At 32.3% G+C, this 233,837-nt stretch overlaps 5 protein-coding genes and 1 long non-coding RNA gene across 21 annotated transcripts; 2 read left to right on the top strand and 4 right to left on the bottom strand.

Annotated features, from left to right (window-relative positions):
- Positions 1 to 23,819: 23,819 nt before the first annotated feature.
- LOC134691361 (serine/arginine repetitive matrix protein 1-like) lies at positions 23,820 to 45,494 on the bottom strand. 4 transcript variants are annotated; one of them, XM_063551865.1, is made up of 11 exons: positions 45,331 to 45,494; positions 38,148 to 38,402; positions 37,920 to 38,114; positions 35,271 to 35,705; positions 34,182 to 34,232; positions 33,296 to 33,442; positions 32,558 to 32,709; positions 31,182 to 31,250; positions 27,541 to 27,608; positions 25,539 to 25,713; positions 23,820 to 24,092 (listed from the first exon to the last, which is right to left on the bottom strand). In XM_063551865.1, exons 1-11 carry the CDS (start codon positions 45,363 to 45,365, stop codon positions 24,004 to 24,006), a joined length of 1,671 nt encoding a protein of 556 aa, XP_063407935.1. In that variant the 5' UTR covers positions 45,366 to 45,494; the 3' UTR covers positions 23,820 to 24,003. The 4 variants fall into 4 exon arrangements, with proteins under 4 accessions (XP_063407935.1, XP_063407933.1, XP_063407934.1 ...); XM_063551863.1 differs by having other exon boundaries at positions 37,920 to 38,402; XM_063551864.1 differs by having other exon boundaries at positions 37,920 to 38,396; positions 45,331 to 45,493.
- LOC134691362 (probable peptidyl-tRNA hydrolase 2) lies at positions 45,133 to 63,346 on the top strand. 2 transcript variants are annotated; one of them, XM_063551868.1, is made up of 6 exons: positions 45,133 to 45,151; positions 49,670 to 49,804; positions 53,001 to 53,090; positions 53,996 to 54,207; positions 55,343 to 55,457; positions 62,398 to 63,346. In XM_063551868.1, exons 2-6 carry the CDS (start codon positions 49,673 to 49,675, stop codon positions 62,482 to 62,484), a joined length of 636 nt encoding a protein of 211 aa, XP_063407938.1. In that variant the 5' UTR covers positions 45,133 to 45,151; positions 49,670 to 49,672; the 3' UTR covers positions 62,485 to 63,346. The 2 variants fall into 2 exon arrangements, with proteins under 2 accessions (XP_063407938.1, XP_063407937.1); XM_063551867.1 differs by lacking the exon at positions 45,133 to 45,151 and adding an exon at positions 45,490 to 45,621.
- Positions 63,347 to 66,599: 3,253 nt separating this feature from the next.
- Positions 66,600 to 203,139, bottom strand: LOC134691359 (potassium channel subfamily T member 1-like). 12 transcript variants are annotated; one of them, XM_063551848.1, is made up of 30 exons: positions 202,908 to 203,139; positions 164,959 to 165,058; positions 155,145 to 155,227; positions 153,301 to 153,397; positions 147,144 to 147,227; positions 145,730 to 145,838; positions 142,262 to 142,336; positions 140,801 to 140,887; positions 122,649 to 122,752; positions 102,065 to 102,251; positions 100,185 to 100,349; positions 98,683 to 98,819; positions 97,944 to 98,007; positions 97,295 to 97,403; positions 94,744 to 94,852; positions 93,914 to 94,063; positions 92,127 to 92,335; positions 87,829 to 88,111; positions 86,107 to 86,212; positions 84,727 to 84,899; positions 84,303 to 84,374; positions 83,203 to 83,334; positions 82,349 to 82,460; positions 81,357 to 81,461; positions 80,610 to 80,693; positions 79,698 to 79,826; positions 79,284 to 79,334; positions 74,441 to 74,612; positions 73,625 to 73,706; positions 66,600 to 70,524 (listed from the first exon to the last, which is right to left on the bottom strand). In XM_063551848.1, exons 2-30 carry the CDS (start codon positions 165,039 to 165,041, stop codon positions 70,170 to 70,172), a joined length of 3,708 nt encoding a protein of 1,235 aa, XP_063407918.1. In that variant the 5' UTR covers positions 165,042 to 165,058; positions 202,908 to 203,139; the 3' UTR covers positions 66,600 to 70,169. The 12 variants fall into 12 exon arrangements, with proteins under 12 accessions (XP_063407918.1, XP_063407917.1, XP_063407916.1 ...); XM_063551847.1 differs by lacking the exon at positions 202,908 to 203,139 and adding an exon at positions 198,166 to 198,274; XM_063551846.1 differs by lacking the exon at positions 202,908 to 203,139 and adding an exon at positions 197,087 to 197,159.
- Positions 111,219 to 117,864, top strand: LOC134691363 (uncharacterized). Its single transcript, XR_010102118.1, has 2 exons — positions 111,219 to 111,354; positions 117,622 to 117,864. It is a non-coding gene; the product is annotated as an uncharacterized LOC134691363 (long non-coding RNA).
- Positions 203,140 to 206,340: 3,201 nt separating the features above from the next.
- Positions 206,341 to 212,169, bottom strand: LOC134691358 (uncharacterized). The gene is made up of 6 exons (XM_063551843.1): positions 211,995 to 212,169; positions 210,512 to 210,587; positions 209,751 to 209,814; positions 209,025 to 209,149; positions 208,112 to 208,136; positions 206,341 to 207,738 (listed from the first exon to the last, which is right to left on the bottom strand). The coding sequence occupies exons 1-6, from the start codon at positions 212,152 to 212,154 to the stop codon at positions 207,658 to 207,660; spliced, it is 531 nt and encodes a 176-aa protein (XP_063407913.1). The 5' UTR covers positions 212,155 to 212,169; the 3' UTR covers positions 206,341 to 207,657.
- Positions 212,170 to 224,083: 11,914 nt separating this feature from the next.
- LOC134691356 (uncharacterized) lies at positions 224,084 to 225,281 on the bottom strand. Its single transcript, XM_063551841.1, has 2 exons — positions 225,061 to 225,281; positions 224,084 to 224,546 (listed from the first exon to the last, which is right to left on the bottom strand). The coding sequence occupies exons 1-2, from the start codon at positions 225,241 to 225,243 to the stop codon at positions 224,103 to 224,105; spliced, it is 627 nt and encodes a 208-aa protein (XP_063407911.1). The 5' UTR covers positions 225,244 to 225,281; the 3' UTR covers positions 224,084 to 224,102.
- Between the last annotated feature and the right edge of the window lie 8,556 nt (positions 225,282 to 233,837).

Here is a 233,837-nt window from a genome sequence, read left to right as displayed (position 1 = left end):
TTTTAATTTGATTTTCTAGTCAATCCGACGGTATCAAGTTTTGTTCTGAATTGATGATGACAACATTAATTTCCCTTAAACAAGTTAATTCATCTAACCATACCAGTTCTGATTGATTATATACATAAACCAAATATGGCATATTACAGAAATTCTGTAACTTTGGTTAAATGAGGTCAAATATGGTATTTCATCACTAATAAACTGACTTTAAAATCAATAAACTTTCATTAGCTTGTCATGTCATATACAGACCTTCTAAAATTCAAACTGACCACACGCACGATACACGCACGCACGATACACGCACGGTGAATGCACGATACACGCACGTTACACGCACGATACACGATACACGCACGATGAGCGATGAGCGTTACACGGAGGATTAACGCAAAATGAATGATGAATGATGAACGCACGATACACGCACGATGCACGATGAATGATAAATACACGATACACGCACGATACACGCACGCAAGATACACGCACGCACGATACACGCACGTTGAATGATTCATTGGCGAATGACCAACAAAGCTTTTTACACGATTCTCAAAGCTGTTTTATTTCGAATAGTATTTAAAATTGATATGCATTTTAATTAAAGGCAATACGTGTAGTTGGTTTGCCGATATCAGCATATTAGAAAATATGCTTTTTTGCCAGCTCAGATTCAAATAACGTAATTAAAGTCGGCTATTTTATAGGCACCGGAAATATTTGTGAACTTAGACAGAAGCTCCTAACAATTAAAATATAGTGTCTTGATTTTTTTCCTGAATATGTATGACATTTTTGCCACTGGACGTTTAAACAACCACTTAATAATTAATTAATAAAATTTTGCTCTCAGTAAAAATGATTTAAACAATTTAATTGGTTGTTGGTTTTAAATAAAAAATTTGGTTTATATTCCTTGTACAATTTCAAGTATGTAAGAAAATTCATACATATTTTCAAACATCCCGACACTTCAGATTTCTAGGAGTTGAGATTCTCGGGTTTTTACCTAAAACTGTTTGCAATTTTCAATTCCAATTTGAAACCAAACGGTAATAGATATCCCAAGGTTTTTTAAAAATGCATGTTTAATTTGATCAAAAGATTTGAAAAATCGATCACAATCATTATGGTAGTTGAAATTATTCAGTGCAATAATTTTGTGTCCGTCGTTGTCTTTCATACATATCAATTGGTGTATCTACTGTTTGCTGTTCGTAATCTGTTGTTTATGGCAGTCAGGCTTCGCGATCGGTGTCCAAATTTAAGCCCCCACTTAGGTTAATTAAATTATGATCAATTATAGGGGAGGAGCTATTTTTCTCGATGCAAACATTATTTTCCTTCCTGAAAAAAAAGACAGCTTAACAAATTTTCTATATCTTTTCATTTAATCATAAACCGATGCATATTAAATTATTTTATACAAATTTAAAAACATATTTTTTTCGGTACATGTAAATATATCTAAATGTCAGGGTAATTGTCTTATCCAAATATTTTTTTTTTTCATTTTTTAAGGTAATAGTGTCAGTTAAATGTAATTTGATACGAGTCTTATAGTTCAGTGATTTTCGGAAAAATTAACGAAAACCGGCACAGGCATTGTTCAATAATCCTTTGTGATTTTTTTTGAATAAATTTGATTGATTGTTGGTTGCTTTACGCCACATTAGCACAAAAAGGCTATATCGCGGCGATAAAGAATAAATTTGAATATATGCATTAAATATTAATCTCTATCTAGATAAGAAATTTGTTTACATTGTACAGCACCCCTTTTAGTCCTTAGTAGCATACATGTAGTATAACTCATAAGTGCACTTAGGAGTCCTTAGCAGTGTTTAGACGCACCATTCTCTGCTCTTTGGTCGGATTGTTGTCTCTTTGACACATTCTCCATTTCGATCCTCCATTTTATTCAATAAGTTGTGATTCTCTTTATTCTCTGTTTGATGTTTTTGCAGACAAAAAAAAATCGCAGAATTCTAAAAAAGCAGACATTAAACTCTTTCTCTAAAAAAACTTCCAGCATTTAAACCTTATTGCATGACATTGAATTAGTATTTTATTATCAGTCTTATCACATATTATATGACCTTAATAATAGTTTCCTATATTATGATTTTTGACAGAAATTTACTTACTTTTAAAATAATTGAAGATGTCAAACTGAAATATCGGGAAAAGATGCATTTTTTTCGAGATTTAACCATTAGCTTTACAGCATATGTCCCTTCATTTTAAAAATAACATTCGGATTGATACCGTATGGAGATTTTTGTTCCAACTATTATGAAGAAATTAACGACTTTTTCTTAACTAGATAAATATACAACAAAAATACTCTTTTTTTTCTTAAATCAATTTCTTTTCACAAAAACCAAAGAATTGTTGCACAAATGAAGTAAGAACCCAATTTTGTAACGAAGATATTCCTTATCTCTTAAACGAATTCTGCATATCTTTATCTTTTGAAACATAAATGTTAAGGGTGTCTGCTCAAAGGACAGAAATGTCTAAGAAACTGAAATATTCAGTATACGTCGAATAATTCAAACCCATTTGTCGTTTAGATTTAGCACATGAAGATATAATTTTTAGCACATAAACACATGTACCAATTGATTTTGTAAAAAAAAAAAACACTGTCGGTCTAAAACTGTATGGCATGCCCATAATTGTCCTAAAGCTTTAAATGTCAAATCACGAGGGTCTGAATGGGGATTCAATATATCTTTATTCTATAATTTTAGGCAATTTGCATGTTCGTTATTTCGTTTTACCTTTTGCTGATCATTCTTTATTCCATATATTCTAGTACCGCATCATTTTCGTTTCTATATGTTTGTCTGGTTATTTTCTGTATTCTTTATTTTTTGTCTATAATTTCCTGCTATAAACCCCATTCACACCCTCATGTATAATGGAAGACGATAAACATTTTAGTATACATGCCAGCCGTTGTCACTTTCACCTGACATACAAATCACATATTGTTATTATGGGCCCGTTATTTCCACCTTGACATAGGACTTATATAACTTATAAATTACGTAATGATAACGGATATATAGTAAATTCAGTAGAATATAACCTGTTTCAACGCGCTAACTTGTGAAATGTATATTGAACTGACAATTGTTTATCATTTTTTTTAGTTATTTTAAAATTAAGAATGAAAATCGGGAAAATGTCAAAGAGACAACAACCCGAAAAGAACAGTGGTGACAGCCGAAGGCCACCAGTTATATTTGCTAATGTTTTAGTTTCGAATAGGGCAAAAGCCATTATATTATCAGAAAATCTCTAAACGGATAATGAGAGTTTAGCGACCTTGACTCGGCTTGCTAACACCCCAAGCACTGTCTCTAAACATTGCCAAATATAAGAGTCCGAGTAAATCAATTTAAGGGGTAGGCTCTACCTAGCTTTTGGTGTTTACATAAATAACCATTTCAGAATACAATTGTAAATATAAATCTCTGACTGCACATAATAATTGCACACATATGTAGACTTTAATTGAGGTATGATCTATCCCGCGTTATATAAATCATCGCACACCATTGCGCCAAAGTTTGCTGGTCTGCGCCGAAGTGTGCGGAGCTATTATTTCAGTATTCAACCCAATGTTAAGCAAAACGAATAATACCGTTTGAGCTATAGAACCAAGGCAACCCTTTATACTAGTCACAATTTGCTTGGTCTTGATAGATGCATACGAAATTTCAATTAATTGTTTGTGTGTTTTCAATCTTTTATATCCAATAAAAATGAACAAAAAATGAATAAAAACCACCGATTTTTCTATGAGACCAAATTTATCCTTATTGGAGTCCTTGTCATATGGATTCATAAAGGCCAAAAAATGTCCTCATGTAACAGAACAAAAAACATCCGATGGTAAAAAAAAAACACCACGGGTTCGTCTTAACACTGCTAGTGACTCCGGCTTAGTGCACTAAGGTCTTATAACATGCCACTAAGGATAAATTTCAACTTTATAGAAAAATAATAATAAATAGACAAGATATACAACATTATAAAGACACGTGCCTGTTTTTCTTTGATATGCCGAAAGTCGATTGACCGTATTGCAAGTGTCAAATTACATAACTGATTACACGGGAATTCTTCTATCTGTTGTGTTTAATCGACAAGATCGGTAAAGTTTGATACTAATAAATGAATAGTTTAAAAAAATCAGAACGAAGAAGCATTTTCTCAAGTGTATTTTGTAAATATTTCATGTAAATAATAAATTTGTCAACAGAGCAATATATCTAGTGTCGGATTTTAAAAGACCGCATACACATTTTGCGTTCGTATATTAGTATCACTTCGTCGTCAGCTTGACTTGTTCGTGGAGCGTTTCACACATTCTGGTATACTTTCTGGTTTCAAGTTAATCGACATTTTGAATACGTGTTTTATAGATTCGCAAATGATATTTGTCTAGAAATGAACCTGTGAAAGCTAGTTACGAGGTTTCACTACATATTCGTACAATCGTTCTTTAAGTTTTTGAAAGTACGTGTTGAAGTTTCGATAACAAGAAACCGCAGATGTGGTATGATGGGGGATGGGATAAATCATCGCAAGAAACAAAATGACACAGAAGTTTCACCATAAGTCACCCACGGCCTTCAACAAGGAGTAATGAACATACCACAGTCATTATTTCATCAATTATCTCATGCAATTTGTTAAACAGACAATTTGTTAAAAACAATCGGAAGGGTTCCGCGGAACCCAGTGTCTCGCCTATTCTTTCTGTTAATCGCAGGCTCAACAAAAATGAGGAAATGAATCAATCAAATATTTCTGTTGATACTATCTTTTGATTGAAAGAAGCTTCTGTCCAAGTTTGGTAAAAACCCAGGACAGTTTTTGAATCTAATATGTTTAAAAACTTCATCATAAACAAGCTTCTGGCCAAGTTTGGTAGAAATACAGGAGAGTTTAAGAAACGGTTACTAAAATCTCAAAAACTTTAACCACATAGTCGGAATATTTGTAGACGCCGCCGACGCCGACAGAATGTAGGATCGTTTAGTCTCACTTTTTGGACTAAAGTCGAAGACTCGACAAAAAACATACAGTTTTCATTCTGACATACGGGTGCACTACGCTTTTTTATACACCCGTCAAAAATATACGCCCGTCAACATTTTGACGGGATTTATTATGGTATTACGGTCAGATGTCCGGTGTCCGTCTGTCCGGCGTCCACATGTCGCACTGTAACTTGAGATACGCTTATCCATTATATGAAACTTAACATGAAGTTGTTCCTTCAAGTTATGATTGTTTCCGGAATTTACTCATAGTTTAGTGTAACCATTTGTATATTCACACATCTTTGTCGGAGTTAAAATAAAAACAAAACACATATAAATATATATTTATTCCCTTGGTCGTCGTACATGTATATCTTACATAAACATTTTAACAAGCTGACCACACTCTTACTTATAAGTTGGAACATCAATTGATTGATTGATTGTTGGTTGCTTAACGTCCAGTAGCAAATATTTCATGCATATTTAGGACGAGAACAAGTTAGCAATAAACACAATAGGTAGGGTGTTATAATAGAGGATGACGGTCGGGTAAATTTGGACTGCCACTGGAAAATTAGGATATATTAGATAGTCAAAGCATCAAAGTCGTGCTCCTATGGCAAACAATTTTGTTGGGAAATATAAAAATCAACACAAAATTATTTGTGCTTTTCATTTTAAATAAGAACAACACATTTAATTATAAATATTTGAAGCATAAATCTTTTCAATACAATTGTTTTAAATAACTTAAAATAAAAAGATCATGATTGTTTAATCAGTCACTATGTTATTTGGCACGTGTCAATCGGTTCATTGATTTTCGGCACATCAAAGTAAAACCGGCACGTGTCTAAATAATGTTGAATATCTCGTTTATTTATGATTATTTTTCTGTAAAATTTGAAATTTATGCAATAAATATCAATCGCTAACATGAAATATAAAAAAATAATACATATAACAGCACCTTCTAGTCTTTAGTGGCATTGTATAGTCCTTAGTGCACTAAGGACTCCTTAGCAGGGTTTAGACGTACCGAGAAAAAAAAAACATCCGCCATTCTTTAATAATCATAGAAGGTTAACAACTATAGTCTTTTCCCGGCCCTTAATGAAATTCTTGACAATACCTTAATATTTGTATTTTCCGAAGGCATACTGAATGTTTACGGAGGAGACAAACCTAGTTAACAACGTATTATTGTGAATTATTTTTTTCGGATAATAACTTTTAAACATACATTTAAAACGGGTTTACTGATAGGCAACCATGAACACAATGAAAACTTGAATCCGTAAAAGTGTTCCATGTTTATTCCATTCAAATAAAGACTTGTTACATGTATGATAATACCATATATTTAACTATTCTATCAAAAAATGAAAAATAAAAAACAAGTTAAAAATGTTTGTGTCATTTTGGTCTTTTGTGGATAGTTGTCTCATTGCCAATCATACCACATCTTCTTTTTTGTATTATATCTTAGACTTGTAAATTCAATGTAAGTTTTAAAAGTTCCTCAATTTAAAATCCTTCCTAAGGAAAACATGATATATTTGCCTGATCTTATAATAGTTTTTAAATAAAATAATGCCTTCAAATACATATAATGTTTATTTTTATTCAATTTTTCACAAAACATATTAAGCTTGGTTTTAATGAAATTCAGAATAGAGAATTCAAACACTGTTAAAGAGGCAGCACTCCTTTTGCGCCAATTACGGTTTTTCAGGGGTATCATTTGCGCCAATATTTTTTTTCTCAAATGTATCAATTGCGCCAGTTTTCGGAACTCATTTGCGCCAATTTACCTGAACACATATTGATCGTACTTATTTAAGATTAATATATATTTAGTCTCATTTTTGTCTTATAAATTTTTATTCATTCAATAATTGTTACTGTTGTTGGTGGAAGGTGGGTATAAATAATAGGATTACCATTAAACTAAAGGTATGTATATAAACAAATAGGTAAACGCTAATTATAAAAAAGTGTTCAGTGACAAATATAAAAGATGATTTTGCTGATTGAACATTTACGTGTTGTCTGAAGTATTTCCAGCAATTGTATACAATACATGGAACGAGGAATGGACATTATATTCCACTTTTATATTACATTTTGCCTTCCAAATCAGGAGACTGTTATTGAAAAATGTTTTCTCTGCTTAAGGAATGTTGTGAAAGATTTAATCTTCAAATGAATTTTACATCTATGCATATAGATTTTGAGGAGAGAATGCACGTTGTCGTTAATGAGTTTTCCCAGGAATTATCATCAAGGCATATAGTTTTCACCTTGGCCAGACATAGGGTCGGAAAATACAAAATCTTGGACTAGCAAAAGAGTATAAAAAGTTGGCAGTGATGTTAGCAAGTAGTTACACCATATTTTTTATTAGCTTTTCTGAACCCAGATGAAGTAGGTGATTGCTTTGCTGAAGATTTAATGCAGGATATGCCAAAAGACAAGAACATAGAAGTCATTTTTCTTTAAATTGGCGCAATCGTATATTTTATTTTTGGCGCAAATGATACCATGTAGTTTTTAAAACAAGTGGCGCAAACGTAGCATTAGAGAAAAAAAGTTGTGGCGCAAAAGGACGCATTTTTGGCGCAAATGGATCTCTCCCGTTAAAGAGAATATACATATTCGTGTTAATTCGCCTAAGTTTAATTTGTTAATTCAAGTTTGACATTAACCATTTTAATCCGCGATCCACATTTACCTGACAATCTTGTCGGCCCAATCTTGTATATTGTATTTTCTCAATGGAATAACACCCCGTGCATGTAACCATCAGAAACTTAAGACAAAAATGATATTTATAATGGTATTTATTTGAAGATATCTTAGTAGCATAAAATTTGCCAAATAAGCGAAGAATTATAATCTAGCCTAGTTCAACCAAGGATTTGTATAGTTTGTTTTGACTATGATAAAATAGTGTTGGGGTTTTTGGCAACATTGCCGTTATTGAATAAAAATTAAAAAAAACTTTCGCTTTATGATAATTATAGGTTAAAATGTTCATTAAAATGTATAATATTTGTCTTATAACTACATATAATGGGCATTTTAGAATGACGTGCAGTTCATCTTCAATAGAAGAGCTACAACACATGTCATCTCGTGGACTTCTTATTCTTTCATACATTCCAGTTTCTATTTTTTTTAGTGGAGCTACCTCACATCTAAATTTTGCAAAAGCACTTTTGTTTTTAATTGACAGAATATTTTTGACAAATAACAGTTGACGAACAGTATATTTTTAATTCCATTTCGCTCAGTTGAATAGAAATAGCAATTTTTACTCTTCTGTCGTAGAAATGTCAATATCATGTTATTGTGTGTACGTACAACATGTATCATTATATCAAAATATGTCAGTCCCAGCCAAATTTCACTGAATAACCACGAAATACTTACAGATGATAAAATATTTACACAAAAAAGTAATGAATTTGTATGATCGTTATGTACGATGAAGTTAATAAAGTGTTCACAAGAAAGTAAGTACATGTATGACTGTAAATTTTATTGAAAGTCGGAACATATATATATATATATATATATCCTTTAACCGTGAGAAAAAAATATAAGCTTTGGTGAGCTTTATAACCGACTTTTATATAAAAAACGCAATGTATGAAAGTTACACAATTAGAAATGAACGTTTGATAAATGCACGTTATCTATAACATACACAATTATACACGATTGACGAACGCACGATACACGGTTAAGAATGAATGATTAATGAACGCACGATACACGGTTAGGAATGAATGATTAGTGAGCGCACGATACACGCACGATACACGCACGTTACACGATTAAGAATACACGATGCACGCACGTTACACGAAAAATACACGGAGCGATGAATGATGAACGCACGATTGGTACACGCACGATACACGCACGATGCACGCACGGAACACGCACGATACACGATGAACGCACGGAATAATGGTCAGTTTGAATTTTAGAAGGTCTGTAGAACAACATAAATGAAATATTAAATAATAAATTTTTATTGCATATTATGATATCATCGGATGCAGTACGAACACTTTATTGTATTAATGGTAATATATTGTAGTTTTTAATGTATTGATATCGTGTGTTTTTCTATGTTGTGATGTTATAATATTGTTTTAAAAAAGGGAGACGGTTTGGTACCATTAAAACCTTTTGATCCCGCTGCAAATGTTTGCACCTATCCTAGGTCAGGAACCAGATGTACTGTAGTTGTCGTTTGTTTATTTAATTTCGTGTTTCTCGTTTCTCTTTTTTTATATAGATAAGACCGTTGGTTTTCCTGTTTGAATGGTTTTACACTAGTAATTGTGGGGCCCTTTATAGCTTGTTTTTCGGTGGGAGCTAAGGCTCCGTGTTGAAGACCGTACCAAGACCTATAAGTGTTTACTTTTATAAATTGTTATTTGGTGGAGAGTTGTCTCATTGGCACTCATACCACATCTTCCTATATCTATTTGATGTTTAAGAGGAGAAATATATTAAATTTATAACTTTTAAAGAACTTAAATTTTTAATTATTATTTATTAGCATATTATTTAAGATTTTTAAAAAAGCAATTCTACCCTTTTTGTTCTTTTAAGTTAAAAATTGTTGATCTACGAAGTAATTGTTTCGTATTTTTTATTTTACTTTTGAAAAATGTATTAAATTGTGTATGCATTTAATGAGCATGAGGTAAAAGTGTCTCATATGTCTCTTAAGGCAGGAATCTAATATATTTTTGTACTGTTTTAATCTGATGTATAATATAGCTTACTTACTTACTTACTTACTTACTTACTTACTTACTTACTTACTTACTTACTTACTTACTTACTTACTTACTTACTTACTTACTTACTTACTTACTTACTTACTTACTTACTTACTAACTTACTTACTTACTTACTTACTTACTACTGTTTTTTGTTTTTTTTTATCTTTAAATTGTTAACATAAATCTCACAACTAGGGAAAATTACGCCCTCCTTTTACTAGACCCTGGATCCGCCATTACGATACAGTATACATTTTGTCTTGTAAAAACCCTTCATAGAGTTGTCGCATGGGTTTTTAACAAGAAGTGCACGCGCAATCATATATATACACGATACATTGGATCTAACGTCCGCATTCCGGATGAACATGGCTTCGTACTTTGTATGTATACTTCTTGCAGAGCCAAACGGATGCCTTATTAGAGCACGGGTTTTACTGCCGGTTGGGAGAGGTAACCATGCATATATATGTTCCATGTCAGTAATCGACTTACTTTTATTTGGTACATATTTGGGTGCAAATCATTTGACACGATCGAGTATCGAAGCGTTTTTTTTTTGTCATTGGCTAATAAGGTTTTTGATTGCTGTTTCGGATTAACATCCAGTGGCAAATATTGCATGCGTATAAATGACGAAATAAACTTATCGCTACAAAAGGTATGATTTAAAAATATTATATTCGCTCTGGTTTAGATATAAAAGTCTATCACTGGAAAATGAACGACGGTATGTTGTATGATAGGGGCAAAAGTGTCACGGTTTTTCTAAAGGCCACATAACGACCCCATCGTAAACTGTTTAAGGAAGTTCGCTACTCAGTTTCAAAATAATAAGCTTTCAAAACACTAGTATAGATTGGTAGGGGATTAATAAAGAAACCCAAAAAGCAAGAAAAAGATATAGGTCCGTGTGCTTGTTTTCTTCGAGATAATAGCCATTTAAATTTTTTATGAAAATGTTCTCTCTTGACTTTTCATAGCTTTACCATCGACAAGTTTAAATTCCCAAAACCATAATAAAGAATAACAAAGATTTTAGAAGATTTTTACAGACGGCTTAAAATTAAGTATCTAAAAGATTTATAAAAGAAAATGGGGGTAAGTGGGAAAAAGTTCTTAAAGAATTCAAATGTATAAAACCAGAGGATTTCGAAAATCTGAAGAAAAAAAATCCATTAAAGCGGGGTAGCGGATTTTCGTCCCCATTACAATCGGAACAATACAGGAAATTATAACTTTCTTAGAACACAACAAAGAAGATTACTAAAGATCGATTTTGAAATAACTCTATAAGACAAAGTCATCTCAATGTTCTCGTTCAAAGCCGTATAATCTCGTTAAATCTCGTTAAACAGTAATATCAATAGATTCCCGTATAACCTAATCTTCGTCATTATTACGTTATAATATCCATTAGTTTTACTGTTGAATTTGATAAAACTGAGACAGTCATGTTTAGAAGTTAATGGTATTGATAATACGAAATTTTACAAAGGCTATTAGAGAGTTTCTATTACTTTTGATGAGGTTTTATTTTTCACGTATGAGGGTCTAGGTTGGGGGGTAAATTTCTGTATTCTTAAAATTTTTATACCATTTTTCTCTCTTCATTATTATTATCTATTTTATTATATGTTTTATTAGGCTAATGAGCGTTGCTGGTGAAGGTAAAACCAGAAAAGCGCTTCCGACGCATGAAATTATATAACGTGTTATTTTCGTTTTTTTTTTTTATAGTTGACATCTTGCTTGTGGTAATTGAAAAACAGACCAAAACTCAAACAAACAAACACTGACATATGAACCTGAAAAAGATGTCAAGGTCAGATAAAACCTACAAGACTGACAAGAACTCCTTTATGTGTAAAATCATTCCATATGTACACAGTACACTACATATAGTTGATATTCTGTTCACCCTGTATAACCTCGATACAGATAAAACCGGACGTTGACGCGTTCGAGTCGAGCACACCGTTTAGCACTGAGTTGAGACAGTAAGGAATTCATACTTTTAAAGGCAATCCAATATCTATTCTTCGTATATTTTGCGCCAATATATTCTTTGCCATAATACTCATGAGTTACTAAAAGGTTTTTAGAAAATGTGACATTTTTTTATACAATATTATGTATCTGTATTGTATGGTCGTATGTGTTTTGTAGTTAAGTCGTGAGAGTTGTGTCCCTTTGTATGATGATGATGCGTATTTGTCATGTGATGTTATCTGTCTCTTTGAAATAAACGTGCTATGGAAATAGATGTGTTTTTATTGCTCTTAAGCAAATATAACTTTAGCGGCATGGGGAGGCAAGTATATGTCCCCCCATGTACGTAATATGGTGGAGGACTTAAAAACGACCCCTTTATATGTGTATTTTATGTGAGCTGTCCCCAAAGATGATGAATGGACTTTCTGAAATTCTAGACCACGAGGCTGGCGGCGCCATTATTAAATTATGACCACGTTAAAATCTTGGACTTTAAGTTTTGTGGACTAACAGTACCATGCAGTTGACACCGTAACCGATGTTTTGATTTTATGTAATATTTGGATGTTTTTAATTTGGATTTAGCCTTTATTCAGATGTCACCATTGGAGTTTTTCGTCGACAAAAGAAAACGGTAAAATTCAAGGAACTGTTTTTAAACAACATTGTATACATGCACTGATATTAAAGTATTTCGCAATTGTTTATTATCATTTGAACTTTGATTTTCATTTGGACTGTTGGACGCGATCGAAATTTCTACACAAACAATTAAATTTTAACCGCAATTTAACGTTGGTCAGTCTGACATCAAGAAATACAGCTGTGTATGTTTATGTGTATAGAAAACCGTAGCATGTGTCATGTGACGTCCCGGCCTTTCATCTTACAGTACTTCGAAATGATAATTGCTTTGTAATTGGCATTATCTTTAGACTAATCGGCTTGACCTATATATATGTGTATTTTATGATTTAGCAGAGGAAATGTGTTGCAGTTTTGAACTATTTAAATTATACTACAGACGGTACGTGTGAGATTTATCTCGTCGTACGCTACCCAGTTACAAGGAAAACACCGACTTTAATTATGAATTTAATTTTGTCTGCCGAAGGATTTTATTTTAATTATTAATACATATATTTCTGTTATCAGTTGGGCTGAATTGATAGTGGATTGTCAGTAGCGGTGAGATAATAGTCATAAATAAAACCTAGGTTGATATTGACATTTCTGGAGCTATTCATTTGTTTCATCTTTATTTTATTTTGTGAGTGTGATATATGAGAGATTGAACACGTTAGAGAGGGAGAATTAGTCGTATTTTCTTTTGACTGCATATGTAACTTATGAAGTGTTTCATTGATGTAATATTTACTATTTTTAAGAGTTAAAGGTCTCTGATGATTATCTATCAATTTGTTATATACAGCTACATTTATGACAGTATTCTAGTATTTTCCATTTAGATTGAGTAAATGTATTAAATGCATATTTTTTTTATGTTGAATGAACGTAATGCGTGCATAAGGTCCTAAGGGGGAGATCGAGATGCCAGACGTTCGGATTTTTCTGCATTGTTGATACTGGTGTGTATGGATGCTAGATTGAGAACTGTTCAGCCACGAATATTTCAGTTAATATAAATGTATTTACAAAGATTATTTGGAAAATTGTTACTGATTTGAGTCTTAATATACGGAAGTAATCATAAAGTCTGAATTTGTTATTGTGCATTTTTTCTTCTTCTTGAAATTGTATAAGGATAAAACACATACACCATTTTGATAAAATTTGGGAAATTTTATTTTTGGGGGCGGGATGTTATGTATCTGTATTGTATGGTCGTATGTGTTTTGTAGTTAAGTCGTGAGAGTTGTGTCCCTTTGTATGATGATGATGCGTATTTGTCATGTGATGTTATCTGTCTCTTTGAAATAAACGTGCTATGGAAATAGATGTGTTTTTATTGCTCTTAAGCAAATATAACTTTAGCGGCATGGGGAGGCAAGTATATGTCCCCCCATGTACGTAATAACAAACATCAAAAAACGCACGACGATATTAATGATAAATCGTGCTTGGTATTTTTAAACATTCAAAACTTAATGTTTCTCGTACCTCATAGTTTTTAAAACATACATTTTTGAAAACTTCATAGTATAAATTAACAAACTTATAAAGATCGTTTGTTTATGTTGTATCTAGAAACAAAAAAATACACGTTTTAAAATGTCTCTTTTTTCATGTTGTGTACGCTTCGTTGTCATTACACCTTTTTATACTGTACGCTTCGTTGACAAAATATTGCGTTTGTGAATGAATTTTGCATGTATTAGATTATGCTTTGATATGATTATAACCAATATGCAAGTTTGAAAATAATAATTTACCATCATAACATGCAGACAGCAACCCATAATGTCAGTTGTATTGTCGAAAAACACTTGGAGGACATTCCTACATTTAAAAAAATCCTCATGTATACAAAAGTGTGAATTGGTAGGAAAATACAATAACTCAATAGATGCAACTATAAAAAAGCATACAGATACACAAGTCCGATTTCTAATTTCATAGCATATTTGAAAGTGTTTACCATACAACAGTCAACGTACGGTTAGGTGGTGGGTTGGGTGCCCGCTAACATGTTTAATCCCGTCATATTCTGTATGTGCTTGTTCAAAGCCAGGAGCCTGTAATTCAGTGGTTGTATATATTTTTTTGTTCACACTTTTGTGCAAAAATTGAGCCGTTAGTTTTCTCGTATGCACTGACTATATTTGTTATTTCGGTGTGCTTAATAGCGGTGTGGGCTTTTTCATTGTTAAAGGCCGTACGGTGACCTATAGTTGTTCATTTTTGTTTCGTTTGGTCTCTTGCGAAGAGCTGTTTCAATACCGCATCTTCTATTTGATATAGAAAGTAATCAAATATAATCAATGGATTATAGGTTAAGCCTTTTGGCCTGAATCTCAGAGGCGGGTCCAAGGGGGTCATAGCTTACCATAGAGTTACAGTAAGGCTCAAGAATAGGTCTATGCAAGGAACATGTAACTGATAGCCATCAATAGTAATACAGTTACTTTAATGTGAAGATATAAAGATGAAGAGAAAACACTCAACATTAACTGGTTTGCTTTCTTTAATTATGTTTTTGTGTTTGTTTAATTTTTATGGTATAAAGATTATGCTTAAATTCCTCGAACATTACAGTCTTTCTACTGTGGTGCAAAAATCTAAATGATTGGTCAGGTCATTCTGGTTATTATAAATACCTTTAAAGTCTATACTCACCCATATGCATTTCATTCAAATTTTGATTTATTTCACAGAAGACCACAGGGACCATATTTATATTCCCCAGTTACCCTTGGCGTCATTGGTAAATTATGGGTTAGCAAAGCATCAATCACCAACCTAACCTTAGACATTTGCTGTGTTTCTTCTTTACTGTTTGAACTTAACAATATATGGACCTTTTATTTGTTTATGACACGCGTACGTAATGGCTGATTGTTGGTTGCTTAAGGATCACTTGCAAATATGCCATGCATGTTCAGGATAAGCACAAAGTAGCAACACATACATGTAAGTCCTGTGAGGAGACCCTCCGGAATTACGCCAGGGACGTTTGGATTGCCACTGGATAAAATGATTTATATTTTATAAGGACACAAATGGTGCCTTTCAACAGGCTATTTATAGACATCTCTTGAAGTTTTTGCAGGGGTTCGTACTATGTAGTTAGCGTGGTACTCTCTTTACACGAGACATTGGATTTTATATTCCCATTCGGACAGACCGTGACTGTGTACTGTTACATCCCACACAACTAAATGGGTGGCCAACTTCAGTCAGTTTTTACTGCCGATCGGAAAAAGACCAAAGTGATCATAACTTATAGTATATCTCCGAGTCACCCTTCACCAAATTCTTTCATAAATTAAAAAAAAACAATTGGCCACAATATAGAAAGTTTTGCTCTACCTGTTAAATCAAAACATCACTTAACATTATTACAATTTATGCACACTTATGAGAACTCATAATACCGTACATCCTCTCGATACTGTTCATATTTGGCATTGCACAAGTTCGTGCGTTTTATTACGTCTTTACCTATAAGCGTAGGATATACTGATTAAAACACTTTGGATACACGATTTACTTCTTAGTTGTAATTCGCTTTGAAATAACTATCAGTTACTACAACTACTCCTTTGTCGATATTCTATGTATATGGTTTTTGTGCCTTGTACCGACATTTTGAGTTTAGCCAATTGCAACAGAACTTTTTTATCATGTTGTGCTGTTACACCAGTGTTCTATGTTAAGGAGAGGGTTGGGGGCTCACATGTTTAAACCTGCCGCACTTTGTTTTGTCGGTCCAACGTCAGAATCCTGCAGTACATTGGTTATATAGATCTGTCATTTCATAAGTTATAAATTATTAACCGTTAGTGTAATCGTTTTTTTCATATTTTTTTTTCATATCGGGGCCTTTTTTAGGCGACTGTATGGTATAGGTTTTCCTCATTGTTAAATGTTGTACATTGGACTATAATAGTTTATACCCCAACTTCATTTAAACTTTGATGGACAGTTGTCTCACTGGCCATCACACCACATCTACAAAGCTCCGCATGTAAAAAAAAAATAATAAAAAAATTAAAGCAGTTGGAATGCCATCTATGGCATTCGGCAAATTAAGTTCAACGAATTCCTTCATGTATGTCTGCTTTCGTCTAGGCGAATTTTGACCAACATCGGCATTTGGAAGAGTCTCAAATTGTGAAAAGGAAGTCATTAAAGTTTTAATGACTGTACTATACTTTTTGAAACTTTCTTTCCTCTGGAATATATTTATTAACTGTTCATTTCATCTGGAAAAACATTGAAAGTCTCAATTTTCAATAGAAACATTCCAAGCAGATGTACTCGAGTTACATATTTCAATTTTGGCTTTGTATGACAGATATTTTAAGTTCAACTAGTTTGACTAAGTTAACAGATAAACATTTGCAATAAAATACAGAAAAAGGGTCGCCGAAACGTTCTTGAAAACCTTGACAAGAAAGTGTTTGTCACGGTTTTTGTCAACGAACTATACAGTGATTATTTCAAAACGCACAACGGACGCGACACATTTGGTGAAACGAACAATACAGTCAGAGAAAATTTATTTTTTATGATATTGCGTTTATTCTAAGTTCTAGGGCACATTTGAAGGCACGTAGTAATTCAATGTATAGTTATTTAGTATTGCTTAAGGTATTAATACTCAAAGGTGTATGCACGAAAAGATATTCAGCATTGTTTACATCGTAAACCGTATGAAATTGCACCATGTCTGTGCGTTTTGCATCTAGCAGTTTAATCAAACATTTTATACAATATCTAAAACTTACAACAACTGTATAATTGAATAAAGATACTAACATGCTCATTGACATATTCATATATACTCAAATAAGTTCTAGAGGGGCATTCAAAGTTATTGTCATCCCAAATGTTGTCCTGATTATCGCTTCGAACGGGTCAACGTCCGGATTCATTTGTATCGGGGTTATACGGGGTGCTGTTAATAGTATATAATAAACAGACTTTTAAACATGTGATTTGAACATTGATCACTGATCCATGAAATAAGGTTGAGGTCAGGTGAGTTCTGTATGACAGACATGTGAAGACGTTGCAACAAACACATATACATAATATAGATTTCCAATGACACATACCACATTGGCAGATCCAGGGGGGGGGGGGGGGGGGGGTCCGGGGGTTGGAACCCTCCTATTTTTTGGCCGATCAATGCATTTAAATGGGGACATATAGTTGGAACCCCATTCTCCTGGGTTGGAACCCCCTTTTAAAATGGCTGGATCCGCCCCTGTTACACATAACAACTGAGATATGCAGATGACGAAACATGCATTCTTACTTTTAAGCTACTGAGTCACTGAACAATGAATTCGAGGTAAAGGACAATGGACATATGACAGATGGGAGCTTCTTAACATAAACTATCTACCTATAAGTTATGAATCATCCAGGACTCCTACCTTCTGAAATATAAATCTTATACAAAAATTTAGCTGATACTGGAAAGTAAACTCTATGTCTCGCATACTGAAATTTTATTTCTAGGGGAGACAAAAAACAAAAATACATCTATAAGTCAATACAAGGTCTGAAACAGAATTCTATATGATATTATGCCTAACAGTTAATTGTCTAAGTATAGATAAGAAATTAATGAGTTATGGATTCGTCAAAGTCTAGAAACGAAGTTGATGGAGTGATGGATTAGTCCAAGTCTAGACAAGAAATTAATGAGAGCTGGATTCTCCCAAGTCTAGACAAAAAAGCTGATGAGTGATAGATTCGTCCTAGTCTAGAGACAATCAGTTGATGGGAGATGGATTCGTCCAAGTCTTGACAAAAAGTTGATAAGTGATGGATTCGTCCAAGTCTAGACAAGAAGTTGATAAGTGATGGATTCGTCAAAGTCTAGACAAAAAGTTAATAAGTGGTGGATTCGTCCAAGTTTAGACAAGAAGTTGATGAGTGATGGATTCGTCCAAGTTTAGACAAGAAGTTGATGAGTGATGGATTCGCCCAAGTCTAGAGACAAAAGTTGAAGAGTGATGGATTCGTCAAAGTCTAGACACGAAGTTGATGAGTGATGGATTCGTCCAAGTCTAGAGACAAAAAGTTGATGAGTGATGGATTTGTCCAAGTCTAAACAATCATTTGATAAGTGATGGATTCGTCCACGACTAGATAAGAAATTGATGAGTGATGGTTTCGTCCAAGTCTAGACACGAGGTTGGTGATTGATAGATTCGTCAAAGCTTAAACACCAAGTTGATGAGTGATGGTTTCGTCCAAGTCTAGACAAGAAGTTGATAAGTGATGGTTTCGTCCAAGTCTAGACAAGAAGTTGATAAGTGATGGATTCGTCCAAGTCTAGACAAGAAGTTGATGAGAAATGGATTCGTCCAAGTCTAGAGACAAGAAGTTGGTGAGTGACGGATTCTTCTAAGTCTAGACAAGAAGTTGAAAAGTGATAGATTCGTCCAAGTCTAGACAAAAAGTTGATGAGAAATGGATTCGTCCAAGTTCAAACAAGAAGTTGATAAAGTTGATGAGAAATGGATTCGTCCAAGTTCAAACAAAAAGTTGATAAGTGATGGATTCTTCTAATTCTAGACAAGAAGATGATGAGAGATGGATTCGTCCAAGTCTAGACAAGAAGTTGATAATTGATGGATTCGTCCAAGTCTAGACAAGAAGTTGATGAGAAATGGATTCGTCCAAGTCTAGAGACAAGAAGTTGGTGAGTGACGGATTCTTCTAAGTCTAGACAAGAAGTTGAAAAGTGATAGATTCGTCCAAGTCTAAACAAAAAGTTGATGAGAAATGGATTCGTCCAAGTTCAAACAGAAGTTGATAAAGTTGATGAGAAATGGATTCGTCCAAGTTCAAACAAGAAGTTGATAAGTGATGGATTCTTCTAATTCTAGACAAGATGATGATGAGAGATGGATTCGTCCAAGTCTAGACAAGAAGTTGATAAGTGATGAATTCGTCCAAGTCTAGTAGAAAAAAAGTTGATAAGTGATGGATTCGTCTAAGTCTAGACAAGAAGTTGATGAGATATGAATTCTCCTAAGTATAGACAAGAAGTTGATGAGCGATAGGTTCGTCTAAGTCCAAGTTTTATACAAGTTACATGTCTAAGCAATGGATACCCAAGAGGACTCCTATTTTGAAAAATCAGATGCTCCACAAGACGCAGCTTTATACGACCGCAGAAGTCGAACCCTGAACAGTTGGGTAAGTATGGACACAACATTCAAGCTTGATACAGCTATGAATTTGGATTGTGATCAAATTCTTGACATAATATGAGTTTCTGAACAAAACAAATGTCAAAATCTTACAAATTTATAATGCAATGTGCAATTAAAGATTTCTTCTTCAAACTTTTCAAATTTGGAGAGATAAAATTGAAAACTACTAACCCCCCCCCCCCCCCCCCCCCCCCCCACCTATTCTTGCAATAAATCCTGAACCTGTTTTTGAATTACCTCCCTTACACTACTTTTAAATTGTCTTAATTGTCCATTGACCAGAAAAACCTTATTTCCCTTTTTTGTCCCTAATTATACAACATTTTGAGCCATAACCCCCCAAAGTCATTCATAACCACTCCTTAATGGTATGGAAACGTGTGGTATAATTTCAGACAGATTCATCCACTTATACACAAGTTATTGTTTGAAAATCTACAAAAATGCTTATTTTGGGCTCCCAATTCCGAAACTATTGGGACCATAACCCCCAAAATCAATCACATCCTTCCTTCAGTGGTATTAAACCTTCTGGTAAAAATTTATAGAGATCCATTCACTCAATCTAAAGTTATTGTTTAGAAACTAAATGCCTCTTCGGTGAAGCAGACATGAAACCATTATACGACGCAAAATTTCTTTTGCGGTTGTATAAAAACCAAACAGTTGTGACTATCAAAGGTCTGCCATTTAATTATAAATAAAATAATATTTTAAATTCAGAAATTATTGCAAGGTTTTAATTAATGGAAATAATGTGCCTGGTGAGTATCACAATAACAAGAACTTGCATTATGATGCATATTATATCTGTATGTAGCCTCTCCCTAAATTGATATATTAAATTTCACATTTATGTCCTATTCTCAAAGTAGCAATAATAAAAACATGCAAAAAAATTTGAATTTACAGTACCCAGAGGCAGAATCAGGGTCCCATCGTGGAGCCTTGTTTGGTGCTATGCAAATTCTTTGATCTGCATCTGACACTGATCAGTAATATTTAAGGATAGCGTAGCGGGTTATTTAACAGTGTTCGAATAGACAGAAATAATCATCAGTCATTTCTTATCATTTAATTCTAAGTTCCATTTTAAACTGTAGAAAATCATGAAAAATCATCGATTACATCACGGTCACATGTCTAAATTATGTCTATGCCGAATGGGCTCATAACAAAATAAAGTCATCCAATCAGAAGACGCATCCATCGTTATATCCAAAATTAAATTATATTCATATACCAACAGATGAACACTAAAGAGCACAAGCAAACAAGCATAGCCAAATTCTATATGTGCCTGTCTGTCAGGGGCCTGTAGTTCAGTGTTTGTTGTTGGATCATTTGCAATTGGTTAATAGTTGTCTCATTGGCGATCATACCACATCTCCTTATTTCTGTAACTAGTTATGCTCTTCCTCTTTATTATAGAACCACTGGAAGAACAAAAGGTAAGTAACAGAAAAGCATTTCACTCATAATACTAGTAAACAGGGAAAAATTATATAAAAGTATTTTTCAAATATACATTACAGCATCTATTGATGAAATTAAGTTAAATAAGTTCATGCTTTTATATCAGTTATATCAATCCTTAGTTTAGAAATATCACCATCTGCTATCATCAAATGATCAATTTCAAAATAATGAAGATTTACCTTCATTTCACATTAGCAGATCGGAGGTAACATATGTTGTCTTTATAGATCTATAATGATTCTTTGTACATTATATTTTCTATAAAACACTATTCTTTCCTACAATGTTAAATTGTATTGAATTCTATGTCATCAAATTTTGTTTGGGAGAACTGTGAATCATCAGATCATTATATCATACTCGTAACCAGGGGGGTTCGGACGACCCCCCCCCCCCTAGAAAACAAATAAGCACTGTTAAAGCCAACATTCTGTTTGAATTGTGACTGTTAAAGTTAAGTTTGTGAGTCCAAATACACCTCCCCCCCTTAAAATTCCTGGCTACTGGCCTGTATATATACTGGTGACTTCGTATAAACTTGAGGGCCTATATGGTCTAGGTGGTAGAAGTAGCGGTAGTCAAACTGTCTCGAGTTTGATTCCCACACGTGGCAAGTGCACTCAGCTCCAATCTTTATGACTAGGATTGTCAAGTTTTTCTGCCTAAAGGTCTGTGTTTGTCTCCTGGCACTCTTGACTTCCTCCACAAACAAAATAATTTACCACCAAAAAATACCACAATAGAGTTCAAAGTGGTGTTAATCACCAATCAATCAATCAATCAATCAATCATTTAAGGTGGTACCTAACACTACAGGGAGATAACTCTGTAAATCAGCTAAATGTTTTCATTACGTTGTTGTAAAGGAAATGTTAAGCTTCACAATGATCAAAATTGGAGTTTGTCAAACTGCTATATAACCGGTGTAATTTTTCTGACAAAACGTTTGGTTCAAAATTTTTGAAATTTTTATATTTTTGTTGAAGGGTAAATACTTTATCAAAATTTTATGAAAATTAAACAAGACAAATAAATTTTAGTAAAAGTGTTGGGTACCACCTTAAACTGAAAGAACAAAACTTGTTATTAAATAAGAATGACTCATTCCTGTCAATCAATAAATATTAAGAGTGTCCTTGTTCAGGTTACTTTCTAATATCCTTTAATTTCAATACCACACACATTATTTTTAATGTTGGCAAAAGGTCTGTCCAGTGGCAAATATCTCATATCAATTCCACATTTTCATTTAATGTTGGCAAAAGGTTCGTCCAGTGGCAAATATTTCATATCAATTCCACATTTTCATTTAATGTTGGCAAAAGGTTCGTCCAGTGGCAAATATTTCATATCAATTCCACATTTTGTTGTAATGTTGGCAAAAGGTCTGTCCAGCGGCAAATATTTCATATCAATTCCACATTTTGATTTAATGTTGGCGAAAGGTCTGTCCAGTGGCAAATGTTTCATATCAATTTCACATTTTGATTTAATGTTGGCAAAAGGTCTGTCCAGGGGCAAATATTTCATATCAATTCCACATTTTGGCAAAAGGTCTGTCCAGTGGCAAATATTTCATTCCATTTCCACATTTTGATTTAATGTTGGCAAAAGGTCTGTCCAGTGGCAAATATTTCATACCATTTCCCCATTTTGATTTAATGTTGGCAAAAGGTCTGTCCAGTGGCAAATATTTCATACCATTTCCACATTTTGATTTAATGTTGGCAAAAGGTCTGTCCAGTGGCAAATTTTTCATATCAATTTCACATTTTGATTTAATGTTGGCAAAAGGTATGTCCAGTGGCAAATATTTCATATCAATTCCACATGGAATGAAGGTTACTTACATCCTAATCTATATCAAAGATTAGTTCTGTTGTAAAGTGTTTGTGTTGGGGAATAAGACCAATTTCCCCTGAATGTATTATACACGTGGGTCATTCTTCAAAAGTCTTAATTTTTTATTAAATTCATTAGATTATGAGAAAATTTGGATTAATTTAAACAATTGTCCAAAAATTTACAAGTAAGACATCGAACCAAGTCAGGAGCCTGTAAATTCAGTGGTTGTTGTTTGTTTATGTGTTACATATTTGTTTTGTGTTCATTTTTTTAGATAAATAAGGACGTTAGTTTTCTCGTTTGAATTGTTTTACATTGTCTTATCGCAGGGCCTTTTTTAGCTGACTATGCGGTATGGGCTTTGCTCATTGTTGAAGGCCATACGATGACCTATAGTTGTTAATGTCTGTGTCCTTTTGGTCTTTTGTGGATAGTTGTCTCATTGGCAATCATACCATATCTTCTTTTTTTATATTAACCAAAACTATGTTTGAAGGCCATTTATGTATTGTCCTTGGATACAAATTATTCATTTTGCTTTTAAGATTGTATGAAGGCTGTATTTGGGAGGGGGTCTACATTTCTATACTCCTGAATTTTTAGTCTATTTTTCTCTATGCAGTAAAAATATTTCTCTAATCTGTAAAACCCATCCAGGCCTTTTTGTAATAATGCATGCTTACCCTAACAACAAAGCTACACAGGTTTAGACTGTGTACATTTTGTATTTCACCTCAATCTTTATAATAAAAGACACCATAATTCTTCATAAGTTTATACATCTAAAAAGTATTACACATTAAATTGTCAATAAAAACAGCTTAAAAACTGAGTGATTTACACTGTTCTGAACACAACTTTTCTTTCTCCAGTAACACATCTTCAACTGACTAATTGTCTCAGTGAAATAACTCTGGTTGTTTTATCATTCAAAAGGGAGATAACTTAATTTTCTGTTGTACTTGATGGTTTTTCCTTCTCATCTTCATCTTTTATTTTATCAAACAAATCATGTTTCCATGTGGATTCTCTTTCTGAAAACAAATTAAAAAGAAAATTGTTAAATGATAGTTCAGTAATACACGTACACTTACAAATGTAAGTTTCTGAAGAAGAAAAAAAAAACATGCATGTTTTACTAGAACGGAATTGAGATTTATTAAAAATAATCTTACTGTTGGAACAATATCAACATGCTGCTTATGCATAGATTTCCTTTTTTTTATTACTTCATTTAAATATGTAATTCTAGTTCAAAAGCTAGCCTAAGAATGCTTAGTGATGTTTCATTGTTTTCATAATTTGTATTGTCCTTGATTCAAAACTTCTGGCCAGACATTTGTAAGTAAGTAAATTCTTTTTAGAGTCGGGCATAATATTTACACTTCAACAAGGTAAACATGAGCTCTGTAGAGCTCTTAAACGACTTTGAACTTAAATTTCCCATGATATAGTAATCAATGAAAGGGATCAGAATTAAATACAAGCTAATAAGACAATAACTTATTTTTATGCTAAAAAAATTAAATTCATGAGGAGCTGTTTGAAAAACTGAACCAACATTGCTCTGGTGTAATAAATATTTCAATAACTAACAAACAATTTATAATATCTCTAAATAAAATTTAAATCAAACTGAACAGTCAACGAAATTAACACGTTATATAATTTAGTGCATTCAAAGTGTATACCTTCATCAGGAATGTTCAAAAACCTCAAAATTTGAAAACTCAAGGATGTGTGAGATCTGAAAACATGAGAAGCTACTTAACCAAAAGGAACATTAATTATTCAAAACCTGTATGAACAAGAATATATCCCATAGTACACGGATGCCACATCCGCACTATCCCTTTCTATGTTCAGTGGACCGTTACAATGGGGTAAATCTATAATTTGCCATTAAAATAAGAACGATCATATCATAGGGAACATGTATACTAAGTTTCAAGTTGATTGGACTACCTTGACCAAAAATATTGACCGGAAGCGGGACAGACAAAAAGACGAACAGAGGAACAGACAGACAGACACAGACTAGAAAACAAAATGCTTATTTCTATGGCAAGATACCAAAATATAAATGTCAGTCCTTTGCAAAATTGAATGGTCAAAACCTTCGGACCACCACTTTTCCAAAACTCGGTTCCGAGAAAATGAAAAGAAAGGACAGGGGATAGCCAAGTGGCAGAGATCCAAAAAACGAAATACAGAAAAAAAATAATAAAGGGTTGATAATGCTTAAGCTACAAATTAGACTAGATTATCATCTTTGAGGATTAAGCATATGTATGGACAATTATCTAGATTGGATAGTCAACCAAGAAATGTAAGAGAAAAGGCGATCAACATTTAGTCGAAGAAACTCATTGAAGTTATTATTGTTCCAATTTTCTCTTCGTCAGTGTTTTTTTTGTCTTACTTACACAAATACTGTTTGGGGTTCCCCTTTAAACATAAAGATTGAAAGTACAACAAACCTTTGTAACTGTCCCTTGTGTCTCTGCTGTCCCTGTTGTCTCTGTTGTCCCTTGAACTATTACTGAATCCCCTACTTGATCCCCTGAAGCCTCTTCCTCTACCCCTAAATGGGGTTCTTCCTCTAAAGCCACGACCTCTGCCTCTAAAACCTCTTTGACCTTCTCTGTTATCATGCTGATAAAAATAAATGAATATTCATATCTACTAAAGGCTATTCCATTAAAATTGATAGGGAGGGTAGGAAACAATTTTCAAAAAATCTTCTACAACAAACTTACCTTTTTTTGAAATTTTACATACATCAAATGGACATAAAACCATAAATCACCAAGGACTCATGTCAAAATAAAAGAATCCTTCCTACTCTCTCACATGGATCTTAATGGAATAACCTAAAAACATTCATTATTATCTAAGACTGAAGCCATTATATGTATCGTTATATGAAACACTACTCAACATTTATATTTTACAGTACTAACAAAGGGGATTTCATTATTTCCACCATGCAAAACTTCAGTTTCTATACTCCAATTGTGGTTACTGTAGATTCATTATTATTTGTTGGATACCAATTTTCGTGGATTTAGTGTGTACAGCAGAACCACGAAATTGAATGTTCAAAGAATACAAACTTTTATATATTTTATATATACAGACTCAGCAAAACCACGAAATTAAATATCCACGAACATGCAAGAATTTCTTAATCCACGAAAAATTGGTACCCACGAAAAAAAATGAATCCCCAGTAATATTGGAAAACAGGTAGGGTAGTAAGTATGTTGTATACCACACTCTGTGTGTATCTGTTCTTATTCAGGAGCATTTCATTCAGCGGTTATTGTTTGTTAATTTGTTTGAGGAAAAATTGAATATTTTGGATTCCTTTTTTTTCATTGAATACTAATTTTATGGATTTTCTGGCTTTAGATGAACCACAAAGAAAGGTCAAATTTTCTATGGGTTTGTATGCAGATCTTTGTAAAACCACAATATTAAATATCCACGACAACACAATTGGTCCTTAATCCACATTAATTGGGACCCATAAAAATAAACAAATCCACAGTATGTGTTTCAGATATATCAGAATAAAAGTTCTAATTATTGACATACTCCCCCTGTCCCATTATACACAACAACAAATACTTGATAATTAATACCATTGAACCATATTGTTTAATAAGAAATTTATATACAATTATTGTGTTTTGATGAGGTAAATATGTGGTTTTATTGACCTATGTAAAACTAATATTCACTGAGGCAGACGGCCAAAGTGAATATCAGTTTTTCAAAAGTCAATTAAACCACATATTTACCAAAACAAAAGACAATAACTGTTTTATTCCATATTCCAAGAGAAGACAATGTATTCAGTGATAAATATTTACCGAAACCAATTGTACATCAAACATTTTACCATAACGTTACATGTAAAAGCGTGTGACATTTAGCACGGTGAATAACACTTTTTTCAAGTTGAATATGCTTTTTTTATTCAAATCCTATTCATATAGAGAAACCTACTTAAATAATATCAATATGGAATAACATGATTTATTTCTTTTTTTACAATATTCCATATTGATAAAATTTTATATGAACATGATGAATGGGATTTTGAATAAATAAGCATATTCTACTGTGAAACTTATATTTACCCCACAAAATGTTGAATGCTGTTATGTACATAGTTATGGTAACGTTTCATGTACAATTTTAGTAAATAATTGCCGTTACATATATTTCTCTTGGAATATCAAATAAAAAAAATCCTTTTTTTTTGTTTCGGTAAATATATGGTTTAATCGACTTTTGACAAATGTTTGAAAAACTTATATTCACTGGCATTAGTGAATATCACTTTTCAAGTCAATAAAACTACATATTTATCTCGTTAAAAGACAGTAATTGTACTATACCATTGCACTGTTTGACTTTCATGGAAGCCTTATCACTGAATCTAATTGTGACAACACTAAAATATATACATACCTCAAAATAACTAGGATTTCTAGGAATCAATTCAGGATTTTCCTTCCATTCTTCATATCTAAATTTATCTGTAATATATATATAAAGACAGCTCAAATTGTTTTTCATTACCATTTCACTGCCTTTTATAACTGACTATGTGGTATGGGCTTTGCTCATTGTTGAAGGCCATACAGTGACCTATAGTTGTTAATTTCTGGGTCATTTTTAGACTCTTGTTGAGAGTTGTCTCATTGGCACTTATACCACATCTTCTTTTTTTAGATCACTTACTCATGTTTGAAGAACTAAATGTACATGTGTACTTTAATTCATATCATGACTATTATTTCACATGGTTAGTTAATTAATTTTTGTTGTTATTTTGGTTGATATTTGGATTGGTGGTTTGCTCAAATTGTAGTTGTTCATTTTTTAGCAGAGATAATTTTTTACAATTTCTTAATACAAAATGGTTTTCAAGGTTTTATTTTCACATTTCTCACGTTTCCTTAATAATAGGAGTAATTGTAATATTAAGTTGATTTTTACAAAGTTATCTCCCTGTAGTATGATGTACCGCCTTAATGGTATTCGGCTGGTAACTGCATTGACATTTTTGTATTGGTAGTTTTTATTTTACATCATATATACTTGATAAAGGAGTTGTGTGTGACTCTAAAAGTGGTGAAACTCCACCACAAAGTGTGCCTCTATCAAGTCTGGCTCTCTAGACTATGAGTAAAGGCTGTTCTAGAAAATACTATGCCCCCAAGGGACAGCACTTAGTTTTACCCCCCATAACCTACAGAAATAAACTCAAATTTGAACAACACACCCTTTGCATTTTGTTATTTCAACTACAACCACCCACATAAAATTTAAAAAAAACGCTTCCCTAGGGGTGGGTTGGGGGAGAGATATTATTTTCTGAAACAGTTCTTATTGTCGACTTCCTGTCTGGTGTTTTTTAGAGGTGTCAGCATTTCGTGTGGTCTGCAATACTATCCAGTAAATATAGTAATTTCAAGTAAAATGCACTGAAAAAGGGTAATATATGAAACATATTCTGTCTGGCCAACTAGATAAATTAGGTATATGAAAAAATTCATAAATTAATTTGACTTCTGGTTGAACAGAAAACTGTTTGGTTTTGCCTTCAAGAAAGCTACATGTTTGTATCAAACAAATTGATAAAAATTTTCAACACAAAAAAGGTAATATAAAAATTGCAATTCCTTTATCCCCTCTTCCACCAATATTTTCATGAAAAACAAGAATGTGTCCATAGTACACAGTGCCCCACATTTTCTATGTGTAGTGGACCCTGAAAATGGGATAAAAACTTAAATTTTGGCATTAAAATTCAAGAGATCATATAATAGTGAACAAATGTACTAAGTTTTAAGTTTATTAGACTTCAACTTCATCAAACACTATCTAGACCCAAAACTTTTACCTGAGACTGGACAGACAGACGAACGAATGGATGCACAGAACCGAAAACATAATGCCATACCAGATGCTCCACAGGGCGTAGCTTTATACGACCGCAGAGGTTGAACCCTAAACGGTTGGGGCAAGTATGGACACAACATTCAAGCTGGATTCAGCTCTAAATTTGGATTGTGATTAAATAGTTGACACAGCATAGGTTTCTGACACAGAATGAATGTGTTCTAATGAACTTAAAATTTTTGTTTTCTCTTAGAACAATTCACTATGCTGTTGAATATTAATCCTCTCAAAAAAATGTTTGAAGAAATTTTCTTTTTATTTATGAAATTTCAAATGAGAAAAATTGAACCCAATTTTTTTAATCACATCCCCCTTTCCCTTATTCCAAAACTAATTTCAATTAAAATTTCTAATGGAGTTTGCAACAATAACTACTCATTTAAATACATCATTAAATTAAAGATGTAAAAAAACTGCTTGTTATCACTGAATGGTAAAGATAATTTTAATTTATCAGTTGGTAGTAAAAAGTGAACATACATTGTATATTGTATATAACAAAGATTTAAGCTGATTCTGGACAAAGAAAGACAACTCCAATTAAAAAAAATTCTTGCTATTGCACAATATTTTGCAATTAGATATTTCTTGCTTACTATTCTGGACAAAGAAAGATAACTCTAATTAAAAAAAAAATTGCTATTTCACAATATTGTGCAATACTTTGCAATTGAAAAGACTTGCTATTGCAAAGTACTTAATATAATAATTTTAGATCCTGATTTGGACCAACTTGAAAACTGGGCCCATAATCAAAAATCTAAGTACAGGTTTGGATTCAGCATATCAAAGAACCCCAAGATTTCAATTTTTGTTAAAATCAAACTAAATTTTATTTTGGACCCTTTGGACTTTAATGTAGACACATTTGAAAACAGGACCAAAAATGAAGAATCTACATATACAGTTAGATTTGGCATATCAAAGAACCCCATTTATTCAATTTTTGATGAAATCAAACAAATTTTAATTTTTGACCCCGATTTGGACCAACTTGAAAACTGGGCCATAATCAAGAATCTAAGTACATTTTTAGATTCAGCATATCAAAGAACCCAACCAATTTATTTTTTGTCAAAATCAAACTAAGTTTAATTTTGGACCCTTTGGACCTTAATGTAGACCAATGAAAACTTGACCAAAAGTTAAGAATCTACATACACAGTTAGATTTGGCATATCAAAGAACCCCGATTATTCAATTTTGATGAAATCAAACAAAGTTTAATTTGGCCCCTTTGGGCCCCTTATTCCTTAACTGTTGGGACCAAAACTCCCAAAATCAATACCAACCTTCCTTTTATGGTCATAAACCTATGTTTAAATTTCATAGATTTCTATTTACTTATACTAATGTTATGGTGCGAAAATTAGGAAAAATGCTTATTTGGGTCCCTTTTTGGCCCCTAATTCCTAAACTGTTGGGACCTAAACTCCCAAAATCAATACCAACCTTCCTTTTGTGGTCATAAACATTGTGTTTAAATTTCATTGATTTCTATTTACTTAAACTAAAGTAATTGTGCGAAAACCAAGAATAATGCTTATTTCGGCCCTTTTTTGGCCCCTAATTCCTAAACTGTTGAAACCAATACTCCCAAAATCGGTCCCAACCTTTCTTTTGTGGTCATAAACCTTGTGTCAAAATTTCATAGATTTCTATTTACTTATACTAATGTTATGGTGCGAAAATTAGGAAAAAATGCTTATTTGGGTCCCTTTTTGGCCCTTAATTCCTAAACTGTTGGGACCTAAACTCCCAAAATCAATACCAACCTTCCTTTTGTGGTCATAAACATTGTGTTTAAATTTCATTGATTTCTATTTACTTAAACTAAAGTTATAGTGCGAAAACAAAGAAATTGCTTATTTGGGCCCTTTTTGGCCCCTAATTCCTAAAATATTGGGACCAAAACTCCCAAAATCAATACCAACCTTCCTTTTGTGATCATAAACCTTGTGTTAAAATTTCATAGATTTCTATTCACTTTTACTAAAGTTAGAGTGCGAAAACTTAAAGTATTCGGGCGGCGTCGTCGATGACGACGCAGACGACGACGCCAACGTGATAGCAATATACGACGAAATTTTTTTCAAATTTTGTGGTCGTATAAAAATAGGGCATAAAAAAGTGCATCAACATACCTGGTCTGTTTTTAAAATCAGGAAGCCGTTGTTCTTGATTTGGCTTCTCTCCATCAGGCCTCTTACTATCTGTGGAATACAGAAAATAGAGTTGTGCAACAAAAGACAGAAAAATATATCACAACCTTCCAGAGAAGCAACTTTTTAAGCTATACATTATTTATTTTAACGTATTTATCTGACTTTTTAGAAATAATTATAGTGGGTCTCATTGGGGTCTTAGCGTGATGCGGGATTGACGATTTTTTGTAAGCGTGAAACATGAAAGTCGCTTTATTGTGTTGTGAAAACAGAAAATGAAGTGTTGCGGGACCCAGGAAATGACCAAAAAAAATGAAAATTGCTTGCGTACATAGTGTAACAGGATACAGGAATCTGACAGAAAAGTAAGCGGGATCCGGGATCGGAACCCCCCAATGAGACCCCCATTATAATGCATTTGAAAAAAAATTCCTTTTGAGTTATTTCCCTTTTGCATAAGATATTTGAATTGATTGTAAACAGGTTATGATGTCCATAACAAATTATTCACCCTTAAATCAACCAACTGCAGTACACATGTGTTCATAACAATTTCTCCATGATTTGTATAGTACACAAATATCAACTCCAGGCATTCTGCTTCTATTATGTGAAAATTCAACTATAGAAATAGGAAGATGTGGTATGAGTGCTAATGAGACAACTCTCCCTCCAAGTCACAATTTATAAAAGTAAATCATTATACATGTTATAGGTCAAGGTACTGTTTTCAACAAGGAGCCTAGGCCCACACAGAACAGCAAGCTAAAAAACGCCTCACAAATTGCTGTCAATATTCCTATTTTTGGGTCCTCTTTCCTGTCCGCAGTATAGAAATATTGATCACTTTAAAATCAAAAAGGAATATAACAAACTAAAAGTCACAGAATCAATGATAAAACAATAAATATCTATTGTTATCAAACATATAACCAAGTTATAGACTTGTTACAAAATAGAATAGCCAAGGGAGCCTCCCTTTTTCTTGTTTCTGAATTTCGATAAACTAATTTTCATTTGCTGTAAATGTATGTTTAATCCCGATGAAAATGTTTGCACCTGTCCTAAGTCAGGAATCTGATGTACCGTAGTTGTCGTTTCTTTATGTAATTTATACATATTTCTCGGTTTTTTATATTGATTAGACTGTTGGTTTTCCGGTTTGAATGGTTTTACACTAGTAATTTTAGGGCCCTGTACAGCTTGTTGGTCGGTATGAGCCAAGCCTCCGTGTTGAAGGCCGTACATTGACCTATAATGGTTTACTTTTTTTTAAATTGTTATTTGGATGGAAAGTTGTATCATTGGCACTCACGCCACATCTTCCTATATCTATGTATATTGTAAACATTTACCTCTATCCCGTCCTGATGTGGATCTTTCTGGCTTTCTTTCTCTAGAACCATCTTTCTTTCTTTCTCTCTGTCGACCTCCTATTCTGTCAAACACACGATTACTGTCTTTTCTACTTCCATCAGTACTCTTTCTTTTAGCATCAATTTTCTTCCTGAAATCCAAGACAACACTTATTACATGAAATGTCTTTATAAGTTTTTTTGCATAAGTTTCATAAATTTCTATTAATTGAAATGATTTGACAAATAAAAAGAGTCACAAGTTGAATTTGTGAATTTGCCAAAAAACAGCTGCATACGAGAAGTGAAGATAACTTGTGATTAGGTTTTTATACCCCATTTATTGGCATTATGTTTTTTGGTCTGTGCGTCCATCTGTTCGTATATCTGCCCATTTGTCCTTCTTTATGCTGGTTTATCTATGCTGCTTTAGGTTAAAATTTTTGGTCTAGATAGTTTTTGATGAAGTTGAAGTTCAATCAACTTGAAACTTAGTATACATGTTCCCTATGATATGATCTTTCTAATTTTAATGCCAAATTAGAGTTATTACCGGCCCCATTTTCACAGTCCAATTAAAATAGAAAATGATAGTGTGGATGAGGCATCCGTGTACTGGGGACACATTCTTGTTTAAACAATGTCTTGCTACTCTTTGTTTTTGATATGTATTGAATATTTCACTGCTGAACAAACTCATACAAACTATCAATCCCTAGCCTTATTTAAGGTCATTACCTGGCATCAAAACTAGGATCTTCATCTTGTTTGCGTTTTGACAGACTATGTCGTAGGTCGTTAGGATTTTTCTCCACCCTTTTAATCCTGTCATGATCTTCCTCCTTCACTAAGGATTCATATTTAGGGTCAGGTCTAAAGTTTAACCTGGCAGAGAAGAAAATATACATTGAATAACAATATTGCAGACATTGCATTAACAGTTTTCAATTTTTTGTATAAAGAAGGCTGTTAGGTTTGTCGTTTAAATTGTTTTACATTGTCTTATCCGGGCCTTTTATAGCTGACTATGCAGTATGGGCTTTGCTCATTGTCGAAGGCTGTACAGTGATCTATAGTTGTTAATGTCTGTGTCATTTTGGTCTCTTGTGGACAGTTGTCTCATTGGCAATCATACCACATTTTCTTTTTTTATATTTAGAAATATAAGCATAATTTCAGTGGCTAAATGTGAGTCAATTGTAATGAGTCTCTTAATTTGCATATGTATAAATCATTATGTTAATTTGTAATAAGTTTGATATTTTAATTTCATAATGTGCCCTGCCTCATGGTTTAATATATACTGTAAATTCAGAAATTATTGCGATGTTTTTATTATTGCGAAAAATGCGACAGGGTTATCATGTTATAATCGCAGTAATTTAAACTCGCATTTTGAAATATTTTATATGAATTAAAAAGGATTTTTCTCAAAATCGCAAAGATTTAAATCGCATTTGAGTCTAAAATGACAAAATCGCAATAATAAGTGCACACAATAATTACTGAATTAACAGTAGTTTAATTTAGAAACAACAGAAAAATTACCAAATAAATATTCTTTTTATAACTTATATCATCAATTATCCTTGTAAGACAATATGCAATCTCTAAATGTACATACTTTATTTCTGGACCATGCTTAAATTTTCTAATCACTTCAGGACTGTGTCGTCTGAAAAAGAAAGATGTTTAATATGTCAATAAATTTAAAAGACTCTGACAATATAGAGCTTAATGTTATGTTAAGACAGCTGTCTTACATGTATGTAAAGACTAAATGTTGCCATCTTTCCATTCTTTCTGTCCTTGGATTGCTGTCAAATTGAAATATGCCCAATATTTTTTTTAATGTATTTTGCTCATACATAAATACATATACAATGTATTAATGCTTGAGAAATATAGAATAACCGTCATTATATATGAATATACGGCGGTCAATGTAATTTGACAATGCAAATAGAACAGCTGCAGTATATTTGAATTTTAACAGGCCATTAAATGAGTTATAAAATAATACTAATATTTCATTGATTCAAAGGAACATGCAGCCATGAAATTGAATGCTGCCTGATATGAAGTGTGTACATTGTAGGAAGTTCTAGATTTTTCATTTGATTTATCAAAAAAATGTTTTTCATTTTTTTCATAGAGTCCATCAGGTTCAAGAGTAAACATGTACATCTAGCCAATCTAAAACCTCTCTCTGTTTTATTCTTATATATAAAAGTATATCATGTATATTGTTGTATTTTTTTATGGATATGATTACTGCTATATATATTCTCATAATTCTTCATGGAAGTTGTTTCATTGGCAATCCTAAAACGATTTGTATATAAAATTGGGAATGGACATGTGAAACTGCCCAACCAAAAAGCAAACAACACTCCAAGACCGCCAATTAGTCTCCAACGCAGCGATAAAACACTATAATACTTTGGTTTTTATCTCAAAGTTAAGAATATATATATGTATCATGAGAATGGAAATCAAAATAATTATATTTTTATGTTTAATAGACAGAAACTTTCAGGCAGGGACAAAACTTAAAGGGGCCCAGTCGCCCATGGCTCCTAGATTTTGAGCTGGGCCCCTAAACTTTCAGTTAAATTTCAGTTGAACATATAGAAACTAATTATGAAATATCTGGTCTGGGCTCCTAGCTTGAAATTCCCAAGTTTAGTCCCTGACTGAAAGCAACACTCACCTTTTTGAAGAACTATGTGATGCAGAAGGGACAACACTTATAATTCTCTTCTCCTCATAAACATTCTCATCCAGAATATTGTCAAAACCAAATATCTTAATTTCCTCACGATCAAAAATCGACTTTTTACCTTCATCTTTCCGTCTGTGAACGATAACATTATTTGAGTCAAATTCTCTACTTATTTCCATCGGTGACGCATGCATGGCATGCGGTCCTCTTTGAATTGCAATAACAATATTGTCTTCAACCACAATGTCTCCCTGATGTTTTTGATCATCTGTTATAAATCTATCAGATAATAGCTGTCGACGGATGGGTGTAGCAACAATAATGGCACTGATAAAGTCAGTTTTATGTCGGATCTTGGGAGGGGCTGCCTTTTTTGGTGATGGTGAAATACTTCTTTCTCTTGGAGCATGGTGTGATGAATTTCTGTTAATTTAAAAAAGTGTTTAGTATTGACGGATTGTTGGTATTATATAATCCAATGGGTTTACATAACATTGTGCATTCAACCATAATTTTGTGAAAATTCTTGTGTTATATAATTATTGTAAATATATATATATGTTTGTAAATGTTGAAAATTAAACAAAAATGAAAATAACCCTCTATATGGTATTCTTGTGTTATATAATTATTGTATATATATACATTTGTATATGTGTACATGTACATGATGTATGTAACATTAAAATGTTGATTTAAATTAAACAAGATGAAAACAAAATTTCACAATCTAAAAACCCATTCAAATGTTAATTGAGTAATTCACATATAAATTTATATCTTTGAATATAAATGAGATTTTGTGAACCTATTTAAGAAATGTTTCTTTTCAAAGAAAAACGCTGCTGTTCAAGGTTGGCAAAAAAGTGGTCAATACTAGTATTGACCATGCCAGTGGTAAATACCGGTATTTACCGGGAAATACTGGGAAATACCGGCAAATACTGGTCGATTGGAATTTTGAGTGGTCATTACTATAAAAAACTCTATTTACTTGGTCAATTAATTATAATTACAATTAATAATTAATTTATAAAGAAAGTGTTCAAATCATTTTTAATGCTTTCATTTCTAATTCTATAGTAAATTCAAAAAGGGATCTACATTGATAAATGTGTACATAATATTATAGTGAAAGATAAAAAAAAATTGTCCCTGCTCCCATGCAGCATGAAGAAGGTTTTAATCTCACAGTTAAATAGCTATAGACAGGAAATAATTTATTGTTCAAGGGAGTCTTCATATATCAATTTTATTACTTTCAACCCATGTACTGTCAACTTTTATTGGAGGCTGTTGTTTTGGTAATTAAATTTTCACACCTAGCAATGCCAGGTGATAGGTAAAAAGACCCATGTGACTTCATTTACCTGTAGTTTTATTTACCTTTAATTTTAATTACCTGTAAAATCATACATTTTGAATAAAAATATATTGATTGAAACATGTTGAAATAAAAATATAAAATTTGTAAATTCTTAAGTATGCAATATCATAATTCATAAAAACTAAATTTTAAATCAGTAAGAACAAGGATTTGTATAGTTAGACAAATTCTTGGTAAGAATAAGTGTTATAAATGAATAAAACATATCAAATTCATTAATTTTATAAGCTGGCACATTATATTTGTCTTTTGATCAAGATTTTACTTCAATCAATAGTAGAAACAACCATGAAAATTTCAATTGACCAGTATTTGCCAGTATTGACCACTTGGGGAGTATTGTCCGGGGTGGTAAATACCGGTAAATACCACTGGTAAATACCAGGGGTGGTATTTACCGCCCAACCTTGCTGCTGTTGGAAAAATTCTAATAAAACTTTTGGCAGTCTTTTAAAAACACTTTACATGTATAACTCTGAAAAATGATGTAACATGCAAAAAAGGCAGAGAAAGAGCATACCATTATCAAATTGATCGTTATTTTTCAATGTAGCAAAACATTAAATTCAATATAAAGGAAATGATACAATTACTCGCTAAAGTAATTTACTTGATTGACACCTGGAGTGGGTTTCCTTACCTATCCAACCCTAACCTTTTATTGGCATGTTTTTTGTTTATGTACCTAAATCCAAGTCGTTCTCTTTTATACATATACTAATATATGAGCTACAAGTAGCATACAATTGTAATCTAAATGTTCATTTATATTTTGAATTCCTGTATTCAAAGCACTTACAATTTTTTTTTTCCAAAATGCAAACTTGCTGTATGGGCGGGCTTTGCTCATTGTTGAAGGCTGTACGGTGACCTATAGTTGTTAATGTCTGTGTCATTTTGGTCTTTTGTGGATAGTTTTTTCATTGGCAATCATACCACATCTACTTTTTATATTAGTATAATTTCATCACTGTAAAAGATCATTTCAATAGCTGTTTTTGAAATTTACATGATTTTTTTCGTTTTTTAGAAAGTTGCCCATTTACTTCAACATGTTCAATAGTATACATTTTTCAACATATAGTTTTTTTTGTATTCATAAAAGTTTCTTATCTATAAACATGATGAATACATTTGTATATATGTTTGAAGTGGTGGTTTCCTTTAAAATCTACGATATTTTTAAAATTCAGTAACCCTACCTGATTCAAGATGAACTTATATATAATTAAAAAAACTCATGCATTTACCTAGGAGATAAAACTGGTGATTGACTTCTGCGACCTCTCAAATCTGTTGATGAATGTGGTGATTGTCTCCTCCTGTCTTTCTCAAGATGACTGTTTACCTGTCCTGTACCGGTCCTCTTGGGAGATCGCCGTACTGGTCTGCTCCTTGGTGAAAGTGATCTAGGACCTAAAGGCCGTCTTCTTGGAGATGGTGACCTTCTTACAGGCGGTCTTCTTGGGGATGGTGACCTTCTTACAGGTGGTCTTACTCTTGGTAATGGTGAGCCTCTTCGTCTTGGAGATATTGACCTGTTTCTTGACCTTGACCTTCTTAATGGTCGTCTAGCTGGAGAATGTGTTCTGGAACGACGAGGAGAAAGACGTCTTGGTGGTGTTCGAGATCTGGATCTTGAACATCTTGGGGGTGGTCTCCTTCTTGGTGATCTCGACTTTGACCTTCTTGGTGGAGGTCTTCTGTAAGGTGATCTTGACCTTGACCTTGACCTATATAACAAATTCAAGTATATGATTCAAATTTAAATTTAAGAAGAGGTCTATTTAAACCTTTGAGATAAACTTAAGATAATTATATGCATGGTTTTATGAACTTCATTTGGACTCATTTTGAAAACCATTTAAGTACAAAAATTATGTCAAATCACTAGATGTGCACTCAGGCAAAAATTACACAACAAAAAATGTTCGAATAACTGTTCTTCGTCATAACTTGAAGTTAGTGGACCAGTTCAATGACGGCTTAGTTAATTTTGTATTACATGATGGTTGTGTACATGGTGCATCAAGGGAAAACAAAAGATCGATGAATATCAGTCTTTTTCTGACTTGAAAAATAAAGGGAAATAATATATACTGTAAATTCAGAAATTATTGCACGTTTTTTTATTATTTTATTAATTTCATGACATGTACACAAACAACAGGATTTGGATGGTAAGGATTTATTTTAGTTCACTGTAAACACTTGATACCAACTACTTTTTACTGAAGCAATAAAGAGGGGGATAGGATATTTATCGGGACTCAGGGATCTGAAGGTGTTTTTAAGTTCGGGATTTTGGGATTGACACTCTCGGGATCCGGGAATTCTTTTTTTTGAAATTGGGATGTCAGGATTTAAATTTATTTAAATTCAGAACCTCAGGATTTTGCTTTTTTAAGACCTGGATTTCGGGAGGACCCCTCCAATCCCAGCTTAATAAACTAAGTTACAAATGTATTTGACCAGTTGATCAGTTAGCAGAGGTGAGTACAAACTAGGTACAATATTGGTTAAAACTTTTTCTAGCTAATGGTACTGTACATCATGTTTTGTACATGTGAAGGGACAAATAAAATTGAGAATGGAAATGGGGAATGTGTCAAAGAGACAACAACCTGACCAAATAAAAAAACAACAGCAGAAGGTCACCAACAGGTCTTCAATGTAGCGAGAAATTCCCGCACCCGGAGGCGTCCTTCAGCTGGTCCCTAAACAAATATTTACCAGTTCAGTGATAATGAACGCCATACTAATTTCCAAATTGTACACAAGAAACTAAAATTAAAATATTACAAGACTAACAAAGGCCAGAGGCTCCTGACTTGGGACAGGCGCAAAATGCGACAGGCTAAACATGTTTGTGAGATCTCAACCCTCCCCCTATACCTCTAACCAATGTAGAAAAGTAAACGCGGGACAGGCGCAAAAATGCGGCGGGGTTAAACATGTTTGTGAGATCTCAACCCTCCCCCTATACCTCTAACCAATGTAATAAAGTAAAAGCCTTTTAATCAAGCATAGTAAATTAATATGAAAAAAATATGTTCATTCACATGATTCATTCATTCAAGTCCTGTGGCTGAAATATTAATTCTTAAGTAATGTATTTTTTAAAATCATTTTGTGTGAAGTGAATAATTTTGACTGTGATTACTCAATGTATAAAACATGTAAAACCAGATGCTTCGCAGGGCCTAGCTTTATACGACTGCAGAGGTTGAACCCTGAACGGTTGGGGCAAGTATGGACACAACATTCAAGCTGGATTCAGCTCTAAATTTGGATTGTGATTAAATAGTTGACACAGCATAGGTTTCTGACACAGAATGAATGTGTTCTAATGAACTTAAAATTTTTGTTTTCTCTTAGAGCTATGCTGTTGAATATTAATCCTCTCAACAAAATGTTTGAAGAAATTTTCTTTTTATTTATGAAATTTCAAATGAGAAAAATTGACCCCAATTTTTTTAATCACATCCCCCTTTCCCTTATTCCAAAACTAATCTTAATAAAAATTTCTAATGGAGTTTGCAACAATAACTACTCATTTAAATACATCATAAAATATTAAGATGTAAAAAAACTGCTTGTTATCACTGAATGGTAAAGATTATTTTAATTTATCAATTGGTAGTAAAAAGTGAATATACATTGTATATTGTATATAACAAAGATTTAAGTTGATTCTGGACAAAGAAAGATAACTCCAATTAAAAAAAATCTTGCTATTGCACAATATTGTGCAATTGGATATTTCTAGCCATTGCGCAATACTGTGCAATTGAAAAGACTTGCTATTGCACAATACTTAATATAATAATTTTAGATCCTGATTTGGACCAACTTGAAAACTGGACCCATAATCAAAAATCTAAGTACATGTTTGGATTTAGCATATCAAAGAACCCCAAGATTTCAATTTTTGTTAAAATCAAACTAAGTTTAATTTTGGACCCTTTGGACTTTAATGTAGACCAATTTGAAAACAGGACAAAAATTAAGAATCTACATACACAGTTAGATTTGGCATATTAAAGAACCCCATTAATTCAATTTATGATGAAATCAAACAAAGTTTAATTTTGGACCCCGATTTGGACCAACTTGAAAACTGGGCCAATAATCAAGAATCTAAGTACATTTTTAGATTCAGCATATCAAAGAACCCAACCGATTCAGTTTTTGTCAAAATCAAACTAAGTTTAATTTTGGACCCTTTGGACCTTAATGTAGACCAATTTGAAAACAGGACCAAAAGTTAAGAATCTACATACACAGTTAGATTCGGCATATCAAAGATTCCCAATTATTCAATTTTGATGAAATCAAACAAAGTTTAATTTTGGACCCTTTGGGCCCCTTATTTTGTTGGGACCAAAACTCCCAAAATCAATACCAACCTTCCTTTTATGGTCATAAACCTTGTGTTTAAATTTCATAGATTTCTATTTACTTATACTAACGTTATGGTGCGAAAACCAAGAAAAATGCTTATTTGGGTCCCTTTTTGGCCCCTTATTCCTGAACTGTTGGGACCTAAACTCCCAAAATCAATCCCAACCTTTCTTTTGTGGTCATAAACCTTGTGTCAAAATTTCATAGATTTCTATTAACTTAAACTAAAGTTATAGTGCGAAAACCAAGCAAATGCTTTTTTTGGCCCTTTTTGGCCCCTAATTCCTAAAATGTTGGGACCAAAACTCCCAAAATCATTACCAACCTTCATTTGTGATCATTAACCTTGTGTTAAAATTTCATAGATTTCTTTTCACTTTTACTAAAGTTAGAGTGCGAAAACTAAAAGTATTCGGACGACGACGACGATGACGACGCAGACAACGACGACGCAAACGTGATAGCAATATACGACATAAAATTTTTCAAATTTTGCGGTCGTATAAAAATAGAAACAAGATCATAGGCCATTTCTGGAATTAATTCTTTCACTGGAAAACATTTGTCAATTATGCATGTGTTATGCACACCTTTATGACTTCATTTACCATGTTTAATACATACAAGCCCGCCTACTTTATTAAAAGATATAAGAATCATCATCCTGCAGGGTAGTTTAGAAATAATTAGTGGAGCAGAACAAAATTAAACTTGATCTGTAACTCATCATGGTTAGATCACATACTAAATATCAGCCCAATATCTGACAACATTTACAAAAAAAGTCCGTATATTGTGATTTTCAAAAATTTATCAAAGTCCAAAGCCTGAAATTACAGCAAAAATTAGCCACACAAAACGAAACTTTAACTTGATCTGTAACTCATCATGGTAAGCTCACATACCAAAATTCATACTGTGATCTTCAACAATTTATCAAAGTCCATATAGCCCTTAATTTTGGCAACAATTAGCTAAGTGGAACAAAACTTAAGCTAATCAGTCCAATATCTGAAAGCATTTAGAAAAAAAGTCTGGTATAATTGTGATCTTCAACTATTTATCAAAGTCTAAAGCCCGAAATTATAGCAACAATTAGCAGAACAAAATTCAAACTTGATCTGAAACAACTCATCATGGTTAGAACACATACCAAAAATCAGCCCAATATATCTGAAAGCATTTAGTAAAAAGCCTTAAAGGTTCCTATAATTTACTGTGATTTTCAAAAATTTATCGAAGTTCAACGCCCAAAATTACAGCAAAAATTAGCCGAGCAGAACGAAACTAAAACTTGATCAGTAAGTCTCATCATGGTTAGCTCACATTCCAAAAATCTGCCCAATATTTGAAAGCATTTAGAAAAAACTTAAAAAGGTCTGTATAACCATGATAACTGTGATTTTCAACAATTTACATGTATCATGTGATTTTCTACAATTTCTCAAAGTCCTGAGCCAATAATTATGGCAAAAATTAGCGGAGCGGATTGAAACTTAAACTTGATCTGTATCTCATCATGGTCCACTCACATACCAAATATCAGTCCAATATATGAAGGCGTATATGGCACCACCAACTTCGTTGCAAGGTCATAAAAATCTGTATTATAATTCCTCAAATATTATTTAGAAAAAAGATTTATTTGGTATTAACATAATATTACAATGTACAATGATGTATTAAACATGTAAAAAATATCTAATAATTGAACTGGAATTCAAATGAAAATGTGAGTGAACATGAAGGGTGTGAACAAAACTACGGGGGCGACCATGTGAGGTGCAAACGTGTATTAGGCCAGAATGGACCTGATACCTGGCAGAAACATCTTGAAACCAGTTGGTCATGTTGGTGAGATGAACCCAATGCTACAGAGCTCCAGATAAGCTGCGTATTTGCGTGATCACGCAATACAAATAATAGAAAACCCAATGCAATTGTCCATTGAAGGGTTCAACAACCCAATTAATTCAACGGAAAACCCAATTATATGTCAAAACCATGAGTTCTCAACCCTTTTATTGGCTACCGTTTGTGTTATTTACCCTTATCTGTTTACAGTCGTCGCGTAAACTATTTTTATAATATTTATAATTGGAAATTTCCTGTCGTTCTAAAAATAGATCCTTGCATCAAGTAGCTGAAATGGGTCCCTGTTTGAGTTTTCCGTTGCTCAATATGTACACGTGTTTTTTGTAAATATTTTTATTTTCTCGGTGTTTATCCAATTAGTGTGTGTCATGCAGTCATATTTTTTTCGCATTGCTCGGGATTTTTCATAACATACATCGAATTAAAACGAAAGTGAATGTCCGGTTAAAATATTGAAAAGAAGCATGTTTTCGGCTTATTTTGGAAAACTGAGGGAAAGTTATAATGATAACAAGACTCAGCCAGTGTCTTTAGGAAGCGTCTATCCAACGCACGGGAGTGTGTGCGTACCATATCGAAAACATTGCTAATAAACACGGGGTTTCATCAAAAACTAATTCAGTTGGAAAAAGTGAAAGGCCCAATCAATTATGAAATGATAAAGCATCAGACATCAAATGCGCAAATTTTTGGAGGTTTTTTTTAGGTAAAATTATTGAAATATTCTTCTTAAGGGGTGAAATGTAGATAGCTCGAACTATTGTGTGTTAAAAAAAGCGAGGAATTCAAGTTTAAAGCTGAAACAGCCTTAATCCACATCTGACAACAATCTACAGATAGACGGGCGGACAGACGGACGCAAAGTGAGACGAGACAGATCACAATTGCTCACCTAACCAGTATATTTTTCAAACGAAAAGTTCTACTTTTACCAGCGATTTTTAATTGTCTTTTCATACTATCTGTTTTTTATTTTTTTTTATTTTCAGAGGTCGTGCCAGACTTCACTGTGTTCGCCACAAACAACTAAATTTAGAATGAGATGCATTTACGCAGATATTTTTATTTACTTGGGATCCCAAGCATACGGTAATACGGTACATAATTCGGCTATTTAGGTTGCAAGGGAGAAATAAATATAGACACAGAGATACAAATTAATGAACTAACCTTTCGCTTAAAACAGTATTTCTATCTTTCATTACGGATATTATAAAAGAATCTCACCTGCCGACTGTTTTCTAGACCGTGTCATGATGAAATTGTGAAAGTGATTTAGGGATGTTTTGGAACTTCGATTATCAAACAAATTTATTATAAAAACCGCAAACACAATGTTATAGCTGTTTTTACTTTAACAGCTAAAAACCTATTATATCTGTCATCAAACGCAGCTCCGCGTATGACACATTCCTTTCAAATTATTGATAGAACTTTGATAAAGCGTAGGTCAGTTGATTAGTAATCACGTTGATTCTGTGAACCTAACTGTTTTATATATACTTTGAATGTTAAAAAAGATTCATGAATGGTCTCTTCTGATACTTAAATATGTTGAAGTCAACCCATGCTTTGCAAATTTTAGGGGGGGGGGGGGGCGCACGCCCGCCACGCCCCTGCCTAAATCCGCCCCTGGAGTTTATATACTATTTTTTATTCATTTTACAGTTAATTAATGAATACACACACCATGCACACAGCCACTGATCAGGCACTGGTCTCAGAATTTATTATATGAAGGTATAAGACGAGTGCCTGTGAATACACATATCCTTTTTTGTGAGAAAATACAAAACTGGCAAAAGGTTTGAAACGGGACACAAATTAAACCTACAATTGCTCCTCAGTGAATAAACCAAATAAAACAGCTAGCAAATAACCCTAACCATAACCATAAACCAAATAAAAGAGCTAAACAAAGACAGAAACATATTAATTTAAGATGGAAAAAAATTGGGGTTGATATTGCCTACATGTTCAATATTGTGTCGATGAAAAAACCCAATACATTAAGGAGCTTGGTGGTGAAAAACCCAATTTGATATTAACCTGAGGGGTGAATTGGAATTGATAATGCAATTAAAAAACTTTATCACCCAATTATATAAGAAAATTGTGGGTAAAAACCCCAATTTATGAATTCTTATCTGGAGCTCTGATGCTACATGTATGAACTTGGACTAGGAACAAAGAAATCACAAAAGTAGTATGATAATTGTGAAGACAGTGACATTGTGTTATTGTTTTGTTAACTTATAGATTAAAAAACAGACTTTAGGTTAAATTTAGCACAAGCTTTCTGATTTTTGACAATGTTTATGTTTGTACTGTTGTAGTGCTGAAATTTGACGAAATCTTTTGTTTTCTGTGAAAGAAATTAACCTTCTATCTCTGGAACGTCGTCTTGGTGAAGGCATCGTTAGTTAAAGGGGAGAATTCTACGCATTTACAAGATATGTAGGAAACTATACACTGTTTACAAGACAAGACAACTCATGTCATACACCGACTCCATTTTTAGTGTCTAAGTGCAGAGTGCGTTTGAATGTAATGAGAAAACATACTTATTTCTAAGCTTCTATCTGACATTGATGATTCATGCTCCTTTTTTCCTGCATCTTACTTTCAAGTTTAATTTCTATATCTGTTCATCAATATTGTTCGAATTTTAAGGTATAAAAATGTTAACTACGTCGTCACACGTCATTAGAAATTGTACAATTTGTAAATTAGTCGATGAATCCCATTTACATCATTACATAGTGAAAAATCTAGATATATCCTATTTTTGAACCCTTCAGCTTCAGTTGCTTGGGATAGAAATACCATTTAATTGTACATTTGCCAGCCACAAATACCATTTTTTTCTACCGTTAGTGTCAAATAAGCTTAGTAAATGTTGTCGTCTGTTAAATCATGTTACTGTTAGACTGAGGCTCAGCATGACCACTTCATCATGATCATGGTGTTTGTTAAGGGCCATTCGTCCTAAAACAAGTTCATAGATTTGTTTGCACCCGTTCAATTTTGCATCCTACACATTTGCTCTCAAAGTCTGTTTACACCCTACATGCTTGCACCCTAGCTTCTTATTGGTTTTGTCAAGCATACATGTAGTAGTCCGAGATTACTCTGACATCCAACGGCTGTTTTGCCAGACAAGGTTGGGCCGTGGGATGTCAGAGCCTGTCCAATATCAAAAAGTGGATATTTGTCTGTCCAAAATAGATGCGCTACTTCCTCGCTTCTGGAGCCGACTGAGGGCCTTGGAATTATAAAAATCGGGCATCAATCTCTTCAGTTTTCATTTATCTCTTCATTTATGTAAGTTTCACATACCTGCCAAACCTTTAATTTTCTATATTTTAACATTTTTCACAGAGACCCATGATTTCTCCATGTTGCTTTTCTTTTTTAATGCCCGGGATTTCGGGATTTCATGTTTTTAGAGATTTCGGGATCAGGACCCCTCCTACCCTCGCTCATTTATGTAAGTTTCACCTACAGTTTGCTTGCATCGCAAATGAGCGAGGTGTTAGATTATATAATTTTATATTCATATGCATACATCATTTCCCATAGTCCATTGTGCCTAACTTTTTTCTCGTGATCACATGACAATCTTTCAAAATGAAAGTCAAAATGCCAGAATCTGTGGGTCACCATCAGTCAGGGGTACTACTTGTACAAGTGTATTTTATTTACTTGAAGAAGTAAAAAAAAATATACATATATAAGTAAATAAATAATGTTTAAATAATCTCCCCTTCATTTTCTCAAAAATTTACTTGTATAAGTAAATTTTTCTTACAATCCAACAAAAATCCTCAAGTTTTGAGATGTAAAATCATGCCTTTAATGATTTTTCCCAGGTTTGCTCAAATTTTTTAATTAAAGTTCAATGTTTCATCTCATTAGTTCAACAAAGAAACTGATTGCGCAAAGATATAAAGTATTTGCGCAAGGCCTTCAAAAATTGCTCCTTGGGGGCTTGTAAATGAGCAGTGTTCTGAAGATAACAGACAAATGAGATTTTCATTGTCCATGAAATTGCATTGAAATGATTAGTAAAGACATCTGCAAAGAGCAGATAATTTAAAATTCTATTACAGCAAAGAAATCCAAAGATTTCAATAAAAGAAGATAGGATGACTTTTTTACTTCTACAAGTAAAAAAATCTGAATGTCTAAGGGACATAACTCAGCCAATTTTTTTTTTTACCTATACAAGTAAATAAAATTCACTTGTATAAGTAGCGTACAAATTTACTTATATGTGTATATTTATTTTTACTTCTTCAAGTAAATAAAATACACTTGTACAAGTAGTACCCCTGACTGACCATGGTCTGTCATTGTGAAAACTGTCTAAGTATGAGAAAATAAAGGGTGGCAGGTACATTGTAGGTGAAGCTTACATAAATCATGTAAATGAAGAGATTATAAATGAAAAATGAACAAATTGATACCCGATTTATATTCTGTTTGCACCAGAAGCGACGAAGCAGCGCATCTATTTTGACAGGCAAATATCCACTTTTTGATATAGGGCGAGCTCTGTCGTCCCACAGCCCAGCTTGTCTGGCAAAACAGCCGTTAGATCTGAGTGATCTGGGAATAACATGTAGTTGCAAACTGACATGATATTCAGGTGCATTACACGTTTTTTCACTTTAGGCCACAATTAAAAATATTTCAGTTTGCCCAAACCCGACCCATGATGACTGGGTGTGGGTAGGTAGGTCATGTAGGTAGGCAATTTTTTTTTTTCCAGAATTTGCATGAAAATATGAAAACAGTATAACTTTTTTTTTCTTCCAACCTTTGTAGAGACAACCAAAAGCCATGAATTAAAAACCTGTGTAAATAAATAAGTCTACTATTATATACAATTTGTATCCTGAGATGTTTATAACCCTGACAATTGCTATATGTATGAAAGGGCTAGTGAATTAATGAAGTGATCAAAGCTTGTTCTGTAGAATCTCCAAACTAAAAACGTACATGTTATAATTTTATTACTTAAAATAATCAAGTTTTTTTTAAATAATCATTATCATGGTTATTGTTAAAATATTGTCATGATAGTTGCATAAAGTTAACGTTTTCTGGAGAATATTTATTTTTAGGTCAAGGTTCTAGAGACTTCCTCACAAATTTGTATACAAATCCAATATGGCGTCCATAACCATGATAACGTGTTTACTTATGCACATGTAAAAAAAATATGTCTGACAAAAGTCAGATTTCTCTTGTCAAAAGGGATTTATATTTATATTGTAATAAATTATTGAGAAGGAGTTACGTTCAGTTAAGATTATATTTCTGATTCTGTGAGCAATTATAGTTTTATCAAATTCTCCCAAACAGCAACGTACTGATCTTGTCAACTGAGACTTGTAAATTTGAACTATTTGAGTAAAAGGGCATCTTATTCACTCGATATAGGAAGATTATGATTAAAGGACAACAATTTATCAAGAAATAATTCCTTTTTATTCAGTAAAAACTAAATCTTCTTGCAAGATTGAAATTCGCAACTACCGGATCCCTTTCCTCTTCAGAATAACATTAAAAATATTCGATTGTACATGGGTTAAATAATTACCGTTTGAACAAATCTACCTGAATATTCCTATCAGATATTCGATTACACGATAAAATTAACATTAAGCATATAGATAAGGCCTAGTAAGGGTTTGGTAGTACAGACAACTACAGCTTAAAAAAACTGTGCCACTTCACATGTTTTACTTCAACTTTGTACTAGTTTGGGTTTATAAATATTTTTGATTTGAGCGTCACTGATGAGTCTTATGTAGACGAAACGCGCGTCTGGCGTACTAAATTATAATCCTGGTACCTTTGATAACTATTTACTTCTTTACCTTTTGTTAAATCAGAAGATAAAAACAGAGAACATCGCATATCGATTAACTGCGTCTCTTACACGCTTTCTTTTTATCTTATTCACAATAATTTTCAAACACAAAGACAACAAACATAAAGTTTTATATGATGACGGAGCAGACACAACAAAGATCCGAAAAAAAAAAATCTTTCAAAAAACGTCAAAAAAAGAATTTGAGTTGGCAGGTTTAATTTGGGATGTTCGCATTTGGGCAAACATACAATCTTTTTATTTTGGCGTTAATTAGAAAAAAATCCTATATACCTTAATATAACACAAGGTTCTTAACTTGTATTTTTGAAAATGTCATACATGTATATTCCATTATATGCTGATTTCTTGGTCAAAAGCGAAATTAGACAAAAAGCAATGTAGCTGTTTTTTTGTTATTGTAAAATTTCTATTTTCTTTTCCTGTTTTTCTGTCTCAACCAGTTGTATTATTCACTCTAATAAAAACCTCACAATAATTTCTGAGTTGACAATTTGATGCATGTGGATTTTGTTTAGGTAGTTTATTTTAACACTGAACTATTTCCCTTTGATCTATGACAGGATTGCTTCTCTTAGAACATGTGGTACTTACTTAACCAGTTATAAGCGGTTGACCTAGGGAAATAATTCTTTAGCTCATTCAGTATACACACTGTTCTTGTAATACAAGAGGCCCCTGGTTTCAAGTCCTGGTGGAGACTTTAGATGATTTTGTAAGAAGAATCATGCTCTCCGATTACAAATCTTTTCGCTATATTCATTGATATTAAACATTTATTCATCTTGTTTATTGTAAAGCTACTTTTTTTTTTTATAGGATATGGATTCAGCTTCTGGAGGTGACAATGGGAATAAAGAGTCTGCCACCACGAGTGAAGGTGGATTTAAACCAAGGGACGATCATCTGGCAGTGCTCATGTCATTAGGCTTCTCTAAAAATGCTGCCACAAGGGTAAGAATAGTCACAGGAAATGATTGTTTGGATTTACTTGTGTCCTAGCTAGGGTGCTCCTACTTGGTTGTGGATAATTTTGGAGTTGATCACATGTGACATGACAGTACTCATGTGACTTTGGTTCTCTAAGAATGCTTCCTGTACCATTAAGGTAAGCTAACCAATGATTGTCTTTAGTTTTATCTTACTGTGCTCATGGAACATTGCACTTTGGTTTTGTTTCTGTGATAAGAGGTGTTTGATTTATACAGATCTTATTACTAGCATGACTGCTGAAAGGTTATTCTGAGTCTCTGTACATCCTGATACAATAGTTAATTTTATTATTTAAAAAAAATTACTTTGATCTTTTGTGTATAAGTTTTTCATCTCCAGTGACCTGACCTTTCCTATGCAGACAGTTTCACTAGTCCGTCCATCTGCCACCATTTTAAAATTGGGAACACCTTCTCTTTAGGAAAATATAAATCTATATTTTCATTTTTAAGCAGTTAAGCTGCTTTATGCGAGCACCCTAGATTTATGTTCTACCTAATAAATGCTGAAATATGTGCCACTTTTATTATGTGGCTGGCTATCATGTTATTTATAACTAATTGGACACTTTTTTCATACTTTTTATTCTGGAATATAAAAAATATTACCATAAAAACGTTAACTGGTCGTTGATTTTCCCAAAAGTTTTGAAGTTGCACATAGGAAGTAGTGCTCGATAGAAAGCCTTCTATAGTTTATTATCACCTGTGCTGTTGGCTAAGATGTCAAAGATGAATTGTATGAAATATTTGATCGCCGAAAATCTATAAAGATGAGTTGTTTACATTTCATATATGGCAAAAGTCGTAGGAATATTGTTGGTCATCGATACGTATTACATACGTCAGTAGTCTATTAATCAGCTGATATAAGTTGGCGGCAATTTCAAACTACATAGAAGACGAATTTTACGTACTGTTTAAATTGGGAGAATTCTGATGATACATACATACATGTTAACATCCCGACGGGAGTACAAAACTCCCGTTTTCAGGGGTCCCCTCCCGTCGAAGAGGAAAAACTCCAGTGCCAAAAAAAATTTCATGAATGAAAATTTTCAGTCGCCGTTTTAACTATTTTGTTTACAATATTTTTCATTGAGATCGTAAAACCCGAGGTTTATCGAACGTATCCGGTGTAACCTGATTACGCAACATGACGAGATTTTAATCCTTGCTAAAGGCTAATTTACAAGTGATAATAGTTTGATTGAACAATCAAAAGGTGTTGAATTATCCATTACTCTATGTGGCTTCTGTTTATGGCACACGCCAAGGATGATTAAATACCGATAAATACCGGCATTGATAGAAAATGGAATGTTGTTGTCTAAACATTTATCGGAAGTGTTTTGATGCCGAGAAAAACATTTATTGTAAATGAAAATACTGGAAAAAGGAATGGTTTCAGCTCAATGTGAGCTGTTTGCTACACAAGCTGACTGAAAAATTAGATAAACAAAATGATTATTTTCTACACCAGTATGTGTTCAAAATGCCAAAACGACAATTATCTCGGTCTTCAAAGACACTAGGTTCAAAACATCAGAATAATTTGACAAAGTTCAACAATGCCTGGAAAGCTGACTTCAAATGGTGCCTACCCAGTTCCAAGGGCAAAGACCAGGCATACTGCACCACTTGCAAAGTAGACTGCATATCCATTGTTATTGATTGCATTGTTAATTTATTATTTATTTATTATGTAATAAATGTTTAGCATACATTGTACAAAATTTTAATGTATCTCTCTTATATCTCAAGCCAATGCAAATGAAAAACAAATAAAAAAAGATCATCATCAGCATCAACAATGAAAAAAAGATTCTCATCAGAAACACTGTGGGGAATATGAGGTAGGGATTATTAGCATTAAGTTGAAGGGTAGAAAAAGCGTCCGAAGCGGAGACTGTCGAGACCTAAAAAAAAATGTGTTAGCCATTTCTTCTATTTATATGGATATCATAGTCGACCTTCCTATGGATAAAAACAAGTGCCTGTGGTGAACATGGTGAAAATGGGAAATGTGTCATAGAGACAATAACCAGATCTTAGAGCAGACAACAGTCGAAGGTTACCAATATATCTTTAATGCAGGGAGAAAATCCTACACCCAAAGGATTGATTTTGCTGGCCCCTTAACATAATAACAAAAATGTAAACTATTTCAACTAGTCACTTGTTCCAGTGGAACTTTTAAACCAGAGGAAGAACAAAGTAACTACAATGTAGTTAATAAGTTCTGGAGAACTTTTCAGCTAGTTAGTTCTTTCCGCCTGGAACAAAACAGCATTTACAATAACTTAAACATCATACTAACATCAGAAGTATACACAAGAAATTAATCAAATTTAAAAAAATGTACAAAACAATTATGAAAAATTAATATGATATACAGCTACAATCACCACATTAGTGGGTCCTCACTATGGACAGGTACATACAGAATGTGGCGGCTTAAACATCTAAACTGGCACAACACTCTCCCCTAGCATAGGACAGTGTATGTGTATAATCTCAGACATTGAATCTTTATAAATATAAATTAAATAACTTTTGAAAGTGGAAGGATTGCATAACATAAACATTACTGTACAAACATTATTTGGTACTTTAGAAATAGCTGTAAACAATGCCTGAGATAAATATTTTGACTAATTCTGTACACTATTCATCTGAACGTGGCCAAGTTTGCCTTTGGGTTTTTGATTAACTGCCTTTAGCACCCTTTGGTGCTTTGATTATTGGCAGGGGTTGCATTGGGATCGATTAATTTAATAAAGGATACTGTGGATTCATTAATATTCGTTGGATACCAATTATTTTGGATTTCAAGGGTACAGGGAAACAATGAATTTAAATTTTCTAAAGGAATGCGTGTGAACTGATTCAAAACCATGAATTTAGATATCCATGAGATGCAAGTTTTTCTCTATCCACGAAAATTGGTACCCACTAAAATAAATGAATCCACAGTATTCCATGTATTAACAGATCTGTATATTTGTTTGTAGTAATTATATTATACTGGGAATTATATTTGTTTGTAGGGATTATATTATACTGGGAATTATATTTGTTTGTAGGGATTATATTATACTGGGAATTATATTTGTTTGTAGGGATTATATTATACTTGGAATTATATTTGTTTGTAGGGATTATATTATACTGGGAATTACAATGCTGACTTAGCTGCAGCTTGGATCATTGAAAATGAGGATAAAGATATTAATGCACCATTTGAGGTATTGTAAAATATAATATTAAATGATATAGAATATATCGTGGTACATTTGCAGAAGTACAATGTAGATATCTGCTAAAAGAGAGGCGAAAGATACTAGATTGACATTCAAAATCATAAGTAGAAAAATAAACACCTGAGATAGCCATGGTTAGTAAAGAAAAAGAATTTAAAAGATGAACAGACAAACAATAGTACACAAAACTCAACATAGAAAATAAAGCCCGAGAAATACGAACCACACCAATATTGTGGATGATCTCAGATGCTCTGGAAGGGTACACAAATTAATCTTATATGTATCACTCTGCATCATTGACCTGACTTTTGAAACTTTGACTTGGAATACCATCCAGGACATAATGTTTGATTGATTGGGGTTTAACATAATTTTCAACACCTTAATGATATTTCTTGGCAGTCATTTTTTTTTTGGCGGAGGTTGGATTGCTCTGACAGAACCTTCAACCTTGGGTATGAAAACTGTACCATTTGTCAGTTATAAAAGTCCCCATCAAGAAAAATATGAACCAATGAATTCAATTGAGAAAACTAGTAGTTTATTTTATTAAAAAAATTATGAATCAAATATGTTATGTTTGCTCATTAATGAAGGCAGTACAGTGACCTATAGTTGTTAATTTCTGTGTCATTTGGTCTGTTGTAATGAGTTGTCAATATGATATACAGCAAAAAATGACAACCTGAACTACTGATGAATTACAGACTCCTCACTTAAGATAGACACATATGTATACATGTAGAGTGTGGCCGGTTAAACATGGAACAGTGGTGTAACAGTATATATAATTAAAGTATGTTTATGATTTATAATTATAGAAATGTGTTTATGATGTATGATATAATTAACTATTCGTCTGTTTTACTCTAAATATAAATTTACAGGCTGATGCAGAAGATTCAGATGACAGTGAAGATGATTACATTCCTGATGGTGTAGATTTCTATAAGATGGTGTTTGTTGTCAACAGTGAGTTCAGTATGGGAGTGGGGAAAGTAGCGGCACAAGTAGCTCATTCAGCATTAGGTTTACATCGGGTGTTATTAGAAAATCCACAGAAATATGGGCAGATGTTAATGTCATGGGAACAGTTTGGGTAAAGATCATTTCCAGTATACTGAAAAGATTGTGTGCATATATTATTACGATTTTGTCATTTTAGACTTAAATGCGATTTTAATTTTTACAATTTTGAGAAAAATGCTGTTGAATTCATATAAAATATTTCAAAATGCAAGTTTTAATTATTACGTTCACAACTCTGTCAATAATGAAAACCTCGCAATAATTTCTGAATTTACCTATAAGCTGTATTGCTTTTGGTTTGAAATAAACTATTGAACTATTGAAACAGTAGTCATATTTTGGCACAGGAAATTTGGGCCAATGAAAGAAACAGTTGTGATGATTGATAATGTGGTAGACTGCATTTTATTATATTTATTTATTTTTATTGTGTTTTATTAGCCATAGAAAGTGCTACTACAATAATAATTCTTCAGAATTAAAATAGTAAAAACTAGTAATTTAGCTTATAATTGAAAAACAGGAAATGTGGGGTTTGCGTCAATTACAGCAAATTAACATTTCACATGGAATCAATAGATATATATGAAGATGTGCTGAGTGCCAAAGGTTTAGTCAAATTATTTGTAGTGAACACAGGAGATACCTTTACTGTTCCTAACCGCTACAAATAGTAACCATATTTTCCAGTTTTAACATGTGTTTACCAATTTTTCACCATTCCACATCACACCTTCTTCATATTTCTTGCATTTTAGTACATGTAGTAAAAGTTTGAATTAGTAAAGTATGCAATATTATTGTATAGCAATATAATATTTCCTACAGTATGTAACCAAAAGTTAGCGTGCAATAAATTCTGATATTGCACTAGTGCAATAAATCTTCAAAATTCATGACATCATCAACGTTTTAATCTTAGTTTAAACCAATTTTTACTTTTAAATATTATATTGCTATACAATAAAAGGGTTATTGCATGAATCTTGGGGAATATTGTCCCTGGTAGAACATATATTGCACTCGCAAGCTCGTGCAATATAAAATTCTACTCGGGACAATATTCCACAACATTCATGCAATAACCCTATATTATTATAAATCAGTATTTTGTAAAGTTTTAGCTTTTAGAAAATGGAAAAAAAGTCTTGTGAAATTTTTTTTAATAGACAACTGCATTGGTTTATCAATTCATTTTTAAACAGGGAAACCAAAATAGTAGTCAAGGGAGAAAACACATCACAGTTATTAGGATTAGCAGCCAAAGCCAATACCATGGATCTCCCTAATTATCTAGTTCAAGATGCTGGCAGAACACAGGTATGTCAAGGGAGATAATTCACTCCAATAATTAGGATTAGCAGCCAAAGCCAATACCATGGATCTCCCTAATTATCTAGTACAAGATGCTGACAGAACACAGGTATGTCAAGGGAGATAATTCACTCCAATAACAGGATTAGCAGCCAAAACCAATACCATGGATCTCCCTAATTATCTTGTACAAGATGCTGGCAGAACACAGGTATGTCAAGGGAGATAATTCACTCCAATAATTAGGATTAGCAGCCAAAGCCAATTCCATGGACCTCCCTAAGTAATTATCTAGTACAAGATGCTGGCAGAACACAGGTATTTCAAGGGAGATAATTCACTCCAATAATTAGGATAAGCAGCCAAAGCCAATACCATGGATCTCCCTTATTGTCTAGTACAAGATGCTGGCAGAACACAGGTATGTCAAGGGAGATAATTCACTCCAATAATAATAAGTAGCAGCCAAAGCCAATACCATGGATCTCCCTAATTATTTAGTACAAGATGCTGGCAGAACACAGGTATGTCAAGGGAGATAATTCACTTCAATAATTAGGATTAGCAGCCAAAGCCAATACCATGGATCTCCCTAATTATCTAGTACAAGATGCTGGCAGAACACAGGTATGTCAAGGGAGATAATTCACTCCAATAATTAGGATTAGCAGCCAAAGCCAATACCATGGATCTCCCTAATTATCTTGTACAAGATGCTGGCAGAACACAGGTATGTCAAGGGAGATAATTCACTCCAATAATTAGGATTAGCAGCCAAAGCCAATTCAATGGACCTCCCTAAGTAATTATCTAGTACAAGATGCTGGCAGAACACAGGTATTTCAAGGGAGATAATTCACTCCAATAATTAGGATAAGCAGCCAAAGCCAATACCATGTATCTCCCTTATTGTCTAGTACAAGATGCTGGCAGAACACAGGTATGTCAAGGGAGATAATTCACTCCAATAATTAAGATTAGCAGCCAAAACCAATACCATGGATCTCCCTAATTATCTTGTACAAGATGCTGGCAGAACACAGGTATGTCAAGGGAGATAATTCACTCCAATAATTAGGATTAGCAGCCAAAGCCAATTCCATGGACCTCCCTAAGTAATTATCTGGCCCAAGACCACAATTAATGACCCCGCTTTTCGTTGTTCACGAATATAGTTCCCTTTAATTATAGTGTATTTCTTCTTTAATTTTTTTCTTTCCGTTTCTCATTCATTTCTTAGCTTTTCTGGGGTGGAAATGAAAGAAGAGAGATGAAATAAACTTTTGGATGTTTTATTTTAACTGATTTCAATAAGGAAAGAGTGATTAGGCCAGGTGCAAAAAGGTTATATTTACACTTTTCGGAACATCTCTTGACTTGCCTATAGGGGTAGGGATGTGTATTGGCCAAATTTGTATGATGTAAAGATGCAATTTTTCTGAAAATTGTATATATTTTTGGACTTGTACTGTACATTACACACACAAAAAATTAGACAAAAAGAACAATTAAATTTTTTTAAATGTGACTAAACGTTATAAAGAAATGATAGAGAAATTAATTGTGGTCTCGGGCCTAAGAGGTGCATTTCAGCAAATTTTGAAATTATACTTTGACAACTTCTCTGAATGATCTATTGGTATTTATTTGTCAAACTATATGATAAGAAATGATTTCCACTTTTATTTGATAGAAATTTGTAAAAAAACTCACTTTTCAGCTGATATGCCCAAAAAGTAGCTTTTTCACTTTTTTCAATAATTTTGCAAAAGCAGCATCCTTGATTTTTATCTGACATTTTTTTTCTGATATCTATTTGTGTTTGTGGTATTTATTTCATGTGTTTTACTCATTTGTGAACTCTGAACACAAAGAAAAGTGGATAAAAGCATAAAATGAGTACAAAATGGACTGTTTTAATAGTCTAGGTCTAGCGGTCCGTACGAAGCAAGTGAAATATGAAGTTCTATGCACTTAAAAATTGTATTTCTTTAAACAGACTGCACTGAATCTATATCAAAAGCACTTATTACTGGTTGTTTAAACTTGTCTGTTTCACAGAATACCTTTATATTCTTCTGTTGAATGGCTGGTGGTTAATATATTGGCATTTCAAGACTGAAATTTCAAGCAGGTTTTAAACAGAAAATTGAAAAAACTTTGCATCAGACCATACTGTCTACATATATAGTTAAAAGCAACAGTCTTGTTACATCCAGGCTTCATATTTGATCATTTCTCAGCAAGGATTTGGGCAAAAAGAAGCATATTTCCATCTCCAATATCATTTATATGCAATTAAATATGGAAATATAGAGAACAGTCTGAATTGACAACTTGTTGTTTTAAGCTTGACATTGCTTAAGACCATGTAAAACTCATGTGTTATGCTATTTGGAACTTATATTTACATGAAAAGAACATTTATGATATGTTAAATGTTTTGTTTTAACTTAACAACTTCAGAAAATTGTTGTAAGTGGAAAATATTACATTTCATATAAGGCCTCGCTTCATTTGAAAACCTCTTTTTTTTGGCATAGGCACATATAAAATTAACTTTTGTCAAATATTTATAAGTCTCATACATTAAGTATGCTATCTTTACTTTGAATAGATAATATCTTATACATTGAGACATAAAAAAGTGCAATTTGGTGTTTTGGGGGGATTTTTTAAGCCAAAATTTGAAAGTTGAAATTTTTCTATTTCAACGTCACAATTTAGCAACCAAAGTTGAGATATAAAAATTGCCACATTTTCTATAATATATATCACATGGCTTTGAAACTTTGTAAACTGACTCATAATACACTAAGCTTAAATCATGCCAAGTTTTATTGGAATCGGTCAAGTTTTTGGCCCCTAATAGGCCCAAGACCACAATTAATGACCCCGCTTTTCGTTGTTCACGAATATAGTTCCCTTTAATTATAGTGTATTTCTTCTTTAATTTTTTTCTTTCCGTTTCTCATTCATTTCTTAGCTTTTCTGGGGTGGAAATGAAAGAAGAGAGATGAAATAAACTTTTGGATGTTTTATTTTAACTGATTTCAATAAGGAAAGAGTGATTAGGCCAGGTGCAAAAAGGTTATATTTACACTTTTCGGAACATCTCTTGACTTGCCTATAGGGGTAGGGATGGGTATTGGCCAAATTTGTATGATGTAAAGATGCAATTTTTCTGAAAATTGTATATATTTTTGGACTTGTACTGTACATTACACACACAAAAAATTAGACAAAAAGAACAATTAAATTTTTTTAAATGCGACAAAACGTTATAAAGAAATGAAAGAGAAATTAATTGTGGTCTCGGGCCTTATCTAGTACAAGATGCTGGCAGAACACAGGTATTTCAAGGGAGATAATTCACTCCAATAATTAGGATAAGCAGCCAAAGCCAATACCATGGATCTCCCTTATTGTCTAGTACAAGATGCTGGCAGAACACAGGTATGTCAAGGGAGATAATTCACTCCAATAATAATAATTAGCAGCCAAAGCCAATACCATGGATCTCCCTAATTATTTAGTACAAGATGCTGGCAGAACACAGGTATGTCAAGGGAGATAATTCACTACAATAATTGGGATTACCAGCCAAAACCAATACCATGGACCTCCCTAATTATCTAGTACAAGATGCTGGCAAAACACAGGTATGTCAAGGGAGATAATTCACTACAATAATTAGGATTAGCAGCCAAAGCCAATACCATGGATCTCCCTAATTATCTAGTACAAGTTGCTGGCCGAACACAGGTATGTCAAGGGAGATAATTCACTTCAGGTTAAGAAAATAGATTTGTTTCTTTTTAAGCTCACCTGACCCGAAGTCATGTAATGTACAGCAAAGTAATATCTATAAATAGTCAATTTTAACATATTTTTGTAATTTTTTTTAATCTTACAAAAATCTTCTTCTCTGAAAATACTAAAACAAATTGACCAAACTTGTCCACAGTCATCATTAGGGTATCTAGTTTTAAAATTGTGTCTGATAACCCTGCCCGCTAAATAAGATGGCCGACATGGCTAAAAATAGTACATAGGGTAAAATGCAGTTTTTGGCTCATATCTCTGAAAGCACAGCATTTAGAATAAATCTGCTGAAGATCAAAAAATTGTTTATTATGTCATGATCTATCTGCCCTGAAATTTTCAGAACAATCATTCAACTTGTTGTTGGGTTGCTGCCCCTGAATTGGTAATTTTAAGAAAATGTACAGCAAAGTAAGAGCTACAAATAAGTCAACATGATCAAAGTGGTCAATTGACCCCATAAGGAGTTATTCCCTTTTATAGTCGATTTTTAACAATTTTCATAAATTTTGTAAATGTTAAAAAAAATATTTTCCAGTCACTTCTGGGCCATTTTAAGCAGCAAGATTTTTCTGTAAAGTAAGATCTACAAACACAATACCAACACCAAAACACAATTTTGTCATGAATTGGTCTGTGATGTTTGTTTAATATGCACATAGACCAAGGTGAGCGACACAGGCTCTTTAGAGCCTCTGGTTTTTATACGACCGCAAAATTTGAAAAAAATTTCGTCGTATATTGCTATCAAGTTGGCGTCTTCGGCGTCGTCGTTGGCGGCGTCCGAATACTTTTCACACTCTAACTTAAGTAAAAGTGAATAGAAATCTATGAAATTTTAACACCAGGTTTATGACCACAAAAGAAAGGTTGGTATTGATTTTGGGAGTTTTGGTCCCAACATTTTAGGAATTAGGGGCCAAAAAGGGCCCAAATACGCATTTTTTTGGTTTTCGCACTATTACTGTAGTTAAATTAATAGAAATCTATGAAATTTTGACACAAGGTTTATGACGACAAAAGAAAGGTTGGGATTGATTTTGAGAGTTTTGGTTTCAACAGTTTAGGAATTAGGGGCCAGAAAAGGGCCCAAATAAGCATTATTCTTGGTTTTCACACAATAACTTTAGTTTAAGTAAATAGAAATCAATGAAATTTAAACACAATGTTTATGATCACAAAAGGAAGGTTGGTATTGATTTTGGGAGTTTAGGTCCTAACAGTTTAGGAATTAGGGGCCAAAAAGGGACACAAAAAAGCATTTTTCTTGGTTTTCACACCATAACGTTAGTATAAGTAAATAGAAATCTATGAAATTTAAACACAAGGTTTATGACCATAAAAGGAAGGTTGGTATTGATTTTGGGAGTTTTGGTCCCAACAGTTTAGGAATAAGGGGCCCAAAGGGTCCAAAATTAAACTTTGTTTGATTTCATCAAAATTGAATAATTGGGGTTCTTTGATATGCCGAATCTAACTGTGTATGTAGATTCTTAACTTTTGGTCCTGTTTTCAAATTGGTCTACATTAAGGTCCTAAGGGTCCAAAATTAAACTTAGTTTGATTTTGACAAAAAATGAATCGGTTGGGTTCTTTGATATGCTGAATCTAAAAATGTACTTAGATTCTTGATTATTGGCGCAGTTTTCAAGTTGGTCCAAATCGGGGTCCAAAATTAAACTTTGTTTGATTTCATAAAAAATTAATAAATGGGGTTCTTTGATATGCCAAATCTAACTGTGTATGTAGATTCTTTATTTTTGGTCTTGTTTTCAAATTGGTCTACATTAAAGTCCAAAGGGTCCAAAATTAAAGTTACTTTGATTTTAACAAAAATTAAAATCTTGGGGTTCTTTGATATGCTGAATCCAAACATGTACTTAGATTTTTGATTATGGGCCCAGTTTTCAAGTTGGTCCAAATCAGAATCTAAAATTATTATATTAAGTATTGTGCAATAGCAATAGTTATCAAAAGTACCAGGATTATAATTTTATACGCCAGACGCGCATTTCGTCAGTCTTTTCAATTGCACAGTATTGTGCAATGGCAAGAAATATCTAATTACACAATATTGTGAAATAGCAAATGTTTTTTTAATTAGAGTTATCTTTCTTTGTCCAGAATAGTAAGCAAGAAATATCTAATTGCACAATATTGTGCAATTGCAAGAATTTTTTTTAATTGGAGTTATCTTTCTTTGTCCAAAATCAACTTAAATCTTTGTTATATACAATATAAAATGTATTTTCACTTTTTACTACCAACTGATAATTACAATAATCTTTACCATTCAGTCATAACAAGCAGTTTTTTTACATCTTAATATTTTATGATGTATTTAAATGAGTAGTTATTGTTGCAAACTCCATTAAAAATTTTAATTGAGTTTAGTTTTGGAATAAGGGAAAGGGGGATGTGATAAAACAAAATTCGGTTCAACTTTCTCATTTGAAATTTCATAAATAAAAAGAAAATTTCTTCAAACTGTTTTTTGAGAGGATTAATAAGTGAATTGCTGTAAGAGAAAACAAAAATTTTAAGTCCATACTTGCCCTAACTGTTCAGGGTTCAACCTCTGCGGTCGTATAAAGCTACGCCCTGTGGAGCATCTGGTTTTTCATTGTTTAATTTGTCATGTTGTGGTTGTTGGACAGCATCAACTATTGGAATGTTACTTATCCTGAAATTTTCATTGTACTAATGAACTCAAAATCGTTCAATTTTTTTGATGTCATGTTTTGAATTCCTGCATCTGCACAGAAATCTACAATGTACTTCCTTTTTTCCAGTCTCGTTTGTATGAAACTTTGAGTAAAATATATATTTATCAGTCTAGTATAAATTGGAAGGAACGCAATACCAATTTCATTTTTAATAATTCCTTGATATGCCCTAACAACAGAACCAAAATTGGACACGTTACGGTATTTCCGTTGTTTTTTTTTTAACAAGTATTTAAGTTACAAAAAAACAATTCATATAGATTCGTCCCCATTTACAGGTAATGCCTGCCTCATATTAAGATTGGTTATTGAATCAACCAAATAGCAAATTATACTCTTTGTATTCAATCTAAATATATATGTATATGATTGATTATTTCCCATTTTATTTTCAGATTGAACCAGGATCCATTACTTGTCTGGGCATTATGGGAAAAATTGACCAAGTAGACTCTGTCACAGGAAGTCTGAAGTTACTATGACAACACCAAAGCTTAGCTGTGATTGGAAGATCTGTGATTTTATGTTCAATGCTTTCATTGTAGCATTTGTCATGTTCAGTATACATGCTATTTATATCATCAACTTTTGGATCATTCCAAACAGTGTGAAAGGGGTGCTTAGTAGACATATGAATTGTACTTAATATTTGAGTTGGACCTTTAAAAGGTGCTAGAAGCTTAAGCATGGTTTGTCTCCTTTGAAGGAAATTGAAAAATCTTTTAAAATGTGTATTACAATCACTGTCTTTAGTTTTAACTATACTTAAAGAGGTGCCCAGTAGACATATGAATTGTACTTAATATTTGAGTTGGACCTTTAAAACTTTTAAAATGTGTATTACAATCACTGACTGTAGTTTTAACTATACTTAATAAAAATTGCTTTAAGTATTTTCTGTCATTAGTTGATCAATTCAAATTTTGCCTCTGCTCATCCAGTGATTGTAATCGTCATTAATTAACATTGATATTTAAACAACTTTCTTGTGGATGTAGACAAAAATCCAGTCATACTCAATGGAAATTTCTGCATTTAAAATCTAACATAGTAAGTCTTCGTCATTTGCATCTAGGATAAAATATAAAATGTTTATATGTTTAGAGTGCGATGTCTGTTAAATGTAATTTTCAGTCAGAACTTAAGTTGGCATTTTTCATGATGATTTGGGTAATTCACAGTGAATCATGGAAACAAAATATCTCTGTATATTCTAAATATTAGGGTCTTGATGGTGTACTGTATATTATCAGTATTTTGTGCATTTTTCCTTTGATCTTTTTTTGTGATAATTTTCATATCATGCTACTCGTTTGAGATGGCAAATTATCGCTAGAAACTAAGAAGGCACATGGCATTGTCAATCAAATTGACAACATTATCATTGGTAAAATAGCGATAAACAGATTATCATTGGTCATCTCAACTCGATTGCATTTCTTGCTTTTGGCGTACCAGCTTAAGCGAGAAAATCAATCTCGTTGAGATGATCAACGATAATCTATAATAAGCATTAAATACAGAATTGTAATTTGATCTCATATACATTTTTACATTTCTACATTTATAGATACATGTTCTGTTACTATTTTCATGTGCCATTTATAAACTGTATGGTTAGCTTCCCTACAATCTGATTATCTATATACTGTAAATTCAGAATTTGTTGCGAGGATTTTATTATTGCGAAAAATGCAACAGAAAACGCAAATTTAAACTCACATTTTGAAATATTTTATATGAATAAAACATTATTTTTTCTAAAAAAATTGTAAAAATTACAATCGCATTTAAGTCTGAAATGACAAAATCGCAATAATAAATGCACACAATAATTTCTGAATTTACATTAGTACATACATTTTATTACCTCTTTTACACCAAAGTATTTCATCAGCTTGTCTCATCTGGCATTAAATGTGGTAAATTGCAGCTATAAAGTCTTTGATAAAATGAAACTGTAAGGAAGAATAAATGTTTTTTACTGTTTACGTCATGTGCAATATTTGTTATAAAAAAATGCTTTTGACTTCATTTAAGATTTCAGGAAATATAATTGTACCACTGCATCTAGTGTGATATTATTCTTCTCTTGAGAATTGAAAGTGTTTGTCTGTAAGGGTTTTTTAAATATTTAACATTTAACTGTCATTTTGAAAAAAAATATGTTGGACGAATCAGTTTCTCTAATTTTTGTGCTATTTTCACATTTCCTCACCCGTGTGAGAAAAAATATATTCCTCCTCACTAGTGAAAAATCTGTTCTCTGCAAATGATTGGTTGAAATTAAATTGTGACATTAAATTTTCTTGTTTTCTTCTGATTTTTCTTATTGTGATGTCACGATAAAAGGCGACCATGTCTGATGAGGTCACATCAAAAGTACACAACTTTCCTCAAATTTTTTGAAAGGAAGGATAAAAATCATAAGAGAAGAAGATTTTTTTGTAAGATTTTTGGAAAGGTAAAGTTTCCCTTCTTATCACCTAAAAACCATTACAGAAATATGGATTCCACAACTGCAACAAGTGTATTACAATATTTCTCCATTCAAGACGGTTAACTTTAAACATTTAAAGCACGAGGCTTGCCAAGCTTTTTAAATAACTAAAATTTATTAAATGTTCATGAATGTGGAAAAAAACGTCATTTTATGCTGTATATTTATCAAATTTAAAAAAATCAATTATTAACTTTTTTCATGAAAATAGGTATGAATAATCTTCATACATTATCAAACCGAATGTCATTTTATAAAAGAGGCGTCCATGAACTTGTTTAAATGTTAAATCAGTTTGAATGATATAAATCAGTAGAAAAATGCATCTTTTCCCGATATGTCACAGTTTGACGTCCCAAAAATAACATTTTAGATTAGAAACATCATTACCTCCCCTCTAAATGTATCATATGCCCTTAACTAGCACTCATAGGATTTCACTACAATTGTAGAAATACTTGGCAAAAATTCAGTGTTATGTTCTGTTCATTAAAGTGATGTACTGCGAATTGTTATTGGATTCATGCTACATGTATGTAGTTTTATTGTTTGTGTGAATGATACAGTGGAATGCACTTTAAAAAATATTAATTTTTGAATTTAGTGGTTTCCACTGAAGGAGCTGTTTTGGGAACAGTGATTTATTTTATTCTGAATTAAAAACCAGATGCTATTCAATTTTAAGCATATTAGAAATCTATTGTCATATGCATTTCTGATTATAATTTATGAGTACCTGTATTAGATGAATGTTTGCTTTTGTTATTTATGATATGTATTTTAATGGAAATAAATATGAAATAATCTTGTTTTTTCCTTTTTGGAAATTTTGTGTTGATGGCAGCTTGTTTAAAGATGAGAAATCTCATTTCATGGAGCAGTGAAAAGGATTTAGTTTTCAGTCCATATCTCAGATACTTAGAGCAATGTTTACTAAATTGGTTGTATGGAATGATCGTAGGATGAACAAGTATTTGTCTCTGCCAGACTGGGAAACTGGATAGGCAAATGCTCACATTAAATCTGTACCGATACAGTGTGTTAAATATCTTCCCTTTTACACCATAATCCATGGTGGTGCTCCTACTAAAGGAGGAAGATACAGAACATACATACATACTTGGAATATAGCAGGGTTCATCTGACCTTGACCTCATTTTCTTGGTTCAATGATCAATGATTTTGTTTTTGTTATTTGGTCAGTCAGCAATTATATTTGGAATGATTATATGGTGTACATGTTTGTCTGGTAGGATTCATATGACCTTGACCTTATTTTCATGGTTTTACTTTTCATGCCAATGTTAAAATTTTGTGGTTTGATTTTTCTCAAGTACTTTTTTGATAAAACCACTTTGTCTTGTGTATGGAATGATTGTAAGGTGTACATGTCTGTCTGGCATGGTTCATCATAACCTCATTTTCATAAAAGATTTAATGTTGAGTGTATGTTATGTTTGTAGTAAAACTGACATATTGCAGACTTCCAACGAGAATTCAATGATATGTAACACAGGCGACATGTAGTCATTTTTGGTGGCCCTTAATAGCTTGCTGTTAAGTGTGAGCCAAGGCAATGTGTTTAAGATTGTTCTTTGACCTATAATGGTTCACTTTTACAAATTGTGACTTGGGTGGACAGTTTTCTCGGACTTCTCTTGAACTGAATTTTAATGTGCGTATTGTTATGCGTTTACTTTTCTACATCGGTTAGAGGTATAGGGGGAGGGTTGAGATCTCACAAACATGTTTAACCCCGCCGCATTTTTGCGCCTGTCCCAAGTCAGGAGCCTCTGGCCTTTCTTAGTCTTGTATTATTTTTATTTTAGTTTCTTGTGTACAATTTGGAAATAAGTATGGCGTTCATTATCACTGAACTAGTATATATTTGTTTAGGGGCCAGCTGAAGGACGCCTCCGGGTGCGGGAATTTCTTGCTACATTGAAGACCTGTTGGTGACCTTCTGCTGTTGTTTTTTTATTTGGTCGGGTTGTTGTCTCTTTGCTACATTCCCTCTTCTCAAATTGGTAAAAATAAATAAATCAATATTATCAATCTCATCATTTATTGACTGTAAATGAAATAATGAAACAAAGCAAAAATAATATGAAATGTATAGATTCCATGACAAAAATATTACAATCATAAACAAATAACAAATCAATTGATATGAATACATTCGTAAACAAAATATTACAAGCATAAACAAATAACAAATTAATTGAATTTAGTACATTCATAAACAAAATCCTTTTAATCATAAACAAACAAATGCAACATTTTAATCAAGAATCTGATGTTTCTAAACAAAATATAAAATCGTAATACTACTAAAACTAGAGACTCAAAAGATCATATGCATTAATATCTCGAGTGTTGAAAAAAAACCATAATAAGACTGTTTCATTTATAATAGGTTAAAATTGGAGTAATATTTGCAGAGAAATTTTTCTGCATGCATGTTTTCAACAGGTCCGTATGTACAACAAAATACAGCATGAATGACCATTTTAACATATTAAATTTCAAATTCCTTAATTACATTAAACAAGATGATAGGAGTCTTGTATAGAATTTCAGCAAGTTTAAAGGAGTAGGGGCATTAAGGCCTAGTTTTGGCCCAAGAAAATAAAATGTTTGATAACCATTTCAAATTGGCACATAATGTTTAGAAATGCACAGGATAAAAAAATATAAATGAAAAACATAAAGATTTTTATCTGATGACGTCGCAATTACGTCATAATATGTACTTTTTCACAAAAATTATGAAAAATCCAGATTTTATGTAGCTTTCTATCTTTATTTCCGCTGTGGAAACATCCTTTGCAGCCGAGAAACAACAAAATAATTTAACAGAAGCTTTATTATAACTATTAGCAAAATCTCACTAAATATAAAGTTGTTTCTTGGGTGCGCACATACTTTTTCAATCTAAAATATACTCAAAACTTGATGAAAAACAAGGAAAATCACAAAAATTTAACAACATATGCAAATTAAGTCATGATTTGTCGCCATGGTAACTTGTTCGATGTCAAATTTGTTATGTTTTTCTAAGTACCTTATACCTTAGCCAAGTTTTCTGTAATCTAAGAATATGTATGATCACTTTTGAATTTGCAGTAATTTTTGGGCGAAATAAGGGCCTTTAATTGCCCCTACTCCTTTGTAAATAAATGTACTTAATTCAGACTGCAAAATGGTTTTAGACATCTCCTCACATAAATTTTTTGTCAGAAACTTCTCATTTTAAAAAAAAAATTGTTGAAAAACAAAACTACTCAATACAAAATAATAAAGAAACAGTTAAAAAAAACACTGAATATGTACACAAAATTACATTGGCTATAAATCGTTTTAAAAGTGTAAATCAAAATAATGTCACTGATTGGCAACACAATATAAAGCTAAACACACATTTTTTGGTTGTATGATTTGTAAAGCTACTATTCCTAAAATTGCATTACAGCTGATCAACTTGAGTGTGTATAAAGAAAAATAAGTTTGTTTGTTTATTAGGTGGCTTATGAACTCATTAAAAGAGTATCAATTGTTAATTATAGAAAAATATCAACTTTTTTGCATTCTGCACATAACTCTTGTATACCTTATTAAACTTCACCCTTTCCTAATGTCTAAGCTTCATACAAAAAGTGTTGACATATTATACGAAAGTGTTTATCAGAAATACTGTGGATTCATTTATTTTCGTGGGTACCAATTTTCGTGGATTAAGGAAAACTTGCATGTTTGTGGATATTTGATTTTGTGGTTTTGTTGAAGTCTGCATACAAATCTATATGGACCGTGTCATTTGTTGAACATTTAATTTCGTGTTTTACCTATACCCGCGAAAATTGAGGGGGGGGTAGGAGGGGTCCTGATCCCAAAATCCCGGACTTAAAAACATGAAATCCTGATATCCCGAAATTCCAAAGAAGAATCCCTGGATCCAGAAAGGATCAATCCGGGGCTTAAAAACACCTGAGTCGGAGTCTTGATAAAGGTCCTACTCCCCACCCCAATCTGGTATCCAGCGAATATTAATGAATCCAAAGTTAGCATTATGAAAATATATCAATTCTACCTTAAAATAGATATGAGATATATATTTGTAGTTGGTAAAGAATTTCATAGTTTACCTAATGAACAATCAAACTGTTTGAACTTTTATACTATTACACACTCTGGAAGACTAGCTGTAACTTATATAAGAATCCTGTCCCCTATAAAGCAATAACAATTATCAGTTTAATATACGCACCTAATTTCTAATTCTACAATGTACAGGCATAGTGAATTTGCAACCCAAATCTTCACTGACTATATATACAGGAATGACTGCAGTTAACACAATCAGTTTAACACCATTTATATTTATAAACAGTAATGACAATAAATAAAGATATGATTGCACATCATTCATCTGAACAACATTGTGTAATAACAAACTTATATTGTGTAATAACAATAGTATATGTATAATAACATTATTACATTGTGTAATAACAAAATTACTAACAAAATCATGTGTCTAAACCCCTTTTTTCTTGCAATTGGTTAGATTGACTATGTAATGTAGGCAAGATTATGATAAACCAATGATTGTACTTCATTTATACTAAAAAATATTGCGAAATAACAATATTACAATCAAAACTATATGCATGCCACTTGATCAAATTTAATTGTACATGGTAAAGTAAAGACTAGTCTATTTTTTGTTAAACTCGCATCAGTTGAGCAGTTCAAATAGAATTAAGGCAAGAAAAAGTAAAGCTACGCAAAACAAAGCTGTTTCAATTTTGCAATTGTGTGTTCATTGTGATAACTAGTTTTTTTTTAATTTTTAGTAAACAAAGCTTCTGTGAGAGTCAAGAATGATTGATCACTTGCAAGCACACACTTCAATGGTTTTGACTCATTGTAAATGACAAAAATTACATTATAAATCAATTATTTACTTGCAATTTTAATATAAAAGTGGAAAAAGTACAAAACTGTCCAACAACAGTATAAAGCTTATAAAAATATTTTGGGTTCCTTGTTTTGATTTTCAATTTTTCGTCAATCCATTTTTTGATTATTCCATTTTTATCTCAGCATAAAAAGTTCACTTTCAACTTGTTAAATATCAAATTTTAGAATGACACTCATATAAATATTCTCAACATCACATCTATTTATTCAAACAAAAGTCTAGAAATCATCACAGGGGGGGGGGGGGTCCTGACCCCAAAATCCAGGGCTTAAAAACATGAAATCCTGAGGTCGCAAATTTAAAGGATTTTAAATCCAGACACCCTGTAATTTCGAAAAAGCATTCCCAGATCCCAAAAGAATCAATCCCGAAATCCTCAGCTTAAAAACACTCGATCCAGACGTCCTGTAAAGGTCATGCCCCCCCTCATAGGAATAGACTCCTATTGATGCATAACAATTTAGTAAGCAGTATTCTTTTCCATAATCAGACATCTTTTAAATTTAATTAAAAAAAAAAACTGTTTCCCAGAATGCATTTCAATCATCAATGTCGAAATTCAAAACCATAGAGATCTATTAAATTCTCAAGTTCTTGGTCAGACCTATATATTTCAAAGTAAAAATTTTATCTCCATGAATTTGATACTGGTAAATTCACATAATTCAAAATCAATAGACTCATCAATAAAATTTATCTTTAATCACACTGGAACCACTAGCACTGTTTAAATCCTCCTTCGACAATGAGGTCTCTGGAACATTTGATATAGCCTCTACTGTGAATCGACTCATACGACGGGGAGCATTGGGATCGGATTTTCTTCTCTGCTTTTTTGGTTTAGCCTCGAAATGAATCCCTTGATCATTGGGAGATTCTGGTATTGTTTGATTCTGAGATTCTGCAAATAGACGCTGAGTTGAAGTTTTCAGTCCTGTACTTTTTCCCGAACTAAAAGATCTCATTAGTGATGTCTTTATTGTACTCCATCCTTTTTTACTTGGTATAGCATTCATACTGCTAGGCTGTATAACATATCTGTCAAAATAAAAAAGTTGAGAAATGATAGCTTCACTCAACCTGAGCTGTTGTTTAATAATGCATAAACAAAGTTATTAAAAAAAAAATTATACAATATCATGGCTTGATCAGAAAACCTGCAAAATCCAGATTAGAAATAAATTAGATGAACAGTGCTTCTGATATTTTTAAATGTTCTCTTTTTTATGAAAATATTATAAGTTACTCATATTATATCAGGGATCTTTTTGATAGTACATATACAAATATTTTCTAAGTTAATACATGATCGATTGCTGCTTGCTTTATATTCAAATATTTCATCATCAGGTATGGGTTTTGCCTCAATGTTGAATGCCCTACGGTGACCAAGTTATAAACTTCTTTATCATTTGGTCTCTAATGGAGAGTTGCTGATTTGGCAATTATACCAAATCTTTTCATTTTTATTTGTTGTGTTGTGCAGTATTTTTAGCAATTCCCTTTACCCCCTTTTATGTATCATCGTATAAATATTGTAGAGACACCAATGAACTGCCCCTTACATCATTATCACTTACAAGACACCAATGACCAGCCCCTTACATCATTATCACTTACAAGACACCAATGACCAGCCCGTTACATCATTATCACTTACAAGACAAGGCCCAAGACCACAATTAATGACCCCACTTTTCGTTGTCCACGAATATAGTTCCTTTTAATTAGTGTATTTTTCCTTAATTTTTTTTCTTTCCCTTCCTCACTCATTTCTTAGATTTTTTTGGGTGCAAATGACAGAAGAGAGGTGAAATAAAGTTTTGGATGTTGTATTTAAACTGATTTTGATATGGAATGAGTGATTAGGCCAAGTTCAACCAGATGCTCCGCAGGGCGTAGCTTTATACGACCGCAGAGGTTGAACCCTGAACGGTTGGGGCAAGTATTGACACAACATTCAAGCTGGATTCAGCTCTAAATTTGGATTGTGATTAAATAGTTGACACAGCATAGGTTTCTGACACAGAATGAATGTGTTCTAATGAACTTAAAATTTTTGTTTTCTCTTAGAGCAATTCACTATGCTGTTGAATATTAATCCTCTCAAAAAAATGTTTGAAGAAATTTTCTTTTTATTTATGAAATTTCAAATGAGAAAAATTGAACCCAATTTTTTAATCACATCCCCCTTTCCCTTATTCCAAAACTAATCTCAATTAAAATATTCTAATGGAGTTTGCAACAATAACTACTCATTTAAATACATCATAAAATATTAAGATGTAAAAAAACTGCTTGTTATCACTGAATGGTAAAGATCATTTAAATTAATCAGTTGGTTGTAAAAAGTGAATATACATTGTATATTGTATATAACAAAGATTTAAGTTGATTCTGGACAAAGAAAGATAACTCCAATTAAAAAAAAATCTTGCAATAAGATATTTCTTTCTTACTATTCTGGACAAAGAAAGATAACTCTAATTAATAAAAAAATTTGCTATTTCACAATATTGTGAAATTAGATATTTCTTGCCATTGCACAATACTGTGCAATTGAAAAGACTTGCTATTGCACAATACTTAATATAATAATCCTGATTTGGACCAACTTGAAAACTGGGCTCATAATCAAAAATCTAAGTACATGTTTAGATTCAGCATATCAAAGAGGCCCAAGAATTTAATTTTTGTTAAAATCAAACTTAGTTTAATTATGGACCCTTTGGACCTTATTGTAGGCCAATTTGAAAACGGGACCAAAAATGAAGAATCTACATACACAGTTAGATTTGGCATATCAACGAACCCCATTTATTCAATTTTTGATGAAATCAAATAAAGTTTAATTTTGGACCCAGATTTGGACCAACTTGAAAACTGGGCCAATAGTCAAGAATCTAAGTACATTTTTAGATTCAACATATCAAAGAACCCAACCGATTCATTTTTTGTCAAAATCAAACTAAGTTTAATTTTGGACCCTTTGGACCTTAATGTAGACCAATTTGAAAACATGACTTAAAGTTAAGAATCTACATACACAGTTAGATTCCGCATATCAAAGAACCCCAATTATTCAATTTTGATGAAATCAAACAAAGTTTAATTTTGGACCCTTTGGGCCCCTTTTTACTAAACTGTTGGGACCAAAACTCCCAAAATCAATACCAACCTTCCTTTTATGGTCATAAACCTTGTGTTTAAATTTCATAGATTTCTATTTACTTATACTAACGTTATGGTGTGAAAACCAAAAAAATGCTTATTTGGGTCCCTTTTTGGCCCCTAATTCCTAAACTGTTGGGACCTAAACTCCCAAAATCAATACCAACCTTCCTTTTGTGGTCATAAACATTGTGTTTAAATTTCATTGATTTCTATTTACTTAAACCAAAGTTATTGTGCGAAAACCAAGAATAATGCTTATTTGGGCCCTTTGTTGGCCCCTAATTCCTAAACTGTTGAAACCAAAACTCCCAAAATCAATCCCAACCTTTGTTTTGTGGTCATAAACCTTGTGTCAAAATTTCATAGATTTCTATTAACTTAAACTAAAGTTATAGTGCGAAAACCAAGAAAATGCTTATTTGGGCCCTTTTTGGCCCCTAATTCCTAAAATGTTGGGACCAAAACTCCCAAAATCAATACCAACCTTCCTTTTATGGTCATATACCTTATGTTAAAATTTCATAGATTTCTATTCACTTTTACTAAAGTTAGAGTGCGAAAACTAAAACTATTCGGACACCGACGACGACGACGACGCCAACGTGATAGCAATATACGACGAAAATTTTTTCAAAATTTGCGGTCGTATAAAAAGGTAATATTTACAGTTTTCGGAACATCTCTTGACTTGTCCATAGGGGTATGGATTTGTATTGGCTAAATTTGTAAGATGTGTGACTGCAATCTTTCTGAATTTTGGATATATTTTTGGACTAGTACTATACATTACACACACAAAAAATTTGACAAAAAGAATCGATGCAATTTTTTTAATGAGACAAAAAGTTATAAAGAACTGATAGAGGAATTAATTGTGGTCTGTGGCCACACCAATGACCTGCCCCTTACATCATTATCACTTACAAGACACCAATGACCTGCCCCTTACATCATTATCACTTACACAATATCTCCTAATCGTAGTTTTCTCTTTGGCGTAGGATTCAAAATAACATACGAAATAACATCTTGGTCTTCATCATCAGCTGAAATATACATCATAACATTAACAGAACTATTTTTACTGCACAAGGTGAACATATGACAATAAATTTCTATTCAGTGATAATCTCTAAACTCAAAATTACAGCCAACTTAATAACTAGAATTCAAATATTTACAATACATTTTTTTTGATTTGGTATATATAAATTAACTTTTTTGTAATGCTTCTTCATTGGAAGTTTAAGAGAAACAGGGTTCTTATGATTTATAACTATACACTCACAGGTGGATCCAGGGGCGGGGTCTGGAGGCACAAATTTGCATTGTGTAAATATTTTGTACCTGGTTTATTATTTGATTAGAATACACATTTACATATTAAGCCTGGTGTTTAAATATTTCACTCAATTTCAAGCCAAAGTTAAGCTATGTTTACACATTTCATGGTTGGACATACATTTTTGGACATATTTTGGACATAAATTTTTGGACATACATTTCCGAAATATTTCAATGATGGCAAGTCATGATGTGCATCATATACCTGGTTTCTGTGTTATTTAAACGTCATAGATCATTGAATCTGTTGGCACTAGGTCATTATAACATTAACAGTGCATTAGTACCCATTTGACTGCACCAGATTCCCATTTCATCAATAAAAGTCTCATCACTAAAGGCCAAAATATTTGAAAATTTAAAACTTCTTCAAAAATTGATGAGCTTATTAATAAAAATCAAAATATTTGGCCAAAGCTGGACAAGCGAGACTTACTGTAATCGTTAGGATTCATTCCAAGGTTCTTTAACCTATTCCTGATCAAATCACCAATGTCAGAATGTTCAGTATCCTTGCCCATGAATGGCTGTTTGGGGAAAGATGGTCGTACCGTTTTCTTTTTGAACGATTGATTATTGCCATTGTTGTTTAAACGTTCTTTGCCATCCTACAAATATAAATCTTCTCAGTAAACAAAACGTCTATACATTTATTTTGGTTTTTGAAATTACATATACCAGAGACCAGTAATACATATGTAATTCAACGAGGAATGACTGTTGTGTAGTGGGTTATTTACATGTGTGCACCACATTTTTTATATCATTTGGAATAGACAGAAAACATATTACAGTCATTCCTTATAATTTATACCAAAAATTATTAAATCATGATAAAAACGTTGGTGACATCAGTCACATGACAAAATTATTTCTAAGAGCTAATAAACAAAACACGTTCAGCCAATCAGAAGATGTGTTACATCCAAAATTAAATTATTAAAATATCATACAATTTTCCAGATTTACATCATAGTTGAACTTTTGATATAAAAATTCATGTGTTCGGCTGTTTCTGTTTATACCAGCTTCATTAAATTTTCAATATTTGTATTTTTAAATTATAATTTGCTGTATACTATATATCATTGTTGAATTAACAAAAAGAAAAAAACTAAACTGTAAAAATTATCAAATGAAAAATAGAAAAATTAAATCGCCCCTGCCAACCAAACTGATTACCTTTTTGCAAGCTTTCCCATACCCTTCGCAGAGAAATACAAATTCTCAATTTATATATAATGTTTTAGTTGCTCATAAATAGCAATTTAAGGCTTAAAGCATTAACCAGTTGTATCTGGGTGTAATCAATTTTCTTGAAAATTGATTTTTGTTATAAATTAATATATTGTTTTCAATGAAATATTAAGTTATATAAAAAAGATTATTCTACATGTGTAAGAAATTTTGTTATTTCACTCCTCTGACAAAATACACCAACACGCAAGCAATGATGTTGCATTAAAACCAAACAAAAATGTGTAAAATGATAAAGTTCCTGACAGTCTATGCTTTATTTACATTAAAAGATCAGCAAAAAGAATAAATTATCCAAGAATTCAAATGTTGAAAAATAATCAATCAATAGCTGAAATACAACCATGCATTGTGTATGTGCCTGTCCTATTTAAAGTAAGGAGCTGGTAATTCAGTGGTTGTCCTTTGTTGCTGTGTTACATATTTGTTTTTTGTTCATTTTTTTGTACATTAGTTTTGCCATTTGTTTTCTTGTTGGGATTGTATTTCACTTGTGGTTTCTGGGCCTTTCACAGCTGACTATGCAGAATGGTCTTTGTTCATAGTTGAAGTTCATACAGTGACTTATAGCTGTTAATTTCTGTGTCATATGGTCTGTTGAGGAGAGTTGACTCATTGGCATTCATACCACATCTTCTATTTTATATTTATAACAGGCTATTATTTGAACTTGGAATTATTTTTAATTATGGATCGAATTTGCATAATTTCTTGTGCTGAAAATTTTTAATAAATTCTATGTTTATTTGGTAAAAAATGTATTATAATGTTTTGAGCAGATCATAACACTTTCCATACAATGTATTTTGTATAGATAGTGTTGTGCGCGGCACATGCATTCTATTGAAAATGTATTGTCTTTTTTGTAATAGACACTTTTTTCCCTCTGGTACCGGACAATCGGACAAGCGTTATTGTCGAGGCCTGGTCTGTGTTGTGCGCAGCACAGAACATTTGAGTACAGAATAAACATGGAATTTATTAAAATTTTCCAGCACAAGAAATTATGCAAATTCCATAATCAAAAATAATTCCAAGTTCAAATAATAGCCTGTTTAATATGTGTAAAAGCCAGATTTGGCTGTTAAATCACTTGTTCAGTTGTTGAATATTTTTTTGGTATTTGAATTCATGTTGGTGTTGTTTTACATTTTAATGATATAATTATTTAAATAAATAACCAGTTTTACGTGAGATGATCAATAATGATTTCTGTACTTAAAATAACTAATTTAAATAACTTTTAAATAAACTGGCCTGAGATTGCAATTCAATCCAATACAAATATCTTTTTAGCATTCTGTCACGCTCAAATAATTAAACCAGCAGTTTCTATAAAACAATTTGTCTGTTTAAAATAAAGCTTTAGTCCCAACACATTTCCAAGTAACTCAGCAGCACTCCAGAAGCCTACCCAAATCACTTTTTTTTTTTACCTTTTTGCACTTGGCCTTAACCTGTTATGGAATAGAAGTGCCTTTATGATACAAATTTAAAATTGAAGAATTTTACGGAATTTTATTCCCACTGGAAGAGATTTTATTTAAGCTATGTCAAATAGAATGAGACCATATGCATGTGTAAGTATGCATGTACACGAGTAAGAATTTGATTGGTTTTTGATCATTCAAATACAAAGAAAAAGACGAATGTTGGCCTGTTTTGAAAGGTTTTTAAATCAACTAAATTTTCAAACAGTTAGTCTTTGCACAGAGATCTTTTTCAAACCAAAATAAGTAAACTGATGTATTGATATTCTTTTGCATAAGGTTAATTTATATCCACTGCAGCTCATATGCTTCTGAAAGAATCAAGGGTATAAAATATTTGTTTTAACAGGAACAGATATGACAGCCTTGTTTCCGTAGGAACTACTGTTTAAATCGGAGGATCAAATATAAATTTAGAATCCCTTGTTCTGATGACTTTACACTGAAATCCATTTAACAGAATTTAATTTCAACTATCTCTGTTGTGTACAATCCATGGGAAAAAAAATGGACGAAATTTATCTAGTAGTAATTGCAGGCAAATCTCACAAAATGATACTCCCACAGCCCCACCCCTTGCATATAAATGTTGAAATTATGATCTCTATGTTTCATCTCATAGAGAAATTAATTTGGAATGTTACCAGTATAGATACACATGGTAGCAGTGAAAATGAATTCTGAGGAACACCCAAAGTGAAAGGAAGGGTAGTACAGTATTTTATTATAAAATTAAACCCAAAGAAGTCCAGGCATATAAATGTTAAAATATGCCGCACAGCCCTATATTTTGACCTTTGAATAAAACATTAGTGCATAGATCAACTTTTCATTCAAGAATATAATTTTTTACGACACTTCATAGTTAATGTGGCACAGTTTTAGCCATAAAGGGAATTCCTATGGGAAATTGCATTGTCTATATTTATATAAGTGCAACATCTTATTGCATTGTTCATATTTATATAAGTGCAACATCTAATTGCATTGTTTATATTTATATAAGTGCAACTTATAGCACTGTACTACAAATTCATGTTTAAAACCAATTACAATTATCTATATTTATGATTACAAAACTGTTATTTCAAAATAAATGTGCATTTTTAAATACATGTACTATAATATATATGTGCTATTAAAGTATTAAAGAAAGAGATCACTCAAAAGATGTTTATATAATATACTCTGCTTCAAAATCTACTGTTTTAATATCAATAACAATGCCAATTGGCCGTTTCAGAATCTAAAGCATCATGGGTAATTTCATTGTTCGTACCCCAAAGTGAAAATAACGTTACGTCATTGGTTGAATTTCCATTGTTTATAACATATAAACCAATCAAAACGCTTTGGTGTACGCTTTTGAAAATATTACCCAGGATGCATTAGATTTTGAAACGGCGAATTTCAGTGAACCAGATGCACATTTAGACAATTATAACTTTCTCTACAGTGATGGGTGAGATTTAAAATATTTGAAAATCCAAAATTTTTTAAAATTATAATGAACAAAAAGTGTAGTTAAAACAGGGAAAGTGATCAGATTTTTGCATTAGGGAGATATATATTGTAGTAAATGGCCTCTAGTCAACCAGAGACCACAGTAGTGAAAACCCTAATATACGGAGATAACAACAGAAGAATTTGGGCCTTCTGATGAGTATGATCACCCTGCCACCAATTGTAAATATAAATAGCAGTCTTTTTTATTTAAACAATGGGAAATTAGAATTAATAGAAAACTGAAAGCATATATTATCAAATTAGAAAGGTGAGAGTCAGTGTCAAACTTTTAAAATGGCGAAAGCAGCTAGGTGCTTGAAAGTACAAACACATGTTTTTCAAATGAATTTCATCTGACCAGATGATACAATATTCCTGATTTTAAAATAATTTTCAAAATGTTGTAACAGCAAACACAAAACATGTATTTTCATGCCAGTACCAAAGTTCCTTCTATCAGCTTTTAAGCTTTTAAAATAAATTACTCAAACTGACCACTGCTGACCACTCCCAAAACACTGCAACTCTGTGAAATAACTAATATATCTACTCTAACCAGTGGTAAAGTGTTTCAATTTATGGAGTACCAATTAAAAATAACGCTCTTTTTTCAAATCCTACAGAATTAACGTCAAACATTATTTGAAAGACTATAAACATGACAAATACAAATTTTGACATTTTGCTTTCAAATAAAACAAGATATTACTTTATAATATTCATCTGACTGGGCTTTGTTTAAATGATTGTTCAAAGAGTAAGAAAATTAACATTGAACTCACTTAATATTTCTAGACCATAATATATAGAATAAATTTATTTTCAAATAGGTATGTAGTTTTTGGAGAAAACTAACATCAAGATAAAACTTCAGATAAATAAAAAGATAAATTTTATAACTGAAATATATATATACTCATAAATAATTTAAAGTGTCTCTTTTTAATTGGTACACCTAGTATTTAAGGAGGACTTTAATGATGAGGCATTAGGTGGTTACTAGCATGGTATAATGTGAATTCGTACCAACTTAAACAACTTCTTCATTGTAATTTGTGGCTCATTGGTAAATAAATCCTGTTAATTAAATTAATAAAAAATAAATATCTGAAAATAATGACATTTGTAATTTAATTTATTTTAAAAGGAAAAGTCTGTAAAATTATAAAAGCTAATTTATTATGGCAAAAAAAATAATCTTTTCCATAAAAAAAAGCTTCGACATCAATAAGCATGGCATGGCTATGATGGAAGAAGTTTTGAAAAGGATATATTGTATGTTTGTTTGATAATTCTGTTGAGTGAAATGATGAATATTTTTGTAACATCAATTTTGATTGGTTACTTGTAAATAATATAATAGAACATGATTTCATTTTTTTTTTTATTTCAAAATACTTTATAACTTACGGCACTAATTTATATTTAATATATACTTACATTACTTTGGCTTTGAGATTTCTCTGTTCTATAAATAGCAAAAGGGATTTCCCCAGTTGTAGCAGCTACTCCATGATAAAGTTCTCCATACGTAGGATACTGTGCTAATGTCACACCTCTGACACGGATCTACAAAGAAATATTATTTGCTTATCTTCCTTTCCAATAATCTTTGGAGGTGAGCCCTCAAAATAAAACTTTAAAGATATAGCTACGTTTAATATGCAGAGACATTTTTACTGAAAATGTAAAAAAAGATTGATATAATTGATGGAAAAAAAATAATGTTTATATTTTATTATATTCTGTGTATTTTCCTTGATACTCAGAAAGTTTTTCACAGGGATACTTTATTGAAGCTTGGACAATGAAGTAAAGTTGTAACAAGCAATTTGAAGAATAAAGAATATTTATTTGTTGTTAAAAATAAAAAAATAGTTGCAATCAGATGAGAGAGTTGGGTTGCTGGTTTCTTTGCTCATTTTATGAATTGGGGAATTTAACCTCAACATGAAAAAGTATATGTATTGAGTTGCAAAAATAACAACCCTTCGAAATGTCCAGAGTAAGATAATTTAAGATAAGGGTAAAGGTTGGTACCCATTAAAATGTTTAAACCCGCTGCACTTGTTTGCACCTGTCCTTAGTCAGGAATCTGATGTTCAGTAGTTGTCATTTGTTGATGTGGTTCATGAGTGTTTCTTGTTTCCTGTTTAGACCATTGGCTTTCCTGTTTGAATGGTTTTACACTAGTCATTTTTTGGGGCTCTTTATAGCAAGCTGTTCAGTGTGAGCCAAGGCTCTGTGTACTTTGACCTATAATGGTTTACATTTAAAAATTGTGACTTGGATGTAGAGTTATCTCATTTTCACTCATACATTTTCTTATATTTAATCAATTTAAAAACTCACACTAGAGAGATGTCCAGAATTCTCCTCAGCATCAATTCCTAGTAGTAATCTGACAAACGTGATCAAGTAACCTTTTACAAATGTCTGAAATAAATAATAAAAATAATTCTTGTGTTGTGTAGCCCATCTAAATTGAATATCGTCAACAAATCTAGATTGCTATTTTGAAATCTGTGCTGCTTGACCAGACAATCTGCACCTCTAGAACTTTTGACATCATACAACAATCACTTTTCCATTGTAGATTCAGATATTTTCTATTGTGACTTTAAAATTTTACTGGAACCTTTGTGATTTCCAGTAATGGCAGACAAATAGAGATAAGGTGCATGATATAAAGGAAACTGAGTTTAGAAAATTGTGACATAATCTTTCAAATAGTTTAATTGAGGTCTAGAGCTGGCGCGTCAGTAACTGCTGTAGTCCTTTGTTAATGTATGTATCATTGTCATTTTGCTTAGATTTTATTGTTTCATATTCTTACAATGTACCCAGACTTCTTTAAAATTGAGTTTTACTAGATGCGTATTGCTTTATGTTTGTTCAATCTACATTGGCTAGAGTTATAGTTTGAGATCTCACAAAACATGTTTAACACTACCACATTTTTGCATTTAAAATTGCACCCTGCAACTGATGTTTCATATGAATAAAGGAACTAAAGAGGAGGTATTGGTCAATGAGACACCATGTCAATTCGGTCAAGAGATGCATGGACCAGATATATAAAAAGAAATTACTATTTACCTGATATAATAAACTATCTAACATACTAGCACTAAAAACTTGTCCTGAGGCAAAAGGTAGTCGAAAGATATGTGATAAAGTAGAACTCATCCCTCCTCGTAGTTTCTGAAAAAAATAATATTTTCAGTCATTAGTTTCAAGCATGGGTGAAAATGGCAAAGTGTCAATCAAGAATCATTGTTTTGTATAAGAAATGTATATATAACAGTAAAATAGAGCAAATTTTGAATAAAAGAGGGACGAAAGATACCAAAGGGACAGTCAAACTCATAAATCTAAAACAAACTGACAACGCCATGGCATTGATTTGAATAAATTTCATGCATGTGTGGAAAAAGTGATTATTACCACCGAATAGTTTAAAATATAAGTGAAACAGGAAGTGGCTTCATTGTTGATTTGAAAATCTCTTTGTAAATGTCAAGTTTCATTGATGTATTTTAAGCATTTTCCTGAAACAGATTGTCAATAATCTATTGTCCTAGAAGCTTAAAATATATTAAAGGTGGTACTGAACACTACAGGAAAATAACTCTGTAAAATCAGCAGAACGTTTTAATGATGTTATGTTGTTAAGGGATTATTAAGCTTCTCAATGATCAAAATAAGTTTTTGTCAAACTGCTATATAACCAGTGTAATTTTTCTGATTAAACGGTCGGTTCAAATTATTTGAAATTTTTATATTTTTGTCAAAGGGTCAAAGTAAATACTTTGTCAAAATTTTAAGAAAATTAAACGAGCCAAATTAATTTTAGTTCAGGTGTTGGGTACCACCTTAATGGCTAATAGTTATCAAAGGTACCAGGATTATAATTTAGTACGCCAGACGCGCGTTTCGTCTACATAAGACTCATCAGTGACGCTCAAATCGAAATATTTATAAACCCAAACAAGTACAAAGTTGAAGAGCATTGAGGATTCAAAATTTAAAACAAACCTACTGTTGATTTTAAGAGTTATTTCCCTTAACCTAGCTCTCTTTAAACAAACCTTTTCCATTCTAGAGACATATCGGTTGTATTCATTGTTGGCTTGGAACTGCATAAATCTGATATTGGTCGCCTGACTTAGCTCTGTGATAATATTAGTGTGGGGAAATAATCTGTAAGTAATATGATCAAGAATTTCAGTGTTGCTGATTTTCAAATTTTTATATTAATTATATACGTAAGCTGGTTTATGTCATCATATTTTCTGCAAGAAAATTTGTAACATTGACCTATAATGTTTTGTTTTTTTTTAAATTGATATTTGGATGGAGAGTTGTCTCATTGGCACTTACACCACATCTTTCTATATCTATATACCATATGATCTGTAATAACCAACATTCAATTATGCATAAACTATTTCTAGTTAAAAAAAGGTTAACCAGTGTAGAGGTACATTCTTTTTGTATTAACACTTGTGAGCAAGTTTGTCTGCTATTATTCATGTTATTTAAACCCATATGTTTCAGCAAAATATTGCATCAAAAATTAAAAACATAAAACACAATACTATTTGCTCATATGCATCAGCCACGAGGAAGGACTTTACTCAAAGTTGTATTTTCTATAATGGATGTGATGCTGCTTCTGCTGCATGGTCAATAATCACTAAAAATACAGTTTTTGATATGTGACTACATGTATTATTAACTCAATTTATATTTCATGTTTTTTGTCAAACGTATTTCTATTTTTTTCTTTTCTTTTTATTGTCTATTGCAATTGTGTGATAAAAAAATCAATGTACTGATTATACCCGTAATGGGTCCACTATTGGAAATAAAATATATCTTATCTTATAACGTCACAATTAGAAAGTTATTGTTTATAATCTCTAACTAAAATAAAACTTACTTAAGAATAGTCTGTACAGCTACAATAGTCTGTGAATCAACCATTGTCTCTTCCAGTTCACCAAATGATTCTTTGTTCACTATCACAAAATGGCTGCTCTTGTGTATTCCAGCTAGCAACAAGTGATCAATGCTACAAATAAAGCAAAACACATTATTAGGTTGCTTTTATAACATTATGTTGACTACTGTACCCCTATTTTTGACATTTTTACTAATTGTGTCTGTTTGTTTTGTTCACGCATCGTTGACAATGTAATGGAATTTGATGTGACTGTCATACAAGTGAGAGGTTTAGCTAGCTATAAAACCAGGTTCAATCCACCATTTTCTACATAAGAAAATGCCTGTACCAAGTCAGGAATATGACAGTTGTTATCCATTCGTTTGATGTGTTTGAACTTTTGATTTTGCCATTTGATTTGGGACTTTTCTTTTTGAATTTTCCTCAGAGTTCAGTATTTTTGTGTTTTTACTTTTTAAAGGTAGAGATGAAATGAGCGCCAAATTAAAAGCTTTATCATAATATTCAAAATATTGTCTTGAAATTTAAAAAAAGATTTTGCCAGTGCACAATGTAAAATCCCACTATAAATGAAAACAATAATGGAAGGGTGATATAAGATACTGTAAACAACTCGCTACTTTAGTGAGTAGAAAAATTATGCTATTAAATATAAATCCTAACAAAAATTTTAAACTTGGATCTCTCTTTATCAAACTAAATCAAGTAAATTATAAAGGCATGAAATTAAATAGCCGCAAAGTTGACTAGAAAAAGTAACACAAGAAATTAAAGGTATCTGCGAAAAATAAATTGGTTTACAGAAAATGTCACAATAATGTCTGGATGAAGATCATAGATGACTGCTTTATGTCCAGTGACAAATATTACATTTATATCCAAACTAGAACTTCACCTTTGAGATAGAAATATATGAACCCTAATTTTTACCAGACCAATTAATGACTAGAAAACATAATGCCCCTCTTCTGTTGTAGGCAGGGCTGCCAGGGCATGAACATGATGGAAAAAACACATTTTTGTTCATCTCTCTACAGTACCTGGTACCCATAAATTAAACCAGTCATACAACTTACTTTGTTATCTTTCCTTTCATCCAGTACACCATAGGAAACTCACAAATCGTCTCCAAAAATAAATCTTCTGGACTGAAAAAATAAGTAGAAAACTTCTACACATTATACTACTGCAACTACATTTTTAGAATTGTTCTTTATATCTATACAAACAATAATTTACTGCACTACAATGCTTTATACTGTTATGAATAAGAATTCAAACAAAAAATATCTAAGGGCTATTCCAGAGAAAATATAAGGGGTTTGGAAAGCACTTGAACTTTTTTTATATGTGTTAATTGGGGCAAGTGACAAAGTTCAAATTGTGCATCTATGTTTGGCAAAGTAAAATACAATTGTATGGGGGATGGCCCATAAAAGAAGTGCTTTTAAGCCCCAAATATTTCTACTGGGCACAATAAGTGTCAACTCTAATACTTACTCATTTTCTAACAGTAGTACTATTGGACTCAGTAGATGCATACTGATATAGTGAGATCGTAAAGGTACAAGAAAATTATGTATCCCTCCACATGCCTGGGAGGCACTCATAATTATCAACTGATTCTTCCATCGAGAGTCTTTGGCATTTTTATAAGAACAATGTTCACAGTCCTATAATATCAAAATAATTAGAAAATATTTATAAAGAAAAATTTTACAGTGCAGGAACATATTAAGAGCTTATACTACATAAATTCTTTAGCATTCTTAGCTTATTAGAATGCTATTCAAAATCCTGCAATATCAAAATAGTTTGTATAAATATAAAAATATTTTATAATAATAATTTACAATCTGTGTGTAGAAACATATTCATAACTCATTCATTAAATTTTTGGTTCCCAAAAAAACCAAACTGCATGAATCATTGAATTCTTTTTTATGAGAAATGATAATATGAGCTGTAATGAGAGAGAAACCAAGTAAGGTAAAAATATATCAGGGCATCTACACCCAACTATAGGTCTACAATATTAACATACAGTCTTTATAGTTCATTTCAGACTTCTCTTCGTGGTCCTCATCCAAAATACAACATCTTTTGATATTTAAACATAACAAATGAGAAATACCAGACAACCAAATGCCTCTCTCGTGCATGTAACAAGTGTACTCATTGAATATACGACCGTATTAAATGAATAAACATGTATATGTGCTTAACTAGCTCTCATGCTTGTTTTTGAGGTATCCCTCTTATATTGAAAAGAATTCGACAGTCTGCCAATACATCTCGTGGGGAAAATACCTTATAATTCGAAAAACTTAGCAGGTCTGATGAGAATTTCAAAATTTAATTTTAGTCCCTATACTACAATATACCTATATATATGAAAATATCCAACTTCTTTTTTATGAAACAGGAGAAAAAGCCTTGGTATGTTTTTGGTTTTTTCTTTAATCCTAAGGCTCAGATAAAAATCATTATTTTTCAATTTTATACATAGTGTCAACAAACTAATTTTTGTGGGCGATTTAGTTTTGTAATTTTCTTTAGTAGAAAAATAATGCAAATATAAATGGTCACTAATATTTAAAACTTAGATCTTATTTATTCAACAATATCAAGAAAATGTGAAACGCAAAGTCTGACTATGCGGTATGGGCTTTGCTCATTGTTGAATGCCGTACGGTGACCTATAGTTGTTAATGTTTGTGTCATTTTGGTCTTTTGTGGATAGTTGTCTCATTGGCAATCATTCCACATCTTCTTTTTTATATTGAAAAGCCTAAATGTAAAATACAGTATCGGCTATAATAAGTTGGTTTAAAGTATACTAAGTCATGTAAGTACATGTAACTATATGTATATTCATACCTCTCCCCATTTAAGACAACATTTCTGTCTTGGATTCTTCAGAATATGACACATTGTTCTTCTGTTACCCACATATAATGTGGTTGGTGGGGAACCAGTGGTAAATCTGAAATTAAATGACATGAATTATTTTTATGTTATTTTAACTTCAATTTTCTTTTATTTATTTTAAATAAGGGTTACCACTCTAACTGCAATTTCTTAATAAACAGTCTATTTTACACAATACGGTTTAATTTTGAAGCAAAAAAGCACAAGTTATAACAAGCTTTCTGTATTGAAACTTTCTTATAAAACAGGTAAAAGTCTCAAATAGTTTGGTAGCATGATTTGTAAGGAATGTAGTTGTAATAATATTTTTTTAGGTTTTAAATTTTACATGAAGATAACAAAGTTCACAGTCCAAACAAGAAAACTGTGAGCTACTGCTCACTGATGATACCCCCGCCGCAAGTGGATAATATTAATAGTGTAAAAATATGCGAGTGTTCGGTAAACAGGAAGTTGTCGAGTGATCAATCTGAAAACGCATCACACGGTATAGCTGACTTAGATAAACCCTGAAACCAAATTACAAAAATCCTTGTATTGTAGTTCCTGAGAAAAATGTGACGAAAATTTTCAACTTGGCTATCATGTGTAAAATCATACAAGTGTTCTGTAAACAGGAAGTTGTCAAGTGATCAATCTGAAAACGCATCACAGGGTATAGCTGACTTAGATAAACCCTGAAACCAAATTTCAGAAATCCTTGTATTGTAGTTCCTGACAAAAATGTGACGAAAATTTTCAACTTGGCTATCATGTGTAAAATCATACAAGTGTTCGGTAAACAGGAAGTTGTCAAGTGATCAATCTGAAAACGCATCAAAAGGTATAACTGACTTAGATAAACCCTGAAACCAAATTTCAGAAATCCTTGTATTGTAGTTCCTGAGAAAAATTTGACGAAAATTTTCAACTTAGCTATCATGTGTAAAATCATACAAGTGTTCTGTAAACAGGAAGTTGTCAAGTGATCAATCTGAAAACACATCACACGGTATAGCTGACTAAGATAAACCCTGAAACCAAATTTCAGAAATCCTTGTATTGTAGTTCCTGACAAAAATGTGACGAAAATTTTCAACTTGGCTATCATGTGTAAAATCATACAAGTGTCGGTAAACAGGAAGTTGTCAAGTGATCAATCTGAAAACGCATCACACGGTAAAGCTGACTTAGATAAACCCTGAAACCAAATTTCAGAAATCCTTGTATTGTAGTTCCTGAGAAAAATGTGACGAAAGTTTCATGGGACAGACTGACTGACTGACAGAGGTAAAACAGTTACCCCCCTTTTTTAAAGCGGGGGTATAAAAAGGTGTAAAAATTATTCTAACAATTTCATTATAAAAGTTTCACACCACAGACTGTGAGTATCACCCTGAGGATTATGATGGAGGTATGATAGGGGTATACTAATTACTTACTCTTCTTGTCCCATGTCAGAGTATACCTGTAGAACTTTTGGTAAAGCTCCAGTTTGTTTAACTATCAGTATCACTTAAAGACTATGTTGGAGGTATGATAGGGGTATACTAATTACTTACTATTCTCGACTTGTCCCATATCAGAGTATACCTGTAGAACTTTAGGTAAGGCTGAGTCTGTTTGACTGTGCATATCATCCGAGAACTATTTTAGCTAGGTATGATAGGGGTACAATATTAGATTACTTACTCTTCTTGTCCCATATCAGAGTATATCTGTAGAACTTTAGGTAAGGCTGAATCTGTTTGACTGTGAGTATCAACTTGTGAGTTTATTACATTCACATTAATGTCAGTTTGTAAGTCCTCTTGAGAATTGTTACTGTTAGTTTTTTCTGAATTATTCCGAACACGACGTGCTATTTCCTGACCCCACTGAAAAGTGATGGTATTGTTAAATACACTCTCTTCCTCAGCGTTCTCTTCCTCTAATTCATGTTGTAGTAACTTTTCTAGCACTTCAGATATGTGATCTGTTGAAATATAAAAATGATGCATGTGAAAATTTGTTAAAACAGAAAACATTTTATGAACATTTTCATGTAGAGTACTTTTTAAGACTCATTAGATACAAAACAAGATACTGTAAATTCAGAAATAATTGCATGCATTTATTATTGCGATTTTTTCAATTTAGACTTAAATGCGATTTTTATTTTTCCGATTTTGAGAAAAATCCTGATTTAATTCATATAAAATACTTGAAAATGCGAGTTTAAATTATTGCGTTTACAACTCTGTCGCATTTGTTGCAATAATAAAAACCTCGCAATAATTTCTGAATTTACAGTAACAAGATTCAATTCTATAGCACCAAATCTCGATCATTTGTGTGCTTTTTGTATGCTCTATTAATACCTGTCAATCTATGAAAATGAAAATGCAGATCATGACCTGCATTGAAGAATAAAATATCAGGTCATAAACCTTGCAAACTTTTTTTGAGCTGAATTCGAGTATCAAGGGGATGTTTTTTTCTCATAATTTTAATCAAACAAATTCTGAAACATGTTCACATGGTTAAGTAGTTACTGAAAATAATTTGAAACTTTTTGCATTTTATAATTTCATTGCACTTGGAAGACATTGGTAAATTTATGATATACATTCATATCTCCTTTTCTTGTTAGTTCCATGTTACAAGCAACATGATATATATATATCCCCTGTCACCAGCATGTGCATTTACAATATCTCTCTTTAAATTTGTGAAGCTTTGTTTCATCATTCCATTCGAAATGTTAATATGAGAGTATAAAATCAAAGAAAAGTTAAACTTGAATTAAAGAAAAAATAAGTTATTAAATTGAAGTGGCTCAGAAGTAGCATTTATATTAAGTAATTTTTGATGCAAAAAAATATTGACCATTTAATTTGACTGTTTTCACAGCTAGTTGAACTACTTGCTCCTGAAGAATAATGATTTTGCTTGTATTGTAAAAAAGAAAATCACTTATGAAATAAAGGCTCCAAAATCTAGGTGAAAACAGGTCATCCCTGTTTATTTCCCCCATTTTCGGAATTCATAGGTCATTTTTAACGACTCGTCAGGTATTAAAACTAGAGGCTCCAAAGAGCCTGTGTCGCTCACCTTGGTCTATGAATATCAAACAAAGGAAGCAGATGGATTCATGACAAAATTGTGTTTTGGTGATGGTGATGTGTTTGTAAATCTTACTTTACTAAACAGTCTTGCTGCTTACATTTATCTCTATCTATAATGAACTTGGCCCAGTAGTTTCAGTGGAAAATGTTAATAAAAATTTACAAATTTTATGAAAATTGTTAAAAATTGACTATAAAGGACAATAACTCCTTAGGGGGTCAATTGACCATTTCGGTCATGTTGACTTATTTGTAAATCTTACTTTGCTGAACATAATTGCTGTTTACAGTTTATCTGTATCTATAATAATATTCAAGATAATAACCAAAAACAGCAAAATTTCCCTAAAATTACCAATTCAGGGGCAGCAACCCAACAATGGGTTGTCAGATTCATCTGAAAATTAAAGGGCAGATAGATCTTGATCTGATAAACAGTTTTACCACCTGTCAGATTTGCTCTAAATGCTTTGGTTTTTGAGGTATAAGCCAAAAACTGCCTTTTACCCCTATGTTCTATTTTAGCTGTGGCGGCCATCTTGATTTGATGGTCGGGTCACCAGACACATTTTTAAAACAAGATACCCCAAAGATGATTGTTGTCAAGTTTGGATTAATTTGGCCTAGTAGTTTCAGAGGAGAAGATTTTTGTAAAAGATAACTAAGATTTACGAAAAATGGTTAAAAATTGACAATAAAGGGCAATAACTCCTAAAGGGGTCAACTGACCATTTCGGTCATGTTGACTTATTTGTAAATCCTACTTTGCTTAACATTATTGCTGTTTACAGTTTATCTCTATCTATAACAATATTCAAGATAATAACCAAAAACAGCAAAATTTCCACAAAATTATCAATTCAGGGGCAGCAACCCAACAACGGGTTGATTGATTCATCTGAAAATTTCAGGGCAGATAGATCTTGACCTGATAAACATTTTTTCTTCTTGTCAGATTTGCTCTAAATGCTTTGGTTTTTGAGTTATAAGCCAAAAACTGCATTTTACCCCTATGTTCTATTTTTAGCCGTGGCGGCCATCTTGGTTGGTTGACCGGGTCACGCCACACATTTTTTAAACTAGATACCCCAATGATGATTGTGGCCAAGTTTGGTTCAATTTGGCTTAGTAGTTTCAGAGGAGAAGATTTTGTAAAAGATAACTAAGATTTACGAAAAATGGTTAAAAATTGACTATAAAGGGCAATAACTCCTAAAGGGGTCAACTGACCATTTCGGTCATGTTGACTTATTTGTAAATCCTACTTTGCTCAACATTAATGCTGTTTACAGTTTATCTTTATCTATAATAATATTCAAGATAATAACCAAAAACAGCAAAATTTCCACAAAATTACCAATTCAGGGGCAGCAACCCAACAACGGGTTGACTGATTTATCTGAAAATTTCAGGGCAGATAGATCTTGACCTGATCAACAATTTTACCCCATGTCAAATTTCCTCTTAATGCTTTGGTTTTTGAGTTATAAGCCAAAAACTGCATTTTACCCCTATGTTCTATTTTTAGCCGTGGCGGCCATCTTGGTTGGTTGACCGGGTCACGCCACACATTTTTTAAACTAAATACCCCAATGATGATTGTGGCCAAGTTTGGTTCAATTTGGCCCAGTAGTTTCAGAGGAGAAGATTTTTGTAAAAGTTAACAACGACGACGGACGCCGACGGACGCCGGACGCAAAGTGATGGGAAAAGCTCACTTGGCCCTTCGGGCCAGGTGAGCTAAAAAATCTCAGATGAGAGATAAAATTCTCAGGTGTCACCTGCAGGATATGGGTCATTACAGCATTGCTATATTAAGACATTATCAGCAACATCATTTTGGAGAAGAACTCACCAGGCTTATTGAGTATAGGACAACCAAGCCTAAACATTGTTAGGAGGTAAAATAATTCCCAGAATTGGTACAATTAAAGTGGATCATTGGTACAAATTTCCTTGAAAAAAAATTCTTATATTTTGCCAGAATGTACATTTTTCCATGCTTTTATCAAAACTAAATTAAAAGTATGAGTCAGTGTCATATTTCATGCAAAATTGCCACAATTTGCATAGATTGTTCCTGAAAAAATACTTTATCGTGAATAAATAGATATCTATAAGAAAGCATTTTTTAATAAATTATGAGAAGATAGGTTCTAAAATATGCTTTTAGAAAATAAAAAGAAAAAATGGTGTCACCAACCTTGTTTTCTTGCTAAAAGTAAAAATTTAAAATTTCTCTATCATTCCTTTATAAAATGTTTACTATTTGGGTTATTTCCCATTAAATGACAACTTTGATTCAAACAAACACCTTATAGTACTTATCATATGATAAATCTGTCTGAATAATTCAATAAATCACTTATTTTTCTTTATTCCAATAAACAGTTTAACCAATTAGTTGCCAATCTGTCTCAAAATGGCAGATTACAGCAAAGAACTAGACCTATTGTGAACTGCTATTTTAGAATCCAAGATGGTAGTATACATGGTATACAGTTAATTTACCTTAACTAGTTTTTTGGTTGTTTTCATATAGTAAAAAATATTTTCCGTAACCCTATAAATTGTGACAAACAGCCCATTATCTTTACACACAACACTAAATTTAAGATTTAACATTTAAGATAACATGCAGAGCCTGTTAAACTGTATTTGCGACCATCAAATCACCAATTGATGCAGTGGGAGCTCAAAATACAATACTGTTATCTCCATTCTAATAAAACATAAAACAATGTCAAATCATACATTTCAAATCTGTCATACATCAACCTCATTTGTGCATACTTATAGCATTAATTGTGAATTGATGCCCTTACAATTAGTGACATTATCCAATCAAAATGAATGTTGCATTAGAATCTAAATTAACCGTACCTAAATTTTTGCGACTTTTATCATTATCCGTCTTTTGTAAGTGTGGAGTAGACGAAACATCATGACATATCTTAGAGTACTCTTCTTTAAACTCTCCAATATAAAAACAATAATCTGTATCCTTCAATTTGTACTCTGGTCCAGGGTTTAACTGGAGTCGTGGGTCTAGTTTTGTTATATCTAGAACTGCTACTAAACAAACTCCAAATCTGAAAGAGAGTATCATCTAGGTTAACTGGAGTTGGGGTCTAGTTTTATAATATCTAGCACTGTTACTAAACAAACTCCAAATCTGAAAGAAAGTAGCAATTCCTTTTATTTAGGCCAATACACAGTACTTTGTATATTTTCATCCTTCGTCCATAAATTTATAGAAATGGTAGGAAGATTTATCATGCGACAGAATCAGAAGATTTTTAAACAGCCACCTGAAGAACTTAGAATAATTTAAAACGGGTAAACTATTAAAAATTAAACTTATAAAGCTATTCAAAAATTAAACTATAATTGTTAACTTTTTAAACATTGTGGCTTGGATGGAGAGTTGTCTCATTGGCACTCATACCACAACTTCTTATTCATATTAAAGTATGGTGTGGACACTTTTCCATCATTGAACATCATACATTGACCTCTAGATGTTTTGGGTAATTATTGTTTTGTTAGGTTACTGTCAACAACAAATACCCATCTCCACCCTCTATTAATATCAAGCATAGAGAATCTAGCACTTACCAAACAAACAATGAGCTTTCAACTTTCTTTCCAAATTTTGACACAAGTTTAATGATTAGAAAAATTGTGTATTTCATAAATATCAAAATACCTCAATGTCCTTAGAAGTTCTAGGTTATAACTTATAGGTCATAAAATTGAGAAAGGAAACAGGGAATGTCAAAGAGACAACAACCCTACCAAAGAGCAGAAAACAGCCCAAGGCCATTAAACGTTCTTCAACACAGCGAGAAAATCCTGCACCCAGAAGCGGGCTTACCAAAAATGTGTACTAGTTCATACACTGACTGTTACAGTTCACAAAGCCTATCACCTCTATGATTGTAGGTAAGACCCTTGCCCAGGGACTTGCAGATATTGAACAAATATTGAACAGCTGAACTCAATCAATTAGCATTTGTATTATGCAAATTTTATACAACTATGATGTAAGCTGCATGTCATGTGGTTTTCTCAACAGATAAAAAGCAACAGGATCAAAATTTTAAAATTTGGTAATATTGACCAAAATCGAATAAATAATTAGGTGTTCATAGCAGATCTTTGATAGACTCTCTTGAATTTATTCAGAAACTTTCTTGACACAGTGTGATTTTGAGTTAAACATATTGTATTGAGGCCTGCCTATGCCAAAAATAAAATTTCAATTGTTTGATGTTGTCTGCCTACCCACTTAAATGCAGCCTACATGAAAAGTTGTACGACACAAATCATTTCACATTTTTAAAAATATTTTTTTCTGCTCTAACATTGTTTTCTCGTCTAAAACATGTAACTAATGTTGTTGGCCAAAAAAAAATAAAAAATTCTAGTTTGTCCTTCTCTAACATTGTTTTCTCGTCTAAAACATGTAACTAATGTTGTGGGCCAAAAAAATTAAATCTCTACCTACCTTCCCCACCATACAAGGCATGAGAAGGTAACTTCAAACATAGATTTTTTTAAGGGTGGCCTATTGTTGTTTTTTGACCACTTTATGTCATTTAGACTTTTTGCATGTCATTGGGTTGTTGTCTCAGACAGAACCCCACATCTTTCAATCTTAAACAAACCTTTTATGTGCACCTTTAGAAGCTTCTGTAAATGATTTACCAATATAAGATCTAAAGAAGACACTCTTAGATATCTGTATATGATAAACCTGGTTCCCTGCATGTCTTCCATATACTTGCTGCCACTGCTCCTTGTAATCTGTTCCTATTCTAAATAATAAATTGATACAACGTTAAATCATTAAAATAGTAAACTGAAAACGAGAACAAAAATATGATCCTGTTAAAGATTTCTGTCTCAATGATGTATAACATAGCTCAAGTAAAATAATCAAAAGTCAACTAACATTAAAAAATATTAAATATATATTTGTCTGGATATTTCTTCAAGTGCTTCTGATGTTAAACAGGATAAACAGTTGTAACTGTCTTAAATACAATAGAATCTGTTATTAAATAAAAGAATGTTTTAACTAAATGAAAATTCAAGATATTATTTGAAAACTTTCATGAGGGATGTATTTTTCTAAACATCCTCTTGTCTGAAAGACAAGGTATGATTTTAGGGCTTCTTTGGCCCTGTAAATGATCGAAAAATAAATAATTATTTGATTCATTGTAATCAGCTAAATGTAGGCCTTATAAACATTAACTTATTTGATTGTTATGTCACTGAAGAAATAGGAAATTAAGAACAAACCCCCCTCCCCTCTCAAACATGAGTATTGAAACGATATGAAAAGTAAAGACTTACAAGTTAAGAACATATCATAATCAATTTTATATTAGTGATGATAGAGTATATATATAATACAGTTTTCATTGCTGGTGTGAGGCAGGCAGTGTCATGAAATAAAACTATTGCCATGGTTACATAAAAATAAACCTACTGTTCAGTGGTGGTGTGCAGCAGCAGTGTAACAAGGGTAGATAACCCCGGATACAAACAATTGTTGGCTAAAAGGGCATACTTGAACTCATCGGCACAAACTACATGCTCTAAGAAAACAAAATAAACAAACTAAAATTAAAAGGCTATTTCAATGAATTCTTGATCAAATCTTTTTTAAGGTCATATTTAAGGACTACCCATATTCTCCATCATTTAAAAGGAATTATATTTACATAAGATGTCAAAAAAGAACAATAGGATTTTTTCTAATTTTCTTTCCATACCCAATGTAAAGGAGTAGGTCCGGTAAGACCTCTTTTTGGCCCCAAAATATAGCAGTTTTACAAAATTGTTAAAAATTAAACTTTTTCTTAGTGATTGGATAGTAGAATGGTTCTGCTACATAAATATGGGCTGTTTTTGCCAATACAATGCACATATATTGGGTACTAGCCCCATGAAGTCGTGCTAAATTACTGAAATCTTCACAATTCCAGCGTTTTAGTTAAATTTTAGACGGTTTCCGGGTAAAACGAAAGTGGCCGCATTCGTGTTCATCCAAAATATTGAAATGGAAGTTGTATTTGATGATAATACATAACATATGTAAAGATTGTGGATGAACACGGATGCGGCCACTTTCGTTTTTCACAAAAACCATCTGAAAAGTGTCATTTTTTCGCATATTTGGTAGATTTTTCATATTTGAGCTTGAATCGGATCTTTTTTAAAGACTAAATAAGTTAAAATCTTGCACATAAATTAATTGAATCATATGAAATAGACACTTAAGTGTTTAAAAAGTGGTCAAAATCTTTCGTCAGATGAAACTTAAATTTTAGGCCAAAATCGGTCCTTACCGGACCTACTCCTTTAAAAACAACTAATTTGATGGAAATATTGTGGATTTATTTATCTTCCTGGGAACCAATTTTCTAGGATAGTGGGAAAACTGTAATTTCAAGGATATAAATTGTGTGGTTTAACAACAGTCAGCATACAAGCCTTTCGTTTAACATTTAAATTTGCGGTTCCCCATTACCAGTACACATGAAATCCTAGAAAATTGGTATCCCAGGAATAATTGTATTTCCCCAGTAAGTGATTTCAATGAAATAGCCTGAACTCTAAATAAACAAACAATAATAAAGGAAAATGTACAAATAAACTCCCCAGAATTCTACAGCAGAAGCTTGTTTTATAAAAAAGTGACGTGTGATTAAATAAGTTTTGTTTTTACATCTATTTTTGTTGTAAAGAACCATTTCAATTAAATAATATACAAAATTGAAAATATATAATTCAGATTTCAAATGCAAAAGTTTTTCAATGTTTATCCCTGCATATTGAAAACTGTAAATTCAGAACTTATTGGGAGTATTTTATTAATGCAATATTGGGACGAGGTGAGTATTGTAATAATAAGAACTCACAGATCTGTATGCAGAATTTTTCAAAATCGCAATAATTAAACTGGAATTTATGTCCATTTTGGAAAAAAACAATAACAAATGCATGCAATAATTTCTAAAAATTAAAGTTCTTCTATTTTATTTTATTAAAGAAATTTAAAATATATCTGGTCGTAGATTATACACTATAAGTTTTCACTGTAGAATTCTAAAGAAAATTAAGAATATAACAAAACTAACTAAATCAAGGACAACAAAATGTTCATAAAACGAGTCACTAAATAGGATGCAGAAAAGATATTTTGGAAGTGAAACTATAAACATATGTGATACATTTCAAATATATAAGAATAATTATAGAAGTGTGTAAACTAGTTCTTGTATTATTTAATTACATAATTAAAAGAATATTTGGTAGAAATACATGCACGTTACAGCAGCTTTTATTGAGAGTGTAGGGAAAGGTAGAATCCTTGGTTAGCTTGATTGCCAGCTGAACTGTGAAGTCATTATTAGGTTAGGTAAAGTACCCTCCTTTCAAAGTAGTCTAGTCCATACCCCTAGCCAGGGGGGTTTGGGAGGGTTCGGATGACCCCCCCCCTTGAAAACAAATAAGCACTGTTAAAGTCAATGTTCTGTTCGAATTGTGACTGTTAAAGTCGGGTTTGTGAGTCCAAAGACCCCCCCCCCCCCCCCCCCCCCCCCCCTGGAAATTCCTGGCTACGGGCCTGTAGTCTTACAGACAAATAGATTGGTTATCTGTCAGATTAGTCTATTATTAAAGGAGGGTAGTTTATCTAACCTAATAATGACTTCATGGTTCAGCTAACAACCAAGCTAACCAAGGATTCTACCTTTCCCTTCACACATAATGAAATCGGCTGTTATACAAATAGTCTTCCTATCCAGCTTATATTTGTACAATTTGAAAACTAAGTCTGCAAATAACAAATTTTCAGGATTTTCTTATACTTTTTCATTCAAAATAATAGACCCTTATTCCATCTCCTCTTCAAGAATAAAACAACAAATTCTACATATAAACATACACTAATCAACACATTGTTACGAAAAAAACAATCAGTAGTAAACATAAACAAACACAAAACAACTTTTTTAAAATGATCGGTATCAAACCTGCAAATGTGACATGGATTTTATATTCTGTTTTAAACAACTGTATATACTGTCGACAATCAGGGGCGAAATCTTTGACAGCCCACGATCGTAGAATGGAGTGCTCATCCTGTTAACAAAAATAGTATCCATCAGTTACACTGTAGATTTAATATTTCATGTTAACTATAAGGGGAGACAAACCGGGAATTTTTTTACAGCCCACGATCTTAGAATGGAATGCTCATCCAGTAAAAAAAGAATACTGGTAGTATCCATCAAATACACTGATGGATTATTATTTTATTGTTAACCATAAGGGGAGATAATTCACTTTGCAAGGGTTAATTAGTATTAAGCCTCAGACCCTCGCAGTGTCAATATTTCTATTTAATTTGCATAAGCATTCTTAAAATTCATTCAGATTTTGTATTTCCTTCTTGAACTTCTTTGAGGAAAACTATGGTAAAAAAGAAGGGGAGACCTCACTTTAATATTGTTGATGAAGTTATCAGAACTTTTCTCTAGCTTTTGTTGAGAAATATTAAAGTTTATAAGTTTGAAGTTCTGTGTTTACATGCTTGTGTTTTTGTCAATTACATGGTAAATTAAAAAAAAATATCTTTGAATGTTTAGATCATGCTTCTCCAGTTTATAAAATGTGACTCACAGCTTCCTCCCTGTTCTGACAAAGGCTTGGAGACAAAATAAAACAGGCATCTGCTTCCTGTATCCTACAATCATAATTATTTAATACATTTAAAAATCTTCATAAGCCATACAGGGAAAAAAATGTGGGAGAAGAAATAAAACAAAAGTAAACATTAACAAAAAAAAAATATATAGATCGTTGAGAATTTTGGTTTTTATACATCCTTATTGAGACTTGAATATTCCTGATGAAGATAAATCCAAAAACGAGTTTTGGATTGATAAGACACATCAAATTTACAAAATGTTGTTTTCATTTTTATGGTCCATTGATCCTACATGTACTCTTAATTATTTATTTTTTTTGGTACCTACTTTTGTTTGTTCCCGTAAATTTGTTTGGAAGCTTCATTGTTTGTAAACCAAAAAAAAATGTTTAATGTCATCGATTGAATATTCATTGTCTAGAATGCTGTCAGCCAATCACAATATTTTTGTTTACGTTTTTGAAATATTAGCCAGAATGCAATAGGTTCTGAAACAGAGAATTAAAGTTCATTGACTTACATTAAATCGTAAAAAAAAAACCACATAACAGTTACAGGTAAAAAATATTTTTGTAAAATGTAATAGCACTCCAATTTTAGAATCTAAAGCATTCTGGGTAATATCTATAATCATAAATTTTTTATATGTATCAGATAATGATTACCCCATTTCACTCAAGTCATTGAAAAAAATATTTTTTTTAACCATACCTGCATCTTTTTAAGTCAATATCTTTGAGAGCTGATCCCTGGATATATACCACTCTGTTCACCCATTTAGGATCTTTTAGTATAACTTGTAAGTTACTGTCCTTTTCATCAGAACTCACAAATACTACTACATGTTCCTGAAGAGAGAAAATAGAGTAAAAATAAATGTAAACAAGAATGTGTCCTCAGTACACGAATGCCCCACTCGCACTATCATTTTCCATGTTCAGTGGACCGTGAAATTGGGGTAAAAACTCTAATTTGGCATTAAAATTAGAAAGATCATATCATAGGGAACATGTGTACAAAGTTTGAAGTCGATTGGACTTCAACTTCATCAAAAACTACCTTGACCAAAAACTTTAACCTGGAGTGGGACAGACGGACGGACGAACGGACGCACAGACCAGAAAACATAATGCCCCTCTACTATCGTAGGTGGGGCATAAAAACAAATAATCCTCAAGATGGAATAGTCAGGTTAAAAAATACCCTAAGGTGGTACTAACACTACAGGAAAATAACTCTGTAAAAGCAGCTTTACATTTTAATTACGTTGTGTTGTAAAGGGAACATTAAGCTTCTCAATGATCAAAATTGGTGTTTGTCAAACTACTATATAACCAGTGTCATTTTTCTGACAAACCGTTTTTTTCAAATTTTTCAAATTTTTGTATTTTTGTAGGGTCAAAGTAAATATGTTGTCAAAAGTTTAAGAAAATTTAAAAACGAGCCAAATTTATTTAAGTGAAAGTGTTGGATACCACCTTAAAATGGAGGAAACCAAACCATTCAACCTTCAATGAGGGTTAATCGAGAATGAGCTTTTGAACCAATTAAATGCATGAAATTTATAAAATATTGATTTCATTATTTTGGTAGCTTCATTGTTCATACTCAAACGCAAAAAAAGGTCTTTGATTGAATATTCATTTTTTAGGATGTTTCAATCTTTCATGTGCCACAACTCTTTAACGGTAAAAGTCAAAATCATTATTACTGAACTTGACCTCCATTTTGTTGTCAGAATTTCCAATGTTATTTCAACTGATCGGTTGGAGCTTACGTTTTAATTTGCATAAGAACAGTCTATTTGAAGATGTGTGTGATAAGGATGAAAGTCGTTATTTCTAATCACCTATAAATCAGTGTGCCAAAAAGATATACAAATGAACTGAGTGTATGTTAATGGAGGCATAACTGGACCCTCATTGATGAGTTTATCCTGACACAATTGTCTATAGATTGACTGGTCTTAAAGAAGTAAACCAGTTAAACCCTGCCTAGTGGGTGAGTTAAGTGAAATAAATCAAGTAATAACAACTTATCAAAATTTGAAAAGCTTTGGTTAAACTGTAATCATGAGGAAATGTACAGACAACATTTGGCTGTCCCTCAGCCAACCGATCAACTATGGCCGCCGTATACCCCGAATCAATAACCAACATTTTCGTAGAAAAATCCAGTTAAAAATAGAATATTTAATTTCTTGTAATGATTACCTCTAACTTAGGATGTGCGTAGAATTCTAAGAGAAAATCCATCACATTGTCTGCTGTCAGATGACTACTAAACACGACCACATGACGATGACCTAATGCATCATTTCTACTATATTCTCCTCCAGTCTTCTTTCTTTCTCTCCACACAGAGGTTATTCCTTCGATCTAAAATAAAAGTTTCACATATATGAGGGTTATTTATTACTTATCATATCTTTACAGTAATGACAGATCTATTTCTGAGATAGTTTTCTTTTGTTTACTTCTTCTTTATCCTTTGGTTTTTTATACAGTGAAGTGGAACCTTTCTGATTTTTTTTTTATTATCATAATAATATCCCCTCACATTATTTTGAGAAGTATAAATGACAAGAAAATCACAGAGAAATCACAAAATTTAAACAACATTAGGCCAGACTTTTTTTATTATCTTTTTAACGAGATCCGCCGACTCCACATTGTCCGATTTCAGAATAAAAATAAAAGTAGTGCTTCCTACTTTTATTTTTATTTTTTCCGCCGACTGTTACGAAATCCTCAAAAAAAAATAAAAGTATGAGTTCGGGTCTGCGATTATTAATTTATCTCTTGTCGCATGGTCAAACGGCGACTTCCGGGAAGGGACTGTTTTTTTACATTAAACTTTAAGTCCGATCACTAGAGAGAATTTTGGTGTTCACTCAAATTTGTTAAGTGTAATAGAGATGAGACGATCGGGGTCATGTTGTCTAATCAGTTACCGGAAGATGTTGGCATCAGCCGCATTATAACCAACGAGGCAGATGTTGAACCTGACATGCCGGTCAACGTTTTGGAAGAGTTTGGGTTTATATTTTTCCTTTGAAGTAGTATCGTAGTATGCATATTAAAATAGTATCAAAGATATCAATTAAAATCAATAATGCTTTTTGAATTTTGTGTATGGATGGGACCAAATCATTTGAAAAACCACTTTTTTTATTCACGTTCACCCCCTTTCACTTTCACACCCTACAGTACACGTTTGCACCCTACACAGGGATAAAACTTAGGAAACTCAAGCTGGTAGCCCAGACCAAATTATTCCTAAATGATGTTTGTATTTTGAACTAAGTTTTATCAAAATTTTAGTAGCCCAGCTCAAAATCTAGAGGTCTATTTTCTTCCATTGTTCTTGTATTTTGATAAATTCTTAAAAAAAAAAAAAAAAAAAAAGGTCATTTGGTTTATTTTTAGTGACGACTGGACCAATTTTGCACTTTTATTTTTTTTTTTATTTCGTCCCCTCGCCCCTTTTTTTTTACAAATTTTCTCGTTAAACAGATAATAAAAAAAGTCTGGCCTTACAGTAAAATTATATTTATATACAGCCAAGGGTCTAACTTAAACAAGTTATCACAGAAAATAAGAGGCCTACTGGTATTGTGGAAATTCTGACAGAGTTATCTCCTCTTGTCTAAAATTAAGTTGAAATAATATGTTTCTGCTATTGCACAAAGAAACAATGTCTGAACTTTATCAAAGATTTTTTGTAAGGCGAACACATATAGTTTCATAAAAAATGATTCGAATAATAATGTAAATATGTTGAAATCAAACAAGATTGAATCTGTTGAAAAAATCAGTTAATTTGAAAGTATCTGACCAATTTGGCATTTCCTCAGCTAAAATAGAAATATCATGGCAAAATTTAGTATCAATGTAGAGAGGAAATTATCTCTTTAGATGCAATGGTAAAACAAAGGCAACAAAATTGTAGGAACGCACCACTAGAAAAAGATGAATTGGCCTTTCAAGATGTCTTAATCATTTGGACTAATAGAAATTCTGTATACCTTTATTATTGAATATATGTAACACTTATTCTGGCCTATATTAGTGTACTTTATTGTATTTCCTACCTGTCTGGGAACAAAGGCAAAAGCAAAACAAATCATAAACATCATGAAAAGTTGTCCTAGCCATGTATCAGGCGAAATATCTCCATAACCCACTGTCGAGAATGTGACGATAACGAAATAAACTGACTCGAACAAAGACAGCTGTTTCCCCTCGCTGCCACGCTGTATGTGCTGTATACCACATATTCTAAAAAGAAAAAGTTAAACATCATCATAATTAGGACCAATCAAATAAGGACAGTTTTATATTAATACTGTCTCCCGGAATGATCTGCAAACCAGGAATACTAAAAAATAAAACTATATCAAGGAAATATTAAAGCTGGACATTTTTTTGCCGTTACTGCCTCGCTGTATGTGCTGTATACCATATATTCTACAAATTAAAAAGTTCAACATTAGTATATTGGTCATCCAAGTCTATATTTGTATAGTTAAACTTGCATGATTTGTATTCTGACAAAGTTTACCTATAGAATAATTACATAAGTATGACAGTAAAAATGTAAAACAGTTCAGTTTTGTCTGGCAACAATATTTACAAAAAGGATCAAGTGTCTTTACGGACTATTAATATGTACTGTATTTGTGTAAAAGAATCTATCCCAACAAAAGGAAGACAAAATGAATAACAAGCAGTTTGTATTCTATGTACAAAATGATGTAAAGAGAAATTAGGTATATTTAACCAAATTCAATATGAATATTTTTGAATCACAAGAAGAGATTTTATATGAATTTATAATTGGTTAAGAATGTATAAAAATAACAAACTTTTGAAAAGATTTATATTTATATAATAGTTCTTGAAAAACTGGTCATTATCGTGATATATGGACTGCCCACAGGACAGTGGTATTGACTTAGATAGTGATAATGACTGAGCCGAAGGCGAGGTCATTATTGCTGTCGCAGTCAATACCACTGTCCTACGGGCAGTCCATGTATCACGATAATGACCAGTTTTTCAAGAACTATTATGTTTATTTCATTGAGAAACCATGTTTTTGAAAATTCTCATAAATTCAAAACGCCTAAAGAGAACTTGAGTAGTTGTACGATTTCTATAGCAAAGAGTGAAGACCAGACGTAGCAATACTGCCATTCATTTTAGTGCAATTTTTCAGTATTTAGATTCTTAATTAAGTTCTCTTTAATTTTACCATTAACGAAAAAATGTAATAAACAATCCAACAACTTAAATGATGTAATATTAAAAACAGGAACATGTTTTATAAAAGGTACATCTTTCTAAACAGAGAAACCGCGCCCCACCGGTCATTAACAGAGAAACCACGCCCCAACAGTCATTATCAAACGGAAACCACGCCCCAACGGTCAATATCAGACGTAAACCACGCCCCACCGGTCCATATCATGTAAAAGTTAATTAACGACCGGTTTTCTGGTCCATATTGTTCTGTTAATGACCGATAGAATTTATTACTGAAGATTAATGAATGTCATGTGACCCCTTTTTATCCAATAAGGGAATCTTATTCTCAACCGATATGAAATAAATCTTAATAGTATATGAATAACAGATTTAAAGGTGCTGAAAAATGAAATCATTTTTTTTTTTAGATTTTTATAAGATAGAAAATTTGGGGCAAAATGAATCTCTCTAGATATTTCATTCATTTAAAATTAGTATTTTTCATCTTTCAAAAACTATGAAAAAAAACCAAAGATTTTACAAGTTTTGAAAAATAGATAAGCAATAATTATGTATTAAAATTATGAAAAAAAAGTCAGGGTAAGTGGGCAATTCTGTTTAATGGCACCACAATGATATCTACAGGATCCCAAATATCTCAAAACAATACTTAAATTAACATATCATAATTCTCCTCAATCAACATGCACTTAGATTGAAGAAAATTCATTTTTTATTTATTTTTTTCACACATTTGTTCATAATCAATTCAACAAGGATTTAAAACTGAAGAGTAAATTATGACAGTAAGGTATAATTACATTTCCTAGATGTTTAACATAATTGTAAATACAACATGTTATAGGCAAAGTGTATCTATAAATAGGATAGGGATTTTTTACAAATTGTATCTATAAATAGCATCCAGATTTTTTGGTACAGAGTATGTGTCATTAACCCTGTAAATTCATTTTAAATCTTGACTTTTTGAATTTTAAAAATATCCATGTCTACATACATGACACATACTTGATGATGATGGTCTTTTACTCAGAACCTTCAATAATTTATAGCATTTGTATTGCAATGTATTATTCTGTTTTTGTTTGAAAAAAGAGAGTGGAGTTTTTGATGATCATCTTGGGTAAATTGGGGCTCAGAATTGGGGAATCAAATAAATAATAATACTGTACAGTACATATCTATATCTAAATAGTAAACATTTTTTTTTAAATATCAAATATAGAGAATTTTATGTCTTATTTTTAAACCTTTTAATAGAATCATTCATAAAAAAAATTGAAACTCTAATTCCCATCTAATTGATCATCTATAAAATAAATGACCTTTAAACTCTGACATCACAAATCTCTAGTATTTAAGAGTTTAAATGGAAATTCCACAACAGGGTGTAACTGAAGAGCTAATAAAATGTCGGACATTAAACTTCTCTCAATGAATGTTGATGGAAACCATCTAAAAAACACAAAATGTTGGGATATACCTATGAAAAGAAGTCTTGTGTTAAGTGAAATTGTTAAAGAACACAATCCAACCTTAATCCTCCTCCAAGAATCTAAAAGGATTAACAAAAAACATTTTTTAATGTGGATAAATTCAATGTTCTTGGAAAAAAGGGGGAGATGATAGTGTTTGACAAGGATATTATGGATGTGTGCACGGAACCAGATATTTTTCCATTAGAAGATTCTTTGTCACAAAGAGTAAAAGGTAGATTTCAAGTAGCAATACTGAAGGTACTAAAAACAGGTAGGAAATTTTTAATTATATCTTACCATGGTTGGAGCAGACTGCCAGGATTAGAGAAAGAAGACATCACAAGAAATGTTCTAAAAACTGTCATTGAATTTGCAGATTACAATAAACTTCCATACATAATAGGTGGAGATTTTAATGTTGACTTAACAAGGATGGATCTTACATTTCTGCCCAAATCCCATAAAATAAATGATTATTTTAAATGGAAGCACAGGGCTCACAAATACGATTTTGTGATAACATCAGGAATGGAACGAGTTGGAAAGTTAGAAGCAACAAATATTGTTGACACAATAAAAAGACTATTTCCTGATTTACCTGAAAAATTGTCCCATGCAGTGTTGGATCATGATCCATTATTTTTGAATTTAAAAACTGGAAATAAACGTGGCAGTGATGAGATGAGGTCCAAACCAGATTTACAATCTGCTAAGAAACCAAAAAATTCTGACAATGAATCCTTCATATGTCAAAATGACAGGATTTTATTGGACTTTCCTGAAAACTACGCTTTAGATGGAAAAACAAACCACTATGGCGGAAGATATTGGTATAAATCACAAGATGAAAACAACATTTCATTGACAGCCAATACTGCTATGAAACTAAACTATTCTGACTATGAAGGCTTACAAGGGAACACAGGCTCTAGTGATGATGTGGTTCCAAGGGACATTACTGTACACAATGACGAAAGAAATGTGTAAAGAACGAAAGATGGCAGAAACCAAGAACTCAATAACATTTCATCTGCAGCCTACACTGCTACTAAACTAAACTATTCTGACTATGAAGGCTTACAAGGGAACACAGGTCCTAGTGATGATGCAGTTCCAAGGGACATTACTGTACACAATGACGTGAAATGTTTATACAACAAAAGATGGCAGAAACCAAGGACTCAACAACATTTCATTGACAGCCGATACTGCTATGCAGGGATGATTTCAGATGTTTTCAAATGGGCCGTGGGACGTCACAGCTCGTCCCATATCAAAACGTGGATATTTGCCCACCCAAAATAGTTGTGCTGCTTTGACGCTTCCGGAGCCGACTTAGGGCCTTTTTATTATATAAATCGGGCATCAATCTCTTCATTTTTCATTTATCTCTACATTTATGTAAGTTTCACGTACCTGCCAACCTTTATTTTTTCATAATTAGACAGTTTTCAAAGTGACCCATCCAATTCTGCATTTTGCCTTTCATTTTCAAAGATTATCACGTGACCACGAGAAAACAGTGCAAATGACCATTATGTAACACCTTGTTCATTTACAATGCAAGTTACCCAAATGTCCGAGAGCTTCCGATTGTAATCGTGGTCGGAACTAAATGCTAATTACCGATCTCCTGTTAAGGAGGTGAAAAAACGTGGTTGCTTCTAAATGTTAAACATCGATCTCCTATGAAGGAGGTAAAAAAATATAAATATTTGCATATTTGAGTCTCGAGGGCACGAACTCTCTCGTAACTTGACGTCCATTTGAAAGTGAAAGTCAAAATGCAGATTTTGATTGGTCTCTCTGAAAACTGTTAAAATATAGACCCCAGCTTGTCTGGCAAAACAGCCGTCGGACGTCAGAGTAATCTCGGTCTAGCTTTTACGTGACCCATTTTGACAAAAATCATCTATTATCGATATGCTTTTACGAGATCAAATATTCTCGTATTTGATCTAGTAAAAGCATATTTCATTTAAAGGTCTGCTTTAACGAGAACAAAGGTATTGAGAAACGTCTCAGAAAACCACATAATAACAATATTATGATAACATACCTTATCTTAGCAATCTTCCGTTTACATCATTCTTATTCGGATCTTAAAACACTTTGAAGACAAATGGAGAAAATCATAATTACCTAAATAGGCGACGGAATTTCGGAAAAATCGATTTTTTTTTATTCTTTTTTCTGAATTGGGAATTTATTTTCACAATTTTTTTTTGGGGCCGCTGGAGGAATTGAGGGCTGTTAAGCGGCCCTAAACTATAAAGTAGAATCATCCCTGCTATGAAACTAAACTATTCTGACTATGAAGGCTTACAAGGGAACACAGGTTCTAGTGATGATGTGGTTCTAAGGGACATTACTGTACATAATGACCAAAGAAATGTTTATACCACAAAAGATGGCAGAAACCAAGAACTCAACAACATTTTATCTGCAACTGAGACACAGTTTTTTAACATTTTTTTTAACAAATGTATAAGGTGAGTGCTTAAACTGATATCGCCTTAGCAAGTAAAAAAACTTGTCACACTGTTTGGTCACCCTTACATGTTGTCTCTATAAAAAGGGACCACCTTTCACTTTGAATGGCAGGATAATCTTCATCTTTGACCATAATGCTACACCATTGGATGAAGCTCTATGTGTGACATCCCTCTCTGCAACAGTATATATTAGGTGTCCCATAATCAAACCATAGGGCAGGTAGTCTGATTCATGTCTGCAGGTATCTGGCAAACTTGAAAGAACCATTCAGTATGTGTTTACTCATTGTAAAATAAAAGATGTGGTATGATTGCCAATAAGACAACTATCCAATAAAGTTCAAATGAAGTGGATGCACTCATGATCCTTTATCTTCACTGCTTGAAGATACATGCCAAGACTTTCAATTAACTGTACTGGAGGATATGATGCATTGACCAATAACTGACATTGCAGAATGCATGAACCATTCAACAAATTTCTATTTTAGTAGAGGCATCCTAGAACATCATTTGTTTTAAAACTAGAAACTGTATACCAAGGGGTAAATCAGGCTGAATTATCATCAAAAAGTAAAAAGGCCAAAAAAGACATTCTGCCAAAAGAGGAGAAAAAGACCATTTATTGTATCGTGGACAGCGATTCACATTGGTAGGGTTAAGTGTTAGAATAGATAGTACAACCAGAGACAACTTTTTGTGAATGGGATAGCAGTTTTTTCAACTGGACTATTAAAATCCTGCTATCAATAAGTACTGGGATAATAAAGTGTAACAACTGCTATATAGCCGAAGAATGAATAAATAGTGGTGGATTATACCTTGGAATTCTGTGATTTAAGCCTCTAATCTTTGTTTTGTTGCGTTTTTTACCGTATTCCACTCAAGTGCGTGAATTCATGTGTTCAAACGAAAGCCAGACCAATCCAAAGACTTTGAAATCATATTTTTTGCTTCTTCACTAAGCAGAGGAGTAAGAGCAAATACTGATGAAATGGAGTCAGAACAATGTGTCCAGGTGAGGTGACATGTCTTCCTGTGAACTGTAACCATGTGAACTAGCATGTTGAAAATGGAGCTTAACATGCAGGGTTAATATTCATATTACATTTACATGTTCTCTTTCTATCAATTTGTTGCTACAAATGTTAAGCAGCCATCCATCATTATCATCATCATCATCATCATTATAATCATCATCATCATATCATCTTACTGAAAAGATTGACACACAATGCCAGATCATGGGAAATTGAAACTAATGCAGCATCATCGGATAATTCCTTCCAAGTAGCCACTGATTGTGTTGAACAGTTACAGCATCTCAGGTGTTGTCATGCATGCAATTGAATTTGTCTTGCATTGTACAATTATTAGTAACTGTAACGATGGGATTCACACCAACCAATGTTCTTACTATTATCTGAATCCATCTCCCTATTATTACAGGATCATGTTGGTGTCAGCTCAACTAATAGACCAAGCAAAATTCATTAACATAATCTTTGGAGAAGAAAGATTTCTCAGTGCAGATGACATAACAATATTCATCAAGGATTTATCATTGAAGTATGCTCAGGTTAATGGGTATTATCAGAAGAACTTTCCATTTCATGTTCAAACTGTTTATACGTGATTTTTAAAAACGCTTAATTACCAAAATTCATTGGACATGCAAATATCAACGCCTAGTCTTTAAACTGTGTTATGGAAGTTGTTGTTAGTTGGAAGCCATAAAATGTACTGGACCTATGGTCAACAAACTATTTGACCTCGGAGACTAACAATTCAATAATCTAAGGTGATCATCACATCATGCAGAAAACCAGTCGAATGTACAACAATGTCCATCAATAAATCACTCTCCACAGAGATGCTTGCTTAATATCATAAAAAATTAAAAACATATTACAATATAGAGTTTGTGTATTATTTTTTCTCACTTACAATCTGAAATAAATTCAGATCTTGGTAAGGTCACGGTATGAGTGGCATGAAAATGTAAATTTTCCTTGTCCTCACAAAGCTACTACATCCTCATTGCACCCCCTCTGCAGAGGAAAATATATTTTTTTAAAAGTTAACGGTAAAAGGACACAGAATGTAAGCGAAGATGGACACCATCAACGCGGGATGCCAATGACGTGAGACACCAGCAACAGGCGATTCCAGTGACGCAAGTCGTCAGCAAACGCAGGACACCATGTGATGAGAAAAGCTCACTTGGCCCATTTGGCCACTTGAGCCCATAAAGGGAGTGGACTTTTTGATGATCATCATCTTTAAAAAATTTGGTACTGGTAATTATATAAATAATAATACATTGTATTTTAATATCTACATAGTAAATATATTTTTTTATAAATATCAAATATAGAGAATTTTGTGTCTTCTTTTTTACTTTTTCATAATAGAATCATTCATTAAATTTAAACTCTAATCCCCATTAATCATCTATAAAGATAAATTACCTTTAAATTCTGACATCACAAATCTCTAGTATTAAAGAGTTTAAAGGAAGTGAGGGAAACCATAGAGCAAATAAAATGTCTTCAATTAAAGTTAATATACCTCTATGAATGTTGATGAAAACCATCTAAAAAACAAAAAGAAAGGGATATATTAACAATGAAAAAATTGTGTTAAGTGAAATTGTTAAAGAACACAATCCAAACTTGATCCCCCTCCAAGTGGATAAATACAAAGTACTTGGAAAAAAGGGGGAGATGATAGTGTTTAGACAAGGATAGTATTGATGTGTGCAGGGGACCAGATGTTTTTCCATTGGAGGATTTTTTGTCACAAAAGTAAAAGATAGATTCCAAGTAGCAATACTTAAGGTTCTAAAAACAGGTAGGAAATTCCCAACTATATCTTATCATGGTTGAAACAGACTGCCAGGATAAAAATTCGATTTAGTGATAACACAAGGTAGTCATTACATCATGGTGGAACCAGTAGAATGTACAACAATGTCTATCAATAAATCACTATCCATAGTGTTGCTTGCTTAATTAATATCATAAAAATAATAAAAACATATTACAATATAGAGCTTACGTATTATTATTTCTCACTTGCAATCTAAAATAAATTGAGATCTTGGTAAGGTAACAGTATGAGCGACATGAAAATGTAAATTTTCCTTGTTTTCACAATTCTAATACATCCTCATTGCACTCCCTCTGCAGAGGAAAATTATTTTTTTTTAAAGTTAAAGGAAAACAAACACAGAACGTCAGCGAAGCTGGACGCCATCAACACGGGATGCCAATGACGCAAGTAGCACTGGATTCCAGCGACGCAAGATGTCAGCAACGCAGGACACCATGTGATGAGAAAAGCTCACTTGAGCCATAAAGGGAGTGGACTTTTCGATGATCAACATCTTGGGTTAATTTGGTACTGGTAATTATATAAATAATAATACATTGTATTTTAATATCCACATAGTGAATTTTTTTTTTTAAATATCAAATATAGAGAATTTTGAGTTTTCTTTTTTACTTTTTAATAGAATCATTCATTAAATTTAAACTCTAATCACCATTAATCATCTTTAAAGATAAAAGGGTTACCTTTAAATTCTGACATCACAGATCTCTAGTATTTAAGAGTTTAAAATTAAAGAAAGTGAGGGAAACCATAGACTAAATAAAATGTCTGCAATTAAAGTTAATATACCTCTATGAATGTTGATGGAAACCATCTAAAAACAAAAGGGAGGGATATATTAACAATGAAAAGAAGACTTGTGTTAAGTGAAATTGTTAAAGAACACAATCCAAACTTGACCCCCCTCCAAAATTCTAAAAGGATAAACAAACAAAAAACCATTTTTTTAATGTGGATAATACAATGTACTTGGAAAAAAAGGGGAGATGATACTGTTTGACAAGGATATTATTGATGTGTGCAGGGAACCAGATGTTTTTCCATTGGAGGATTTTTTGTCACAAAAAGTAAAAGATAGATTCCAAGAAGCAATACTAAAGGTTCTAAAAACAGGTAGGAAATTCCTAACTATATCTTACCACGGTTGGTACAGACTGCCAGGGTCAGAGAAAGAAGACATCACAAGAAATGTTCTCAAAACTGTCCTTGAATTTGCAGATTACAACAAACTTCCATACATAATAGGTGGTGATTTTAATGTTGACTTAACAAGGATGGATCTTACATATCTGCCCAAATCCCATAAAATCAATGATTATTTTAAATGGAAGCACAGGGCTCACAAATACGATTTTGTGATAACATCAGGAATGGAACGAGTTGGAAAGTTAGAAGCAACAAATATTGTTGACACAATAAAAAGACTATTTCCCGATTTACCGGAAAAATTGTCCCATGCAGTGTTGGATCATGATCCATTATTTTTAAATTTAAAAACTGGAAATAAACGTCGCAATGATGAGATGAGGTCCAAACCAGATTTACAATCTGCTAAGAAACCAAAAAATTCTGATAATGAATCCTTCATATGTCAAATTGACAGGATTACATTGGACTTTCCTGAAAACTACGCTTTAGATGGAAAAACAAACCACTATGGGGGAAGATATTGGTATAAATCACAAGATGACAACAACATTTCATTGACAGCTAATACTGCTATGAAACTAAACTATTCTGACTATGAAGGCTTACAAGGGAACACAGGTTCTAGTGATGATGTGGTTCCAAGGGACATTACTGTACACAATGACGAAAGAAATGTGTATAGAACGAAAGATGGCAGAAACCAAGAACTCAATAACATTTCATCTGCAGCCTACACTGCTACTAAACTAAACTATTCTGACTATGAAGGCTTACAAGGGAACACAGGTCCTAGTGATGATGCAGTTCCAAGGGACATTACTGTACACAATGACCAAAGAAATGTTTATACAACAAAAGATGGCAGAAACCAAGGACTCAACAACATTTCATTGACAGCCGATACTGCTATGCAGGGATGATTTCAGTTGTTTTCAAATGGGCCGTGGGACGTCACAGCTCGTCCCATATCAAAACGTGGATATTTGCCTACCCAAAATAGATGTGCTGCTTTGACGTTTCCGGAGCCGACTAAGGGCCTTTTTATTATATAAATCGGGCATCAATCTCTTCATTTTTCATTTATCTCTACATTTATGTAAGTTTCACGTACCTGCCAACCTTAATTTTTTCATAATTAGACAGTTTTCAAAGTGACCCATCCAATTCTGCATTTTGCCTTTCATTTTCAAAGATTATCACGTGACCACGAGAAAACAGTGCAAATGACCATTATGTAACACCTCGTTCATTTACAATGCAAGTTACCCAAATGTCCGAGAGCTTCCGATTGTAATCGTGGTCGGAACTAAATGCTAATTACCGATCTCCTGTTAAGGAGGTGAAAAAACGTGGTTGCTTCTAAATGTTAAACATCGATCTCCTATGAAGGAGTTAAAAAAATATAAATATTTGCATATTTGAGTCTTGAGGGCACGAACTCTCTTGTAACTTGACGTCCATTTGAAAGTGAAAGTCAAAATGCAGATTTCGATTGGTCTCTCTGAAAACTGTTAAAATATAGACCCCAGCTTGTCTGGCAAAACAGCCGTCGGACGTCAGAGTAATCTCGGTCTAGCTTTTACGTGACCCATTTTGACAAAAATCATCTATTATCGATATGCTTTTACGAGATCAAATATTCTCATAGCATTTTCTTCAATTTAATTGAAGAAAATGCTATGGGAGTATTTGATCTAGTAAAAGCATATTTCATTTAAAGGTCTGCTTTAACGAGAACAAAGGTATTGAGAAACGTCTCAGAAAACCACATAATAACATACCTTATCTTAGCAATCTTCCGTTTACATCATTCTTATTCGGATCTTAAAACACTTTGAAGACAAATGGAGAAATTCATAATTACCTAAATAGGTGACGGAATTCCGGAAAAATCGATTTTTTTTCATTCTTTTTTCTGAATTGGGAATTTATTTTCACAAATTTTTTTGGGGCCGCTGGAGGAATTGAGGGCCGTTAAGCGGCCCTAAACTATATAGTAGAATCATCCCTGCTATGAAACTAAACTATTCTGACTATGAAGGCTTACAAGGGAACACAGGTTCTAGTGATGATGTGGTTCTAAGGGACATTACTGTACATAATGACCAAAGAAATGTTTATACCACAAAAGATGGCAGAAACCAAGAACTCAACAACATTTTATCTGCAACTGAGACACAGTTTTTTAACATTTTTTTTAACAAATGTATAAGGTGAGTGCTTAAACTGATATCGCCTTAGCAAGTAAAAAAACTTGTCACACTGTTTGGTCACCCTTACATGTTGTCTCTATAAAAAGGGACCACCTTTCACTTTGAATGGCAGGATAATCTTCATCTTTGACCATAATGCTACACCATTGGATGAAGCTCTATGTGTGACATCCCTCTCTGCAACAGTATATATTAGGTGTCCCATAATCAAACCATAGGGCAGGTAGTCTGATTCATGTCTGCAGGTATCTGGCAAACTTAAAAGAACCATTCAGTATGTGTTTACTCATTGTAAAATAAAAGATGTGGTATGATTGCCAATAAGACAACTATCCAATAAAGTTCAAATGAAGTGGATGCACTCATGATCCTTTATCTTCACTGCTTGAAGATACATGCCAAGACTTTCAATTAACTGTACTGGAGGATATGATGCATTGACCAATAACTGACATTGCAGAAAGCATGAACCATTCAACAAATTTCTATTTTAGTAGAGGCATCCTAGAACATCATTTGTTTTGAAACTAGAAACTGTAGACCAAGGGGTAAATGAGGCTGAATTATCATCAAAAAGTAAAAAGGCCAAAAAAGACATTCTGCCAAAAGAGGAGAAAAAGACCATTTATTGTATCGTGGACAGCGATTCACATTGGTAGGGTTAAGTGTTAGAATAGATAGTATAACCAGAGACAACTTTTTGTGAATGGGCTAGCAGTTTTTTCAACTGGACTATTAAAATCCTGCTATCAATAAGTACTGGGATAATAAAGTGTAACAACTGCTATATAGCTGAAGAATGAATAAATAGTGGTGGATTATACCTTGGAATTCTGTGATTTAAGCCTCTAATCTTTGTTTTGTTGCGTTTGTTACAGTATTCCCCTCAAGTGCGGGAGTTCATGTGTTCAAACGAAAGCCAGACCAATCCAAAGACTTTGAAATCATATTTTCTGCTTCTTCACTAAGCAGAGGAGTAAGAGCAAATACTGATGAAATGGAGTCAGAACAATGTGTCCAGGTGAGGTGACATGTCTTCCTGTGAACTGTTACCATGTGAACTAGCATGTTGAAAATGGAGCTGAACATGCAGGGTTAATATTCATATTACATTTACATGTTCTCTTTCTATCAATTTGTTGCTACAGATGTTAAGCAGCCATCCATCATTATCATCATCATCATCATCATTATAATCATCATCATCATATCATCTTACTGAAAAGATTGACACACAATGCCAGATCATGGGAAATTGAAACTAATGCAGCATCATCGGATAATTCCTTCCAAGTAGCCACTGATTGTGTTGAACAGTTACAGCATCTCAGGTGTTGTCATGCATGCAATTGAATTTGTCTTGCATTGTACAATTATTAGTAACTGTAACGATGGGATTCAAACCAACCAATGTTCTTACTTTTATCTGAATCCATCTCCCTATTATTACAGGATCATGTTGGTGTCAGCTCAACTAATAGACCAAGCAAAATTCATTAACATAATCTTTGGAGAAGAAAGATTTCTCAGTGCAGATGACATAACAATATTCATCAAGGATTTATCATTGAAGTATGCTCAGGTTAATGGGTATTATCAGAAGAACTTTCCATTTCATGTTCAAACTGTTTATACGTGATTTTAAAAAACGCTTAATTACCAAAATTCATTGGACATGCAAATATCAACGCCTAGTCTTTAAACTGTGTTATGGAAGTTGTTGTTAGTTGGAAGCCATAAAATGTACTGGACCTATGGTCAACAAACTATTTGACCTCGGAGACTAACAATTCAATAATCTAAGGTGATCATCACATCATGCAGAAAACCAGTCGAATGTACAACAATGTCCATCAATAAATCACTCTCCACAGAGATGCTTGCTTAATATCATAAAAAATTAAAAACATATTACAATATAGAGTTTGTGTATTATTTTTTCTCACTTACAATCTGAAATAAATTCAGATCTTGGTAAGGTCACGGTATGAGTGGCATGAAAATGTAAATTTTCCTTGTCCTCACAAAGCTACTACATCCTCATTGCACCCCCTCTGCAGAGGAAAATATATTTTTTTAAAAGTTAACGGTAAAAGGACACAGAATGTAAGCGAAGATGGACACCATCAACGCGGGATGCCAATGACGTGAGACACCAGCAACAGGCGATTCCAGTGACGCAAGTCGTCAGCAAATGCAGGACACCATGTGATGAGAAAAGCTCACTTGGCCCATTTGGCCACTTGAGCCCATAAAGGGAGTGGACTTTTTGATGATCATCATCTTTAAAAAATTTGGTACTGGTAATTATATAAATAATAATACATTGTATTTTAATATCTACATAGTAAATATATTTTTTTATAAATATCAAATATAGAGAATTTTGTGTCTTCTTTTTTACTTTTTCATAATAGAATCATTCATTAAATTTAAACTCTAATCCCCATTAATCATCTATAAAGATAAATTACCTTTAAATTCTGACATCACAAATCTCTAGTATTAAAGAGTTTAAAGGAAGTGAGGGAAACCATAGAGCAAATAAAATGTCTTCAATTAAAGTTAATATACCTCTATGAATGTTGATGAAAACCATCTAAAAAACAAAAAGAAAGGGATATATTAACAATGAAAAGAAGACTTGTGTTAAGTGAAATTGTTAAAGAACACAATCCAAACTTGATCCCCCTCCAAGTGGATAAATACAAAGTACTTGGAAAAAAGGGGGAGATGATAGTGTTTAGACAAGGATAGTATTGATGTGTGCAGGGGACCAGATGTTTTTCCATTGGAGGATTTTTTGTCACAAAAGTAAAAGATAGATTCCAAGTAGTAATACTAAAGGTTCTAAAAACAGGTAGGAAATTCCCAACTATATCTTATCATGGTTGAAACAGACTGCCAGGATAAAAATTCGATTTAGTGATAACACAAGGTAGTCATTACATCATGGTGGAACCAGTAGAATGTACAACAAAGTCTATCAATAAATCACTATCCATAGTGTTGCTTGCTTAATTAATATCATAAAAATAATAAAAACATATTACAATATAGAGCTTACGTATTATTATTTCTCACTTGCAATCTAAAATAAATACAGATCTTGGTAAGGTAACAGTATGAGCGACATGAAAATGTAAATTTTCCTTGTTTTCACAATTCTAATACATCCTCATTGCACTCCCTCTGCAGAGGAAAATTTTTTTTTTTTTAAAGTTAAAGGAAAACAAACACAGAACGTCAGCGAAGCTGGACGCCATCAACACGGGATGCCAATGACGCAAGTAACACTGGATTCCTGCGACGCAGGATGTCAGCAACGCAGGACACCATGTGATGAGAAAAGCTCACTTGAGCCATAAAGGGAGTGGACTTTTCGATGATCATCATCTTGGGTTAATTTGGTACTGGTAATAATATAAATAATAATACATTGTATTTTAATATCCACATAGTGATTTTTTTTTTTTAAATATCAAATATAGAGAATTTTGAGTTTTCTTTTTTACTTTTTAATAGAATCATTCATTAAATTTAAACTCTAATCACCATTAATCATCTATAAAGATAAAAGGTTACCTTTAAATTCTGACATCACAGATCTCTAGTATTTAAGAGTTTAAAATTAAAGAAAGTGAGGGAAACCATAGACTAAATAAAATGTCTGCAATTAAAGTTAATATACCTCTATGAATATTGATGGAAACCATCTAAAAACAAAAGGGAGGGATATATTAACAATGAAAAGAAGACTTGTGTTAAGTGAAATTGTTAAAGAACACAATCCAAACTTGATCCCCCTCCAAGAATCTAAAAGGATAAACAAAAAAAACATATTTTTTAATGTGGATAAATACTTAATGAGTACTTGGAAAAAAGGGGGAGATGATAGTGTTTGACAAGGATAGTATGGATGTGTGCAGGGAACCAGATGTTTTTCCATTGGAGGATTTTTTGTCACAAAAAGTAAAAGGTAGATTCCAAGAAGCAATACTAAAGGTTCTAAAAACAGGTAGGAAATTCCCATCTATATCTTACCACGGTTGGTACAGACTGCCAGGATCAGAGAAAGAAGACATCACAAGAAATGTTCTACAAACTGTCATTAAATTTTCAAAATACAAGAAACTTCCATACATAATAGGTGGAGATTTTAATGTTGACTTAACAAGGATTGGGATCTTACATATCAGCCAAAATCCGTTGAAATCAATGATTATTATAAATGGAAGCACAGGGCTCACAAATTCGATTTTGTGATAACACATGGTAGCCATTACATTATGGTGAAACCAGTCGAATGTACAACAATGTCTATCAATAAATCACTCTCCACAGTGATGCTTGCTTAATTAATATCATTAAAAAATAAAAACATATTACAATATAGAGTTTATGTATTATTTTTTCTCACTTACGATCTAAAATAAATTCAGATCTTGGTAGGTAACAGTATGAGTGACATGAAAATGTAAATTTTCCTTTTTTTCACAATGCTTCTACATCCTCATTGACTCTTTCTACAAACAAGAATGTGTCCCAAGTACACGAATGCCCACTCGCAATATCATTTTGTATGTTCAGTTGACCTTGAAGTTGGGGCAAAAACTCTAATTTCGCATTAAAATTAGAAAGATCATATCACAGGGATCAAGCTCCACACTGTGGAGCACTTTATTAATTTATATTTACAGATAAATGTATTATGGTCCTACTGAGTAATGGAACCAAGCTGCCCTCACTGGGAACTTTCTATGTGTTGAGTTTCATGATAATATTATTAACACAAGTTAGTTCCTGGATAGGACAGGTTACATAGCATCATACATCAACCAATCATGTCAATGGAATAAAATGGTTCTTTAAATACTACATCATGAACAACAGATTCAAATCAAAATAGCAAGGTAAGAAGATGCCATGGTAGCAAAACTTATTGAAGATACCAGGCTTATAGTAAAGGCAAGTTGTTTAATTTAGAACTTTAAAAAACTTTTTCATACCTTATAAAACTTTTGCAATTTTAATGGAAAACTAGATGTGTCAAAGTGACCCCGTCCCAAAAAGTTGAAAAATCTGCAATTTCAATATAAACATATGTGGACACAAACATGATGGTAGTCTCACATATCAAACATCAGCTCAACATCTGGAGGCGTATAGAAAAAAATCTGTATAACTGCGATTTTCAATAATTTATCAAAGTCCAAAGCCCGTAATTTCAGCAAAAATTAGCGGAGCAGAACTAAACTTTTACTTGACTTATATAACTCATCATGTTTAACTCGCATATCAAAAATCAGCTCAATTTCTGAAGGCATTTAGAAAAAAAGACCGTATAACTGTGATTTTCAACAAATTCTCAAAGTCCAAAGTCCGTTATTTCGGCATAAACTAGTGGAGGGGAACAAAACTTGAACTTGATCTGTAACTCATCATGGTTACCTCACATACCAAAAATGAGCCCAATATCTGAAGGCATTTAGAAAAAAAGTCTTATAACTGTGATTTTCAACAATTTTCAACAAATTCTCAAAGTCCAAAGCCCATAATTTTGGGTTAGGGTTAATTAATAAGAACATCACATCAAAATTATATTGCATTGTTTGAAATTCAAGACCTGGACCTATAGTAACAAAACTTTACAGTAATTTAATCAATCTTAGACCAATAAATCAACTAATAAAAATACTGGATTTGTTGTTCTTAGTATTAAAGGGAAACTTCGCAAAAAAATCAAAAATTTATATATTGTCCATTCTGTATAAACATGCTCAAATGTATAGATATTAAAGTTTTATTCCGCTAGATAAGAGATCACCATCCATTTTAAATTTTGAGTATCAGTTCTCTGCGTTCTGCCATTTTGTCATCTCTTCCAATTAAAAATCATGATATGTCTATAAAACACAAAGGACCAAAACTACAGTAACCGATGTAGTCGTAATTGCGTGTCGATATCTTGTCAATCATACGGTTGTTTTATCTGACTAACTAACTTGATACGGAAAATGTTCTTATTTTTTTTTTTAAATGACCATATAGTCTGTTATTTTTAAACTGTTAATATTGGAATTAGTTAAAAAAGTTCAAACATAAATAAGTGTTCCGTGAAAATTGTTTTCGAAAATCTTATTCGTTCATAATTCTTTCAAGTAATAAACTTTATTCAAATAAATTCGGATCTTCCCTCATCTGATCACCAGCATGGCTAAAGGTATTACTCCCAAAGGTATTGTGAGGGGTGTGAGGTGACACGTCCAGGTATTCAAGCAATTTCCTGTCAGGCTTGCAAGTTCATGCATCGTTTCACTTCTGTAGGTATTGATCAGTGTACACGGCCGATTATTATAACTTTCCATTCTGAACTAGCAGGTGCATGTATAAACTACATCTCTGTCTTGCGTGTCCGAAAGTGATATAATACACTAGTCATTATATACCTAACTCATACGCTTGTTTATAAATAACATTTCTGGTGTAAAGAATATTATTTATAAAATTATAAATAATACCCCCCCCCCCCAAAAAAAAAAAAAAAAGATTTGAAGAAATAAAAATCTAATTACATATTTTTTCCAAGGGTTAATTTGGGAAAATGTAATATATTCTCGTTGTCAATAGTAAAGGACAGATTGGAACATAACAGATAATTGATTTAAAAAAATGTACGCACTTGTCGACGATTCGTTATACGTCTGGGTAGAAAGTTACGGAAGAACTATAGCGCAATTTAAAATATATACATGTATATATTGAACATAAGAAAGAAACATACATTTTGTGTAAATTGGGGTAAAAGTTTTGTAAATAGACTAGTCCACGTATGCCAACAGTATGTAATCAACAAATTCAATAGACTATTGTATACCAAACGAAGAAGAAGAAGAAAAGAAACAATTTGATTTAAATACAGGTCGATATATAACTTGGTTTGGTTCATCGAAGTTATGAACATAGTAAAATCACAGATTTATATATCATATAGATTGTTCTCGAATAAAGGAAGAAATTCGTCATCATCACAATTGTTCCGACATTCATGTAATATATATGCAACTGGATGTACACTTATAATCCCCGAGGGATGTGAATATTTTCTAGGAAAAGTATTGAGTATTAAAGTTTAAAATCAATTTCGGGATTTATTCAATGACAGAAGTTTAAAGATTAAACGGCTTGTCCTCTTTAGGGGTATTCTTGCCAGATGAACAGACTTATAATTACATTCAAAAATAGGAAAAGATGACATTAAATTCATTGTCTTTTTTTTTTTTTTTTATCAAAAATCGTTGGTCAAATAGCTAAAGTATTATACATTGTGAGAAGAAGACTATTATAATAAGGACGCTCCCGATTATGAATAAATTTAATTGTTAATTTTCACACTTGAAAAGAATATCTATTCGTAATTTTTCGATTCCATTCCAAGAAGACCCTTTAAGTTACATTTTCTGTCAATTTTTTAAAACCTTTTAAGAACAAAAGTATTTTTTCTTTATTCGTACATATTATATTCCGCTTCGGTAGAGTTATCTTTAGATAGTTTCAGATATTAATTAATACATGGCTTTCAAAAGTCTAAATGTAAGTGATCTCGTACATTTTTTTGCCTAATAAAGACAATCAAAATGCTTTGGTAAAGCTATTTCTAATTTCTAAGTTCCCCTTTTTTATGAAACAAAAATTAAGGACAAGAGGTGTATATCATTTCATTCTGACACATGAATTAAGTTTCCCATCTTTAAACGAAAATTGTGTATTTCTAAGTAAATTAACTTATTTGAATTCAAAAAAATAATAGCACCAAATATAATTAAATAATTCCACGGCGATCTATTTTTATTTGTCACCAGCTTGAATATGTATTTTAAATATGTGTATTAAATGCTCCCTTGTTTTTTTTAATCCACTGATCCGAATAGACAGTCACACCTGGCAAGGTGTGCCCTAGAGGCGTGGTTAAATACCGAAGTGCATATAACAATTTACCTTTCAACAAGCCTGATCTACGAGTATTGCCACAGAACCATGACTTCACACATCGTATAAACCTAGTCACATTTTTATGTCATAGCAGAGATAGTAAAAGGTCAATAAGAGTACACCAACATATTGTCTTTACAATTGTACTTTAATTTGTTCACCTTATCAGTCCGAAAATGCATTAATTAAAATTAAATTTATAACTATTTGTGTTGTCTACAAAAATAATTCCAATATATACGTTTAACATAGAAAATGTATCTCATGAATGTGTACAATTGCACGTCTGTGCGTTTTATCTTCTTATTATTGGCTGGTTATTAGATAAAGCATAAGTCATCGGCGCGCTTACGATTGCGTTAAAATATGATTAAAAACCAAGACTTTTAATGATTGTATTTTAAATCCTGGCATGCAAAAACCAGGAGAAAACGTCACAACCTACAGGAGGTAGTCAATATTTATTCATTAATTATTGAATTTCTCCTTTATTACTGCACATATAGCGATAAAACTTTGTGAATATATATATTATGTCATTATGAACGTATTTAAACCATAAGTAAAAAATCGTGAATTTTCCCTTAAAGTAAAGTTTTATAATAGGTCTGGGGAAAACACTGATCGATCATGAAGCTTCACAATTATATACTCATCTGAAATAGTATATTATTTTACAGATGTTGACACTTTATTATGATGTTACAAATGTATCTGTTCAAAATGTATAAGGGGTCAAATCACCAAGGAAACCAGTCAAATTGTTCAGCATAATAAATATAAATTATCAGGTTTCTAAACACTGTTATCGTAAAATAACATTCACAAGCCACTTTGTAAACCTGTTTGGCAAGAGAGCCCAGGAATTTTTATTTTTTTTAAATTTTCTTACTGTGTTAAGCGGTTGATATTTTACTATAAAAATTATGTAGAAAATCAGATAATCTGATATTCATTCTCATGATTCTATTACTGGTATTTTTCTGATTATCATAGACAGTTTTATACTTGGCAAACAAAGGCTTAAAGATATCTCCTTACTATTGTGATGTCGTTGATAATGCCTGCTCACTTCTCTCAAATTTCAGAGCAACTGAGCAGGGTGGTATAGAGGAAGGAAAATACAATAAAAGAAGCAAGCTAAAAGATCTTAATCTTCTAATAAAGAAACATACATATACTTACGTGGTGAATATAAAACAAGCCAGTGTAACAACTAAAATCAACATCTGTTGAGACAATGTCACAGATATAGTCTGAAATCTTTGTTTGGTTAGATGTAGGTCATGCTGAAATAATAGAAATAGTTGTCTATTTAAAAAGAAAAAAAGACAAATACATACATTCAGAGATATAAGCCAAATTCTACATTTTACCCTTTTGTTATATTTTTAGCCAAGGTGGCCATCTTGGTCAGTTGTCCCAGTCACCGGACACATTTTTAAAATTAGATACCCGAAAGTTAAGTTAAATTTGGCCCAGTAGTTTCAGAGAAGAAGATTTTTGTAAAAGTTAAGACGACAACCAAGGGATGACGACCGCCAAGTTATGAGAAAAGCTCACTTGAGCCTTAGGGCCAGGTGAGATAAACTAGAGGCTCTTAAGAGCCTGTGTCGCTCACCTTGGTTTATGTGAATATTAAACAAAGGAAGCAGATGGATTCATGACAAAATTGTGTTTTGGTGATGGTGATGTGTTTGTAAATCTTACTGTAATAAACTGTCTTACTGCTTACAATTATCTCTATCTATAATGAACTTGGCCCAGTAGTTTCAGTGGAAAATGTTAATAAAAATTTACCAATTTTTATATGAAAAGTGTTAAAAATTGACTATAAAGGACAATTACTCCTTAGGGGGTCAATTGACCATTTTGGTTATGTTGACTTATTTGTCAATCCTACTTTGCTGAACATTATTGATGTTTACAGTTTATCTCTATCTATAATAATATTCAAGATAATAACAAAAAACAGCAAAATTTCCTTAAAATTACCAATTCAGGGGCAGCAACCCAACAAAGGGTTGTCTGATTTGTCTGAAAATATCAGGGCAGATAGACCTTGACCTGATAAACAATTAAACCTGGTTTTTGAGTTATAAGCCAAAAACTGCATTTTACCCCTATGTTCTATTTTTAGCCATGGCAGCCATCTTGGTTGGTTGACCGAGTCACGCCACACATTTTTTAAACTAGATACCCCAATAATGATTGTGGCCAAGTTTGGATTAATTTGGCCAAAAAGTTGCAGAGGAGAAGATTTTTGTAAAAGATAACTTAGATTTATGAAAAATGGTTAAAAATTGACTATAAAGGGCAATAACTCCTAAAGGGGTCAACTGACCATTTCAGTCATGTTGACTTATTTGTTAATCTTACTTTGATGAACATTATTGCTGTTTACAGTTTATCTCTATCTATAATAATATTCAAGATAATAACCAAAAACAGCAAAATTTCCTTAAAATTACCAGTTCAGGGGCAGCAACCCAACAAAGGGTTGTCTGATTCGTCTGAAAATTTCAGGGCAGATAGATTTTGACCTGATAAACAATTAAACCCCTGTCAGATTTGCTCTAAATGGTTTGGTTTTTGAGTTATAAGCCACAAACTGCATTTTACCCCTATGTTCTATTTTTAGCCGTGGCGGCCATCTTGGTTCGTTGACCAGGTCAAGCCACAATTTTTTTAAACTAGATACCCCAATTATGATTGTGGCCAAGTTTGGTTTAATTTGGCCCAGTAGTTTCAGAGGAGAAGATTTTTCTAAAAGCTAACGACGACGGACGACGACGATGGGAAAAGCTCACTTTGCCCTTTGGGCCAGGTGAGCTAAAAAAGGGAGGTTTATGCAATATTTTTTCAAAAGGAGTTTTTCACAAAACAATGTACTCTTTTCTGGTCATAAAAGTGACACAAATAAATTACAGTAGAAACAAGGTCTAATTTTAAAAATACCATGACATCAAAATATGAAGTATCCATATTTAGGTATTGTGATAAAATTATATACCCTTGAATTCCAGATCCCTTTATATGTTATCTTGTTGACCAAAAAAATCATTAGTTATGATGCAAGAGATTAAACATGGGTTGATAAATAAAATGTTGGGCAGGCTCAAATCTACTTTTGAAGCCTTAGTTCAACAATCTGTATTAAACTGGTTGAAATCCTTGAGTTAAAACATCCTTCAAAAAAAAAATTGTTTGAAAACAAATTTGACCATTTTAAAAGACAATTCAAGCAGTTTGATCAAATTGCATGTTTTGGGTATTTTGTGTTGTTAGGATGCTGTCTCCTTCATGTATGTAACTATATTACATATCAGTAAAGAAAAGCTTATTAACTGTATAAAGCTGTATACAAAATACTGAAAATACCTTCATCAATATTATACAATTACAGCCTTTGAATACAAGGATATATTCTTTTTTCACCTCATGAATACAAAGGCTATAATTGTTATATTAATCTTATTGCAAACCATATTTGCATCAAAATCGTCAGTGCATTATATTCTCTTTTTTTAATCTCAAATAACCAGTTTTTAAAAGGTTTCATCAATATCATGAAAATCATTATACGACAGTAAAGACACCACAATTTACATGATTTATATCGGTTTTTAGATATTGTAGAAATAACCATGCAGTATCACTTTTGTATCTGCCTTTTTCAATTTACCTATGAAAATGTGACTATTCCTAAATGAATCACATAAGTAAAATGACTTATTGGAAATAGTTTAAATTCCACCTATTTCAATTTTATTTACAATAGACAATTGTCAATATCTATTTGCAATGGTAATGACATAGGTCAATAGTGAATACATTTAACATGTTTAATGCAAACCGTATAGAAGCCTATAAATTATGGAATTTGACCTTGTATAACAAAATGGAGAACAAAGAAAACAGAAAAGACTTTTAGGTCCCACATGTCTCAAATAAACATGAATTTATAAATTATCCTAGAAAATAAAACAAAGTATTTGAACCCTAAAACATTTATACAGAGGAGTTCGATCACCCTGCTTTACAACCAACATGGCAGACAAACCTAACTAGATCAGGCTTTTAGAGCCTGTGTCGCTCACCTTGGTCTATGTGAATATTAACAAAGGAAGCAGATGGATTCATGATGATGGTGATGTGTTTGAACATCTTACTTTACTACACATTCTGGCTGCTTAAAATTATCTCTATATCTATAATGAACTTGGCCCAGTAGTTTCAGTGGAAAATGTTAGTAAAAATTTACAAATTTTATGAAAATTGTAAAAAATTGACTATAAAGGACAATTAATAACTCGTTAGGGGGTCAATTGACCATTTCGGTCATGTTGACTCATTTGTAAATCTTACTTTGCTGAACATTATTGATGTTTACAGTTTATCTCTATCTATAATAAAATTCAAGATAATAACCAAAAACTGCAAAATTTCCATAAAATTACCAATTCAGGGGCTGCAACCCAACAACAGATTGTCCGATTCATCTGAAAATTTCAGGGCAGATAGATCTTGACCTGATAAACAAGATTATACATGTCAGATTTGCTCTAAATGCTTTGGTTTTTGAGTTAAAAGCCAAAAAATACATTTTACTTCTATGTTCTATTTTTAGCCGTATCTGACATCTTGGTTGGATTGCCGGGTAACTGGACACATCTTTTAAACTAGATACCCCAAAGATGATTGTGACCAAGTTTGGATTAATTTGACCCAGTAGTTTCAGAGGAGAAGATTTTTTTAAAAGATTATTAAGATTTACAAACTAGAGGCTCTTAAGAGCCTGTGTCGCTCACCTTGGTCTATGTGCATATTAAACAAAAGACACAGATAGATTCATGACAAAATTGTGTTTTGGTGATGGTGATGTGTTTGTAGATCTTACTTTACTGAACATTCTTGGTACTTACAATTTTCTCTATATATAACGAACTTGGTCCTTTAGTTACAGAGGAAAATGTTATGTAAAAATTTACAAAAATTTACCAAATTAATGAAAATTGTTAAAAATTGACTTTAAAGGGAAATAACTCCTTAAGGGTCAACTGACCATTTTGTTTATGTTGACTTATTTGTAGATCTTACTTGGCTGAACATTATTGCTGTTTACAGTTTATCTATAATAATATTCAAGATAATAACCAAAAACAGCAAAATTTCCTTAAAATTACCAATTTAGGGGCAGCAACCCAACCACAGGTTCTCCGATTCATCTGAAAATTTGAGAGCAAGTAGATCTTGACCTGATAAACAATTTAACTTCGTGTCAGATTTGCTCTAAATGCTTTGGTTTCAGAGTTATAAGCCAAAATCTACATTTTACCCCTATGTTCTATTTTTATCCATGGCCGCCATCTTGGTCGGTTGGCTGAGTCACCTCACACATTTTTTAAACTAGAAAAACTTGGGGCCAGGTGAGCTAAAAATGATAATCATCTTGAAAATTTGATACTCAGACCACTATATCAAAATAATCTGATGGACATGTACAACTCTTTTTGATTCTATGTATTTAGGCCCAAAAAAAATATATGTCTGCTTCCTGTTTCCCGACCGACCCTGACCCTAGATCTTTTTATTTAAATTCCGGAAAAAAATCGTTTCCGGTCCGATCCAGATCCATATCTTACTATGCCCAAACAATAAAATGGCTGCTCCCAGCACAAATGTGCAACAATTAAGGTTTAAAAAATGTCGGCACTGGGAGGATTATTCAATTAAAGCTTCTTTAAAGGGATTAAATCATTTTGGGGTACCGGACCCTAACCAAACATGACATTTAACCGACTGCAAATCTGACAGGGAGTGCAAAAATAAAAAATATATAAAAAAAAAAAAAATCCCGACCTACCGACCCTCATTTATTTGCCTTGGCAGCAGGAAACAGACATAATTTTTTTTTTGGCCTTACCACAAGTGTCCTTATAATACGTAAAGGGCAAAATTCAAAGAGGATATCCCTGACTCTAAAGGTTTGAAAATTCAAAATGCTATTCTTTTTGTTTTTCAATAAATGATAAAAGCAGAATTTTGAAATAATATAATTAATGTTTTAAAAGCATGCATTTCAGGTTGAGTCCAAATTTGTTCAAGTGAGTTCAAAAACATTGCTTATGTTATGTATTATTGACTTACAAGTAAATTATTTGACCTTAAGTGGATCTGTATTCATGTGAGCTTCAATTTTATCCCTTACCTGGAGGAGCGTTCATGCATGTTCTTAGCATGTTCAGCTTTTTGAAGGATAAAACCTAAACAATGAAAGTGAAACAGTGAACCATTTCCTTGACTTATAACATTCATCAAGAAAAAAATTCTTATACAGGTAAAAACATCTTTAACTCTTTTTTTCCTATAACATGATATAAAACAGACATAGAGAAATCCAATTGCACCTGGTGGCTTTCTTCTGATACAATCAGATCATATTGGTTGGCTGTCTTTGGAGGTCATCTCAATGGTTAATTTGATAACATTAAGGCTAAAATACCTGTGCTAATTGCTGAAATTTATAGTTGAATCTATGCATTGTTCATTGCTTATTCTAGACTTTTTTTTAATTTGGGCATTCATTTTATATGTAATTGATATATATATATTGGCATTCATTTTATGTGAACTTGGACAGAAATTTGACAGTTAATTATGCCCCTGTAATGAACTAGATTTTCTATTATCTATAGAAATGTTATTTTGATGCCTATCATAAATACTAGATCAATAATGTATTTTACATAGCATAATAGCAAATTAAATAACTATGTCATACTAGTTTTTTAACAACTTGAATTGTTATTTGGTTACCAAAGGACACCTTAAAATAAACATTACGGAATGGAAAATTTCCAATCAATGTATGATATTGATAATATTCTTTTTTTTTTTTTTTTAACGTGGATAATATACTTTATTGCACTCTATTGCTGTTAACAATTTACTTAGTGTACAGCATTGCACTAAGTATCCCTGATATATTAGTTATTAGGTATCCAGGGAGAATATCTAATAAAAGTAAATTGATGTTACATTACAATATTACAATATTTTAAATGATTTCATGTTTACCGGAGAATATTTCACTTCCGTCCGATAGTGTTTTTTAATGTTAGATAAATGTGCATCGTTTTGCCATCATCATCTTTGTGATTTGGATAAATTTAATTCACAATACTTAGACAGTTTGTCTAATTTAAAAGGTAAGTTGATCATAATTTTCGTGATGTTTTGAATCATAATAAAAGTGTAACTGTTAACTTATTTGAAACCTGATGTATTTTAGACTGATATATCTAAACTACTCGGTAAACATGATTATACACGACATCAGAGTGCACTACACATAGTTGTCAAAGATAAACACATAAAATATAAAGTAAAAAAGAAGACAAAAAAGTGTGCATTATACAATATTGAATGATACATTATTATCTTTTTTTTTTAACACGTGGTATTAAAGTACATTATTGTCACCTGACATGCTCAAGTCATGTGACTTAATACTTGGGTCATGTGATCTCAGGGATATTTGTACAAATCCTTGTTATTATTTATGATCATTTATGTAGTTTAGGGTTTTTAAAATCAATTTACTGGTTTTTCTTTTAATTATATTATTGATTTCAACTATAGATTTTATTTCTGCCTTGAATATTTTAAAGATATCTATTTTTGTTCTTTTTGAGTCAGAGATGTAATATGATTTGTAGATAGAAAAAAATATTACAGTCAAAAGAAAGTTAATTTCATAGTAAGCTTCATCATTTATTTTATATCCTACTACAAGATTTTCTATATTAAGAATACTTTCATTGAAACCTATAAATTTAAGAAGGTTGGATATTTTTGATAAAAAATTGCTGTTGTAACTGCAAGAAAAATAAAAATGTTCATAATCTTCTTTTATACTGCAATTATTACATTTATTATTTGTGAGTATTTTCCATTTAACTAATAAATCATTGCATGGAAGTATAAAGTGAATTAATTTCCATCTAAACATTTTCAATTTATTGTCAGGTAAGTAGTTAAAAATGAAGTTGAAACAATTTTCTAGTTTGAAGTACAGGTTTTTGGCAAACATTTTTTCCCACATTATAACTCCTATAGGTTTGTCCAGTTTGTTTTCATTTATAATAATGTTATAAATTTGTTTTGTACTCATTTTAGAATTGATTTCTTGATTAAGCATGATTTTTAGACTATTTATAGTATTATGAATATTAACTTTAGTTTTAATTGAATTATCTTGATTTATTATTGTAAGCCATTGATTTGGTATAGCTTTTTTAATGCAAGATATCTGCCTGATCCAATCTTGTTTGTTTTTTTAGTTTAGAAAGTATATATGTTTCTGAAATTTGACCTCTATCATCTACGATATCATTTATAAAATACAAATTGCTTTTTACCCACTCTTCAAAGAATAAACATTTTCCATTTAGTCTGATAAAGTTATTTCCCCATAGAAATTGTTTTCTTATTTGTAAAAAGGCATGTGGGTATGATGACCCACCTCCTTTAACACTAATCCAAGTTTTAATTAATTCTTGGTAAAATTCTGGAACACTCTTGAAAATTGATTTATCTAGATCATTTATATTTTTCAGATTCATTAGAAATATTATCAAGTTATTACCAAATTTATTTAAATAATATCTTGGTATAACTGTCCAATTGTCTGTTTCAGTATTAAATAATTTTGTTATCCAGCCTATGTGTATGGATTTTATAAAATTATCGATGTCTATCATTTTAAGTCCCCCTTTTTTGTACTCTGTTGAAAGAGTTGATCTTTTAATTTTGTCTCTTTTACCATTCCATATAAAATTATATATGAGGGTTTTAAATTTTTGTAGCGAATCTTTTGGTATTACAGTATTTGATGCTATATATGTTAAGTTTGGTAGAATTAAAGATTTAGTTACTACTATTCTTCCTAATATACTTAGTTTTCTTTTCTTCCAGTTAGCTATTATTTTTTCACATTTCAATATTTGTTTTTCAATATTAAGATTTTGACATTCTAATCTGTTGTGTCCAAAATAAATTCCTAAACTTTTGATAGGTTTATTACTCCAATTAATATTCTCATATTTTTCTTTGCAGTGCTTTAATTTGCCAAGCCATATTCCTTCAGTTTTAGTTCTATTAAGTTTAAGGCCAGAAAAGTTACCAAATGTTTCAATTAAATTTAATGCAATTGTAATGTCCTGTTTAGAATGTAGGAACAGAGTGGTATCGTCTGCTAGTTGACATATTTTTAGTGTATTGGTGCTGCTTTCTAGCTTAATTTCTAATCCTTTAATATTTTTATTTTCTCTAATTTTTATAGCCATTATTTCTACGGCAAGAACAAAAAGTAACGAAGAAAGCGGACAGCCTTGTTTAATACCACGGAATGCTTTAAAACGACTTGAAACCCAGCCATTATTAGTTATACATCCCTTAATATCTGAATACATTAGTTGAATCCATTTTAAAAAACTTTCTTTAAAACCAAACTTTTTTAGTGTTTCAAACATAAAGATCCACTCAAGAGAGTCAAAAGCTTTGCTAAAATCTAGAAATAAGACAGCTCCGTCTATTTTGAGATTTTCTGAATAGTCAATAGCATCTTGTATCTGTCTAATGTTGAAACCAATGTACCTATTTTTTATATATCCTTTTTAAACAGAATGTACCAGTTTATGAAGTAGGGGTTTAAGTCTTTGTGCCAAGGCATATGCTAGAAGTTTAACATCATAATTCAAAAGTGTTATAGGTCGATAATTATCAAGTGACAATGGGTCATTTTTTTTATAAATAAGTGATATAACGCCTATTTTTTGTGTGTTGGACAATTGTCCTTTAGAATAGCAATAGTTAAATGTTGATACTATTAAAGTTTTTAATTCTACCCAAAACTTCCTGTAAAATTCAACATTTAGTCCATCTAATCCTGGGGCACGGTTTAATTTCATTTTAAATATAGCTTCTGTGCATTCTTCTTCAGTTATTTCTCCTTCACAAGTATCACTTTCACTTTCAGTTAATTTTTTATGTTTTTTAATATCATTTAAATAATTTAGTGTTTCTTGTAAATTTGGATTTGTTGACGTGTATAAATCTTTATAATATTTTACTTCAAGGTTTAATATTTTTTCATGATCCCTAGTTATCTCCCCTTTTCATCATATAGTTGTGTTATGGTTTTTTTGCTTTGCCTAGATTTCTCAAGACCTAGAAAATAAGCTGAATTTCTTTCACCCTCTTCCACCCATTTTGCTCTAGCTCTAATTTGGTTACCCTTTATTTTTTCATAGTAAAGCTTTCCTAATTTTTCTTCTGTATATTCTATTGTTTGCAATAAACTTGTTTTGGTTGTATTATTGTTTTCAGTATCAGCTAGGATATTAAGTCTTTGTAAGTCTTTTTCTAAAATATTTATCTTATCTCTTTTTTCCTTAGCTTTAGATTTGCAAAAATTTATTGAAATATCTCTTACCTCAGTTTTAAAGTTATCCCATAGTAAGTCGAGATCGGGATAATTTATACTTTTGTTTTTATAATTAGTTATCAAATTAGAAATTGTATTCACATAAACCTCATTCTCTAATATACTGCTATTCAATTTCCAGTATCCTCTGCCTTTAGGACCTCTATTTAAATCTATTTTTAGTGAGACACAATTATGATCAGTATGTTGCAGAACTATAGGTCTTATATCACATGAAATGGAGTTTTTGTACACTTCAGATCATATTAAAAAATAGTCAATTCTTGTTGCTTCAGATCTATCTTTTCTACACCAAGTGAACTGTGTTTTATGTTTGTTTTTCTCTCTCCAAACATCTATAACTTTTAATGATTTGATTAATTTGTTAAGATTACAGACTGGTTTTTTATTTTTTATTTGTTTAGATTTATTTTTTGAATCTATTTGAGCTAATATGTCATTAAAATCACCTCCCATGATTATTTGTCCTATGCTATGTTTATCCACCAATAATTTAATGTTTTTAAAAAAGTTATTTCTAGTGTGTGGGTTATTAGGTGCATATAAATTAACTAAAGTTAATATGTTGTCATTAACTTCCATATTTACAAGTAGAAATCTACCTTCTTCATCTTCAAAACTATCAATTAATTTCAAATTTAGTGGGTTTTTTATCCAAATTGCAACACCTCGTGAATTGCTTGTTCCGTTACTTAACCCTTACCATGCGGAATTGTTTTTAGAAAATGTCTAATTTTCGTTTATTTGCAAAAATATGTATTTTTTGGCGGAAATTTGCCCCAAAGAGGGTCTTCAGGTGCAAAAAGCGTCAATTTTGCCGATTTTTCACCCCTTCTCTTGACCCAGAAGACCCAGGGTTGCTGGTTCAGGTATCCAGCTGTAGCCTGCGTGTAGAGTGGACCCTCGTGAACAAATTGACCACAACAGTTGTTAGATCGGAGTGAATCTGATCTTGATTCATCAGTCTACAGAAGGTCATTTGGACCCAAAATACCGAATTTCACGATTTTTGCCGATTTTTGACTTTGAATGGACCCAAAACCGGAAGTAGTTGTTTCCTATGCGTATTTCATTAATAATAATGATCAGTAGTTATATGGCCGTGGGTTTGCACTATCTTTGCCAGTTTTATGCCTCTGAACTTCTTGTGTAAGATACAGATGTGAAGCCTACCCCTCCAGAAAACCGAGTTTTAGCCAATTTCAATTTTCCATGTCCGTATTTGTGCTCAAAATGCTACTTATACATGAGAAACATGAATATGGATAGCCTCAGGTTGACGGGACATACATAAATTTTAAAATAAGTATCATAAAGTGGACTTCTAAAAGTACGGAACGCCATTGGAGCCAAATAACGGTTATTAGGGTCCGCCCGTCAAAAGACGGTCACCGCATGGTAAGGGTTAATATAATTTGTCCTTCAAATTCATTTTTTAATTGGGTTGACATACTATTTACAAAGTGAGTTTCTTGCATTAATATGATATCACATTTTTGTTGCTTTGACCATTCTATTAATCTTTTTCTTTTTTCAGCTTTTTGTAGTCCTTTGCAATTAATAGAACAAATGTGAAGATTATTCCAAATTTTCATACGATTGGTAAGTTTGTTTTATATTATTTTCGGAAAGTTGGGGAATTTCCATTCTATTTTTATAGATAATATTCTTAATTCACAACTCTGTATTACTTCACCGTACCTAAACTGTGGCACATGAAGCTGAGGGAAAGCATTTGCTTGTATTGTGTTCACACAAGCAGTCTGGACCATCAGAAAGAAAAGATTAAGGTAGAGGATTTCATTAAAAAAAATCAATTGCAAGCTCAAAACTAGAGGCTCCAAAGAGCCTGTGTCGCTCACCTTGGTCTATGTGAATATTAAACAAAGGACGCATTTGAATTCATGACAAAATTGTGTTTTGGTGATGGTGATGTGTTTGTATATCTTACTTTACTGAACATTATTGCTGCTTACAATCATTCTATCTATATTGAACTTGGCCTAAGAGCTTCAGTGGAAAATGTTAAAATTTACAAATTTTATGAAAATTGTTAAAAATTGACTATAAAGGGCAATAACTCCTTATGGGGTCAATTGACCATTTAGGTCATGTTGACTTATTTTTAGGTGTTACTTTGCTGTACATTGTTTCCCTTTACAGTTTATCTCTATCTATAATAATATTCAAGATAATAACAAAAAACGGCAAAATTTCCTTAAAATGACTAATTCACGGGCAGCAACCTAACAGCAGTTTGTCCAATCCATCTGAAAATTTCATGGCATATAGATCTTGACCTGATTAACAATTTTACTCCCTGTTAGATTTGCTCTAAATGCTTTGGTTTTTGAGTTATAAGCAAAAAACTGCATTTTACCCCTATGTTCTATTTTTAGCCATGGCGGCCATCTTGGTTGGTTGGCGGGATCACCGGACACAATTTTTAAACTAGATACCCCAATGATGATTGCGGCCAAGTTTGTTTAAATTTGGCCTGGTAGTTTCAGAGGAGAAGATTTTTGTAAAAGATTACCAAGATTTACGAAAAATGGTTAAAAATTTACTATAAAGGACAATAACTCCTAAAGTGGTCAACTGACCATTTTCGTTATGTTGACTTATTTGTAGATTTTACTTTGCTGAACATTATTGCTGTTTACAGTTTATCTCTATCTATAATAATATTCAAGATAATAACAAAAAACAGCAAAATTTCCCTAAAATTACCAATTCATGGGCAGCAACCCAACAACAGGTTGTCCGATTCATCTGAAAATTTCAGGGCAGTTAGATCTTGACCTGATGAACATTTTCACCCCACGTCAGATTTGCTCTAAATGCTTTGGTTTTTGAGTTATAAGCCAAAAACTGCATTTTACCCCTATGTTCTATTTTTAGCCGTGGCGGCCATCTTGGTTGGTTGGCGGGGTCACCGGACACAATTTTTAAACTAGATACCCCAATGATGATTATGGCCAAGTTTGGATTAATTTGGCCCAGCTATTTCAGAGGAGAAGATTTTTGTAAAAGTTAACGACGACGGACGCAGGACGCCGACGGACGACGACGGACGACGCCGGACGCCAAGTGATGAGAAAAGCTCACTTGGCCCTTCGGGCCAGGTGAGCTAAAAATAAATTGTTTTATTTCTCAAATTAAAATGAAGTACGGATACATTAATTAGGTAATGTTTATTCTGAAACTAACTGATATTCATTAGGATTAATATGTTTCTTTGAGCCACCTTGACTTTATGCTTTAATTTAAGTTTATAATTTTAGTTTAACATTTATTGTCTCTATTTGATAATCTTTAAACAAAATGTCCCAAATTTTCTGTTTAGTTACTTATTCTTTAGTCATTAGAATTTACACATTTTTGGTATTTTGTATATGAATTAATTGTAAGGACCCAGTTGGGAAATAGAGAAATTGAGAACAAACACTGCAGGCTCAGGAGTGTCACATTTGAGATCAAGAATTTCGCCTTTTTTATAGATCTATCTGTAGCCTTATCACTAGACTTGCTACATGTCCCTTCCTAATTATGTTTTTTCTCTTTTTTTTTCAATTTTGCCCCTTTAATAATTTTACTGCTATAACCAGGAGATTACAATTATACTGACATCGGCAATCAGTAGGCTGGCACTTATCAGTAAACATATAAATTAGTAAGAGAGAAATAATAGAAAGGGAATTGTAGCAAGTCTACCTTATCACCTATTTTCATTTATTCTAAATTTTAGTCAATGCATTGGCATAAACAGCTGTAATTCTATTATTAGTTTTAATGTTCCTGGTAAATCCATGTGATGATTAATTTAAAAGTTGAAAATATGTTTTAATACATTTCGTTGACTTTTAAAATATTTTTAATTTAGAAAAAAACACAAAAGTGCAGTTATGAAAGAAGAAAAGTAACTTGTGCAGACTGCAACACATATTTTGTCAATAAATACAGGTGAGTGTTGAACCAATTATGTTTATTCTAAAGATTAATAGAAAAAACAACTCAAATATTTTAATGGTAGGCTGAAATGAAAAGAAAAAAAGAACAGTTTTATTGGCAAAAATGTACCCTATAAATAGGATGAAGTTAGTGCTAAATAAATTTTGGTAAACAGTATTCTATTTGGACTTTTTCAGGAAAAAATTTAAATGAATTGCAAGATAATTACCATAAATGGAAGCGGAAGTATACCAAATGGAGAAAAAGTGAAGGGAATGAAAATACCCCAAAAAAGGAGAGATGTAGTGGATAAAGTAATTCGGGACGAGTGTCCAGATATCATTTTTATACAGGAATCAACCATTCAATTGAAAAACTTTTGCACTAGATATTTAAAGGATTTGAATTATGAATCTATTGGTCCAAAAGATGCTGGAATAATCTTTGACACCAGCAAATTTGATTTTGTTGAAGATCCAACCACTAGACTACGTCACATATATGAATCAAAAGTTATAAGAGGGGAAAGTGCTGACATTTTTGCACGAATGTGTGCAAGGATACTGAAAGGTACTGAAGAAGATGCACAGCCAATCCTATTTGTGTGCTGGCATGGACCACACAAGGAGCCATTGGATGAAAAGAAAAAGCTTTATGATGATTTATGTTTACTTTTAAGTCTTTATGCATCTGAAGAACAAATTCATGTAGTTGTTGGGGGAGATTTTAATTTAGACCTCAATAAAGATAAAAATCTAGAAGAAAATCCTGCCTATCCTGATACACTGGCAGTAATTGATTATATGAAACTAGAAAGAAGACCCAACAAAATTGACTTCATTCTAACATCCCCAACAATTACTGTTGTAGACTGCAAACCTGTTGATGCTTTTTCAATTACTAAAAAGTTATTTCCTGAATTAAAAGAACCATTTGTAACAGCAATTCTTGATCATGATCCAATTGTAGTGAATGTAATGATACCAAACCAGGAGGAAGAGTTTTCTACCTTTTCAGAACTGAATCTAACTAAACCATATCATGGAGATATTGAGTGTCTTAATAAATTTTTAATGACCGAAACCAAACCATATCAAAAAGGTTTTGAGCCTCTTGATCAATTGTCAATGACCAAACCTTACACATTTTTTTATCTCCATTATTATCTTCCTTCTCCATTTTTACTGCCGCTACTAAACAAATATTATAATGATCATCTTCGATTTCTATTGCCAATGCCCCCACCCAGTCAATATCATCATTATCATCCTCCATATCCATGTTCACCACCACCCAGTCAATATCAGCATTATCATCCCCCATATCCATATTCACCCCCACCCTACCAAAATTTTTATTATCATCCCCCATATCCATATTCACCCCCACCCTACCAAAATTATTATTATCATCCCCCATATCCATATTCACCCCCACCCTACCAAAATTATTATTATCATCCCCCATATCCATATTCACCCCCACCCTACCAAAATTATTATTATCATCCCCCATATCCATATTCACCCCCACCCTACCAAAATTATAATTATCATCCTCCAAATCCATATTCACCCCCACCCTACCAAAATTATTATTATCATCCTCCTCCAAATCCATGTTCAATGTCCCATCCCAAACCTTATTTTCACTATTATCTCCATATCCATCATTGATGACCCAACCAATATCTTGACTATCATCGTCGTTATCAATAATCATTGACCCAACCCAACCAATATTATAATCAGGATTAATATCTTTAATTTCCCAAGGATGTTCACTCCTCTTGTTTTTGAATTTTTGACAGATATTCAGAATCCTCTGGTTTTATACATTTAAATTTCCCTGCTAACCCCTACTTTTCTTTACATATAGTTTAAAAGCTTATAGTATTTTAAAAAAAAATCATATTTTTTTAAATAAAAAGGGTGCAAATGTTGAATGTATGAAAAGTCCAAATTTTCAATGGCTTATCAGCATATCTTCATTACAAGCACACTTGTAAGACCCTTCACTTTTCTGCTGTTAGTAATTTTATTCATTTACTATTAATTTATAAGTCTTACAACAGGCTTGTAATTTGAAGTATGGTAGTGAAACATGGTGCAGAAAAATTGGTACCATTAATGTTAGGCAGTTGCTATTTGTCCGGCTAGCCGGACGAATAGTACCAGGACTATTTGTCCGGCCAATACAATGCGCATGTCACTATGATATGAGTGTGTGCGTGTAATATTATCTTCAGCAGCACCAGGGGGTAACACATGTTTGTAATCTTAAGTGTTAGGCCTAAGGGCCGAATCTTGTTACTAGTAATTGTTTTTTTCTTCTTCATACAAGTATATAGTCCAATGTGGATAAACAATACATCGAAAAGAAATCATAAAATATCCTATATTTTTAATATAAGGAGAGAGACGAAATTACTTGTAAAACAAATTTGGGTAGTGTTTGACTCGTGCATTTTAAGTTAGCGTAAAGGATTTTGTCTAGCTGAAAAAGGTACAAAATTATTATGTCTGTAGCTGTCAAAGAGAATTATATAGACCCCTTGCCATAAAGTTATCCATATTTTGGGTGAAAGGTGAGAGATTTTTTTTATAATGCCCCCCCAAACATTTTTTTAATTCTTAATTGTGATTTCAATTTTTTAGAGTCACTTTTATAAGATTGTATCATTCTTGGAAGTTCATAACATCATATTCCATTGTCAAATTCCGGAAACTGCCAAAAATATCACAAATATTGATATCACCGTTTTCAGCCATCTTAAAATTGAATATCAGTGATCAGATTACACGTTACTGAAGATAATATTACACCAGCGTCGAGACACACATGATATGACATGCGCACTTCCATGGCCGGACAAATAGCCCTGGCACTATTCGTCCGGCTAGCCACTCCGTTAATGTTATTAATTAGAAATATTTTTATATGAACTATACAGTGGAATTCTCAACTGATGGAATATTTTTTTCCTAGGCTATAACTGCATACTTTTTTATCAACCTGGTGCATCTTTGAAATAAAATTAGTTGTTTTTAAACTTATACATGTTCAATTTTATACTGTAACTTTTGAACCAGAAATAAACAGGATTTAAGCTAGTTTTTTTTAGTTTTGATTTCTTTAAGCCATAAGTAAAATCAAGCATGTGCTTGCTGAACTTGCTGAACTTTCTTTCCTACATACTAGTACAGCGGCTTTGTGAACTAGAATGCACACACTGAAATGATTCGCCTTCTTTACTATTCATTGATATTATGTTGACAGTCCTAAGTATAAAGCTTTATTAAAAACTGTAACATAAACTTAACATTAACCAAGATAACTAAACAAAGACCAATGAACCATGAAAATGAGGTCAAGGTCAGATGAACCATGCCAAGCAGACATGTACAGCTAATAATGCTTCCATACAACAAATATAGTTGACCTGTTACTTATAGTTTAAGAAAAATAGAACAAAACACAAAACTTACAATGAGCAATGAACCGTGAAAATGAGGTCAAGGTCAAATAAAACCTGCGCGACTGACATATAGATCATAAAAAATTTTTGGGGATAAAAACATTGCAATACTTTCTGGATTTACAATATATATATATATTTATAGATTATTGTTGATCATCTCAACGAGATTGATTTTCTCGCTTGAGCGAGTTGAGATGACCAATGATAATCTGTTTATCGCTATTTTACCTATGACGACGTTGTCAATTTCATGTCAATTTCGTTAGCTGCATGTCAATTTCGTTAGCAAGGCCACGTGGCCTCCTTAGTTTCTAGCAATAATTTTTCCATCTCAAGCGAGAAGCATGTCAGATATGAAAATTATCACAAAAAAAGATCTAAGGAAAAATGCACAAAATCTGCATTCACAGGTACATTTTGTATGTGTATATATCTCCTGCACATTTTAAAATAAGTTTTGTTTCACAGCCATCAGCTTGAGAGCAAATCTGGTATGTCAAAAATAGTGATTCATAAATATTATAATGTGGTTAATTTAATATTATGAATTCTTACATGTTTTTGTTTCTTATTCACAGTATTTTGTTTCTTTTTCCTAAAACTTATCAATGTTAGTCAAAGACTTTAATTTTGTTGATTGTATTTATTTTGTTTTGTTATCATGTATTACATTTTTACTATGTTCAGCATTACGCCATAATTGGCTTGATAAAAAATCTTCCTTTTTTTATGATTTAAGTTGCAGATGCAGATTATTTATGCTTCAAACAATTCAGAATTTTTATCAAATACATTGTAGATCTTTGTAATAAATCAGCTCACAACAGGAATCAACTGGCGTGTATTTTCAAAAGCCCAAGTCTGTGATTGACACCCACTTATCAAACAGAGTTAGTGACATGTTTAAATCATTGCTTCTAAATATTAGAATCTGTGGACCTTGCATGACCTTGCATGGTCCTTCAAAATGTGGTTATCTTGTGGAAGCTTGGTTGCTCAAGTGTTTTATGTTGTGGATTTGATCATCAGCCAGGTCAAATAAAAGACTTGATAAATTATATTTGCTGCTTCTTGTCATTTTAATAGGATGAAGCAAAAACTTGTGGGCTGAAGAGTCAGAATAGTAACTGTGTCAAGTTATAATGATACACCTTCATGTGAACTGTAACTTTGGTCAATATGAGATGAACTGTTCCAGGACAACAAATACAAATAATAACAATAATAGTATCCTACAATTTTCTTTTTGAAGTGAAGCACTGGAACTGAATAATCCATGAATTGTTCCATCTGCTCAACAAAAATATTAAAATACATTAAATCTAGGGTTACTTCAAACTCACATGTTTTGTTATGTTGATGTAACCTGTATTATGTAAAGAAATATGTACTTACAAACAATTTCTGGCAAGACCTTCTCATCAACCAACAATGAAGAAAACTTGGAACATATAAATCTATTAATAATGGTGGGTAAAATACCTGAAAAATTAATATTATTATGAATTTAATAATAATCAAACAAACTAGTATCCCTTCTTATCACAATCTCTAATTACTGGTCTATTGACGAAGAAAACAAGTGAAACTGTGCGCTACTGCTCACTGATGATACCTCCGCCGCAAGTGGATAATATTAATAGTGTAAAAATATGCAAGTGTTCGGTAGACAGGAAGTTGTTAAGTGATGAATCTGAAAACGCATCACACGGTATAGCCGACTTAAATAAACCCTGAAACCCAATTTCATAAATGCTTGTATTGTAGTTCCTTAGAAAAATGCGACGAAAAATATTCATGGGACGGACAGACTGACTGACGGACTGACGGAAGGACAGACAGAGGTAAAACAGTATACCCCCCCCCTTTTTTTAAAGCAGGGGTATAAAAATTAGTGCAAGTATATTATAGAGCACCTCCAGTTTTTGCAAGAGTTCGTGTAGCTCAGTCTTTAGGTTTTTTCTATGTTGCGTTTTGTTTGTCTGTTGTTGGTTTTTTTTTTACCATGGCAATGTCAACTTGTGAGTTTGAATGTACCTTTGGTATCTTTCGCTTCTCCTTTGACCAGCTGGCTGAGCATTAAGAAAACATGATTAAGTTCCAACATATGACAGAAAAATGAACAATTATCATCTTTCTGCTTAAAAAAACTGCTTCTAACAAAAGAAAAAGGTAAACTATTATTGCGCCTTTTCTTTTTTAAATCAAAATTGAAATCTTCATCTGAAACCTTGTATGTATTAGTTAATTTTTGGAGAATGTTGGTCTCTGCAGTAATATACCAAGGGAGATAATTTGATAATATCAACAATAAAAAACTTGGCTTTATACACTATTATACATAAATGAGCACAATGCCTCATTATCCTTTTTACTGCAAAATGAGTTTTGTTTACTGTTTAACTGGTTTCTGTAAATCAACTCCTTCTTAATCAGAAGGCTACTCAGAAATTGTAATTGCAGGACCTCTTTTATAAAGGGTTTTCAAACATGATGCAGTATCTAGATTCATATAAGAAACAAGAAGATGTGGTACGAGGGCCAATAAGTCAAAGTACGGTCTTCAACACAGAGCCTTGTCTCACACTAGGTAGCAAGCTATACATGCTATATATAAAGGGCCCAAATAAGACTAGTTTTAAAAAATTCAAACAGGAAAACAAAGGGTCTTATCTATATAAAAGACCAAAAAAAAACCGAGAGACAATGATGAACAACATCAACAACTACTGAACAAGAGGCATGAGTTTTAATCATTTTCACAAGGACTGTCTTTACCCTGTCACCTGAAACAGTAGTGTATGTTTATTAGCACATTTGTACAAAGCAACAACTGAAAGAAAACCATTAACTTACTGTTGCTATCAATGGCACTGAACACACTAACTCTAATATAAAACCATCGCTGGTCATCTTTGTGAGACAGATACCCTGTAAAAGGGAGATAACTACTACCTGTATCTGTAACTTACTGTTGCTACCAATGGCACAGAACACACTAACTCTAATATAAAACCATCGCTGGTCATCTTTGTGAGACAGATACCCTGTAAAAGGGAGATAACTACTACCTGTATCTATAACTTACTGTTGCTATCAATGGCACTGAACACACTAACTCTAATATAAAACCATCACTGGTCATCTTTGTGAGACAGATACCCTGTAAAAGGGAGATAACTACTACCTGTATCTGTAACTTACTGTTGCTATCAATGGCACAGAACACACTAACTCTAATATAAAACCATCACTGGTCATCTTTGTGAGACAGATACCCTGTAAAAGGGAGATAACTACTACCTGTATCTGTAACTTACTGTTGCTATCAATGGCACAGAACACACTAACTCTAATATAAAACCATCGCTGGTCATCTTTGTGAGACAGATACCCTGTAAAAGGGAGATAACTACTACCTGTATCTGTAACTTACTGTTGCTATCAATGGCACAGAACACACTATCTCTAATATAAAACCATCACTGGTCATCTTTGTGAGACAGATACCCTGTAAAAGGGAGATAACTACTACCTGTATCTGTAACTTACTGTTGCTATCAATGGCACAGAACACACTAACTCTAATATAAAACCATCACTGGTCATCTTTGTGAGACAGATACCCTGTAAAAGGGAGATAACTACTACCTGTATCTATAACTTACTGTTGCTATCAATGGCACTGAACACACTAACTCTAATATAAAACCATCACTGGTCATCTTTGTGAGACAGATACTCTGTAAAAGGGAGATAACTTCTACCTGTATCTATAACTTACTGTTGCTATCAATGGCACTGAACACACTAACTCTAATATAAAACCATCACTGGTCATCTTTGTGAGACAGATACCCTGTAAAAGATAAGTATTATATACTTTTTCAGACAGAAGGGCTATTTTTTTCAAATTTATCAGATTTTTTGTGGTTTTTAAATTTTTTAAATTGCCTGTTTAGTTTTGATTTTTTTTTTATTGCATGTGATTTGATATATGTCAGTCTTACTACAGATGCCACATGTGGAGCGGAGTCTGCTTATCCTAGCTTGCTCAGTCTTTAGTTTTCTGATGTGTTTTGTGTACTATTGCTTGTCCTTGTTGTCTTTTTTTTCTTGGCCATGGCTTTGTCAGATTATTTTTCAACTTATAAGTTTGGATGTTCATTTAGTATCTTTCACATCTCTTTCAGGTACCAGCCTTGTATTACAACTCCAGTTTCGGGTGCATGTCAAAACATGGAGGGAAACAAAAAAGTGCATTTTTTTCTGAATTTTTTTCTGAACTCAATTTTTTCTGTTTGATTTTAGGTTTATGCTGAATTGAAACATATATATAGACTTTAAAAAAAAAATCTTGCATCTTTTGGGGATATCAATCCAGAAAATTAAAAGGATATCATGTTTACTGGAAGTGGTGCGGCCTAGTAAAAATAGCAAACAGAAAGTAGAAAAAAAATGTTTTGACTTCAGGATTGCGTAACTTTTTATTCTTCGTGGCAAGACCCCCTTTTTTTTCGATTAAATCACAATTTCACATTAGTACATACATGATATGAACATGAATTTTTTTTTCTATGTAGCATTTTTAATTTTTTAATTTTCAAAGATCAGTTGTTTTGCATGTAAGCCTATGGAGCAGTCAATTACAAGACTGCAACCTTTCAGATACATACAAATGATGAAAACAAAATGGATCTTTATTAAATTTTTTCCACTAAATTGCAAAAAGGTGTGTTCTTTTTATAAGAAGATGTCATCAGACACAATCCCATTGTTATATATACAGAAAAAAATCATCATTTTGCTTTTTCCCATATAAAGGGTCATTCATACCATTTGGTTAAGGCACAGAAGAGTGAAAACAACAAATTTGGAAACTTTTCATTAAAAATTTGTAAGGGTTCCGCGGAACCCAGTGTCTCGCCTACTGTTGCTGTTAATCCCAGGCTCAACAAAAATGAGGAAAAAAATCAATAAAATTATTCCTGTTGATACTATCTTTTGATCTTAAAAAGCTTCTGTCCAGGTTTGGTAAAAATCCAAGATAGTTTATGAATCTAATAAATGTTTTAAAACTTTAACTGCAGACTGTATGTAATGTAAACTGGAAGAAAAACTAAGTCCATTTATGAGTAAAATACAGAAACACAGGTACAAAATTTTAACAAAATTTCCTTCTCGATACTAGCTTTTGATCATAAAAAAGCTTCTGTCCAAGGTTGGTACAAATCCAAAATGGTATAGGAAAGAAGAAAGTTATTAAAAAAATTCAAACTTTAACTACAAAGTGCATGTGTTGTTTCCTGGCAGAAAATCTAAGTCCATTTAAAAGTAAAATACTGAAAAAATCGAAATTTATTTTTAAAAAATTTACTTCTGGATACTATCTTATGATCATAAACAAGCTTCTGTCCAAGTTTGGTAGTAATCAAGTATAGTTTAAGAAAGTTATTTAAATTTCAAAAACTTTAACCACAGAGTGAATGTAATTTTTCCCGGCAGAAAAACTAAGTCCATTTATAAGTAAAATACGGAAAAAATGGAAATTTATTTTTAAAAAATTTACTTCTGGATACAATCTTATGATCATATTAAACAAGCTTCTGTCCAAGTTTGGTACAAACCCAGGATAGTTTACGAAAGTTATTCAAATTTTAAAAACTTTAACCACAGAGTGAATGTAATGTTTACCGGCAGAAAAACTAAGTCCATTTATAAGTAAAATACTGAAAAAATGGAAATTTATTTTTACAAAATTCACTTCTGGATACTATCTTATGATCATAAACCAGCTTCTGTCCAAGTTTGGTAGAAATCCAGTATAGTTTAAGAAAGTTATTAAAATTTTAAAAACTTTAACCACAGAGTGAATATTTGTGGACGCCGCCGACGACGACGCCGACGACGACGCCGACGGAAAGTAGGATCGCTATGTCTCGCTTTTTCGACTTAAGTCTAAGGCTCGACAAAAAGGTACACAACTTTTGAACACTGAAAACAATGCCACCCGTATTCCAACTTTATTTGTGTTTGGTAGAAATTAGCATTGTGTATAAGTTTTATTGCATTTGGCTGAGGCAAACTAAATTTGCGGAAACAATGACATCAATGAAATCATAGGTAAAATAATAATAACAGATTTACAATGGTCTTCCCAATTCGAGAGTGTTTCACTCAGCTACATCAAATATCAGGGCTGTCGTCCTTCAATGAGCTTATCCCTGAGAAACACTTTTAAAATAGTTTTAAAATACCATCAATAATCTTTAATTGTCTAGTGCCTGCTTATCAATCAAGGGTGAAATTAAATATCAAACTTACTTTAGATCCTATATACAGTTCTACACAGGCTTTGACTAGAGTTACGACTGATAAAAATACTTGTAGAACCCATGCTGCTAGAGGCCGTCTCACCCATACCAGCACATGCCTGAAACAGAGATGAAAATAATTGTATCACTCTTACCAGATACATCATGAGGTCTTTTGACCCATGACAGCTTTTAGTCACATTAGTTTACTTGTCTAAGAGGAATAACTCTAGAACTTTTCAAAGTGTATTGGAGATTTATCATACAGAAAAAAATAATACAGCTAACCTAATATTCATTGTTAAAAGGTTTATAATTCTCAACAGCTTTACTGTTAAATTCTGATTTGGATTTTTAATAATATTTGTGGCTAACATATTACGTTGCTGAAGAAACTGACAAAATTTTGACTTCATTAGTCATCAACATGAATACCTAGACCATGTAGACAACTGGCAAGGAGGAGTTGAATTTTCAACAACAAAAAAAACAACCCAATATTGATGTCTTAAGTCAGGAACATTCATTATCAGTGTTGATCTTAATTTTTTTCTTTTGTAAAATGCACTTTTTGTGTTGATGACAGCTCTTTGGTTGTCTCATCTAAAATTGATTCATACTTTTTGAGTGCAAATTTCAATAAAAAAAATCCATATTGTCATGCCAGTTAGGTTTGACTTTTCTTATGGATTACTGTAATTTACAGATATTGGTGTGAGCATTTATTATTGCAATTTTGACACCACCTACCAAAATTAATTCATGTGGTTTTAGGAAAAGACAATATGTACCCAATATCAGAATGTGAGTTTTTATAAAATCATTCACATGATTACCATTAATAAAGACCTCAAAATCGGTTTATGGATTTGCAGTATTTATATTGATTTCTATTTTTTCTTTTTTCTTGTTTTTAAATTTGCCTTAACTAAATACCACCTTTCTATTGTCAAATTGCATGCCTAGTCTTTAATCTATACTTTAATTGATTGTGTGCATTTATTATTTTGATTTCTTTTTAAATGTGAGATTAATTATTGTGATTTAGACAATAACTGGATACAGATCTATGTTTCAGTTACAAGAATGTGATGTCTTCTCATTGCAATATACACCCAGAAAGCATTATAAGCATCAGTAAAAATATACCAATAAATTCTGAATTTAATTTTGAAATGTAACTGGATTATCTCCCCTTAGCTTTAAGACAAATAAATTTTCATACCAATTAATTGCACATTTCCAATCTATAGTTTTTAAACTGTATTTCACTAAATGTATCTTCCTTTTTATCAAAGACTTTATATAAATTTTCATACCAGAAATACATTTGATGAAAACACCATTTCCAACTTATAGTTTTAACATGTAACTAGGTTTATCTCCCCTTACATTAAGACATTGTATCATATATATTTTCTTACCAATTAATTGCATTTGAAGAAAACACCATTTCATCGCTATCTTTGGGTAAAGTTAAGTTATGTACACTGCAGTCCATTCCACCGCTGAAAACAAAAATAAACTTGTTAAATATACATAAAAATATGAAGTATTGGCACTCAAGTTGTTAATAAGATTGAGAGACTTTAAGAAATAATTAACTTTATGTAAGGCATGTAAGGGGTTGAGCCACAGAAACAATTTCTTCTTCTCCAATGTGTTTTATCATAATAATACACTATGTCAACTGTTTATGTGGTTCATAAGTGTTACTCATTTCTCGTTTTTTTAAAGATTAGACTGTTGGTTTTCCTGTTTGAATGGTTTTAAACTAGTAATTTTGGGGCCCTTTATCGCTTGCTGTTTGGTGTAAGCCTAGGCTCTGAGTTGTAGACCTTATCTTAACATATAATAGTTAACTTTTATAAATTGTTAATTGGGTGGAGAGTTGTCTCATTGGCACTCATACCACATCTTCCTATATCTTTGTAATACATGTAATATTAAGTTGTTATTTTTTATGTAAAACTGTCAGGCCAAAATAAAATATATGTCTGTTTAGGGTTACCCGACCAACCCTATTTTGAGCGCTGACCCTAAGCCATTTTATTTCCATAGTGAAAAATAAACTGAACTCATGTCAAAAGTGAAGATAGTGTTGCCTGATACATCCCAATGTTCATTATCAGTAAATTTGCGACTCTTGTGATGAAATAAACATTTTGCCACCATTTTTTTCCAATCAATAACAAAGGAAAATAATCCAATCATTAAAAATATGGGTAAACTCGGCCAATGGACAACTCGGACCACAGCAAGACAGACCGCAGAAAATAAAATAGAAAAAAATAGTACAATGGAAATACCGATCTTCCTACCCTATTTATTTTGATGATGTAACGTTTAACAGACATATGTTTTTTTGGCCTTACTATCATCATACTTGGTCAACTTTAAAGCAGTTTGTAACAAATCCCTTCTTAATACATCATAAATTTACTTTACGCGTGAAAACGTTTCAATAAGTAACATGTTTTAGTTGCAGAAGAATAAGTTTTAAAATCAATGCAAAAGACTAAATTTGATGAATCGATTGTAGAATAACAATAGCATGTTGTCTTGACATAAAAAAAAAAGTTGAGGATTCTGCACTAAATGGCGGAATTTATTGCAGAGTTATGAATATGCATGTTGCACTTTTAATATTTGCATATTATATGCATGTATGACTTTGCAAGAATTATTTAAATATAAATTCAGAAACTGTTACGATTTTAGAAGAATCAGCAAAAATTTTTAGATTATTAATTGCAATTTTAGGAAAATAATTACAAACATAATAATGCAAGTTTTTTTTATTATTGTGATGTTCACTCAGTCGCATAATTCGCATTAATAAAAAACCTCAAATGGTTTTTTTAATTTACTGTATAGATATTGCACTTTTAATTTTTGCAATGTATGCATATGTCATTTTACCGAGACATGGGTTTCAAAGTGTATTCATGAGTTGTCTGTACAACAAAGGTTAATAATTCAAGGCTAACAAAAAAAGTTCAGTGCATTTTTCTTTATGTAATTGTCTTGTACATGTACATGATGTACTTATATATAGCTTTGATATAAAACAAAAGAGCACCTGGTCTAATGTTAATATAGAAGTCCATAAATCTGTCTCAATATTTGCTCAAGAGGTGTTCATTTTAATTTATGCAAAAGGTATCTCCTATTATACTGAGAACTGATTTGTTTTCGAGGGTTCCAATTTTTGTAGATTGAAGTTCATTGATATACATGTATGTATACATAAGATTTCATTGTTTTGCAAAAGTATGAAAACATTACAGAAAATTTATAATTCGTTGAACATTTAAATGTGTTGTTCTCCTAGGCCTGTACCCATGAAACCAAGAAAATTGTATCCAATGAAAAATAATAACTTCACAGTAATACAACTCTTTAATTAAAGTCATATGAAACGAGTGAGTGGTGAAAAAAAAATGTTTCTCCAATTCTTGAAGCAATGCATGTATACACCATAAACTTAGTCCTCTGTGCACGATTTTATCAATATTTTCACAAATATATCATATAATCGTCAATTTTTTTTCTCTCATTTTGTTATGATTTAACAAATATGGCTACTCATTAAATGCCGTGTTTTGAAGCCAAGTTTTACACCGATTGTCACCTTATAGTAAACAAATCACAAAAAGCATGGGTATTGAGTACGTGTTTAACATGTATAATCAGATATTTGTTTATTTTAATGACAGATCCATGCGTATTGTGGTCACCGGATTTTTACGAGGAGGGTTACACTCAGGTCACTATGCATACGGAAAATATGTCGGCGAATTGATTCCTGGAAGCAAGCTATTGAAAATAAGTAAACTTCTTCTAAATGTGAACAAATTAAAGAATTTTCCTCAGAAAAAAGTATATGTACATAAGTTGTATAATGAAAACTATCCATTTAGTTATAAAAAACAATATTATATGCATATTTTTTTTTAATTTGAGGTTTCTTATGACTTTAAAAGAAAATAAAGATTTGAATAGCATTAAAAAAGTGTTTGTGAATCTTGATTAACATAAACTATTATTTTGAAAATGGTTGATTTACAAGTAGAAAGAGATACAGCCTCTTTCCCATGTTACAGTTTGCAAAGGATGGATGGATAGAAGTGTAATGTCCAGTGACAAATACATGTATATTCTTATTAAAGACAAAGTTTGCAAGCCTGAACTGATAAAAAGTCAGAGTTTAAAATCAGTTGAACTGTAACTATCTGATTATTTTTCGACCAAATGTGTAATAAAATTAAACTAAAATCTCATATATATGTCTTTGGATATTTGTTTATACATGACCAAATGCCTGCCTTGAACCTGAAAAAAGTGTACACTATATTCATATATTTATTTCACTTAAGAAGCTTAAATTGTTAAGTTGATGAATCTAAGTTTCACAATAACTGTTGAAAACTATATTTTACATAAATAAAATTTATAACAATTTTCTGCCTTGAACCTGAAGAAAGTCTACACATATTTGTTTCACTCAAGATGCTAAAATGGGAAAGTTGATGAATCTAAGTTTCACAATTACTGTTGAAAACGATATATCATATAAATAAAACAACTTGTTTTGTATATTTTTGTAAAGAAAATCAATTTATCTAAAAGACAAAGAACTGAAAATTTTGTTTTTGGTTTGTATAATAGATTTGCTCCTTTTTTTATTTCATCAAAATATAATTCAATGTCTCTTGCCAGTCCAAGTTAAATTTCCAAATTTGAAAGCTTGGTGAAGTATAACGGCGGTATTATAAATGTAGTTACATTGGGTTATTTTCGTCTTTGAATCATGCCTTACAATTGCACAATTATATTGCTGTGTTTCCTTCACATTTCATGACCTTGAACAATGCATTGGAATTAACAGTGAAATATATATGTATATGGTAAATTTAACTTGAAATAGAATGTCTTTTTAGCGAAAATAAGGAAAACAACATTTTGTGATATTTGTGGATTATCCTTGGTCATTTCAACCAGATTGATTTTCTCACTTGAGCTGGAATGGCGAAAGTGAGAAAAGCAATGGAGCTGAGATGACCATCGATTATCTATTTATCATTATTTTACCTACAATTTCATCTACAACAGTATGTGCTCCCTTAGTTTTTAACAATAACTTTTCATATCACTCCAGTGCCTCAACTATTCTGAGAAAGAAAATGATCGGTCAGTATGATCAAAGAAAAATTTTGTAAAAATAGCGATAAATGTATCTGATCTGATGTACAGCAGTTGTCGTTTGATTATGTAATTTATTTATGTTTCTTGTTCCTTGTTTTTTATATAGATTAGACCGTTGGTTTTCCCGTTTGAATGGTTTTACAGTTTACACTAGTAATTTGGGGGCCCTTTATAGCTTTTTGTTCGGTGTGAACCAAGGCTATGTGTTGAAGGCCGTACATTGACCTATAATGGTTTACTTCTAGTAATTGTTATTTGGATGGAGAGTTGTCTCATTGGCACTCACACCACATCTTCCTATATCTATGATAAATAAACTCATCATAGATGTGAGAATTAAAATTTTGTAAGCCTGACAATGCATCGTCTACTAAAGACTCTTGGATCAAAAAAGTTTAAAAGGCCAAATAAAGTTTGAAGTTTTAAAAAGAGCATTTATATTGAAGACCCAAAATTTGGAAAGGTTTTGACAAATAGTTATTAAGGATATGTTTGTCTAGGATTGTTTTTAAGTGGCCATGACGATTGGTTGATTGATTGTGTTTTAATACCACTTTAAGGTGGTACCTAACACAACAGGGAGATAACTCTGTAAAATCAGCTAAACGTTTTAAATTTGTTGCGTTGTTAAGGGAATATTACATTATTAAGCTTTTCAATGTTAAAAATTAGTGTTTGTCAAAGTGCTATATAACCTGTGTAATTTTTCTGATCAAACAGTTGGTTTAAATTTTTTGAAATTTTTATTTTTTGTCAAAGGGTGTCCCGGTGAAGGTTAATACTTTTACAAAATTTTATAAAAATTAAACGAGCCAAATTAATTTTAGTGAAGGTGTTGGGTACCACCTTAAAGTGCCACTTTTGGGCTATATTGTGCAGAGAAAACCATGACCTTCGATAAAGAAACTGACAATCCCATGAAGACAAGTTGATTGTAAATACATTGTAAGTAAAATATTTTACATGTACCACAACAAGTTATGTTTGATATGCACATCTGTCATTCATATTGACTTTTATTGGTAAATATTTGACTTTAACTGCATTCTCAATTACCGCAAATTATCGAATACATTTCTTATATTCAGTGACTTTTATTAGTAAAATTTTGACCTGTGCTTTTACCACAATTATTCAAGTACATAAATTTTTCAATATAATCCTTACAGATAGACTGGAATGTGAAAACAAGATTTCAAAATTAACAAACCATGTTTACAATATAAGGTAAATTATTGAAACAGGATAACATTACATAACTCTTTACCTCAAAAGAATCTTAAAATTGGAACGCCTAAATTTATGTCATGGTTAGACAGACATATTTTGGTCATATGTACTTTTATTCAAATGTTCTAATCGGTAAAATAATCAGACCTATATAATAACTGTGAGGAAGGCCAATTTGATTTTTTTGAGCGGTATTCCACAATACTTTGATTTGTACTTTAATAGTATTTTTCATTGCTTCTATTTACATGATTGAATTTTTAGTTTTCTATGTTGTGTTTTTTATGTACCGTTATATAAAATTGAGAATGGAAATGGGGAATGTGTCAAAGAGACAACAACCCGACCATAGATCAGACAACAGCAGGAGGTCACCGACAGGTCTTCAATGTAGTGAGAAATTCCCGCACCTGGAGGCATCCTTCAGGTGGCCCCTAAACAAATATATACTAGTTCAATGATAATGAAAGCCATACTTAACTCCAAAGTGTACACAAGAAACTAAAATTAAAAATAATACAAGACTAAGAGGCTCCTGACTTGGGACATTGTTTATGGTTTTTTTTTTGCCATGGCATTGTCAGTTAGTTTACGATATATGAGTTTGAATATCACTTTGTTATCTTTAGCCTCTCTTTTCCATATCATGTAATTTTCTTCCATCAACCTTTAAATCCATACCTCTATTCTGCTGTTGTAAAGACAACCTTGACATCTACAGTAAAATCATTATTATCTCTTACCATGCATAACTCTGTGGATCATCCAATTCCACACCAATAATGTACAGAAAACATAATAGATAACCTTGACATCTACAGTAAAATCATTATTATCTCTTACCATGCATAACTCTGTGGATCATCCAATTCCACAGGGATAATGTACAGGAAACATAACAGATAACCTTGACATCTACAGTAAAATCATTAGCAACTCTTACCATGCATAACTCTGTGGATCATCCAATTCCACACGGATAATGTACAGGAAACATAACAGATAACCTTGACATTTACAGTAAAATCATTATTAACTCTTACCATGCATAACTCTGTGGATCATCCAATTCCACACGGATAATGTACAGGAAACATAACAGATAACCTTGACATTTACAGTAAAATCATTATTAACTCTTACCATGCATAACTCTGTGGATCATCCAATTCCACACGGATAATGTACAGGAAACATAATAGGAATTTTATTACAAGGTCAAAGATACGACTTCCTAATCCTAAAATAATAAAAAAATATCATTAGAATAATTATCATACAGAAATAAAACAGATTGTGAAGAAATCCTTCAAACTTGTAACAATAATAATGTAGAAAAAAACATAAAAACAAATGGTAATCACAAAACATTATCAAGCAAAACGATTTATCTGTAAGCATACTATATGTTAGGACGGCATCTGACCTTTGTTAGTCTTTGGTTTTTTTCAATTTTAGTTTATTTTATGTTAGGAGTTTTAAAAGACGTGTGACTTCCATTTTCATTGAATTAGTACACATTTTTGATAAGGGTCTAGCTGAAGCCCGCCTCCTGGTGTGGGAAATCCTATCTGTGTTGAAGACCAATTGGTAGCCTCCAGTGGTTTTCTGCTCTTTGGTCAGATTGATTTCTCTTCAACACATTCTTCATTTTCTTTCTAAATTTTAGTTTGGCAAAAAATCACTTTTAATCTGACAGATAATTTAATATCAATACTCAGATTATAAATACTGGTTTGATTTTCATGTTGACATTCATATTTACTTAATAACAAGTAAATATGTACACTCTGTTTATTTACTGATGATAAAATTGACAGAGTGTTCCTGTCAAAAAGGTCACAAGCCGGCAAGGTCATTGTTTTTCTTTGAATTATTAATATTTAAATATTTACACAAAAATATAATTGAAATTGGATACCCTGCATTTATCATGCTTTTTCACAACATACAGTCAAATCGCTGAAAGGACTCCCATCCCTAAATTATTGAAAACTATCAATCTGTATTAAATGCCTTCAAGGACAGGTGTATCTTATACTTAAACTGATTTTTTTTTTATTTCTAGTCTCTTTGCAGCCACATTTCCAAATACTGTTGGGCCATAAAAAAGAATAGGTTTGTTTGGGTAAACCAAAATATTTTTAATTGTGGCCTTTAAAAGAGAATTATTATAGTAGAATCAACAAGATGTACCATGATGGAGCTATAGATCACTGCTTACAGGTGAGCTGTTCTGTGGAGTTTTTCTCTTGATGGTATCATACAAAATTACATACGGCACCAGGCCACTCTGTGTTTTTGTTAAATGTATTTCTATTTGTATCAATCTTTCTCAACTGATTTTTATAGTTTGTTCTCATGTTGTACTGTTACACCAATGTTCCAGGTTAAGTGGAAAGTTTTGAGCCCGCTAACATGTTTAACCCCACCACATTCTCTGTGTTCCTGTCCTAAGTCATCTGTCGCTGTGTAACATATTTGTTTTTTGTTCATTATTTTGTACATGTTTTAAATCAGGCCATTAGTTATGTTATAAATCAGGCCATTAGTTTTCTTGTTTGAATTGTGTACAATTGTCATAATACTGTCGTACTATGTGGTATGGGCATTGCTGATTGTTGAAGCTGATTACAGTAATCTATAGTTGTTAACTTCTGTTTCATTTGTTTTTTGTGAAGAGTTGTCTCATTGGCAATCATACCAAATTTTCTTTTTTTCTTCTAAATACTGTAAACCAACTTATTTTCACGAGCAATTTATTTTCAAGCAATTTATTTTCGCACATCGCGAATCTAAAAATATCGCAAATATAAATCGTCGTGAAAATGCATAACTTTGATCTTTACTTATCAAACTACATCAAATAGATAAGAAAATTGCGAAATAAAATAGCCGCAAAGAGGAATAGAAATCGTAAAACATGAAATAAAGTATCTGTGAAAATAAGTTTGTTTACAGTATATATGTATTAGTTTTTTACTCACTTGTTGAGGGGTTTCTCAAGAAAAATCTCTTAAGTCTGTTTCTGAAGGAGATGTCATTTGAAATGAACTTCACAGGAGCAGATCTGTAAAAAAGGACATAACATTGTTAATTCTGATGAAATTTGTCCTATTTGCTCAACACATGTAACTTAGTGAAATAATAATGAATACGCTGAAAAATGGACTAACATGTGAGATTAATTATCGGATTTTGGTAAATGCTACCTACAAACAAACTATAAACATTTAAAAACTTGTTTTTTTTATTCCACTGCATGTAGATCATGTAGATTTTCATAGCGAAATCAACATTTAATCGGTTGAAACTTTCACACCTGATATCAAACAAAACTTCATATTCACCTCTGAGGATCATATTCCCCTCTGATATGTTGGGACTAAATTGTGCGATGTTGCATGCAGTTTCTGTTCCAGTTTATGTTCGTAATGTCTTCAATTAACTTCTTATTTTCTAAATAGCTTTAGCAAATATCATTATTGTGTTCAAATTTATTTCAGACTTTTAAACAACAAGATTAATTAGATAACTAATGTTTATCTGTAATGTTGTGTTTTGTAATAAAAACAAGTCGGAAAAAAATGCCGGTATGCAAACTAATATTTGAAGTTCAGATAGTATACAAAGCTTAGGCAGTGAAATAAAACATTCATTTCCCTTGGCTTCTTGAGATATGAAGATTTGTTCACCCTCTAAAAATCATATTTCCCTCAGGCAAAGCCCTCATGAAATATAAATATTCTTGGGTGAACAAATCTTCTTATCTCCCTCAGACACGGGAAATAAATGTATAATATCCCTAAACATATTCCATTGCAATTTTTCAAAATAGTAAAAACATTGCAATTTTATGCAATAGTAAACATGGTAAAAACATTGCAATTTTATGCAATAATAAAAACATTGCAATTTTATGCAATAGTAAAAACATTGCAATTTTCCACTATAGTTAAACACTACAAGTTTTGGCAATAGTCAGATAATAAAAACATTGCAATTTTTGGCAATAGTAAAATCATTGCAACTTTTTGCAATAGTTAAAACATTGCAATTTTTTCCAATAGTAAAAACATTGCAAATAATTCTGTATTAACAGATACTCAGCATGTGTACTAGATCAGGCAAGTTATTCTATTTTCTTTTCCCACTTTTCTTTTGCCATTTATATCTTGTCCCAACTGTTATTGACCAACTTCACAAAGTTCACAAAGATTGCTTTTTTTCCAAATACCATGGAATACAGTTAAAACAATAAATTATCATGTTAATTTGTTTATGATTCATATTTAATATTCAGAATTAATGTCAAAATTGATACCTCATTTTTCTGCTTGAAAAGAATACAAAACCCGAACGAACATGATTATATATTTTCTTCAAATAAATTGATAGAGCTTTATTGATAAATTTTTTTTTTTTTTAAATCTGTCTTTCTCAAGTTTTAAAAATTATTTAAATACCCTGATTCAAAATGTTCATAGCTTGTTCTATTATTAAATCTGTTTCTAACCAACAACAAAAAACACTCAGAAGTGGCCTTGACCCTAGACATCTGCCGCTTTTATGTTTTCAATTTTAAAACTTCATATAAACAAGAATGTGTCACGGATGACACACTTGCACTATCATTTTTTATGTTTAGTAGACAGTGAAATTGGGATAAAACTCTAATCTTGCATTAAAGTTAGAAAGCTCATATCACAGAGAACATGTGTACTAAGTTTCAAGTTGATTGGACTTTAACTTCATCAAAAACTACCTTGACCCAAACATGCCAAAACTTTAACCTGAAGTGGGACAGACGGAAGGACAGACAAACCGATGTACCAAGGAATGCACAGACCAAAAAACTTTATGCCCCATTATGAAGTGGAACATAAAAATAATCAGTGTTCAAACATATCTAAGGAGAATATTCTTGTCTACAAATAGCACTCTTATTCAACAAAATAAGCAAAGTATGTTGTGTCTCTGAGACAGCCAGAGTCAAAACAGGAAATCCACCTCCCAAGACTCTCCAGTCATGCCAGTTGGTTCTTCCAAACCCTCCCATTTAAATATACCCTCCTCCCCTCCCCACCTTTTCCAACACTCTTACAGTGTACTCCTCAAAATTTTTAAATAGCACAATGGAAATAAGCATAGCACTGGTTTTCCACAAAATATAGCACCATGGACTCTATAAATTCTATAATTTAATCATCCAAGTTATCACCATGGAAGAAAATATAGCCCCTGGGTATCAAATTGCTTTAAGGGCTTAGGCCCTGCGGAGAACACTGCATCTTTAACAGAAACCTTTTCATTTCTTTTTTTTCTCTTGTTGAATACAATATTAATTTGACATATTATGAGGAACTGAATTTATTTCAATTCCATACTTGCCAACATTTCAAAATCTCCATGGGGTTTTTACATGCAAAATGATTGTCATGGTCCTGCAAAACATTTAAAGGGGCCTTCAAATTTATTTGTATGTTGGTTATTTGTTTCTTCTTATTTTACAATGCTATACCAAAGTTAAAATTAATTGTTTTGTTTTAAACTGTAGACCAAATTGCTATTTCAAAATTTCCAATCAGGAGCCTCCCTTGGGGAAACCCCCACAAATAGCAACAGTTGACAATTCAATTATTTAAATCTTACATAAACTGTAATAATAATTTATAATGAGATGCAAATTCATTCATAAATAATCATATTAAAAATATAATTAAATGAATGCAAATTAATAAACCATAATTACAATACCTGTCAAAATTTCCAACACTCTTACGCCGAGAGTTCATTGCAAGTTTAAAAGTATTTTATCAAGCAGAAACTTCCTATTTGTTAACCAGATTATCTTGACAATTGAGGGGTATATCAGACAATCTCTCTCTTACTCAGGTGTAGTGGTCCAAGTTATTAACCGTGTATTATTTATTTTTGTACCTTCCATACACACAAACTTTAAATACCTTTTTCCCGTATTAAAAGTTTAAAGGGATAAGAAAAAATAAACAAAGAGATTTGTAACCCTGACATTTCACCAGACACCTTGGGTCTAATTTTAGACTGTGTAAACTTCTACGTTCTTTCATTCATGAATCTAATACATGTATTTGTTTATTTAGTTTGATTATGGATTATCCAATATCAATATTATCGACAATAATACACCTTGTTTAATATGTTAAATAATACTACTAGTACATATAATTTGTTAAGATCTATCATCACCTAAGACCAAAGTTCTTTAATAAGCAGCCTTATTAACAGTTGGCATAGAATTCTGGATCAAACCTGTGCTATGACATGTATGTCTTAGGTTTTTGCTGAAGCTGATGGCTTTGAACAGAGAGAATTTGAGATGGAAAACATCAAACTGTTGTTCCTTTGATTTTGTTGAAGAGGATATATATTGATTGAAGTTTCATGAATTAGAACATTTCTGAAATGTTGTTGAATAAATGAAGGCCAAATCGTGACCTACTATTGCTTAATTGTAAACCATTTTCTAAAGTGTACAAAACAAATTCTTTTTTAGACCCCCCAACCTCCCTCAAAAAGTGTACATCATGATCAACCATTTTACAAAAATGTAAGTTTTAAAGAAACAATTGTTCTTAATAAAAAAGAAGATCCTGTCTATTAATAGTTAAGTTTAATACAGAAATTTGCATTGAAAAATGAAAAGAAACTGAAACATATCTGACTGTTTTAATTGATGTAAGAAAAAAGTGTACTGCATAAATGTTTTTTTTTTTAACCCCCTCACCCCCAAAGTGTACATTTGTACACTTTGAAAAATGGTTGACAATTATGGATGACCCCTAAATCCACATCATTTGGACTGGTGAAAATGTTGTCTCATTGGCAATCATACAACTTTGTTCTTGGAATTTCAAGAAGTAAACAGGGTGGTCATATAATCATGAACTAATAACTAATATATTTGAGCAGTAAACCCTGTCACATTGGAAAATAAAAAAGTAGTTTTATTTTACATTATTCATGATCAATGACATAAAATACTGTTTAATATTACTCTGAACATCTGAAGTAATGTATACATGTATATGATCAAATCATCAATAAATTGCCAGATCTTATATTTACATATAATGCAGTGGGTGGTCCAGGGGGTTCCTAGTGTAGCCTGTTGGAACCCCATCCCCTTTTTTGGACTCAATAGACTATAAATTTGAATGTGGATATTCTTGCCCCCCCCCCCCCCCCCCCCCCCCCCCCCCCCCCCCCCCCGCTTTTTTCATCCTAGATTGGGAACCCCTCCTTTTTAAATGACTTGATCCGCCCCTGAAACTTGGTCAGTATAATAAAATACACAACAGCCTGAGTGGATTTTGATTTTTCCACCTGCCCAACATGGGCAGCCCACCCCTGCCCACTTTTTTTGTAAAAATATTGATTAATACAAATGTTTATCTGCTTTTTTCAAGTGATTGTACTTGCGAGTCTTTAGATTAAACAAACGAAATTGCATGCCCACTCCTATGGGTGGGCAGAGTGTACAAGGCAGAAATTTTGCCAACCCGATGCCCATTCTGATGGTGGGCCTGTGGACAAAGCAAAATCCACCCGATATAGTTAGTTTTTGTTTGTCAGGTCGCATTCTAATGTTGCATTTCTGTTGAGTGTTGTGTTGTTGTTCTCCTCTTATGTTTTATTTTTTGTTTGTCATGCGTTTCCCTGATTTGCTTTTTACTCAATCGATTTTTCGAACAGCGGTATACTATTGTTACCTTTATGTAACCAGGGCCTTAACTACATTGAGGCAAATGAGGCAAATGCCTCATGTTTGAAATTTAAAAAAAAATAAAAAAAGTTAAAAAAAAATAAAATTTTGTTCATCTGGGTGTTAACTTTTATTTGTAAACGTCATATTTTGCGATGTTGCATGTCCATTGATGTCTAGATATTATGCGAGAAAATATTTTAAGACTATACGATGCTACTGCTGACTGGACACATAATAAAAATGGTCGTTCCTTCATGGGGAATTGAATTTGATTTCAAAGAATACAAAACTGGTTTTTTTTTGCAGATAAAGACTAGATAGCTGACATGGTTTAAATTAAAAGTAAGGCCACCCAATTCCTGGTATCAAATAATTTGAAAAAACCAACAATGTATTGCTATAATGACCTTTTACATTGAAGCCCTGTTAAACTTGCATTAAGTCGTGTTCAGACCCTTAAACAGAAAATAAAGAAATATGGAGTAAACGTGCACGGGCCTTATCCCACAGGTTATCAATGCATAGAAAAAATACAAATGCTCAATGGTCAAAGTTTTTATTCCTGTTCTTTATCTTGAAAGTTGCTTGAGGGTCTTCAACAATAAGAATCATTAATACCGTAAAACACGGTCAAGATGGTCCCTAGTGTCGATTTAAGCAGTATATTTTAAAAAGTATTTAGTACTTAAATGCATGATTTTTATTAGTTATTAGTGGCTTTGGACTAGCTGTCAGATAACTGCGAGTACTCTCAGATCTGTTCATTGTGTCTTTTTGTGTCGGGATGTATAAGTACCCAGCCACGTCTACTTGTATGTTTGTCCATCTGATGAGTTTGAGCCTTTTTCAACTGATTTTATAATTCGTTGTTTATTGTACTGTTATACCACTGTCCCTAGTATGTTTAACCCCGCCACATTATTTATGTATGTGCCTGTCCCAAGTCAGGAGCCTGTAATTCAGTGGTTGTCGTTTGTTTATGTGTTACATATTTAGTTTTTTTCTTTCATTTTTTTACATAAATAAGGCCGTTAGTTTTCTCGTTTGATTGTTTTACATTGTCTTATCGGGGCCTTTTATAGCTGACTATGCGGTATGGGCTTTGTTCATTGTTGAAGGCCGTACAGTGAACTATAGTTGTTAATGTCTGTGTCATTTTGGTCTTTTGTGGGTAGTTGTCTTATTGGCAATCATACCACATCTTCTTTTTATATTAAAGTATAATACTGCACTGTCACTATATTTTTAATCTAGTCATTTAAAATCCCCAAAGTCTAAGCACAATACAAGACCAGAACAGACAGACAGACAGATCTGGTATTGATGATTATGAGAATTACGATATTTGCTTCATCCTACATATCGGCCTTTTAATGGTGTCCCTAAAACCTAAAAGACTTGAAGTCTTAAATTACAATGAATCTTTGTTTTTGCTTTGAGACCAGAATATTGTCGGAAATAAATAGCTAAAAATTCATTATGTTTCAATGTAAGAAAGAGTCCGAGAAACGCTCAGAATGCATGATTTTGCATTAATTTGCTCAGAGCTTCTGGGGCCTTAAGCGGCCCCCAGACCCCTCGCCCAAAATTTTTCGCCTCGCTTCGCTCGGAGTATATATTTTGCCTCACAATTACAAGAGGCTAGTTACGGCCCTGGTAACCAAAGTACCATTGGAAAAAATAAACTCCATGACCATGACTAAATTGCCGTCATTAGATTAGGCCGTTGTGTGTCCAATATCAGTCACAAGTTTACAAAAATTGGTTACAAATTATAAAATTATAAGATATGTATTGTATATGTACTGAATACATTTACGTTAGTGTATTTCTAAGTTCTAACACATCTCGTCTTGTACATGTATGTTGTAATTGATGATCAACCAAACCGTTTACTTTCACTTTCGTTTATTTTTTTTAAGTTGGCGCCAATTGAGCTAATTTCAGAGTCAATTCCGGGCAGCCTAATACGGATAAGTTTTTACGTTTTTTCATGTTTTAAAATGAGAAAAAAATAGGGTATGGACTCACTGCCTGGAATTACAGAACAAAGGGAATGGACAAAAAGTAAAGAACAAAAAAAAATTGTCAGTCATGATGTTGGTAAACATAGAAATAAATCGAACTATAGCTGGAACTGATCCATCTACATATTGTTCCCATATTACGGAAAGAAATGACCAACAGAAAAACCCAAAAGAGACAAAAAATGGCATACAAATCAAAGAAAACAAAAATGACCAAAAATGAAAAAAACGTGGGCGTCCAAATCCGCCGACCCTCGTTTATCTGGTATGTTACTCTAATTTCAAGAGATGAACTCAACAGCATTTTCCCTCCTGAAATCTAAATAAGGAACTTATCATCATCAGCCAACTTGATGCTTCCGGCTTAAGTTCATTTGTCACGGGGTGAACTTGATTCATTGCCGATCAGTACAAGGCTAGATTTTATGATACAAGTTCGTTGAATTCTAAAATGATGGTCGGAAGTAATTATTTCTGTTTTGTTAACATCCATGTAGAATATTGAGTCATCAAAATAGAAGCTCGTTTTTTTTTAACTTTTAAATTAACTTAAAATCAATTATCGAGTATTAGCACCGTTTGTCTTTTAATGATAAGTAATCGATCCTCGAAGAAAATCGCTACCCACAAATCCTATTTGAGCATGCTGTATTCAGATGTACAAGCAAAGATTGACCGATCTACCGTCACGCCGATTATAATTGAATAATATGCCTGACGTGGTTAACATGCTTTCCTACGGACTTTAATTTTGTAATATATATATCATGTTAAAAAATAGACTCAGCGCCAGTATCTCATAATTATCTCAAAAACATGATATCATCCTGATTATGCATGTAATATTTGCCACTGGGCGGGAAAACGCTCATCAATGAATCCTCTCCTCGGTTAATAACACAATACTTTATAATTGTTTCTACATTTTTACCTTTCCATATCTTCTTCCAAGAAATTTTTATCCGTTTTCTTAAAGCTTACATCCTCTTAACATAATTTTCATTCTTCGAACCTTATCATCAATTTCATTTCAACTTTAAATATCATACGGTTATTTTATAAGAATGATCCCGTATTAAATGTATAGAATAAACAAGTTAGTAGTACCGAAACACTGACATTTTTTTTTATGTAAAAGCTTGCACTTGTGAGGGTCCTCTGATGTTGCACTCATATGGTATGTTAGTGCTTAATTATTAAAAGAAGACAATCATTATTAGAATGACAAGCATTGTGAGGCCCTTCAAGGGTTTTCTGATACTACAAAAAGCGTAATCATATCTATTCCCACATTTATCAGGTAAATAAAAAAAAAATCTTCTTGCAAATTTTTTGTTTAATCTTGCTTACCAGAACTAGTATTGGTGCGTTAAGACCAAGAAATCCTTGATACTAAATGACTCCTTTATATATATATATACTCGGTATAATTTTTTCTAAGCTGAGATACCTACCTTGAATCTAAGACAAATCCATCACACGAACAGCAATGCATCATCAGGATAATTGTCAACAACAATGCACCAAGATCTTAAAAATCTACTGGGTATACTTGATGGGGTCAATTGTCTAGATATGTCGGTGAAATAACTTCCTTGTAACATCAACACTATAGCAAGGTAAACGTAATAAGAAACAAAAGCTCTGCAATATCGTATCGATTGAGAGATAATCTCCATCTATATCGTATTGGTTGAGAGATAATCTCCATCTATATCGTATACGTTGAGAGATAATCTCTATCTGTATCGTATACGTTGAGAGATAATCTCTATCTGTATCGTATACGTTGAGAGATAATCTCTATCTGTATCGTATACGTTGAGAGATAATCTCTATCTATATCGTATACGTTGAGAGATAATCTCTATCTGTATCGTATCGGTTGAGAGATAATCTCTATCTGTATCGTATCGGTTGAGAGATAATCTCTATCTGTATCGTATCGGTTGAGAGATAATCTCTATCTGTATCGTATACGTTGAGAGATAATCTCTATCTATATCGTATACGTTGAGAGATAATCTCTATCTGTATCGTATCGGTTGAGAGATAATCTCTATCTGTATCGTATCGGTTGAGAGATAATCTCTATCTATATCGTATTGGTTGAGAGATAATCTCTATCTATATCGTATTGGTTGAGAGATAATCTCTATCTATATCGTATCGGTTGAGAGATAATCTCTATCTATATCGTATCGGTTGAGAGATAATCTCTATCTATATCGTATCGGTTGAGAGATAATCTCTATCTGTATCGTATCGGTTGAGAGATAATCTCTATCTATATCGTATCGGTTGAGAGATAATCTCTATCTATATCGTATCGGTTGAGAGATAATCTCTATTTATATCGTATCGGTTGAGAGATAATCTCTATCTATATCGTATCGGTTGAGAGAGATAATCTCTATCTATATCGTATCGGTTGAGAGATAATCTCTATCTGTATCGTATCGGTTGAGAGATAATCTCTATCTATATCGTATCGGTTGAGAGATAATCTCTATCTATATCGTATCGGTTGAGAGATAATCTCTATCTGTATCGTATCGGTTAAGAGATAATCTCTATCTATATCGTATCGGTTGAGAGATAATCTCCATCTGCGAGCACTGCTAGAAGATTAATTGCTTATACAGAAAAGGAAAGTTTACTATTTGAAACCATAAGTCGGAAAGTGTAGATATCAACTGACTCTTATTGTCAATTTTTAGATAATATAAAAAAGAAGATGTGGTATGATTGCCAATGAGACAACTCTCCACAAAATACCAAATGGCACAGAAATTTAATATGTCAAAATATCAAGTAGACTTATCTGTACATGTGGCATCCCTTATTTCAAGCTTGATGAACTTGATACGTTTAGCATGAGCATAATCGCCACTCTACGTATTACATCAATACATACACATCACGCATTAACAGAAGGATACCACAGACTGAGTAGACACATGTATACATTGCACACATAAACATCGCAAATACGAAAATACTCAAAGCCTTTCGGAAGTATCTTACCTGAGCCAATCGTCTTCATCAGCATTATTATCCTCCATAAAATGTAAATCGATTCCATCGCATGAACTTTCTCCGTAACCCATACTTTTCCTGCATCCCTCTGGAAAAGACCGACAAAATAGTCATATAACAGACAAAAATAGTTATAAACCGACAAAATAGAAGAATAAACGACATAATAGTCATTGTATAACCGACAGAATAGTCAGTGTATAACCGACATAATAGTCATTGTATAACCGACAGAATAGTTATTGTATAACCGACAGAATAGTCATTAACCGACAGAATTTTCGTGGATCTCGTGGCTACCTGTGAACCACGATTCGAATTACAATTCGTATTTAAAAATGTTTGCAGACTTTGGCAAATCAAATATCCACGAAAATGAAAATGTTCCTAAATTCACGAAAATTGGTACTCACGAAAATAAATGAATCCACAGTAACTTTTTTTACTCACCAGTAGTGCTAACTTAACCGACAGGCGCTTATGGAACGCCATAGCTGTCTTCCGTTGTTCATATTTAGTATATGCTGTGCTCATTTAATTTTTTTCAGCGGTTTTTTCTCGATTATGAGTGCCCTTTTCATTATGTTCAGTAGTATAACAATTATGTTGAGCAGTAACATCATAATGATCAGTAGAATAATCATTATATTGTGCAGATCTGGTATTATATTCAGCACTTTAATCAATATACTTAGCAGTTTTGGCTTTATGTTCAGTAGGTAATTATTCTATTGAGTAGATTTGTCTTTATATTCAGTACTTTTGAAAATATCTTCTGTCAACATATTTGTATATTATGTAGATTTATCATTATGTTAACTACAGAAACCGAAATATTCAGTAGTCAAACACACTTTATAATCAGTAGTGTTATCATTATGTTGAGTGAAATAAATATTATGTTCTGTAGATTGATCATTATGTTCTGTAAAATATATATTATGTTCAGTACAAACAACTTTATGATCAGTGGTCAAAATGTTTTATGTTCGGTTCAAAAAATATTATACTAGGTGGTTAATCAATTATATTCAGTGCTTTTTTCATTATGTGGTGGTGGTAGACTTCCGGAAATAACCGAAAACATACGAAGCCGGACATTTTTTTCGGATTTATGTTCATACTGTCTGCTATACAACGTGCTCTTGCAGAACTTAATCTGCGAACCTTTTAAAGTTTAAAGATTAGAGGATAGAGGATGATACTTTTCAACGCCTTGCTGATTAATATTTGATCAGACTAGGTGTTAAAACTATTGGTGATAGAATAAGATTGAGGGAAGCGATGAGGAAGACTCTGTGACTAAATGACACAGAAGTTAACACCTATAGGTCATCATAATGCCCCCAATAATTAGAAAAGCCCCCCGCGTAGTCAGCTATAAAAGAGGGAGTAAAGATACCAGAGGGAGAGTCCCCGAAATGCTGTGTGGCAGACAGTGTTATTAATTAATTATTAGTTCCCTTGGTAAAACTCCAAATTTCATATTAATGTATTTCATTGTTAAACAACTTATATGAAGCTTAATAAGTATATATTTGTTAATTGCATAGTTTTTGATATTTGAATTCATTGGTCAAAGATATATTTTTATATTGTAAAGTTTAATATTTGCATCGTCGCAAAATCTTTGGTTACCTTCTTTGGATACATTCAGTGAGAAAGATATATATATTTTTTTTAAATTATTTTAAATTTCATCCGCCACTCAAATAAAAATGTTAGATAACACGATCAAATATTTAGGATTAAGAAAGCTATGTGTTAAAAACCGGATGTCATCTATACTATTAAACGAGAAGACCTCAATTTGGGTGTCGCTTCTCCTCCTTCCACATTAAATCAATCATCATGCCTCTGTGTCCTATAGGTAACATGCATAGTCGCATTTGTCATCCATTCTTATGATTATTCAGATTGAGTTATTTTGGGAGAAAAACGACAAAAAAGGAGTGCGGATATGATTCCGTCATTAGACTGTCTTTTAGTCATAGATAAGACTTCCGGTTTGAAACATGCACACATTCAACCAATCGTATGATAGATAACAAAAATGAAAAATAGATAAGTCAATCAGAGCGTTCTCCATATCATGGTGTTTAGATCACAAGAACCACAACTATTATACCTCCTTAGAGAGAGAGAGGACAATTATTTTTCGCGTTTATCAACATGTAAACTATGATTATACTACTTTAATATATAGACACTCTCTGTATTCTGTCTACTGTTTTTTTTTAAATGTTTACTATTCAAATTAGAATAAGTAAATCATGTGACACAAGTACAACCAATCGTAGAACGTTCTCCATATAATGGTGTTTAGATCGCAAGAATCAAAACTATTATGCCTCCTTAGAGAGGACAAATATTTTTCGCGTTTATCTACATGTAATATATGATTATTCTACTTTGATATATACTAGAGACTCTGTATTTTGTCAGGGAATTTCTATGCTAGTATAGAAAGTTCCTGATTATGTTTACTATTTAAGGGGTCATACCACTTGCATTTATATTAAAATAAGCAAAACATGCTCAACTTCATCTAAAACTACCTCGACAAAAAACTTTTACCTGAAGTCGGCCAGACGGACGGACGGACGGACGACCGAACGAACGCACGGATGCGCAGACTAGAAACCATAATGGCCATAATTGGGGCATACAAATTTATTGTTAAAAGGGAAAATAGTGATTTAGCAAAAATAAAAGTAAGGTAGAGATTAGAGGAAAGCAGGACTTTTTTCAGGGCGTTGGGATAGGGTGTTTTTAAGCTCGGGATTGGGGATTGACCCTTACGGGATCTGGGAATATATTTTTCGATTTCGGGATATGAATTTCTTTGAATTCTACATCTCGGGATTTCATGGTTTTAAGCCTGGGATTTTGGGATCAGGACCCCTCCAACATCCCTCAAATAAGCCTTAGTCGGTATAAGTAATTTATACATGATTCAAATCCTACCATTGGCATGTTAATAAGCCTTTAAAAAAACTTGAAAAGCACTGATGGATTGTCATAGAAGCATATTATGTAAACTAATAATGGTCTATATATAAGCAGTTACATTTATTTCATGTTTGAAACGGTGCAAATTTTAATTTGATTTGACTTTTACCAAAAGAAGCATTGTACCAAAGTAGAAGAATAATTATGGTCGTAGGCCAGAAACACGAATATAATTGAATTTAACAGAAAGGACTCAAATATCGGACTTTGGAAAAAGGGAGAAGGCTTTTGATAACTTTTAAGTAATTCTCCATAGTACATAATATCTTTTACAAAAAATCATCCTACAACAGTTCATGCCCGCGATTTCGCGGGTGTGTTCTAGTATTTATTAAAAACGGAACGTTATATTTATTAAAAACGGAACGTTATATTTATTAAAAACTGTTTAAAATCTTATGTATAGCGATCCTCGGATCTTCTTGGTTCTTGGCAGGAACAACGACATGTGTCGGTTCTTTGTGGCGATAAAGCCGTTATTTTGCCAAATTTCATTTGACTCGGTGGCTACATTTTAAGCTGGAATAAGAAAAATGTCCAACGACGTGTTTCGTTAACTCAACGACTGAAAGTTAATTTTATAAGTAGATATAGCAGAAAATGAATAAAAAAAGTAAGACAATAATAATATCTAACAAAAGTACAAATATTTGCCTCATGTGAGTTTAAATATTGCTGATTCAATAAAATCTTCTCTACACAGTCGTTTTTCAGACGGTAGCCATTTTGTCCAAGTTGCATTTGAAATTTCATTTTTCAAAGCAGTTAAACGCGTATTTTTTATAATTGATCAAAACAAAAGTTAGATACACGAAGAGTAAAAACTGCCAATATTTTTTTCGTATTAACAACATGTTTGGGTCTTAAAGGAATAAAATGCTTCCACACATTACAAAACGGTAGCCAATTTGTCCAAACGTCTGAAACGTCTAAAATCCTAAAGACGCTAATTTCCGACGTTAAATGTTCATGAGAATTAAAACAAATCGTGTTATGAAATTTGGAAAACGAGGTTGATGATTGCTGCCGAAAAAAAGATTAGTGCATGTTGCTATAGACTCCACCGGGGGACATAGATTCGACACAGGATACCTTTTGCAATTTTTATCAATCTTTTATAGCTTTAAACGATTTATTCAAAAGAATTGGGAAATGGGGAAAAAATCCCATTACATGAACTTCTTCCAACTTTTGCAAAGACAAATTGGAGACAGTCCTCTAAATGTAAAATGCGAATTGAAATTTATGTTACGGCAGTTCTCCGAAATAGATCATTTAAAGTCGTCACTTCGGTAAGGTGCAAATTGAATCACCAATATTAAAAGACTTTTAAAATGCCAGTTCACGGAATTTTTTACTTTCGCGATTTGTCCTGCTATTCATGTTATAACTGTCGTGATGAAAGTAATGCCTGCACTAGCGAGCCGGAACTTTTCGTCAATATAAACTTGTGCATGAAATGGAGGTAATTGAAAGGCGAATCCCAAACAACGACGAAACCCGTTTCATCCAATTAATAAAAACTCGGGATTATATTTGCCGTTTTCGCGGACGATCCAGGAGTAGATTGCTATTTTTTTAAAATGTATATCAGAAGTAAACACTATATATAGATGACTTGGGAAATAATTCTCAAACCAAGGTTCAAGTAATTGAAGGGGCGTGTTTGGACAAGTTATGTGCCAGGGAATATTCAAATTTAACCAAGGGTAAAAATGTTCGATTTACTTGCAGAGTGTCAGATATATTTGTATTGGGGTTGAATTAAGATATAGAAATTTAACAATGACAGATGATATGCACCTTGAAAGTTAAACATCCTATGATAATTTTTTTTATAGAAAACCGTATACATGTACTTCCGTCCCATCTTTCCTTCCTACATTACTTGCGACAGTATTTTTAAATCGATTTCCACAACTCGACGTATTTTTTGATAAAATGACATCACAAAACGAACAGAACCAAAATCAACCAACAATATAAAAAAACGAATAAAACTTGCAAAAAATAATCGAAGTCAAACACCCTCTTCGACGCCGCATTTTAAGAGTAACGCCGAATCTGATGTCAGAAGATGTAACCAAAGAAAATAAACAAAATAACAATTATACATAAATAACAACAGACTACTAGCAGTTAACTGACATGCAAGCTCCAGACTTCAATTAAACTGATTGAAAGATTATGATTTCATCATATGAATATCAGGCACAATCCTTCCCGTTAGGGGTTTAGTATCATACCATCATAACATATATGAGAAGAACATAAGCCGTGTCATGCCAACAACTGGTTTTTGAATAAATATGTTTAGTTCCGATGCAAAGACCCTGCAATTGTATCAATATTAACGCCAACATATGCAATCTTTAATGACCTGAAAACAGTATCGTTACTATATTCCTTCTTAATAAGTCTATTTAAAGGTTTTGTTAGTTTCTGCGGTGAATACTGACATTTTTGTGCTTTATAAGGAATATTTCCATAAACAATTGGATGTGAAATACCTAAACGTAAAAGAAGTCTGCATGTTGAGCTATATTTACGACTCGTACAAGTTGAGATATATAAACACCGTAAGATGGTGATAATAATTGTCTTTTGTTTTTGACTATGCGGTGTGGGCTTTGCTTATTGTTGAAGGCCGTACGGTGAACTATAGTTGTAAATGTCTGTGTCATTTTGGTCTTTTGTGGATAGTTGTCTCATTGGAAATCATACCACATCTTCTTTATAATATTGGCTTGCAGTGTCAGTCCACATTTAATTCTTCCATCAACTAGAGTTTATATCTATTTTGTCTATCTTCCACCTAACTTTCCACGGCCGGTATATTATTAAACTTAGAAGGGATCTTTATATAAACTATATAAATTTCTCACTGAAGGTATCCAAAGAAGGTAAGCAAAGTTTTTGCGACGATGCAAATATTAAATTTTACAATATAAATAAATATCTTTAACCAATGAATTCAAATATCAAAAACTATGCAATTAACAAATCTATAATACTAAAATTACGAGGTCCAATTTGTCAGCCGTCATCACGTAAAAACCACTCCAGGCCCTTTTGTTTTCCACGTAATTAATATTGCCAATAATGAAGAAATTCCGGGTCGAGTCCGATACCGATACCAATAGTATATTCATATGTTACCTATTACCTTATCTGTACGTTCCACATTTGACAGGCGCACCACCAATCGGTGTATTCAGGATATGCTATATAGACGGGTTATAATCACAGGGTTGACACTACTAAATTGTCAAATTGTTACCTATTGTAGTTTTTTAATCAGTAAGACTTTATAAGATAACAATACGAATACTACAAATAAGGCGTATAGGTACAGTTTTCAATTTGTTAGCGGGCATGACGTAAAACAGCGAATCAAAGAATTCAACTTTATTTATAACTAATATAGGACAATGCTGTTGATTAAAAAAATGCTCCATCCCAGGACCTTTTGTTTTCCAAATGATTAATATTACCAATAATTGATAAGTTTCAGTTAGACGGGTTCAAACAGAAAGATTTGAAAGCAGAAAAAACTGTGATAACTATCCTATAATCGGCATGACTTTATCAGATGGCAATACTAATACAAAAATAAGTCTTGCGCATAGTTATATACTTAATTCAGCCACGGACCCGCGATATCACGGGTGTGTTCTAGTATATACTTATTAAGCTTCATATAAATTAACAATGAAATACATTAAATATGAAATTTGGAGTTTTACCAAGGGAGCTAATAATTAATAACACTGTCTGCCACACAGCATTTCGGGGACTCTCCCTCTGGTATCTTTACTCCCTCTTTTATAGCTGACTACGCGGGGTCTTTTCTAATTATTGGGGGCATTATGATGACCTATAGTTGTTAACTTCTGTGTCATTTAGTCACAGAGTCTTCCTCATCGCTTCCCTCAATCTTATTCTATCACCAATAGTTTTAACACCTAGTCTGATCAAGTATTAATCAGTAAGGTGCTGAAAAGTGTCATCCTCTATCCTCTCATCTTTAAACTTTTGAAAGGTTCGCAGATTAAGTTCTGCAAGAGCACGTTGTATAGCAGACAGTATGAAAATAAACCCGAAAAAATTGTCCGGCTTCGTATGTTTTCGGTTATTTCCGGAAGTCTACCACCACCACATAATGAAAAAAGCACTGAATATAATTGATTAACCACCTAGTATAATATTTTTTGAACCTAACATAAAACATTTTGACCACTGATCATAAAGTTGTTTGTACTGAACATAATATATATTTTACAGAACATAATGATCAATCTACAGAACATAATATTTATTTCACTCAACATAATGATAACACTACTGATTATAAAGTGTGTTTGACTACTGAATATTTCGGTTTCTGTAGTTAACATAATGATAAATCTACATAATATACAAATATGTTGACAGAAGATATTTTCAAAAGTACTGAATATAAAGACAAATCTACTCAATAGAATAATTACCTACTGAACATAAAGCCAAAACTGCTAAGTATATTGATTAAAGTGCTGAATATAATACCAGATCTGCACAATATAATGATTATTCTACTGATCATTATGATGTTACTGCTCAACATAATTGTTATACTACTGAACATAATGAAAAGGGCACTCATAATCGAGAAAAAACCGCTGAAAAAAATTAAATGAGCACAGCATATACTAAATATGAACAACGGAAGACAGCTATGGCGTTCCATAGGCGCTTGTCTCAAAATTGGTTTACACTTTTATTCATATATCTTTATGTTATAAAAAGATATACAGGTAAATAAAAATTTGAGACAAGTGTCTTTGTTAGTTGAACGTAGCATTGTGCGTTGACCTAATCTTTGTATCGACTTTGTATATTTAACACAGTAAATTTTTAAGAGATGAAAGTGCCTTTCAAAAGATGGTCTAATGTATTTTTGTAATGAGGGGAAAATATTGGTCACAGATTTATTTATACATTGAGGATTGGCACGTCATTTTTGGGCTCTTTATAACATGCTGTTCGGTGTGAGCCAATGCTCCCTGTTGAAGACGGTACTTTGACCTATAATGGTTTATATACATTCTATAATACTTTTACAAATTTAAGAACCTTAGTGAGCAAGCTCACATACCCCGAGTCCCACACATTGTCATTGGAGAAATTAAATAAGTGTAAGAAAAAAATATTGAATAATAATTTCCTGTCAACATGCACATCTACATAGTATGTCCTTATTATCTACAAAGTTTCATGTGTGGTTTCAGAGGAGTTGAGATGACAAACTGTTGAAGAAGTTCAATAAAGCAAATAAGTTCAAAGAGGTGTAACTCCTAGAAAAAAAATTGAATCGTAATTTCCTGTCGATATGCACATCTACATACATGTCCTTATTATCTTAAAAGGTTTCATGAAATTCTGTTGTGTAGTTTCAGAGGAGTTGCGATGACAAACTGTTGCAGTACCGAATACATTGAAGCAAATAAGTTCAAACTCCTAGAAAAAAATTGAATCGTAATTTCCTGTCTATTATATGCACAACTACATAATATGTCCTTTTCTTTTAAAAAGGTTTCGTGAAATTTTGTTGTGTGGTTTGAGAGGAGTTGCGATGACAAGAAACAGGACTGAAGGACGGACGGACTGACGGACGGACGGGTCAAAAATATTATACCCTCCGCAACTTCGTTGCGTGGGGTATAATAATGACTTGGATGGAGAGTTGTCTCATTGGCATTCATACCATATCTATCTATTGTCTTGAAAGTCTGAGATGCTAATGCAAACTACACTGCTGTGCACGCTGGACATGTTCTCCCTATCAGAGGGGGGCAATAGCTTTTTATGGTAACCTGTTTTGGCCTTTTTCAAGGCGTTGTTAACTGTTATCTGAGATAAATTTAAGCTGTTAATTGTTATCAGCATTTTTGCATTTGTTGTTAACTGTTTTGCCAAAATCGAGGTGTTGTTAACATGTTAATGGACCCCTTATTGCCCCCTTCCTATCATGCATTCTGAAACCGTTGTGTGCACTTAAAACGTATTGTCTGTCGACACATAACACTTAAAACGTATTGTCTGTCGACATATAACCATGCAAATTAGCTAATGTATTAACCCCGTTTTCCAATAAAATGGTCAAGAAACTTTAGACAACTTTTAATCATCTAGCGTCTCTTATACTCATAACGTTTCTTTTGACTTTATATTTGTGGGATTTGAAGTTCCTGGAGGCGGCAAATGTAGACAGGTTTGTGGCTATATCAAGCAAACAAGGTTTTCTTTATTTTGAAGGCGCTTTTATTCTTGTTCTAACTCCAAGAATGTTTCCTAGAATATAGCTCATGAACAGCAGAAATGAAATCTTCAATATCGAACTTAACCTCAAATATGTAATCAATACTACTGTATATCAAATTTGAAAAAAAAAAACATTTGTTGATAGGTTCTAAAGATTATATATTAATCATTATTGCATTGGAATGACATAAACGGCCAAATATATCAAGGACTATTACTCCTGAAAGGTTTCACGTGAAGTTGTCAATATTGTACTTGACCTCCATTACGTCATCAGCAGCAATACATTAAAATCGGTTTTTTTCCCTTCTAAACCAACGGTTAAAAAGCGCCTCTGATGCATCATTTATACAGTGTTGTTTTTGTTTTAAGTCTTCTAACAAATCCGAACAGCGTAAAAATATTTTTCAAATAAGTGAAATAAATTGGAAGCTTCAAGAAACCTAGTCAATTTCTAATTATTCTGATTTTCAGTTTAAATAAGTGTCAATATAATTGAATCCATTCGAACATTCGACCAAGCCAAATCCGACGCACCACATTGGAAGAGTGCCATGCATACTCTTTGTAAGTCAAAGAAGCCTTTAAGCAAATAATTCTAGGCCGTACATGCACATGTATGTGAACTGTTGAAAATACAAGATTTCGGTTTGTATAAAAAAAAAACTCTTTTTTTTTATTTCAAAAGTTAGTTCAAATTTATTCTCCTTTATCCCGCAGACAGTTCAGATAATGCATATCCTATATCTTAACTTATTGTATTTCATTCGGCCTGAATGTGTGTTGCATATTTGGCGTAAAGTTAGTACCTATGTCACTTTACCTTTTTTCTGAGAAAAATCCTATAACCTTATTACTAAGAGAAATGTATATAGGATTTTCCCCCAGACAAGTGCCTGTGACCTATATGCTTACGACTAGTACTATAACGTTAGTCTCAGCTATATATAATTACTCATAACTGTCTCACTCGTCAAAATGGTCAATAAACTGTCATATGTCCGAGCTTCTTATTGACTATCTGTTGGCTTAATACTGCGAAGTAATAGAATAGATGAAAATAATATAAAAAAGTAGAGAAGAGAGAAAATAGGCCGATTGCTGTAAAAAAAAAAGGAATAAAGAATAAAGATTGATAGATTGATTGTTGGTTGCTTAACGTCCAGTGGCAAAAATTTCATGCATGTTCAGGACGATAAATAAAAAAGAATAAAGAATAAAGAATAAAGAATATAGTTTAATAAGGGGTAGACAATAAAATAAGCCTAAAAAAATCTATTTATACAAAAATAATTACCCCTCCCCCTAATCCTCTCTTGTGGCTCAACGAATCAAATTAATTGAATAAGGAGATTAAGATAAGGGGTCGAAAACTGTTGGATCTTTTTTTAAAGAATACTCTAAAACTCATTTTCGTATATCTTGTTTGAGACAACAGTATACTATATATTTGACATACTAAAGCAATACAAATGAGGGTGAAATTGACTTTCTATAGGGACCGTTGGTGGACACAATAAAAGGGGGCTAAATTCATATTATTTCATTTAAAATTTCTTACCAATTGGAAGTAGATCCCCTGTCCTTTACTCTCAAGGAAGTAATTTCACGGATTCATATAAAACGTAAAAAAGTAAAACGAGAATCTCGATTTCCTCACACGAGATTTCACTTTTAAAATCGCAGCACGAAAATACGCCAATATCATTGTAGAACTCACCATCGAACGCCATTACCCAGCCATCAGATTACAAAAATGAATCGAAACAACGAAATATCCAAATTTACCTGTGTTTTATATATGGAATTCAATAAATACGTTATCAAATTCTTTTTATGATATGTCGAAATTACAGGTATAAATCATGTATTATATACATAGAATTCCGATAATACTTTTAGCTCTGACAAGAAACAAACTTCTGCATTGTTGACTTTTTGACTTGCGCAATGATTTGTCAACCTCACTACTGGGTACAAGAAATAAACATGCTTACTTTTGGCACTAAAACTGACAGACTGGTATTCAAAACAGTTATACTTTAACTTTGATCTTTCCCCTTCGTAGACGTCACACTAAACTTGTACCGCGTTTAAAATTACCATTGAAAATTAAATATCTGGTAACAGTAGTATATAGAAAATCATAAATCGATTGAGAGAAAACATATCCGGGTTACAGACTACTAGTAATAGATGTAATTTATGTACATTGAATTCTTAAACATCCGTCTCAGTATCGTTAGGGTTTAAACGATTGATCTTTACCTAAAATAAACTTTCAACAATATGTTTGCAAATGTTAAACATTTTACTCATATTCGATTGGGAAACTTTTTATGCATAACATTCGAAAAAAAGTTTCAGCAGACCTGTGAAATGTATTTGCATGTAGTCAAAATAATGATTTTACAACGCGTTCAAAAATACCATTGAAATTAAGTTATATGATTACCGATCAGTGTGTGACCTGTTTGCATTATGGCAAATAGTCCACAAGGTATTAAACTAAAAGATTGACAGATGTAATTGCTTATCAATAGTTATCAAAAGTACCAGGATTATAATTTTATACGCCAGACGCGCGTTTCGTCTACATAAGACTCATCAGTGACGCTCAGATCAAAACTGTTTGGAGTTCAATTAAAAGGACGTGATGTGCCGTACATGTGGACATACATGACAAGTGTCAGTGGCGGATCCAGAAATTTTCATAAGTGGGGTCCAACTGACTGACCTAAGAGGGGGCCCGCTCCAGTCACGCTTCAGTGATTCCCTATATAAGCAACCAAATTTTTTCCCAAAAAGGGGGGGCCCGACCCCTCACCCCCCTAAATCCGCCTCTGAGTGTATCCGAGTTTGTGAAATTATTAGTACACGTATGTCTATGCAATGCACGCTTACTAAGATTACAGATGACTCATAATTTAATGTATATTTAGGACAGATTTCAGAGAAAATGGTATCACCTACGCCAAAGCAAATTTAACATATCTATACGCTTGTCAGACCTTGCTGTTATTTAAGGTAGCACTACAGTCTAACAATGATTTTTTGAAGATATTTTTTTTGTCACATAATTTTGAAGTAAGTACTATTCTGCACAGTTTGTAAAAATCCCAAAAGTCATTTTCATATCACAAGAGGTAGTAAATTGATAATGAACTTATGTAAATAAAAGAATGTTTTCATTGAACGCCTCCTCGTAAGAAAAAATGAAATAGGATATCTTAATTAAGAGGTAAGATATTAAAATTAATTTGAAAAAAAATATTAACACACGATATTTATAAGCCAATCTATATTTTTATTTCGTTTTTTTTTCTCAAAATTTTGTAATATAGAATTATAAATCCATATTTGATAAGGCTGATATGCTTTTATATTCAAACGTAACCCTTTTCTGTAGAAAACCCTATCTATGTGTACACCGACCTCTTCCGGCTCTCTTCAGGGACAGAGGTCTTTTAAAAAGATGTTAATTTCAAACTCGGTAAATAAAATATCCACTGCATTGATTGCAAGATTGGTTGCTGTTTAACACGACTTTCAGTACATGTGCCATGAGTCAAGTAAAAGAATGTTCATCTTCTAGCAGATAATGATTAGTAAAAGCACGATATTTTAAAACTTAATGTGAAATATCTTCAAGACAAAGGTACTAGGACAAAACACTCTCTATCAATCCAGATCTTAAAAACAATAGTGATAAAGACACATTTTATTATGCATAATATACATGTACGTGTGTATATACATTTTATCAGATTAGACAAACTTAACAAGCCTAGACCAAGGAGGTTATATGAGTCTTATATAACCTCCTTGCCTAGACTTAATAATCTGCGTATTTTGCACGCTCGTGAATTCATGAATGGTGTTATGTCGATATGAAAAGTTAAGGGGAAATTAAACGTTTTAAAAACACTCTTTTAAAAGTATCAACGCAAAGTTGCACAATGGATATATATACATTAACGCAAACATAAATGAATGTTTTTTTGGTATGGTTAACAAAATGTACGATATAGCGTAAAATCTATAATATTCAAGAATTTTAATTAAAGCCATAATTATTTAGATGCCAATATCTCCATATTTTGTACAGATAATACAATCGCCAATATTTCTTAAGTTGCAGTAATTCAAAACTAAAGCTTGAAAAGGTAGTCAAAGCCACAATACACATACTCGTCTCAGAATTTTCCATATGTTATATTAAGGTATATAGGGAAACAAATTCTCAGACAAGTGCATGCCTGTGAAATACAGCTAGAAAACAACGACATAATAGTAAACAAAGAAAACAGTGTCAATAAAAATAATACTGAGAGAAAGGATGTAAATAGCTGACGATATTAACGATTTTAGTTTTAAAAAATGACATTTTCATAATACAAAAGTTTTAGTAATTACTGAAGTCGCGATAGAACTGTGTAAATCACCTACTTACATTGTACGGGGCAGCACAAGACATCGACACCGAATGACTCTCAAAAACACAGATATCGAAGATGAATACCATCACATGTTACATGATCAATCACAGAGATAATACATGTAACCAAAATACATTGACAAAGTAACCACAAAAATAAGTACAAAAATATCATTATATTTCCTAGAGATGACGCAATATATATACATTTAAATATGTCATGAAATATAATTTCCTTAAAAGTTAAATAGTATAGTTTGACTTTCCGTTTTGAATTTTCCTCGGAGTTCAGTATTTTTGTGATTTTACTTTTTGCAAATGGAATAAATGTTCTGGAATACTATTTCCACTGAAAATTATTGCAGAACTTTCTGACGGAATAAAGGGTATACAATAGTAGCCGGTAAAGACCATTTCACGTTTTCGCTCTTTCACTGGTGCCTTTAATATTTTATACGGCGAAAACAATGAAATGCAATAATGAATTGGATGGAAAGATGTCTCATTGTCACTCATACTACATCTTTTTATATCTAAATAATGCGAAGCCGAAAAAGAATTGACTTTTGTTTTCGTGATTGGCGACTAAGCGATTTCTAAAGGCGAAATGGCAATAACCGGCCACTATAGTGGTACACGAAATTTGTTCCAATAGGAACAACTTATCAAGATCTATCAAGTAGTGATTATAGTGAGTAAATTCTATCATAGCTGCAACAAATACACGTTGACAATATGACATTTTAGTAAACACAGATACATGTGTCAATACCGTGCTTAGATGACAATCTCAGTAATGATGGATTATCATAGCAGGACAACGTTGACAATACCATTCTTGTAAATAGATAAAGATGACGATGTCATTCTGGTAAAGATATACATTTGACAATGTCATTCTGGTAAAGAGTTAAAGGTGACGATGTCATTCTGGTAAAGATTTAAAGATGACAATATCATTCTTGTAAATAGATAAAGATGACGATGTCATTCTGGTAAAGATATACATTTGACAATGTCATTCTGGTAAAGATTTAAAGGTGACGATGTCATTCTGGTAAAGATTTAAAGATGACGATGTCATTCTGGTAAAGATTTAAAGGTGACGATGTCATTCTGGTAAAGATATACATTTGACAATGTCATTCTTGTAAAGCTATACAGGTGACGATGTCATTCTGGCAATGATATAAATTTGACAATGTCATTCTGGTAAAGGGGTAAAGATGACAATGTCATTCTGGTAAAGGGATAAAGATGTTAATGTCATTCGTGTACGAGATAAAGATGACAATGTCATTCTTGTACGAGATAAAGATGACAATGTCATTCTTGTACGAGATAAAGATGACAATGTCATTCTTGTACGAGATAAAGATGACAATGTTATTCTGGTAAAGAGATAAAGATGACAATGTCATTCTCATTCTGGTAAAGGGGTAAAGATGACAATGTCATTCTGGTAAAGGGATAAAGATGTTAATGTCATTCGTGTACGAGATAAAGATGACAATGTCATTCTTGTACGAGATAAAGATGACAATGTCATTCTTGTACGAGATAAAGATGACAATGTCATTCTTGTACGAGATAAAGATGACAATGTTATTCTGGTAAAGAGATAAAGATGACAATGTCATTCTGGTATTTAAAAGATATTAAGATGACAATGTCATTCTGGTAAAGAGATAAAGATGACAATGTCATTCTGGTAAAGAGATAAAGATGACAATGTCATTCTGGTATTTAAAAGATATTAAGATGACAATGTCATTCTGGTAAAGAGATAAAGATGACAATGTCATTCTTGTATTTAAAAGAGATAAAGATGACAATGTCATTCTTGTATTTAAAAAAGATAAAGATGACAATTTCACTCAGGTAAAGAGATAAAGATGACAATTTCACTCAGGTAAAGAGATAAAGATGACAATGTCATTCTGGTAAAGATATTAAGATGACAACGTCATTCTGGTAAAGAGATAAAGATGACAATGTCATTCTGGTAAAGATATTAAGATGACAATGTCACTCAGGTAAAGAGATAAAGATGACATTGTCAGTAATGATGGTTGTATTAGTAACTATTGAAGTATGATATGACAACGTTGACAACGTCAGTGTAGTAAAGATATAAAGATGACATTGTCAGTATAATAAATAGATAAAGATGACATTGTCAGTATAATAAATAGATAAAGATGTCACTGTCATTAATGATGCCTGTGATAATACCAATATCCAGTTGGCAGTTAAGATGACAGTTGGAATTTAAGATGTCTTTGGTAGTTTAGTTGATAGTTAAGTTCGTTGTTAAGATAACATAAAGATTAAAAAAAAAACATTTGGCAGTTAGAATGGCAGTTGAAAGTTAAGATGTCAGTTGGTTACTAAGGTGAAAGTTTTTAGTAAGAATGACAATTGGCTTTTAAGATGGCGAGTTGATAGTTGAGATGCCAGTTGGCATTTAAACAGTTGACATTCAAAATTGTCAGTTGACAACTGAGATCACATTTTGCAGTTGAGATGGCAGTTGACTGTTAAAAGTGTTTCCGTGACTACGATATCAATGGCGATGACAGTTTTCATAGGCGGATTGAGACCACAACGTTAATGAGATGTCAGGGAAACAGAGAATGAAGTTGATATCTCCGGTTTGCGAGAATTAAAAACTGTGTGCTAAGAAAAGAAAATACGTTTCCTGTAACACAAAAACAATTGCTCAAATTTGATTACCGATGTATACAATGTATCTATATCATTTTTAGATTGTGTTTAAAATTTCGACTGTGATTTCGGGCATCAAATTCAGTTTTATAAAATTACATATCTTAAGTAATTAATATTTCATTGTTAATAATTGATTCAAAAGATGATTGATTGTTGATTGCTTAACATCCAGTGGCAAATAGGTCATGCAAGTTCAGGACGATAATGAAGTGAAAAGTTAGAATAATTGTATGATATAAATGTAAATGAAAAGAATATTGTTTAGACAATACCTGAGGAACATCCATTTTCGCAGGTACACGGCTTATTTAATTTTAAATATCTCTCCAGTAACTCGCTTTCACTTCCGGTTCGTGGTAGTTTCTTTTCTGTGATATTTTCCATTTGAGATGCTCACATCTTGTTATCATTTATGACACCAGATATGGTTTCATTTGCCTTTTGTCCTTCTCGCTCCATATAATGGTCGAATGAATACTTAAGTCAATAACACACATTGTATACTCTTAGGAGATTTTAATATAAACTTTTCACATACAAATTTTATAGAAACAATTAAATCTTCAAATTTTTCAACGGAAATTGATTAAAATCTTTTTTATTGTAAATAGGGAAACTGACAAAAATTGCAATTCACAATTCAATTTTAAAAATAAATTATTTACATCCCATTAAAACTTATATATCCACATAAAAACAGTCAAGACGTGTGGCTCCGTTACGGAAACATAATATAGTTAGAGATTAGAAAAATGAAGTAACGCTTATATGATTTCTCCGAATTTTTGAAATTAAAAGTTTTATAAAATAAACTTTTTAACGAAACATATAAATTTTTCCACCTGTGAAATTACGCATCCGTATCGCCTATGTAACCAGTAACAGTTAAAATTTCAAATACGATATAACTCTAATTCTATTAGCCTAGATTGGCCACATTTCGTGAGAACGCATATTAAATTTAGGTATATGATTTATATACGGGTATATATAAGTCATTACGGACATTGTATATCAAAATATATGGTAAATTGCTATCTTTTTAATAAATAGGCATATATTTGGAGATCATAGTGGTAAAATAATTTCATTTTACCTTGGACCAGTTTTTTTTATGGGGTATATAAAATCTTTTCACCCTTTTCAATAACATTTTAAACAAATACAACGTAGCTTGATTGCAAGACTAGGGAAATCTTATCGCAACAAGTTTGATTTTTATTGCGAATACTGAAAGCTTACGGATACTATTTTAAAGAGAAACAAGAATGTGTCCAAAGTACACGGATTCTCTATCCGCAATATCATTTTCTATGTTCAATGGGCCGTGAAAATGTGGAAAAATCTCTAATTTGGTATTAATATATACATTAGAAAGATCAAATCATAGGAAACATGGGTACTAAGTTTCAAGTAGATTGGACTTCAACTTCATTAAAAACTACCTCGACCAAAAACTTAAACCTGAAGCGGGACAGACGGACAGAATAACGAACGAACGGACGGACGCGCATACCAGAAAACATAATGCCCATAATGGGATATAAAAAGTTCCTTACTTGTTATTCATATGAGCAGGAACATATATATTGATATACTGTACCCAGATAAAAGATGCGTTACAGTAAGGAACAGAAATGTTACCCATTCGTTTGTCACTTTACTTTCTAAGAGTGAGAATATACTTTTCTTCTTTTTGTCTTTGAGAAAATCTCGGCTTCGTTTGATTATATTAACAAAAGTAGTGGTCATGGTTGTTTTACATAAAAATAATACCCTTCTTGCGATAGACGAGGTAATGGTGTTTTCTGTCCGTCCATCCACTCGTCCCATCACAGGTTGAAGTGAATTAGTGGTTAAAACGGTTTCCCATGAGGTTGAAGTCACATTAAATTAAAATTGAGTATGAATATGATAATAATATCAATTGTGATTTATGTAGCAATTTCAAGTTTAAGGACAGATTCCACGGTTCATTAAACATTTCTGTTTTTTTTTCTATTTTTCATTTGTGCTTTTTATTTTAAGAGTTTACGCTTATGAAATTTTAGAATACCCCAGTCTCCGGTTAAGACACTTGCACTGTCTGTACAGTTCCTTATACTGTCTGTACAGTTCCTTACACTGTCTGTACAGTTCCTTACACTGTCTGTACAGTTCCTTACACTGTCTGTACAGTTCCTTACACTGTCTGTACAGTTCCTTACACTGTCTGTACAGTTCCTTACACTGTCTGTACAGTTCCTTACACTGTCTGTACAGAACCTTATACTTCGTTATTAACTTTATCATTCAAAATGCGAAAATATAACCTATAATGTATGAATAATATATGCAATAGTTCGTAACCAAAATATTCGTTGTAGCTTATTTTGTCCATTTACAGTTTTGTGTTTAATTTTATAAAGGGGTACAACTCTGAATGTTCTCAGAGGGTATTGACTTAGAGTCGTTCATTTATGTATACTTTTTTTTTAATATTTAGGTCAGTTTTGTCAGTCTATTTCTTACCCATTATTCTCTATTTTTTATCATTTTGTCACATTTTTCTGTAGTCTTTATTTTTTGCTCCATTTTTCGAAAGATTTGAACCCTTATTTTCTATTCAGTAAAACCCATTTAAACTCTCTTAGAACTATGAAGCTCATGTGGTTTTGCTTCTCATAAATATTTTTATAAATTTGGCTATCTCATCCTAAGATATATAAATAGATAGATTGTTATTTCCCTTATAAAACGTTATACAGTTAACAATCTCCCTTATAAAACGTTATACAGTTAACAATCTCCCTTATAAAACGTTATACAGTTAAGTTTCTAGAAAAAGTACAATAACAATATAAATACTACGGTCATCGTGATGATCTTACACTGACACAACGCGTCCTCATGGGATAACTATTACTTACACATTAGTTAAGGGTAAAAAGAGAAGTATTAGAACGACAATGTTTCACGGAAAACCTGCAGTCATAAACTCATTTCATCAAATAATGTGTTCCATCTTCTGAGAACAGGATATTCGATCAATGATGCATCTTTAAAATAAAGGAAATATACAATTATGTCGGTGATGGCTTCCTTCCTTATCAACTCGCTTCGATATTTGTACTAAACATCATCGCATTAGGGAGCTACCATTTGATTTTTATGGGGGGCTAGGATGAAATTTGAAAAAAAAGGCAGGACAGGAGTTTTGAGTAAAAAAAATAGGCAGGATGAGACACTTGCAAAAAAAAATAGTCAGGACGACGATTTAGGTAAAAAAAAAAAGTCAGATTAAACTAAAAAAAAAAAGGCAGGACCGAACAGAGTGAAAAATAAAAAGGCAGGACAGTGAGAGATTACAGCTATAAAAAAAAGCAGGACAAAATTTTTCATCCTAGCCCCCCCATAAAAATCAAATGGTAGCTCCCTTATCTTGTTTACTTTCGTACATGTGACTGATGGAAATCAAAGGCATTTATAATTCCCATGTATTTTATAAGTATACACCGGATAACTTTGATTGTGTTACAGAAACAATGGATATAAAGCGTTGGTTCGTTAAAAAGATTTGTCAAACTCACCAACTTCTCGCTAGTGAAAGTTGATCCCTCGTAAGCGAGTATTTGAGATATAATATAAGAAATTCCGTCTCCTGTTGCTGTTAGGCAATTATCGACAATTTTCCGTCAGCCGAAGATTTATCTCGTCAGATTAAAATTGTACATAATAAGGCTTAAAGATAAGAACAACTAAGCCAAAGAATACAAAAAACAGTAGAAAGAACAAAAATAAATGCAGAAGAAAGAACAAAAATAAATGCAGAAGAAAGATCAAAAATAAATGCAGAAGAAAGAACAAAAATAAATGCAGAAGAAAGAACAAAAACAAATGCAGAAGAAATAACAAAAATAAATGCAGAAGAAAGAACAAAACCAAATTCAGAAGAAAGAACAAAAATAAATACAGAAGAAAGAACAAAAATAAATACAGAGGAAAGAACAAAATAGATGCAATACGTACCACTTTACAAGATATGTTTTACTGTTTGATTTCACTTGCAGTAAACAAAAACAATGAAAATTCATAAAAGTAATCCTTCGTGCTCTCACAAAACTGAATCGAGTTCTCCCGAAATCTCTATTTAACTTGAACCCAAAACTGATTAAACAATGTTATATAAAGAAGTAAATAATAAAAATACATAGTAAGGAAACTAATTTGAATTAATTGTCAACATACTAATCAAGAAATTGTTGTTACAGATTTATTATTGTCGGTTACTTAAAACACAAGTGAAAATTTATGTCACCACAGAAATTAATGACATTCTGGATGGGGATCCTTTATTTCATAATTCTTATTTTTTACTTAATTTTTGTTCATTCTTTATTTATTTATCCCATTGTTTTATTAATAAAGTATTAAAGGTTTTGTCAGTGTGTAATTATATCAAAGTACTCTATATATTTTCTTTTATTATTATTTTTTGTTTGTCTAATATTTCTCTATTATAGAGACCCCAACCCAGCCCCTTATCATACGTACTAAAGAATGTTTTGCATAAACATATCTATATTTAGAATTGATAAATTCCTAATTCTAGTTTATATAACTTCTCATTAAATGATTTATATAACTTCTCATTTGATCATCATCATTATTAACATATTTTTACATAGTAGATATATATATATGAAGTTCATTTGTACATTTTATTTCCGAATTACAGTTATTTTTTTGTGTGACTATTCGACTTGTTGAGGGTACTCCGAATAAAACACGTCCCTGTCTTTTTTCGGAGTACCAGTGACATTTAAATTTTTTAGAGCACGTTAGTAAAAAAGAAACATGCAACATGAATTTTTAAGAAGATCTTTTTTAAATCCTGGATATTGGTTCACATTCAATGCGCTACACGATAAACTATTATAACTTAATCATCGAAAGAAATCTTTATTTCTTTTAAAAAAATCTTTTATTCTTAATTTTTTCACCAATTGTTCTGTGGTCAGGATATAATTGAATTGAATTGGTACATGAATCATACTGATTGATTAAGACAATTATAGATTGATGAGTGATATCATTGGTTTTTGCTTTAAGCCGACTCAGCACAAAAAGGCTACTAGTATAGAATAGAATAGAATAGAATAGAATATTTTTATTTTCCAAATTAGGGCCCCAGGAGGGCATATGATACAGACAATATTATTATAAACATTAACATATGCAATACACACATAATAAAAGATATATAACAGTGTTATAAAAATAATAAAATAAAATAATATACCACAGAAAATACACTCAAAATAGTAGCAATGTATCAATGAATACTATGTTGAAATTGACTCAAGTGCACCCGGTAAGTGTATCTTCACTTTAAAAAGACAAACATGAGGCATTAGTAGTTTGTGCGGAGAAATGTCAATATAAAAAATGACTATGAGGTATACTGCAAATAACAAAGTATATTTAATAAAGGATATTTAATATGACTTATCGTATATATCTCGGCGAATATAGACAATAGATACATGTACAAAAAGAGTTTAATCGAGTAGACTACGAAATGAATTCGGTAAACTCTTTAATTCCCCCGATTATTGAAGCATATATAATCGATGTTATATGTGTCACATCGTCTTGGTTTATATAGCTATTCGACGATACCCGTTACATGCATTAACAATGTAATCGATAATCGGATATCGCATCGCTCACGTTTTCTAAAATGTCGCATTTAATTTTAAAAAAATGCTTTGTCACGCGATATATCAGAAAATGGGGGCAATGCGTGCACGGTTTTATATCAGATTGATACAGTGTAGGTTAACAGTTTATAAGCGTACTAGGTTGTATTATGTTGAATTTGCATATTATGTGTCACCACGTGATGCTGTTATAGCAGGCGATAAAAAAAATGAAGTGCAGATGTGCATATGAAATAAGTAAAAAAGGAAACATTTGCTTTACACTTGACCGAATTCATATGTCGCATGTCATGAAGATTTATGACAACTACTTAACACTTTCTTCTTATAAACGTCAGAGGAATTCTTTTAGCCAAATAAAGACAATATAAGACTTGTAAAACCTCTTTTTGACATTAATAAAACCATAAATAGGTGTTTTTGTCAGACGGTAGTCTACATTCAACTTATTAGATCAAGGCTAAAGTTTTAATAACTGTAACTAATTATACAATTGTTAAAATGAGACCGACCTATGTACGAAGGGTCAACAGGGACATAAAGAGAGAGAGAGAGAGAGAGAGAGAGAGAGAGAGAGAGAGAGAGAGAGAGAGAGAGAGAGAGAGAAAAAAAGGGGGGGGTCAGGTGAGTACCAAGATAACATAAGAACGAAAAGTGTTCTGCATGAGATATATAGAGTGTTTTAAAGGGAAACTTCGCAAAAAAATCAAAAATTGATATAATGTCCATTCTGTATAAAAATGCTCAAATTTATAAATATCAAAGTTTTATTCCGCTAGATAAGAGATCACCATCGATTTTAAATTTTGAGTATCAGTTCTTTGCCTTCCGCCATTTTGTTATCTTGTCCAAATAAAAATCCCGATATGTCTATAAACCACAAAGAAACAAAACTACAGTAACCGATGTAGTCTTTATTACGTGTCGATATCTTGTCAATCTTACGGTTGTTTTATTTGACTAACTAACTTGATACGGAAAATGTTCTTATTTTTTTAATAACCATATAGTCTGTTATTTTTAAACTGTTAATATTGGAATTAGTTAAAAGTCAAAGTTCAAATCATAAATAAGTGTTCCGTGAAAATTGTTTTCGAAAATCTAATTCGTTCATAATTCTTTAAAGTAATATACTTTATTCAAATAAATTAGGATCTTCGCTCCACTGGTCACCCGCATGGCTTAAGGTATTACTCCCAAAGGTATTGTGAGGGGTGTAAGGTGACACGTCCAGGTATTCAGGCGATTTCCTGTCGGGCTTGCAAGTTCATGCATCGTTTCACTTCTGTAGGTATTGATCAGTGTACACGGCCGATAACTTATAACTTTCCATTTTGAACTATCAGGTGCATTTATAATATACATCTCAGTCTTGCGTGTCCGAAAGTGATATAATATACTAGTCATTACTTAACTCATACGCTTGTTTATAAATAAAATTTCTGGTGTAAAGAATATTATTTATAAAAAAAAAAATGATACAAGAAAAAAATAAAAAAAATATTTGTATTATATGTCTCTGGGAAAATGTAATATTTACTCGTTGTCAATAGTAATGGACGTAGTTGGATCATTCCAGAAATGTTGATAAAAAAAATGTGCGCACTTGTCGACGATTCGTTTATACGCCCGGATAGAAAGTTACGGAATTACAGCGCAATTTAAAATATATACATGTATACATTGAAAGAAACATAAATTTTGTGCAAATTGGGGTAAAAGTTTTGTAAATATTAGACTAGTCCACGTATACCAACAGTATGTAATCATCCAATTCGATAGACTATCATATACCAAAAGAAGAAGAAGAAGAGGACCAATTTGATTTAAAGATAGGTCGATCTATAACTTGCTTTGGTTCATCGAAGTTATGAACATAGTAAAATCTACAGATTTATATATCAATTAGATTGTTCTCGAATAAAGAAAGAAATTCGTCATCACCATAATTGTTCCGACATATGCAACTGGACGTACTACACTAATAATCCCCGAGGGATGTGAATATTTTCTAGGAAAGCTATTGAGTATTAAAGTTTCAAATCATTTTCGGGATTTATTTTCTTTCTTGATATTCAATGACAGCAAATTTAAAGAATAAACTGCTTGTCAGATATTTGTCCGCTTTAGGGGTATTCTTGCCAGTTGAACAGACTTATAATTACATTCAAAAATAGGGAAAGATGACATTAAATTCGTTGTCTTTTGTTTTTAAACATCTTTGGTCAAATAGTTATTAAGTATTATACGTTGTGAGACGAAGACTATTTTAATAAGGACGTCCCCGATTATGATTAAATTTGGTTGACCTTTTTCACACTTGATAAAAAATATCTATTCGTAATTTTTCGATTCCTTTCCAAGAAGACCGTAAATTTGCTGTCAAATTTTTAAAACTTCTCAAGTAGAAAAATATTTTTTCTTTATTCGTTCATATTATATTCCGCTTCGGTAGAGTTATCTTCAGTTCCAGTTATTAATTTATACGTGGCTTTTAAAAAGTCTAAATCTAAGTGTTCTCATTCATTTATTTGCCTAATAAAGACAAATAAAAATACTTTGGTAAAGCTATTTATAATTTCTAAGAACTCCTTTTTATTAGACATCAATCAAGGACAAAAGGTGTAAATCATTTCGATCGGACATATGATTTAAGTTTCCCGTCTTTAACCGAAAATTGTGTATTTCTTAGTAAATTAACTTATTTAAATTCAAATAAATAATAGCACAAAACATAATTAAATAATTCCACGGCGATCAATTTTTATTTGTCACAAACTTGAATATATATTTTAAATATGTATATTGAATGCTCCCTTGTCTTATAATTCACTGATCCGAATAGACAGTCACACCTGGCAAAGTGTGCCCGAGAGGCGTGGTTAAATACCAAAGTGCAAATAACAATTTACCTTTCAACAAGCCATCTACGAGTATTGCCACAGAACCGTGAATACACACATCGTATCAAGTCATAGCAGAGATAGTAAAAGGTCAATAAAAGTACACCAACATATTGTCTTTACAGATTATTGTTCTTTACTTTGTTCACCTTATCAGTCCGAAAATATATTAATTAAAAATAAATTTATAAATTTTTGTGTTGTCTACAAAAATAATTCGAATATATACGTTTAACATAGAAAATTTATCTCATGAATATGTACAATTGAACGTCTGTGCGTTTTATCTTCTTATTATCGGATGGTTATTTAGATAAAGCATAAGTCATCGGCGCGCTTACGATTACGTTAAAATATGATTAAAAACCAAGACTTTTAATGATTGTATTTTAAATCCCGGCATGCAAAAACCAGGAGAAAACGTCACGACCTACAGGAAGTAGTTAATATTTTTTCATTAAATATTGAATTTCTCCTTTATTACTGCACATATAGCGATAAAACTTTGTGAATATATATATTATGTCATAATGAACATATTTAAACCATAAGTAAAAAATCGTGAATTTTCCCTTTAAGTTCATTTTTTGTTAAATTTGAATTTCTCAGAAGACGAAGACATTTTCAGTTGAGCAGAATTAGCCACGTTCAATTGAGAAGAAATAACGGTATATGGTTCATGGACAGATTCTGCCTACTATCAAATAGTTATATCTTTGTAAGGAATAGAGATATTCACTCTTAATTTTGATCTTATAGTTTCTTTTACCTCTTGTTAGGTTAAAAGAAGTTGTGAAACCTTTGTTAAAGAAAAGACCCCCCTCCCCCCACGATACGGCCTATTAACTTATAAGAATTTACGTAAACCTATTTGTAGAGAATACAATTTATATATATATCTATTATATACATTTCTCATAAATTCGACTTCAACAGGTGTTCATTTTGTAATTATTCAAGCGTGCATATATTACTAACATATCGTTTTAAAAGTGTAACATGTAGTAATAGGGACAGTATATTATGTAAGACAAGGTAATAATAAATGAACGAATTTTCAGGGTTAGACTGCTGTCTCTATTTAAGTTGCTTATGAATGTATTCAAATCACGTGTATATACCTGGGCCACGGCCCCAAATACACTGCAAGCAACGTCTATTCGAAATAGCGAATTAAGATATATTCGATGCTTCATGTAGGAAGAGTATTACGGTATCTGCACTTTAAGAATCTGCATGTACAACAAATTGTTGGTAGCCTATCTACTAAAAGGCAGAATTCTTGGCCATATCCATCAAGTCCAAATTTTACACACGGTTATGGTCTAAATTAACCTCTTTCATCCTGTTGTATTACCTAGAAGAACCTATGCTATTAAATTGAGTGTTGTCTGTTCTACGGTCCTAATTTGCGTGAAATTTGTTGTGCTGGACTTTTTACAACATCCCGTTATAATATCTAGAAGAAACCTATGCATATTACATTGAGTGTTGTCTTGTTTTAAGGTCCTAAATTTGCGTGAAATGTTTGCTGCTGGACCTTAATCAATTAAAAATGTTCGAAATAGAATGATCCGATCTGAGCTATTATATATTCAATTAAACTTAAAAGTTCGAATAAACGATGTAAACTATCTCGATCCAAAACTTGTATTTTTAATCAAAGGTCAATCTCTTTTAATCAATTGAAGCTTCCAATAGTATTTTTAAACGCAGAGTAAGCATATTTACTTTCAATTATACATGTTTTGTTGGAATCTTTATAGTATACATTATTCATATTCCTTATATATTCTCAAATATTCTTTCAAATCATGGCAGACGATATCCTATCTGCCTTCAATAGTATTTTTAGGCGCAGTGTATGCACCTTTATTTACTGATTATACATGCATCCGAAAACTTTATAGTACATACATGTACTTTATATAAATTCTTATTCTCAAATATTTTGTAAAAGCACGTTAGACGATTTGCACTCTGCTTTCAATTGTATTTGTAAGCGTAGTGTAAGCATATCTATTTACAGATTATACATGTAACCGGAAACTAAATAGTACATTTTTTAGATTCATATTCTCAAATATGCTTTTAAAGCACGGTAGACGATATGCTATCTGCCTTAAATAATTACATATTAACATATTTATATTATAAATGTTACAAAATAGTATCACAATTGTAATAACATATTCTAAAGGGGAATTTTTTTACTTTTCATCTTACCGGGAAGTCTGAAATAAAATAACTTACTTACCACAAACTTTAATTGTTTATAGGTACGTAAAGTACAGGTGAACTGCATGATATCACATTTAAAAATAAACCGGTTTGTTTTGGTGATTGCGGTATTTCTAAAATATTCACTTATGATAACACGAACACTTTATTTACGGTTTGTTTTCGTTCTATTACAAGTAAACAAATAGAAGGAAAATATTAAAATACCGTGAAAGTGGAATTTATCTTATGTCTTCGATGATTGATTGATTGTTTGTTCAGTCGATTGATTGATTGCAAGGGTTTACCGCCACTATCATGTTTGTCAACTAATTAAATCCAACCGCATGGACAGAAGAAGTAAGACGGTTAAAAAAAACAATTATCCGCACACAAAACAAAACCTAAATTCATTTATACCAGTAAACAACACAAACCAAACCAAATTGAAGCAGGGAGACTCATATCTACTACCAAATGATTCAGGATTTTGAGTTACTTACTCAATCCCTATTTTGCTATATAGCATACGATGTTTGGTGTGGTATTTACGGTCAACTAACGCTGAATAATATAATATTTTTTTATGTAAATTCTATATACTTATTGTATTGAGTTTTTCCGTAATTTGGTCTTCTACATGTAGACATAAATTTCATGTCATACATGTATATATTTATAAAATCAAAGCGATGTTCATATACGTTAAGGATTTATGAAATTGTGTTGACAAATATTTCGGCTGAACAAATAGCATTCTTCCGTGTCAAATATCTCTCAAATGTAAAACAATACTTATTGTCTATGCGGTTTAAAAATAACTATAAATCGGTTCTTTTTATATATATTTTTTATATAGATATATACACCTAAGAAGATCGACTGCATGCATGCATGAATAATTGACTGATTTAACGTCCAAATAAGAAATTTGACAATATTTTCCTCTGAATTTCGTTTCGTTAAAAAGGGTCAAAATCTGGAATTTTAGGAAACGTGATAAAGTCATTTGTATTTTTTTTAAAAGTGTCTGGATGATATCCTTCTATGGTTTCCTTCATAATAATAACAGAGCAATGCAAAGATTTTTTTTAAATGTAATAGCTTTTTAGAGACAAGTTTGATATACATTCTATCAAATTAAATATTTATATAAAATTCTATATCGATTGACGTCCAGTGACAAATATTCCATGCACAACTAGGACCAGACCAAATATTTCAAAAGAACAATCCTATAAGTAGGTTCCTCAATGTTGGTGGACTAGAATATAGTATGGGAATATTACACCGTCTCTGATAATAGAATGAGAAATTAATACTGCCTCTGAGAAAAGTTTGGGAAATTAATACTGCCACTGAGAAAAGTATGAGAAATACTGCCACTGAGAAAAGTATGAGAAATACTGCCACTGAGAAAAGTATGAGAAATACTGCCATTGAGAAAAGTATGAGAAATACTGCCACTGAGAAAAGTATGAGAAATACTGCCATTGAGAAAAGTATGAGAAATACTGCCATTGAGAAAAGTATGAGAAATACTGCCACTGAGAAAAGTATGAGAAATACTGCCATTGAGAAAAGTATGAGAAATACTGCCATTGAGAAAAGTATGAGAAATACTGCCACTGAGAAAAGTATGAGAAATACTGCCATTGAGAAAAGTATGAGAAATACTGCCATTGAGAAAAGTATGAGAAATACTGCCATTGAGAAAAGTATGAGAAATACTGCCACTGAGAAAAGTATGAGAAATACTGCCATTGAGAAAAGTATGAGAAATACTGCCATTGAGAAAAGTATGAGAAATACTGCCACTGAGAAAAGTATGAGAAATACTGCCATTGAGAAAAGTATGAGAAATACTGCCATTGAGAAAAGTATGAGAAATACTGCCATTGAGAAAAGTATGAGAAATACTGCCACTGAGAAAAGTATGAGAAATACTGCCATTGAGAAAAGTATGAGAAATACTGCCATTGAGAAAAGTATGAGAAATACTGCCACTGAGAAAAGTATGAGAAATACTGCCATTGAGAAAAGTATGAGAAATACTGCCATTGAGAAAAGTATGAGAAATACTGCCACTGAGAAAAGTATGAGAAATACTGCCATTGAGAAAAGTATGAGAAATACTGCCATTGAGAAAAGTATGAGAAATACTGCCATTGAGAAAAGTATGAGAAATACTGCCATTGAGAAAAGTATGAGAAATACTGCCATTGAGAAAAGTATGAGAAATACTGCCATTGAGAAAAGTATGAGAAATACTGCCATTGAGAAAAGTATGAGAAATACTGCCATTGAGAAAAGTATGAGAAATACTGCCACTGAGAAAAGTATGAGAAATACTGCCATTGAGAAAAGTATGAGAAATACTGCCACTGAGAAAAGTATGAGAAATTAATACTGCCACTGAGAAAAGTATGAGAAATACTGCCATTGAGAAAAGTATAGGGAATTATTACTGCCGGAGAAAAGTTTTGGAAATAAATAATGCCACTGAGAAGAGTAAAGACAATTAAATACTGCCGCTAAGAAATTATGGGAAATTAATACTGTCGGAAAAAAGTTTGGCAAATAAATAATGCCACTGAGAAAAGTATAAGAAATTAATACTGCCACTGAGAAAAGTTTGGTAAATTAATACTGTCACTGACAAAAGTTTGTAAAATAAATATTGCCATTGGGAAATGTATAGGAAATTAATACTGTCAATAAAAAGTTTGGGAAATATATATATTGCCGCTGAGAAAAGTTAAGGAAATTAATACTGCCACTGGGAAAAGTATAGGAAATCAATTCTGCTGCTTAGAAATTATGGGAAATTAATACAGCCACTGAGAAAAGTTTGGGAAATAAATAATGCCACTGAGAAATGTATAGGAAATTAATACTCCCACTGAAAAAGTTTGGGAAATAAATATTGCCACTGAGAAAAGTATAGGAAATTAATACTGGCACAGGACAAGTATGGGAAATTAATACTGCCGGAGAAAAGTTTGGGAAATAAAAAATGCCACTCAGAAAAGTATAGAAAATAAATACTGCCGCTGAGAAAAGTATGGGAAATAAATACTGCCACTGACAAAAGTATGGGAAATAAATACTGCCACTGACAAAAGTTAAGAAAATAAATAGTGCCATTGAGAAAAGTATGAGATATTAATACTGCTATTTAAAAGTTTAAGAAATAAAAATTGCCATGCAAAAAGTATAAGAAATTAATACTACCATTGGGAAAAGTAAAGGAAATTAAGACTGCCGCTAAGAAATTATGGGAAGTTAATACAGCCACTGAGAAAAGTTTGGAAATTATTACTACCACTGAGAAAAGTATGATATATTTATACTGCCAGTGAGAAATTATGGGAAATTAATACTTCCACTGAGGAAAGTTTAGAAAATTAAGACTGCCACTGATAAAAGTATTGGAAATTATATTACTGCCACTGAGAAAAGTGTAAGAAATCAATACTGCCACTGAGAAAAGAATGTGATATTAAGACTGTGCATGATTAAATTATGGGATATTTTAAGACTGCCACTATGTAAAGAAATATTCTGGAAAAATTATGTCAAGTGGAATAAACATTACAGTGTTTGTTCCTGATGACATACTGAAGGGCTGTATCGAATATTTGTTCAAACATAAATATAAAACTAAATGTCCATGTAATTCGCCGTTTCAGAATGTAAAGGACTGTGGATTATTCCATTGACAATTAAATAACGCCTGGCCATTGGTCGAATGTTCATGGTTTAGGAAGATGTTTCCATACCACAATGTATAGGTGTGCGCCTATGGAAATATTACCCGGAATGGACTGAATTGATTGAGGAACGACGAACTCTCATCGTACATGTTTTCCTCTTCACAGAAGTTCTTTTAAATATTATTTTATAAGAAGTCCATACAGAGCTTTTTGAAAATTAATTCCGTTTGTTGTGTTCTTTTAAACATTAAAACAAGCCTGTGAGCTATTTAACGTAGAACTCTTTTTCAGTTGCAGTAATTTCCCGTCATTCCTGCACTCTGTCCACCCTCATTTACTTTGCATACTATATCTAACTGATATTCAACACATATTTGAAATCGGATTCATTTACATGACCAAAAAATCATGTTTCTATTTTCAGATTTTAAAATACTGATAGGTTTGAATAGGCTCGGGTACCAGACAACTGGTAGGAACGTGATACAGTCAGATTCTCCAAAAAGAGTCTAGTGTTTATCCAATGAGAGACCAGTGCTAAGTTAATATACAGCAGTGAGAGAAGCCAAACTTTTATACATCGTGCAATGTAGCAAGTCAGAATGATTCAATAAAAGCTGTGGCGTTTATATCCAAAAAGCTATGCCAGACATGGAAGCACTGAACAACATCATCAAAACATGACCATGCCAGATTCGGAAGCTCTCTGAAAAAACATAACAAACAACATAGCCATGCCGGACTCGGAAGCTCTCTGGACAAACATAATCCCAATATAGCCATGCCCGATTCGAAAGCTCTCCTGTTAAACACAATAAACAACATAACCGAGCTGGACTCAGAAACTCTCTGGATAAAACGGTAACCATGCTCGACTCGGAAGCTCTTCGGATTTAAACATGCCGACTTCATGCAACCTCTTGTGTTCATCGGGATCCAGAAAAAACTTAAACGATGAAATTGAAAGGCAAAAGTTTTAATAAAGTGTTGCTCCTAGCTTTGTTTTGCTTTGTGAGAGTTAAATATTTTGATGAAATCTCGCGATACTTGTTAGGTTTTTGCTGGATCCTTGTGTTTTCAAAGAAAATTTACCAAAGCTTCCGTTGAAAAGAAGGTGCATCATTTGTAAGCCTGGAATCCTTGATGCGTTTTATTTTACACATGTGTGACCTATATATGAACTTAAATAAAATAATACAAATTTTATTTCTTTAAAAAAACCAAAAAAACTGAAATTGTCGATCTATTAAACATTTCAAATATTACCAGGCAAACATTTTCGTCATGGAAATGCAACGTAAATGACTTTATCGTGTTTTTATATATTATAATAAACTTTGTTTATTTTGTCACAAATCTTGAAAGCTGATTTTATATGACCATTAAATTTTGAATATGCACTTTTAAACAATAATATTCACGTTATAAAAGTTACTTAAGCTGACCGGACAAATAAAGGACAATAACATTTAGAATATGAAATTTGAAACATTTAAATCACTAGCTCAGCTCGTCCGAACTAAAATTCATTTTTTTAAAAGAGATGAAAACAAAATAAACAAGTGCAAGATTTTTTTTTTGATAAATTAAACTAGCTCTCACGAAATAAATTCAGATTTAAAAGAGATGTAAGCAAAGTAAACCAGCCGAAGAAAAAAAATCTAAAAATACAGAACTAGCTTTTACGAAAAACATTGACATTAAAAATAGGAGTTAGATCCGAAAAATAAACTGGAAAAATAAAACTAACTCTTTCAAAATTAAATTCAGACTAAAAAGAGGTGTAAACACGAAAATATCAGGAAATTAATATAGTTATTCGAGCTCGTACGAATTAAGATTCAAATTTAAGAGTCTGAAACAAAGTAAACCTGCGGGAGAAAACAATCTTTATAAGTAAAACTAGCTTTAACGAAATAACATTCAGGTTTAAAAGAGGTGAAGGTTTAGGTGTGAAGTTAAACAAGCCGAAAAAAATCGGAAGCTATATATATAAAACTAGCTCTTGCGAATTTAAATTCACATTGAACAGAGGTGCATATAACAAGAAAAAAACCTAAAAAAATATAACTAGCTAATAGGAAATAAAATTCAGATAAAAACATAGGTGTAAACGTGAAAATATCTGGAAATTAGTATAGTTATTCTAAAATACAGTTAAATCTGCTTACCTCGGGGTTTAGTCAGATGTTTGACAATGGATTAAGTGTGAAAATGTCCCACTTTACACATTGTAATCATTTGTCCATCACAATAATTGTCATATTAATGATGGCTGTGACATACTATTATGTAATCATACACAGAGAGTGTAGACGGAGGGGTGATATGGGGACATCGTTAAGCAGAAGACGTAATTTTAAAATTTGACAAGAACTTAAAAAAAATTGTTTAACAACGTAAATCTAACAAATATGTCAAGAGAAATAAAATTAATATTAATAATACATTTTAATACCATTTTTATAATTATTTTAACAAGATATATTGATGACAATACAGACAGATAAAGGAACATATGTAAAGCCTCCATAAAGAAACGCCCACAAAATTTGACCCCGCTGTTCTTATTATTATCTCTTTTACCTTTAAGGCATCTCCTTATATTTAACATCTCTTTTCGCTTTTATTTAATTTATAATTGTTATAAAATAATGTTTATCTCAAGCTTTAAAGTTCGTTGACCAAAAGATTGATGACATTCTTAATTCCTAAAGTGGTCCAAGGTTATAGTAAATGGGCCATACTCGGTTAAAATTCTTTCTAAGATTTATGGAATTCCCCCAAAACAGAGGACAATTTTTATCTTTTATGAACATGGTGAATGACTCAAATAAGAGTGAAGCTGAACGTATCGGTGAAAAATTGTACCGATTCTTGTCGTATAAGTATGTTTTTATCTTATTGCCTCGGTCCGCTCGATGAACGACTTCTTATATGTCATGTATGTCTCCCCTTGAAACCAAGTTACTGCATCTTCATTCCCATATTTCTTTGAAATGCTACGCTTATAAAAAATGTACAGTTACACTTATCAAAAATGTACAGTTACACTTATCAAAAATGTAGTACAGTTACACTTATCAAAAATGCAGTACAGTTACACTTATAAAAAATGTAAGCTACACATACGTAAGACGTTTTTGGTACATGTGTTGTACCGAGTCTTAAGAGTATTTGTTATAATCAAAGGAAACTGATCTACTTGGTCACATTTTCTAGCAGATTCCTTAGTCAAAATAATGTACATGCAATGGGTCCTAAATATTTAATTACTTTTACACTAAAATTTGACTGCATAGGGACCCAGTCGACTCTACCTTGAAGAACAAGTATTTTGAAATAAGTTCTTTATATAAAAAGTAGTTGTGATATGATTGCCTATTAGACAACTCTTCACAAGAGACCAAATGACATACAAATAAACAAGTATAGGCCAACGTACGGTCTTCAATAATGAGCAAAGCTCATGCTGTAAAAGGTCCCAAAATGACAAATGCAAAAAATTCAACGAGAAAAGTTTGTTCTCGTCTGGAAAGTTTTTACAATGTCAGACACCTCACGTTGAGCAACAACAAACAGGGAACCAGAATTACTATACACGCTGACTATGTCCACGTGCTTTGTGGTGTGTGTCATCAGTTTTTATAAACATGACTTGTTTCCTTGCTAGACTAGACAGTTGTCCCCGTAAGGCCATAAGTGACACATATATATGTATAATGTTTTTTTTTTTTTACATCTATGGTGGATAATTGTATCATTTTCAAATAATTTTTACATCAGAGTTTTCAATCAGTTTTTGAAAAAAAATATATACAAACAACTTACTTGTAACGTCCAATATTCAAATGTATAGAATGTTACGGTGTACAATGTAGAATAAATTAATTAAATATATAAATTATGTCCTATTATAATCTACCTTTGCGTCTCATGAAACGTCAATGCAAGTCATGTACTAAACGATTTTTGTGACAACCAAATTGCAAAACAAATAATTCGTTGTTCATTTGGATTTTTTTTAAAAACCTGTCAAGAGGGGTCAAAGTTAAATAAACTTATAGATTTATATGTTTTTGAAATAACGTCCAATGGCAAATACTTCGTGCAGCTAAGCGTCCATTTGAAATGCGTTTATGCAAATTTAGAAAGAGAACAAATTAATCAAAACCAAGAATAGGTTCTGCACAGTTACCGAAGAAAAACGGGATTTTTTTACAATAAAAAGCCATGCATTTTAAGTTTTTTTATAGGTAAGATTTCTGTTTATCACGTTTATAACAAAAATAAAGTCGGACTTTCTCTGTCGACACACCGGATTCCTTTACAAACAAAAAAATCGCCTTACGAATAGCAAAGTCCTGAAAGTGGGTTAAACACCAACCAATCAAAAACAGTAAATTTTCCTCTTGTTCCAGCTGCAACCTTAATTTCCAACCTTGAATTTATTACGATTATTTTTGCAGAATTTAATTTATGTTGAAAGTGGTATGATTGCCAATGAGACAACTTTCACTCAGAGACTAAATAACAACAGTTTTTATTTTTTCAATATTTAATTTGGTCTTGACCTTAACCTGTGTGGTTTTACACTGGATAAACAAAAATCAATTAATCTTCGAAAATGAAAAAGTCAGGCATTGGTATTTGCACACGAGCTTTATACTTCGGTATAGGTTCTTATTTATCATTTGGAAAATCATTTACAAAGCGTGACAACTCAAATTGATTTCCACTTGAGATACATGTAGTAGACGAACTGTATTTTTTTGTTCGAAATAGTAGAACCAATAATAATTTTTATTGACATTCTGTATCTTGCCTGACAAGGGCCCATGATTGGTATAAAAAAATAATGTATAGAAAAAAAATGTAAGGAAATATGACAGCTGCTTTTATTTCAACAACAACTGCTCACCTTTTTATGTCCAAACTACTTTAGAAGAGCGGCATTATGTTTTCTGGTCTGTGCGTCCTTTCGTTCGTTCGTCTGTCCCGCTTCAGGTTAAAGTTTATGGTCGAGGCAATTTTTTATGAAGTTGAAGTCGAATCCACCTGAAACTTTGTATACAATGTCATGTTCCTTATGATATGACCATTCTAATTTTAATGTTAAGTTAGAGTTCTGAGTGCGAGAAGGGCATCCGTGTACTTTTTTTTTTGCCATATAATAGATTGTCTTTCTACGATTATTATCTTAGTAGATTTGTCAATAATTCGAATTCCAAACATGATGTTACAATCTTTTTATTCTTTTCCTCAGTATTGTTCGATTGTACAGTGGCCGATTTACAGGGGGCACGTGCACCCTCAGTAATTCAATTGGTTAAATGGTATATTGTTATAAATGCATATTGCCCCCGTGGGTCCATAAATTATGAATACACTATATTTGCTATGCTTTTATTTGCAATGGCAGGGACAACACCGTCACAATATAGATCAGTTAATTTAATTTACGACAAAGTGTGTAAACAATTCATGAATGTAAATGAATGAAATGGTAGTACGCATGTGTGAAATAGAAGAAACCATGGGTACAGACAGAGGAATATGCGATTACAGAAAGAATTTACTTTGTGGATAGGGAAGAAAAGGCAAATCTGACCAGCATGAGATAATTGTAGCAACAATTAAATGAAACCGATTCATGTTAAACTGGGAAACATGCGACGATGTTGGACGGAGCTTGTGGAATCTTGACAAAATTTAAAGACATTCAAGGAAAAGGAATGACAAAATTTATGGTTTTCAAAATTACACAGATAGCAAAAATAACCAAATGGTATAAAGCAACAGATAATTTACAGTAATTACTTAATAATATATGAATGAACTCATCATAGATATACCAGGACTAAATTTAGTATATACGTCAGACGCGCGTTTCTTCTACAAAAGACTCATCAGTGACGCTCGAATCCAAAAAGTTAAAAAGGCCAAATAAAGTACGAATTTGAAGAATGTGTTTAATTAAATACGAATCCTAGTATACTAAAAAATCTCGCGCATTTCACTTAAGTTCAATGACGACTGAATTTCGTACGTTGTGATGTGATTTTCACATTTGAAATTATAATAATACGATGGTGTGGTTTTAATGTCAACCAGTTTATTTTACGATATATATTTCCAGAAAAAGTAAGAATTGCCTACATCTCCACAATCAAAGACATACATAGTAGCTTTATTGCAATGCCATACGAATATGAAATAGTCTCTGCTTTTACATGATAATATTACTTATATGATTATATGATTATGGAAAGTAATACATTTATGATTATGCATAGTAGTAAAGATATGATTATCAAGATTCTGTCAAAATGGATGACATACAAAAGTTAGCATATGAAATAAATATTCATCGTCAATTAAGAGAGCTATAGAGAGAAGATACATCCGTCAATTGGTTGTTGGATGCTTAACGTCCAGTGGCATATATTTCATGCATGTTCGGGACTACCGTCGATGATGAAATTCTCATTTAAAATCAAATCAATTCCTTATTACAAGCCTTATATATTTTAATATTGTCGTTTGGTTACGACCGGAAAATTCCCAAATCCTCACGGTAAAAAATGGCGTCAATCTGACGGGTTATTTTGACAGAAAAATTGGGTAATATAACCACATTGCTTCCGTGATGTCGGATATTTGTAAACAAATTCTTGTGACTTAAGATAAGCAAAAAGTTTGCTCTCTAAAGTAGATCAAAGTACACTAGTTTAAATGTCGTGACGACACGTGTTATCATAATTTCATGACCTCGAAATATAAAATAGGAAAACACCTTAGCTATGTCATAAATTTAAATAAACACATTAAAGTTTTGTTTATATACATTCTCATGCTAATATAATATATTCATAGAAATTAACATGCAATTAATAAAATTAATTATAACTACCTCAAGGAGAACTCATTACACGGGTGATTTCTGTAGATTATATTTCTTTGTTTACTTGTCAATGGTTTTTCCCGCTTTTAGGGTAAATACACAGATATCCAAACAAAAAATTTAAATGTTTACAAATGGAAATTTGTCACCTTGCCATTGAACAAGATAAAATAACCATATGTAGTTCACCAACTAAGTACACATGTTGTACCGTCCCTGAAACACATATAGATCTATGGGAGGTCTACACAGTAATTTGTCAAATACTGCTTTAAACCACTTCGGACGGATGATTTGCATATAAATTTTCCTCCATATGCTATTTTTAACTCCGGCTAAAAAATTGATGACAAAGCGAAACGAAAGCTTGATTTACACATATTGTGCGAAAACTAAATAGGAAAACACCTATCAAAATTTGAAATTACAACAAACCACATAAAATAATTAAAAGACTGTCTACGGCTAGTAATGACATTTTATGTTAATAACTTTCGGTAAATATCTCTATGTAGGATCTATTACTGAGGGTTTTGATTAAATTATTTGTCCATCTGAAGGGCTCTCGAGGGAAGAGATCTAAGTCAATATTTAATTTACGCTTGGCTGTCTTTAAAGCACATGAAGCACATTATATCTATTAGTCGTTAAAGATTGAAAGACTACATGGTTACACAAGAGGGGATCTGAAATATAGACTAAAACAAAATGATTGTGTGCGATAAACATGATAAAAGGGTAAAAAATTAATGATTTGCGGCTTAGAAGTACGAACAAAATAGGTATGCGCATGGTATAAACTGAGGGTATATAAGCGGTAAAATATTGGACAAAGGGGGATTAAAGGTAGGATTCATGATATGGGGAGTAAAACAAGTGGCGATGTGGGATTTATGGTCTTCATGCCATCATACAAACTGGAGAAGTTGGATATTGGCGGTAACACAGTGGGAATATATGTTATAGCGGTAATGCAAATGGATGTGAGATATATGTGTAAAGAGGGGCGAAAGATACCAGATGAACATTTAACCTCATAGCTCGAAAATAAACTGCCTATAATGGTTTACTTTTAAATTGTTACTTGGATGGAGAGTTGTCTCATTGGCACTCACACCACATCTTCCTATATCTATTGACAACGCCATGGCTTAAAAATAAAAAGACAAACAGACAAACATCAGTACACTGTCACAAGGCAGAAAACTAAAGACTAAGCAACACGAACCCCACTAAAAAACTTGGGGCGGTCAACGGTGATTCGGACGGGTATGCAGATCTTGCTCCACATGCATGTGGCATCACTGATTCAGCGAAAAAGAAGGTGGCAAATGTAAGAAATGATGGACATTTACAAAAAAAAACTGGAAATAGGAAATTGAACTACAAAGTAATTATAAAAAGTGACATTGAAGGTACAATTTGCATTGAAACGTAGACTTTCAAATATTTAATGTCTTAATAAGACATGTCTATTATACAATTGACTCTCGTTGTCTCGATCTTGGGTGACTTGAAGTTTCGGATGAGGCGAAGTTTTCTCGTGATGCCGAACTTTGTTCAAAATAAAGATACATGCACATGTTTTTCGATTCCTAATGTTATATACACAGGCAAAAAATAAAGAAATATGGAATAACAGAGTTCCAATGTCGCGTTTCACATACTTTAATCTACCCTTCTCATACTTAATCTATCCTTCACATACTTTATCTAACGTGACGGTACCCAAATTGCACCTATGTTGACAGTTTTTTCATCTACGTTTTTTTATGATAAAGACAAAAATGTCCATTCTGTGTTTATTTTGTAGCCGTATCCTTCTTTATTATAAAGATACACCAATTTGATTTTTATTCCATATGGAATCATAGAAAAATTGGTCTAAACTGACCTCCAAACCATCAATGATTCTGAAATGAGGGGTACCCAAATTGCATCCATGCTTAAATTCATATCGTCCAAAGTCTAATAACAGAGCTTTTGTTTAATTTCTTCAATTATTTTAAACAATTGGATATAAGTCCATGTTTACTCTTCATTTTTTTTTAAATGAATACTTTTAACATATTGTATTTGCTCATTTTAAAAAGATGACGTTTTGATGATGTCGCATGGCGACGTTTCAGTCCATTTTGCTTTTTCAGTAAACACTTCATCTGTTGATAAATACTGTGAACGTTTTGTGCATATCTAAATAGTTTACCTATGTTGAAAGATGTGCTTAGTATCAAATCATAAAAATACAAATTGTTTAGTCTTTAGGAAATCTTGTAAGGTTTTCGCTGCTAGTTTTGCTAAATAGGTGCAATTTGGGTACTCGGTGCAATTTAGGTACCGTTACGTTACCCTTCACATACTTTATCTATCCTTCACATACTTTATCTATCCTTCACATACTTTATCTACCCTTCACATACTTTATCTATCCTTCACATACTTTATCTATCCTTCACATACTTTATCTACCCTTCACATACTTTATCTACCCTTCACACACTTTATCTATCCTTCACATACTTTATCTATCCTTTACATACTTTATCTATCCTTCACATACTTTATCTACCCTTCACATACTTTATCTATCCTTCACATACTTTATCCATCCGAGGACAATGACTATTAAACATACCCAACTGTTTTCCTTTTATTGAGAATGAAGGATCAGTTTTTAATTCGATGATAATGGTTGTGTTTAGTTACCCTGACTACCCATGCTGGTTTGACTTGCACGGTCGGTATGTTTTAAGCTTAAATAATTTAAAAAACCTAGTAATACAAATTATCAACCACTTCGCAACTTTTGAATAAATCTTTAAATACACCAAATATAGTTGACCTATTGTTTATAGTTTCTTAGAAACAGACATAACCAAGGAAACTAAACATTGATCGAAGAACCATGAAAATAAGGTAAAGGTAATATGAACCATGACATACAGATGTATACGTTACGATAAAGTTGAAAATGGAAATTGGGAATGTGTCAAAGAGACAACACCCCGACCAAATAGCACATGACAGCCGATGTCCACCAATAGGTATCCAATGCAGCGAAAAATCAATAAATGCATGAAATATAGTTAAAATTGAAATAACTTACAATTGCTTATACATGTAGTACATGTATCTAAAAATCCAACTGAACCAGAAAGATGAGGTCAAGGTCGGATGATACATACCAGATAGACATAAACACCTTTCAATCAGTCCATACAGCAAATGTAGTTGACTTATTTCTTATAGTTAAAAAAAACCAACAACATGAAAACGAGGGCAAGGTAAAATAAAACCTGAGAGACTGAAATGTACATCATAAAATATTTCCATACACCAAACATAGTTGACTCATTGCATATACTTGTAGCATTAGAAAAAAAGACAAAAACTGAAGAAATCATGAAAATAAAACAAATCAATTAATGATAATAATTAAAACTTTTGTGAAAACGATTTTATTAAATATATTCGTAAAAAAGATAAAGAACCAAATAATATCAAAATATACACACAGCTTTTAAATTCGAAAGTACTACCTCTCTATCCTAATTGCACACATATGTGTGTAAAGTTTAACTATTATATTCCAAAGCAAATAGTGAACAATAAAAAAATACATAGACTGCTTCTAGTTGAGAGGCGCTTGAATGAGTATTGCTATTAATGCACGCTCTCTGATATGACAAAATGAAAGGTAAAACAAGGCTATACAGTCACGTAACATATAAACGAAAAACGGCAAAAACAAGAAGTAAGAAAATATAAACATATAAGTATAAACATAAATATACATCAAATTTACAAGTTTTATTTATCATGGAATACTTCTTTTAGGAATAAAACGAGTAATGAGGTAAAGAAAATGAGACAATAAACATACTATATCATTATTGATCATTATTAGAATGAAAAACCAATTATTAACTTATATTCCAATATAAACCAAAGTTATTGAAGTGTTAAATTCCAAAATACCATTTTTATTTTAAGAGGACCACAATAATTTATGGTTGAACGTTTCTAAGAAATAACTGTAAAAAAGTTTGAATTGTGTGTAACAGAAGCCAGAATGTAGGCTGGTACCTTGCAACATACAGGTTATTCGCTAAAAATTACATAAAAGAGGTCCATTAAAATTATTGCTTATATCATTTTACTGAGAAAAACGGCTGTACATAGAGATGTAATATCATTAATACACCAGAAATGGACAAGATTTGAGACATATATACATGTATGTGAACAGCAAGACACAAGCATGTACTAGTATTATCCAAAGTTACACTTGTAACATGTTACAAGACAGGATCAAACTATTGTTTAAAAGAAATTTCATTTGCCTTATGATTTTTTTGATAAAAATTATGCATGAAAATTTCCTGTACAACTTTCCTTTTTTGTTTAAAAGTTGTCTATTATCTGCACTGGTATAACATAGATGGCGCTTATGGATTATTTGTAGCATAAAAAGTACACCAAAGCAGTCCATTAAAATTATTGCTTATAGAATATATCATTTTACTGCAAAAGAGGGCTGTACATAGAACTATCATTAACAGAAATAATAGTTTCAGAGAACTGGACCATAATTGAGACATTTATATCTGAACGGCAAGACACACGCATGTTTAGCCAAAGTTACACTTGTAGCATGTCACAAGAAAGGCTCAAAATGTTGTATAAAAGGAATGTCATTTGTCTATAAATATCCTGAAATTTATTATGCAAGTTTTTCCTCTAGAATTTCTTTTTCAATTTAGAAATTGTCTATTATCTGGACGTCTCTACACTGGTAAAACATAGGTGGCGCTTGTGGGTTATTTGTTACATAAACCACCTGCAAAAGAACGAGCATTATTACTTATAAAATCTAATATATATCCAGTTCAAATTTTATAATTTATTTTGTTCAAGTTTTATAATAATCTGTCTTATGACTTTCAAATCAAAACTAAACGACACTGACCAAATACGTGATGCCCATCACGACAACATGTACAACCTTGTTAATTGTAATTTGCTTTGTATGTTATGTAGATACAATGAATCAGCATTAATTCTTGAAAAAAGAAAACACGAACCAAGAAAAACAAGTTTAAATCAGATAATCAGAAAAAATATTGTATCAAAGCTAATAAAATCAGAAAATTAACAATGTGCTTTCTTAAAATAATACTTAAAAAAAGATATTTATATTCAATCGTACATACCTGAAGCACTAGTGTCTGTTTAAGTCTGTAAAGAGATTGAAACAATTACTAATAAGACATTGAGGGTTCGAATCATAGAGAAAAGGAATAACAAACATTCTAAACTTGAAGGTATATGGTAAATCATACCAGTGGTGTTTATATGTTTATTTGTAAGTTCCAAACACAATGGTAAAAATAAGTTAAATTTTAGCCAAACTTGAAACAGTTTATTTCGAGAAAAAAAATCTTCGCTCTACCCAGGTATCTTATGAACCAAGGAAAATCTTTCTCTATATGGCATTTATTTTATGTCCAATTACATATATATTGGAATAGATAATAATGCCTGTACAAGGTTATTGCTTTGTATTTATTATAGTATGTCAACCAATCGTAACTACTCGGCCATTTTCGCTATGCAGTACAGGTATTTCTTCGTGCAACCAGTTCCGAGTAGTTCCGATTGGTATGTCTACATGGTAACACGGACAGTACTCGGCTTCAGAGCTTGCAAGCGATTAGGCTTCAGTTCAACTGGTATCCCATGCACTGATGCACTGTCTGCGATAATTTCGAATATATCCGCATATTCATACATCCTAGAACCAAACGAGGCTCCATTGGAAAAAATGCTGCAAAGGTAGATCTACACTGCATCAACGTGAATGACTACTTTTAATTTACTTTATCATTTGAGAATCTAAGAGGAAGGATATTAGTTATATAGTTTGGCAGGAAAAAATTAAGAGTATAACTACTAGTTTTAAAATAGGTTTTCAAATTTCAATAGGTACATTTGTATAACGTGTATAGATGTGTTTGTGATGTCTCTGCGTCGAGGCCTGTAGAAAAAGTTGAAGAACGTTCCTGTCAAAAGGGACACGTGACTAAGATGGAGAGTTGGCTCCTATCACATATATGGAGACTTTACCTGTCAGAAGGAACGGTTATTGGAACTGTATAGAGATGGAGATTTGGTTCGTTGTTGTCTTTCACTACTGCCAGTGATTGAAACTTCTCTGTACCTTCTACTCCAAGATTTACTCTAAATTCTCCCTGAAATTTCAATTTTGAAATTGGAATATGATATATAAGGATGAATCATAGCCTGAGAAATGTTGAGAAAGCGTCAGAGGTTAAATCTGAATTCACCTGCACGCTGATATACAATGCTGAATTATTGGAACGTTACTGTACATGTTTTGGGGTTCATTATTTGTTATAGAAGTCACAAGGGCTTTACGAGTTACTGTGCAACCTGCGTTAAAACGGGACTTAGATTGCTAAAATGGTGCATTGTACAAAGTGAGAAGGATTATTTCTGAGATTTTTTTTTATCTTTTTTATCAAAAATTGTTCAAATGACAAACATATTACAGAAATATAGATATTTGGAATCAAGAAAACCTTAAATATATCCTTTCATCTAAATTTTTGGTCAGCAGCGTAAATTCTAAGTTCATCTGCAATTTTACTATCTAAGCCAAATTTATTAATGATTTTGTGTTAAAAAGTTGAATAACAAAAATACCAAAATACAAGGAAAATACATGACAGAAAGTCCCTTATCATTTGGAAAAATCAAACAAACAAATAGAAAACAACCATCTAGTCCTGACTTGGTCCAGGCTTTTTCTTTATAAAAAAATTAACTTACAGGAGATTTCTGTATCCAGTGATTAAGATTCTTCTGGAAAGTAACTGTAGTATTTTGTCCTGCCCTGAAATATTAGAAAAGGTATGCAACGAAAAGCAGACAACACCATGATATATATTTTTTCGTAAATTAACAGGATCCGTTGAGGCTTTCATACGAATCCACTCCGCGTTCAAAAACACTCTTTAAAAGTTCGGAAACTAATTCAAATCTAAATCCTTTTTTTTCTAAATTAACTTGACAAGATGACCGTTACCTCGTTTTGCAAAATGAAACAATTAGGTTTATATTGAACGTTTACTTTCATAATTATTATATCGCATCGTGAAATTGAAAAGCCTAGATAGTTTTGTGGTAGCTAGCGTACTCGCGCCTAGAGTGAAGAAACTCGTATGTTCCGAGACCCGACCAGGTCAAACCTAGATTTTAAAAGTGGCTGTTGCTGGTTCTCTGCTAAACACTTAGCATTTATGAGTCGTCTCTGGATTATACTAATATGTCCATCCGGGTATGTAATGGTGACATGTCCCTCTGATCATGCGCAATAAATCGCGGCCCAGTATGTCGTTTTACCTACAAATCAGAGTTCATATGCATACCATGCACATCAGCATCATCATGCTCTTGTCCTGATATATCTCTTGCCACACAAAAGGAAAATGAAACTACTTGAATTAAAAAAAACTACATATTTCCAGGTTTTCAATTATTTTATCATTGAATATATTATAACATTAATATCATAATTATTTACGATTTACCTTAAAATTGCAGCATTCTTTGGTTCTGATGGACGTCCGCCACAAGGAGGTTTCAACAAAATGCAATCTTTTGACGCTGTAAAAGTATTTTAGAAATACGGTTATTTGGACGTGTAAATACTCACAGATCTAATTAACAAAAGTCCGAAATACTCGGCTTTTAAACATGTTACTATATTTTGTTTTTTATTGAGTGGTAGATATTAAGCCCTCAATAAGATTGTTTGTTAGGAAACAACTTCTTAGGTTCAGTCGGTTAGAACATAGAAGTTCTGACTAGATGAAGTCCAGGCCTTGAAGTCAGAAAACTTTGCTCAGTGCTAGGAGCACAAAAATCATGCTCGAAACATGAAATCCAGCAACTTGATTGGTTGATTTTCAAGTCTGAGTACAAAAATCATGCTCGAAAGTTTTATGACCGTGAGGCCAGGCCTTGAAGGCATAAAACTTTGCTCAGTTCTCAGAGCACAAAAATCATGCTTGAAACATGAAATCCATCAATTTGATTGGTTGATTTTCGAGTCTGAGTACAAAAATCATGCTCGAAAGTTTTATGACCGTGAGGCCAGGCCTTGAAGTCATAAAACTTTGCTCAGTGCTAGGAGCACAAAAATCATGCTCAAAACATGAAATCCAGCAATTTGATTGTTTGATTTTCGAGTACGAGTACAAAAAACTGTCTCGAAAGTTTTTTGACCGCAAGGCCAGGTTACCATTTTTATATACTCCAGTCATCCTAGAGTCCAGGGCAACTCTTAAACAAAATGTAATGTTATTTTCGTTGCTAACGATCTCATAGCTGCAATGAAGACATTTTCAATTTTCTTTTCTAATCCCACTCAAGACTACTTTCCTGTTTAAAAAATTTAATCACACATACAAACAAAATCATGTGGATTTATATGATTCATACAATCATATCAAAATAGTGGTTTGGTTGGGGTCCTTTATATATGAAGATATATTTTTCTATTTCTTCATACTTTTTTCTCCTTATTCTTTATCATCTTTAAATATCAACACCTTGTCATCATTTATTCTTTGTTGTATTAGCCCAATTTTCTGTATTCAGACTTTTGTTCATTATTCTCTATTCTATAAAATCTCTATCGTCAGTGACCCTTACATAGTAATAATTATTGCTTAACTCGTACACATTTTGTCTAGTTGATTTAAAATTCAAATTCATTTGTTAAGATTAGCGTTTTACACTTGACCGAATGTTATTAGATCTTAGAAAATGAATATTTATAAATATACCAGGAAGCAATCCTAATAGGTGTTTATTTAAAAAGTGGGGAATTACATAATCTCATAATCACATGATCTCAATACTACTGTTTGTCATGTATTTCACTCCAAGAATTGGAGTGCATGCGGATACAAAGAATCGTAATAAGGCACTGCATGTTGCATAAAATTGCACGACCCGTCATTGAAATATAAAAAAAGTGCATTTAACGTAAGTTCCAGCTAATCTTACCTTCTGTATTAAGCCCGGTCATCGATCCTCTTTGAGTGGGACTTATGAGACAGAGATGACAAAATATCTGCGGCACCAGAAACAGCAGAAATGATAAGAAGAGGAGAACCAAACTTCCCGGTTTCGCCATTTTAAGTTGTATAACCAAATCACATGCCATGGTAAAAAATCATCACGTGTCTTAAACAAGTTATATAAGCAGAAAAAAATATCGAGCACATGATCATGATGTTTATAATAGCTAGGTTGTTGAGGACAACGGATTTCACAGAAAAAAAATATCGAGCACATGATCATGATATTTATAATATTAGATTGTTGAGGACAACGGATTTCCATATTGTATGGATGCAAATTGAATTGTACAGCAGTATTAGTATCAACGGACACACTTCATGACGGTTTGCCGTAAAAAAAAAAGTGGGGGCTGAAAATAAGGATTTAACTGGCCTGATCGGCACTGGAAATAAATGTTCATATCAAAGACAGAGTGAACATCATTTTATAGAAATCTGTTCATCAAACTTTGCCGTTGAAAAATATCTTTAACAGCAGGTGATCGTTGTTCCTTCCCTGCATGGACCATCTAGCGCTCCCACCCCAATAGTATCTAGCTCTCCAACCCCAATACCATCTAGCTCTCCCACCCCAATTAAAAATCAATGAATTTGATACTTATTGGTTTGATTTATTAAAGCGTGAAAAAGACATGAACTCAATTTTCATTAAAACAAGAAAAGAAGGGTCTAATGAGCATTCAAAAATCATAAGTTCAGTAATAACAGACAACACCATGGCCAGAAATGAAAAATGAAAACGAAGAACACAGGTAACCATTTCAACGCATTACACAGAGAACTAAAGTTCAAGCAATATTATAGTATTAATGAATGGGTGTTTTTATAATGGCCCTGTTATATGTGTCCAAGGTATGTAATAATGGTCGAGGAAGTCTGTAATGGCTCGAGGCAACGCCGAGGGCCATTACAGACATCCGAGGCCATTATAACTGACCGAGGATAACGCCGAGGGCCATTACAGACATCCGAGGCCATTATAACTGACCGAGGATATATTTAACAGGGCCATTATAAAAACACCCATTTCTTAATACATTTATTAACCAACTGACCAAAAGTGTATGTGTTGCTGCCAACTTGATGTACTCTCTTACGCTTTTAAAGAGAGTTTAGTTTGAAAAAAATAATTTGTACTTCACCATGATAAAGCTTTAAATATACCAAATATCCAAGATATTAAGTTGAAAGAAGTTATGTGTTGAAAAACAGGATGAACAGTGATCCCTTTATATGGTTCACTATGTTGGTTGTTGGTTACTTAATTAAATAAAATACAAAAAGGTATTATACTCTTTACAACTTAATTTTATTAACTTTTATTAAAAATCCTAATTGGGCTTACTACAGACAAACAGGGCATTAATACAGGGCCATTACAGAAAAACAGGGCCATTACAGAAAAAAAGGGCCATTACAGAAAATCAGGGCCATTACAGAAAATATGTAATTTTTAATAAACAGTCATTTTTGGCAATAATGTACTTAGTTGGTTAATAAAACAAAATATATCCCGAGAAGAAATAAGTGCTTCTCCACTATGGAACCCGTCCTATTGCTCATGTAGGGAGATATTTTTCAAGGAGATAAAATATATCTGTCCTAATTTTATATATCTTTTAAATGAGGCAAAATTTGTTTGGTTATTTACTAATGAAAATGTGTGTCTGTACTTAAATATTTAGGGAGCTATATTATTACATGTCTAGATGTTAGACGAAATGTTAATTAATGTATGTAATAACAATGAAAATTGTAATGATTTTATAGTTCTGATCCTGCCTGGAATTAAATTTATGTGATTTTTATAGAATGAAAATAATAACATGGTGGTCATCTGTCTGAACTTTTAATGTTTCATTTAAATATATAAAATTGTTTTTTTCTGTTACAAATTATATTGTATTGTTTTATGTGTACATGTTATGCTGCCCATCAAGGACCCTTGATTGGACTAATAAATATAGGAAAAGAGAACAGGACTGCGGTAAAAAGACAGGCAAAAGTAATCAAAAGAGGCATTCAAAGTCGAAACACAACACTACGCTATACACAACATAGAAAAGTGAAGACTGAGAAGTTCATGGTGCTCCGGAAGGGTACCCAGATTCTGTAGAAACAAGTGAAACTGTGATCTACTGCTCACTGGTGATACCTTCTCCCAAATACCAAAATAACCAAGACGGTTAACAGGAAGTTGAGGGATAAATCTGAAAACGCGTCACACGGTATAGATGGCATGTCTATAAACCTTGAAACCAAATTTCAAAAGTTCTTGTAACGTAGTTCCTGAGAAAAATGTGACAAACATTTTCAACTTGGATGTCATGTGTAAAATAATGTAAGTGTGCGGAAAACAGGAAGTTGTTGAATGATGAATCTTAAAACGCATCACAAGGTATAGCTGACATATATAAACCATGAAACCAAAAATGAGAAAATGAGAAAAGTGCAAAGAAAAATATTCATGGGACGGAAGGATGGATGGATGGATGGATGGACTGACAGATAGAGATAAATCAGTATAAAAAGCGGGGGAATAAAAAGAAACACAACAAACCGTCTTATATAGAATACAAGTAATAAACACGGTGAATAGTTTATTTGAAAAATGTTTATCCTAATAAAAAACTGGCGGAAATTGAATGAGTGACGATTCGACAACAATCCCATACAATAACATAGCTTATAAAAAACTTTCAACCTTTCTGTCAGTGAAGGAAATCCACGATAAACAAAATAATCCCGAGTACAGAACCACGTCCTCTGTACCAAAGAAACACAAAAAGTCACATGTACCATAGATGTAATTACATCTATGCATGTACGAAGTACACCAGCGAAAATGAAAGATAATCAAACAACACATAGACGAGATGTACAAGTACCGAGCCACGTACGTCAAATGGATATTTCCATAAACAGACCATCCAGTATTAGAAATTTCATTTATGGAAGGTATTGCTATTTGTTATTTTTATGTTGCTTAGCTTTCTAAGCCTCAAATATTCTATATAATCGTATAAAGCTGCGCCCTAACGTTATATATATTGGTATCACGTTGTCGTCGTAAACAGCTAACAGAATTTTCATTTTATAAATTTCTATTACAAAACATATTTTTAAGGGCAAATCTTATAAGCCAAAAGACAAATTTTACCCATATTTTTCTTAATTTTTAAAGTTTTGTAATTACACTAAATCAAATTATTACTATTGTTAGTTCTTATATAATTCATTTTTTGATCAAGTTTCAAAGAAGTTCAAAAAATAAAAATAAACGATTTCTGGTATAAAACAGGAGAGATAACTATATTGTAACATTTCAATGTAAATATTGACCTTTAGTTAGTTTGGCTTTATAACTGTTTATTTGTGAACAGAGAAAATCAATGACGCAAGGCTAATTTGATTAGTGGATAGTTTTATTACCTGCAGTTAAAGTTGAACTGTCAAGCCGTGTTCACATTGACCTAAATTCGGTGTTGTGTTAGTGAAACTCACACGTAAACTAAACAAAATTGCGTTCCCATTGATAAAACTCAATGTTTAGGCCACACCAATTTAATTTCTTGTTCTACGGATTTTTTGACTCCAAAAATTGGGGCGAGCGAGCGATTTGAAAATTTTAATAAATAAATATTTAGTTTGAAAATTTATGGAGGCGGAGCTTAAAAAGTAAAGGCGAGCGATTATATTTTGTTTTTTGTACACATAAAATAGTAGGTTTTGACTATATTAAAACTTGAATTATCACTTGTACCTTGACATTTCTTTAATTTATGAAGTATTTTTCCCCTGTTCAACAAGAAATAATTGAATAATTAAATCTGGTCTATGTATGTGTGACTGACAATGAGATAATTCTCCATCCAAGTCATAATCAGGTTCAGAACAACCCCTTAATGTTATGAATATCCCTTTTATGAGGGGTCAAAATAAGTTATAATATTTTTTTTTGGTAAAAACACTTTAAGTACAAAAGGGCTTATATTTTCCCAAAGAACTATAGTATTGGTATAAAATGGTCAAAACATGTCAAAAAATTTTGTAATATTCCTAGACTTTAACCATGTTAACACATTTACTTTAACAGTTTAAAATTATTAAAAATAAGTGGACCCATCCCTCTTTTAGAAAAGTTGTTTAAAATATAATGTATTTCTCCTCTTTTTGAGTAAAAAAATCTAAGTTGTCAAAGGTTTTGTAGAGTAGCACTATATAAATCCTTAGTATTTCTATTTTCTTTTCTACAACAGTAAACATGGTAAAATGACCCCTTCAGGGCCCTTGTCTGAGGGAGGGTTGGTCCCAACCTGATAATAACAAACATAGGTCAAAGTACGGCATTTTACACAGGGCTTTGATCAAAACCAACCTGCAAGCTGCAAGGGACCACAACTCAGTTTAGTACACAATTCGAACAGGAAAACCAACGATCTAAATTATATTTCAAAACGGGAAAATACCAATGAACCACATCAACAAACGATAACTGTACGACAGGTCCCTGAATCAACCAGGACAGGTGCACAAACCTTCAGCGGGTATGACCGTCATCATACATTATAATTGCAGTTGAAGGCAAATCCTTCAGAAGTTCTTTGTACTTTATTTTAACAACGAATTTTTTTTTTATAGGGAATATAAGTTAAGGGGAAAGAAACCAACGTTTTTGTTCTGTACTGGTATTTCGGAGCACCCGCTTGGAATAAATTGGTTTCATGCTGAAACAAATAATCTCGCAGATATTAACAGTGTTGTGGGGTGCTGATAGGTTTAAAATCGTTATATAAAGGCTAGACTGTGATTTTAAAAAAACAAATGTTGAGATCATTACATAATATTTACAAAAAAACGGTGCGGGAAATGGACATGATTTCATTTCCGGATGCGGGAAGCGGGAATATAATAAAAATAAAAAGAATCCGTTTTGAAAAAAATAGGTGCGGGCGGGTCCGTCGAACAAGGAATCAAATTGGTGTGGCCTTACATGTAGTTTAAATCATGTTTTATCTACACACAGTCGATAGTCAATGTAGGCCTTGTGTAGGTTAAGTGTACACAAAACTAGGCATTTAGAACATTAGTTTTACCGTGTATATATTTAAGAAGGAAACTTTTTTTGAGTAAAATTGATATTTCTGATAATTATTAGTATAGTTCTTTACAGAAATTGTTGTGAAAATTTTACAGATTTTTTTTTGTTAAAAAAAAATTCACGTACTTTATTAACCCCTGATCAAGACTCAAAGCAGCATCATTGCCGAACCCATAAGGCAGGAACCAATTGTTTTTCGGGGGGGGGGGGGGGGCTATTATAGTTGAGTATAAAACATAAAGGCAAGGGGGTGAGGATGGTGAGCTATGGATTTTGTTTTGGAAACAAAAAATGTTTCCAGTTTTTGACCCTGAAAACTTTTTTGTTTGTTTCATCCTCAGCTGCCACTATATATAATGCTAAAATTGATTTCGACTTGTCACAAAAAAAATTCCTGAAAAAAATCAATAGTCCACTACCCCCCCCCCCCCCAACCCCCCCCCCCCCCCCCTTCCCTCGCTCTCCCTAAAAAAATGAAGTAAAAAGTTGCTGCCTAATTCATTTGAAAAGGTCTTCCCGAATCGACTTGACGTACACAGAAATATTCGCTACTGGTCTTTACTCTTACAACGATTCACGCATAAATGCATGACTAAAAAAAGTGTGGGGTAAATGATATGTGTGTCTAGTATCTCAGATCCGTTAAATAAACACTTAAAATAAATTAAAAAAAAACGTTACCCTATTATTTTACCAAATACTCCTTGGAGAAAAAATACCATTTGAAAAAAAACAGAAAAGATAAAAATTTAGTGATTCCTAATATCTCAATCCTTTTTTTTTCGGCTGTAAGCACGCTGCTGCAGCTAACGTTTTCTAGAGTTGATTCGTAATCGAGACATCTCTAGTATATTCAAACTACTGCAAATTATAAAAATAGCTTTCATAAAGTAGCAACCGCTTAACTTAAAAAGGGGGAGGGTTATTATTTTTTTATCTGAGTAAGATTTTTTTTTCGCGCGTACGTTTTTATTCCTTTTTTTTCGATGCTGGTGATAAATTACATTTTTTTTCAATAGTTATCACTATAATGTATGGGGAAACTACAAATATTCATGGGACAGAGATGGATGGATGGATAGACTGACAGATAGAGGTAACACAGTATAAAAAGCGGGGGAATAAAAAGAAACACAACAAACCGTCTTATATAGATTACAAGTAATAGACACGGTGAATAGTTTATTTGAAAAATGTTTATCCTAATAATAAACTGGCGAAAATTGAATGAGTGACGATTCGACAACACTCCCATACAATAACATAGCTTATAAAAAACGTTCAACCTTTGTGTTGAAGGTAATCCACGATGAACAAAATAATCCCGAGTACAGAACCACGTCCTGTGTACCAAAGAAACACAAAAAGTTACATGTACCATAGATGTAATTACATCTATGCATGTACGAAGTACACCAGCGAAAATGAAAGATAATTAAACAACACATAGACGAGATGCACAAGTACCGAGCCACGTACGTCAAATGGATATCTCCATAAACAGACCATCCAGTAATAGAAATTTCACTTATTGAAAGTATTGCTGTTTGTTATTTTAATGTTGCTTAGCTTTCTAAGCCTCAAATATTCTATATAATCGTATAAAGCTGCGCCCTAACGTTATATATATTGCTATCACGTTGTCGTCGTAATCGGCTAATATAATTTTCATTTTATAAATTTCTATTACAAAACATATTTTTAAGGGCAAATCTTATAAGCCAAAAGACAAATTTTACCCATATTTTTCTTAATTTTCAAAGTTTTGTAATTACACTAAATCAAATTATTACTATTGTTAGTTCTTATATAATTCATTTTTTGATTAAATTTCAAAGAAGTTCAAAAAATAAAAATAAACGATTTCTGAAATAAATCAGGGGAGATAACAATATTGTAACATTTTAATGTTTTGTAAACATTGACCTTTTAGTTAGTTTGGCTTTATAACTGTTTATTTGTGAACAGAGAAAATCAATGACGCAAGGCTAATTTGATTAGTGGATAGTTTTATTACCTGCAGTTAAAGTTGAACTGTCAGATGTGATTTTTATAAGACCAGAAACGTATGACTTCGCATTCTTATTCAATTTTTAACGTTTTTATTCTGATATTTTCATCTTTTATTTCTTGCACATTCATTTTGGATAGTAATTTTTTTTTTTACCAGAACAGCAAATAGAAATAGTAAATAATGCCCCCGAGGTCATATGTTATAGGACTATGAAAAGACCAACTCCGTTCTCAATAATTATATATGGTTGTCCGTTTAGATCATTTCGATTCTTCTTCTCATGGGGGGTATTTGTCTTCAGCAGTATAATGGAGTTGATACACATACTTATTGCAACTGTCAGTCAGTCAGTTAAAGAAAAGGCCTATATATATCACTTGTGAGACCAAAGCGGCTAGAGTATGGTAGCTGCATCTGGGACCCTGATTATGTACTATTTTTTTAGCCATGTCGGCCATCTTGTTTTGTGGGCAGAGTCATTGGACACATTTTTTAAACAAGATACCCTATAAATGATGATTGTGGACAAGTTTGGTTTTTGTCTTTATAGTTTCAGGAGAAGAATTTTGTAAAAGATTACAAAAAATTACAAAAAAATGTTAAAAATTAACTATAAAGGGCAATAACTCCTTAAGGGGTCAATTGACCATTCTAGTAATGTTGACTTATTTGTAGATCTTACTTTGTTGAACATAATTGTTGTTTATAGTTTATCTCTATCTATTATAGTATTGATGATAATAACAAAAAACGGGAAAATTTCAAGAAAATTACCAATTCAGGGGCAGCAATTATACAACGGGTTTTCCGATTCATCTTAAAATTTCAGGGCAGATAGATCTTCACCTGATAAATAAATTTGATCTAAATGCTTTGGTTTTAGAGATATGAGCCAAAATCTTCATTTTACCCCATTGTTCTATTTTTAGCCATAGTGGCCATCTTGGTTGGTTGGCCGGGTCACCGAACACATTTTTAAACTAGATACCCCAATGATGATTGTGGCCAAGTTTGGTTATATTTGGCCCAGTAGTTTCAGAGGAGAAATCTTTTGTAAAAGTTAACCGGACGGACGACGACGACAACGGATGACGAGCTACGGATGCCAAGTGATGAGAAAGGGCCAGGTGTCAGAGCTAAAAAATTTCTTCTGATATTTTTTTCTTGACCTGGAATATTTCACGACAAGCTATGAAGATTTATACATTGAGCATGTAAAACAATTAATTGTGTGAAGAAGAGTCAACCTACCTATCTATCAGGAAAAAAACCCAGAAAAATGAACGAAAACAAATGCTTTCAAAATTTTAGCTTTTTCGGCATTGTCATAAAATTGATGAAGGTTCGAGAAGTAGTTAATAATATCAATGAGAAATAACAAAATGTAAGCCCAAGATGCGACCACTTATAAATTGCATTTGTCCTTAAAATGCGGGAAAATTAAAGATATATAATAATTGCATTATTATATTGATTTGAATACTCTTTTGATCATAAACAGTTTCTGTCCAACTTTCGTATAATTTCACGGAGTCATTCAAATATCTTTATCCACATTCGGAACCTATAAATATTGACACCGCTTTGTCTCGCTTTTGGGACATGTATAAATCACAGGCTCGACAAAAATACAAACAGCATATCGAATCTGAGCAGATAGTGAATTGCTTTTAAAATAAGAAAAGTACGTAGAATTCATAGTAGATTCAGACTTTTACAAAAGATTCGAACAAATAATATTTTATTAAATGATCTATTTGAGTAAATTTAGTCCCTTTTTATTCAAAATTCAAGTGTACGGCCCGGGCGTTTTGACATAAACGTAGCTACGCGCATGCAGCCTTTCATTTCAGGGGATTGATTCACCACTATTAACTACACAAATAAAAGTATTAGAGTTATATAACCCTATGTACCCGCCTTCTTTGGTCGTTACACTTTCTACCCCTTGTACATGTATCACTCATCTGAGTTTTATCTTACTTTGTAGCGAACATTAGCGACTAATGTAGCGTCAGAAAAAAATGAAAAAGCAAGGAGAAAAATTCAAACCCTGGTCTTTAAAAAATAAGATGACAAATACGACGAAATGTATGTGCTCCAAAAAATGAGCAATTCCTGATTCTATCAATTGATTAAGACACCCAACCGTGCGATTTGATGAATATCGTGGTGACCAATCAGACATACACGATGACACTCAATATAGGGGTTCCGATTTTATATCGCGAGCTTTTTTTTAAATCCCGAAAAAATGCTACTTTTATACTGGTTAGGGGAGGGGCAAGACTGATGAATTATAATAAAACAAGTTACGAAAAACATATCTGACAGACATGAACCAACGACAACCACTTAACTACCGGCTATACTGACTTTAGACGGGCACATTAAGAATGTGGCGGGGTTAAATATTTGAGGGCACCAACCCTCCCCAAACCTGGGACAATGGTGTAGCAGCACACTTTCAGCATCCTGAAAAACAAACTATAACAAGAATGTGTCCATAGTAAACGGATGCCGAACTCGCACTATCACTTCCAACTTGATAAAAAAAAACTACCTCGACCAAAAACTTTAACCTGAAGCGGGACAGACGGACGGACGGACAGAGGTAAAACAGTATACCCACACGGAGGGTATATATTGGGTCGACATTAACATGATTAAGATATTACAATACTAGTAAATATATTATTTATTATATCACCATAAGACTCAGTCAGAGTCGGATCCAAAACAAAATAAAAATAACAACTAACGCATTGATATCAAATAACACAGTCAGTACCAAGACCTGTTCTTTACATAAACCAAAAGAACTACCAATACAATGATCATTTTGTTTCCGTTATAGTAAAGATTTTTTGTGTAATTTTAAAACATTTAAACAAATTTTAATGATTTATCATGTTTATCATAATTCTTAAAATTTTGACAATATGAACGGCCTTTTCTTAAAATCAATGATATCAAAAGAATTCTCTTCATGGAACCAATCTTTGAATGAAAAATAAGTGTGCATTTGTGTTAACAGTTTGTCTGCTTTGTATCGTTATGATGACTTCAGTCCTTTTCGACCTATTTGTATGCCCCATTTGTGATTTATTGGTCTGTGCGTCCGTTTGTAGAGCAAGACAGAAGTGCGGACGGATAAACGGAGCCATAGTCCACGAAACATAATGTACCTGTACTATCGTAGGTGGAGCATACTTTCTATGTTCAGTGGACCGTGATAGTTGGGTGAAAAAAAGGGGACACATCTAGCTTTAAGACCCATTACGCTAGTTTCGTGTCTCGGGAAAACCTTCACAGCTGCTTTAAATGGAGGAATCATAGAATTATCTGATGAAATACATATGATTATAAATTCGTTTTGTATTCCCTGGTATATATTTACCAATCGTATCGGGAATTTTTTTTAATGTACTTTTGTAGACTTTTCTAAGGCTTTTGGCACTCTATTGTGGTCCGAATTGTGGATCAAGTTACGAACATCAGAAACCACAGGTAAAGTGTTTAGAGTCACCTATAATCGGCGTTTTGCATTTGCGCCAATTTTTTTTCTTATTTGCGCCGATTTTTTAAAGGTAAATTACAGGTGATATGATATAAGAAGATGTGGTATGAGTGCCAATGAGACAGCTCTCCATCCCAGTAGTGTTATTTTCATTTATCATTAAAGACCTCTTCCGTTAGCCAGTTGTTCATTAATTTTGTTAGGAATTATTTATCATAACATGTATATAACTGTTGTCTCCTGCTTAAAATCAAAAAGTAAAAACACTTTGTTTATACTAAAATGACGAATTAAAAATATATGTACAGCATTCAAATCCATAAAAACGGAATACATTCAAATCATTAATCTGTTCTTGCCGAGCATGTATAGGCAACACATCTAATATATTCCTTTCTTATGATTTCGTCTCTTCTATATTTGGCGTAATTTTACTAAAGGCCATCTTTTCTTTGTCTAGAAAACGTACTGGTGGGGCATTTCTAGAGTTCATATTTTCTCACAAGAAAGCTATTAAACCAAGAGTTCCAAATGGTGAAGTTGAAATCATCCCTTTGTTAATTTTGTGGACGCCATCACAAATTGGTTGACCGTTATAGAATGTGTACTTGTACTTAGTCTAAGAATGTATGACATTTGTCAACAGAAGGAGCGGAGCGTCAGACAATGTCAAACGTGAAGCAGTCATCGATTTCATTTAGGGAAAGGAATGGTAACTCGAAACATTGGGATAGCCATTTACCAATTGCAATGTCACTTGATTTGTCTTTATACATGTACTCTGTGCTCAGCCAATGTAAAAGTATGAACTGACCTGTAAATCCAATTAGGAAAAATATAAAATCGAACCAAATGTAAAAATGAAATCGGCGCAAATGGAAGAATGAAAATTTTCAAAATTGGCGCAAATGTCATACGTCCCTTATAATATGTATAGCGATGTCAAATCGTGTATCAAAGACAGTGACGAAATATCATCATTTTTTTAATTGCGATAATGGAGTTCGGCAAGGAGAAAACCTTTTACCTTTTTTTTTTTGCAGTGTACTTATAAAAAAAATAATATGTGATATGATTGCCAATGAGACAACTATTCACAAGTGACCAAAATGACACAGACATAAACAACTATAGGTCACCGTACGGCCTGCAATGATCTCGAAGACTTCTTTTTTGGAGAACGATGTACCCCACTTGCAAAGCCTCTAGATCAAATGTCATAAACATTTGTGTATGGTCTAGCAAAGCTCTGTTAGCGTTTGAAAACTTTTGTCTACAATGGAAATTAAAGATAAAATCTGTCGAAAACGGAGGTACCATTTGTAAAAGGAAAACCGAATTATTTGCCATTTATTTCATAAACTTTCTTCCATTTTTAATGTTAGCATACATAAGTCTATTTAGTAGTCGTTTCTGTTTCAATTGTACCATTATTAGTAATAGTGGTCTCCGAGATCCAAGATGTGGATAAATTTGTCGCAGCCATGATGTAGCCGTCAGTCGTACCATTGTATATCATGGTGTCGTCCTCATTCGCGTCGCCGTCGTTGGTCCTATATTCCTCGCATTCAATGTAAGTCACCATTTCGGCTTGTAATGTATTGAAACCACTAGGAATGTTACTGGTACTGAGTATTTCTATACTTGTACTACCCGCTTTTGTGTTAGTTTCCGGTTCTTTACTAGTTCTAGAAATTTCTGCAGTGTTAGTGGTGATTTCTTCTGTTTCCTGTATATGCGCAATTGTCGGCTGGAAACGGACACAAATCTGATACATTTGGTCTACCATGACACATTTCTGGTGCATTTTACATGGATTAGGCGAACATAAACTTTCATCCTACAAAAAAAGTTCGATACATGTTAAATAGATAAAGATTTATCTTTCGTGTCGCATAGTCTTACCATGGAAGTAATATTATTACTTCCATGGTCTTACGATCTCCACCACCTTTTTTCACAGGTTGCAGACGATAGTATCCTTTAATTATTTATGACTGATTAAGTGAAAACTAATAAACATTAGAATCAAACAAGTTAATTTGTCCATGGAAGTAATATTGATATTACTTCCATGATTTGTCAATGTGAACTACCAGATAGAATTGAGGATGGAAAATGGGGAATGTGTCAAAGAGACAATAACTCGACCAAAAAGCAGTAAATAGCCAACGGTCACCAGGCTGTAGGATATTGTCCCAGGAAAAAGTAGTTAAAACGAAAAAATTCTGACCATTGTTCAAAAACAGTTGAATGAAATAAATGAATTTGTCAATATGATATAAAATATCATAAATAACAGAAGACAATTAATTGCCTCGGAAAATAGTTGTTAAAAAGAAATATTGTCTTACCATTGTCCAATCTTTGATGTCTGCAAACATAAATCTTTTCCTTTTCCTATACTTCTTGTTTTTACAAATAACAGCTCTTGACAACAAACGACACACCAAATGTTTAGCATTATAATGTATTGCAACGCATCCAGAATGTATAAAACAATATCCAACACACATTCTCGGTCCACAATTGTCCATAGAAAGCAATATGTCAGCTTTGAACAATTTTCCATTGGAAAAAGTACCAACTTGCATATATCCATGTGTAAACAGCGAGTGAAAAATAAGAAGCACTAGAAGAACACGCTTTAACTCGATGCCAATCATAGTTTTAATTTATTGGTTCGCCACCTTCTTAAGCGCTTGTCTAATATCTTGTTTTTTCTTCTTAATATTATATGAACAATATAATTGAAAATAAATAAAATCCAATTTTCATTACAGGTAATGAAAAGTAAAATAACCAAAATACCGAATTCCGAGGAAAATTGAAAAAGGAACGTCCCTTATGAAAAGGCAAATCAAAAGCTGAAACACATCAAACGAATGGATAACTACTGTCATATTCTGAATACCGAATGTTCACTCACCTCATTGACGTAATGGTCTCGTGTTTTATGATGCCTGATATTTTTACTTTTCAACCGATTAAATATACTAGTCAATCATCGAAAGAATACAAAACGATGCACCTGTCATTACAAAGAAATTTTATACTAATCAATTCCTATTTTTCTTTAATCTAATTCATTTATTTATAGGAAAATCGTTTATTTGAGTGATTTAAACAACCATTCTTACAAACACAAATTTAAGAACAATCGATGTTAGACCCTTAAACTTGAAACAAAACTATGGTCGGATAAGATTATGAATACTTATTCAAGTATTTGAATTCAAAATTCTTTTGAGATTTTTTTCATCATTTTCCGAAAAATAAATTTCTTCCTTGTGTTCAGACTTACACTATTTCCAGTTTCCTACTTTTCGGAAATAATTGCCTTTACTTTTATTTATTATCTTCATTATTTTATAGTATTATTTTATTTGTTGTTATGCATATAACTTTAACTGTGTACTCAGTTATTGGTGATATCCATTTGACGTGGCTCTGTATTTGTACATCCCGTCAATGTGTTCTTGTTCTTGTTCTATGGTAAAATAAATCTATTCTCGTCGCTCCTTTTTTCTTATGTGCGTTGACTATATGCCTATTTGGGTTTCTTTGTTACATATGACGTGGCTCTGTTATTATACATCCGGTCAGTGTGCTATGGTAGAAGTTTTGTATTCTTGTCTTTCAGTTCAATTAATGTGATTTGCCAATATGCCTTCATGTGTGTCTTTGTTACATTTTTGGGGATTTAAAGTGATTAGGATCATAACACAATGTTAACTGTTGCACCCCTATTTTTGACATTTTTATGTATTTTGTCTGTTTGTTTTGTTCACACATTGTTGTCAAGGTTATATTTGTGTATCAATACTTTTAATGATGAGTATATGTTTGGTTTTTCTTTGCAATTTAATAAGATATTTTTTTTGGTTTAAAATAATGATTATTTTCAAAAATCCAATTAAGAAAAAATCTTATTAAAAAAAAAATACAGAATAACCATTAAATTTATTGTATTTCGATCAACACTTCTTTGGTTTTGTTAATTAAAATTTTGTTTGTTTCAGAAAATGATAATCAATTATATCTTCATTTAAAATTAATCCTAATAGGAGCCAGAGTATTACAAAGATTCAAATTTATCAAGAAAAATTGGATTGAAAGTACGCTAAAAGTATAAACGTTGGAACGTAAAATTGTATTGCGTATAACAACATTTTTTCATTTGTCATGCAATGACGAGTTTCTGAATGAACTTAATAAAGTCACCGTACTCATATCTTAGTTCATCACCAACATTATCTCGCACCTGAAGATTAAAAAAAAACATACAACGGAGCATTCACCGAGCCCACATCAAATTTTGCTTTATTTAATCTGAGGCTAAATACATAAAGTATATTGATACAAGCATGAAACATGGTACCGTGCGATGCCCCCAACTGCTATTAAGATTGATAATATAGAAAGATACACAGAGACCAATAAGTGCTTTAATCCACAATATTTGTAAAAGAGGGACAAGAGACACCAGAGGGAAAGTCAAACTCATAATCGAAAATAAACTGACAACGCCAAGGCTAAAAAATTAAAAAACAAACAGACAAACAATAGTACACATGACACAACATGGAATACCAAAGAATAAGCAACACGAACCCCACCAAACTCTAGGGGTGATCTCCGGAGGGTGAAGCATATTCTGCTCCACATGTGGCACCCGTTGTGTTGCTTATGTGATAAAAAATCCGGTAAATATTCGAGTTCGGTAGGTCACATTCATGAAGGGGAGGGGATTGTAGTTACGACGTAAGGAACACATCTGATATCATTTGTGAAACAGTTATTTCATAACTTTCAACCAATTCGTGATGGCGTCCGTAAAATTAACAAAGGGATCTGCTGGATAGTTGTCTCATTGAAAATCTTACAACATCTCATTATGATATTATTTGGCCTTTTTAACTTTTTTGGATTCGAGCGTCACTGATGAGTCTTTTGTAGACGAAACGCGCGTCTGGCGTATATACTTAATTTAGTCCTGGTATCTATGATGAGTTTATTTACATACATTGTATCATTGCCCGTTGCTTTGAAATAGAGACCATGCACACAGGCATCACTTAGCTGTTCAATCCTCGTGGAACAAAAACTAGGAAGCAAAAAACAAATCTCCTGCGCTGTATTGATTCTGCCAAAAAAAACAGTGGTTTTCTTTTTTTCCATTTGAACGAAAAACAACGACAGCAAGAAATGTTTTGAAATAAATATACATTTTTCTTTGCTCATTGTTTAAGGACGTACGGTGAGCTAGAAGTAGTGTTAATCTCTGTGTCATTTGGTCTCTTGTGGGAATTGTCTCATTGGTAGTAATACCACTGCTTCTTTTGTATGTATGACATATTAATCACTAGAAATTGTCCATCTACACGATGATTTGTTCATGCAGTTATGGATTACACGACTACGAATCTATGTTATATTTTATCCGAAAAAAATGTAAAAAAGTGTAGGGCGACTCCGAAGGGAAAATATAAAAAAACTAATAAGTCGTTCAGAAACCGATAGAACCATGGCTTAAATCGTGAAAAAGACGAAAATACAAACGCAAAACGTCTTTGTTTGATTGCCCGTTGATATGAAATGGAGATGATGTACAACGGACATTATCATTTTAGAAATTTTCATGTGAAGTCAATTTTGTGGAGTTGATACAGTCATGTTAAAATGTGTGACGGACAGTTTGTTGTTTTGTTATGCTGTTTTTGTGTGCTGTCCTAGGTTGTTTCACGTGTTCGTTGTTATTCTGTGGTTAGCATGTCGAAATGTAGTATTGTATTTTTTATTTGTGTATTTCTCTGTTCTGAATTTTCTTGCATTTATTTGTACTATATTTCTGTTATGTTATCTTGTCATTTTAGTGGTATATTTTACAATGCCACAAAAGCGCGATGTTCGGCTAGCCACAAAACCAGGTTCCACCATTTTTCTCAAAATGTTCTGTCCCAGTCAGGAAAATTGCAGTTTTTATCTTATTGTTCGTTTTTTTGTGTGTTGCATTGTCGTTGGTTTTTTTGTTGCACTTTATAGTGTTTCTGTTGTTTCGTTGTTTTCCTGTTACAATTGATGTATTTCCCTCGGTTTTAGTTTCGGATTTGCTTCCTCTCAATCGATTTATGACTTCTGAACAGTTGTTTACTACTGTTGCCTTTATTCAGCAATATTTTAATAATATTATATAGATAACACATAGCTGAGTGGGTGATAGAGCAGATTGTTTATCAGAGAAAACATTGTTAACCGCGGCAAAGCAATGGGATGATAATGCTTTTCGAGGGGACCAATCTGCTCTATCACTCTCTCAGCTATGTGTTAGTTAATTCATTAAACTAAATGTCCTATCATTATTGTCTTTTACAGAATTCATTTTATTTTAAAAGTATTTTGTATGACGTCACATACATAACATCGTTACAGTTAAAAAAAACAACCTTAGGGTGTTCTTAATTCTTGTTAAAGAATTTAGAAAGCATATCTTTTGGGTAAAATCGTGCAGATGAACCAGACGTGAGATTTTGTAAACCGGGAACAGTAAGTAAATCAATAAATAATCATCTTATTGTAAGCAGTATATAGAAACCATATTAAATCAGTGTAATTCAAGTGAATACATTCTAAAAAAAAATAAAAAGTAAAATCACAAAAATACTGAACATGGGGAAAATCAATTCGGAAAGTCCATCCGGCAAAATCAAATAACAAAACGCATCAAAAACGAATGGACAAGAACTGTCATTTTCCTGACTTGGTAAAGGCATTTTCAAATGCTAAGGAGAGTGGCCTTTTGTACAAAAAGTAAACATTTACGTCCAGTTTATAAGGAAAATTTTTTGAAATTAAGCAAAATGTAAGCTATCGAACGCATAAAAGAAGACGACGGATTCCCGTATTTTACACCAAATTTTTTTTTTAAACAATTTCATTAAACTGTTTTTTATTTCACTGACACCGTTTAAGGTTATAATTATTTTTATTTAAAAAAAAAAGTTGCTTTGTATCTGTACAAAAGTTCATTTTAACATTTATGAGCCTCGATCGTTGAATGACCAATAGCCGACCATACGAGACCCTCATATATAGTCAAGGTAGTTAAAGACCTAAGTAGTAATTTGATTTTTTTTAATTATACCTGTAACTGCTCCGCTCTATTAAGAAGTCATAATTGAAAAGTGCAGGTATTGTAGTGTATCGTATTTTATGAAGTCATCTTATAAATGTGTATGGCTTTGAAAAATATTTACTTCCTTTTGTAGCAAGTGTTTAATGGATACATTTCGAAAAGGTAAACATATTTTGCTACTGGTAGGAAATGACTTTAAAGATGACATGTTTGCACTAGGTATTTTCTCCAGATGTTTTAGCGTGTTTCTATTACAATGAAGTTGCTTCTTCAATGCTTATTTTAACGTTGTTTGTGTGATTGAGAAAATCGTGGTGTATCTTGTTGATCTTTTGTTTTCTTAGACGGCCCAGTAAGTTACACACATTTTGAAATACCTTCATATTTTCACTCTATTGTTTCTATCAATCAATCTAGAATATACAATACATTAGTTTTCTTAAGGGACCATCTCAAAAATTTTATTACTTTCATATCAACAAAAAATGTCCATTAAAATCCAACTTTCCGAATCTCAAAATCATTTTACTTCAATATATTAAGGTGCTAACAAGCTTTAAAAGTTTAGAACAGAAATAGGGAATGTATAAGATAGACAACAATCCAACCAAAGAGTAGAAAACAGGCGAAGGCCACCAACTGACCTACAAAACAGCGAGATAATCCTGCACCCCGAGACGACCCCTACACAAAATGTCTACTAGTTCAATAATCATGGACGTCACACCAAACTCCAAAACATAGAAATGAGCCAAATTTATAGAAAAAAAACATTCACGACTACCATAGGTTAGGGGATCCTGTGTGGGGACAGGCGAAAACATGCAGCAGGATGAAACACACGAAAGTCTGAGTCCAACGTCAGAATAGGAAACAAAAGAAACTTAGCCAAATGACAATGATACATATATTTGACAAATGACTGAATGCAGTTACTGACGTCTATTAGATCCAGACCTCAATTAAACTGATTGAAATATTACGTGTTTATCTGATGAAGATCACGCACACTCCTTAGCGTTAGGTGTTCAGTATCGTACCATCATAAAATATATGAGAAGAATATAATCGGTATCAATCCAACAACTTGTTTTATAAAAAAATGTGTTTATTTCCGATGCAAGTTAGTGAATCAATATTTATACCAAAACATGACATCTTTGTTGATCTGACAACAGAAACGTAACTTTACTCTTCCCAACATGTCTGTTGAAAGGTTATATTGCTGTTGAAGCGAATGTCGACGACCGTGTGGTTTTCACAAAATATTACCATTAAAGATTGGATCTTAAATACATAAGCGTATAAGATATCTGAGCGTTGATTTATATTTACGAATTATGTCCTTGTGTCGATGATACAATTTTGACTAGGTTGTGATAGCAAAACCCCTGGTGCAAGAAAATAACAAAAAAAATGTACATCGAGCAAAATTCAAAACGCTCAAACACATCAAACGAATGGGTAACAACTGTCATATTCCTGACTTGGTGCCGACATTATCGTATTTAAAAGATTGGGGATTAGACGAAGGGTAATTATCGTACCAAAGCAGGTCCGATTGATATGATTCTTTTGTTTGTTTTTACTGAAAACTTAAAAATTACCTTTCAACATATATATTCGCATTCAACCCATTTAATTAGATGTGGTAATAGTTTCTTTGTATTATTATTTCCCCACTTGAGGAGCAAACCAACACTTTTTGAGAAATGTTAAGATAATCTTTTAGGTTGCACTTAGTAAATACAGCTGTTTCTCAAACCACGCCTCTTTTGAGGTGATGTAGAAAATTTGTAGATAATTAATTTTGTTTACATATATACTGGTTCCCAGTCATGATTTCGATGTTGTATCTAATAAGAAACATGTAGAGACATAACTTGGGAATGTTACCATTTTTATACTGAAATATGTGGTTACCCTACAGTCGGAGTAGGGGTAGTTTAAGTGTTAGTTTACACTGTCAGAAGTTCAGGGCATATACACGTTGATAATATGCCGCACAGCCCTATGTTTTGCCCTATGAAAAAAATAGTAGTGCATATGAAATTTCCTTTCTAGGATATAATTTTTTCAAAACTTCAGAGTAAAAATGGTACAGTTTTAGCCGTAAATGAAGTTCCTCTTGGGAAAATGCATTGTCAATATTAACAGAAATGCAACCTATTTTAGGCGAATAAAGAGTACGTACAGAATTTAACAAAATTTGGTGTATGTCGCAGATTTTAATGAAATTAACTCAAACATGAAGTTTTATAGATATTTCATGGAAATGGATAAATTCCGTGGCCTTAAGGATGTTTGCTTGTCATATTTGGGAATTTTCGTCAGATTTTCGGAATCCTCTGGTTTTAACCATTTGAATGCCTTAAATTTTTTTACCCATGAACCCCCATTTTTCTTTTTATAAATCTTTTACGTGTATAATTATAAGTCATTTGTAAAGTCTTATAAAATTTTATTTATTTTTTGATAGTATTTGAGAACATTAACTGGTCAATGATAAAGCTATGAAAAATCAAGAGAGAAAATTTTCCCGCCAAAATTACAATGGCTAATATCTCGAAAACAAGCACATTGACCCCTAATTTTGTTTTTCTTTTTGGATTCCTCATTCTATTCCCTATCAATACATTCTAGTTTTATGAAAAGTTATTTATTTTGAAACTGAGCAGCGAACATCCTTAAATATGTTTAAACGTGCTTATATTTACTCTTTGCAGTCATTGAAAGTCATAGAACCTTCCTGAATATTATAAGCGGGGTGTTGTTCTCCTGTCGATGACCCAAAAGTAAGCCGTAACACAAAAATCTTCTTTTTTTGTCACCGCGGCATACAATATACAAGCTAGAAATATAGAAATATCTCAACAAAACTTACAATAGTGATTTCTATCTTGATTATGTACTAAATATTCCATATTGCTAGAAACAGCAGAACAATTTAGGAAATTTGAAGTCATAGGGACAAAAAAGTGAGAAAATTGCCTACCCTCTGGGTCATAAAACAAATATTTTAACTTGTAATTGCTATGATTGTATGATTTTAAAGGTCTTTATATGGTAACCAATAACCGTGATTGGAAGTAAAGCAACAGTAAAATGTGGACTGACGACAGGGGCAACATAAGGCTATGAACGTTATATAAAAACACAGAAAACACAGAAATCCAGAAACAAATAAAACAATAAGTAACGGAAAACACTATGAACTTCTGTTTGGTACATTAATTTAACCCATTCACATTTGTATATCATTTTACAGTCTGTAACCGCTTAAATCATGAATCTGAGCATATTGTATCTTTAGGATATTTTTTTTAAAAAGCACTCACTACAGCAAGGTTAAGACAAACATTCAGGTACTGGTACATTAAGTTTAATGTATTACATTTATTTCATAATAAAAACCAAGTACCTACTAAAGAATATTCTGTATGAAAAGCAGCAATACACATTCAAGTATTTAGACAGCAAATAGTTTACTGTTGTTAAATTTTTATTTATATGGACAACAGAAAACGTGTCACCTGACTGTTTTGGAAAAAGAAAACTTACACAAATATCGAAGCCTGAATTGTTTTTTATTCTTTTAATTAATAATGAATTACATGAGAAACAACAGTTTCAGGACAAACCACCAAACGGTGCATACCCGCCTTACAAATGAGTAACAATTCCTCAATTGAGTAATCATTTGATAGTGCTAACATAAAATAACGTTTGCAGTCGTTTGAATGGTTTTACATTAATAATTTTGGGGCCCTTTATAGCTTGTTGTTCGGTGTGAGCCAAGGCTCCGTGTTGAAGGCCGTTCATTGACCTATAATGGTTTACTTTTATAAATTGTTATTTGGATGGAGAGTTGTCTCATTGGCACTCACACCACATCTTCCTATATCTATTTTGTCTTAAGAAGAGGGACGAACGATACCATAGGAACGGTAAATGACACACGTTATAGAGAATGGCATATTACGCCTTCCTAAGAAC

This window comes from Mytilus trossulus, chromosome 11 (genome assembly GCF_036588685.1).
Source record: "Mytilus trossulus isolate FHL-02 chromosome 11, PNRI_Mtr1.1.1.hap1, whole genome shotgun sequence".
Lineage (NCBI taxonomy): Eukaryota > Metazoa > Mollusca > Bivalvia > Mytilida > Mytilidae > Mytilus > Mytilus trossulus.
The sequence above is the reverse complement of the archived record's forward strand: the minus strand, read 5'-3'. Positions and strand labels throughout refer to the sequence as shown.

What these genes read in the sequence shown, in the direction of transcription:
- LOC134691361 (XM_063551863.1), bottom strand. Translation starts at nt 45,365, where the DNA reads ATGCCTTCACCAAGACGACGTTCCAGAGATAGAAG. An exon ending in CGACGTTCCAGAGATAGAAG is followed by an intron (nt 38,403 to 45,330) that starts GTTAATTTCTTT and finishes TTTGTTATATAG; the next exon opens with GTCAAGGTCAAGGTCAAGAT. An exon ending in TGATTTTAAAAACAGACCAG is followed by an intron (nt 27,609 to 31,181) that starts GTATGTTGATGC and finishes TATATATTACAG; the next exon opens with ATAAATTTAGATATGAAGAA.
- LOC134691362 (XM_063551867.1), top strand. Translation starts at nt 45,547, where the DNA reads ATGCTCCTTTTTTCCTGCATCTTACTTTCAAGTTTAATTTCTATATCT. An exon ending in AATATTGTTCGAATTTTAAG is followed by an intron (nt 45,622 to 49,669) that starts GTATAAAAATGT and finishes TTTTTTTTATAG; the next exon opens with GATATGGATTCAGCTTCTGG. An exon ending in AAGATGCTGGCAGAACACAG is followed by an intron (nt 55,458 to 62,397) that starts GTATGTCAAGGG and finishes TTTTATTTTCAG; the next exon opens with ATTGAACCAGGATCCATTAC.
- LOC134691359 (XM_063551844.1), bottom strand. Translation starts at nt 181,837, where the DNA reads ATGGAAAATATCACAGAAAAGAAACTACCACGAACCGGAAGTGAAAGC. An exon ending in AACTGTATATAGGATCTAAA is followed by an intron (nt 142,337 to 145,729) that starts GTAAGTTTGATA and finishes TCCCTTTTACAG; the next exon opens with GGTATCTGTCTCACAAAGAT. An exon ending in TGAAGAAGTTGTTTAAGTTG is followed by an intron (nt 74,613 to 79,283) that starts GTACGAATTCAC and finishes TTATATTTGTAG; the next exon opens with GATGGCAAAGAACGTTTAAA.
- LOC134691358 (XM_063551843.1), bottom strand. Translation starts at nt 212,154, where the DNA reads ATGGCATGTGATTTGGTTATACAACTTAAAATGGCGAAACCGGGAAGT. An exon ending in ACTGGATACAGAAATCTCCT is followed by an intron (nt 209,150 to 209,750) that starts GTAAGTTAATTT and finishes TTGAAATTTCAG; the next exon opens with GGAGAATTTAGAGTAAATCT. An exon ending in AACAGACACTAGTGCTTCAG is followed by an intron (nt 207,739 to 208,111) that starts GTATGTACGATT and finishes GTTCTTTTGCAG; the next exon opens with GTGGTTTATGTAACAAATAA.
- LOC134691356 (XM_063551841.1), bottom strand. Translation starts at nt 225,243, where the DNA reads ATGGACAATTGTGGACCGAGAATGTGTGTTGGATATTGTTTTATACAT. An exon ending in ACATCAAAGATTGGACAATG is followed by an intron (nt 224,547 to 225,060) that starts GTAAGACAATAT and finishes CTTTTTTTGTAG; the next exon opens with GATGAAAGTTTATGTTCGCC.